Source organism: Sander vitreus, chromosome 2 (genome assembly GCF_031162955.1).
Source record: "Sander vitreus isolate 19-12246 chromosome 2, sanVit1, whole genome shotgun sequence".
In the NCBI taxonomy this organism is placed as follows: Eukaryota; Metazoa; Chordata; class Actinopteri; order Perciformes; family Percidae; genus Sander; species Sander vitreus.
Genome location: NC_135856.1, coordinates 20,314,708 through 20,603,065, shown reverse-complemented (window position 1 = coordinate 20,603,065; position 288,358 = coordinate 20,314,708). Strand labels below are relative to the sequence as shown.

Sequence of the window (288,358 nt, the reverse complement as noted above, 5' to 3'; positions counted from 1 at the left end):
CATTGTCTTAATGAACTGCTCTGGGCTATTACTGTTTCTGTTCCCTTTGTGCTGCTGCTGTGCAAAATGTCTGACCTGCATTCATGGATAGAGCCAATACACAACATTCTGTAACTCCATAAAACAACAGCAAATGCTTATGGGGATATATGTTTTCACATCTAAGATGTTATGCTTCTTCCAGCAGATAATATGATCTGATAATGGCCCCATGCACTGTGTAAAAGCTTCCTTCCTCTGTCTGTTTTGGAAGGTGCATAGCTCTGTGCACATGTATGTACAGTAACTCAAATAATGCAAGATTGTCTTTGAAGGTTTTGATTTTCCTAATGAAGTTTATTTACTTATTAAATTGTTTGACATTTATTCAACTGGTGTGGTGTTTGTGGATAGGAAGATGCTTTTGTAATCCATCCATCCATCCATCCATCTTCATCCGGCTTATCCGGGAGTCGGGTCGCGGGGGTAGCAGCTCAGCAGGGGACCCCAAACTTCCCTTTCCGGGCCACATTAACCAGCTCCGACTGGGGGATCCGGGCGTTCCCAGGCCAGGTTAGAGATATAATCCCTCCACCTAGTCCTGGGTCTCCCCCGAGGCCTCCTCCCAGCTGGGCGTGCCTGGAACACCTCCCTAGGGGAGGCGCCCAGGGGGCATCCTTACCAGATGCCCGAACCACCTCAACTGGCTCCTTTCGGCGCAAAGGAGCAGCGGCTCTACTCCGAGCTCCTCACGGATAACTGAGCTTCTCACCCTATCTCTAAGGGAGGCGCCAGCTACCCTCCTGAGGAAACCCATTTCGGCCGCTTGTACCCTGGATCTTGTTCTTTCGGTCATGACCCAGCCTTCATGACCATAGGTGAGGGTAGGAACAAAAAACTGACCGGTAGATCGAGAGCTTTGCCTTCTGGCTCAGCTCTCTTTTCGTCTAACGGTGCGATAAATTGAATGTAATACCGCACCTGCTGTGCCGATTCTCCGACCAATCTCCCGCTCCATTGTCCCCTCACTTTCGCGAACAAGACCCCAAGGTACTTGAACTCCTTCACTTGGGGTAAGGACTCATTCCCTACCTGGAGAAGGCACTCCATCGGTTTCCTGCTGAGAACCATGGCCTCCGATTTAGAGGTGCTGATCCTCATCCCAGCCGCTTCACACTCGGCTGCGAACCGATCCAGTGAGTGCTGAAGGTCACAGGCCGATGATGCCATCAGGACCACATCATCTGCAAAAAAGCAGCGATGAGATCCCCAGCCCACCGAACTGCAACCCCTCTCCACCCCGACTACGCCTCGATATCCTGTCCATAAATACTACAAACAGGATTGGTGACAAGCGCAGCCCTGGCGGAGGCCAACTCTCACCTGAAACGAGTCCGACTTACTGCCGAGAACCCGGACACAGCTCTCGCTTTGGTCGTACAGAGGTGGATGGCCCTGAGAAGGGACCCCCTCACCCCGTACTCCCGCAGCACCTCCCACAGTATCTCCCGGGGCACCCGGTCATACGCCTTCTCCAGATCCACAAAACACATGTAGACTGGTTGGGCATACTCCCAGGCTCCCTCCAGGATCCTTGCAAGAGTAAAGATCTGGTCCGTTGTTCCACGACCAGGGACGGAATCCGCATTGTTCCTCTTCAACCTGAGATTCGACTATCGACCGAACCCTCCTTTCCAGCACCTTCGAGTAGACTTTACCGGGGAGGCTGAGAAGTGTGATACCCCTGTAATTGGCACACACCCTCTGGTCCCCCCTTTTTTAAAAGGGGAACCACCACCCCGGTCTGCCACTCCTTAGGCACCGTCCCAGACTTCCACGCAATGTTGAAGGCGTGTCAGCAAGACAACCCCCTCCACACCCAGAGCTTTAAGCATTTCTGGGACGGATCTCATCAATTCCTGGGGCTTTGCCACTGTGGAGTTGTTTAACTACCTCAGCAACCTCCACCAGGGAAATTGATGCCAATCCCCCCTCATCCTCCAGCTCTGCCTCTACCATGAGGTGGCGAACGGTTTTCAGAAGTACCTTGGTGCCGACCGAAAGTCCTTCTCCATGTCTTCTCCGAACTTCTCCCACACACGCTGCTTTGCCTCTTTCACGGCAGAGGCTGCAGCCCTTCGGGCCCTTCGGTACCTTGCAACTGCCTCCGGAGTCGTCTGGGATAACATATCCCGGAAAGACTCCTTCTTCAATCGGACGGCTTCCCTGACCACCGGTGTCCACCACGGTGTTCGTGGGTTACCGCCCCTTGAGGCACCCTAAGACCCTAAGACCACAGCTCCTCACCGCAGCTTCAGCAATGGAAACTTTGAACATTGTCCACTCGGGTTCAATGCCCCCAGCCTCCACAGGGATGCACGAAAAGCTCCGCCGAGGTGTGAGTTGAAAGTCTGTCGGACAGGGGCCTCCTCCAGACGTTCCCAATTTACCCGCACTACCCGTTTGGGCTTACCAGGTCTGTCCAGAGTCTTCCCCCACCCCCTGACCCAACTCACCACCAGATGGTGATCGGTTGACAGCTCCGCCCCTCTCTTCACCCGAGTGTCCAAAACATATGGCCTCAGATCAGATGAAAGCGATTATAAAATCGATCATTGACCTTTGGCCTAGGGTGCTCTGGTACCAAGTACACTTATGAGCATCCCTATGTTCGAACATGGTGTTCGTTATAGACAATCCATGACTAGCACAGAAGTCCAACAACAAACAACCACTCTGGTTTAGATCAGGGAGGCCGTTCCTCCCAATCACGCCTCTCCATGTGTCTCCATCATTACCCACGTGCGCGTTGAAGTCCCCCCCAGCAGAACTATGGAGTCCCCAACTGGAGCCCCATGCAGGACTCCACTCAAGGTCTCCAAGAAGGCCGAATACTCTGAACTCTTGTTTGGTGCATATGCACAAACAACAGTCAGAGTTTTCCCCCCACAACCCGCAGGCGTAGGGAGGCGACCCTCTCGTCCACCGGGTTAAACTCCAACGTAGCGGCGCTCAGCCGAGGGGCTTGTGAGTATCCCCACACCCGCCCGGCGCCTCACACCCTGGGCAACTCCGGAGAAGAAAAGAGTCCAACCCCTATCCAGGAGTATGGTTCCAGAACCAAGACTGTGCGTAGAGGTAAGCCCCACCAGATCTAACCGGTAGCGCTCCACCTCCCGCACAAGTTCCGGCTCCTTCCCCCCACAGAGAGGTGACATTCCACGTCCCCCAGAGCCAGCCTCTGCTGCCCGGGTCTGGTCCGTCGAGGCCCCTGACCTTCACTGCCACCCATGTGGCAGCGCACCCGACCCCAGCGGTTCCTCCCACAGGTGGTGGACCCATGGGATGGAGGATGTCCGCCACGTAGCTTTTTTCGCCACCAGGCGCTCGCTGGCGAGCCCTCCATCTGGGCCTGGCTCCAGACGGGGGCCCGGGCTTCCTCCGGGCAGGGTCACTTCATCCCTTCCTCGATTTTTCATAGGATTTTTGAACCATTCTTTGTCTGGCCCCTCACCTGAGACCACTTTGCCTTGGGAGACCCTACCAGGAGCACAAAGCTCCAGACAACACAGCCCTCAGGTTCATAGGGACACACAAACCTCTCCACCACGATAAGGTGATGGTTCCCGGAGAAGGCTTTTGTAATCACAATAGTTTATTCAGTTGTAAGCTATGTTTTTCCTTATATGTTGCACGATACTGAACAGAGAGCAGGATGTCTGCTTATCTTCGAAAAATTCTAACATGTAGTCAATTCAAATTTACAAATCTTAATCCCTGTTTATGTACACAATTTAATTCAACTGTGCAATACTCTTGTTTATTGTTCTATTTTATTTCTTACTTCTATTTCTTCTTAGAATTCCTCTATACATTTCTACTCAAGAATGGAGCACTTGACCAAATGTCCCACCCGAGATCAATAAAGTATTGTGATTGATTGATGATTTTTTATAAATCAATGTTTTTTTAGCATAAGGTTTGTACACATATACATGTTAACTAACCAACATAAAAGGTCATTGACACACAATGCCTTTCAAGCAACCCAATGGGGCATCCTTGAATACACACCAGTGTTGCCAACTTTACTGAGCCACGGTGGTGCTGGATTTGGTGACTTTGGCAACTTTATTTTGCAAAAAAGCAGCATGATAAACCTCTTGAATTCTTGGGTAGACATCAGCTACTATTCCTTGAGGAGAGTTGCTCACACAGCTCGGTGAATTTGCTCTCTGTGGCTGACAGCTGCGTTCACTGAGTGGGAGGGAGGAGCAGCCATGAACACTCGACCGCACAGCAGCCAGACAGAAACAGGTAACTGACAGCATAGTATCCATGGAGGTATGTGGAAACAGCATGGCTTACTTGTTCTGGTCACTCAGTGGGTTTCACCTGTGGGTGTCTAAACTAGGGATGTCTAGTCTTGTTTTTCAGTTAATATTGTTCACTTTAATTTATTTTCTCAATACATACTGTAGTCTCAATTTACAGTGAACAATAATACAAACATGTTCACAATGCATTATGAATAAATTATTATGAATTGAATTATGAATAATATCAACCTTTTACAGTTTTTCAATTGTTTACATGCAATTTTGAAAACCGGGTTCTTTTTTACGAAATATAATCACAATTATCCAAACACCACACTCAATTTGCATAATTCCTAGATTGTTTGCAAAATGACACACTTCAGTCAAAACATACACACTTCAGTCAAAACATATACACATATTTGTGAAAATGCTATTAGTTTTCATTTAACCAACACAGTCCTCAATGATCAGATACTATTGCAGCCAGTTTCACACTGCTGTGATAAATAAAAAACACATTTGTAAAAGAACTAATTTTAGGAAATAGCATGTGCTAGATTTTTGGCCAGACATTGTTATGTAAGGGATAATTTAGATGACAAAAAAAAATAGTGACAAACCCACAACATTCTTCATGATTAGTTTGAGATATAGGGAGAATGTACACAAATAGGCCTACTATAAACTTACCAAGCACTACACAACACTGATGCTGCAGACTGAATATTTCAAGTATTTATTTCAATACTTACAGTATTTACCATAATCAGTTACAGTAATCAACCAACAATGAAAAAAAATCTGTAGACAAAAATGACTGCATGAAGTACATACACTTTGACTCTGAAGAAAAACTACTGTAAAAGCAACAAGAATACTGTAACTATTCATCATCTCTCTCCGTCTGGCTGAATCAGGCCATAAGATTTCATCCACATCACAAGCTATGTCTTCATTGGCAAGGCACCGTTGGAAGAATCGCCTCGTGTGACAAATCCACCCCTGCACAGAAGCTGCTTCGATATGATCACAGGCCTGCTCCATGGCCTGAATGAGGGGCAAACGGTCATAGGGCCGCAGGTCGTATACCTTCCATCGCCATGCTGAAAAAAAACTATTGGATTCAGGAAGGGGGAGTATGGGGGAAGGTATAAGACTTCAAATTCAGGGTGCTCATGGAACCAATTCTGGACCAGAGCAGCCTGATGGAATGAGACATTGTCCCAAACATTGTACCGCATCTGGTCCACTTGGTTTAATGCTGTGACAATCTCGTGCAATCTGTCAAGAAATGCAAGTATTAGATTTGCATTATAGGGTCCCAGATTTGCATGGTGGTGGAGGACCCCATTTTGTGTAATAGCAGCGCAAAGGGTGATGTTACCCCCTCGCTGCCCTGGCACATTGGTGATTGCCCTGTGTCCAATTACATTTCTCCCTCTTCTTCTTGTTGTTTTCGCAAGGTTAAATCCAGCCTCATCCACATATATAAATGTTGAATTTCTGCAGCATCCATTTGCAAGACTCTCTGAAACACAGTAAAAGACAAGAGGATGCTATTCAATATCTATTGCACAGTATTTTCTCGTGCCAGAACATTATGAGCAGTGCACAATACCACACCATAGTAAGATGAACAATACATACCTCCACATACTCATTGCGCAGATGTTTCACTCTCTCTGAATTTCTGTCAAATGGTACCTTTGACGGAAGTTGCTTCATGTATATTTGATTTTTCTTGAGAATACTGCAGTGATTCTTGAGAGAGACTTGTTGGATGTTATTGAAAATATGGTCATCATTGATGATACTGGCTTGGATTTCTCGCAGCCTGATTCCACGTCCACCTTGGTGTCCTCGACCCTCAATCCTATGTAAAAAAGATATATAAAAAAATACACATGCAGCCTACTGTCAAATGTCACAGTAAACAATATTGATGATAAGTACAGCAAGCTTCAGTTTCAATGTACTGTGTGGTTAGTTTAGCTGTTTTCTCGATGAAATGTCCGAATTAATGACGCAACAGTATTTCTGCTGAGATTTGTCCAGCTTCCATCAGTGTCAGTCCATGGTTGAGAACACGGTCAATAAGTGTTGCACGGATTTCTTGAGTCAAATTTGGTCCTCGTCTTCTTTGTTCAGGTTCTATCAACTCTTCAAGTCCTTCTCTACCTCTTCCTCTACCTAGGCCTCTTCCTCTACCTCCTTCTCCTCTTCCTCTACCTAGGCCTCTTCCTCTATCTCCTTCTTCTCCTCTTCCTCTACCCGGGCCTCCTCCTCTACCTCCTTCTCCTCTTCCTTGATTATTTCTTCTTCTTCTTCTTCTTCTTCTTCTTCTTCTTCTTCTTCTTCTTCTTCTTCTTCTTCTTCTTCTTCTTCTTCTAGCTCCTTCCATTTTTGTTGAAGACAGGTGAACTCACCTGCTGCCTTTTATAGCACACCTGAGTGCTGCGTTTTCAAATTAGCACATGTGTTCTTCCACACCTGGTGGAAGTGATTATCCAATTCGTTCATTAGTGTGGTCATTGGCAATCCGGGGCTTTGTAATGACAAGGAAGTAACCTCACAATCCTTAGCTGTGTCTAAGGTGTGAAAATGTGTGTAGAGTTTTACAAATCACTGTGTGTAATGTTTTGCAAAAATGGTGAAGCAGACATTGTGTGTAATGTTGTGCAAATCTGTGGAGGTGTTTTGCTCATTGGAGTAGAATTTTGCAAATGGTGTGGACATTTTTATTTTAGTGTGTAAACAATCGTAAAAAACTGTAATAAAGCATATTTTTAAATATTTCTACACATTCTTTATTGGTCTTCCCTCTGTGTCACTATAACAGCTGGTGATTCACACCAGAGCATCTACATCCTAAATCCTGTGATGCATGTTTTGGACACTTACTTAATCTTGACTTGCAAAACTAACATTTCTACCATCTCCAGTTGCATTTATGTTAATTTAGTTATTTGTATTCTTAATGCATTCCTTTATTACAAATATTTAATCTTATTCAGTGGATAATTTTGACAACAGCAGCAGTAATCCAACATCCCCATGGGAATCTTTATAGCTTCATTTAATTTCAAAATGGATTTTACTTTAAAGAACCATCTATACATTACAACCATATCAGCCATGCAGTGTGCAATGACCTGGGATTCCACAGCATCTTCAGACAAAGTAAAATATTGTTATTGGCATCTATATTTTATGATGCTTTCTGGTATGGGGGATGCAAACAAGATGCATTTTGGTAGCTCTCAAAAACAGACAAAGAGAAGAGAAGAGAGACAGATTGAAGAGAAGAGAAACAGATTGATGACGGACAATCAGGTTAATGGACTATATGATAAATTAACAAAAAGATTGATAACTGGAGAAAGAGCAAAATAGACGGCCAGCGAGGGCAAAGAGAGACTGGCATGCCATGGACAAACAGATGGACAGACAGTTTGAACAGATAGACAGATAGACAGATGGTGCTTCTATTAGCAAAAGCAAGCTTTGATGAGATGGACAAATAGACTAGCAGACAGACAGAAACTCTACTGGGATGCACTAAATGGTCGGACAGAAAAATGAACAGGCTTGACATTCTGATGTAGAAATGGGGCTGTGATGCCTGGGGACAGTTGAAGAGAGGACGTCGTATCTCTGAAGACCATCGGCATGAGGAAGGACTCAACTTTAAAGTGTGTATGCAGATGTGTGTGTGTCTGCTCATACACCGTGTGTGTGTGTGTGTGTGTGTGTGTGTGTGTGTGTGTGTGTGTGTGTGTGTGTGTGTGTGTGTGTGTGTGTGTGTGTAATACTGCTCAGGCCATTATCGAGGCACCAGATAAAAGTAGTGAACATGCTGCCAAAACAAGGTGCTAAAAGACTAAAAATACAAATGGCAAAGGATTTGTACAGTCACACACATGCATGTGCACAGCAACAAACATAACATGCACACACACACACAGGGCAGAAGGACAAAAGGGACATCTGTTCCACAGTTTTATCTCCTTTCCAGCTCTAAAGGTGCACAGTTATGTATGAAGAGAGCAGCAACTAAAGTTATTTAAAAAAAATGTTGTTCTCCCAAATTGCCACCTTCCAGTCCCATAAGCCCAATTTGAATGACACGTTTTATTTATTTAGCTATAGTAATCAAAGCCACACATGAGTACAGTATGAAATAGGTAAGGTCAGCAATAACAGGAGCATTAGGGAGGGGAAATGTATTTGCTGCTCAGCATAAAGTTGTTCTTTTTTTTTACTTTGCTGAATTTTGAAGCGTATAGTTTTGAGGTCTGTTCCTATTAAGCAAAAGCATAAACATCCATTTGAAGGCTTAATAGGCAGTCGTGGAACTACTGCTTGTGTTGAGTGTGTATGTGTGTACAAAGTCCCCCACAGGCCCTTAAGTGGTGTGTATTTATAGAGGGTGTTTCTCTCTTAGGCCCAGAGACTGGTTATATGAGCCCTTTCTAATGGCTAGTGGGAGAGGAAACATCCACAGTCATGTTCCCACGAAACAGACACACATGCATGCACGCATAAGGCCATGCACACACATACACGACACAGGCATTAGATGAGGCAGTTAGATGTGCTGTTGTTCTGTACTCTCTTGGATAAACTCTGGCCTCTGAGGGCAACACTTTGACATTTTTTACATGAGGAGTGATGGGAACAGGATAGGTCCAACCTTCTTTTTAAATGCATCTGCAGCACACTGCAGTGCTGATAAGATGAAGAATTAAATTCAATCTTTTAATTTAATCTCATGCAGTCTTCCTGCATAGCTGGTGGTAGAACGTAAGTGGCTTTGGGCAGCAGGAGTGCCGGGATCTAGGCTGACTTCAGACCAAATGGAAAGACCCATGTGCAGCACTTTAATTTACCCCTCATCCTGTGTTTTGTGGCCTGCGAAGACAGGTGTTGTTGCTTCCTCTTGTCCTTCAGCTGCAACTGGGTTACATACAGTAAATGAGGTAAATGGAGAAAGAGAAGGGCCGTGCATGTGTGTGTGTGTGTGTGTGTGTGTGTGTGTGTGTGTGTGTGTGTGTGTGTGTGTGTGTGTGTGTGTGTGTGTGTGTGTGTGTGTGTGTGTGTGTGTGTGTGTGTGTGTGTGTTTGATCTGTACACACGCCAGCCAGCGCTGAAACAGCAGCAATTTAACTGATGCTCCCACCATATGGTTAGAGTGATAGCATTAGAGAACCTGCGCTGAACCTGAAAAAGAGACAGAGGGAGAAAGAGGGGGTAGGGTGGACCAGAGCTAGAGGCCAGGATTTGTAGAGCAGCCCCATTATGGTACACTGGTATGCAAATCGTTCACACACACACACACACACACACACACACACACACACACACACATACGCTAGATAATGTGCCTACAAGTGTGCAAGCACGTAAATGCAAATTAATGTGTGTGATCATCACACTGACCGAAGGCTTGTGCACAGGTGTGTGTGTGTGTGTGTGTGTGTGTGTGTGTGTGTGTGTGTGTGTGTGTGTGTGTGTGTGTGTGTGTGTGTGTGTGTGTGTGTGTGTGTGTGTGTGTGTGTGTGTGTGTGTATACAGTATATCCTGTGTTTTAGAGCAGTCTGGATGATTTATGCGTTGAATACTGCAGTGTTTTAGGTGGGATCTCATGGGATTCCTCAGCCATATGTCCTCATTTCCCTCCCTCTATCTTACGCACACACTCTTAAATACATACCCATACACACACAAACTGTATCACACTCATGTACACAGGCACACACACTATGTTCAGCTTAAAGGGCAAGAGAAAAGTGTGTGCAGGTATGGGAGTGGGAAGTAGGGGGGATAAGGGCTATAAGGCAGACAGTCCAAATTTTCTGCTCCAGTTTGAGGGAAATTCTCCAGTCCTGCTTTGGGAGTAAATTGACAAGTAGGATGAAAGCAAAAAGGGGACAACATGGACACTGGTATAATGGTGGTAAACTGGTGCCATTGCCCGATGATAATGCCCCAGTGTTTTGTTCTTACAGCATGGCGTGTTGGGTGTGGTGTTTATAATGTGGATGTGTTATGAAAATTGCTGTCATTGTTCAACTCTGACTAGTGCTTCACCACTTGTGACAACCAACTGACAAACAAATATACATTTGTAAAGAACCTCTGCACAGGACTGATCTGGAAAAATGAAATGCAATTAATTCCATGAGGATACACAACTAAAATGCCATAAACCCACTGTTGAAAGGCTACAACAGAAAGTAAACATTATAACACAATACATATGCAAATATGTTAAGGTCCCTTTGAAGTCACACTATAGAATATTATGGAATTATGATATAATAACCCCTCTGTAATCTACTCAACACGGTACAGTCCGAGTTCTCCCCTCTGTAAAATCCATTGGAATTATCCTTTTTCTGTTTGCCAGTCTACACCTAAACCTGGGGGTAATAAAGATTGGAGCTCATGTTACAAATATTTGGGTAACTGAATGGAATATGAATTTGACAAATGAATGTGTGGTTATTTCATTAACAAATGTGAATGATGTCAGTGCTTAAATTACCTGAAATGTCAAATTGTTAGTTAGTTAGCATGCTTAAATCCACATGTGTTTTTTGTTAAAATTGCTGACATGCTTAGCCTAGGATGCCTGGGCTGTACAGCGTAAGAAGGGGGCAATGGTAAATTAGTTTAGCTACATAACTAGAACTACAAATGCATTGTGCCGGTAGGATGAAATAAATAATAGACCTGCAGAAACTAGAGTGTGTTTGGCCAGTGTGTAACCTAATCTTATAGGGCACGGGTTAGCACCTTGACAGTTCCAACACAATTTATTATTTTATATCAGCCCCAGCTCTTCAGTCCATTAGTGCCAGCTTGTACCTGCAGATGAGGTTTGTAGCACAGCTTCCCAAACACTAGAAACCTATGAATGAGAATGTCAAGCGAAGAGAAACTGGGACGAAACATCAGTGAAAAGAGGAATTCTGTCATGCAGTGATATGGAGAGCAGGACGAGAAAATGAAGAGCAGTCGAGCACTTTTCAAATATTCACTGACCATCTTCTCAGAGGAGACGGTGAAGTATGTGTGTGCATCAAGGTATTTCAGAAAGTGTAAGTCACTTTGACTGTGTGTACAACTGTGATTTCCATTCCTTTGGCAGACAGTCAGGGCCGGCTCTCACAGGAGAAAGCCTCGACTTTCGAAGCTGTAGGCATCTTCATCTGAATTTCCAATGACCAAGAGGCAACATAATGTAAGATTATGTTGTTTGTGTGTGTCCTCTGTGGAACAGGATGGATTAGCCCCCAGTTTAACCCATCCAAGTGAAAACACAACCTAACAGTGAGGTTCCCTGAGAGAGAGGCAGAAAGGAAAAGATCTGAGGTTGAATTATATTATTGAAATTGTATCCCATATTAACATTGAAACATTGCACATTCTGAGAGCCATCATCTTCCATCTCTCTCTCTTATTCTCTATTTCCCTTTTTGTCTCTCTCCCTTCTTTTCACCTCCTGGTTTCTCAAAGGAAAACTGACGGACTTGGAGTGCAGGCTGCGGGGCAGACAGAAAAGCATTTGGGGGGGTGACAGGGAGAAGGAAAAAAGAGTTTGGAAAGCTAGAAGGGACAGACATAAAAAGAAGAGAAAAAAGAGGAAGAAAGGGTGAGAAAATCTCAGAATTGTTTCTGTTCATCTATCTTAGTGCGTTCCACTCTGCCTCAATCGCTTTCTTTCCTTCCTGCCTCTGTCCCTTTCTTCTTCCCTTCCTTCTGAAGTCTGAAATCTCTAAGGAAGCTCGCTCGTGAGGCCTAATTTATTTACCACCACCCCAGCTCTATCACTTCGTCATTAATTTACCAATGTCAGATTTGCATGAACAGTTGGACACAGCCCATGTCATGCTGCAGCTACCCAGCACATACATGCAGTGAATCTCATCCATAAACATGTACTCTATTATACTATTCCCCACAGAGTTACAGAACTTGGTATGAACCACTAATGAGCCCTGATCTGACCTATATATTTAAATCATAGATATCTGCTATTATCATAAATTTGCCTCATTTGCTGTTACATACCACTACATGGTACAAATGTGTTCTTTCCATTTGCTTTAGAACTAAGTAAGACAAGTTTCCATGAATGTCAAAAAAGGAGAAAAAACTCCCATTGAGCCAGACTTGTTAGTTTGCATTCTAAGAATGTAGACAAATATATGCACCAGAAACACATATACACACACAGACACACACACACACACACACACACACACACACACACACACACACACACACACACACACACACACACACACAGATGAGGTGTATAAATGAATCACTACTATGATCACAGAAGCCTTATAATTGTACATGTATGGAAGACAGAGCCCCTCTGCCTGTGTGTGTGAGTGCAGGAACAGGGAGAAGAGGAACAAGGTGTATGCGTGTTTTAGCGTGCAGTTTCCAAATCTTCACAGCTCACTTGCCCGCTAAATATTCAGGCTACTATAACATTGATTTTGCATCACTGGCATAATGAAGTACATTCCAATTCATTAAGACTCACATCAAACACACGCGTTCATGATGAAAGAAGATATTAAAACTTGATGGAAAGCTTTCAATAATACAATGGCGTAATTAAGCAATAATTCTGAAAGCTGGTAGGGTTTTCTACAAAATGCCAAAAGCACTTAATTTATTAATCGATAACCATGCAAAGTTCATTTTAGGTTCTTTAAAAACTAATTTAATTTGCCTTGTTTTTGTAGAAGCACTGCATGAATATTCAGCCTATATGCTTTTTAAAAGCATCATAGAAGAAAGGAGGAAAGTCATAGGTGTTTTAATAGGTCTGAGATTAATAAAATGAAACGTGATAGCTCACTAGAGTTTAACCTTTGAACATGCACAATGTGCAAGACATGTCTGTCACATAAGATCTGCCCTGTGGACATTTTAATGTAATCTAATCCTCAGTGTGGCACAATGTAAAGGTGTCGATGTTAAAGTCACTTTCTGTGCTGTGCAGCAGAAGATTCCTCAAGTGGAAAAGAGATCTTTACGTCTCTTTCAGACTGCAGACTAACAGGCTTAAATCTGCATTTCTCACTTGATCTGACGGGGTCAATGCAGACCAACCCCCTTTCTGACTACCGATGAACATGAGTCGAATGTTGCTCTGCTTTGGTGAATGTGATTTTCAATCAGGTAGGATTTTTTTTATTTTTTTTATGTTATTCATGTTTAAGTTATGTTTTCATAACCAACTATCTGACCAGTCAGAGTGAGATAAAGAGTAGTCTGACTCACGACTATTTCAGCCGGCGTTATCCTCCCCTTCCGCTATTTATTTTGCAAGGGTGTAGCATCACCCAAGACGACGGTTTTAAAGAAATACAAACAAGCCACAATGTTTTTCCCCTATTCCCCTAGAATGTTATTTTGTATTGCCAGACTTTTCTCCAGCGCTAACACAGTGCTGTGGATATAGGTCTTGCAATGCAAGACTAGATAAATAGCATAAGATAGAGGGGTGGTGATGGCGCAGTGGATATGACACATGCCTTTGGTGTAGGAGATCTCGGTTCAATTCTCACTGTGATACATCAACCAATGTGCCTGAGCAAGACACTTAACCCCTTGTTGCTCCAGACATATATCAGCTAAATGACATGTAATGTAGAGAGAGAAAGCACACATGTTGGACCAAGAGAAGGTAAGCTGAAGATTAACTCTGTTCATCATTATTTTGTAAGTATTTCTGTGTAATTCAGTTGAACATTGATATCCTGTGACAGCGGTATATGATGATAAGTGGGATATGAAGAAGTCACACAGAGGTTTCCTGTGTGTAAGAAATTACAAAGATTAGATATTAATTACACTGTGATAGTTTTCTATTGAAGAAACTTTACAAAGAAACTAACAAACGTACACACCTAGCAACACTGTCACCATTAAAAAAAACTATTCTGCATAACCCTGGAATAGGTTACAATGTTTTATAACGTTTAATGGCACCCACAATTTCTGTGCACGTTACCTACAGTGTAGTTTAGGTTAGATAAATGTGGTTAGTGCAAATTATAAACTATAGTTAATGTATAAAAGTTAAGGTTAGGAAGCTACTTATGATTGCTCTCACTGATCCAAACATCTTCTCTTTTTGCCTGCAGTCATTGGCTATATGCACAATATAGAAAATAAGGGATTCAGTGGAGGAGACATCACTCTGCTGTGTGTCGCAGCACACTTCACCTTTTCCTTGTCTGGTATTTAGTTGTCAGGATATCTCAAGCTATAAGAGTAGAGTATATCTTTTGCTTATTATATTATTTATATTCCATTATCAAATTACTTACATTTTTACATTAACGTCACCTTAATGACCATACAACTGGGACCAGTGGGATTGATGAACAAATAATCTCTAACAGAAAAGTTTCTCTGCATGAGCAAACCATAAAAAGAATTGAAATTGAAAGAAGAATATATGTGTGAGAGCAAGATGGAAAGGGTTAAATATTTAACAATTCTTACTATCCCCTGCAGTGAAGACCCTCCATTACTGACGTTTCCTGTGTGTGTGTGTGTGTGTGTGTGTGTGTGTGTGTGTGTGTGTGTGTGTGTGTGTGTGTGTGTGTGTGTGTGTGTGTGCGTGCGTGTGCGTCTGTACATTTAACACCGTAAAAAAAAAAAAAAAAAAAGGAGTCTAATTCCCTTTCATTTGGCAATGCTGATTAATTCATTGTATTACTGTCCAACAAAGACATTATAAATTGCCAGAGAGAATTTTTTGAAGTCCAACCAACTCAACTGCCTCAGGCTTTCTAAGTAAGACACCAGTCAATACAGCTGAGTGAGTGTGTGTCACAGAGGTGAAAATCTACATTTATACCGGAGAACAGTTCTCCACTGACAGTGAAATGCCAAAAGAATTTATGCATACAGGACACACATAAACAGAGAGGCAAGTGTACGAACACACACCAAAACACATTTTACAACAAATGATGCATTTCACTCAAATGCCAAATTAATATAAAAATATACATAGTGTTACTTCAGCCGGTTTTCTGTGTCTGAGTAATACTGTCTGGTGTTTGTGTGTCTGTATATGTGTGGGCATAGATGTCACAGCAGCAGGCGGGGAGGTGTTGATAACTTATTTGGCATTTTGACAGTGATAAAGGACATTTGTTGCCCTTAGCAATGCAGAAAAACACACAGGCATGCAAATTCACACTAACTCTCAATGTATAGCAGCCAGAGTTTTCTAAAATGAGTATATAGATTCAAAAACATCTGTAATAACAATATTAAATTGTCTACTTCGCCCACATCCTACTGAAATAATTCTAGGGGATGTACTATTTTTTGACAAAGAAGAAGCTACAATACAGACAACAAGTTAAAAGCCCCTAACAGCAACATTTCCTCAGACTTTGTGGACCACAACAACAGCTCTCTCTCTCTCTCTCTCTCTCTCTCTCTCTCTCTCTCTCTCTCTCTCTCTCTCTCTCTCTCTCTCTCTCTCTCTCTCTCACACACACACACACACACACACACACACACACACACACAAGCCAAGCCCATTGTGCACACATATTGTCCGCCATACAAATATTGATGTGCACAAAGACAATCACTTAGGCATGTTGCAGCATGCATAATTATTACATCCTCTGGGCAACCAAACAATTAAACAGAAGGAGATGCTTCATAGATCACAGTTGTTCCTGTAGGGCAAATGACGCTTTTCAGTGTCAGTACTGAATGTTTGGATGTATGTGTATATATTTGGGTGTCACTGTGTCAAAAGAGGGAATTGCAGTCTCTTTGTATCTTTAAAGCATTAGACATAGTAGAGTAGCACAACCAGATGAAAGTGACATTGGTGACAATTGCACCACAGGTCACACAAACACACTAGCCCACAGCCCACACAAATGCTGTATGTGCAACATGCTGCATGCAAAAGGACTGTAATGATGGATGTTCACAGGGGAAAAGGAAATGCTATCTTGCTTGCTAAAAAATGTTGAATAGAATATTAACGAAAAGGTAAATGCATACGTATCCAAGGGCACACACAGCATGAGAAGACACAAAGCCTGGCCATATTAAAGCAATCTTCACAATATTTACCATCCTCTCCCTGTCTGCATGTTACAGCCAAAACTGCTGCGTTACATTTTTTGTTATTTTTTGTCAGGGAGAGCTTTTTGTATTTCTGTCATATTAGTGGTTTTCGTAATCCACTTGCTGAGAATTATGACAGAGGGGTTCTGCCAAAACAGGAGCCCACTCTTACCTAATCTGATCACACACGATGTAAACCCCCTCGTGGTGAGTGTGTTTTAGAAAACAGCAGTTTATTCACTCATTTTATGACAAGCAACATCTGTTTAGGGTATTTGTTGTGTCTATATTTTTGTTTGTTTGTCTATTTCTTTTCTGTCATTCTTTTGATGGTTGTGTGTCCGTGTGGTCCCTTATCCACCTCCTCTGTTGATTCTGATCTAAGATGAACCCTTATCTGATTGGATCTTTCTCGCACCCAGGGGGAGGTTCTGGAAATAGGCTTATCCTCTGATTGGATCGTTTGCCCCTGAGGGAAGGGTACAAGGGAGGTCAAAAAGAAAGCCACGCTATCTTTTGGCCAGTGCAGGCAGAGGTCCTGTATTAACTATCACACACATACACACACTAAATACATCAAGGTCCCCAGGGATTACAGTGAAGTGTTTGACGACCCCATAGAGAGAAAAAAAGCAAAGACATAAGAGTGTGATAGCCTCAACAGTCACAAACACACAGTAAACTTGTTGACCTCAATGAGCTGCCAAAAAACAGCAGCAGAGTGTTGTGTTGGGGACACTAGAGATGGATATGGTGGGACATGGGCTTTGTTCCAGGATATATGGCTAGCTTTGTGTCACACATTGTGTAGTTTTTTAAAAACATTTTTAATGCAGACTTTAATACTTCCCTGTGTTTTACTTTTATACTTTCCTGCTGTTTACCTTTCAGTGTTTCCTAATAATTTGCAGCATCAAAATAAAGTGAACCACAGCAGGTATTAAAAACATAGGTTGAACATTTTTGTGACAGATTAGCGATCATTTAGATCAGGTGTTTCAAATGATTATACTATTTTCAAAATAGATATAATCCATAAAGGAAAAGCTGGAGAGATGAAAAAGGTCAGGATATTACAGTTCACAAACAAAAACATTGTCCTCAGTTGGATGACTGGTATACTCATAAATGCTCCCAAAATGTGAAAAATGGCAAAAAATGCACCAATCATTTAACTAAACTCAATTAAACCTGCAGTACTTGAGGCCTGTAAACACAACACTAACATATAAAACGTCTTCTAAAGATTCTATTCTTTTCGATTCTCGTGTTTCGCATTCGTATTAACGGGTTTGTATGATACCGTATGAAACCTTATGTGCAAAAATTTGTATGGAATTCTAAGAAATTATGGCGACTGCCGACCAGTCACGTGCCGAAGTCTAGCAGTTAGTTACAGTTAGTTAGTTTAGCCGACAAAAGTTGACCGTCATGCGGCGACGAGGTTCAGGCACCAAAACCACTATTTAGGTTTAGAAAAATGTTTGTGGTTTGGGTTAAAACACCAACCCCCTTAAGTAGTACTCCTAGGACACAAACATCTGTTTCCTGGATGAAAGTCTGGTGTATTCCCCTTACCTTCTTCCAGGACACAAACTTCGCTCCCCCACTTGAAAGCCCTGTGTTTTAGGACCCAACCAACTAGGTGGTGAAAGAAGCCAAAAAACTCTTGAGCTGAGAAAAACTGCCAAGTTAAATGAGATAGCAATTCTTCTACTACGAGCTTGGCCTTTGACATTATACTGTACGTATTTGATGTATTGTTAACATAAAAATATGGATTACAGCCACTTTAAATCAGCAGGTCAATGTAAGGACAGATTATAGTTCACTTTATGATCAAAATGATTGCTCTGCTTGTTTCTGCTAAAATAATGTATACTAATCTATACTGTCTGGTAAGAATTGTTATCTACATGAACAACAGCTGTTATAACAAAAGTTGCAGTCTTCTCAAGGCAAACTAGGGCTGTTGTTAGATTTGGACTAAAGAATACATGTAGGCACAAAACACTTCCAGCAGCTCAGAAGGCTATACTTCTAAAAGCTAAAGGTCACTCTAACTCCAACTCAATAAAGTTCACATAATCATTAACAACATGGCCCTATAATACCTGAGGAACTACAGTATTTCCAGAGGAGAGCTGGCATTGCTGACCTGCGCCTGCCCACATTGAAGACAAATAAAGTTCAGCTAAACACTAGAGTTAATCACTTCTAATAATTAAAGGCTTACATTATCATGGTCACTTAGCAAAAGTTAAAGTGAAAACATGACCTTAAAAATCTGACCAAAGTTAATAAGTTAGTGCAGTTTTATTATAATTTGGTACTTATGATGTCAGTTTTCTCCATAGCGATTTAATGTGCAATTGTCAGCCGGTAGCTACCTCACCATTGTCGTCTCCATATCAAGCACCATTCTGCTTATCATTTTCAGAAACATCAAAGACCACAGTGACAATATATTGCGCATGCTGGCGATGGGAATTTTAATGCTATCGTAAAATTTAAACCAAAATAGATGTTGAGCACACATGCAGTAAATGTGCATGCACACAGATGTCCCTCTATCCCTAGAACACACACACACACACACACACACTCGTTTTATTTCATGTTTATTTGAATGGGGGCAGATGCTAAGACATAGACATTTGTGCAACAAATCTCCAATGTACAGCATCACAGCATTTATAGCTATTGCTAATTTCCAATGCCCGTCCCTAGAAGGGCAACTCATGAACAGTTGGTGTATATGTAACACTTGTCTGAGAGGAGATAGAAATAGATGAAGCTGTGGCTTGACATAGCAGGAGTTAGCCCTAATGACAAGAGGTGTTAGAGGTGGAGGAGACGGGAAGGGAAGAAGAGATGAGAACAGAAGCAGAGACAGGTTAAAAAAAAAAAACAGAAGAAGGGTAGTGACAGCGCATGTGGGAGGGAGGTGGAGCGGGATTAAGTCAAGAAACTGTAAGAGAGAGAAAATTAAAAGAATAAAAGAAGGTATGAGAGGGAGAGAAAAATGTAGCATGCTGAGAAAAAGCCATTTGATTTGCAGAATAATGGACAATTTAAAAACAGACTGCAGAGCAAAACATATAGTACACATTTGAACTAAAACAATTAGTAATCAATGAATCAATTAATTACATTGTCATTAATCGTAGTATATATATATATATATATATATATATATATATATATATATATATATATATATATATAGGGGTTTAAATTGGTTGGACGAAACAAGCAATTTTAAGATGTTACCTTGGAAAACTGGAAAAATGTGATTTTTCACAATTATCTGACATTTTATTGACTAAAAAATGAAATAATTAATAAGCTAAAGACTAAAGAGTATATATATGTTTTTTTTTTATTCTGATGCTGTTGCTGCTTTAATGAAGCAGTCTGCAAGCCGCTCATCTCTCTCAGAATCACCAACCCTTCATGCAAACCAGTGGACCACCTGTTGGCTGCTGTAATCAGACTGGCCTGTGTTCTGATAGATTATTCACCAACCAACTCCCTCTAGATCTGTTGATTATGGCACGACTGGGCCAGAACTGGCATGGATACACTGTGACCTACAGATATATCTGACTGCTCCCTTTTTTCACAACAGACCCATGCAACTATGATGTTATAATGTGCCTAAATCATATCACTACATTTGAGGATAACTAAAGTACATGTATGCATGTTAAACAAATGTGAGAGTAAATATAAAATGGAACATATGCTAACACGTTTTGTTCTTAATGCAAATGCTCACGATGGTGTCCTGAAAAGCTGACACTTTGACACAGGGCGTTATCTAGTGATGAAGATATATTTATTGTCTCATTGGATAATTGGTTTCAACAGTGGGAGAAAAATCAAACAGACCAAAAACTCTAACCGTTAGGCCTTTAAGGTTAGGAAAATGTTTTCCCAATGGTTTTAGTGAAACAAAGTCATTTTGTTTACCTATATATAACGTTCACAGAATGACCTCTTAGTTGAAAGAATAAATAGACTTGCCTTTGCAACCAAGCAAACAACTTTTCAAGCTGATTTGCCCAGTCAGTTTGTTTACTCTTGGGCTCTATGTTCTCCTTCAAATGTCTGCAGAGGATGTGTCAAGTTGGCCCCAGGCAGGCTGCCAGCTTACCTGCCGAAAGTGTCTTCTTTTCTATAGAAATAGAAATAAATAGCCATGGTGTCCACAGAAATGTATTGGGTTCTGTGATGGATATCTTCCCCTCTCTACTCTGTTGACCTTCCTACTTAACCTTCTCTTCCTCTGCAGTTTAGCATCCCAGCTAGACGGCCCACGCTCAGCCATGCGTACCACTGACATTACAAACACACACGCAAAGTGCACACACATGCACACACTTGCATGCACAAACAGACACGCAGCAAAAACACAAACAAATAAAGCCATGCATAACAGATGTGTTATGACAGGTCTGATTTGATTTCACTTTCTAGGACATGGGCCACTATATGGCACTGAAAACAGAACACAGAAACAGATATACGGATGTATTTAATAACTTACACCACCTCGTTGAACAACCTCACAGCTAAAGAGAGGCAAAAAACAAGTACAGCCACTGAGTATTTCACAAAGAAAAGTGTGAAAGTCCATACAGATAGAGATAAGCAGGTAAAGATTAGAATGACAGAGGATTCTTATAGTTTAGAAGTAGAAGAGACAAAAATAAAAAATTAAATAGCAAATTATTGACCGAAAATGAGAGAGCGCACACTATTTGCTAACCTGGTGAAACAAAAGTCTACTTTTCAGCCTGATGACAGGTAATCGATGAGAAGAACAGGAGAAAATGTGATAACATGACAGAACACAAAGAGAGCACATGCTGCGGCTGGACTGGAGGTAATAACACGCACACACACACACACACACACACAAACACACACACACACACACACACACACACACACACACACACACACACACACCACAGGCTCACACACACAGAATTTAAAGGTCATCAGCAAGTCTGACTACCCAGAAGACAGCTGACAATCAATAGAAGAAAGAAAAAGATGGAACAATAAGCAAGGAGGCTGTTATTTGGGTACTCAGAGTATTTTGTTCCCTTAGAGACGAGAAAACATTTTTTTAGCTGACCTTCAAATGAGTTCAGCGGTCCAAATAATATTGGAGGACATGTCATTAAACTTTCCTCCTCTCTGTGCAGACATCAAAGCTTTATTAAATAAGACTGAAAATATATAAACAATAAGTACAAAAATGCTCATTTCTTGCTCTGGGTTTGACCTTTTGATAGAAATTGCATTTGGCATGATCTCACTCTTTCTTTTGTTTGATTTTATCCCAATTTATGCAACTGTTTATTATTAATCTGTCGCCCCATAATCTCTCTCGCTTTCCTAAAACCACAGACTGAGGAATATGTATATGAGGGTTTATGCATGTGTGAGCGTGTGTGTCTGTCTCCACGTTAAAGAGACAGTCACATATAGTCTGTGGCAGTAGGCTACTCCATGAAATGAGAGCTCTCAAGCACCGATTTTGAGTGATACTTAATGAAAGTTAGATGGGTTTACACAAGTGTGTTTCCTCGTGAGAGCGTGCCAGTGTGGGATTATGCGTGGCAACGCTCAGTTTGAGTTTGTTTAGGTCCTGTCACTAAAACTATTTGCATTATATCGTTGCTGCCGAATTAACGCAAACTGCAGTTTGCAGCCTTTGATGTGGTAATTTTGCTCGGCTGAATACACCTGAACCGTTTCCAAGATACAAAGAGGCCAGGGTGTATCCCAGGGAGCTGTGCAAGGACATGTTTCAAGGAAGCAGGGGAGAAACATTAGTATGTAGCTGATATTTTATCCTGAGTGGCGAGGATAATATAGATATATCTCTGAGGAATTAAAGCCTTCTGCCGCAGCTGGTGGCAAGCTCTTTTCTACCTCCAGCCGTGTAGAAAAAGCTTGTACAGGTGCTGTTAAAGTCTTGTTTGTTTGGTAAATAAATGTGGAGTACGCCAGCAAGCATATAGTCTCAGATAATTATACTCACACAGTGTATACACACACACAAACACACATGCACACATACACAGAGTGTAATAAATGAGTGCGCTTAACCTCTGTGTATCCAGAAACACACCCTCACCCTCCTTATCGGGGGCAGGTGACACAAACGATGGTGGCTCTAGTAGTCAAGCAGAAAATTACGCAGTTATTGGGGTATTTATTACACACACACAAGCACACACACGCACACACAGAAACCAGGCATTCTCTAAGGACAGTCACGTTCCTCGGCTTGATAATCTATCTCCATTAGGCACAAGTGATAGCTTCTGATTAATAGGGGCACAGGCAATAAACACACACATACACAAAAATACTGACATAAACTCTTATTAGCACAGCACCACCATCAACAACACAATCACACTGATTATTATTGTGTCGGTAAAAAATTAAAATACAATTTATACAATTAGGCACGCACTTAGTCTATGTTTTGCCTGTATAATGTTTTGGTTGAGTGAAAAGCAAAGTGAATACATTTTAAAACACTTTTGATGGCATTCCTAGATGTTCATTTAGTCTTTGATTCATTCATTTCTTTAATCATTTAATCAATTTTTTTTAAACTTTGAATATATACCTACCATTTGTAGTTATTTTGTTATGTGCAGTTTAATTGTTTTCTAATTGATTTGTTAACAATTGTAACTCCTCTTATGCTGCATTTATAACTGGTGTATAGACATTTAATGAATGTCATAAACACATGATAAAAGTGTACAACACCACTGCATGAATACACACATGAACAAGGTGGTATACTGTAACATAAGGGCTGTGTCACTCATTCCATATTCCCTGTCCATAATGCTTGCCCTTGCCCCAAATATCTATCTATCTACCTATCTATCTATCTATCTATCTATCTATCTATCTATCTATCTATCTATCTATCTATCTATCTATCTATCTATCTATCTCCACAAGCAGTTCCCTGCTCTCTCTTTCTCCTTCCACCTCTCTCTCCCATCACTTTCTTGACTTTGTACTCACAGATCCAGCTAAGCCCTTTGCAGTCCACCTTTCATTATATAACCAGAAATAGATTTGAGTCAAGAGTTTTTCACACAGAGAGCCCAAAATACAAGCCTCTCCACTCTCTGTGACACAGGCTCTAGACACAGCAATTTCATTTTTGCCTGTGTCTAGTTCCATTCAATACATATCTGTTCTCCCAGTTGACATGCATGCACAAGCACATGGACAAGCATGATTACAGTAACACACATGGACAAGCGCATGCAGTTCACCTACATGAGACAATAGTTTATTATTTCCCCCGTGACTTTGAATGGCAGGGTTGAGTAGGAACATTGAACCAGATGCTCTTTAATCCTGTAATGAGAAAACCAGCCAACCACACACGCAGGCAGGCAGGCACACACACAGACCCAATAATTTGTTAGACACAATGCGGCTCTTTTAATCCCAATCCCTCTCCCCCTCATTATGATGACACTAAGCATCCCTCTCCTCTATTGCAACTAATCATTTATCTGTTTATCTCACTACGCACACTGAGAAACACAGATTGGCTTTGTGTTGCCGTCTGTTCCATTCCAACAGGCCAAGAGGAGGACTGACAAGCTGGTGAGCAGAGAGACAGACAGATGTGCAGACAGACAAATGCACACTGATCTAGGGTCAGGATGCGCCAGTCAGTACATTCATATGTTGCAGTCAGGATTAGGTTTGGTAAAGTAAATGGGGCATGTTTTACATTATGTTCATGCCTTCTGAACATGAAAAATGTTTGACTGTGTGTGTGTGTGTGTGTGTGTGTGTGTGTGTGTGTGTGTGTGTGTGTGTGTGTGTGTGTGTGTGTGTGTGTGTGTGTGTGTGTGTGTGTGTGTGTGTGTGTGTGTGTGTGTGTGTGTGTGTGTGTGTGTGTGTGTGTGCGCAATTGTATGCAACCAAACAGACTCCAGTATCCAGGCAACTGAGTTACTTCTAAATCTTTTAAAATCTAAGATACCATTGTCATTCTTTTAAAAGTGCACCCACACAGACACAAACACACACATGTGGATGCAAATACCCAAAATCCCAATGTGGCATGTGTGGTAAACTTAGAATATAAACACACTATTTCTAAGCTGCAAAACAAAACTCTCCAAGATGTGCTGGCATCCAGAAATAGACGACAGCGAGAGCACATCACACGCTTTGTTTAGGCCTACCGATTGAGACGGGTGAGATGTAGGACGGATAGATAGATACTGCATGAGTATCTAAGTGAAAGGGTAAGGGGAGAGAGAGGGAGTGAGAGATGGGTGAGAAAGGGAGGTAATCACAGTTCCACCCAAACAGATCTTTCTCTAGCATGGCTGGGCTAAAAATCGATAGCACTTCTTTTTCTCTCTCGCTCTTTAACCAGCGCTACCCAGAACAAACTTCAACACTCACATGCACACACACAAAAATTGTTGACAGAGAGAGAGATAAAGCACGCATACACGTAGACAAATGCACCCGTGCACACACAGCAGATGATGCACAGATCACTTTTACACGCTCACACACGGAGTCATGCCCGTGGGCCACCTAACTGCCACCAGATATGAGGGTTTGATCAATACAGTAATATCAGTGTTTACACCAGCCACACTCTCTCCTCTTCTCACACTTTTTCTTTTATTTTCACCATCTTTTTCCTGCACAGGACATTCAGTCACATTTATCATAAATGTGTGAAGCTGTCACACACTAGTTAGCCTGTATGCATGTAGATTGTTCACACACAAACACACGCACATGTGTACACACACACAGAAGCAGCGGAGAGAGAAAGTGTGAATAGGAATGAGTTGGTTTCTTTTCTGCCACTTGCATACAGTCATGCACATTAACAGTTTTTATAATACATTTACTAAGTGTCTTTGCATTTTTACATATCCTGGTGTGTGTGTGTGTGTGTGTGTGTGTGTGTGTGTGTGTGTGTGTGTGTGTGTGTGTGTGTGTGTGTGTGTGTGTGTGTGTCAGGATAATGGCTTGTTTGTTTATTTGCCGTTTGACACCGGTCCGCCCTCTCCTATCGATTAGTGCTCCTGCCTCTCTTTTCAGATCTCCTCCCAGTTGGCTGGTTATGAAAACGCTATTGTTGGAGACACAACGTACGTTGCCTAAAGGCTTCAAATGCTCTGTGCTGTGATTTCACAGGTGGTCATAGTAAGCCATGTCCAATATCCATGGGTGGAATCGACCACCGAACACCAGTTGTTGTGGTTTCACTGAACCAGTACTTAATACCTTTCTGTCACTCACATTAGCTAACACTTTTTGGTTTTCTACTGCCCTGTCTTTTTCATTTTCATTCCTCTCCTGCACACATTCCCATGTACATCCCGACAGCCATTCAGACATCTGGTGCTAAATCTGATGTCTGTAGTCTGGTTGAGTAGGTGATGTGTTGTGACTTGTCTCGTAAATCAAAAACAAAGTACCCCCAGTGCTGCCAATAAATCTATGGAAACCATTAGCTGGTGGCTTGGGGTCTCAACCTCATCATTTAGAGACACACATACACTCTCACTCACTCATTCACTCACTCACTCACTCACTCACTCACTCACTCACACACTTTTCAACCCTGCACAATCCAAATTCTGCAGACTTCCACTGTGATTGTGCATGATGTTACTCAAAGCCCCCTGCTTTCAGCAATAGCTTATGGCTAATCTCTTTACAGCCTTAAATCTGTTTCATCTATACCTGACATCTAAACCCAGGTATTCACCCTGTGGCCCACACTGTGACTGAAACACTAAGTTTTGCAAAAGATTGTTGTGAGCGGAGAGATATTTATCCACCTGGTGTATTATATGCTCCATCTATTTGGGTGAAATTTTGAAAGTCTTTGCTATCTTATTTTCCCACTCGGATCAGAGGAATAAACACCTTTCCTCCATTCTCTCCTCTTCCCAATCGGTCTATCTATCTATCCTTCCCCAGCATCCCCCACTCTATAGTCTCTCTCCACCACTCACTCCTATCTCCATCCCTCTATTTTTCCATTTCCTCTCCGTGCTTGCCTCTCTATCCCATCAGCCTCTATCCATCCCTTAAGGAGAGAGATTCTATCTGTTCACCCCCCCACACACACACACACACACACCCCACCCCTGTCCTCTTGACCCACTTGAAGGACGAATCAGCCCAAACCAGCAAACCTAGCTAAGGCCTAAATGCGTACGAATAATCTCCTTTTGTTCATTGTCTTTCCTTGAAACATGCCTGCGCTGGACAATTTTTCCTGTCACCCAAACTCTTCGTGCACCTCTAGGGCCTCATTTTTGCGAGTCATTAGCATGTATTACTGTCCCCTTTGCCTCTAGCTGCAAGTCAAACTCATCTGCAGAACTCCATATCTATCTATCACAGCTCCATAAAAAACCCAACATCGTCAAACAGTCTGCAGAGGGTCATGTTAAGATGAAGCTAAAGGGTGAAAAATCAATCCAATGCCCCACTAACTTGGGAGAGAGGAATGAGGACGAAGTGAAGAGTTGAGAAAGGACAATCGCGAGCCTGAGAACTCAGCCAGCAGTAAAACCCAATGCGATGGTTTACTAACTGCCACAAAACGAGGAGACGAGAGTAGACTGAATATTCAAACTGATGAAAGACAACCTGAGGAGCTTATGAATCTCCAAGGGAACAAGGAAGGGAACAAAAAGATTAGTAACTGAGCGATATGGAGAGAACAGATAAATGTATCCAATGTAAACAAATATAAATCAATCCTTTGCATCCATCAAAACAAGCAGGGTTTGGGCTGTGACATGTCTCTATTCCAAAACTCTGTCTGCCGGATCCAAGAGCATACTAAGATTTGCACTAACTACCCGCTCTTCAGTGCCAAATTAAATCCATCTGGAGGCAGCACAAACACAAACAGACTTAAAAGCGTGCAGGTTGTTGTTGGCATAAGAGTGCTGTGCAGAGTAGCTAGGCTGCTACTTTGTCGGCTGACTAACAATCTGTGGGCAATGTAGTTGTTTAAAGTATAAACACCACTGGCGGGATGCCTCAGTACAACTCTGTCTCATTCATACATGCATATCTCAAGGAACAGATGAGTATTTGTCGCAGACCCACAAAGCCACTTGGTGAGACGCATTCCTACACACAGAAACACACACTTTCCCCAAAAACAAAGAAAGTCAGACACACAAGTGAAAGCATCAAACAGGGACACCATCACCAAGCATCCAACAAAACAGTAGGACCACTGTATCACACCTTTGACTACAGTAGGTCAACTGCATCTTTATTCCAGAAATCAGCCTTATTAATAATTCATACAACTCCATCAATATTTCAGTCATAAGCAGTTATATTTATGTCCTGCCTGTAAGACTAAATCATTAATGGCCAATGGAACTCTTAAAAACAACAGAGCAGAGAGTTGGTGTGTGCGTGTGTCTGTCCATCCACATCCACACATGTGAGCTGCAGACCCTGAGCATGTCAGCACCCTCTCATCACTATATCTCATCCTCCATCCTCAAATCACTTCTGCAACAATGATTTAACACTCTGGGCGGCGCAGTCTATGCTGCTGATTAAAAGGAAATTAGTCTTTATTTTTAAACTGCATCATCAGTTGAGACTTATCTCCAGGCCCTCACTGGGAAGTACCATGATTTCATGCTGAAATTGCTTTTTTTGTGCAGCTATCAAGTTTTCAAAGCAATTTACTGGAAGTGTAATGGCTTTCACATTGTTGTGTAGTTCATAAAGAATGTCAGGCCTGACTTAAGGCTGCAGTGACCAGGCAGCTTTGGAGCAATAAACAACATGTCTATTTCAACCGCTTCCGAGATGAGAATTCAGAAAGAATTGTTCTCCCTGTATTTTAGCAGACACTTTACACTAAAGCAATTAACTTGCATAAAGGTTTCAAATGCAAATAAGATCAACAAAAAAGGACAAAGATGCTGCATATCATTTTAAACAACTCTTTTAGAGGTGAATGGGAAGGACTGCCAACCAGCGTCACTAACATGAGCTCTTCACAGCTCCCTGATTTCATTGTCATCAGTATTCACTGACCAGAATAGATGAGAGTAATAGCTGGTAAAATGGTCTGACTGTCACAGAGCAAATTACTTTCACTTTAAAGCAGCACCATCAAGCAGCGAAAGCCACTGACATGTAAATAGGAGGCAAAAAAAGAGAGAGGCACTTACACAGAAGTCATTGACATGTAAATACAAACGGAGGGAGATGAGAGATGGAGAGAGAGACGTAGAGAGGGAAAACACACAGAGAGAGAGAGAGAGAGAGAGAGAGAGAGAGAGAGAGAGAGAGAGAGAGAGAGAGACAAGTGACAGAAGGCTGTTGAGTTTTGAAGTACTGTAATGGTTCTTATTCTCATTCAGGTGTAATTTAAATTAATAGGTGGGCAATTTGATTGACAGAATCTTGGATAGGGCTTTCGACTATGAACATAACCCATGAAGAATGGAAATAACACTGCTCTTTATGAGCATCCCTCTCCTTCACACTATCTCTCCTCTCCAGCTAAGTGCAGCACCGCAGCCACCCATGTGAGACAGAGTTGTACATGAGTCACATAATATCCTCTCTTTGCACCGAAATGGCTTCCTCAGCGTGTCAAGCTCTGTGCTCCATTGGCTGTCTCTGTTGCATCTCGAGCCTATGCTGTATGAGTGATGACAGGGAGCAACTGGCTTCCATTGGGATCTAATCAAATGTGAGGGCCCATGCGGCTGTAGCCTGATAGAGAGGCGCTTTAACAGAGCTGCTCAAGGGAGACTCATCCATCAACCTGCAACCAACCAAAGAGCACCAGGCTACCGCTGGCAATGATGGAGAGCTCGCTGACTGACTCAATGGAGGTGTGTGTGAGTGTCTGTCTGCACATGCGCGTGCATGCATGAATACATAGTTCCAACAGATATACAGTTTGAGAGAAGATAACCACATTATCCCCTGCTTTAACCCAGACTTTAAAATGAGTTATGTTTTACAGTACGGATATCTGATATCTGACGAGTCTGGTAACACAGTTACTTGACATCAGATGAGACCTTCAGGAACACGGCAGCAGCAAAGAGCATGGCTCATGAAATTTCCTGTCAGTATGTCTTATCACTAACTGACAGTTATCAGCCATTACTTATTACAGATAGGTGTCCATTGTTGTACCTTCTCAGATGTGCAGTGCTCTTAGGATGCCACTTCATGTCACTGATTATTATTTTTTCATCGTGTCTTAATAGGTGAATCACAATAATGACATCAGCAAGCGTTTCTTTTCTTTTGAAACCAGGCAAAAATGTCTGTGACGAGTGACGGCTGAAAAACTCCAGGGCGAGTTTACCTTGTTTGAACTTATATTTTAACTTAAAGAAAACATTTTCAGTGGAGCGAAGAAAATGAAAGAGACTGCGTGAACAGTTGATTCTGAGAACAGATCATGACAAGATTATCTCTTTCCTTAGCTTTTGGGAGAACAGACAGAAATATAAAAAAACGAGAAAACCCAGAGTGAAAGACATAAGAGAGAAATAAAATAAATTATCATCTGATAAGATACAAGTGATTTACTGAGTTCAAAATAAGGGACAGAGTAGTGTGTGTGTGTGTGTGTGTGTGTGTGTGTGTGTGTGTGTGTGTGTGTGTGTGTGTGTGTGTGTGTGTGTGTGTGTGTGTGTGTGTGTGTGTGTGTGTGTGTGTGTGTGTGTGTGTGTGTGTGTGTTCCTGTTTCTTTATTAGTGCAGACAGCAGGTCTATGAGGTCAGTCCCTAATCACAGTGGAGGTTAGATTTCTATCTTACTATCTTCTAAGCCCCCTCCTTCTCTATCGTTTCATCTCACTGCTGGCCTCTCTCTCAGCTACTGTCTGAGATCCGCTGCGGGGCAAAGGATTCAGATAATATTAGTGATATGCTTCAAGGTATTAACGCACTGAAATACATTTATGTAGTGGACACTATTTGGATTTTGTTGGCTAAAGTAAGTAAGCAGGGGAGGTTTAGCAAGGGCAGCAGTGGGTGTTATGTTTCTAATCAAGCATGGTATTGACTTTATGTTTATTTTGTGCTTATTTATTGTTTACTTAGTCACATTATCTTTCCGCTGTGTCCCTGCAGCGACACAGCTATAATTCAGTCCCATAATTAAATATCTGGCTGAAAACTCAAAAGCCTGATTTTCTCCAATTGAATTCCCAATTCCTCACAGATACGCTGCATCAGCTTACAGGCTCACTGAGGCCCTGGGTTGGACAGTTTTTGGAGGCAGGGAGTGAATATTGAGAGAGATGGAAAAGGAAGTGGGAAGAAATTACTATGAGGAGGGAAAAAGAAGTAAAGCTGAGAGGAGTAATAGGAATTCAGGCAGGAGCAGAAAGTAAATTAGACTCAGAGAATTAGATCAGAGAGAAGCTGAAAGACGTAGAGTTGTGTGCCAGGACAACATTTGGCCAACTCTCTCCTTCTGGTCGTTGTCCAGGCACTTAGAGATGGGTGACACACACTGGCATCTGTCTCTTTGTGTGTCAGAGCATCATGTGTGCGTGGTCACTGGAGTTTAGAGATTACCGAGCGAGATGAGGCCAACCTGAAAACAGCTGTTGACATACAGTACAAACCCCATGACATTGATTTATTTTTTATTCTAGCTTAGTACCCCTTCCTAACCCCTTAACTTACACACAAACACACACACAGTTATAAGTCACTATGATTGATATAAAAGCTGTCATCCTCTCTCCCTTGCTGGCAGGCTTCTCTTATCTCCATGGTGACACAGTGACAGGGCTCCATCTATCCCAAACACCCTGACACACACACACTAGCACAAACGTACAAATGCACGCAAACACACACATGCACATATACATGTATATATATATATATATATATACACTTGTGTAAACGCATGCACACACAGAAGGCCTGCATTCACAAATATAGCACATGCCAATTATAATTGCTTATTGCAATTATTTACTACCTCCATTGGTCTCTTTTTGGCTTTGTCTTATCTTTGAAACTGCCGAAGGGACCCTGTTTCTCCACATGGATCATTTAACTTTCATTTGAAATCTTACTTACACACACACACACACACACACACACACACACACACACACACACACACACACACACACACACACACACACGGCAATTGAAGGCCTCTGATGTTTGAGCTGAATTCTACCAAAAGTCATGCAGAGTCAAAAACTTTGACTGAGATTTAATAGGAGTTACAGCTGGATATATATTGGGCCAGAATGACAATTGCAGCTCACCTCCACACAAGAAACTGCAGGAAGCCACACTCACACACACTCACACACACACACACACACACACACACACACACACACACACGCGCACACACACTACATATTACAAGATATTTGCATCAGAACTCAGAGATTATAAAGGTAAAACGTTAATCAACAGTTCTATCAGCTGTTGGTCAAGGCAGAGGGGTACAGAGAGAAAGATAGGATAGAAAGACAAGAGTTAGAAATATGCAGTGACCACAGCAGTTGATTATGGATTACTACTACCCTCTATTGGACATAAGAATAACCTGCAGGATTGTTTCTGCCTCACTTTCAAACTCACACTCATACACCCATCTCATGGTACTAGTTACACTGACCATTTTCATTTATCAAGCAGAAGCTGCCCTCGTTTGTATTGATCCTAACCCTTCAGAACATGAAACACTCGGCTGATCCTACTTTTTACCTCTCACTGGACTAAGAAAGGACAAAGAAAGTCAATGAAAGACAAAGAGTGAAAGAGAACCCTTTTGCAGTATTTCATTGGCCTTTTTGATGATGATGTTGATGTTGATGATGATGATGATCATGATGATGATGATGATGATGATGATGATCATGATGAGATAAAGGAGGAGAGGTAAAGGATGAGGGGGAGGAGTCCTCTTGAGGGTGACAAGGCAACGCGCAGGTCAGTGTTTTCGAAAGAAAAGCAAATATTTTTAGCTTTAAGAGCAAAGTACATTATGCACACACTGTAGCACCTCACTCTGCTGTAATAAGAGCAGCCAAATCCCAAAATACATGTAAGGATCTGGCCTATTTTTGTTCAGGGGAAAAACGCTGTTTTACACAAGGTTTCACAACACAATTCAAATGTGAAAATGTAAATGTTAAGCGGGTGAGGGCAATCATTCAATGCCTCAGTTCGATCTCACTTGAGAGGAAAATAAGACTATTTTCCACTGTGCAATGATCTTACAAGCTTAACTGAACTTCCATTGAATCAATTGATCTTTCTCTCTTTTTCTATTACGTATACGGTCAAGGTCAGTTCTGCTCTGGGTTGATGTGGTGATGGGAAAGTCTTTCAATCCTCTCAAACAAGTTGCAAAGGAATGTGATATGCCTCTGGGCAGAGTGATAGAGAAAGACATATCCATAGGTAGAGCTCCTGGTATATATGCGCTGTGACAGAAATGAATAAACACTGAAGGAAGGCCATCGTTCATTTAAGCTTATACAAGCTCATGCTAAGTCAACAATTTCAAAACTGGCACACACCCTGAGGCGTCAAGCTCACACACACAACCATGCACAAGCTCGGTCCAACATAAAATCCCCACTATATCCTTTCAGCCTTACTCTCACATGAAGACTGTGGATGTGCAGTGTGCAGAATATTATAGCACATACTGTTGTCAAACTATTGGCAAATCTATCACTTGGATCTTGTGCAAAGAGGGAGTACTCTTACAGATACAGTAAGCCCACTTAGTCCAACACAAAGTGGTTAATTGCTCCTGATGATTGTCTGCTGAGGTGGAGAGGAAAGGTAGATAATAGGCACTTACAAGGTCTGAGGAGGGAGGGGTGGCTGAGAATGAATGGAGGATGTCATGAATGATGCCCACTATGCTTTCTGTGATATCAGATTCCTCATCAGCAGAGGCCTGCCCTCCATTTCTTCCCCCCTTCCTGTCTCAGTTAACAGAACAGTGGCCGATTTGGCCACCAGCGACAACAAAAGAAAACAACTGCATGAACGTAAATTAAACATATCTGCAGATGCTTTTGACTGTGTGTGTGTGTGTGTGTGTGTGTGTGTGTGTGTGTGTGTGTGTGTGTGTGTGTGTGTGTGTGTGTGTGTGTGTGTGAGGTCTGCGGGCCCCTGCAGGCAGTGTGAATAATTAACAGGGCCAGTGAGCGAGGCAGGGTACCAGGCTGGGTGTTTTGTTACCCCAGCCTCACTCAGCACAAGCATACAGCATTAGATCCTTTCTATCCACCCCAGGCTTGTGTGCATGCATCTGAGCAGTTGGCTACTTTAGATGATTCTACAATTTGATACGTACAAAACCTCTTTGGTGCATGGTAACAATTCCCAACAGAAAGCCTATACATTCCCTATCAAATTGAGACTAGTAGCATCTGTAATCAACATCTGCCTTGTCAGGTCTCAAAATCAAGGACTGTATGGGCTTGTCTGTTCAATATTGTTATACAATGGCACTGATAACATGCAACAAAACATTTACAACTAGGAGTAGACACATATAATTATTATTACCTGATTTTCATTGCAAGATAGGGTGTTTGTGCTTCATTCATGTGTCAGAATAATTGGAAAGATTTGTTCATGACTGGGAAAATTCACACTGCATTAAAATTGTGAGATAGGACATGCCTTGGCGGAGGTCTGCACTCTCTGGGTGCCCTTCTAGTTAGACATACTTAAGTCATTGCAGTACAACTTTTCTCGGCTTTCCTTTAAATTGATATTTCAAAAATAGAGACAACCCAATATACCATGGCCATTTTTTGAGAAAAAAGTTTCAATCATCTTTGCAAACAAAATATGTATTTTTTTTATTCAGCATTAGTTTTTTGTTTACATTGTTCTATTTACAACATGGATACACATGACAAGAAAATTGAGGACTTTGTCATTTTAAAATCAAAGTAAAATGAAGGTTTAAAATGTGAGTGAGTCTATCTGTCGATCTAATAACATCTAATATTTAATTGGGGAAGGAGGAGGAAGAAAAAGACAAGAATACAATGACAGCAGAATGCACCAGGAAGTCACGAGTAAGACAAAGAGGTGAACAAATGGAACAAGCAAGTGCACTATTGAAGACGGAACAAAGAAAACTTAAAGCTGATGAAATGTAAACGTCACAAGAACAGAGACACGTCAGACTGCAGAGTAAGTACAGAAACAATAAAAATAGTAGTAAAGGATGGGCATGGGTGGACCTTTAACTATGTAGGCTATAACATCAATACTGGAAAAAAACAATGAAAAAAATGTATTTTTTTTCTCTCCAGACCCTGTTCATAGCTTGTGTAGCACCTGCAGGCCTACCTACCATACCCAACAGCTGAACTTGTTATAGATGATGATAATGGTGATGATTCAAGTATAATAGTCTGTTTTCAGCAGGGATGGGGTCGGGCTGTGCAAGTGTATTTGTAGCTCACAGAGAAAGGAAGATCATGAAGCTTTTCTCAATTATCATACAGGATTTGTGAACATATATGTTGGTTGGATGTTAAGTCCTCAGCAACTCTGACAGGTTAAGTGATAGCATTTATTCTGTTTCCTTTAAATACATAGATATATTGTCCATGTACTATGCTTTATTCATTTGGTAAACTCTCTTTGCTAGAATGCCAGTTGTGGTTGCAATTTAAAACATTAGAACGTAGATGTCTGGGCTGTGCTGCTGGAGCAATGGAGGTAACTACAGAAAATGTGGCCTGGTGGTTCAACTGGAAGTCTCAGGTTAATGAGATCTTTATGTCCCTTGTCCATGAGGACCTGCCCTTCTGAAATGTCCATTAGCAAGATACTGAATCCCCACAAACTCCAAAGATACTCTTCCAGCTCGCCCTGTACTTTGATCTCTTCAACAGGGGTTCAAGAAAAGACTATTTCACTGCGGGGATCAGTGTCACTTTTGACACAGTATCATTCATTGTAGAAGTAGTTGGGTTTACCTTTGTTGTCGACTACTAAGTCACTCTTTCACCCTCCTTACACCATTCCTCTGATTAAGTAAAATAAAGTGGAGTGGATTGACACATAAGATGATAAAAACAGCTACTGACAACTTCAGTCTTATAGAAAGAAAAGAACAAAGAATCAATTGCATGGCCATACACTTAGAATGGTGACTTCAGAGAATGGCAAAAAAGCCAGGGGTTGTTTTTTGTTTGTGGGCTAAAGTATACCTCATTTGTCTTGTTTCATCCATACACTCTGTACAACCTGTACAGTTATCTAAAACAGCAACAAGCACACATACACATGTAGTCAAGCATACACAAGTATTTGCATTATAAAAGGAAACATACAGAATGTGAATCATTCACACTCAAAAGTTAATATAATTACATAAGGTCTACCTACATAAGGTCTAACTGTACATAAACCGCAATAGCTTAATCTAACGGACTTTAACTTGCAGAGGAGAAGCAATGAATGGATTTCTACCTGAACTGTGTAACTTAAAACTAGCATTTGCAACATACAGTATGTTAGAAATTATCTATTGAATGAATCAGAGGAATGATGCACAAAGTCAAGTGTAGCACTAAAAATGACAATCAAGTGATAAATCCTTATTAATCAATAAATAGATGAGATAGGGATGCAGAATTAAGATATGGGACTAATGAAGCAATACATCATAAATCAATAATGCTCTGACTCATCCCTGAGCACATTTCTGATCTGGCTCTGCCTATCCACAGTATCCCCAGTTGTCATCATTATTATATATTTGGATGATAACATGATCACCCTTTTCACACTGATAAGCCCAACAATGTTCAATTAAGTTATACTCTACCAGAGCAAACTGTCAGTCAGGAGATAATGTGGCGCTGCACAGCTAAGTGCAGTCACAGGATGGCACTACCGTGTTAAAAGGGAAAAATTTAAAATATTTTCAACACTCTGATTAGTTTGAAACAAGACCACCATGAATACTGTGGATGAATAAACTGCAGAAAGCACAGACCTGTGCACACTTATAATGACTGAAGCTGTTAGTCTTTGTTTTGTTTATTTCACCAATATGAGCTTAGACGAGGGAGTGTACATCTACCATAATGCTATCACACTATTGACACATGAAATAAATTAAAAATTAGATTAAAAGGCTCCATCATTAAAATACATTTGTACAGTAATGATAAGATGTTTCCTCTATTTACATGTTACCAGACACACATAGAAGCAGAGTTTGCAGTTAAAAACATTAAATCCTAACTATTTTAAAAGTTATCCAATGGTTTGCTTGTTTTGTTCTGAGGATGAGTAGTTGGCGCTCAGGATTTCCCCTCTTCATCATCCTTCCATTGGTAAGGAAGCCAGGAAGATAACAGGGAACTTGCAGGAGAAATGACTCACATGAAAAAACAATGTCCTCCCAATGTGTCTTTCCTGTGTTTGATCCTCAATGACTTTCCAATTTGGTGTTTTATTGCTGTAGCTTCTTTTATTAGAGTTTTCATTAAATTTGCTTCAGTTCACACATACACATACACCCACAGAGACACACACACACACACACACACACACACACACACACACACAGATTTTGAGCACCTGATGCCTTGCTCTGTTCCCACACGATGCATTGTGTATCCTATAGCATCTTGCTCACTCTGAGTAGCAGTTGCCTCTCAACACAGACCTAAGAACAGCTTTCTCTCAAAGGTTTTATTAACCCACTAAACTAAACCTAGAGCTGAGTCCTTGGGGCAACTTCTTCCTCATCCCTTTTGGTCATTCAAAACATTAATTCAGCTTCTTCTCGATTTTCAAGGAGCCATTGCGTTTGTGTTTCCCGTTGGCCATGCTCTCGCTATGGCAATGTCCATTGGCCATGTTACCATCATCCCTGGGGACACCACCTCCTCTGCTCTGGTCCCCGGCTTTCCCCCTCAGCAATCTTACCAACCGTCGCAGGGCAAAGACGATCAGAGCCAAGGCAGCCCCTACAGTGAAAATCACATCCAGCAGGAAGTACTGGTAGAGGGACACCTCGTATACGGCGGAGCGCAGGTGGTTGGCACCGTGGTGACGTAGGATGTAGCTGATCCAGTAGACAGCCCTGGTCACAGGATGGCCTGGCTGGTCTTTGTGAATGTTGGAGAGAGTACGTGCTTGTTGGCGGTACCTGGGTAGGGAGAGAGACAGAGGTTGGAAACAAGGATATAAAGAGACAAGTCTTTATGGGCATGCTAGAGGGCACAAAGTCATGAGAGCACAACCATATGAAAGAGAGATGAAGATGATTCCATATGTGGTCACTAGATGGCACTAATGATCAATAACACTAATATACAAAGCATTTGTGTGTGAGACTGTGCATACAAGACTTATACATCTAACCTGGTGTCTTTGATGACGCTGGTCAGGGCTGTGTAGAGGTCTTCCTCGGTCATGTACTTCCAGTGTAGCATGATACCCATACCTTTGGCTGCCACACGAGTCATGGTGTCATAGTGGTCTCCAAACAGGGGCACACCTACCACCGGCACCCCATGATACATGGCCTCGTAGATGCTGTTCAGGCCACCATGGCTCAGAAAGGCCCTTGTGTTGGCGTGACCTAGATGACAGGTGGAATGAGGGATGTTATTTTCCATGTGGTATTATGTTCATTAGTCATTTTTGACAGGGTGCCTAATTTGCTAGATTATTTACAGTTTATACTGTAGATCCACTAACTGCTGCACACTCAGCAGTCTCTCACTGTTGCACCCCACTACATGAATGTGGGGGGAGAACGGTTTACAGTTAGAGGAAGATCTGTGTGAGTATGTGTCTGTATCATTTTTAACAGTATCATTAACTACGTACCTAGTCAGTGTTTTTATTAAGGTAGGAATTTTAATGTAAAAGCTTTACTTTCTCTATACCCATTTCAACAATTTAAAAAAGATGTAATTCACCTAAAACACAGCAAAAATGAATTTCCCTCTTAATCAGGGTCATATATATATATATATATATATATAAACACCCTTTTTTCAGGACACTGTATTTTAAAGATACTTTTGTAAAAAATCTAAATATCTTTCGAGATCTTCATTGTAAAGGGTTTAAACAATGATTTCCATGCTTGTTCAATGAACCATAAACAATTAATGAACATGCACCTGTTGAACGGTCAAAAAGACAATAACAGGTTGCAGGCGGTAGGCGATTAAGGTCACAGTTAAAAGAAAATTAGGAAGTAAAGAGACACTTCTACTGACTCTGATAAACACCAAAAGAAATACGCCCAGGGTCCCTGCTAATCTGCACGTGCCTTAGACAAGGAGGCATGAGGACAGCCGATGTGGCCAGGGCAATACATTGCAATGTCCCTACTGTGAGACGCCTAAGACAGAGCTACAGGGAGACAGGAAGCACAGCCGATCGTCCTCGCAGTGGCAGACCACGTGTAACAACACCTGCATAGGATCGGTACATCCGAATATCACACCTGCGGGACAGGTACAGGATGGCAAAAACAACCACAAGAACTGGCCAGTCTGGTGCAGTACATGAGGAGGAGATGCACTGCAGTACTTAATGCAGCTGGTGGCCACACCAGATACTGAGGGCTACTTTTGATTTTGACCCCCTCTTTGTTCAGGGACACATTCCATTTCTGTTAGTCACATGTCTGTGAAAATTGTTCAGTTTATGTCTTAGTTGTTAAATCTTTTAATGTTCATACAAATATTTGCATATGTTAAGTTTGCTTAAAATATAAAAGCAGTTGAAAGTGAAAGGATGTTTCTTTTTTTGCTGAGTATATATACAGTTTAATAACCCTGCAACAGTCCAACACAAAACAGCGGGGTGTAAGATGCAGGCAGGTATGGCATACATGGAACGCCATAGTCTATATCCACGAGGTTCCACTTCCAGGATTGCTCCGTTGCCGCCGGAAATTCCACCAGATGTCACTCTTTTCGGCCGGATGTCCGTTACCTTGCGCTTTCTTTGTGTTGGAATTTGAAACTCTGGTCAATTTGTGAGGACTATGGTTAACTGCTCCTCAGATCTCTGCAGGGTAAAACGAGACAACTAGCTACACTATCTGTCCAATATGAGTTTTCTGTTGCACGATTAAAACAACTTTTGAACGTACACGTTCCACCAAAACAAGTTGCTTCCCAAGGCTATTTTGCAGCGGCACCAGTAGTGACTGGTTTAAAGAAATGCCAATAAACCAGAGCATGTTTTTCTCCCATCCCGGGATGCTGTATGGACTCGCCAGGCCCTCCTCCACAGCGCTGTGAAGGAAGGTCTGACAAAGCGAGACTAGGAACGCCATGACCAAGTGGCTGGCATAGTGTAATGAGTGTAAGTTGTGAAATGAAGTCACAAGGTTAAACTGGAAGGCACCTCTAAAGGTTGCTGACAAATGACAGAGCTAAGATCCTGTGGGACTAATCAAATGGTGGACTAACTAACCAGACATCGTGGTGGTCATCAAACAGCAGAAGAAGGCAGTTGTGATAGATGTAGCAACCCCAAGTGACAGCAACATCAAGAAGAAGGAACACTAGAAGCTTGAAAAATACCAAGGGCTTAGAGAGGAGCTAGAATAGATGTGGAAAGTGAAGGCAACATGGGTTCCAGTGGTAATTGGAGCACTTAAGGCTGTAACCCCAAAACTGGAACATGGCTCCAGCATATTCCAGGGACAACATCTGAGATCTCTGCCCAGAATAGCAGTCCTAGGAACAGCTAAGATACTGCGCAGAACCCTCAGGCTCCCAGGCCTCTTGTAGAGAACCCAAGCTTGGAGGAGGGAAAAAAAGACCACACAGTATGGGGCAGGTGGGGAATAATTTTTATATACAGCAACTTTCCTATCCAAAGAGAACACAGTTACTCACAGAAACTCAGACTTGAACAATAACCTGTTTATTTCCTCTCAATAGATAAATTTAGTTGGAGAGCATGCTTCAGTTAACACTAACCCACAACTGTTATATTTTGAAGGAATGGTGATGCTGTAGTTAATAAAAATGTACATTTAATGCCAATGAATGCATTTTGGTGCAACACAGTAATAGCAATAATAAGTTGTACTGTTTTGTGGTGAACTGTCCCTTTAAAATTACACTTACTGACCTACCAGAAAGCCACACAGGCGTAATGTCGCAGTATTCACAGACTTGGCTAACCATGGTGCTATTACACCAATGCAGAATACAATGCTTGCTGTCAATATCTGAATGTTGTTGTACATTTCTCATTCCTGACAGGCACATAGTGGCTTACACATTTACATTCTACCCACCACTGTGGTGGAAGTAGGTATGGGAGGAACCCAGCCACACAAAACCTAGTCCGCCACACCATCAGTAGGAACATCTCATATAAAAACAGCAAACAACAGCTATGTGTTAAACATGCCTTGATCCAGACAAATAAATTTCAGTTTATATGATTATATACAATACATCCAGTTTGACTGTTAATAAGAAAAGGGGTACAGTATGTGGTGTCATCGAAATGTACTCACCTAATAAGTCATTCTGAGGCATCCAATCAACAAGCTTGGTGTTGTTACCAAGGTTACTGGGTGGAACTCCAGAGAATCTAAGGAAGAAAAAAAGAAAATAATGATGATATATTTTATTTTACCTTTTAGTAGATTATGTTGTCATCACAGTGTGCAAACGCCAACAAAATCCCTCACTGGATATTCACACAGTATTTTATATTTATTTCATATCTGTCAGATATGTGCAAATGTCTTTTATCTACTCCCTAAATACCATTGTTGGAGTTTATCTGTAGGTAGGCATACACTTTTATTTCAACTGTTTTGTGACTGTTGATTTGCTAAAAGAAGACTTTGACATTCTGGATAATACACTTGTTCGCTTTCTAGCCGAAAGGTCAAAGAGAACATCGATACCACACTCATGTCTGCACAGTGAATATGAAGTTACAGCTAGCAGTCAGTTAGCTTAGCTTAGCATGTTAGCACACAACCTGGAAGCAGGGGTAAAGAGCTAGCCTGGCTCTGTCCAAAGGTTAACAAAGGCCACATACAAGTACCTCCGAGGCTCACTAATTATCACGCTATATCTCATTTGTTTAATCTGTACAAAAACCGAAGGGTAAAAATGACATCAACGTTTTTTACAGGGGGTGGTTACCACAAATTTCCATGAATTTAAGAAAGTGAATCAGTGTATTTCCCAAAATGTTAAACAATTCCTGTAATTTAGTTTTTCTGCTATCAGTTTATTAGTAACTAAGATAGCCATTATACTAGCTGTCTGAGGCTAATGTGTTGCTAATAGAACATTCTGTTGGGCTAATTTATGTATTTTACTCTATTCGTGTTTCTACGTGTTTGTACTCTTAAATAGGTACCAAATGTTGCTCTTTCATTGGTGATACTTTTCAGCATGAGGGACATGCATAGTGAGGGCAGGGGATGTACAATATGTATAGTGGGTACAATATATACTGTACAGATACTATATACAGAGGGCTAAATGAATTGAGTCCAATATTTACATGATGCAGAAAATGAACAAAGGGGAATTCAACAGTGATATCTTGTTCCCTAAACAAAAAGTGCTTCGCTTGTTCACCCAGACATTTAACCGTTCAACCGTTTGTCTTCTACGGGTAGTGGTGGATGTGTACAGCATTGTGTGTATGTTTGTTGGTGTCTGTGGTTGTGTGTGCGGAAGCATTTTCCAACAAATGCAGCACACAATACATATGCATGCAACATTACGACCCCCATCCGTCCATCTCTGTCTCCTTCCCTCCCAAACCCAAAGTCTTTCATCTCTCTTTCTCTCTTCAACAAAGCACCAATTCACTGTCCTGCTAATCAAAGCCTACATTCATGCAGCCAATTATCAATGACACAATTCATTTGGCCTGGTCCCTGTCCCTCTCATCAGCCCTCTTCCTTTTTCCATTTATTTGGCAGGGCCACTGAAAGCCAGATTACAATTCAATGTCATATGCAATGTATTGGGGCTTACAAGAGGATCCTGCCTGTAGCTACAAGTTTAAGATCATTGTCTCACTTCACCTATAGACCTGGTCAAATACCTCCATGTGGAGCATAATTATCTGATAACTTCAGTGCTTGAGATTAGCTTTTGTCATTTTCCTAACTAAAATGAAAATGATTACAAATTACACAAATTATCACAAATTATTATTCACACGTTGCATGCAAAGGCAACTCCAGCACCCCTCATAACAACACACGATTCCTGTTGCCCAAAGATCTGGTAAGTGCTCTGACAACCACAACCTTATCATCTTAGATCGCACCAGGGACTCTGCCCAGCTCTAGCCACTAAAATGCATGGAGTTCTCCAAACCCACAAATTCAGTCACATGAGTGTCTGTTGTTGAACCCTGCTCCTAGCATACCACGGTATGCTGGTTTTTACCCAACTCTATACACTACCTAGTGCTTCCTATTCTCTTTTCCATGCCTCTGCTTTGTGATTCATATCAACTTCATATTATCCTCTACTAATGTATTACTTTTTTTTTCTGGAAAAAAAGAACAATACATTTTCTAATTCTGTCTCCTTCCTCCTTATCTCATATCCTCACGCTTCTCCAACTCACATGATCACTCTTCTGACCTCTCTTTGAGTAATGGGTAACTCTGAACATAATCCAACATTTTGCAGTTAGTTATTTGTCATGTGTGCAGTCTAGAAATAAAATGTCTGTTAACTACTGCACTCGTTTGCACACATTTGAATGTCACACACTGTGCCAGAAGGAAATGTAATGGAACAGCGCGATTGATAATTAGTTCCAACTGCACCTTTGTATATTTCTTTGTACGTATTTACTCCCCATTGTATTACTTGTATATAGGGTCACTACAACTCAGCAAATGTGCAATATCCAGAAGTGCAATATCTCAGCTATTTTACTGTTTTTATAGGTCACAGCAAATACATATTTCTTTATTCATAATGTGTGTGTGTGTGTGTGTGTGTGTGTGTGTGTGTGTATATATATATATTTATTTATTTTTTTATTTCTCTTTCTTTTTTTTTTAATTACTGTTTGGTATGTGCCAATGCATCGTTAGGATTGCTACTGAATTTTGTTGTACAATGATGTGCAATGACAAAAAAAGGAATCTATTCATGGTAACAATGTATTAACTGAAAAACAAGGATCCCTTGTCAACAATATTCAAAGTTGAGTAATCCATCTCCATTGGGTCAATAATAACATAAAATATTAAACTTATAACTGGAGTGCTTGGGATAATGATAAAACTAGAGCTAAAACTGTAACAAAATAGAAGAAAAAAAAAACTGAAACAAACTTAAAAAAACTTAAAAAATAACTACAGCAAAACTGGAATTGAAATCTACAATATGATCCAAATAAAAACATTTTACAACAGTAATTATCTGGCACAGAGATACCTAACAAATGTTACTTAGCCATGCTATCAGTTATGACATAATTGTAATTGTGTAGGGTGTTTGTACAAGACCTTCACCTACCTTTGCACACAGGCACATGTCTCTCATGTATAGGTAAGGCAAGGCAGCTTTATTTGTATAGCACATTTCAGCAACAGGGCAATTCAAAGTGCTTTACATAAAACATTAAAGAGCAGTTAAAAACAATTTAAAAAAAAAAGTACTTAAATATTAACCCAGCTACACCATATACCTATAAAAAAGTATGGTTTGGGAGCCGCATGTATATATGTACTAGGTTCATAGCTTTGTTCCTGCAGTTCTTAATGATGCATTCCTTGGACGTCCCAGAAAAAATATACCTATATAAACAAATTGCATTGTCTCATAAGGATTATGCAACTTCAAGACAGTCAGTTTTTAATCTAATTAACTAGTCCTTTGCCATCTATGGGATAGAAATGACACAAAAACAATGTGAATGTGGTCAGTGAATCACAATCTCTTAAATATACTGAGATAAGAGTAAAGGATTAACAGTTTCATGGATGGAATTTTAAAGCACTGACTTTTTTCTTTTCTCCTCTATCAGCCCCACTTGCCCCTTCTCTTATTTTTTGTTTTCCTGCTCAGGTCATAGTCAGTGTATCATTAATGTTACAAGTATTACCCTATTTTCCACTGGGTCAGGTCTATTTTCACGCGAGCCGCTGGCCGTTCGGACAGCCGGTCAGGAAGTGACACAGTCATCCAGTCAATTTACCAAAACACATCCCCCAATATTGTATTTGTCTCCTACACTGCCATGGCCCACGATAGATTCATCTTGGAGGTGGAAAAACAAGGATAAGACATCACAGATCCTTTTTATAAGGACAACGCCAGAAAAGAGAAGGCATAGAGTTTAACTGTAGGAGTGCATGGAGTGGAAGGTAGATACTAGCTTAATAAACACAGGATTGTTCTGTAAAGCACTTGTAGAGACAATAAAATCTGCAGGTCAGGCAGCAAGACGCTCCGCTTCTGAGACGCTCCTGGTGTAGTATGGCGCGTGGCGGAGAACAAAACAAAACCACAGCACAGCCAGATGCAGCACTGATGCGCCCAGTGGAAAATTGTGGTAAGACATAACACAAGCATGCGTTATTTGTTTGCATGTTCATGAGACACCGAATAGTGTGTTTAACTGAGCAAATGTTCTGGATAAATGACTTTATCATCTGGATAAATGAAATCAAATGCAAAGATCTTTTGAAGCCATCATCATAAATTTGTGTCTTAAGTTTTCCTGAATGGACTCTCTTAAGGGTCAGGATCCAATCCGCTACTGAATGCTGTTTGATCAACTGGATGACCTCAGATAACACCCTCAAACAAGTGTGAGGTGGTAACATGGACATTGGTCTTAAAACAAAGACAGATGTCTTTATTTTGCCTCATTGAACAGCAGTAACATAGCTGATTATGGGGCTGCATATAAAATAATAAAATAAAATTCTGATATCCTCTGACATTCAGAGGCCCCAGAGTGTCAACTGGAGGAAATCCAGTAACTTGAAGCTCACCAGAAAACCCTGTTCACATCTGTCAGAGTGACAGCTGTGTCCTGTGTAAGTGAGAAAAAAAGATACTTTACCTCCAGATGACACGCTGGGGCAGCCTGGCGAGGGCTCCTGCCAGTTTGTGAGCAATGTCATGGGAAAGGTACTTGACCCCAGCTCCAAATGACACAACCACAAAGCCATGCTCCGCTGTGTCATTCACCCACACCTCAAAGTCCTGTGGGAATATAAGAAAAAGATAATGAGAGCAACAAAAAAGAGCAAAATACATTGTTTCTTTGCCAATGAGAAAGATTTACTACAATGCAAACACTACTATGCTGTGGAGCACATATTTTTCCTCCCTTTTTTACCTCACCAGTCCCTTCTTTCATAGTAAATTCAGTCATATGTATTTTGCAAGCATTCAAATAACCCACATTGGAGACATAATGTGATCATTGCAATTTAACAGCTGGGCTCCATCTCAGATTCATTTTAACCCATTAAATATAAATAGCTGACACCAATAAAACAGACCCTTCGCATACACTTTGAACACTGTTGTCAAAGATAAATTAAAGTGTATGTCATAGACCTTACTGCACTTTTTTAATAATGTTGTAATTTGAAAAGCAAAAGGCATATAAGCAGAGAGTCCCAGACTATAAACCCCCTTAACAAGTGCCATCTTATCATATTGCAGCTGGTGAAAATATTTAAAATTAAACTAACTAAATTTAAACTAATTAAATTAAAATCCATGAACTTATAAAAATGTCCACGGTAGAAGTTTATCAAGCAAGACACAGAATGTATAATGCATGAAGCTGTTAAATGTATTTAAGTTAATGCCTCAGAACTGCAAGTAAGGATGTGCTGAGCTTGCATTTTGCAATTTGGTGCCTAGTATTGCATAACACATTATCATTTGAATTCTGACATTAATAAATAATGTTGAAAGTCCATAAAGCAACCAATCTGAAATACTGCCTGTTGCAATTTGCTTTAAATGCAAAAATTGAACAGTAGCATACTTCCGCAAAAGATCACCATTTTTCACAAACCCTTCGTTTGTACAAAATGAAAACTGTGTGCATTACCTTGATAAATCAAATATAAAAATAAAAACTACACAAATGCTGGTGCATTATGGGGACGGTGGTCTGGCATTGCCAGACCTTCCTCCCCAGCGCTACGGAGGAGGGTCTGGCTACAACATTCCTAGATACGAGAAAAAGCTCTGGTTTAATGGCATTTCTTTAAACTAATCACAATCGTCTTGGGCGGCACTACGCGCCAGACGCAGAAACGGTGCCTCTGCAAAATAGCCTCGGGAAGGAACTTGTTTTGGTGGAACGTGTGCAAGTAGGGAGGCGAGCTCTGGAATGAAAACAGCTGTTGAGTGTGTGATCAGAATTCTATTAAAAAAAAGATGAATATAATTTGATTGTTGGTTCTAGCTCGGAGGAAGTTTTCCCAAATCGACCGGAGTTTAGAATGGCAACACAAAGAAAGCGGAAGGTGAGGGACATCCGGCTGAAATTGAGGGACATCCGGCGGAACCTCTGACGGCACCGGAAAAGCATGGCTGAGTGAGTTTCTTTTGTGATGCGCAAAGAAAACGCAACAGCAGCGGGTCTCTCTAGAAACAAGATCCCTGTTACTTTCCCACTGTGATACATCAACCAATGAGTCCCTGAGAAAGACACTTAACCCATAGTTGCTCCAGAGGTGTGCAGCCTCTTACATATGTAGCAACTGTAAGTCGCTTTGGATAAAAGCGTCAGCTAAATGACATGTAATGTGTCCATGTTTGTTTGCTTTGAGACACTTCCATTAATTAGATCCAAGTCGGATATATCAGACAGCTCCCAGTCGTAATTACAACTTAGATATTGACATGAACAGTATTTGCATGTCTGAAACTGATTAATATGGTAACATCTCTATGAGGTAAATGCAATTTATCACATTACCTTGTCATCATTTCCTTAATGAAGTTGGGTGACAGGGTTAAAGTTAGGGAACAAAACTGCAACTCTCATTGGAAAACAAAAACCCCATGGGCACTGTTTACATGATTAAACATGTAAAAGTTTACATCTACTAACTGTCTTACCTATGTTCATTGGTATACTGTAGCTTTTGTCTATCAAAAAGTTTCTGGAACATTTTAAATGTCAGCACAATAGTTAAATCAAAAGAAAAGGAAAGAGGCCTGCGGTACATTTCAGTTTCTACCAACTGACAGCGTGAGGCAGTGAAAATATGACACACCTTTGGAAGAATAAAGACAATGTCCTCCTCCTCCTCCTCCTCCTCCTCCTTGCACCCTGTTCCCGTTTTAGGTTTCACTTAAAGGAGTTGTTTACATATCTTAGCAAAGTTTAGCAGCTTCTGGTAAGTGACAATGTATGGACTGACAGTGTGAGGTGAGGGAGAAGGCATGTTGGAGGATAGAAGTGGAGGACAAATAGAGGGAGGGAGGCCAATGGTCCAGCTGCGGCAGCTAAGGCTGGCCCTGGCACAGAGCAACATCAGGGGCACACTGGGCTCTGTGTCCCAGCAGCGCAGCCCTACTGTCCCTACAACGCAGCCTCAGTGAGCCGATAAAAGAGTCTCAGTGTCCCCAGAGCTCTGCCCAGAACAATGGCCTCGTTCTCCCTCCACTTCTATTATAACTCCCTCCACACAAAAAGGCCACAATGCTCCTTATTGGCTGAAGTGGCATTCCAACACCCCCCACAGTAGATACCGGCGGCCCGCTCTCTCGGCGTCCGGACGCTGGACTAACCCGCCCGTCACCACCCGCCTCTGCTCTCCATGACTCCCCTCCCTCTCTGCTGAAAATCTACCGCATCCAACCCAAACCCATTCTCACCCCAGCATCGTCGCCTATAAAGGATCGCTTTGTAGCAGGATTGATAATAAGAGGTACTAATGATAGGCAAGACAATGGGGACAAGCAAGGGTAGATACAAAACATACTGAAACTCAGTCAGACTGTTAAGACAGGAGAGGGGAGATAATACGAAGAAAAACGTGTTTGTGTATTTTCTATATGTGAACTTACAAAGAGCTTCATCATACACGAGTGACAAAAGTGGTGGTTTGATTCCACCCATTAACAAAAATGTTCTCTTGAATGGGATGTAAGTAGTCCTGTAACAATTATTACATAATTGTCTAATCGCAATTTCTTTTTACGTAATCCAACGTTTCTTTGTTTAACCGCAATTAATTGCTAACATTAGCTAAGGTCCTAAGAGGTATGACTGGTGATGGTAATTGTCAATTTTATGTTCATTCAAGAAGAAAATTCAATGTTTTATGATAAGAAAGAAGCGTGGTTTACTTCATAGGCTGTGTACTTCTGTTTTTACATTATCTGGGTCACATTACAGTGATATAACCAAAAGATATATACTGGGATTCATTCAAAACTTTATATTTTTGAAAAAGTAATACATAAATAAATATTTTTAAATTCGACTGAAAGAGACAATTACATTGTTAATCGCAATTATTTCTGAGACAATTAATTGTACAGTAAAATTTGGAATTGTTACAGCTCTAGATGTAAGAGATAAGAGTTACCACCACTTTTGCCCAAAACATGATAAAAAAACATGAATAATTAACTGACAATCAATAAAAAACAATTGGTAGAAATTTGATAGATTTATGCAAAAATAATAAAACAAATGAAAGAACAAGCTCTTCCTGTTGCTTTTATATCAAAGTCCTTTAGGGCGCACACACAGAACATACATACTGAGAAAGGCAGAGCCTGAAACGTTCATGTGTGCAAGTGTGATGGTCAATGGTCTAATAAAAAGACAAATAAATGCACGAAACTATACTTATATGTAATTCAAAAAGGATAAACTTCTCTGAGTGAAAACAGAGTAAAGCACAACAATATGGCTTTCCATTCTGCCCAAAAAAACATACTACTTTTGCATAACGTCATAGTTACCTGTTACTCTGTTACCATGAATACGCCATTGAATTGCAGTGCTTTTGTCACCAATGGCACAGAACCCTCAATTTATGTTCCAGTCATACAGACATAAATTTGTCAGCCATTAGAGAATTTTCCATATGGTTAATAACTATCCCTTCTCCTTTTTCTGGGTGCATTAGGCCACTGTGAAATGTTTCATATTAATGAGCAGGACTGATTTATGGATTGTATTTGACATTTTAATCAATGTGCTGAAGTACCCTGATGTGTCAGGTATTTACTTAGTTGGATTAGCCACAAACGGACATAGCCGTCTGGTTATTTTAAGTTTCTCACTTGATTTGCCATTGATAATCTACTACTCTTACACTCTTGTACATGAGACCATACAATCATGACACAAAAACCTTTTGTCAGTCTTTGCAAATCTCCCCATGTGCTTGTCAGCTGCCTATGTGTCTCTCAGTAATTCTCACCTGTGGAAGTGGATTGGGGGGCTTGGTAAGGATGCCTCCTATGTACACCACATGTGGCAGGGTGGGCCTGGGGAACTCCAGAGCCAAGTCAGTGCATAGCATCCACAGCCGGCTGCCCTGCACCAAGTCAGACATGGCCACTTGAGGCTTCACTCCATGTTTCTTCATAATCCGGTCATACTTGGGTAATGCAATATAACGGACTCCAAAGCGCTGCACCAGGTAAACAGCTGTGTTGGCGATCCTCTGGACCAGAGACATGCGGTCTGTCAGCAATGAGTTGAATTCGGGTACATATGAAAGTGGGGCTGGGGCGCCCGCCTCTGCAGGGTACCACAGGCCTGTGCTGAACACGGCATATTTCACACCCAGGATATGAGCGATCACAAAACCACACATCTCATTAGGGTCTACCAGCAGCAGGTCAAACTTGGCCTCCTTGAGGCGGGTCATTACTTCAACACTGCCAACGACAGCATCACAGTTCTGAGAGTAGTGGTCAAGTATATCAAACAGTTCCAGAAATGTCAGGCGGCCTGAGAAGATGTTGCTGACTTTTGACTGGAGGAAATTGTCAGCCGTGGTGCTGTTAAAGATTCCTGGGTAGCGCTGTAAGTGGTAGTAAGGGGAAGGGGGCACCCCACGACCCTCTGAAATTAGAAAGTGGGTCTCATGGCCCTCCTGGTGCAGAGCCGTGGCCAGCGTCTTGAAAATGTAGAGGTGTGATTCAAACATGATGGGTGGGACCACGATCACTTTAGCGGCCCATGATGCACTGGGACTCCAGGTGAGGGGGCCAAGGATGAGTAGTAGTGAAGAGGGTAGAAGCATGGCTGAAGTTATAAACAAATGAACAATGTTAACGCCTGAAATTTCAATAAGGACCAAGGAATGAGGACAAAGAAGTGTCATAATACAGATATTAATCAATGTGGCTCAGCAGGTATAGAAACATCCTAGATTAGTATTGGGTTAGAGAAATTATTCATACAGCCATTATGTATTTAATACTGAGAATTATTTAGGGCAAATGGGGCCACATTTATCAGTCACCCGTGATGCAAGGAGGCAACTCTGGAAATGAATGTAATGCTCTAAACACCTCTTCATCTCTCTTCAATCTGTGCACAGCCGTCACTGACATGGTGTGGGTAGCAGCACTAACGTCACTCTTAACCTCCAGCCACTCTATTCACAAACGCAACCACAAAGAACCATTATCATGCCACCATGTCATAGCCTGTGCCTGATATGCCTACACTCTCCCTCTAACTTGGATTAATCATCAACCCTGGACGCCTCTTTATGGACAGCTAATGATTATTCAGGTTTCCCTAATCTACAATGACTAACCCATGCTCTCCTTGCACAGAGGGTTACACCTTAACAAACAGACCTTTGGGGGGAGAAATGTATAAATGATACTCCATGATCAAAGTGTGACTGTGACTGTGGTGTCTGTACTCCAAATGTTTAACTAAAGACAACATAACAGTGTGACAGCAGACTAATGTATTGGCCTATTTACATAATGTGTAGCCTACAAGCTCTTGTTTTGAAACGTTGGAGATAGCATATATCTGTTTAAATATGGTGCTTCAGATTATCAGCTCATAACTTTAGACAAGGCCAAAATAAACTGATGTACTGAGGGCTTGTAAAGAAGGATTTTGCACAATTGTTACACATGTGTTAGCATAGTACTATGTAATCAACCTTAACATACAACTAGTTAAGCAAATAAATAAATTGGGAGAGGTCCTTGGTTTAAACCCAACCTTGCTGTTCCCTGTGTGGGGTTTAGTGTTTGTGTGGATTTCAATCCACAGTCTAAAGACCTGAAGATTAAGGAAATAGGAAAGTTGAACTGCCTGTAGGTGTGGATGTGATTCTGCATCTGTATGTCACACTGGCAACCTGTCCAGGGCTTAGCCTGCCTCTCGTTCAATATGTCGTTCAATGTTACATCTGAATCTATGTCAAATGGCATGGCCCATATTGTTTCCGCTGACCATCTCCTGATAGCATATTAAAAGGTGCTTTAAGCGATGTTGGGTGATGTCACTTCTTGTTGACTTTCGAAGTATTGTCAAACAAATACTCGCCCTTCCCTCCTCCTCATCCCGTCCCCTCCCTTCCACGCACTAACCCCCCAACCCCCAACCCCCAAATCCTTCTTGTTGGTTATTGGCTGGAACACTTTTTGTTATGTTTCGTGGTGCAGGTTGGCGCAGTTTGTTTTTGTTGCCGTTTGTGGAGCCTGGGCTGTCTACAGAGACCGCGTTGTTTTACAGTGTGTTCAGGGGACACGCAGCTAGCGGATAGTGAGGAGATGTTTGCTGTATGTTACAAAGTTGTAGCCTAAAAAACGCGTGACAGCGCTTAGAACACGTTTAACAGGTTTATCTAGTATAGTGTGTCAGCCACCACAGTTTGTCCACAATGTGAAGTTTTTCTCTGCAAACAGCTGAGGCCTGGTGGGAAGAGGACTCAATGTGGCCACCATTTTGTTTAGCATTGTCCTGAGGATATCGTTACAAACACTTCTCAGCCCCAGACTGTTGGCGGTAACTATAGGAACCAGCCACTGTCTACCAAGGACTGTGATGCGTCATGACTTAAATTACTAACAATGGAGTCTGGTTATCCTGCGCACAGGGAGGGCTGAGGAAATGATCTGGATTGAGAGAATTAAAGGATGCAAAATAGGTGTGAAGAAAGTGGAGATGAATGAGGCACAACAGTTTATATAAAAAGAAACATATTTTAAAGTTAAATAAGGAAGTTACTTTAAGCAGATTAGAGCTGGGAGGTATATCAATTTGATACTGTGATGTGAGACAGCTACATTACTATTAGTGAAACATATGTCTGAACCTATAGCCGAGTGAAATTTGCAATGCCTCTACCTGCATGCATATCATATTAACATTACTTATTGTTCCATTTTATTTTATTACTTGTGAGTCTCTTAACTCCAACTCATAAATATTGTGTACAAGCAAAAGCCAACAGCAAAATATATTTATTTACTTTCTTTTTAAGTTTTACTCTGCATCCACTGTATTTTCACCTTTTATATTTTCAATCCTTTTTCCATCTTCTTCTTCTTAAATATACAGTATCAACAATAATAGATACATGATAAAAACAAATTACATATTTTCTTAATGACATTCATTTATATCATTGTGCAAATGTACCATTGTGTGTTATAGGTCACGTTTTTCGCCATACTGGTCTGCTTTATATTGACAGTTCAAACTCAGACTCAAGAGATTTTGTAAAAACTACCTCACAGATGAGTTAACTGCAAAACAAAACCACTTACGCCTCAACAAACAAAATGTAAATAATAATAAAAAATCTAAATAATTAGAAACTAGATCATATCGCTGCTATCATCTCAAATTAAATGCCTTGTATCTTGTGCCTTTCAGTTGTGTAATATTGAAAATCAAACCAATTACAGCTTTCACATGAAGCTATTTAAATCTATTTAGTGTGACACAAGAAGGTAATTATACAGTGACTATCACTCTTTAATCTGGACTAACATTTTCTTGGTTAAGCGCAGCAGGAGGAGCAGCCTTGCTGCTTCCACATTGGGGGTTCATTAGCTCATTGCACCTTGTTGAGAGGGGAGATGTGACTTCCAAGAACTGATAATAAGTCTAACACAACTCAGTCCAAACAGTTTATTCTGCCTCACATCTTTCAAATAAAGCGTAACTGATCTTAGGTTTGTTTGTTGCAAAATAATCCAAATGTTGTCCCCTTGGGACACCTTGGTAGCTCACCTGGTAGAGCGTGCGCCCATATATATTTACTCCTCAACGTAGCGGCCGCAGGTTCGACTCCGACCTGTGGCCCATTGCTGCATGTAATTTCTCATCTATCTCCCCTTTCATGACTTCAGCTGTCCTCTAAAATAAAGGCCTAAAATGCCCCCCAAAAACAAAAATGTCCCTTAAAAGGCCAAGATTGGCAAGACTAGTGCATGTGTCACATTAGCATTAATTAGCTCAAAGTATGTTATTAAATCAAACATGAATGGTGGAGCCCTGAGCAATGTGTAGTTAAATTAAGCTTTTAGATCTTTGGTGGAAAATAAATTGAATCGGAAAAAAACACTTGACTTTGCCAAGCTAAGGGTTATGAGGAGCTGTTTATAATGGCAACATGGTCTCTCTGCATGCCCTTATAACTTTAAGCATCTAGCATCAGCATTTGATATTGGATATAGCTAAAGTCTACTTGTTGAATTATCATTGCAAAATTGCCTACTGGGCTTTCATCATGAGGAACCCAATTTCACATTAACTCTAGTCCGTCCAATGCTGTTTTCAATGGAACTCTACAGACCAGATAGACATTCCGTGTCCTATTCAACCTATCTGCCATATTTCTTTACATGTCCCTGCTGACTTTGTACTTTCTTTACCTCTGCCACAACACAACCATCGACATACAAGAACAGGTACGACAGGCTCCGTCTTACTAAGTATTGACAGTTGGTATAACAAATAAAGTAAGGGACTGAGACAAAGCAGCAAGGTGTCCAGTAACCATCCACAGTATCTCATTAACCTAATGCACTGCAAAAAAAAAGAAGCACTGATGAATTTGAGGAATGGTTGCAAACAGGGATGTAGAGGTAAAAAGTAGTAAAATATCCATACACAATATATTCTGTCCATAATGGTAATTCCTGAAATGAAATTTATCATGAAATTAGGATTGACAACCTTAATACTTGAATACACAATTTCCCAACTGTGGCAGCCAGCCTCCTTTTAGATGGGTTTATCCTTTTATCTCTTACTGTAAAAAGGTTAAGGGGTAAAGGCACACCTCATGACACAAACAGTTTGAGTGCTCAAGCAAAACCACAAAAACATGTCTGGAGATTGTTTTAGGTTTGGTGCAACAAGCAGAACAGGGGCTCTGGTGTAAGAAGCAAAAGAGAAGCAATGCATTTAGGCGAAATAGGCTTTGGAGTGTAGTGCGTCTATACTTTTCAGATCATATAGGATAGCCAACTGGACATCATTTGGGGATCCAGATCGAGCAGTTACCTCCTAACAGCTGTAACTGAATCATACAATTGTGTGTAGCCTACAATCTCTATATCACAAATAAAACTCTGATAACTTTAAACGCATGCCAGTAGGCCTACAGCCTGGCAGGATGGGTGTGTTTAATGACAGTGTTTGCTTGTGTGGCTTTTTTGGAGTTTAATATGCAATTAATATATCTCAGTGCATGTGTCAAGGGTGAAAAAGCTCAACAGGGTCTAACACAGAACCCTAAGTCTGATAATCCAGAAAGCAAAAATAGCAAGTAAAAACGCTTTTAAAATGCTATGATGCAATGCAAAAATATCAAAGTAAAAATGTGGCCTAACAAAATATATCCATGGTGATGCTACAGAAGATCAAAATAATATCCGAATCAATCCATTCGCAAAACACTTGAACGCAACACAGAAGCCTGGCTACGCCTGCTCTCAGGAGGTTTCTACCGTGTCACCTGAGCTTTCAGTAAAAACATCAAACAACACGGTAGAGTTGCTGTCAACTTAAATAATATCAAGTTACTCTTTGGAACTATAAGCGTGGAAAAAAGTATGAAAAAATATGTTTTGTAAACCAGGCTGAGTTTACGATACACCTGTTGTGTCACGCACTTAGTTCGCGTGTGTTTGCCTTACCTTGTGGCTTGAATGTTGCTCGGGTCAGGTGGGGCGGTGATACTGCAGTAGGCTAGGTCTAATTTTCGTAGACGCAAATTAAAGTGTCGAGGAAGTCAAGCACACAAAAAGTGGTGAGGAAAAAATGTCAGTAGGCTAAAGTAAAATGTGTCCCCGAGTATCGAAGACGGGCAGAGGGAACATTAAACTCCCAGTCCCTCTCACAGGGGCGGTGAAAGGCGGGACTATCAGTGTGCGAGATGGGGGGGGGGGGTGTTGTTGTGGTTGGTTGAGTAAAGCACAATGAGGGTGGAGTGGGGAGTATCGGCCCATGTCTCTGTTACAGGTGACTCTATCTGTGTTTATAGGTTGGGATGAACAGTTGGGATGAATGTAGCCTATATGTAGGTACATTTGGATTGTTAAAGGAGGCCAACAACTGGCTACCTTTCTCTGACTGGCATAGGGTATTTGTAGGATTAAATTCAAAATAAATTATACATTGTGATTAGATTATAGGAATATATTGCCTCTGAGAGAGAGAGAGGCTTGAGTGTTTATCTGAAAAGTTAATTATTACTGAGTTGTGTTGTGTAGTTGTAGGCTACACGTAACGCGTTACAAAAGTAATACAATTACAGTAATGTATTTTTTTTTGCTGTAACGCACTAATATAACACATTACTAATTACATTTCAGTAATATTATACCCGTTACAACGCATTTTAACCTGACATTTAGTGGTGTTTTTTTTTTTTTAATAATTCACCAACACCGCGAAACATTTCGGCAGTGAAAAAAAAAAAAAGTCTGTGAGTGTTATTTCCTGTTGCTGGAGTTTGATGGTTGAGATGACTGCAGAGACGGATACATTTGCGAGATGTACATTCTTTTCAAGAGTTATTAAAATTGAAACAAGGTGCTGTCCCGTCCTGTCCTGTTCCCGTGGTCAGAGCCAGAACCAGAGACGGTACGGACAACATCTGTGTCTCAACAGGTGACGTTACATCAGCACGGACAATGTGGGAAATTAATGTTTAGGCTTGCTACACTTAATATCGTCACATTTTAAGTAGAAAGTAACTATGCCATACTTCAATACAATTGTAAATAGGAGTATTTTCATTTTCTCCTACTTGCCTATAGTACGTATTACTTCTCTATTTTATAGCTTTAGTTACTTTGCAAATTCACATTAATTATACAAAATATTATGAATAAACTATGATGTATTAAAGTAGATTAAGATGAGACTTTATTGATCCGGTGGTGAAAATCACAAGCTACCTGCCAAGTCAAACTTCCGCGGTTATTTTGGTAAAAGTAACTCAAAAGTAACGCAAAAGTATTGTAAAGCATTACAATTCAGAGACAGTAATATTGTAATATAACTAATTACTCTCAAATAACAGTAACTAGTAATCTATAATGTATTACATTTTGGAAGTAATGTGCCCAACACCGTAGGCTACATATTATTCCATATTACCATTTCCTAATAAGGCACCTTTTATACCAGCTTTATACCTATGTAAATTGTTTGGCTGCAACTAACAATTATTTTCATTATGGGCTAATCCGTCGATTAATTTTCGCAATGAAATTATTAATTATGTGGCCTAGCTTGTAAAATCTCAACAAAATGCCCATCACAATTTACCAAAGCCATGGTGACGTGAGCAACAAAACTCTCAAAACTATTCAGTTTACAATTATATAAAACAGAGAAAAGCAGCAAATCTAAACATTTGAGAGGCAGAAATCAGAGAATATTTAACATTTTTGTTATATAAATAATATGAATAACTTCATGCATATGGGTAAAAAAATCATACATATGGGTAATCTGTTAACAAATGTAAAAAACAATTACATTCTAATAAACCATTTAGTCTGTAGCTTTGAATGTATAGAAAGTAGTCATCAAGTCTGCAGTTATGTTACGTAATAAATGGATAAGTGTAAGTAAGTGGTCACATGGTCCGACACACTCAAAGGGATTTTTCACAACCTGGAAATTATTCATTTTAATGGCTTCTACCTGATTTATAAAGCAAAGTAAACTAGAGGAGTAGTGTGTGTGTGTGTGTGTGTGTGTGTGTGTGTGTGTGTGTATGTGTGTGCTTCTAAAAGATTGATGATGGAGGGCTGGAAGATAATGTTCCTGATGGTGCTGGAATTCAGCACTCTGTTCTACTAAAACCATATTGGCAAAAATGCTTTGTTATATATCTTTATAATCAGCAAGATAATTAGCTATCCACAGCAAACTGTTTTGCTGAGGCACATTATTACACCATCTGCACCACCAGTCCTCTCCGCTAATTCTTCAAAACATACCACCTGATGATTGTAAAGACTGTGTTATAGATAGCTTAGTCTTGTTTCATCCATGACTCATTCATTTTCACTTGCACTATTGCAATATTATACACAACCAGTACTGTAGGTATGAAGTAGAGAAAATCTGCTGTGTTATTACAGTTCTCCTGCAGAAAAGGTTGGGAAAGGGTCTTGGGTTAACTCCCCACAGGCAGTCAAGAGAGGACATATGCTTAACATGCAGAAAATAGGCAGAAATAAAGGATTTAAGTGGTAAGTTCATTGTCATTGTGCTGACATAGGGCCTTGACTGTCACACAAAGAGGTAGGTCTGTTTATATGGTAAACACACACACACACACACACACACACACACACACACACACACGTATAATTAAATAAAAGGAATGCACATTTAATAAATTTGGGGGATGGGGGTTGGACAGCAGAGTCATGATGTGTGTAAGACAAATGCAGGTTTCTTCTCAAACAGTGATCCATTTGTTTATGCATAGGCCCTCAACACACACACACACACACACACTGTTTATCTCTTTTGATACATTCACTGTCCTCGGCATCTCATTTCCTCAGCTTTGCCCTAAGTCATCACAATATGCCACTCTGCTATTGGCTACTGGGCCTGATCATCCACCTAACCCTCTAATCCACCATGTGTCTCCTACCCCATTTGCCCACATATGCTGTTTCTCTCTGTTTCACTCTCTCTTTTCTCCCCCCTCCTTATTCTCTTTCTCTCTGTCCCTTCTTTTCTCTCAGTCCCCAGATATCAGGTGTGTTACCTGAGACCCATATCAATTTTTAATCACCCTGGGACACCCAATCTACAGAGTGTGACAGAACTCTCCCTTGGAGAGGTGTGTGTGTGTGCGTGTGTGTGTGTGTGTGTGTGTGTGTGTGTGTGTGTGTGTGTGTGTGTGTGTGTGTGTGTGTGTGTGTGTGTGTGTGTGTGTGTGTGTGTGTGTGTGTGTGTGTGTGTGTGTGTGTGTGTGTGTGTGTGTGTGTGTGTGTGTGACAAAAGAAAAAAGAAAGAGAGAATAGAGGGTGGGGGCGCTAAGACTTGCATATTTTGAGAGAAGTCAAAAGCTGCTGAGAGAGCTGGGAGGGAGAATGGGCAGGAGACTGCAAACAACAAGAGACATAGCAGTAAATTGAGCAAAAATGAGGAAGCAGAAGGAGTTTGCATTGTGCAGGGCTAGGCAATAAAACTGACACACGAGGCAAATGTTCTGATGTATGCCTTAGTTTGGGGGGGAACTGCTAATTCATCACAAACTTACTAAATAAATAAGTTGTGCTTGTCTAGTTATAAATAAATCGATGAAAGTAATAAAACTGAATTAAACAGGCAATATAAAGCACCGGAACCAACAATAAAATAGATGGACAATACTTGGAGAATAGAGAGTTTCAATATCTTTGAATAATTTCTTATTTTGTGAACTGGACTCTATTTGGAAGGACTCTGCTTCCATTCGTGTTCTGTTCTGCTCCCTAGTGGACAAACAATAGTATTACATGTGAAGCTCCTAACTATTTTTTAAAAGCCTATATTTGCGAGATTTTTTTGTTAGATGTTTTTTTAGGTGATGACCTACAGCAGTTCATACAGATACTATAATCCCTATGAGGCATGGCACTACCTGCACACAAGGAATCCCTCCTCACTCACCTCTTCAGATTATAAAGCTCCTTAAGGCTGATTTGTGATATTGGGCTATATAAATAAAATTGACTTAAACACTCCTACGGCCAGATGATTAATTGATAAGAGAGCTCCTTCAGCAGTTGTAGTACAGATGAAACATTTGTAAAAATGCTGATGTTCTGGATACATAATAGTCAAGTTGTCAATAAACGCCCTAGCCTACATCTAGCCCAAAATGACAAATATTTCTCGAAGCGCTACAATATAGCATAAAACTAATGCCACTAATAGTGTAAAGCAATATGTGTTAAAAACATACCTATGAGTTTAAGAACTGCCCAACAAAAACAGGGTGAAAAATATTGTTCTTAAACAACATATTATGTCCACTATCTCCAGCATGACCCTGGCTTATACACACTCAGTTGCCAGTTTATTAGTTACAGTTAAGTAAAGCTAATGCGGTCCTCCTATCTTCATAAAGGTTATCACGTTCAGTTTCTATTTAGACTGTTTTAGAGAGGTGTGGATTCAACTGTATGATCATTTTGGAGGCTGCAGTTTGTAGTGCTGTGGAATCGTTTTGCGTTATACTGAGATGTGTTTCTATAATTTACTCTACCCTAATTGATATTAAAGGGTTGGACATAATATTATTATATTAGACTGCATTAGTTTTAGCTAGGTGTACCTAATAAACTGAGTGTACAGTATGTAGTATGCGGAGTGAGTGCCTTTAAAATAAATACATACAAATCTAAGGGGAGAGAGGGAATTGTATAGATTATTATTTCATAGAGAGCTGTAGCGTAGAGTAGAGAGGAGGAAACATTCCGTCAGAAGGCGTATTTTTGCTAAGATGTGGAAGATGTGTTTTCTCTGACAGAAGACAAGGAATGAATTTTCTGTTCTGCATAGACTAGGAACGTTGTTTCTCGATTGGGAAGCGAGGAGTCTCAGTAGTCACGATTTGTAATGACTTGGTCAGCACAGGGAAAGGACAGCCAAGCATTGGCAGAATATGAATAAACTGGTTTATGTGTAGCTGCTGGAGAACAGCCTGGAGGTCTGTAGGGCCAGACAACATTGTACATGTGCTCTAGCATGCACAGCTGACCATTCTTGTGGAGTAGAAGAGGTTGACATAGGAGAATTTGGGCATGTTTAAGCGGATCTTGCAGCCTTCTTGATGGAGCAACTGGATGACTTGTTTCAATTACTTGCATTAAAATTGAGTTTATTTTAAGGCAAGGCAAGGCAGCTTTATTTGTATAGCACATTCCAGGAACAGGGCAATTCAAAGTGCTTTACATAAAACATTAAAGAGAAGTTAAAAACAATAAAAAATAAAATAAAATAAGAACAGATAAAAGATGAGAATAAAATGTTGCAATTCAGGTTCCAAACCTGGCCTCCCAGAGGACTTTACCAGTTCCAAACTGGGCCTTCCAAAGGACTTAGGAAACAGATAAAATACAAAAATAAAAGTTACAGTGCAATATAAGGAATTAAGAAATGAACAATTATTTAAAGAAAGGCAACATCAAAAAGAAAAGTCTTCAGCTTTGATTTAAAAGAACTGAGAGTTGTGGCGGACTTGCAGTTTTCTGGAAGTTTGTTCCAGATATGTGGAGCATAAAAACTGAACGCTTAAAAGTGAATCATGTGTCTTGTAGTCCAGGATTTTCATAGTAGTCAATTTATCTGTGGTATATTAGGGCTCTAAAAAACACACATTGAATCCAAGAATTTAAACATTTATTTCTAACATTGTCCGCATGTCAAAAGATGAATGCAACTATAATACGCAACATGTTGTGCAATTGAATAGTTACGGGTAAAAGGTTATAGGTGAATTAGTTTTGGTAAACAGTGATGTGTTGATTTTTACACTTGTCCCCTCAGGTGTGTTTAGGAGCTAATGACATTAGTTGAGCAGTCAGAAATTTGGAGCAAACTTGAGACATTGTCCATTTCAAATATCCCAGCACAACTGGCGTATCAGTGAGGAAATTGAAAGTCAAATTGTTTTGAAAAGTTATAAAAGTGTTGAGACACAGAATAAACCAATTGAAATGTCCTCAACACTATCGGAATTTGCAAACAAAAGTGCCTTTAGAAACCTACATTACTAAGACCTAACATCTGTAACAAAACACTTCCGGAGATAATATTTATGAATATGTTGACTGATTATGGAAGGATAATTAAGTAAACTGACTTAACTGTTCGTCTTTCTGTCCATGAGTAAATAGAGATGAGGGTTCATGCTTTAGAGACAACATGGAGTCTAGGACCTGGTGGATTGAGCCATCCTGAAACCAGACTGGCCATTCTGCTAAACATGTTTGGAGAGTTAAAATTAGCATGTTCCATAGAGTTAGAAAGCCAATTGTTGTTGCTATCTGGTACAAATTCCCTGCAATTATGCAAAGAGACAATGTGAATCGATAAATGGGAAGCTGTCATATAAAGCTTCGTGGCTTGTTCAAAAGAAAAGGAGGAGATCATAGATCCCATTCTGTTTTCTGGACACTACAAGGTTTGTGGAACAGGGATGGGAACCTGCAAACTGTCTACTATGTATTATAAACACTGTCAGTGTTGTAAGAGAGGTATGAAGCTCTCAATGTACACTGACTTAGCAGTTCATTAGATGGAATACATTACACAACCATATGATAAATCCAAACTTTGTCATTCTTGTGTTCATTTTGGTTGACACTGTGTCCGTGAGATTCAACTCAGTGGTCATTTTTGAGGCTTTAATTACTTAGTGGTATTGTGTTAGATTGCAGAAGTAGTTGGTCCAATTGTATGAACTTATTGGCTGACAAAACCTTAAAAGTACCTTTTAAAATAATGCAATCCACTAAGCTGCTCAGGACCGCTCAATCATTACCTACATACACTTCTTTCACACAGTGTGAACACAAACGGAACATTATAAGTATTACAGGGCCGCTGTATTAGATTGCAGTGTAATTTGAAATCCCAAATTTATAGGAGGGCTTAGCATATTTCTCTACAATTTTGTGGCATTACTATCATGTCTATTTTAGGAGAGAAAGGAATTATGAACACAGAGACTGCTCTTCTGTAGGAACTGTACTGCAGCTTACCATTCACTCCGACCTGCCTGGAGCGGGAAAGGAAGAGGGATCCTTTTTACTTTTTCTTTTGCACGAACATAAGACTGCAAAAAATGCTGATAATGAAAAAATAAGAACTGTGTTAGGAGAGGTCAAGAAGCTTATATAACAGAATACCCCCCTCCACCTAAGTAGAAAAACAAACAACAACAACAAAACATGTGGGAAAAAAACTAAACTAACATTATTTAGATAAATACAACAAAAGATAAATGACAACTAGAAGCACCAAAATGAGCTGAAGAACTAACTGATTAAAATTGAAATTTGATCTAAATGTAGTTTTCATTGTGTTTACATGAATTGGATTTGGAGCCCCAGTTTACATTATGTACTTCACAAGTCCTGTTACAGTTGAATAATAGTAGTGTGCTTCATAGTCACAGTTCACCACCATGTTTGTCAGTTTGGTGTAATGTGTAATAATCACCACAAGGGGGAGAACCACCATAACCAAACAATCTGCAGTATGTTCAGTTGATTCATAATAGTGTGGGACCATCACAAAATTCTCCTCAGCACTCTTTCTATAAGTCTCTTCTTAATTGTGTATGTTTATTCCCTGAACATAAATACATGGGCTCTCTGTACAATGCACCACCTTTAACAGGTTTCATGTGACTCTGGCTTTCCCAGCTTCAAATCAAAGACATCCTGTTAGGTCCCCTGATTTGAAACTTGGGACTGTCGATACATTTACGATCGTGGGAAAACAGATGCCATTATATGTGAATGCTAACTGAAATGAAAAATTACAGCCGGATGCATTTAGATAGCACAAAAGCACAGCCATTTAGGTAGTATACTCTCTCTCTCTCTCTCTCTCTCTCTCTCTCTCTCTCTCTCTCTCTTTCTCTGGCTTCTATTCCTCTCTTATGCTGGCATGCTGGCTCTGTAATCAGCCCTCTCAGTGATGGCCATTTTGTTTCTGTCTGCCTTATCTCCTCTTTGCAGTTTCCCTCCCTGTCATTACTCTGTTATTAGCTTTTCATCCTGGGGCTAAAACACAGGAATCACATTGACCTTATAGTCACAACTATGCTCCAAAACGTCTGCTTTGCAAGATAACACACTCAACCCCACACCCCTCTCTCTCTCAATCTTTCTCTCTCAGACACACACACACACACACACACACACACACACACACACACACACACACACACACACACACACACACACACACATACACTGTACATACAGAGCCATATTCAAGGCTCACTCACTTATACACCTATCCCACAAAGTTCTGGACAAAATCATAAAAAAAAATATCTTCACACACATCATTGTTTCCATTTTGCTAAAATGGCATGAAACAGTTACTTGAGTTGTGGTGAAACTAACCAAAACCAAATCTTTCATCTTCACTGAAGAACAGAGATTATAAGAAATCCAATTAAAGATTTAGACACACCTGAGTCTCTCTCTAGTTCAGTACCTTCATTCTCAAATCATGATGGAAACAGAGGAGACGAGAGAGAGGGAGATTATTATTATAATACACCATTATTTACATTATTTATTTACATTGTAATTTAATCCCTCCCATTACTGTTTGATTGACACTCATACCATTACAGTATATTAGATTGAACTGCATTGAACGAGAGAGAGACATATTCTACAAGGCCGAGTGTATGTGGAAACCGCTGACATACTTACATGGACTTTCGGTCCGGGGCTGTTTTTCATCGACTAGGCACCTTAGTTTCAATTAAGTGAAATCTTATTGTTGCAACATACAGAGGGCCTTTTTTTCCAATGAGGACATTTTTACGTGTCACGGTAGGAAAAATACATGTGTAGATAATACAATTAATGATGGCTGAATTGCATTCAGCCGCTTCAGTAGACCTTTTTAACAGCAGATATTTTGACATGTCAAAGCTTAATGTTATTAATTACATTAGTGGCTGTACTCCATGTAGGTGAGCCAGTTCAAGGGTTTGGTATTGTATATGCTGGCTCACTGGAGAGGCCTCCTGGGACATTTAATGGAACAGATCCATCACTAATGTTAGCAGTCACACACCTGTGCGTTTCCTGCTTTTGCTAGGTCAAAATGTCTGCTGTGAAAAAGACCTGTTCCAGGTTCCTGGTATTGTGAATACTGGCTCACTTTCACACTGTAATGGCTTACTGGGACACTTGATTGTTAATAGATTTAGAAATATCTCTACTTGTCTGGAAGTCAAAATTTCTTCTGTAAGACAGCCTATAATATTTTGGAGCAGCTTTCAACAACAATTTGATCCATTTTACTGATTAAACATGACAATGTCCCCGTGCACAAAGTGAGTTTCATAAAAAAATAAGGGTCGTAAAGATCTTGACTGGCCTTCACAGAGCCGTGATCCAGCCCTGTCTCCTAAAAATTACATTATTATGTATGTAACTTAAGTTGCATAACAAACGTACTTACTTTAGCCCATACCACAATATTTTCCTAAACCTAAACAAGTAGGTTTGTTTCAATTTACAAAGGTAACCACGTTTTTAAAACTGCGACCATTTCACAATGTGCACCTGTCGCTGGTACGAGGTTGTGTTAAAACAGAAGTAATCTGGGAGGAAATACATTTCCTTTGAAACATAATTGAAAATGCAGTTTAGTTGTATGGGAACGTAATCTTTTCAGAAGACAGGTTGGCTGACCTCAACCCCAACAAACACGTCAAGCCAGGCCTCAGTTATTATGGCCCAACATCATTGTCCAACCTCAACAAGTACATAAAGGTCTCATGTTTGGGTATCCACATACTTTTGGCCATATATTATAATATGCTATTGTATGGTAAAGTAGACAGTGGCACTCTCGCAGTAATCTGTGATGATAAGGTATGGTATGGTGGGCTTTTCTGTGCAGTTTTTTTTTTTTTATTCTGCTGAACAAATTCCTTTGGTACACTCGCCCTATAATTCTCTCGTGATGGATTTTCAACTCCCTTTTACCCCAAACCTCCTCACCTCACCTCCCTTGTTCCTCTCATTTCCTCCCTCCCACCGTCTCAGTGAGCAGGTGCACAGTGACAGAGTCACTGGGCTGTGAAATCTCAGCTCCTTGAGACACGTTTCATGCCTCTCCTCTCCTGTCCAAATACACACACACACACACACACACATATTTTGTCCTATTTTTCTTCAACTCCTTCCTTTCTCTCCCTCTCCTTTACTTGTCTTTTCTCTCCGCTTGGGAAGAGATTGAGTCAACAATGTGTGATTGTGTATTTAATCACAGGAGAAAAAGAAAAAAAAAACCCAATTACAATGGAATGAAACATCTACAAAGAGTTTCATTAAGCAACAACAGAAGTCTGTGTTTGTGGGCATGCTTGTGTGGAATTATCTGTGTGTGTGTGTGTGTGTGTGTGTGTGTGTGTGTGTGTGTGTGTGTGTGTGTGTGTGTGTGTGTGTGTGTGTGTGTGTGTGTGTGTGTGTGAGCACTCTGTGTAACTCCTCCTGCATATGTCTCTGACCACATCTACATCTTTAATGTCTTAGACTGAATAATATATGAACCCCTGGGCTGAAAGACACACACACACACACACACACACACACACACATACACACAAAACACCTATTTTACTGCTTCAAGCTGCACAATTGTCATAAAGCACAAGCTAATAGTAAGCCATAAAGAATGACGTCTTCATCTTCACAACTATCTTGTCATAACCAAGATTAGATCACCTTGTTTTGATCTGAGAGAACAAAGCACGCTTCAAAGAAGGCCAATGCCTCCAACCGCAGTGGCGTGTATACCACCAGTTTCCTGTTTACATGTTGCACACTTCCTGTTTGAGTGAACACAGAACTCACATCAAAAAAAATGTTTACTGTCTGTATCTGTGTGTATGAAGTTGACCACTTAGCATCACAGTTGCACACACCCTGTGATACACTCTTGTGTGTCTCTCTGATGCAGTCATGCATGCTTCATAGTTCTAATTTGACTTTCAAATAGAGCTGCACCCTGTCATCTTTTCCACATGCCCACACACACATTTTTTTTCCGCAGCCTCTTATGAAGATGAAGATGTGAAGCTGAGGTCAAGGTTGGTTTCTACAGCAACGGTGCATAATGTTGCTGTGACCCACCTGACCATCAGGCTTCTCCTTCTTCTCAACGTGAAGAGCCTGGAAGTAATATTAATACACTCTACTCTCCATGTTTGCAAGGTTTTTGCTCTTTTACTTCCACAGCATTCTCTTCTCTGCCCATAATGTTATCTTGTTCACTACAGAATGGTTAACAAATGAAAGGGAAAAAAACCTGAATAAATTAGTAGAGGAACATCGCAGTGAATGCAGATGCTTCCATACAGAGTACGAGGGGTCACTGAAGGGATGGAAAAGTAAATAATGATTGACACCAGATTTCAATGTACTGTAGTTAATCAGCTATGGGATATACTGACCTGACATGTAAGACAGTGCTCTATGGAATATCTTTTTTAAGAATAGTATTCAGTCCTCCAGTATAGATACTTGTGCCATATTGAAGCTGTTCTGGTAGTGGCTCAACAACACCTTACTAAGTTGTTATTTCCTTTAGTGTTGTTGCCCCTACGTCTATCTGTGACAAAGCTGCAGCAGTCACTGCAGTATCGTAGTCTAAAACAAGTGCACCAACTACAAATGTACCCCCTTGAAACACCTTCAATCCCATACAACCTATCTGAGGAAGAATGTTTTGAGGCTATGCTAAATGTCCTAGAAAAGACTAGACTGACAAAGGGTAGTTCCACCCAGCTCCACAAATCTTCCAGAGTGGACCATTCAAACATTTCTTATGGAGGCCGTGTTATCTTGTAGCATCAATTTACAGTCCTGAGCTAACCTCTGCCAGGAATGTGAGTGGAACGCTCTCCCAAGTCACTACTGCACAAAACAAGCCCAAGCGGCACCCATGTGATGGCTGTAACATGGGAGAAGTAAAGGACACACATATGCACACAGATCTGATCTACATACAGTATTTCTTTAAAAAAAAAACAAAAAAACACTCCAATCTTTATATGTGTATTATTTACAGTGTCTCAGTTAATAGTGATCACACAATATGGTTGCTTTTGGTTTGTTTTATTTCTTGTTGTTTTTTACATGCCATCAGTAAAACATTCCTACACCCTTATTTTGCTGTGATTTGAAGCAATTATCCTTCCTACCTTTATCACAGGATTGCCCAATGTGTTTTTCATAAGAGGTTATCAGTGGAAGACACTTTTGTGGTGGCCCGATAATAGCCCACAGTGAGCCACCACAACTGTTTCCTCCGCACTGAGAGGATAGGCAGAGAAAAAAAGAGAAAGAAGAGGGACAGAGCTCAGGCCCGTGCCATGCGCGTTCCCGTTTACTGCTGCGCACAGACAGCCGGTGCGGAGAGAGAAAGAGAGATAGAGAGAGAGAGGAGAGGGCTGTCATAACTAGTGACAGAAAACGGCAGCGAGCACATACAGTCTGGATAGCAGCTGATGCGACAAGGTAGGAGAAAAAACACCTCCGCATCATTTTATTTAGTGTTGACGATCCGAATTCAATGCCGATGTGATGCAGATTGAACTGCCTCTGTTTTCAACACGATTGTGGTGTCCTCCAGCCTGATCCGATGTCCTATCTCCGTGCTGTTGTTGTGTGTCCGCAGATGCTGAGCGTCGCCTTGCTGTGTGTGTACGCCGTCGCCTTCGGACACGTCTCCGCTCGCTCCGACAGCGGCAATTTTTTGGATGATAAGTGGCTCGCTGGGAGATGGGACAAATTCAGAGATGTAAGTCATATTTCTGGCTTATATTATTAACGCCGTTTCCATCCTTATTATCTCATTACCCCAACCCCCACATTTTCTCCCTATCACCCTCATTGGTTTGTGATCATGCGCTGTGATCATGCGCTCCTCGTTTTCTTTTTGTGTCCAAGAAGCGTCACGGGGCCCGTTGTGGTGTTTGTCACACGTTCATCACCCGCGCCACTGAGACAGTAAATACACTAAAGATACTGGGATGATCATTGCCAGTGAGTGGGGGTTTTCGCGATAGCAGTACCTGCTTAGCAGAGATAGCCAAGGCCTCGCTCTGCGAAACACAAATGCACATAGCTGTCCGAGAGGCACCACTGATTCGCCGGAAGGGGCCTAATTATGGGCAGGTATGAGGGAGGTGGTCCACAGGAGTCAGACCTGGATGTGCTTTTTATTTGGAGTAATAAACACCTGCCACAAGGTAGTGGCAACAAACCAGAGTGACTCGCCCTATCCGCGATCCCAAACAACAACGTGGGCCGCCGGATGGCACAGTCACGCAGGTGTGCCTTAATGCATAACATTACCCAGTTTGTTCATTCAGTGGCAGCTAATATTTACCGCGTTCATTTGTTAGCTCTTATGTCAAATACAAAGTGTATGGAGTATTTAAAACTGGAAGGACCATTTATTTTGCCATAAAATCTAACAGATGCAAATTTTACTTCACTGAATTTATAGTATTTGACTAAGGTGAAATACAATAGCAATTCATTACAGGCTAGAATGAGTTCCATTGTTTAAAATATATTTGGTTTGTTCATTTGTTACAGAAGGCAAGAGCTGTGTATTGACAGTTATCTGTGTGTTTGGAGTAATGGAAATAATAATAACAATAGACGCCAGTCCCTAGATTCATGTATATGTTTCAGAATAAAGCCCCAGATCTCCACGTAGAACCACCCCTGACCAGGTTAGGTTGCTGCAAAGAATTACTTGTGCATTCCACTCACACATAGACTCCTTATACTAATTAGACATCACCCTTTCAGTATATGTGAAGCTAGATACAATACTGTGGAAATCACTGCTTTTATTTTGGAATGAATGTCACAAATGACAGAAATTAGTAGAATTCAATGTAAAAAGTCTGTCTTAGTCTTTCGGTATACTAATGTAATGTAGGTTTTAGGTGGAGTGTTTTGTTAGAAGGATATCTTGCCTCTAACCACAGATAACAGCAAATGGCTCCACACAAGCAGCAGTGATTTGCAAATGCTTGCACTTGCGCTCACTCACACAAACAGATATGCCTACACAAAATTAAGCATGTATGCATGCACACACACACATACATTATGAGAAACAGGCTTTTTGTTCAGAAGCTTTACTGCAAAAACAACAAGGTCAACATAATGCACCAGAGAAAATACTCACACACCAGCTTTAATGAGTGGTTTGCCACCATGCTGCACACATGCATGCATGATTTTTCTCTGAATTAGAACCCTTGTTATCTTTGATGTCAGAGAGTAAGACAAAAGCAGGAGCAACATTCTCTTTAATTTCCAAAGATAAGGGCAGGTGCTGTCTTTTTTTTATACATGTTTGATATGTAATAGGCTTTTTCTATCTTTCATTTTTCATGCCTGTCACACTTACGCATGTGACCCAGCCAGCGGCTCAGGTGGACCCAGGTGACTCACTTCAGGTCCAACTGTTGAGCAGGATTTGGATTATGCAAGTAGGGAATCGGGACCGAATGCTAGAGAGTGATTGGCCATGTGCTGTGCTCTTTAGGATGATTGGAACTCTTTCAGATATATACAGCAAGACAAAGATTGTCTGTTTGTGTGTGTTGTAAATACCCCAATGACAATGAGAGGATAATTAACTTAACAGAATGAAAAAACATAGATAGATAGATAGATAGATAGATAGATAGATAGATAGATAGATAGATAGATAGATAGATAGATAGAGAGGTAGAGAGTGAAGTGTTTGGCAGAGGACTGAAGGCTCTGTGTGCATTCACAACTGTGTTTTAACCTTGAGGTTCAGACATTAGAGATAGAGGTGGTGCACAAAAGCATAATGTGCTCTGTATATATATATATATATATATATATGTGTGTGTGTGTGTGTGTGTGTGTGTGTGTGTGTGTGTGTGTGTGTGTGTGTGTCTGCCATTTCCTGTTTTCATGCTGTATCCCAGATTGCCTGTGTGTCACTGTGTATTTTGCATTCTTTCACATAGGAATTTATCAGTACTGTATACAAAGGTATTCAACTAAATGATGGAAGACAATATTTTGAAAGGCTGTTTATTAACAATGAAAACTGGGAAGTTTTTCAATTACATTTTCAGAAAACAACATAGCATTTCTCAAATTACAAGACATTAGCCAATAACCATAATCACCAAATTATTTCAGTTTTAAGGTTAGCTTGATCAGATATTCCCTTCTGATAATATAAGCACTTTGGGAACTGAATACTACTAACCATGAAACATGTAGCCTATTCATGTATGCATATATAAATAAAACAAAGTCATACCTACAATTGTCAAGAATGGATTTATGGAAGATATGTCACAGCGTGTGATGCTACAGCAACTTCCTGTATGAATTATTAATTGCTTTTGATTGGACAGAGCTACATGTTTCTATGTAGCAACATATGAACACATTACTATAGTCTTCACTAGCTAAGGCATTCCTTACATTGTAATGGTGCAACACAATTTAGTAAATCACTAGTTTTTTAAACTTAGAACTAAGGACGGACTTAAACTTCAGGATTGTTCTATAATGTGATTATTTAACATGTAGTTTGGCTATCTTAGCTTGGGATGAATCTCTTTACTTGCACTCAAAGCTGTTAGTGCTATCTTAATCCTACTTAAAACAAGCACAGTAATACTTTTTTTAATATTCTCTCAGAAATGCAGGAATACACCCAATGCACCTACTTTTTATCTCATGCACTGGTATTCTATGCCAAACTTTGCTTTACTGTAATTTAAATTTTATATCTTAGGCATGTACTTTGTACTTTTGCTTTCATGTTTCAGTAAAGCCATAAGTGGGTCTCCTGCTAAGTGCACTAGATAGGATCTTGGCCACTGATTTACTGTACGTCCTGTTAGGATGGCTGGAGTGGCCTGGAGCTCTCTTTGCTGCCCTGGTGGTGCCATCTCAAGTTTTTTTAGAACTTCTGCTCCGCTTACTGGGCCACAGCACTGCCACAGAGTAAAGAGATAAGTTGAGGTTTAACAATTAAAGGAAAAACACAATGAAGAATGTGTGATGAAGAACATGACGCTTAATTGTGCAGTACATCCTCTCCTCTCCTGTTTTCTCTCCTCTTCTGTTTTCTCTCTCTTTTTCTGTCTTTACTGTGTGTGTTACTGTGTGTGTGTGTGTGTGTGTGTGTGTGTGTGTGTGTGTGTGTGTGTGTGTGTGTGTGTGTGTGTGTGTGTGTGTGTGTCTGTCCTGTGTTGTTTGTGTTGTGGAGGGTGAATGATGTAGGGAAGGTACAGAGCTTGAGGCCTTTTCCACTTCAAAGCACCTCAGTGTGTATTTCTGTGTATTTGTGCGTGCATGCATGCGACAAGCTTGAGCAAGACAAGCAGAACCAGTACAGTGAAAACATGCACATATTTCTCCTGTTGGATGTTAGTAGAAAGGCAGCAGTGAGCCAGGAAAGGTAAGGAAACCATAAGGACCCAATTAATAGGGATGATCTGTGAAAATCTAAAGTAAAGGTGAGAAAAGCGGTTGTCAGAGGCAAAATATTATTATTTATATACTTATTTCTATAGTAGCATGAGTATGCACAGAGCCAAATACACACACTGTTGTGTTTGTGCACATGTGGAAAAAAAGACTCTTATAACTGCAAGGGAGAGAGAGAGGAATAGAGGTGGAAAGAGATGGAGAGATAAATTGAAAAGTTACTATTTTTAGCACACACTCAGGAGGCCATTAGGCCTATTGTTGAATTTCAGGTTTTCTGTCTTTTTTTGGAAATTGGGTGGCTGGTTGCATGTGCAGTGAAGTGCATTCATCCAGTTATTTGATGTTTTGTAGTGCTGACAGATTCTGGCACCACAGTCAGTGTTGTGGTGATACGTTTATTTGTTTATAGAACTGTGTATGCGTGCATGTGGACATGCATATATGTGTGCTTATGTGTATTTCCATGTGTGTGTGTGTGTGTGTGTGTGTGTGTGTGTGTGTGTGTGTGTGTGTGTGTGTGTGTGTGTGTGTGTGTGTGTGTGTGTGCCTGCGTGCTTCTGTTGATTCCATTAAGGAATCAGACCGCAAGCACTTCTGTTGTCTTGACTGGTCTAGAGGGTCTGGCCCCCATAATGCAATGTTCTCATTATTCAGTCTCAATTGTCTGCACAGCTAGAGCTATCTTTGCTAAGCTTTCAGTATGTGGGTTTTCTTTATATTAAGATGTTTAGGGACTGTGCATACATTGTAAACAAAAGAAACAGACAGAGCCAGTGGCCACTGTTGAATTTTCTCTTATTGTAACATGGACCTTTATAGAAGTGGAAGGTGAAGCAGGAGTAATAAAATGAGTAATACAGAGTCTGTAGTGAAGATGCAGAGGGTCAGAAAGGGCCAGAAATGTAGGACGAGAAGGAGAAATTAATTAGAGCTGGGAAAAAAAAGCAAGATTTGACCCTGGTCACCTTATAGAGCGCAAGGAAGTGAGACAGAGGGAGACTTCCTGACAGTTGAAGTTGTGCTTTTTGAAAAATAACTACGATCTGGTGGCAAATAGGGTCAAAGTAAAAGGGTACCGAAACGGATATTTAAATGCAGCTCCACATTGCTGACCATCGGTAAGACAAGATCTACAGAACCAGTTCAGAAGTTGAGGTATTCCTGTGTCAAGGGAATGTGCAACCTTTCCAATCAGGCAACATGTGTATTGATAGAACAATTTATTAATTGCATGGACTATAAATCACGCAGATTCAATTGCACTGATATACTAAAAGAAAAGAAACTATAGAGCATTTGCACGCACAAAAATGCATCAATGTCTTGAAATGCTGGTCAGCAACTCTGTCATTGTCATGTCCTCCACTGGTGACAATACAGGAAACATACATAACTGAAACTGCATCTCACAAACAAGTAGACAAGGCAGACAGGTCAATGATGTAAAAAGGTTTTAGTTTCTCGCAGAAGAATTTACAGCCTGTTAAAAAAAAAAAAAAAAAAGATCCATACCACAACATTTCAACCAGCACTGAACCTTGCTTGGATTACGTGTTGCTAACTCACCAAGCCATACAACTTTAGAAACACTTTACAGACTGAGAACATTTGCTCCAACATTTATACCAAAGACAATTTAAAGTACAGTAGTACAGTACACTGTAGTACTGTATCTTTATAAAACAATATATTTACACACCTATTCACTCACCAAGAACTCCTCTCAGCCACTCACCCTTTAACCTACCCAAACTCCCACACTCACTTCTTGCCCTGGAGGTATTGAAACATTTAAGTTGGTGCTGTCAACCTCAAGTACAACTGCAGCTGTCATTGTATTACCTTTAAATTGATATACAGTACAACTGTGTTTAATATTTAAAGAATCTAAATTGATTTACAAAAGTGAAACAAGGGCCTTTTGAAGAGCCTTTCCGAAAGCACATTTAGCTCCACTGTTCTTTACTTTCTTACTACATCATAATTGATACTATGGCCTCCCTGTGTCGTGACTAATTCACAATTAAAAACGCTTTCTGCTGTCTATACGAACCCGCCATCTCCATAGTAAATGTTATATGAACAAAATATATAACAATAGTACAATAACTCTGCTCTGAACATGAGAGGTTTTTGTGTCCATAGAATGTATTGAACTGTACACCAAGGGAAACTGAAGGCAGAAGACTTAAGAGCTCTCAGTCACTGCTGTTTAGGTGACAGGTCTGAATTTCACTCTTCAGTTGAATCCAAAACATGCTATTGGTGAAGAAAATGAAAATGTGTAAATGTATAATAAAGAGCTTTAATTGGGTAGATAAGACACTTGTCTCTGTTCAGTCACAGTGGGATTTATGCTGATAAGATGTTATTTTTGCTCTACTATTTCCCTCCCTTCTTATTTGTTCTGGCATATAGACTTGAATGAGTCACACACACACTATGCACGCACACACACACACACACACACACACACACACACACACACACACACACACACACACACACACACACACACACACACACACACACACACACACACACACACACACACACACACACACACACACACACACACACACACACACACACACACACACACACACAGAACAGGTTGTCATTGTGACAGAATGAGAGAGAACGCAGTGCAGTGTTGGGTTTGAATGAATGCCCAGAGAAGGAACTGAGAGAGTAAACCAGAGAATGACATCTCTGAACTCAGACTGAGTAAAAAGGCACACAGCTCACTGTTTCTTAAGATCCTTTTACATTTCCTCCTGAGCCAGCACCCCTGGGTGTGTCTTCTCCTTGTAACCTTCTATTACTGTAAAAGCAGGCAAATCACTAACCTCCATGCAATCCTTATTTAAACTGTTGAAACATCCACAGGCAACAGATTGAACCATTTGACTATATTTAGGGAGGTTTAAAAAAGAAAACAGTTCACCTTTAAATCATTATGGGAAAGTGTAAAGCACTTTGTTATGTGGATTTTGTAAATAACTATTAATATGATTATTTTTATAATGATTTTATTTGGCAATGCAGTAGTTTCAGAACAAGCTGTTTAGAACAGTATTCTCCTTAACTCCGAAGTATCACATTTTCCCAGGAAGCATCTGTATTTTTCCATAGTGGTCACAACTCAGCTTTTGAATAAAATGTGTTTCTTGTTGGACTTTATATTTACGTTCTATTCTGTAACTGCAATGTGGTGAAGCTTAAAGTCTGAGTCACTGGCTTCATTTAAAATTACACATGCACAATGTTATCCTGAATTAGTTGACTTTACTAGAAATTTGCTTGGAAACCCGTTGCCTTAAACCATCTAAGATTTAGCACAAAGTGAAACTTAACAGGTTAAGTTGTATTAACGCAGAGCGGTAAGTTGATGCAGTAGACAAATCAAGTTTACATTAGTAGTCATTACTAAAAATCATTAGTAAACATAAATCATTTTTTCTAACATGAGCATGTTAAGTTAAAGCTTTAGTGCGTAACTTTTTTATATTACAGTAATGAATGTCCGTTACATTCAAACCATTGCCAAATGAGTTGATACAAAGCTAATTAACTGTCTAATCTAATTAATCTATCTAACTATCAGCGCCACAAAACTCTCCCTGTATTTCTCAGTATCCGGCGACTTTTGCATGCAAAAAATCAAGTGAATATAATCATCTCTTCTGAAGAGTCCATCATGTTTTTTTAATCCTTCGTGTCCTCCTTGGCTACAAGCAACTGCATGGCAGAGGGGTGGGGGTGGTGCGCGATCACAGAAGGCTTGTGTCATGTGGACACGCCGACAGTTTTGTTGTCATTACTTAGAATTCCTCATGGGGGCGACAGAAACTACACACTATAGCTTTAAACATGCAAAGAAACATAACAAATTTAAAACATTAGGCTAGTTATCATTACTAAGACATACTGTGTCTAAACAGATATTGTTTTATATTCATGACAGCATATGTTTTGGGAACAATGTATTCAATTAATTTGTTCCCTATAACAGAAAGACAATAATACATCATAAACATTGCACTTGTCAATGTATGGTATTACATAGAGAGCTTCACTCAAGAGACAGCTTTATTGATTCCCTCTTTGTGTCTATGCTATTGAATATTGCCACGGCCCAGACTCCATCAGTGTGTGTGTGTGTGTGTGTGTGTGTGTGTGTGTGTGTGTGTGTGTATGTCGGGTCTTGGTCAAGGTACAACAATAAATGTAGATAAACATAAACACTAAATCAACCATACAAAACTAAAACCCTAGATAACATAAATTCACACCCCCAAAAAAAATAACAGAATTATTAAAACACACTTTAACTAGGACAGAAACCTTTGCATCGCTTCAGCGCAGAACAGTTCAAATGACCCCGCCCCTCCCATACAGAAACTTAACATCCTTAGTTATCTCTGCTTAATATGATCAATATGATCTGTGCACTGCACACTTACACAGATTATTACAAACAAATACTGTGATTTAGTAATGCATATGTTTTTTAACAAAACATAAGAGAATAAGTAGTGACCACTAAAAAGTTTAATTACAACTAAATCTGGGTTTACAGTGCAGGATGACCACTGCCCCACCCAGAGTAATCTTATAAGGGGCTGGAAGCATCATTGAGTCCAACTATCATTTTGGATTAATTGGAAATTACAAAATATGACCTTTAAACATAGTTTTTCATTGAGGTTAATGAAGACTTTAGTCAGCCAGTTTTTTGTCTGCTCTGCAATGCAATGCAAAGTGTACTGCCTGATCATAATTTTGATGGCCCCAATTTTACTTCACTGAAAGCCTCATGCCTTCCCTTAACTTTAAATAGCTAAATACATTATGGTTTTTTTTAAGCCTGTCATTGTCAGTCGTTTGCAATCCATGTCAAATTTAATTTTCATGACCTAAACAAAAAACCCTAAAAAGTTTATATTCCTTTCACATCTTTAAACAGCCTGTTTGGTTGATGTGACATTATCCTTCTACAACAAAATTCCATTAGGTGATAATAACACCATTATAAACACTACACACACACACACACACACACACACACACACACACACACACACACACACACACACACACACACACACACACATACACACACACACACACACACACCCAGGCTCATTTTTATGCATGGAGCTGCTGTCATAACATCAACATTATCTTGATTAAATAAATGCATGCTCCACGTGTTTGTACATGATGGTGTATTAGTGTGTGTTATACAAAGGTTCCACTAAAAAAAAACCTAATCAAAATGAATTCCTTATTCTCTCTCTCTCTCTGTAATGCTTTCTCCTAAAGGAAGTGGAGGTTTGTATGATAGCTTAATAGTCTTGTATTTGTTATGTATTTCTTTTACTGTAGATGTCATTTGACTAATACTTTTATGATTTTGCTTATTGGTTAACCCTGTTTCAGGAGCCTGGAACATGGACTCCATCCAAGCCCTTCGATCAAGGTGGGTGTGAAGAAGAGAGCCTTGAGTGCTTGTGCTGTGGCTTTGTGAAGACAAACAGAACTCATAACTTTTCCACAGCTAAACAAATCTTTAAATTTGGTATTTCATTAATCGAAAGTGTTAAGTTAAAATGTTTAATCTGCATATGGATGTGTATCTGAAAGTATATTTGGAGAAGGCCTACATAAAAATTAAGAAGGAATATACAAACGTATTTAGTAAAAATTTGAGTCAAATTAATGGCTACTTAAATGTTACTGTAACACCACCCATTGGCAAAATGTCATCAAATGTTGAAAATGCAGGATTGCTCAAAGGCAATCTACATTTTGTTTGCAATTGCACTACTACTCAAAAAGTATAGCAGTTCATGTCAAAGTCATAGGTCATGCTGGCAAGAATTTGGCAGCCAATTACGGGAACACAATATGGCATATCAAAACTCAAAAGAATGGCATTTACAGGCTCACCCAAAAATGTAACGTAAAGACTAAATGAAATAGAAGAAATGTATGTATGTGTAAATGTATAGATGAAAATGTATTTTGCCCCCAAAAAGTATGCATGTAATGATCCTGTGCTAATAGATTCACCTCAATCAAAAGAACCCTAGAAACAAATTGGTTCAGGAGTAGGTCGTCTCTTCTCTCCAACAAACAAATCACTTGTTCCTTGGTGCATGCCCTAACTTTCTAAACGTAGTAGTTTGGTAGTTTTTGAAATATTCTCCTAACTAACAGACTGGCAAACAATTGGGAGCAAAAACATAACCTTGGTGGAGGTAACTAAAATGACAGCACAGTGCATCATTACAGAAGCATTAGATTGACCTTCCTTAAACCATCATGTTTCTCAGTTGAGTTTTGTCTGTTCCTGTTAACTTAGACCTTCAGAAACATGTTGTGACCAATTGGCCCTGTGACTCATTGTGGAGACTGTAGACACTGTGTAACAACAAGAATCATTAGCAGTAAGGAAAGTATGGCGAACATCTCGTGTACTTTTTTGTTAGACAGATTTTGACATTCACACTACTTTTACTATTGGTGTGTGTTATTTTCAAATTATTTTCATTACATAAGCCAGTTTATGTATGTAGCTAATATCTACTGTAAAAAATAATAATAATAATAAAAAACAGGATGATTTCCTATTCTTTGATTATCTAATTTCTCATTGTATTACAGACAGTGATAAGCTCATACACACATCCAGGCACACATGAACACATTCACTTTCACTTATCACTGTATCCTCAAACACAGTCACACACATACAGTCACACACATACACCCACACACACACACCCACACACACACATACACAGACATGTCAGAGAAACAATAGAATTAGATGCTGCGTTGGAGGATGGAGGCAGGATAATCTGCCAAAGCTGCTCAGGGATTACAGTAAGGTTCTTTAGAGCAGAGGTCATTCACAAACTGTTCTGAGATCAGCGGATGGCCTTAGATCCTGTGCCATAGGTGCCATGCTGAAGGCTGCCAAGCGGTCAGAGACAGCTAGCTTGTCTTTACCAACAAAGATCACACCCTCAGCCTGAGACTCAGATCTAAAATCAGCTCTCAAAGCCACAAATGGCCTTCAGCTGTGAGATCTGATACCAGATCAGTTTGAGGATCTCAGCAAAAGCACACATTAGACTGACACTCAGTGTGGGCTGATGTAAGGTCAGTAAGTAGCCTCTATTACCAGTTCCATCTGTTTTTAGCCATAAGGATACTACTTAATGGTATTATGGCTTTCAGCTCAGCATGAGAGAGACATTGCTAGTAAGTGAAGAGACAGTGGCTAGAATTAACACACACACACACACACACACACACACACACACACACACACACACACACACAGAGAGAGATCTCTTACACCTATCTACAAAGCTAGGATCTGATAAAAATGAAAAGGAAGTACATGGTTAAACTAGAATTCACTAATCCATGATTTCAAAGAATAAAAGGAAAATGTAACCTAGGAAAATGTTCTCTTTATGATCATGGGCTCAGTCTTTTCTAGGAAGCTCTTTAAAAAACAGGCTGTGTTTTTGGCTACACACATACAACACACATATACACACTGAAAAGAGTCATATTATACCTCTTGTGTTTTTTAGGCCTTGATCCAGCCAAAGACCCCTGTCTTAAGATCAAATGCAGTCGCCACAAGGTGTGTGTGGCTGAGGATTCTAAGACTGCCACTTGTGTCAGCCAGAGGAGAGTTAGGTAAGAACAAACAGCACACACACACACACTTGCATTCAGATGTTTCCTTGCCAGAAATGAAACATGAATGACAGTGGATTAGGAGTAAATCAAATCTCTTTATTACTTCCCAACTCTTTTCTTCCCCCTCATTTTCCTTCTGCTCACTTATTAATAATAATAATAATAATAATAAAAATCATACATTTTATTTTAGGGCCTCTTCAGGACACCCAAGGTCGCCTTAAAATGCATTAAAAACAGTAATCATAAAGGTAAAAAAGGTATTTTGCATTTCAAGAATAAAGTCGAAATGTCGAGAATAAAGTCAACATGACGAGAATAAAGTTGAACTATACCATTTCGAGAATAATGTCGAAATGTCGAGATTAAAGTTGAAATGACGAGAATAAATTGAACTCCTTTATCACTTAATCACATTAGAGCGACTGTCCGCCATGCCAGCTGCCATGTAGGCAGCATCATGGATATGGGTTACATCCTTGGAGTGCCACACTTCATGATCAAACAAGTTGATCAATTGTCTTAATGTGTATTGTGATACAACATATCCTCTCTGTATTGCACCTAGGTGTAACCATCGATACCCTTGCATCTGTCTATTACAATCTTTCAATATTTCAGTTTGCAGCCTTGAATACGGCCACCCCTTCCAAGTTTGTGTGGTTTCTCCTTCTGAAGAGACGCAATTTTCAGCACAATCTCTTCAAAGTCCTAATACTTATCACCATACTGTGTTTATGCTCTAAAACAGAAAGAGTTCATGCACTTTGTAGAATACTATAGGTAAAGTTAGTAGTTTGGTTTATTCTCAAAAGTCCGACTTGATATTGAAGTATTTCAACTTTATTCTCGTCATGTTGACTTTATTCTCGACATTTCAACTTTATTCTCGACATTTCGACTTTATTCTCAACATTTTGACTTTATTCTCAAAATGCAAAATAAATAAAACATCTTCCTCATTAATTTTTTTCCCTTGATGTGGCCCTAATGCTCCGTCGTAAGAAGATGTGTGTAGGAGGGGAGATACAAAAACTTTGTGGCTGCTAAAGGGAATCGGACAGGGATTGTGGGTATTAGAGTGTGTAGGCCAGTTTGAACAGGTGAGTTTTGATGTGGGATTTGAATGTTGTTATGGGGTCAGAATGTCGAATGTGTGGAGGCAGAGAGTTTCAGAGCCTGGGAGCAGTGCAGCTGAAAGCCCTAGCACCCACGGTGCTTAGGAGTGAGGTGGGGATGGTCAGAAGACCAGCTGAGGATGAGCACAGGGAGTGGGAGTGGTGTACTCCCGGAGGAGGTCAGAGAGCTAGGTGGGGGCTAGGTCGTGAAGAGCGATGTGGTCGGATGATTTGGTGTGGACTGCGGGTAATGATCCGGGCAGCCGAGTTCTGAATGATTTGGAGCTTGCTGAGGAGTTTGGAGGGAAGGCTAAAGAGAACAGTGTTACAGTAGTCAATCCCGAATGTGACTAATGCACTGACCAAGATTTCAGTGCTGGATTGAGTCAGGGATGGGCGGAGCCTGGAAATGTTGCAGAGGTGGCAGAAAGCAGTCCTGGTGAGGTTTTTAATGTGAGGTGTAAAGGAAATGGTGTTTATCAATCCAGGGTGACACCGGACTCTTGACTTGGCTTGAGAAGGGTAAAGGGAAGCCATCATTCATGCAGCATGATAAGCAACAACACCAGAGGGGTGGCTGGTTTTCTATCTTTCCACTGGTCCACTGGTTGCCCGGCTCTCTTATGACTGTTGTGCGACATTACTGTTTAGTCCAATTTACCCAGCACTGGCACTGCCTTACAATGAACACAAAGTCCTGCCAAGTGATATGAATGGGCTTTGTGTGTGTGTGTGTGTGTGTGTGTGTGTGTGTGTGTGTGTGTGTGTGTGTGTGTGTGTGTGTGTGTGTGTGTGTGTATGTGTGTGTGTATCTGTCTGGGACACTGTAGACTGGACAGAGGACAGTAACACCATACTGACCTCATTTCCCATTCTTAGCAACAACACAATTACCACTGCCGAGTGCCAGCAAATCAGAAAATAATCACACATAAATCCTAATCCGTCTCATTTCTGAAATTAATGTAAGAGCAAGAAAATACATCATGGATACAAAATGTTTAGAAACCATTAGTTTTGTGATGGAGACAATGTCAAATAATACATCATTTGAAATATTTTCATATTATGCATACAGTCAGAGTTTTGGTGTGTGTGTGTGTGTGTGTGTGTGTGTGTGTGTGTGTGTGTGTGTGTGTGTGTGTGTGTGTGTGTGTGTGTGTGTGTGTGTGTGTGTGTGTGTGTAAAATAAGTCTTTTGAATCTCCTCTCTAGTTTTAAAGATGCCAGTTTGTACCAGAGTCCGGGGTCGAAGTGCAAACCCTGCCCTGTGGTCCACCCCTCTCCTGTTTGTGGAACTGACGGCCACTCCTACTCCACCAAGGTACCCGCACACACAGTCTCTCTCTCATAATAGAAAATATTTTTTCATTTCCTTTTGATGAGACAAATTCTGATTTTACTTCCTCTTCTGTCGCGTGCATCTGTCTATGTCTCTGTCGCTCCTGCTCAGTGTAAGTTAGACTACCAGGCATGCATCACAGGAAAGAAGATCGCTGTGAAGTGTTCTGGCATGTGTCCTTGCCCCTCTCAGCCTGAACAGAGCTCTGCAGAAAAGAAAGGTACACAGTTCTGCACACATGACTGCACACTGCAAGCTAGGATACTCTGCAGGATAAACAGTAGATTATCCTTAATTTGAAAGTCTTCCTCCTGACAAGCTACAGTAAAGAACTTCTGCCCTGATGAAGTGCCACTGAATCCCTACATGTTTTAGGGCAGCTGTGCTATAGCCAGTGTTGTATTACTCAAGACCACTTTTTGAAAGGTCTGGGTCTCGTCTCGGAATCGACCACATTTTGACTTGGTCACGGATGAAGAGGACTCTGGATTTTATTTTAAGACCAGTCAAGACCATAGCAGGGATATCACTAAATTGCCTGGTATTGTATGTGTTAACATCATTACTGTGATTGGATGTAAAACTTCCTACTTCAAATGCAACCAATGACTTGACTAGTGTGAAATGTGTTACTGTTAACCCATCCATCCATCCATCTTCGTCAGCTTATCCGGGGTCGGGTTGCGGGGGCAGCAGCTCCAGCAAGGGATCCCAAACTTCCCTTTCCACGTGCCACATGGAACCAGCTCCGACTGGGGAGGCATCCCTAGAGGCAGTTCCCAGGCCAGGTTGGAGTATTTATATCTCCCTCCTACACTACGTCCTGGGTCTTACGACCGAGGCACTCCTCCCAGCTGGGCCACATGCCATCAGGGGAAAAAAAATTAATGAGGAAGATGTTTTATTTATTTTGCATTTTGAGAATATGCCCAAACCACCTCAACTGGCTCCTTTCGATGCAAAGGAGTAGCGGCTCTACTCCGAGCTCCTCACAGATGACTGAGCTTCTCACCCTATCTCTAAGGGAGACACCAGCCACCCTCCTGAGGAAACCCATTTTGGCCGCTTGTACCCTGGATCTCGTTCTTTCGGTCATGACCCAGCCTTCATGACCATAGGTGAGGGTAGGAACGAAAATTGACCGGTAGATCGAAAGCTTTGTCTTCTGGCTCAGCTCTCTTTTCGTCACAATGGTGCGATAAATTGAATGTAATACCGCACCCGCTGCGCCGATTCTCCAACCAATCTCCCGTTCCATTGTCCCCTCACTCGCGAACAAGACCCCAAGGTACTTGAATTCCTTCACTTGGGGTAAGGACTCATTCCCTACGTGGAGAAGGCACTCCATCGGTTTCCTGCTGAGAACCATGGCCTCCGATTTAGAGGTGCTGATCCTCATCCCAGCCGCTTCACACTCGGCTGCGAACCGATCCAGTGAGTGCTGAAGGTCGTTGGCCGATGATACCATCAGGACCACATCATTTGCAAAGAGCAGCGATGAGATCCCCAGCCCACCAAACTGCAACCCCTCCCCACCCCGACTATGCCTCGATATTCTGTCCATAAATATTACAAACAGGATTGGTGACAAAGCGCAGCCCTGGCGGAGGCCAACCCTCACCTGAAACGAGTCAGCTCTCGCTTTGGTCATACAGAGATTGGATGGCCCTGAGAAGGAACCCCCTCACGCCATACTCCTGCAGCACCTACCACAGTATCTCCCGGGGGAGATATACGCCTTTTCCAGATCCTGTCTGCCACTCCTTAGGTACTGTCCCAAACTTCCACGCAATGTTGAAGAGGCGTGTCAACCAAGACAGCCCCTCCACACCCAGAGCTTTCAGCATTTCTGGACGGAGCTCATCAATCCCTGGGGCTTTGCCACTGGGGAGTTGTTTGACTACCTCAGCGACTTCCACCAGGGAAATTGAAGACAATCCCCCATCATCCTCCAGCTCTGCCTCTGACATAGAGGGCGTATTAGTTGGATTTAGGAGTTCCTCAAAGTGCTCCTTCCACCGCCCTATTACCTCCTCAGTTGAGGTCAGCAACGTCCCATCCTTACTGTACACAGCTTGGATGGTTCCCCGCTTCCCCCTCCTGAGGTGGCGAAAGGTTTTCCAGAAGCACCTTGGTGCCGACCGAAAGTTCTTCTCCATGTCTTCTCCGAACTTCTCCCACACCTGCTGCTTTGCCTCTTTCACGGCAGAGGCTGCAGCCCATCGGGCCCTTGGAGTCCATATCCCGCCGCCGCAGCTTCAGCAATGGAAACTTTGAACATCGTCCTCTCGGATTCAATGCCCCGAGCCTCCACAGGGATGCACGAAAAGCTCTGCCGGAGGTGTGAGTTGAAAGTCTGTCGGACAGGGGCCTCCTCCAGATGTTCCCAATTTACCCACACTACCCGTTTGGGCTTACCAGGTCTGTCCAGAGTCTTCCCCCACCCCCTAACCCAACTCACCACCAGATGGTGATCGGTTGACAGCTCTGCCCCTCTCTTCACCCAAGTGTCCAAAACATACGGCCTCAGATCAGATGAAACAATTATAAAATCGATCATTGACCTTTGGCCCTATGTTCGAACATGGTGTTTGTTATAGACAATCCATGACTAGCACAGAAGTCCAACAACAAACAACCACTCGGATTTAGATCAGGGAGGCCGTTCCTTCCAATCACGCCTCTCCATGTGTCTCCATCATAGCCCACATGCACGTGTAGTCCCCCGCTGGAGCCCCATGCAGTACTCCATTCAAGGTCTCCAAGAAGGCCGAATACTCCGAGCTTTTGTTTGGTGCATATGCACAAACAACAGTCAGAGTTTTACCCCCCACAACCCGCAGGCGTAGTGAGGCGACCCTCTCGTCCACCGGGGTGAACTTCAACGTAGCGGCGCTCAGCCGGGGGCTTGTGAGTATCCCCACACCCGCCCGGCGCCTCACACCCTGGGCAACTCCGGAGAAGAAAAGAGTCCAACCCCTATCCAGGAGTATGGTTCCAGAACCGAGACTGTGCGTAGAGGTAAGCCCCACCAGATCTATTTGGTAGCGCTCCTTCCCCCACAGAGAAGGGACGTTCCACGTCCCCAGAGCCGGCCTCTGTCGCCCGGGTCTGGTCCGTCGAGGCCCCTGACCTTCACTGCCACCTGTGTGGCAGCGCACCCACCCCCAGCGGTTCCTCCCACAGGTGGTGGGCCCATGGGTTGGAGAGGGAGGTGCTACGTTGCTTTTTCAGGCTGTGCCTGACCGGGCTCCGTGGCAAACCCGGCCACCAGACACTCACTGACGAGCTCTCCATCTGGGCCTGGCTCCAGACGGGGGCCCCGGGCTTCCTCCGGGCAGGGTAACTTCACCTCTTCCTCGATGACTCATAGGTGTTTATGAACCATTCTTTGTCTGGCCCCTCACCTGAAATCACTTTGCCAAGGGAGACCCTACCAGGAGCACAAAGCTCCAGACAACACAGCCCTCAGGTTCATAGGGACACACAAACCTCTCCACCACGATAAGGTGATGGTTCCCGGAGAGGGTTACTGTTAACCCCCGTTCCCCAATCCCCACCCCCCTTAACACACACTCCCAAAGTGAATGTAGGTGACAGGAGAATAAGCTCTGGCTGTCTGGGAGATGTCGTCAGTTATACCATTTTATTTATTATATTTTTTTAAAAGAGTTTATTTGCAAAACAACATCTAAAAGAAAACACACAGCAGTGTGTAAATTCTGCAATGTAACACTAACCGACACATCTGGGACCACCTACATTTTTTTATCTGCACTAAGTAAGGAAGCATAAAGAAAGGTAAGTGTAAGTGACGCTAGCGAAACTAGCTAGCTAACATTATTAATCGGCCTCTGTACCAAAACTCTCCAAAAACGTCTTCACCCCTCACCCAAAGGGATTTAGCGAATATTAGCTATAAATATTAGCTAGTTGTGTATATACTGTATGTTTATGTTGTTTGGTCTGGTCTTAGTCTTGTCTCGGTCTCAACTCCTCAAAGTCTTGGTCTTGTCTCGGTCTCGATACACTCTGGTCTCGGTAATGACTTGGTCTCGGTTTAGGTGGTCTTGACTACAACACTGGCTATAGCTGACCCTGACGTCTCATCTTGATAAGGGAGTAGGGGGACAGTAAAGCATCACTTTATCATCAGTAATCACTAGTGTTATTGTTCCTCAGTGTGCAGTGAGTCGGATCTGAAGGAGGTGGTGAGTCGCCTGAGAGACTGGTTTAGAGTGCTGCATGAGAATGGCAACCACAAGAGAGTCAAGATCCAGAAGCCAGAGAAAAACAGTAAGTCACGTGGCATTAGCAAAGTAGAAAATACAACAGTACTTCATGCAATATCACAGTCATTGTTCCACTGGCTGCATCTACCCTCTCTATAACCTTTTTCCCGGCAGAGTTTGAGGTCGGAGCATCACCTATTTGTAAGGACCCTCTGGGCTGGATGTTCTCCCGACTGGACACAAATTTCGATGTCCAGCTGGACCAATCAGAGATCCAGAGCCTCTACCTGGACAGGAACGAGCCGTGCTCTGACGCGTTCTTCAAATCCTGCGATACACACGCCGACAATGTTATAAGCAGCTCTGAGTGGTGCACATGCTTCCAGAGGTACACAGGTACGATATCTCCATGCACTCACATGCAAATACAAACACCTAAAATGCATTCACACCTGGATATGCTTGCAAACACAGATGTGATTCAGCTTCAGTCTCTGTATCTTGTGATGTAAGACATTGAAAACGAAGTTTCAATTTCATACGACAATATGGTCTCATTTTCATAGTTTTCTTACATAATAAGAAATGTCACATGAACAGACACTTATACAGGCTTTAAATAAAACCTCAAGTTAGCCAAACCTTATTAAGAGAGAGGCCAAGTGGTTTGGCTTAACTGTTGGTTTGTTTACAGCTTCTCTGATTGTCTGATCACTTGTATGCATTGCCCTTCATACATCATGTAGCGATTTTTCGATGTTTCCCGATCAAAGCAGTTATTTTGGTGAGCACATTGTTATGATAATCAAAAGAAATGATGGCCAAAACTCTAAAAACAGTTGTAATACAACATTACTTTCCTTAACTTTCTAAACTCACTTCTATAGACATATAAATAACAGACACCTTCCATTCAATCAGAATGGATGTATAATACAATGAAATGCAACACAATACAATACAATTCATTGCATTTGAATGCCACTGTATGTTTTTTTTGGTCATAAAGAAACAGTATTTACAGATAAGTCATTGGAGCTGCATTTGTAAAAGCAAAGACAGCAGTACAACAAACAGCACGACAAAAGCAAAAAGTACACAAAGGAAGCAGAGTGCACTCAAACAGAAGCATTCCCAGAAAAGCAGACTGCTGCAGTTTGTTACCAGCATCCCTTTGTGTCTCATTTTCAGATTCCCCTTGTAAAGCAGAGCTGTCCAGTGTCAACAAAAAGCAAGCAGGGAAGAAACTGCTTGGTAAGACACTTAAACACACACAAAAGCACAATTACATGCACACAAACAGTGTGTTACCCTATTTCATTGTGTGTGTCTGTGTGTTTTGGCTTGTATGTACACTGCAGGTCAGTACCTGCCATCCTGTGATGAGGAAGGTTACTACAGGTCCCACCAGTGTCACAGCAGCAGCGGCCAGTGCTGGTGTGTGGATCGCTATGGCAACGAGGTGGCCAGCTCACGCACCCATGGCCCTGCAAACTGTGGTAGGCAAAACTCTGAGGAGAATAGTGTCATGTTTCCATGTAAGAGGACAAAGAGATACAGATACGTGATTTGCAGTTAAGGCATCATGAAGGAGATAATTCATAGATGTGTGTCAACACACAATTTTCTTTTTTGTATTGCGTAAAAATTCTGTCACCATAATGTATTTGTAACATAACACTTTTATAGAAATTGATTGACAGTTTGGGAGATGGGCTTATTTGCTTGCTTGCCAAGAGTTAGATGACAAGATTGATACCACTGTCGTATCTGTCCGTTCAATTAGATTTTTTTCAAGTTAAGTATGTAGTTTATCTCAGCATAAAGACTGGAAACAGAAAGCCTGGCTCTCTGCAAAGATAACAAAATAACCTAAATCCCAACCGTTTTTTCTTTTCCCCCGCGTGTGACGTTAAAACCAACCGTAGCCTCGCGATAACACTAGCCTCGTGATAACACGCCACGTGGCGTGTATGTTTACGCTGTGATACAGCAGACGGCAGTCTCTTGTATCACACGGATAGCTCAAAATGCGTGCGGATAACACGCCACTTGGCTTTAGGAAAGTGGCGTGTATGTTTACGTGAAGTCATGAGATCACGTTGATTTGTGGTTTTATGGGGTTTATGTGCTATAATATTTTTTGGCCGGGTAACTTCTTTGAGCCTTGTCCTCACTGTGAGGTTGTCAGGCTAGGTAGCTTTATGCTAAGCTAACCTTAATAGCTCATATAGAACATGCATACATGAAAGCGGTGTCAATCTTCTTATATAACTACTAACTGTTTCCTAAAACGTCTCCTTTAATTGTAAGATTTGGTTTATTCCCCGTTTCTACTGTAGGCGTGATATTGGAGTCTTCTGGAGACCTCGGCAGCGGAGACTCGCTGTTCACTGCTGACGATGAAGATTCCTTTGTGCTCAACGACCAAGCTGGGATGGACGATGAGGACGACGAAGATGAGGATGATGACGATTTCAACGACGAATATCTGTCGTAATTTCAAAAAAGAACAAAAAAAAAGAGAAAACTGTTTGTTTGGTCAAACTGCACGTTTCTAGGTGACACCCCAGGCAGATACTTAATCGTACTAACAGCCTATGGACTACTCTCTGTGTATTGTTTGTTCATAAGTTTTAAAAAACACACAAAAAAATATATATTTCTGGCAAATGTTTATGATTTCTCTTCCTCTTTAAGTATAACATATGTGTGGTTAATGGCACTTGTTCACTTTTGTGTCAGCCAACCAGAGAACATGACAAGGACTAATCGACAACCAATCCCGTGCTTTGGATTTGGTCACGTGTGCAAAGACCTCTCCCTTCATTGGACAGTCCATGTCTTCTAGTGTGTCCTGTCCTTATGCAGCACTCTGATGCCTGAGTGTGTTGATGCCTAAGGCGCAACGTTAAAGAGATTTATCCCCTCTTCATTCCTTCATCCTCTTCCTTCCCTCCACACCCCGAATCCCTCACCCTTTTACTCCTTATCAAATGTTCCTGTGTATAGGTGGGATGTTGATGATGTAGATAAGAGAATATTGCACTCTTTAGGTTTCTTTTGATCTTGATTTGTAACTGTGACTGTAACTGTGTGAAAAAACAAGATAAGAGTTAGACATGCTTCATTAGGAGAATTAAGGCAAAAAACAACAGTGCGAGTTGGATAACAATCAGAACCGACATGCTTGCTGTTTTCACAGAGACACAAATCAAGTCAAATCATCTCAAAGGCTCAGCAACAGGGAAAGACAAATTACTGCTTGGCTGGTGGTGTTAGGGGGAAAATATTATTATCTATTTTTCTAATCCATTGTCGGACGAATACAGAAGATGAAACAGATTTGTCGTAGCATGTCTAATACTGTGTGATGTTGTTTCAGTCTGTAGAACCAGAGGCTCAAACCTTTGTGGAACTCAAAACATAATGTTGCTTGAGGGGGGAACAATTCCCTCAAGCGTGTACAGATGAAACTGCACTTGCATAGTTAAAAATTGTTTAAGCCACAAGTCTGTCTGATAATAAAAAACAAAAAAGGTTTACTGACCTTTAATATATGTCAGTGAGCTCAAAGAAAACCTCATCACAGCTCAGAAGTGGAGTTGATGTTTTAACTGTTCAGATATAAGTCATAACATGATTTGAGCACACAGTACAACAACAACAGAATAACTCTCTTCTTGCACAGTAATAAAACCACAGAACCATGCAGACCTGTTGAAAATGTCTGGCAGGTGTGCCTTTTACCGGTGAGGACAGACGGTGTTGATAGTGTGAGAAGCATGCATTACTGTACTGACTTTAGCTTGTCATTACACTGCATAAGAGTGGCATTACTGTCAAAGCTTGGATACTATTTGGGTTTTGGTATGGCTTGTGTTTTGGGTCTCTCTTACGATGGTGTTACATAGGCCATATTTCAGATCTTTGATTTGTTACATAGGATAGCTAGAATGTAGAGAAGCACAGATATACTTAGCAGTTAAGGCATACAAACACTTATATTCTGCTGGATTTGAAAATGTTTTATATATTAATACACTGGCTAGAGGAAGCTTTAGTTTAGAAAGCTTTATTAGAAAAAAGATGATCATCTTACAGTGTTTTGCTTTTTTGATTTTTACCTGATCTGCTCTAACTACTTATAGTGAATATCTGTCAGGGTTGAAAACTGAAACTGATCCTAGATTTGTGTAGTATTGACAAGTCCTGTGACTGTTTATGCAGACCTGAGATTATCTGAGCTCTTGTGTTAATCCTAATTTTCAATTATTAATCTGCGTTTCAGGCTTCATTTTAAATCAAACATCTGTTGAAATTCCATGTTAAGACCTGAAAAGTGCCATTGAACCGTCCAATAGTGTTTTTTGTTTTATTTTTTTGCTCCCTTCATTTCTTTTAACTTGGAAGTCCAATTCACTTGAAGAACTGGAAAATATGTCAGTCTTAAAGTGTGCTATTTCATGAGTGTGATGACATGCAAATCATTTTGATGACCTCAGACACTGTAGCCAATCTCAACCAATCACACACTGTCATCACAGCTTTGATAGTGTTTAAAGGTAAGGATACAGATGCATTTTTTTTTACAGTGTATGTATGATTTGCTGAAATAAAAGCTATATTGACCAATGTTTGCCTGACTGCGTAGTATTGCGTGCTGGAGGACGGACATAGATACATGCAGCTTGTGTTTTCGAAAGTTTCTGTTCCATGTTTATTATTTCGGTTTTTCATTTACGCGCTTATATTTAGGAAAAGACAGACAAGCTGCTGGGTTTCTGTGCTATAAAAGTTGAGGAGGATATTTAATTTTATTTAGTATGTGGGAACTGAGAAGTACCACAAGTACATCACCCTCCCACACCCTTTTAGGGCATACAGCTGTTGTTTAGAGCTGTAATGAGTTCTTAAGATGAAATGACACAACACCTGCCATAAGTGCTGACAGTCAGGCGTGACAAACTCTGCTTGTTTGTAGGCAATAGGTCTGTGTGCAGGGACATTACTGCATTATGTAGGAAAAGAACAGGTGAATATTTTATGAGCCACCGCCCCACCCGCATGCATGCATACACACAGCACATACAAGCACACGTACAGTAATAGTACGTAACAGTTGTGATGGTTAAGGTTAGGGTAAGGGGCTAGGGAATGCATTATGTCACTGATGGGTCCCCACAAAGACAGTGAAACGCACTGTGTGTGTGTGTGTGTGTGTGTGTGTGTGTGTGTGTGTGTGTGTGTGTGTGTGTGTGTGTGTGTGTGTGTGTGTGTGTGTGTGTGTTGGCAACCCAGCTCCAGATAGGGAAGTCACTGGGTAAATATAAAATGTTCCTTTTCACACACTTTTCCTCTGCCTGTCTGTGCTGACCATAGAAATGTGTAGAGATACCATCTCTGTGGCTAATTTCCACACGTTGCAGCCTTTTGTTGGAGGCTGTCCAAAAATAAAAAGTGATCTGCCAGTGTATGGGGAGACAGCATGACTGAGCGCTGATGGGAAATGGCTGAAAGTGCAGGAAGCACTTATGATGTTCGGAAATCAGGTTTCTTGGATAAGAAATTCTGTGTGACGCAGGTTATTTCATCACTTCCACACTCTGGTGCATGATGAGGTATTGTTGCTGTATGAGGTGTGATCACGTACTAAGTTTGAGTTATTACTAGACATAATATATTGATAATGACATGTATATAGCAGCAGCAGAACCATCTCAGTTCAATGTGGAACAATGCTAACAACAAGGTCCATTTAGTGGCTAGTTTTGAGCTTACGATGATATCGCATCTTCATCAACAGATGAAGTTTACACAGTTATCACTGAAATGTACATTTTACTTTAAGAATGATCTTTGAACCTCAGCTTCAGTTTAATGCTTTTCCTTTTGTATGCATTTGCCATATCATGGTAAACTGGTATATCAATACTGTAAAATAACAATAATCATACAATCGATACTATATTTCCACCATACGTCTTGGGAATGCTCATTTTGTTGCTGTTGCGTTCTTTATGGTGTCTTGTTGTCTTCTGTCTGTAGGTTTTAACTATCACCTCACTGGTTACAAAACATGTAGCCAAATGACTGAAAATTAGTCAGCTAAGACTGGCACATTTATAGAAATGTTGATTAATGTCCTATTAATTAATAAATGAAATAAAATAAAAATGAAATAAAACGTATCGCCCAGCCATACTACACAATACACTGTTTCAATTGACTGTTGACCTATGTGTATGGGCGTGTATTATGATCATTATGATCACAGTCCTATTTTCTTTTCAAGAGGTTTACTCTCTGTTTGCATGTCTACAGCAGCATTGTGTGCTCTTTTCCTTGTTGAAGTCTTGTTTATGTACTAAATGTAAGCACCATTGAAAAGGTCTCAGCTGAGCTTCCTGGGCTGAGCTGCTGAGGAGGCAGTATGGCTCACCTTAATGGTAAAGTCACTGTTTGGTCAATACACTCTCTGACACACACACACACACACACACACACACACACACACACACACACACACACACACACACACACACACACACACACACATACATATACACTTAGCAGGCTCATGTTACAGCGCTAGAGTCAGCGCAAACAACAGACATCCATATAGGATGGGGCAGAACAGGTTTAATGGTTGTAAACTATTTACCAGTTGAATCAGAGCTTTAGAGCTTCTGTCATGAAGCAAATTATTAATTCATACATTGCCTGTGCCAAGAACACTATAGGATGATGTACAGTACCTGTCATGCAAAGTAAATAAATAAAATGCACATTTAATTCAGAATGTTGAGATAGAGGTTTCAAAATATCAAGAAGGGCTTAAAAAATACATATGTGGGATTCATTTAAAATGTATTCTGAGAAACTGCAATGAATGTGCATGCAGATACTTTACAGTATGCAGCAGATAATAATATATACTGTATAATATAAAATATGTATAATGATATATATTTCAATTTTCTCACAGTGTCCAAAATACAGTATAATTTACAGAAATCTGATTTCACTTGTCTTATTTCAAAGATTAAGAAGACTATTTTAAGGATGTAGCTCATGGCTCAATAAACACCAGCCATTAACTCACACACATGTCCAAGTCAGTCTGCTTTGTTCACTATAATAAACGATAGAATCAGAATCTGAATTGTTGAAGTGAAAGAATTACAAAATAAATTTAAAAAAAACATTCCAATTCAGGCTGTTGGCTCTTGTTGCTTCCTGCTGAGGCAGCCTCCAGCAGAATGTGTTTTCCCATCTTTCTATCCAATGACAAAGGGCTTCCAGGAATGGTTAGTGTTCTGTAAGTAATAGAGAAATCACTTGTGTGACTCACTGCCAGCCAATGAGCTGTTTTTCTCTGGATTCCTGCGTTTTCTGGAGGCGGACAGCAGTGTGCAGAGAGAGCTTTCCCATCAATTACCTCTAACTGCTTAGTTGCTTGATTCTAGCCTGGTCAATGCTGTATTGGAAAGAAACTAGAGGGGATGGGGCAGTAATCTATACATCAGAAGATTGTGGATACAATCATGGGTAATCAGATTCATGGCAGTGTCACACTACTCTCCATGGTGATCAAAAAAACATGGCATCGTAATCTCAATAATTTACTTGTAAGGAAGAAAAACACTATATTTTACAAATGTACAACAAAAATGTCTTACTGTGTTTGTACATGGAGATAAGGAGATAAAATATGTGGTGAAAAAATGTTTTAGAGATACCTGCAAAAATACAGCTATTGTCAAAACAGCAGAGTATATTTGGAAGATATTGGTTCAGTTGTAACTATACAAATACATTTCATCTATATATATATATATATATATATATATATATATATATATATATAAAACTCAGTTTTACATATATTCACACAGTGTCCCACATGTTACCAACTACTTAATTTAAGTTTCATGTTTTCTAAATTAGATTTGAATTACGTCATGAAATGTGGAATGACGTCCAAAAAGTAATAAGAAATCCAAATTAGTAATAACATTTATTTGCCTTAAGTGAATTCAGAGAAGTCTAAACTTGTTAGTCCCGGTATGAGGTTAAAAAGTCATTTTGTTCTCATTATTTTTGAAGGGCATGACATCTAAAGTGGATTAACAATGGAAAAGTCATTTATTTTACAGGATTTGCTTCCCTCAGGTGGTTAAAGTTAAACCCCGCAGCTTCATTGTCTCAATGATTTTCTTGTCTGTGTTGCATTTGAGGAAGCAGATGAAATTTTACATTTTGTGTTAATGTTAAGGTATCTGGGCCTCTAAACGTAGAATATTAAACATGATTCATTTTGTTAACACAACCTGAAATCTCTCCAGGAATTTGGACTGCAGTTTGGGACAGTTACGTGTACTTTTTCCACTTAAGTTTGAAATTCTTAACATGAATTTTCAAGGAACATTCTGATGTAAGTGCAGCTTTCCATATGTTTCTATAAGTTTTGTCTCCTGCACATCACCTTTTATATTTTAAGTCAGTGGACCCTGACATTTAGGAACAATAACCTAACAGGGATATCCTCAACAGATGTTTGAATCCTAAACTCAACAAAAATATAAAATTGGTGTTCCATTTTTCTATTAACTAGTATACATTGTATTTACACTTCCTGTTATAGTTATATGTTGTATTATATATATTATATATATAAGATAAGATAGATTTTATTGTCCCAAAGCAATTTTTTTTCTTGGACAAACAAACAATATCTGCTGTTTATAAAGAATTCAACACAACCTAGTGCATATATACATACATACACATACATAAAGTACACAGACACAGACTGCTGTGGTCATGCTCATGTTGCATGCAGAGACTGCCACTAGCCAAAAAAAATTGCACACTGCCCGTTGTGCAACACATCATAATAGTCGTCATAATATGTGCAGTAAGGGTAAGCATAAAATGCTGGTGAAAAAAAAGTAAAAATGTACATGTGTGTGTTTAAGATAAAAGCAACATAGCAGACGGTGTCTGTGTTGCCGCAGGGCAGCGCCACAAGTGACAGTATAAATAACAGTAACAGTATATAAAAGTAACAGTCTATTTAACATCTATATAACAGTATATTATATACACTGTTATAGTTATATATTGCATTATTTAAATCTAAAACTGAATATTTGTATGTTCCATTCATTAGCTGCCCCCTGCTGGTTGATGTACAGTATAATTGCCAGGATTTAATAGCATAATGACCATACTGTACAAGTGGCCTGCAATAGACCTGTGGCTGAAAGGAGACACTCTGTATGACATATGCAGGGTTTTTTCGATGTGGACAAAAGATCAAACAATACAACTTTGTGTTTGAATTTATTTAAGTATAAAATTTTAGAAGTAATAAAACAACGTGAACAGCCTTTGACAAAACACAGTTAGCTATCCATTCAGAAATGTACACCGAACCAAACCACAGCTAACAATAATTATACAAGTAAAACCACACATGTTAAACCATGTTAAATTGTCCATGTTATTTAAAATGGAATAAAAAACAAAACTCAGTTATACAGTAAGAAAAAAAAAAAGACAAAACTAGCAAATCTGTCTTATTAATAACAAAACACTCCCAAATAAGCTTTTGACATACTATAGATATTAGTGTCAAACTTTAAATACGCACTCCCTCCTACTCAAAAAATAAAAAATGAAACCCATTGCATCTTTTGCTGAAACTCTGTGTAGCTTCTGTATACAGTGTTAGTCATCTTACTGATGCCCCTGGAGTGAAATGCTAGTTAACTATGAGTTAGGCTTTGGTGTATTTTTAGTGGTTTTTGCCATCTTTCTGGCGCTTGGTCAAGCAGAAGTCCCTCCACGTGCCTGCAAGAAACCACATAACGCATAGTGTTAGTATCATAACATAACCTAGAGGTTAGCTTATCTACTTGCTCTGAATAGAGACATAAACTTTCTAGTGGGACTGAAACAGCTTTCATATGGGTGTGAAGACTACAAATATTTTCAACTCACCATGGACTTCATCTCCCGTCCATCTCCATCACCAGGCTTGTACAAACCTTTCTTACTGTTCTCAACATATTCCTGAGAAGGGAAAGACAATTATAGAACAGTTATTTTACTCTCATTGTATATAAAACAATTAGATGTTCATACAATGCTAAGAATAAAGGTGTTATGGTCAGAAAGCATTGGGGCTTGAGGGAAAAATGGTCCTTTAAATTCATAAATATTCAAGAAATCAAAAATGTCAACTAGGAATATCCTTCTTGGATTTGAGTTGCCAAATATCCATATATGAATTCACACAAAATGTCCTCCAGGGTTACTGTGCATCATTCACTGAAAGCCAATGACCAAGTGTGTCTTTCTACTGAGCTCTGGATTAGAAATATGGACAGTTTTTGATAATTAAAAAAAGGGTCATGTAGCCTGAAGCAGTTGAAAATGTAGGCACTGCACAACAGAGTAAAAGAAAATGCCAACGTCACACAAACCACTGGCTCAAAACAAATCAATAAATAAAAAACATTCCACACTCAAAAAACAATGGGCCTCATGCAAGAAATGTAATTCTGTGAGGTTCGTTCATACAAGTGTTAGTGGAAAAACCTGTCGTAAATTGCTTGTTTTAGCCCGATGAATCGTGAGATTTTCATTAGCATAATTAAAGACCCTAAAATTGCCATTTTTGGCAACCTGCTTTGTTTGAGGGCGAGTTTCAGTCATGAAAATGTTACCAAAAGATGAATTTCACACCGCAGAGGTTCAAGTCTATTTTCAGAGTCAGCGGTGGTATTAGGGGACCAGGGGTCGTCGGGTGCAAAAAAGGAAGATACTGTACAGCGACCTGCAGAAAGACCCGAAGGCAGCTGTAGGTGTGTGAGAATTCTTTAATCAAATGATTACTGAAATGGAAAATTTACTGTGAAGTTACTGTGCCAAAATATTCCAAATATAGAAATATGGTGAGTGCCACAAATGATCTTAAATCACCAGGATGTATCACTTAAAATGAATCTGTTGGTACGGTTGGTTCTTGCATGATGCCCATTGAGCCCCCGAAAGCACAAAATGCTTCTAAAACTCACAGGGGCAGAAAAATGCCCTCTGAAGGAATTGTTTTTTGTTAGTACATTAGTTGTTAGCCTGTATATTCTCTTTAAACACTATCCTCTCACCATTAAGGCCTTGTCCATGTAGTACTCGCGCCCAGAGCTGCCATCATTGTACTTTGTGTCCACAGCAAAGCAGAGGAAGAGAACGTCCACCACATTCTCAAAGACTGAAAGGAAGCAGTGAGCCACCAGGAAGGCAAACAGACAGACGATGAGAAGAGGCAGGACCCACACGGTGTATTCCCTCTGGTAGTTCAGAGCCAGGACGCCGGCGAAAGCTGTACAGGAGACAACAAGCACCTGAGAGTATAGATATAAGACAAGTTAGAAAACATTAAAGCCAGTTTGGTTTGTGGGGAGTTTGTTTCAGTGCACAATACAGCAGAATATGTCTCTGTGCGGTACCTTTCCCAGGAAGAGGACAAAGTCGCCCACAGTGTTGATGGCGGCTACTCGGAGAGCATTCTCCACCAAGATAACGAAAGCGTCCCGGGCAGAGGTGCAGAAACTGGTGCTGTTGATGGCTGTCGCAGTGTAAGCATTCTGAAATAATGCAATATGGACAGTGTAAATACTTAGGATTTTGTTTCCACTGTACAGTATACTAGATTTTCTTCCTTCACCAACCTGAAATTACTTACTTGATTTAGGTATGAAAGGCACTTCTCAAGACACCACAGACAGCAGACACAAGCTTTCAGCATGCAGCGAGCACAGGCGTTTTCCTATGAAAAATAAAGAAATTCACAGGTTAACAAACTTAATAAAAATGTATGACTCAAAAATACTGATGATTCTAACCTACAGGCTCTACATGAGGCCATAATAGAGTTTTTGAGTTTGTAGCATTTAAAAAAAAAACAACTTTGCATCATTTCACAGCTCACCTTTCCTTTGAGCTGGCTGTGGATGTACATTAGGATGAGACGAGGGATCTTAACAAGCGTGATGATGAAGGAGCCTTTGGCCAGAGTACCCAGATGGTAGCGGATGGTACGTACCATGGAGGAGAGGATGGGAGTCACTGGCAACTGGGACTTATTCCTTAAGTTAATCAGATAGAGAGAGAAGACATAATTGAAATTATACTGCCTAAAAACAGAGTTTTCAAATAAACATGAGAAAAAGCGAAGACAACGTTAAGCCTTCCATGTGAACTTCTTTCGTACCTTGTGAAGTAGTACGTGACCACAGCTCCGGCGATGGTCATTTGCTGGAAGGCAAGAATGAACTCACTGATCCAGATGAGACCCACAGCGTGATACCACACCATGTACTGCAGAGGCCCTTGCATTTGATATTCAACCACGCCTGTAGAGTTGTTCTTTACTGGTGTGCCTGTGAAGGAATACAAGTGTGAGTTTGGGTCGGATGTTGTACCGTTCAGTCAGAGTCGTTTTACACGAGACCTAAAACATTTGCATCTACTGTACGTCCCTCTAGATTGCCTTGATATTTTTTAAGCATCCTACCAGGAAACAAGAGCAAACAATTGTACCTTGTCTGACTTTTACTTGTAATTGATGTATGATGGACTACCTTGTCACAACTTCATGAACTCAAAACTTTGAACACGATTCCCAAATTAGCTGGGGACCAACTGTCTGAGATGCATAATATTTCCACACTTCTGAGGGGAAGAAGGTCAAACAACTCAAACTCATTTAACTAAACTAACCAAAAGAAATGCCCTAGGAAAGTTTCACTGTATAATATATATTACAATATTCACTGGGAGCACCTTAGTTTTAATTTCACTACAACTGAAATTTATTAATATGATTTTCACATTTCCATACTTAACCAAAATACACAGAAAATAGTAATCATGAAGCAAGTAAATGTGATGTTTTGACTTAATTTGTGCAGGCCCTTTGTTATTCTTACTTTGCTGGAATTAATAATCAACTGTGGAAAAGAGAAGTGGGAGATGAAGAGAGAAGTTCTTTGACTCCATCACGAGACTGGCACAAGATTCCAAAAGTGGGAGTTTAGTCATGCCACGAAACCAAGACAAAATGTCACAAGTTCCAAACTTAATATTCTACTTGTTTGGGAATGGTACCACTGGCATATGTGATGCTAGGAACTATAGTCTGTGCGCTGCATTGACAACAAAAACCCTTCTGAAGCATGTGCACACAGATATGGCATTCTGAATTGCGAATGCAGTTTTGACCAACATCCACATAAATGAACTACCAGTACTGGAGCTCCCCACTAGCCTCTGTCCTCACCTGAAGTCCCGAGAGAGAGAAGCACAGCGATCCAGTAGACCCAGAAGAGCATGAGGCAAAGGAAGGTCCAGAAAGGCTGCAGAGCCAGCAGGGGAAGGTGGATGAACACTTTACCAGCTACGTGGAACAGGGAGATGGTGAGAGCCACACGCTTCCTCATGAAGAACATCACCAGTAGGAGAACTACCTGGAGGGTTACACAAAGAACGGTGATCTAATTAATTCATTGAAATGAGCTGTGGCATTAAGGAATTCAGTTTAAGCAAACACACCTTTTCCCATCTGTTGAACAGAAAGACATGAATTCACCCTTCCTATCTTACCGTGTCTAAATCCCACAGGCTGTGTTAAGTACTAAAAACATGATTTTACTTACTTAGTGAAGCTGTGAAAAACTAATATTACTCTAGTGCAGTGGTCTTCACTATTTTTTTTTTCCATGAGAGCCACACTGATAGGACAAAGTCAGGAGATCCACTTTTACCACAACGTATCAAAAGTTCCATCCAGTCATAAATAGCATGTCTGCTTATCAATCTGTCATCCCTGAACATACAATTTGCAATTTTTTGAACATTAGCCCAATACGTATCTAACCATCCAAGAGCACATTCGGTGTCAAGAGCTAGAAAGACCGCCCACACTGACAACTCCGCAGTGAGTCAGTGTTATGGACGGAAGGGCAGAGCAAGTTTAAATATCTTTTCTAGTCTATATTTCTTACTCTTTTGGGTATTTTTTTTTAAAAATATAAATTATTTGTAATAGAGCAGACCTAGGTTTATGTTATAGCTCTGCTTGTTTTTAATGTTTTTATGAAATATCTGAATCGACTGCATGATCATATCACCGTATTATTATTATTATTATCACCGCCACAAATTAAAGCTTGGCGAGCCGAAGGAGGGTCGTTAGCCACACAATGAGTAACACTGCTCTGGTGACATAGGATACTGTATCACCAAATGCATGAACACATACTGTACAGTACCTGTGCAGTCAGACATACCGTGAAAATTGTTGCACCAATTGCATACACAAGCAGGGCCTTTACATTGTCTGAGGCAACTTCTTTTCCAAATACTGATAAGGTGTTATTATCAAGGGCTCTCCTGTGGTCCGCATAGAGCCACCAGAGGACGACTGTCCCACCTGCAAAAGATCAGAGCAGAAAAGAGTTCAAACCTGAATACAATAACATCCTGTGCTGTTGTCTTGTATCAAAATAATGCCAGTGAGAGAGCCAAAATAAAACATCAACATATTGAAACATGTCAAAATGAATTGGATGCGTAGGTGCGAGAACATACATGTAGGTATGTTTTTGAAAGTTACCTATAGAGCCAATGATTACCAGAATTGTTAGAATCCACACCAGCACTTTGGAGATGTAACGAATGACAACCATCATGATCAGGGACAGGACTGAGAAAAAAAAACAAAAACAAAAACACAGTGCATCATATTAGAATATAAACACTACTAACATGGAACATGTTACATCATGAAAAGTGCGGCGTTTTAAGTTATATCTGTTCATTGTGAGGTTTGATAAAATATTGCTTTATCTTAAACATACACTGAACTATGCAATGCAAATAAGCCATGGGGTTTTTTATGCCATTAAAACCGGAAGTGAATGAGAAAAGGCCAGACATCCCACATGTGGAAACTGTCATGCTATAAATGATGTGGCCTTGACAATCAATACAAACCAGACAGATCAAATAATTGAGACAAAAGAGATAAAATTGACATGGGATCAGTTCTGTCTTTTTGCTGTAGCAATGGGAGGAGTTCGAGCCGACCTTAAATGAATGCCTGTGGGCTAAATTTCAGCGGATACAAGTCTGTAACCACTCAGACATTTCCTGTTATTTTTCATGACAAAAATAGCTTTGCTTCAAAAGGTTGCCTTCCTACTGACCAGTGGTGGAATGTAACAAAGTACATTTACTCAAGTACTGTACTTAAGTACAAATTTGAGGTACTTGTACTTTACTTTCTTTTCATGCCCCTTCCTACTTCTACTCCGCTACATTTCAGAGAGAAATACTGTCCTTTTTACTCCACTACATGAATCTGACAGCTTTAGTTACTAGTTACTTTACAAATTAAGATTTTTGCACAAAAAACACATGCAGTTTGTAAAATCTGATGTTTTATTGTTAAACTACCCAACAATATAACGGCCTACAAGTCCAGCTGAAACGATTAGCTGATTAAACATTTAGTTGATTGACAGAACTGTTTGGATCATTTCCAGTTTCTAAAATGTGAGGGTTTTTCTGCATTGAGTACTTTTACTTTTAATACTTTAAGTACATTTTCCCGACATTTTTACTCAAGTAACATTTTCAATGCAGGACTTTTACTTGTAACAGAGTATTTTTACAGTGTGGTATTAGTACTTTTACTTAAGTAGGATCTGAATACTTCTTCCACCACTGCTACTGAGAGCTCATGAGCAATTACGGCTGTGCAGTGGGAGCAGCAGCAGACAAATTAAATAAAATAAAAAATAAACATACCAGTAATTTTTTCATTGGATAAAAACAAGTCACAAAATGCCTGAAATAATGCCAGATGTGTATGTTATACCTAAAGCCAGCAAACAAAGGCCCATGATGATCTCCTTGCTGGCCATCACCCCAGCAATGACCCGACGCAGCACAGTGTTGTCACTGACAAATGTGATGAATGCCTGGGCGAATTCTGCATAGCATCCGATATCCACAGGAATACAGCGGTGTAACAGTGGGACAGATTTACTACAAGCATGACAAAGATGAAGAACATGGGTTTATTATTATATATATTATTTATTGTTTTTAATGGACAGTGCTTGAAGTAGAGGACTACGGACTGTGGTAGATTATCTAGATCTTTCTACATTATTTATTTGGGTTTTAGGTTAGGCTACAGTGCATATTTGTGTGAAATTTTGTTTTGGAATTAACCACTGAAATACAAAAAAGAAATAGTAACTGGATGAATGGTGGACTTCCTTTACTCATGAAGTGGGTTTGAACTCACTGGATCTGTGAGATCTGTGATGTTATCCCTATCCCAATCTCCCTAACCCTTTAATTTAAAATATGTTCACTATATAAACGTTAAAGACATACACATCTTTGTCATTTGCTGTCATTGTTTAAACATATTGTACCCACATCAGCTTCTCTAAACCCTTGACCAGCCCCAACTGGATGTGCCCTTTTCCAAAAAAATAACTATAATGGCACTAAAAACAGCGGAAAACTGATGCCGGTAAGAATGTAGTCTCGTCCAGTGATACCTAACTTTCTTGTTTATGAGTTGATAATTAATCAAAAAGAATATGTTTGATTACCTTGGTGGAACAGGGAGTTTGGGACATTTAGTGAATCTGTCTGAACTGCTTGTGTATCTTGTAGGAGAAATATCATAGGAGCAGAGATGAGATCCTATCAACATGAAAACACAAAATTAGATAACATGTTCAACATATTTAATACACATCTGCAAGTAGTTATAGCGGTATTCAATGTATGTCCCATTTAAGTACAACATTTCTTATAAATACATGTAAATATCAGTAAACTGAAACTCTCCTGTAATACAGTGGACCACATTCTCTCTAAAACATTTTCACTTGTGTACTTTTCTCACCATTATTCAGAGCAAACTGCTTTAAATCGCTGTATTCTTTCAGTTCAGCAGCAGGACATTTGGAGACACACAGAGCAATCGACTTGATCTTCCTGTTGATTAAATCAAGGTTGCAAGGGTCTAGAAAGAAAACATACCTGATAAGAAGAAAACATTCAGATTAATTAACTGGTCAATATAAAGTGCTACCCTTCCCTTTAAAATAAGAAACTACTTTCTTTTGAACAAAATAAATATCAGTATATTTGGTTATAACTATGCCAGGCGGGACTCTTCTGTCTAGGCAGAAAATTTAAGATGGGGACATTGCTACCCCGTCGCACAGATCCGTCTTTGTAGCCAAAACGCCTTTTAGTCAAAGCCTCCATGGACAATCAGCCCATCAATAAAGCATGACCCATTGTTCCAGTAAAACTGGGCCTACAGGCTGCATGCTGATGGAAAGCTACTGCCCAAAGGAGGAATAAAATCAAAGACTTCTCACATAAATTATGACAAGAGGAGAATTTGTGACAATTCTGTCCGGGTGATAAAAATACCCATTAACCCAGTCTTTCTTAGTGAAAACACTATAAAAAGTGAGATATGCCCTTAAACTATGATATTCAGTCAGATATGGGAGAAACTTAAGCAGCAGAGCACAGCGCGACATGAGTCAGTGTAGCACTGTGTTGGTGATATTAATCTACATTAACCTTCTGACTGATGACATCTTATTCTCTTCAATTTATGCAAATGACGTTGCTCGAACAGACCTAACATCACTGTCCTGGACAGAGAAAACACATTTTGTGCATTTGTCTTAACGTCTTCTGTTGGAAGCTTCTACAGCTTCTGTGTAAGAGTAAATTATTATACTGCTATTTGCAATGTGTAATTTTCAGATGAATGTAAGAAGGTCATGGTCTGGACAGCTGAACCGTATCAACTATGTACGCCAGAACGGGAGGTAAACTGATGTGTTTACAAACAGCTTTGTTTGTGGCAAATTAGATTAGGATTACATGGTGCAATCCTTGCATGCACACAAGTAATGTTGAACGCCTTCTTCTGTGCCACCAACACTCAACTACAGAGGGGTAGGAGGGGGGCGAAGGGCCTCAACTAGGGCTGAAACGATTCCTCAAATAACTCGAATAATTCGATCACAAAAAATCCTTGAAGCAAAATTCTTTGCCTCGAAGCTTCATTAAATCAACGTAATTAAGGTTGTACGGCTCACTGTGTTTCCGCACGGAGGATAATTACTAGCGCACACAACAGGTTGACGCTTCTGTGGACACAAGACCGTTTCTATACTGTCTATGCACGAGACTGACGGCCCAGATTACAAATGAAGGAAGACGAAAATAGCGAGGGTCTAAGAAAAGAGACAGGCGAGAGAAAACGACAGAAAGTTTGGGATCATTTTAAGCTGCAAACATGCTGCTACATCGTCTCTGTAGAAAACATGCAGTCTACTCATCCATTCCACGGAGCGAACCCGACACAAGGTAGCTAGCTAACTAACGTCTGCTGCTCTCGTCCACCGCGCTGTTTTACACAACTAGCCTACAGCATGCTACTCTGCAATTAGCGATGTTTTACCAACAAGCTAAAACGAGAGCTGTCGGTTTGTAGTCTAACTGTTTATTAGTTTGCTACTAATCTTTGGAAACTTAGCTGCTGCTGGAGACAAACCGGCTCCACCCCAGCATGGCCACTTAATATGCACGTGAATGACAGCTCTTTCGCATATCCAGTGCAAAGAGCCAGAGGCAAGAAAGGGAAGGGGGCGAAAAATATTAACATTTGGGCCACCAAAAATGAATTTGGCAATAAAAAAAAAAAAAAATGTTTACATTTTTTTAGTACACAGCAATAATAAATATTTACTGTTGCTGTTTACTAAGTATTTCTTATCCGATTACGCGATTAATCGATGGAATAATCGGTAGAATACTCGATTACTAAAATAATCGATAGCTGCAGCCCTAGCCTCAACATGTCTACTTTAATATACTGAATCTATAACTAAATGTTTGGTCACTGTAGGCGAACTAATCAGGAAAACAGAGTAAGTTAAAATATGTTTGAACTACATTCGCTGCATATTCAATACAAGAAAAAGATGATTTTGATGTAAATAAACCCCTATCCCAAATAAAGTAATCTGTAACAAATCAGACTAACTTGTTTTCTGTCATGTCCCGGCCACTGAGGGGTACTCCCTCGATCTTGGCGTTATTCTTGCCACAAGTGTTGCCATAACTGTCATATCCTGAGATAAGCCTGGAGGCAGCTCCTGTGGCGATGGGAAAGGCACATATACACACCTGCAGACGACACAGATAGATAGCACCATGAACTCATCTTTAAATCGGTTATTTTGACAAAATCTTGAACCAAAACTTGATTTTTAATTTGCCAACCACTTTGGATCCAGTTTTATGGTAAACTCACAATGCAGTCTAATACAACAGTCCAGCAATAAGGTTTCATTAAGGTTATAATGTTCAGTTTTTGTTTAAACTGTTTTAGAGAGGTGTTGGTTCAGCTTTAAGGTCATTTTGGAGGATATAGGTTGTGGTGCTGTTGAACAGATTTTGTATTACACTAACAGGTATTTCTAATCATTTGTCTACCCCATTTATATCAGCGAGGGAGGATTTAATATCAAACACCTCACAGTATAACACAATGTAATTCAACAGAACCACAAACAAACTACAGACTCCAAAATGACTATAAAGTTGAATAAAAACTGCACAGCTATGCAAAGGTTAGCAACTGTTAGCATTATAGGGCCACTTCACTGATCTCCAACTTTATTTCTAAGCATTCGTCAGTATACCATGAAAGCATATAGACAGACATGCATGAATACACAACAACAATTGGTGGTTGTTGAACTGTATTACAATACAATGTCTCCCTAACTGATATAAATGGAGTGGACAATGTATTAGAATCGTATACAATGCAATACAACAGCTACACAAATTAGTCCCCAAAATGGCCATGCAGTTAAATCAACACACATCTAAAAAAAAGTTTCAAAAACATGTCGTATTTTGACCCTCATACATGTAAGACTCATTGCAGGTCTGTTGTTGTGACTGCCTCAGCTATAGCTTGGTGGACATGTGTAAACGCACATTCAACTGAAAACTTACCATCCCAATGCAAAACAACGTGAATATGATGAGCCATGGGATGTCCGTGCAGCTCCGCTGCTCCAGTGGTTTCCAATCACGTTTGCTCTGCCAAGGCATAAATAATAAGACGATTAAAGATAACACAGATATCCTTAATTCTGTTTTGTTGTGGCTGCTGCTGCGCAGTATAGCTGTATAGTCCCCGCTGGTCCAAAATCAGCAGACAAATATCATTGTGTTGCTGCTGCTGCTGCTGTAAAACAAGCTGCCACTGCTGAAGAAGTGACGCTATCGTTAAACAGATTGTATCAAAGTCCTCTGCGAATTAGCGTTACAATTTTCAAGTTTTAAAGCCATAACTTACATCATATTGTAGCTAACTTACCTCGGTGCTGTTACAACATCCCATTGTGAACAACTTCAGCTAACTTTAACGAAAACAAAACTTGAACTGCCTTTTTTGCGGTTAAACTTTCTCAGTGCATTTCCCTCTCGCTTTCGCTTCTCTTTCTACCTAAAACTCCCACAACGACAAAAATATAAAACTTTGTTGTTTTTTTTGTGTTCAATTCAGAAACAAATTAACGCTGATTTGTGAAAATCCCGAAGTGCAGGTAAACACGGAAGAAGCCAACTTTCTTATGATGCCTTCACAGGCTATCAGAAATATCCGATTTAGAATTAAAGGAGAGATACAAGAGATTCAATTCAGTTCAGAGTTCACAAGGGAAACTTGATCTGCAGTTGGCGGTACAAAAAATAACAAAACACTTTAAAAACACAATAAACATGGCACAAAATATTGAAGCAGCCAACAACCAACAGAATGATTAAGAGCAATTTCACCTTTTATTTTATTTTTATTTAGAATTCAATTTACAAATATTCAGTCATCACAGTTCATAAACATAAAACTGTACATAAATAAGTACACATTACATAATATTAAAGTAAGTATGAAAGTAATATTTTAAAAGAGCAATTTCATCACTTCAAAGTGAACAGCGCATTTGTTTTTTTTGCCACCTGAAGCTCGGTGAAATGACAATACACCACTGAAGAAACATAGGCTTTGTTGAAAGAACATCTCAATAATTGAGAATTGGTCGGCAGGAACCCACAGACCTTCTTGGTTGTCTCAATTGCTCATATAGAATTATTGTGCGTGTATGGAACATGAAAATCAATTGAAACACTACCAACTCCAAATACAATTATTATTATTATTATTATTATTATTATTATTATTATGTTGTTGTTGTTGTTGTTGTTGTTGTTGTTGTTGTTGTTGTTGTTCTTCTTCTTCTTCTTCTTCTTCTTCTTCTTCTTCTTCTTCTTCTTCTTCTTCTTCTTCTTCTTCTTCTACAAAAGTGGAGTCCGTGCAGGATTTAGAAAGTTACAATGTGCAGTGAAAGCAGCATAGCTATCTGACGCTGGAGCGGCTGGAGACATAGGACACACGTGTTGAATTTGGCGCCGTTTGCTGGAGTAATGAAGTAATAAAGGCTAACGTTAACTGTTAACTGTGATTAATTCTGTATGAACATAATTCATAGTTTGGCCAGGTCTGTCTCTCGTAATGGCAGAAAAAAAATATAAAGACGACTAAAGTTTAATTGGCTAAAATTGACCGTAACGTAAAGTTAACTTGGCCACCTTAGACTGCCATTACACCTACAAAGGTGAGTAATGGATGAGCTTCACGTTCATAGACTGTCTTGTTCAAGTTATGAGATTTGTCCGTAACAGTTGGTTTCAGTTATTCGTCTCTATGTGCGAACAGTCTCTCCTATTATAAAATCGACACTTTGAGACGTTGAAGGTTTTACTTGCCTCTCCTACTCCTGCTACATTCCGCATGTATGCTAGCCGTGTAGGTTTTACATTGAAAAAGCAGAGGACAGGCTGGCCAATAAGCTTGAGGGGCACTAACGTGGACCACACAGTTATGCTAGTTTACCGTTTACAATTCTGCATGTTTTTTTCAGTCTGTTAACGCTGACAGTGTGTCCAAAATATACAAATCTACATATTCAAATCTAAATGTATAATACCAAATGGTTGCTTATCTAATACTGTATAGAACAGCTCCCCACATTGAAAAATGAGGTTTTGTCGCCCCTAGCAGTCTGTGTCATGTTATTACAGCCAGTTTCTTACATTAAATGCTAATTGTTTGATTAATTACAGACACTCCCAGGTAGCCCTGCTGCCAGGGGACTACAGGGCTTTATCTTTGCTCAGAGAGAGTGGGGATGCCTGCTGACAAGGAGACTGCTGCAGACACTCCAGCTGAAGGATGGTCTCCTCACTCACTGCAATCTCACTGCATGTGTTAGGAGCTTTCGAGAGACACACATATGTCCAAGCAAAGGCAAAGGTTAGTGAATCCTAGTTGAATCCAGTCCATGTAAAAAAAAATGGCTCGTGGCTCCTGACAAGTCTTTTTTTAAAGTAGCAACTTTTTCTCCCCTGCCTGCTGTTTTTCAAGAGGTTTCTTGGCCTCATAGTGAAGGTTTATAGTGAACACTTCCTGAGTGGGCTGAAATGTTAAACAGTATCCTGAAGAAGAAGTGTCTTGCGTAGTATTATCCTTTTGCTCTTATTGCACTAAACGTTTCTACTGCATTGCATAGAAAACCGGAAGGGAAGGTAAATATTTAACTGTGGCAGTCTTATCCACTTTTCACAAGGTACAGTTGACAGCCGTAGATCTTATGAATAATCTCTTTTTTTAAACTGAATTCCAGACAGATAAACATGCACATTTTCATACCTGATTAGGGATGCACCGATCCGACTTTTTCAGTCCCGATACCGATGCCTGGGCTTTGTGTATCTGTCGATACCCGATACTGATCCGATACTGTTGTTGAATTAATAATAAACTGTATACCTTTTGCACCTTATACCTTCCTTCCACCATGTGGAAGAGACTAAAGGCACCAGACTTTCCTAACTAAACATTACTTTCCTAACTAAGACAAAATAACATAGATGTAATGTATTGAATTCTTATTTATTTGTTATTTAAAAAACAATTGTGCATTCAAATCGAAAATATAATGTAATCAAACTTCTTAAAATAAATTTAAATAAATAACAATAATGGGCCTTTATATAGATTTATAATGGCTTATTCTACTGTCAGGAGTACATAGAATATCACAAAAACATTTTAATGTCATGTTTACTAAAAGCTTTGATTACTAAAGGGTTTGCTTGGCTCATCAACATTATACAATAACGTTAATATGAAGGAGAATCCATGAAACAGTTACAGAATCGAAACAATTTTTTTTCTTCTGCAAACAGCAAAGTAGTAAAATAAACTCAAATCGAATGAATACGCATACAAACAACTTTAACATTGTTTCCCTTTCAAAACAAAATAGTTGTAAGCTAGTTGTATAAACACTACCTTGGCCACAGGTAAGTTAGGTTGTAGTGGGCGACTGAACGTAGCTCCGCTGTCAGCCTCCTTCGCTGTTTGAATAATGTTTGTAGGTTGGCGGACGTATTTCAGCGAGGCAAGACATCTTAAATCCAGTGTTTTAATCATTGCTCTGAACCCGTCTTTCTCAACGGTCTGTAGCGGGACCGTAGCTGGATTGCGTTCATAATGTTGCTCTGCTGCATGCTTGAAGTGACAAGTCTTTCACGTTAGCACTGTAACGTTAGCATGTTAACGTTAGTACAGCCGAGTAGCGTTAGAGCGACGGGCGACAACAGTGGCTAAATTATGTCCGATTTTTTAGAAAACAAAAAACCTTGCAACAACAGACGGCTCCTCTCTTGAGCATACGTTGGTCTGGTGTATCTCCGGTCTTTCTTCATCCTCTAACTTTCTTCTCTGTTCTTGAATGTGCAGTAGTGACCGGAGCCTCTCTCAACCAAAACCCGTCTACGGAAAGCCGTTCCACTCCCTATTCAGCCCCATTGTACCGAATTTGGTTGCAGTTCCACCAGAGTTCCACTGGGGGTAATCGCGGTCCAGTGCTAAATGAATGGGACTCTATGGAGCTAGACGGCTAAATTTGTCTCTTTCGCCTGATTGTTGTTGAGAAATCTCAGATTTGATTGTAGTTTTTGCAAGTTCAACATGGATTATAGGTCAAAAGTTGAATGAACGAGTACTTGTGTCCTTTCGATTTCTTACAGGTTGAGTCGTTGTTGCCCATAACACGCTAGCATTCTGCTAATGAATGCTGATTGGTCAGTGAAGGACTGATTACGACCAGAGATCCCGCTTGACGGCATCCAAAGCAGAACCAGAATGTCAGAGTGAATATTTCGGCATGGTCTTTAAAACATTAGCAAACCTCTTTCTAGCACGTGTATTAACAGGGAGAGCCTAACCTGTCAGCTGTGTTGTCGATGCTTCGAGAGAACAAAGGAAGCGACTCAGAGCTTGCCGTAAAGCAGTATCTCTGGCCGTATATGTGTATGACGTCATTGACATTTTAAAAGGCTTTTTAGAACAAAAAAGCCACTTTAAAAAAATCTAACACCCAGCAGTGTGTATTTTCTTAGCCTCCCCTTTCGAATGCAACATTCAAATTACTAGACAAAAAAATGATATCCTGAGAAAAGTGGATTTTGAGGGGTATAGCTCCATAGAGTCCCATTCATTCTGCACTGGCCTGTGTGCGCCCCCTATATGGAACTCTGGTGGAACTGCAACCAGTTCAGAAGCCGGAAGTAACGAGAGAGTGGAACTTCTTCCCTTATTAGAAATTCTTTGTCCCAACTTAACAGACTGTTATGCTACCTGGCTAGCTAGCAGCTATAACGTTACCCAACATGCCGTTCGGCGGTGTAGCTACATTTATAAATGTAAAATTATTAGTGTTAGAAACTGTTTAAGTCACAAATTGTTATGTGCTATGGTGTTTTATCCTTTTAAAGAAAGTTAGTTGCGGGTTATTAATTGTTGTGTTATAAAGTTACTACCATGAGTGAGAAGGGTCCCAGTGCTGCGACGGAGGGAAAAATAAAATAAAAAATTGGATCGGCCCGAGGATCTCTTAATTTTTCCGATCCCCGATCCAGCTATTTTGTCAATATCGGGGCGGATATCCGATCTTAATATCGGATTGGTGCACATCTATACCTGATAATAGCTGTTATTGTGTCAGTATGGATTAAAAGCAAAAATAAGAATAAGGAAATAGAGATCTGGCAGAACCAGAACATATGATGAATACAACACTATCATGTGTGAGTGAACAAGGGCAGATGTTGGGCGGTTACATTTGGAACCAAAATGCAAACTAACATGGAGTAGAAACATAAGTGTTCAGAGGTCTCTCTCATCATATGAAACGGCTCCTGGCCCCTCATCTGCTGACTCTTCGTCTCAAGTATTTCCAGCTGATGCTGCTGTGGCAACAGTGTCCAAGAACAACACGTTTTTCTGGATCTCTACTGGAAGAGTCAATGCCAGCACAGCATATGTTGAGCAGGATCCTGGGGGGTTGGGGGTTGTAGTATGTCACTATCCTGGCCCTCACAAAGTCTGATCCAAGCTCAAGAATCATTCCTCATAAACAACAAGACAAGAGGATAAATAGTATGTGTCTCTGTCCTCAGATGCTTTCAAGAATCAAGCTGTTAGAAATTGTCAGGCTTTGGAGGATGTGATGAATTCCAAAAGGCAAATAATTTGGAGCGTCTACATTGCAACTACTTTTATTTTTTGTGGAAGGAAAAGGGCGGTGATAAATTACTCACTTTTCAGTTTCACAATAGATTCTTTGTAAATGACTTGACCTTTGTTAATAAAATTTTCACTTACTTCATGTGGAACATCATACGAAACACATTATAGTTTGAAGTTTGAGTGTTTAAATTAGCCCAACTCTGAGTTTGAGTTTCAACATTACAGTAAAGAAAAGGTCAAAAACAAAAGCAAACTTAAACATCTGCTTGGTAAACAAATGTAAGGATACGAGATGGTGGCATGTTTTTAATATCAGCCAGTGAAACACTTGCCACGTTTAATGCTAATGTACACGTGAGTATTATGTGTATGGCTGTGTACATACACTGGTGCGGGTGGTTATAGGTTGATGGGACATTTGTTTGAGTCAGAGTATGCATATTAAATCCAGCTGTTGTCACCAAATAGCCCTGTCTTGATCCATATGGAACTGTCTGTTTGCAGGTTGATTGTCTTAGCGGAACATAGACTGCATTTACTTGCACAATGTATCCCCGACTCACATATCCTCTTTTAAGAAATAGTATATTTTTTTGTCTTTAATTGGATGTAATGCCTGCTGAAACAGGTTGTTACAATCTGATCTGCAAACCAATCGTTTGAGGAGATAAAGGCTGTTTGATTTGGAAGGAGAGTCAAGTCAATTTTTCTTTATACAGCCCAAAATTAAAAGTCACAAATTTGCCTCAAAGACCTTTGCAATCTGTACAGCATATGGCACCCTCTATCCGCAGACCTTTGCCCCCCTCAAAAATCATGCAGTTGTTGTGTACAAAACAAAAACAATAGTACAGTAGAACTACAGTGTGGAGAAACAGGACAATGAAATTAGGTGGATAGATTGATCATATATGATGAATTTGGATCCAGGACCTGGGCCACACAACCTCCACTCTACCATGAAGACCTGTAAAGAAGACAGACTACACATCTAAATCATATACAAGACAAGAAACTCAAGGATACCATTCATATAGAAGAAGAGAGACAAAACAACTGAGTATCCTGGAGAATGAAGATCCAGGATGTCTGGAATAAGGCACAGACAGCCCAAGGGAGCAAGAGGGAGAGGCAAGAGTTCTTAAAATGTGATAGCTTTCTTGGTTGGAGTTTTTGTTTATGCCTGCTGTCCAGGATGAGGTCACGGTCTCTGTTTTTCAGAAGGGGGATTTTCTGGGACATGCAATTGCTATTGCTATTTTGTAGCGTGGTCATGGTCTTGTTTGAAGACTCATTACATGTATATTAGTATCTTATTTTCTAATAAGCCTGTGTATATAATGGGTATATTGTTTTCAGGCACCTTAAAAGCAGGATATCCAAATATGTATAATGTTTACAAGCAGCAACACAAGAATTAGATATTCCAATCGCCTCAGTATTAACAGGAAACTGGTGTGTGGGGTATTGTGTGTTTTAAATGTACAAGATATGGGCAAAATAATTGGAGCCTTAACAGACAATGATGTTTCTCCCCAGTGAATGTTGCTGGTGGTTTTGTATTTACACTATTATGTTTGCTGATGTGATGTTTACAGTCATGGGACACTAATGGGCCTTTCTCAGTGTGCGAGACAGTGTTTTTCACTGTCGTCATAAATAGGGATGCACCGATACAAAACGTTTGGCCGGTACCGATATTAACATTACTGTTATGGCTGATAACTGATATTTACCGATATGATCTGTATAAAACAAGTTTTTATGATAATCATATTTTGTACATGTACTGAAAAACACGTTTAAATACTGTGAATTTAAAAAAAGTAATGTCTTTCTTTATTTGCAAAACATTTGGAAAAGCCCATAAATCATAAATGTACCACATTGTTCCCTCTCAACAAGTTACAGGGCTACCATGGAAAACACAAGTAACTAACAGTGTTAGTTTTAGGCTACTTGCTACTACAAGTTGTAGCAAGTGTATAACTTAATGAAAGTGCAGTTTTACTCACATCTGTGAAAAGTTTGGATCATAAATCAATAACTAAGGATCATTTAACAGACTGACAAGGTTTTATGACTAATCAGGGTTTTCCTTGGGCTGACAAGGGAGAGATCACTAAAGCAAAACTTGTAGGAGCTGCTTGTCACTAAAATGAGAATAGCTGGTCCACCTTAAAGGTCTTCCCAATTTAAGTTAGTGAGTCTAAGCTGAAGTGGCTAGCTCTGTACCAGCTAACCCCCTTCACTTTTTTTTAAAGATTATTTTTTGGGTTTTTCCGCCTTTATTCGATAAGACAGCTAGGTGAGAAAGGGGGAGGACATGCAGGAAATCGTCACAGGTCGGACTCAAACCCTGGACCTTTGCGTCGAGGCATAAACCTCTCAGAATATTTGCGCCTGCTCTACCCACTGACCCAACCCGGCCACAACCCCCTTCACTTTAACGAGCAGGTAGCAAGCAGGACACAGGAACTTGACTTGGGTCTTGAAGAGTAGTAGCATTTATTCACCGACTGTACACAGACTGCACTGACACGTTCACAGCTATAACCTTACTGCTAAGTTCATACTCACTGACACACACACCTCCCTCTCTCTCTTTTTCTCTCTCTCTACATCGCACACTCTCCATATCCCAAAAACACACCCACACCAGCAGCGCACTGACACACACAATGGCAGTTAGACAGAAATAATCACGGTTGTTCACATCGGACCAGTTTAGCTCATCCGACCGATGCTGATGTATAAAAAAATTATTAACATTGGTCGGTACCAATATGATTGCTGATATATCGTGCTCCCCTAGTCATAAAAATATAAGGCACAGATGACATAAGTCTATATCATTGATTTGACAAACCAAACACTCTACAGCAGTCACACATATACAGTAAAATAACATTCTTTCTTGTCTCTTACACACACACACACACACACACACACACACACACACACACACACACACACAAACACAAACACAAACACACATATCCTCTCACAAGAAGATTAGATAGATTATTTTAGTCTGGAGATTGATATGGTCTGTATCCTCAATAACTTGTACTTCCTGTTCCCACGGTAACAGTCACACTATAACCCAGCATCAGCGGCCAAGACCCCCTCGGTTTCTCCCATGATGACGACTTGCATTTAGATCCAGATGATTGAAGACCATTTTTTAATTAAGACAGCAATGTAGCCCTCAGCTGTCTTTCTAAATGGTTTTAAGTTGTGTCATCTGCATTGGGATGTTTCATTCAAGATTATTGCAATTGCTCAAGTTCCCACCCAGGCCTCAAACGTTGTTATTTAAACTGGCATGACTCTAGGCTTTTGAAAAGGAGTTGTTAACCACAGGGCATAGCAAGTGACAGGAAGGGATTGCACAGATCTTGGTGTGGTTTGTTGATGTTGTTTTTAGATGTTCAGATGAGATTCTGGCATTTAGTTTAGTTTTCTTTTTAGTGGAAATGAACCCAAGATCCGTTTTCACAACTTCACATAACTATGGGGCAAGTACAGTATAAAATGGTTATTTAAAGAAGCCTTAAAATGGGTGCAACAAAATCTTCTCAAAGCAGTCTCTGTATATGCAAGGTCTCAAAATTATTCAGTTATGGGCGGGACAGGTTTTTTTTTTTCTTTATAAGCGTCACCTACATTTTCCTACATGGGCAAACACTGTGTTCTTCAATGCCCATGATTTAGACTGGCTTATTTTTCCAATAATAAACTATATCAGTGAGGAATGTGAGGCTGTTTCCTTTGGACCCTCACTGCTCCACTTAAGAAGCAGAGGGGTCGAACAGTGGGGGATTATATGGTGAATCATGAATAGGTCTTTCTTAACCATATATGTGAACATTCTAAACATGTGAGCAATGATGCTGCATGCTTGTGTAAATTCTCATGCTTGTCCTCTATGACGAGGGACTTAGAAATGGCCTGTAGCGGTGACTCTTACAGGGCAAACAAATATTCTGAAATAACTCTCCTATACAATACATATTCATGTACATAGATTCAAAAATATACTGCACACAAATTATCACAAAAAACAGAATATTTTGGTTCATATTATCTCAAAATGTTTTGTGAAGCCATAGTCAAATGTTAGCATGTTAACATGCTTAACTTATATAGTGAACATGGTAAACATTTTATCTTACAAACATCAGCATGTTAGCATTGTTATTGTCTGCATATTATAGGGCTGCAGCTATCGATTCATTTAGTAGTCAAGTATTCTACTGATTATTCCATGCAAATAGCGCCGCTTCACGAAGCTTTGCGGCACATTCGTGGCGCATTTACGGCCAGTGTGTCCCAGGGCTTAGATTTCTTCAAGCTACATTTTGTTTTAATGTTCCAATTTGAATGCTTCAGTACTCTTGCAGCTCACAAACAAACACACATACAGAGACATTGCTGTTGGGCATCTAGTCTCACACATGTTGTTGATTGAACATGTGTTTGTACAGTGTCACTGATGGATCCGATTGGGACATAGACCAGTTTGCCCTGTGGCTGCGCAGGATGGTAGGATTGTCACGAGGGAGGCCTAGCCTTTTAAATTATAGGCCTGTGTTGGATGTCCACATGAGGTAATGAGTAGATAGCCTGAGTCATGCTCTGTGTCGGCCTCTGCACTTCAATCACCAGCCATATCCACATGGAAGCTACTGTGACTAAAAAGATCTGCATTTTGTTACACTGTGCTCTGCGTAACCACAAAGCGCATCATGTGACATGCTACAGAGGAGTCTTGTTGAACTTGGATCCTTCCCCTTGAGTACGACCATCTGTGTCCCTAAAGAGCCAACATTGACGGCAGTGTACAGTTTCCCAGCGAGGCCCCTAAGAAAAGACTCATCCAGAGCCTCACCTCACATCTGGATGACCCAGAGGTTAGAGGCCGGGGTTGCAGGGATGGTTGGAGGGGGCTTCATTCCAGTTCTCTTATGCTCGCATAGTCCCTTTTGCTTTTTATGCAACTGACCCCACTGAAAAAATTGCCTTGATACATTCGGTCATAGCTTAAGTTTGTAAAATTAGGTGACAACTTTATTTAGCAATTGGATGGAGCTGCTGTTGTTAGAATGTTATGAATTTATATAGCACACATTTTATGTAAATCAGGATGTTTTGGGGCTCTTGAGGTTTTTGACTGGAGATGGGCTCTGCAAATTGAAGTCCTGAAAATATTTAAATTGTTTTACAAACCTTGTTTCAATCAAACTTCAAAGACAAAATTAGCTGGTTATAGTTTGTCTTAAATTGTCTCAGTGACATCAAGTAAATAGTAATATAGTAAGTAATAATAAGTAAATATCCTTGGCTTTGCCTTTTCTTCTGCTGAGTGCCTCTGACAAATGACTATATTAGGAAATGAATTACTGGCATTTGGGTCCTTTTGATGTTTTTTCTTTACTTAGGTCTACTATAAAACAATAACAGGTTGACAGCACCTTATAGCATTGTCCCCACCGTCATACAACTTTTAAAAAGTGAATTATATTATATATTCTTACAGAATATTTGGAAACATGCATTCTCACAGCATATCTGTAAAGATATCTTGCTTTGCTTTTTTTCATTAGTGCCAGTGTGTTTGGTTAAGAATGCTTGTAGAGTTACAAGATGACAAATTAAAAAAAGCATGCCTCAAAAATAACTGCCAAAACATTAGAGCAATCTCTCTTGGCATGCAGCCACAGGTCTTACGAGGCAGCCTGTCTGTTACTAATCTAAGCCAACTGGTGGGAGCCTTGCCCAGCTTAGTGAAATAGCAAGCTGAGGCAGAACAAGAAAAAATCCACTAAGAAGAGGAAAGAGACAGGTTGTGAGAGAAGAAGCGGACAGGAAGTTTCTAAAATAGTGAGGATAGGATGTACGTTAGAGGAGGGTGGAGTGAATAAATGCGGATAGTGTGCTGCTTGAGTTCTGAGACGGGGGATGGGGCTCCTAGGATGTGACTCAGACTCCCTGTCAAAACCAGCAGGGAGGGGACCTGATGAGAAAAGGGATAGAACAGAGGAGAGCAGGGGTGGAGTGGGGGAAAGAAAACCCGGCCCCTCTTACACCACCCCGACTCTTTGGCATTCAGCGTCAGCAAAAACCCTAATGTGATCAAGATGGAAGTTGTCTTTGGACTTTTCACTGCTCCCCGGCTTTCTGCCTGCCTCTGGGGGCTTGACTGCCTTTCCGACAGTTTTACAGCGAAGATACTGACTGGAGTCCAGAAAATGGCTTGCAGAAACCTAGCCTAAGGACTGCTTGCAAAATAAAACGGATAATAGGTCACTTGAAAAGCGACGGATTCATATTTCCCAAACAAGTTCACACTGCTTTCGGTGGATGAATGATAAGGCAACTTGTGAAACATCTCTGGATAACTGTAGTGGAAGCAATCACTGGATCTATCACCTATTTCTTGGATTATCACCTGGTGTTTAATTACTGAATATACAGCTACTGGATTATATTGTAAATACCTGTGTCATCACTGGAGAATTTACAAGGAGTAGGCTAAACGTTGTTACTCCAGCATAAAATATCTGAAATGTATGAGGTGTCAGTTTTGCTATCGATTTGAGGGCAAGTAGAAGGAGCAACTGCTTTGGGACATTTCTTGTAACCTCCCTTACTAAACTAATATCCAGGAGCAGGTTCATGCCAGAGGGTGCAAATGACATTTAGTATCATCTAGCTCTTCTCCTGAGGAAACAAAAGGTAAAAAGTGGAGAAAGTTTACTGCTTAAGAAACTGTTAGATGTGTTGAGAAATTGACTCTTACAATTGAACAATGATAGAGAAATTGTATTGAAATTAGAATAGAAGTTTTCAGTCACTTTTCAGTCACGGTACAATTTTCTTTATTATTCTTATATTGTGTTTTTTTTTTATATAGCAGATGTCAAGCTTGAATTAAGTACATCCTGCTTGTTGAATCCCTGTCTTCCTTTACTTCTGTACATTCTGACCTAGAACAGCGGGGATAAAACGGAGCACAGTATAGAGCTTGGTTTGGTTAATGTAATAGGACCCACAGTATGCATTATGATAATCTTGGCTTGTGGAGAACAAGCTGTTCAGGGACACTGACTGTCATTTGCCTTTAGTTACATCATTCTCATTGTTGTAGGTGTATGACGGTTAACCAACACTCTTTTTAGAGCACCCTTTACACAGTTAAAGTTAATGTGTATTGAAGGTTTGCGGTGTAAATTTGACAAACTGGTTCGATTACAGTTCACCAAATATTTTAAAAAGTAAACAAGGGACGTCTACATTTATCTTAATGTTTTAGAATCCGGGCAGCTTTGTTGGCTTTATTCCTGGAAGCTTCTTACCACTTCAGGCAAAAAACAACTGTCAGTTGGCATGTTGTAATGTCAAATTTGAAATAGCTCTGGTTGCAAAGATAATCCTGTTAGATTATCATAACTAGGAAGCCTGTTTTTTTTCTGCAGATCTAGCAGAGTTTATACTTTCCAAGGAATTGTGAATGCTTTATAATTACGCCCCTCTTGAAGTTCCACTCAATACTCCATAGCTGTTTACTTTAAAAGTGAAACATTATTTACCATATTGTCATCTGCATATTCAGTTACTGTCCATTCATAACTTGCAAACACTGGCTTTTTCTTATCCCCATTTCTCTTCTTGATTGCAGTAGATCTGGTTCTCCATTTTTGCCTGCCGTCATAAGCATCTCTATGGGATAGCGCTGGGTGTCCACCATGCCAGTAGCCATACGGAAAAGAAGTTGGGAGGAGCATGTGACTCATGCTTCAGGATTACAGTACAGCTATGATGATCTGGACCTGGTCTGCTGTCATGGGGTTGACAGCGAGGGGCCTTGGATGGGAGCAGGGGCTTCCAAACAAGGTCGACGGACTAGGTGTGCCTCCATGCCAGAGGGCTGCCACCAACTGCCCACAGAGGACCTTGCTCAGACACTTGAGGTGACAGCTTCTGTTGGGAATGATGATACTGGATCAGAACAGTTGAAGACAATGGACAGTGATGGAAAAGTCCCACTGGATTTGCGGGAGGATTCAGGTGATTGCCCTCATGAGTTGGTGGACATTAATATTCCCCAAAGGGCCTCTGAATCAGTGCATCTCCAAATTGCAAACATTGGGAAGTCTGGAGAATTTCACTGTAACTCAGACAGTGAGATGTCCAGGGAAAATATTTCTTTTGCAACTGATAGCAGCAGTCACAGTGAGAAAACTGTCAATGGTGAATGTGAAGTTGGCACAGAGAGTAGCCAGAGTCACAAACTCTGCAATGACGATAATGTCTTTAAAAGTCCACATATCTCACGTGAAGAGCAACAATGCATCTCTATTTCTTCAAACAATGGGCCTCCAATGTCTGGATCTGCTGGTGAACAGCCTGGCAAACTTCCAAATCATCAGGAAACAAAGGAGAGCCATACAGAGGGTTACAGCCAACCTCCTGAAATCTCTGAGGCTGCACTGAAACAGTCCTCTGCTGCTAAACTGGAACCTCAAACTGACCTTCCAGATGTAGAGGAAAATGAGATTTCCACCTCTGGCCATGCTGATGCAAGTATAACTTTACCTGTTGGTGTGCTGCACAGCTCAGTTAATATGATGGAGAGTGGTGATGTGATGTCACAGGCTAACAGAACTGTGGAACCAGTTGTGACTTTAGTTGTAGATGAAGTATGGGACAAAGGAGTAACTGAAAAACGGAGCGCAGATTCTGCTGACAAGCTGGATGGATTAAATTATCCAGAAACTTTAAATAAAAATACAGGACTTAAATATCACTCAAGAGACATTCAAGGAAGAGAGCAAGATCAACATGACTGCTATGGAGTATTGGATCAGTCTCATGGTTGTGAAATATCCCACCAGACATTGTTGGAACAGCATAATGTTGAAATGAAGGCGATGAACTGGCCTCAGGGAGAGGAAAGTGCACAAGCAGAAGGCAGCAAGAAAGCAGCAGAAGTCAGGTATGGGCCAATCACATCATCTGATATTTGTTTCATAGGTCAATGTTGCTCTATGACAGTTAACAGCAATGAGTCATCTGAAACACTGGACATTGGATATTCAGAAGGAAACCCCATACAGACAAATATTACTCAGTGTGCAGACCGATATGTGGAAATGACGACCTCCGTAAGTCAACCAATGGAAAACACTGATGAAAGTTCAGTGTCTAAAGAGTTGGCTTGTTGTGAGGATCAAACCATAGCCCAGCAGTTGGAAAATAGCAGTTCAATACTGGATACTATCCCAGAAGTTAGCCACGTTGAGCCAGATGATACCCCTGTACTGGACCCTCAAAAGGACATTGCCTCAGATTTCACCCAAAATCCACATGTTCAGCACTCCAATATGGAGGGTAAACATGTATCTACTGAGCAGCACACCGAAAACCTGCCACCATGCCCGGCAGAGGTCAACGATGAGCTCTCACCAGAAAGACTCCATGGCAACCAAGCCTCTGGTTGTTACCTCAGTGAGTCACCTGCCCCTGAGGTGGCAGATGGTCAGAGGGAACATCACAGGCCAGGAGCCACAGTCTCTAGAATGGAGGAACCAGATGAGGCCACACACACAGTTATTTACAATGACACACAACTTGCCAGTCCAGTTTTAGATGGAACAAATGAACCTGGAGATCAAAAAGAGGACAATGTGGTCAAAGTGCGCATGAGAAAGGTAAGGTTATATTTATATATAGATGTAGAAGGAATAATTTTGTTTCTGTGTAGTAATCGCGATTATTGCGCGTCAACACCTCAGAATTAAGTTCCTTTTTTATAATGAACTGACACGCATTTACAGTACAGCCCACAAATGATTTTTGTCCCACACTTTGGCAAGCGTCTCGGAAAACAATGACTTCACTCTCACATGCTTACAGATCTGTGAGTGGGGGGGATCTGTGAAATGTTTTACTCTTTCTCAACCACTCATTGCAAAAAAAGTTCCTATAAGGGCATGGAGACTATCACACAGAGGGGGCTGGAAGCTCAAGTAATCTCTGGGGTGAAAACCTTAAACTGCTGTCTCCAGAAAATACTGTATGTTGTATACTATTTATACAATGCTAGCTAGACTGTGCTTGTTGGGTAATATGTACAGTAAAGTGCCAAAAACTTAATAAGCAGTTCATGGATTTGGGCTCATTTGAACAAAGCAATGGTCCGAGAATAGACACAGTATTTATTCACTGTTAGTAGTTGCAGTGTTGGCCTTTTTGGAATGACAACAAGAAATCCATTATTTACAACGCAGGGCGCATTAAGCAGGCATGTTGTTTAGACAAGTACCATATTGTGGAAAGTTAGATTCTTGTGATAGCTGAAGACGGTCGCCCGCTTGTGAACAGCGACTCTTACAGAGTTTAATATGAAAATTCTTGTATATATTAGTATAGAATGAACAAGTTAATCAGTTATTGTCTGAGGTATATGCATTTCTATGATAGAATATCGTGAACAGTGTGCTACACTGAAGCATGCAACTTGGCGGTTAGTAGTGTCATGTTGGTCAGTAAGTGGGACGTGGGTTTAAATAACTTGACAATATGCTGCACTGGTTATGACGGGTGGTACCGTTTGGTCAAGTTCAGTTGTAGACTGTGTTTTGAACTTGCTTTAATGTATTTTCAATGTATTAGCTATGTATGTATTCACACACAAATAATGTGTCTGTCATGTCTAGGGTTGGGTACCGACACACGGTGCTTATACGGCACCGGTGCCTTAACAACCGGTATCTACCAGACCGAATAGTAACGTGGATTTCAGTGCCTCATTTCGGTGCTACTGAAATGCCAACGCTGCCCTCTGATGCTCCGAAACAGACGTTAGAGGCAACAGAAGCATCGCTGCACGTGACGCTAGTTAACATAATACACTTGGCAGCAGGTAATGTTAGCCCACTGTTAGCTAGTAGCTGGATTAAACACGGTTAAAATGCTGACAGCTAACGTTAAACGGTGTGACTGTATTTCACTGTAGAGGATTCCAACACTGAGACGTAACAGTCCGCAGCTGCCGTTGTCAACAACACAGCCGGTGCGTCACTTGAAACTCGTATCGCCAGCCTCGTGGTGCATTCAAAGATATTGTAAAATACCCTTTTTGTTGTTTACCAGCAATTTACTGGTGAAATAAGTTATTGTTATTACATTTTCAATAAATCATTTAAATTTTGACCATATGGCCTTAGCAATAAACAAGCCATTCTTAAATGTCACCGACTGTCGTTTTGTGCGCCTTTTTTCTTTTTTAAATATATACATATTTTTTTTCGGTTCAGGCCCCGTTTTAAAAGTATCGTTTTAGTACCGGTATCGGAAAAAACCCAAACGATACCCAACCCTAGTCATGTCATGTGTCATGTTGTTTCTTATACACACTACCACAGCCCCCTTTCCAAAGTAGAATAAGATAAATGTCTTTTAATAGAAAGCATGGCATGAGCGATGATGCTGAGTGAGTAACATATGCGACATTTGCAGTGTTGACACTCTGGTTGTATCTATATTTCTAACAAGCCTGTGAGTTGGGTAAACCCAGATATTTTCATGTATTATCACTTCATTATTTTGATATAAATTCCATGTGTGCATAGAAACTTTGGAGGCCCTCTCAGTCGTAACCAATGTTGACGTCACTCAATCAGCTGCCAAAAACATGAGATCACAGTCCAGTGCAGGGACATGGAAAACCAGTGCCGCATTTATTACCACTGGCACTAGTTTCAATCTTAGGATGACTTTCAATTTTTGGATTAAATAGCCGAAAAAGCTAGCTCCTGGAATTCGAGTTAAGGAGTTCAGCCATTAAACTGGAAGGCGCCAAAGCAATTCATCCACCATATGGTGATAGCTTGCCTCCTCTTTGACAGCACCACAGGGTTTTCACCATGGGGTTTATTTACAAACTGTATGATGCCAGTATACTAAGAAAATGTGCTTTAGTGAAGGTCACGAGGACAGTAAAGAAATTAGACAGTAAAAATTAACATTATAATCCACAAGGGAGGTAACATACTGTATTTAGCATAAAGAAAAATGAGAAGAAGCTCTTGAATATCATGAAGGAAATAGCAGAACTGATGTTATTATCTGTGAGTGGAAAATGGCAACAGCATCCTGGAAATATCTCTAACAAGATATTGTACAAACAAATGATTATGTCCCCAGTGAATCATGTTGTTGTTGCAGATTCAATTTGTAAAATGAACCCATCTGGTTTGCATAATGGCTTCAGATTAACCTGATATTGGGCTTTGTTTCTGCGTTTATTTGTTTTAACAACAAGGCTTTATCCTGACCTCAGGGCCAAACTGTTTATCTGACAGCAGACCACTAATCATCTTAAGTGCTCTTTCTGCCTTTCTGTCCTTATTTATTAATCAAATGTCCATGCTTTTGGTCACTGTTTACGAATGAGATACCTACATTAAGCAGAGTGTGTGCACCGTATTTTGATGCATAATCGTCTGCACACTATGTTTAGCTCAGCAGAGAAAGAGAACCTCAGTTTAATGGACAGGTCTGAGAAATGGGATGCAGGCCACCGGGTGTAAGAGGGGGTTTGAAAAAGAGAGCTAGGAAAGGGGAAGGAGGGGTCTAAGAGTTCAAACAGTGTGGGAACTGTCTCCCATCTCAAAAAACAGGAAGTCGAGAGGAATGTAACAGAAACCTCAAAAGATGGGAAAGCGAGAAAAGAAACCTTCTGAGAACACCCAAACCACCAGAATGCCCCCTAAAAATGTTGCCTCTCTGAGGCGCCTGATATTGCACTGCACTGCTGTTTTGTGGTTGTTATTGCCATCTCGAGCCAGATGCTTTTGTTCATTCAGTGAGGCCTCGTAAAGATGTCATTGTTTTACAATGATACAATGCCTCATTGTGATACTTTGCCAAAGAGGCAGAACGTAGCGATGTGCGCTGCCACTCGCTAGGAATGCCAATGAATACATCAATGTGAGACACATTTCCATGACACACATGGCCCTCGATGTCTATTTGCTCTCTCGGCAAACACAACAGGAACTGCTTTTGACAGGCTAATTGGGCACTAACTGGAAAATAAATGCAAGCACAAGTCATAAGACATTAATAGGGATGGAGCAGGGAGCCATGCGCAGGGCTGGAGCTGTAGCTTGTTTATCAAGATGCAGATGCTATCAAGGATCCATAAACCTGTCAACCTCACACACATTAGCATTAGTCACTGCTCATATGAATGTTGTCATCTGCACACACCCATTGTAAACTTAGAACAAGATCAAGCCACTTTAGCCCCCTCACAGAATATATTTCTGCCTTACTTTATCGTACATGAAACAATAAGATTTCTTTCTAATGTATCACACCTAAGAACAGACACAGCACATGAAAACCAGACTCACATTCACATGCCTCTATACCTTTGCACCAACATACAATCACAGTGGCTGTGAGCTCACCCTCATAAAGTATTTAACAGGTCTGTTAGTGGAGATTGTAACAAGGTTTGTTTGGGAATAATGAGCCAGCCGTGTGATGTAATTTCTTGGGGTTCTTCTCTCGAGAGAGAAGCTCAGACAGAGAGTCACACCCGGAGCCAGGATAAAAGACGGAAGAAGGAAATTGAAGCATATGCTCTGTTAAGAACTCCAGAAAGGGATTTTACAAGTTTTTGAACTTCAGACAAGGGTTTATATTGCATCAAACAAAACAAGATTGAGGGATAGCAAACAAGGACAGAGTGGTAGGTGGAGTGTGTGAGAGTGGTGTGCTGGATTGCATGTCATTTAGCTTGTCTTACTGGAGACACACCACCTGAGGTCAGTGTCAGACTTGTTATCACAGCGTTACAATGGATAATTGAACACTGCAGATTAGAGGACTAAGGGAAATGTGTTAAGAAGTCATATGATTAAAAATGGACCAGAGATGATACCAAAGAGATCAAAGCAGAGGAAACAACTGGGACTATTTTAAGTGCAGAACAGAGAAGGATACAGAAGAGCAGAGGGTTAGAGTGTCAGGATAAGAGTTCAGCAGCAGTTGAAAAGGAAGGGGAAAGGAGCAGGGAAAGAATGTGCATAGAGCGCCTCAATTATTTTGGCATGAAGGGCGAAGAGTCGATTTGACATTACTTTTGAGATGTTATAAAAAGATATTTTGTTGTTATTTTTAATAAGATGATGATATATTACGGATCTATGTCACTTGGGAGGCTTTAGAGGTAAGTAAAGCCAACAACTATAGGGTGGGTTGAGATTAGCTAATTCTGATGCCTTCCAAACCAACTTCTCTGCATCCTCTATATTGATCTATATTGAATCAAACTACTGTATATTGATAATACACCGCCCACTTGGTTCAGTTTGCAATACTGTCGTGCCGTATTGATCAGCAGGCAGGCAACAAGCTGATGAAGCTATACGATGTATGTCTTGCCAGCTAGTGTTTTCCTCTGTATTACTGACTAAATGATAGAGATAGAAAGAAAAGGTAGTCACCCTCCAGAAAGCTGCTATCCCTGATGTTTCTCAACAAAATGTAGCCTGAACTGGAATGACTGGAAATAGATATGATCTTAAAGTCATACTATTTAACTTTTCCCTCTTCGGTCTCCCTACAGGTTGTCTCATTGGAACTACAGCTCGCGGGGCTGTAGTTCCAATGGGACAACTGGTAGGGGGACCAAAGAGGGAAAAGTTACATAGTATGCCTTTAATTACTGATTTATCTGGTTTATTAGTGGTAAGATAACTGCATCATTCAACAGAAAACACAAAAACATCAATGAATGAAGTTTATATGTCTTTTGTTTATATGCTAGAAAGCTGGTTTCTAAGTATTTTCAGCTAATTTCCCTTTTGACAGTTTAGAGTAAGCCATCCCCACACTGAATAGTTCAGTAGCCAGGTAGGCTATATCGACGACGTTGCACTTCCGGGATTGTTCAGGTGCTGTCGGAAATTCCGCTGAAAGTCCCTCGTTTTAGGCCGGATGTCCGTTATTTTCCGCTTTCTTTGTGTTGGCATTCTAAACTCCGGTCGATTTATGAGGACTATGGTTAACTGCTCCTCAGATCTCTGCAGGGTAAAACCAGACAGCTAGCTAGACTTTCTGTCCAATCTCGAGTTTTCTGTTACACGACCAAAACAACTTTGGAACACACACAAGTTCTACCAAAACGAGTTCCTTTCCGAGGCTATTTTGCAGAGGCACCGTCATTGCGTCCGGGGCTTAGCGCTGCCCAAGACGATTGTGATTGGTTTAAAGAAATGCCAATAAACCAGAGCACATTTTTCTCCCATTTTAGAATGCTGTGTGGACTAGCCAGACCTTCCTCCGCAGTGCTGTGGAGGAAGGTTTGGCAATGCGAGACTACTAGCCAGGGAAACAAATGTCATCCTGTCCAGTTTTATGTAGTGCTTTTCTACCTTAACAGACAAAGCACTTTACAATCTTCCTCTCATTCACCCACTCACACACTGATGGGGGCAGAGCTGCTATTCAAAGCACGGGTCTATATATCGGGAGCAATTTGGGTTTCAGTGTCTCTACTACACTTATGAGGTCAGTGCAAAGGTAATTTTTTATTTATCTGATTTGTCTCTTTATTCAGCGTGAGCATGCTCGTCTGGACTCAATGGTGTTGCTGCTGATGAAGCTGGACCAGTTGGACCAGGAAATTGAGAATGCCCTCAGTGCCACCTCCTCTATGGACAGCACGCCAATCCTCCATCGAAGACAACTCATGGTACGCACCTGCAAGTTACCTTGCTGGATTTAGGTGCAGTTTCTACTGCAGTTCAAACAACACTTTATAAAATAAATGTATTGCACCCAATGGTTTCAGAAATTACTTTCATTTATTCTTTCATGTCTTCCCTCACCTACAGTATTCTTATCTGTCCCCTTGTGGTCATTATGAGGTATAGCAATGTCTATGGACACTGGGTATCTTTCATCGGCTGATGAACTGTGTAGTGTGCTTTGCATTTATAAAACCTATGGGGTTGATCATCTTTGAAGAAATACTTAAATGTTAGAGGAAAATTCTGCTCTTTGCACAACAATGTAATGCCTACATCTTTTTCTTTAACCTGTGCAGGAGTTTGATTTAGGATCTGTACCAGAAGCATCACAAAACTCTCCACATCTACACTTTCCTGCTGCCTCTACCTCAGGACCTACACCAGCCCTTGGAGCAAAACCTAAGAGTGGGGTAAGATAGAAGCTTTTGCATTTTATCTAAACTGATATGGCCAGGTTTGTGTGTCTCCATTTCTAAAGTATGAATGTTATTCTTGCAATATTTACAGTTTTTTTTTAAACTATCCCAGAGAGATCCAGATGAATTGGGAATTATATACTTTAATAAAACTAGACCTCCAAATCAATTTGGATGATTTTAAGACCTCGAAACATCAATATGGAATACTTGAGGCTGTTTTGATTTCTGGTTTCTCTCATTTGCATAGTTTCATTTTAGTTGAGCATCGAGCTACTGTTAAACAACCTTTATGTCTCCAATAAAACAAACTTTTTTTCTCTTAGTGGTACAAAAGTTAAAATAAAACCAGGACACAGAAGGCACACACACACACACACACACACACACACACACACACACACACACACAATTGAATCCCCCAATTGTAGGAATGTCCCCCAGCACTTAGGGCTTAGCCAAGCAGACGCTAAAATTCTATAATTAGCTGGTTCCAAAGATCTAGACCCCTTCAACCCAACAAAGGGGTCAAAAGGGAGGTCTGGGGGTAAAAAGCCAGGCCGGGGGGGGTGAGAGGGGGACACGCTTCAAGTGAGACGTGCATCTTCAAACCTCTTGCTTGCTCACTTAATTACTTTGTCAGCCTTGCTTTGTTGTTGCCTTCAACGAGGGCAAAGTGAACAAGGCCGTTAGACAGCAGACTGAGCACTCAAGAAAGCTTTTACAATAGTTTGAATTGAAATGTTAAAAAAAAATGCTTTGAGACACTTTATCTCATGATGTAGTGATGCATAATAAGGTAACCCTAAATGCCGAACAGGATGTTTCTATTGCAAAACAGTTCTCTTATCTCGATAGAACAAAACATTGCAACCTGTGGAAATGTCAGAATTTGTTGATGAAAAGGATGTCTCACATTCTTGAATTATCTCTCGCAATTCCTTGTCGACATTGCTTTGTCTTGCTGCACATCACAACTCTTATGCTGTCTCAAAAGAAAGCAAAATTCACTCGTGTGACGGTTACTTTAAGGGACACAGAGCAACATGCTCAATGATGTGTGATGTATAAAGTCTGTGGCCAACTGTTTCCACAACCTCCATTCCTGCAGTAACCCAAGGTAACTCACTAAGCTTGGGTAAACAGTGCTTTTACTGCGCCTAATAGGAGGCTTTTTACAGTTGAGGCCTGCGGGGTGATTGATTGAGGCCAAAGAGATGATGACTTCATGAAGGGGATTCTCAGTGGTTAAAGTGACTGTTGAATCCTTTCAGACTTAAAGTGTTGGGATGCCCACTTAATCTTTTTAGCTAGACAATACAAATCCTTTATATGATGTAAACACAAGGCACATGTGAGGAAGAACCAGGGTTGAGGTTTTGATTTAACATTACAACAGTTGTGTTTTACAAGATGACAACATACATAATATGATAGATTATTCAAGAACAGAATAATTACTATACATTGCTATTATATAAAAAGACTACTCAGTTCTAATGACAGGAAAGGTAGTATGCAGAGTCCTAATTTTACTGTAAAATGTTCCCAGAGCAAATGTCTAACCTTTGTTTCCCTTTTATGTGAGTGTAATCTAATGTTATAATGGGACGTCTCATCCTTTCTTTAATGTTAACCATTACACTGTACCACTGACAGCTTTTATAGATTATACATGGGGTGACTGAATTACCAGAACTGTGCACAATACAAGAAATACAGTACCACAAACTACAGTCTCAAAACTTCTGATCAAGTTTAATCAATACCTTTCTGACACATTGTTGTTGCCTGGGTCCAGACCTTTAAAACCCGTCCATTCCACAGAGTTGACTGATCTGATGAAGATGTAAATGGAGATTAACTAGTTGACAACTCTGTCTGATATCAGACAAACAGTGTTGACAAAGGCTAAACATTTGAATAATAGGATTTATTGTAGGGCTTTTGGATTTTATAAAACTGTCCATGTAAAGTAAATACACAACACAATACACAACAAACCAATCATACACTGAAAACAAATAAACAAACCTATTGTTCAAAAAAGCCTGAATCCAGGCTAATGTATACAAAAACCATGAAAATAAGCATTTCCACGTGTTGCCTTGAACGTGTCTTGACATCATTCTTAACAAGAAGGTATTTGCAAGTTTACTCAAGACGGCAAACAACATATATCTTTTGGGCAAGCCAATGGTCAGCGCAACCCGTTTTAAAGGTAACACCAACACAGAAATTGCTACTGCACATACTCCTGTAATTTATGAGCAGAGATTAAAAAAAAGGGAGTAGTATGTGGACATATTACAACACAATCTTGATACTGTATATTAAGTATTAAGATAAATATCTCAATGTAGAAGGTCAGTGAGAGGTTGAAATCTGAAATTAGGGCAGGAAGTAAGACAAACTGACAGTTGTTTGTTCTTATTTTACTTAAAGAGTAACTTGAGACTAAATTCACTTTTTTTTGAGAAGGTACATTATGTGTACAGTCACTTTATTACACTATCAATTGATCCTGGGTCAATTCTGTGGTGTTAATTCACTTCTTCACTTTTCCAGTGAGAACCCAGTAATTCTTTCCTCCAGACCAAAGCAAAGACATTTATTTAAGACAACTATTACTGGTATTAGCCTTGGGGGGACTGAAGTCACTGTCACTGCTTTCAATGTTGGTCGGGGAGTCACGCTTCTGGGACGTGCCAGTGAAACATAAGGAACACAACGTTTACCGGTAAATAACGATTTTAAAAACAGAGGTACATATGTAATAACAGTTGTATGAACTTTGGATGACTGCCAGATGTGTATCTAGGCATTAAAACCTCAGAAAGCATCAGTGTAATCAGGGGGAAAGAAATGTGACTGTCTTATGTGTCTTGCTGATGATTGCAGAGGAATGGCTGGTGTGTGTGTATTTTGATATGGGTTAAGTGTTTATCATTGTGCATTTGCATTCCTTCCATCTTATGATGGATTATGCAAGAGGTAACTGGTATTTGTGTTCGTACTATCCCTCTGACACCTCCTGGCACTCAGTGTAACACTCTGGTGGGATTGTACCGAGCACATACTTGTGCTGTTCTGTTATTTATGTAACAATGATAAATGTGTAGTATGTGACTGTGTATGTTGGTGAGTGGAGTGGACATTCACTTGGCATGTATCATTCACTCACTGTTGTGTATAAGGCATTGGGTTCAAGTGGATAGATTATTGGCTCTTGCTGGCTTAGCTGGTGGCTATTGTTAGCCTTCAGCAGGTGGCTGTTATTCTTGCATCGAATTAGGGGCTAACATCTAGCGGATGTTGTGCCACAGCAGGTGTTTTTTTCTCATGGTGGAACTGCTATTCTTTGCCCCTGAGTGTTTTTGTTGGCAGGTTTCTATTACTTGCTTAGTGTAGCAGGTGTCTTGCCATGTTATTTAACTTGCATTGTTGTGTTGCAACAGGTGGCTGTTATTTGGTTTATAGACTGATGTGTATCTATTGATTCGGCTGTATATTATATTTAGGGCTGCAACGATTACTTTCATTATCGCTCAATCTGCTGATAATTTTCTCAATCGATTAATCATTTGGTCTATAAAAATGTCAAAAAATAGTGAAAATTGCTGAAGCTTAAGGTGAGATTGTCAAATGTCCCGTTTTGTCCAACTAACAGTCTTAAACCCAAACAGTCAGTCAGTTTACAGTCGCATAAAACAAAGAAAAGTAGAACATATTCACACTTGAGAATCTGAAACCAATGATGTTTGGCATTTTGGTGAGAAACTAATTACTATTATTATGATGATTATTGTTTTTTCCAATCAACTAATCGGTTAATCAAATAATAGTTTAAACTCTCACCGAATTATATTCTCTCACCGAAAGATTTCATTCTTTGGTGTATTTATTTCCAATCTTGAGTAGCACTAGCTGTTATCTTTTTAAAGAATTTGTAAAATTGTGTGTCATGGTATTAGCTGTCAATGATTTGGCTTTATAAGTATAAAGTTGTGCCTGGTGTAAGAGCCATTTGTTATGTGACTCTATTTTTAGAGTGGCTGCAGAGGATGTGCCAAGCCACAGAGGAGGGTGGAGGCTGCTGACCCCTGACCACCTTCCTCTGAATGTTACAGAAGGAAACAACATATCAGTCACCCTCAGCGCGGAGCGTTCTCACCAGCAAGACATACTCAGAATCCCCTACAGACCTCAGTTACCGAACAAGTCACAGACCATGGCTGTCTGTTAAATTTAGCACAGGGGTGTTTTACATGTCATGCATGCACTGTATGGTGACAGAGAAGGCGCTGCCCTATCGTCTTTAGTAAATATTTCATAACAGGGCAAACTTTGACCCTTTGGATCTGTATTTCGTCTCCACAGCAACACCGCTTCTGTCATCTCCTTAGGTGGTGTTGCCGCTATTTGACAGGGAATTCTGAAAGTACCAGATTTCATATCTCTGGAGTTTTCATGTCCGGAGTCATGGGATTTTTGTCGAGATGATTGATTGAGAGATATTTTTATTTCAGAATGACGGACAGACTTTATTCCCTATCAGTTGGTTATGTATGTACATAGCTCTTTATCTTACTGTAGTTTGGTGGACAATAGAAGTGATGTGCTTTGCGTGCTAAGGTCACTAGCAGATCTCTGCTCTGTCCTTCCTCCGTGTTCCGGTTTGGCAGCCTCAAAGTCCCCCAAACATCCTTTATCCAAACCACACCTTCTCAATGTCTCACAAAGATACAAGACTCAATATTTATCTGCTTTTACTGCCTTTTATTTATCTCTACATTTGCTCCCACTCTCTCTCTCTCTCTCTCTCTCTCTCTAACTCATTCCCATCCTAGGTCAACAACATATGCAGCAGGCATAATTATGTTTGCCTACATTCCACCCACGTATTTGGCTTAAAGACTGTAGTAGGCCATAATGAGTCAGTGAGCTATGAAACTAACCGCCATTCAGTCTGACAAGGCCTGCCAGCAGTGGCTCTGGTCATGGCCACGCTAGCCATGTTGCTGTCATTGTCCCCAAGCTCTCTCCTCTGTTGAGCACAGCTGTAACAAGGAGACAAACACAGACCTGCTGTGGTTTTAAAAAAAGTGGGCAAGAAAAAAGAAAAGGCTTGTGTTTGTAGCAGGATGTAGAAAATGAACTTCTCCTCAACCCCCACAAGGAAATCTTGTTTTTCCTGTGGATTCAAGGCTATAGCTGTTGTATAAAGCACTCCAAGAACAGTAGATAGAAGGATATACTGAATAAATATACAGTATTTCTCATTTTTTTGTAGTTGGCAGAGTATCATTAGAAAACAAAATCGAAAAGAAACCAGAGCACAAAGCCAAAGCATGCCATCATGAAATGTATTGAAATTGTCCACATGTATCAGCCTAACTCGGTATTTATACTGAACATTTTCTCCAAATGGATTTGAGCTATATTACGCTTAATTATTTGACAGAATACGTTTTCTGTTTTAGCATCTTTTGTAGAAGTCAAACATCACATAAATCTGTTTACACCCCTGTGCTCTATGGCAACTCTCTGTTTTTATGACAACATGTTCCTAAATCAGATGTGATTTACTGGCTCCATATGTTTTTTGGTACTTTTAATCTTAGATGAATCATAATTTTTCATCTAACATGAAAACATCACTCTGCTGTATTTTTTGCTAACAAGTCGTTGGTAGTGTTAAAGGCATGCACAATCAGACAATTAAGCGTAACACACATCTATTACATTAGGAGACAGTAAAAAGTGCAGGTGATGGTACTTGTTGACATTAAATCTTAAGGATGACTGGATAATGCAGGTATCTGGAAACACCCCTGCAGCCCGCTGATAATGAACCGCCATAAATCACAGAATGAACAAACCGAATGCACTCTCAGAAGCACACACATTTATAGATGCTGAAACATGTACAAAGGAATTCATTGTTAAACCAGGTGCAATTTAATCAACACTTCCTAGCAAACATTGGTCAGATGGTGGCGTCATAAACGGCAACTTGGTTATGAGGTGGACGGCCAGATAGTGTAGTGTCCACATCCAATAATGGTCCAAGCAGACCCTCTTCTAACAAACCTGGAAATATTGATCATATTATTGCTATGGAAAAAGCAAATGTATGTGTCTTTGTTTTGTGTTTTAATACGACATTTTATGGACAATTGTTTTGGTTGTGAAATGGTTGTGATGAGACGTCCTCTCCATGTCCAAGCCCAGCAAACATTGAGACGTCTTGTTATGTTTTTAAAAATAGTGGACATACCTGGCCATCTTCTGGACATTTTAGCAACGTTGAAATTTGTCCTTACCATAAAGGGGCATATACTGGGTTATTCAGGCTTGTGATTTAGGGTTTTGTAACATGCAGCTTGAGCATGTTTTCACATTTTTGTTTTGAATGTGTGTTTTCATTCATGTTGTCTGAAGTTACATACCTCAGTCTTACCTCAGTCAATATACACCTGAGTGTCTCACCCAATTACTGATCTTTGCACTTAGCTTTTATGTTTAAGGAAGGAACGTGGCCTTCCTATTGAAGGGTTTTTTATTTCTTATAATCTCATTGTGGCATGTGAAACTGTACATGTGCACAAAGTGTGTTTACAGTTGGGTTACCCAGCAGTCAATGCTCTGCTGCAACATCTAAATGCAGTGCCCTCTAAAATAGACAGTCAAAACTGCGACCCAGCTAGGTCTCGCCCACTGGTCCTTCTGGAAATTCAATAAGCTGGGTGTCTGCCACAGGACTGCTATGGGGCCCCCACAGTCTTCTACAGAGGACAGTCTAATCTGTCTGTGTTGTTAACCCCCTCTCAGCTTTCTCCCAAAAATGTCAGCGGCTAATCCACAGGCTAGCATTGTTGGTGCAGTTGGGATCATAACACTTATCCCTATTAACTCTGGTTAATAGGGACAAATTCAACGTGGTGAGCGGGAACAGGTGAAACATTTTGTCTCTTAATCAGTGTAATAAGGCAGGAGTAGAATAACATGAACAAAACAGTCCCATGTGTTTTTGTCATCCATCTAGACTTTTTATTCCCCCTTTTTAAAACCACTTGTGGAGCTACTTGGTAACATGATAAAGAAAAACCTTTTTTTGTCAGAATAACCAATAATAGATGATGGATTGATGATTTATGCGGTTTGTATTTTGTGATGTTGTTCTCCAGTGTTGGAGAGGTGCTGACCATGACAAAAGTTCAAGTGTGAGGAAAGACGGTTGCACACTTGTAGCCAGGCTTGCATCGTAGCTACGAGAGTGTGACTGTCTTTCCTCACACTGATTTATAAATAGAAACACAAAATCCCACCCCAATTTTATTGGATGCATAGTGAGAACCATAGAATCTCATTGAGGACATTGTCTGGGCAAAGGCCGTATGGTCTGCATGCACACATGCAGAAACATTTTATGTTTAGTGAAGTTATACCTGAAGTTGGATAACGATTCACAGTTTATATTTATGTAGCAGGGAGCTCTAGCTGTAAGAATGACCTAAGAAGTAAAGTCTGGTGATGACCAGTTTGCCTTTCAGGAGGAAGAGTCTTATGGTCAGACAAGTTAAGTGTTATTCTCTCTTCCGTTGATGGATTCCAAGGGCCAGTTCACAGTTTATGCTCCAGGGGCCCGCACTAAATCCCACCAGACACTGCCTGAAACCAGAAGCCTTCGCTTTGGCTTTCTCTTGTAAACAAAGGTGTGTGTGTGTGTGTGTGTGTGTGTGTGTGTGTGTGTGTGTGTGTGTGTGTGTGTGTGTGTGTGTGTGTGTGCATATACACTTTTCTCACTCTCTTTCAGACTCAAGGTTAAGTGAGAGAATGAGGCCTCAGCTAGCAGTCTGAGTGTGTGTGTTAGTGCACATTGTGTATGGTAAAAGCATACTAAAGACTGAACGTGCACTCATTCATGCTATAGATTTCCCCTTAGCATTATACAAGATGCCAGTACATGTTACTGAGACATTTCCAAATGTCATCAGAAGTTGTTTTCTTTTAAAATAGCTGTTAAATCCAACATCTGGATGCTAATATACATCTTCTGTAGGAAATGTTCCAATGCATCATTACACCAAGCCATCACATCACTTCCTGTTGACACACTTCAAGTGTGACATATGGAAACTATTAAAATGTGAAAAGAGGATCCGGGGGAGAAAGTAGGGAGTGGGGGGGTTGGACTTTTCCTCAAGGAGAAGGCTAAAAAGAAATTGTTTCCCACGTTTCCCTGCACACGTGCACTCAGGGGTCGGCAGAGCATGGAGAATAAATTCTTTTATAAGTGCAGGGCAGAAAGAGCACATTCATGCCAGTCAAAAAAACAGAAATGAGCTCCAGATAACATCTCCAAAGGCCCTGGACAGACGTGCACTTGCACACACACACACACACACACACACACACACACACACACACACAATCACAATGTCTCGCTTCCCTCTATCACACAGTTGACTTATACGTCTAGTGCCGGAGCCGGCAACTTACCTGACCATAAGCCATCTGCACCAATTAAGCCATTTGCGTTAAGTGGTGGAGAAAAAGGTTTGGGTTAGCCTGAGCCCCCTAATCCTTGACCAGCACAGACCATGGGTGGTCACACACACACACACACACACACACACACACACACACACAGACACACACACACACACACACACACACACACACACAGACACTGCAGCTGCAGTGCATGAGGGGGGCTGGGGATGAGAGGGTGGCGGTGGGGTTGAGAGAGGCATGGTGGACTGCTCGGAATTATTGTGCAATAGCCACATGCCAATTGTTTGCTTAACATCTCTGACTCACTCACTCACTCAATCAGAGAAGCATGTGCACACAGCTGTACACAATGCAGGATCCAGTACTAATACAAAAAAAATGAATTGTTACTAGAGCTGTGTATTTAACCTCAATGTTTTTTATTTGGTACCAACCAAAATGTGTCTGTAACATAGGTACTAAAATATGAAACCAAATATTTAAGTTTTATACTCTTTGTTATTTATTCTTTCAGATACTTCGTGATTTAAAACTCCACCAGTGAATGAGTTGGAACAAACTCATGCTGTGCAGCCAAACTTTGTTCAAACCTTCAGCACATTATTTAAACTTCTAGTGGGGTTCCCAAAATTTGCAAAGATATGTTTGGCTGAATTTGGGGGAAATGTGTCTAAAATGATGAGCAAGACATTTAATCATTTCTGATACCTAAATGTGGACCGAGATAGTTTTTGTTTCAAAATGGCGTTTAAAAATGAAAATGTAGTAGTATAGATGTAGCTTAAGGTTCCTGCTACAGTAATGACAAAAGGACCCTACCGTGGTTGTTCATACAGGCACACATGCTTGCAGGCTACTACACACACACACACACACACACACACACACACACACACACACACACACACACACACAGACATGTTAAGCAAACATACCATACCCCATGTGCCCCCCACACAACCCACTTCCAGTAAATTAGTGGCAGTAAATGAGGCAGCTGATGCTTGTGTGCTCTGCAGCCTACAGCTCCCCAGTGGACACCTGACACGGCCCGGACAACCCCACACTTGGACAACCTGCACTGTGGCATGCCAGGGGAACGCAGGCTAACATCGGGAAATATGTGATCCTGGTGCTATGAAAACACTGGTACTTGCTGGTACCCATTTATTCACATTCTTGTTAGGCTCTTTGCTCTCTCACTCACATTTATTCAACTGTAATTGCTATTATGAGGGAAAACAGCATTGTGTAAAGGTGAGATTTACACTGTGTGTAAGTGACTTCATGGGTCATTGACAGGAACCCGTGGTGCAGTGTTTACACAATAGGAAGGGCGCACACTGGTGAACTGAAATGTCTTGTTAGTGCTAAGTGAAGAAGCCACACAGACCTCCCATATTGATTCAATTATTCAAGGCCATTCTTGTGCAAGTTGTGGAGTTGTAGCTGATTATTAAAAATCTATTGATTTTTTTCTTTTAACACCACTGTGCCAAATATAAGAAGATAAACCTTTGGCACAAATCCACACATGAATGGATTTAGTTCTGTCCATATGTAACATTCTGTGTGATGAATATGTTAATCTATCACCACAGATTAAATAATAAGGCTGGTGATATTCTATGTTCTTATTGTCAACAAATCCTACAAAATGACTAAACCCAACAATGTGTTAGTCCATCTGTCTTGATACTTTTTCCGACTTCCGTACCCTGTCTCTGGCACTGAGCCCCAAGTCTATTCATTCCTACTTAAAATGTAAATATTAAAAATGGGTCAAAAATATATATTTTCACTTTTTAAAAAACGGCAAGAAATGTTCCTAAAACAGTTGGGCAATGTAGTTTCTAGCAAATGTTACTGAAAGGTGAATAAATAGGGCTTTTTTGGGGGGACTATTTTCAGAAGCGGATTAATACACATTTGGTGAGCATCAGTATTTACAGCAGAAGAATGGTGTATGTGGGATTGACTCAAATAAACTAGAGTGCATGCGGCCAAAGTCATTATGTACACCAGCTGCAACAATGTGGCTAACCGATGTGTTATAGATTTTGGATAGGTTTGTGACACAATCAATAAACTATATCAGGCTTTGGCTACACAGGCAGTACTTGGTAGGATGGTGTTGGTTTTGGCCTTTTCATATAATTTGTTGAAGAAAAGAAAAAAACATAATGGTGCAGTTGCCAACCATATAAAGCATGCTCATTTTAATTCAAAACTAAACTAACTAACTTAAATAAATAAAAATAAGACATTGGTGATCTTTCAAATTAAACTGTAAGGGTGAATGTCAAAGAAAAAAAGTGGAGAAAATAGCTAACCTGTTTGCCAATTGATAAATAGGCAAAAACACACCAGGTTGCTAGTGTTGTCTTGACTAAATCACACACTATCTACAGTGTTTTGCACACAGGGGAATGCAGCAAGGACACTGTTGTGGCAAAAAAAGAGTCCAACAGCTGAAACAGCACTAAATATAAATCTATCTCTGATTTCACCTCACTGTTGTTGTTCTGTTTGTGCTGATGATTTAGTGGCAGAGGGGTGAGTAGGAGTCTCTGGCTGTGGCTTCTCCCTGGTGTCTTTATTGGGTCATTAATCAGCAATAAATTATAAAGCTAACACACACCAAGTGTAGTGCTGATCACTGGATTTAGACTTAAGTAGGAAAAAGTGTTGCACACTCTGGCTCCATGCATGCATTTCTCTTTTATTTAGATGATGTTTTGGCCCTCAGGCCTTCTTTAAGATCAACAATCATGCTGTTTTGCCCATACACATTATGCACAAATACATGTGCACACACATATATACGCACACACACCTCCGCAGATGTACCATTTGTGATGTACTTTTAGATTTGGATTTTAGATAAAGTTTGTATGCGCAGACACCTCACCCCACTGGCTTCTAAAAAATCTGAGTAAAACAGATTAGGACCAAGACAACACTTTATCCAGCATTGATCAGACAACACGTTAGCAAAAACAAACTTGCATATGTGAGAAGGCATTGGGCCTTTCCCAATTCCCAAATTTGTACCTCCTCGACTTCTTGATCCTCGATCCTCCAGCTTGTGACCCGGAAATCATTCTCAGCACGCCATGACGTCCCAATTCCTAAAATGCACATCGAGGAGTGAGAATCGAGCATATGAATACGCCGATGAATCCTTGGCGGAAGACTTCTCACCCGTGGCATGTAAACAAAGAGGCGTGAGAAAAGGGGAGAGAGAGCGATAATATCCGCGGCTCCGTGGTTAATCTAACATTACAGATCGGGCCGGTCATATCATACAAAGTAACATTCTGATTACTAGCGGGTGGGTGAAATAATACACAAGGAGGAATGTATTATGAACATTCTCTAAAATGTGAACATAACAGAGCTTCATTTGTAAGTGCGTCTGAGAGACTCGAAGAACAGCAACTTAACTTTACTGTGATTATTTTAGAAGCTAAAGGTCTAGTTCTGTTTCCTCAGTCCAGTTTATAACTACAGTTAGTTTTGCTGCTTTAATATTCAACGATATCAGCTGCAGTGGCATTTCTGCACGTATGGAAACATTTACAAGCATCTCTAATCATTAAAGTAGGCTAAATCGTTATAGAAAACACTCATAGGCTCAATACAATACATTGTTTAAAAAGCAACAGATCCTGCAGGGACTGCTGAGGGACAGTTAAACGTCCCTGCAAGTCTCTAAATCGGAGAAAATAATTAGGTGGGTGGAAGATGTTAAGCTTACCGGCGGATTTGGATAAAGAGCAGATTCACGCATTAATAATAGATAATAATAATAATTTGTGTTTGTGTGTATATAATATAGCCCTGGCCTTTATATTTGTATAGTTCTTTATACAAACATTTGTACTAATGTTTGTATCAAGAACTACTGTATATGTAGCCTATTATAAATATATAGGCCTATGTTTGTGTGTGTGTGTGTGCGTGTGCGTGTGCGTGTGTGTTAAATACAACAAATAAAAATGTACGACCCCGTACATTCTTATCACATTTTGCCACGCTGTGACTTGAACTCAAAGTAAATATATTGAAGTTGCCTTGAACACGGTTCTGCTCTGACAGAGAACATAAAATACAGCGTATTAGAGCTTAGATCTGGCCCAAAAAACCAAGCCCGACCCAACCCGAGCCCGTGCACGTTGTGTCCGAGACCGGCCTGACACATTAACTGTGGGCGGGACTAAGACGCAAGGAGGGGAATCGAGGAGAGGAATCGGGGATGCACACACTGGGAATTGGGAACGGGCTATGGTATTCAGTCTCACTAGACTGTGTCACACCTGTGGTGGTTCATCATAAAATATAAGAGCTCCCTTGATATTTGAGAGGTGAAGGGCCTGTAGTAGATGATAATCAGTTGGCTTTTTTACACAGAGATTCCGCAATACTGCTGTAAAGAACATCCGCCATTACGCTTGCTTTGCTTTTTTTTTTACACATAACCAAACAACCCCAGTGTCTGATTTTTAGATAGCATGTTGGCATTCCGGAAGCAAAAGAAGCATGACGTGTAACACAACAGCGTTGACATTTAGTGTGTTTGTGTGTGTGTGTGTGTGGGGGGGGGGGAATACCTCTGCTGCCGGCTTAACGGCGGAAGAACTCTGTCCCCCCCATTACGTGTCTATTCCTTTTTTATACAGAACGGCGAGGCGGAATAACGGCACAACATTCCCGCCTAGAACAGGCTGTGTGAAAGAGGCTAGTGTGGCTGTGGTTGTCCTGAATCTGTTATGTAAGTAGGTGGCAAAGGGTAAACAGGCTTTAAAGTAGCCACAGCAGGACACAGCTAAATCACTTTAATTAGGCCTGAGGGGAAAAAATAAACACGGAGGAGGCATTTATCTGAATAGAAATATCAAGAGGAAAAGTAGATATCTACAGCTTTTTGAACACCAAAGGCAATGTGGATAAATTGTATTGAGAATGTACCTTGTCCTCCTTGTCCTGTCTGATCTGTTCCAGGGGAGTGTGGATTAAAACAGGTCAGGGTGTGGAGGTCAGCCAAGGAACCTGAGGTCAAAAGTCAGAGGCAAGAAAGACCTTTGCATTCCAACTGACTGCTGCCCTCCACACAAACACACACACACACACACACACACACACACACACACACACACACACTTGCCAATGAAATCAGACACGAATGCTCTATTTTTGTACCAGAAACCCAGGTTTTAAAGCAGTATTATTTTCTAAAACCCACAATAAAGCCAAAGGAGGAAATATTCATGGGCAGAATGATTAGAATCTAGTATGGCTACAAAATGTGTTGGGATTTTATCAGTAATGTCTCCACACTACCTACATGAGTCTTGGATCAACAATGAATCAGAGTAGGGTGCGTTGTGTGCTCTGACGTTAAATGATGTTATATTTGTTCAGAAGTCTCTGGTGGGTTTGTAATCTGCTGTGACAATATTTTACGATGTTTCACTTTGGAGTTTTAGAAACCATGTTTTTGCTCTGTCTGTTTATGGCCAATTTGTGTTTCTACAGTTGTCTTATTGGTGTGTGTGTGTGTGTGTGTGTGTGTGTGTAGCAACACATTACTGTATCTGCACACTCTTTGGTTTAAAACAATATTCTTAAAATAATAGAGCAGAATATGATGATATTGTTGATCATAGTGCAATAATCAAGGATTATTGTAGTTATACTCATGGGCCACCTGAACAGGGGACAATTACTCTCAAAAGACACACAGAAAAGCCCCTGTCCTATTCTTTGATCTTGTGTAGATTCTGATGTTCATAGATCAGAAGATGTCCATCGGTTGGAAGGGAGAACATGCAAAGGAATTAAAGCTAACACAACATCATAACACTGAATAAATACTAGTATTTGATATTTTTCATCAATCGTTTCTTCATTACTTTTCATGACACAAAAACATTGTTAAATGTTTATTTAGGAATGTATAAAGAGCGGTAGATCAAGGGATTTTACTGTATGAGTTTGAATAATGATGCATCTACTATTCAACTATAATAATTTTTCTCTTGTCTTTCCCAGAGCACCTCTGCCATTCCTGAGACAGAAAAAGCTGGTACGTCCTTGCTATTTTTTCATTGTTTCAATTTACTCACAGATCTTGACACTCAAAATAATAGGTTGCATTTCATTAGATTTCTTTTTCCTCATTTTGTCACGTGTTTGGAAAAAGTGTTTGTCTGCAATAGATCTGGTCTGGGTCTGGTCTGTCATGTGTAGAGATTCTGCTGTGCAATTTCTGATTGATAGCCTTGTCTGGTGTTCACAACATGGAGCAAAAGAGGAGGGAGGGAGGAGGGAGTTGAGTGGAGGACAGGCTCTGGTTCTATAAGACACTGGATGAGAGTGTAGATAAGATCCTAGACTCATCTACTAAACCATCAAGCCAGTCGCCTTTTCTAGATAAGAGCCAGACTGGATGTCGTGTCTGATGCCCAAAACTTTTGACCTGTATTTATTTACCTTTTCCTTGCAGTTCTTTCTTACATTCTTCATAAGATGTTTCAATGTTTTAAAAGATATTACAGTACTAAAAGCAAGAATAAACAGCTAAATGCCTAAAATATGTAAATCTATTTAAACACACACCCTTGTACACATGTTTTTTGTGACTGGACTTGTGTAGTATTTGTTGGCCTACAATTATCAAACATGATCTCACTTCCTTCTGATGAATAGCTTTCTCAGTATTGACATGCTATGTCATTACTCTGCAATGCTTGGCGTCATCCTCTTTGCACACTTTATTATGAATCGATCTTAAGAACAAACTCAATGTGTAGTGACTGGCTCCTCAATTCTGCCTCCGACCTCACTGTCAGCAGTCTGCCGGTAATGCACAGGGTCATCAGGAAACTATGGATGGACAGACCTACTTTCAGACAGCCAGCAGGGGAGCAGTGTTCATTAAACACCCCCCTGTGTCGTCAGTCCGCTGGTAAACAATACCAGAGAGGTTGTTCGACGTGGGGACGAGGCTTTCATATTCTTCCCCCACTGTCTCAAAGCCTGCTGGGAGTCCTTACTCACTCTCGCTCTGTCTCTCCCTCTAATTACTGCCCCTTGCTGAAAACCTTTCATGGGAAATGTGCAGAAGCTGTCAGTATGTTTGTTCTTGTGTGTGTGTGTGTGTGTGTGTGTGTGTGTGTGTGTGTGTGTGTGTGTGTGTGTGTGTGTATGTTTGTGCATATGTAAGCACTACCTTTTGGCGAGAGGCCCACTCTAAACTTTTTTTTACAAGGAGGCTAAAGCTTGCAAAAACTTCAAAGGGATCAAATGTTTTTCTTGGTCATTTTTCATCATTTAAATCAGTCTGACTTCCTTTAAGCAAGTTATGTAACCTCCATCTCTAGGTCTGTGTGAAGGAACCCAGGAGTGGGTGGGGGTGCCATTGGGAGTTGGCGTTGTATTGGGGGACTTGATGGAGCACAAAGCCCAGTGTTCATTGTGACACTTCAAAGCTCTCTCTGTATCTCCACCATTTAAGCCCCTGGGAATGACACATTTGGGACAGTGTTACATCACACACCATGCCCTTAAGGCTCCTGCTACACTGCCATGAAAGACAGCTCATTCATGGTTAATTTTACTATGTCTGTGACAACGGAAGCACACCACTGATCAACAAGACGTTTCCACAGCCTTTGCTCTGTAATGGCTCATTTGAAGACCTCCCTGCGGCGCCGGGTGTACCTTGGTGAGCGGTCAATATCATGGCTTTCCTGTGCACAAAGAGGATGTGTCTACATACAGCAGAGTTACAACTGACAACCTGTTGTTCAGAAGTGTTCTTTATGGGTCTTGTGTGACGCTGCATAGCTTGAGCTTGAGCTCCACGGGGCCTGCAGAGTGCTTGTGCACTGAAATGCCAATGGCATAACTCATACCATGCTACCTACCATCTGGAGATGATTACGACTGTCATGTGTCAAGTTTGCATGACAGTCCTTATCATCAGTTGGGCATGGTCTATGAAATGATGCATGTGATGTGATGAGAGAAATGACGTGTATCTTATGGAGTTAAAATCAAACTCAAGATGTAATGAAAGCCCAAAAGAAATCTATTTCATGCTGTCTGCCCATTGATTACCACTATTTGAAAGCATCAGGCATCACAATTGATAGCTTTAGGGGGAAAATAGGCTTCTTAACTAAACTTTCATCATATTACTTACTGGATCTGTTTTCATGTAGTTGTTTTGATGGATTCAAATTTGAAATGATACATGGCATTGGCCCACCTGACGCACCACATGGTTTGTTACACAGAACCATCTGTGACGCCGTCATTGGAAACTGTTTGGAAAAGGGCAGGCACTTTCAAAAAAATACCTGGCAGGCGATTGGATGAACCATCTGTCTATCATGTCTGGCATTGTTGTTTTGAAGGAACAGTTGTGGCCATAACACACACATACACACACCTTAATCATGCCCGTAGCCAGGGTCCGACACTATCAATATCAACATCCAAGTCGTGATTACAACGGGGAAGATTTTTCTGAAAGTCTGTACGCCCATGTTGGAGTTAAATAATACGCCTAAAAAAGCTAACCAAAATATTTTTGTTCAAATTTATTGAGGGAAGATTTAACAGATATTGTGCTGTATTGACCAAGCACAGTATTTTGTTACCTTTAACCTGAAGTGATCACCTATATACGTTTAATTCTACATGACTTGAAATTTTGTTTTGTTCGGTCTGAACGTAGGTCAGGTCAGTGACTGACAATCTTTTCTGATTACAGATTTTGTTAAACTGATCTTGACCGCACATGATGCTGGTTTTGCACAAGCTACAGAAAGCGATTGACATCAACACATGAACTTTTCAACTTATGTATTAGGTGTGTGGCGAGAAACTCAGCTCATGAGATGAGACGATACACCAAACTGGGTTCATAAGAACGAGACGAGATGAGATTTTCACACTATTTTAAAGAAAACTTCAATGATGAAATTTGACTGGAAAAATAGTCTTTTATTTAGTTGAAAGTCACAAAATGAAAAATGAACACTGTGAAAGGTTTTGCCACAAACTCAAATGACTGGCTTCTCTCCTGTATAACCTCTTCAGACCTAATAACTGCAGCGTGAGCGTCTGACTTCGAGGCTCCAGACCTGTGTCTCGGGTGAGCAAGAGAAAGAAAGAGGGTAGTGGTACCCTCTAACATTAGGGGTGGAACGGTACACAGAAGTCACAGTTCGGTTCATACCTCGGTTCAGACATCACGGTTCGGTTTCGGTACAATGGAGGGAAAAGCATAACAAAAATGCAGAAGGCAATTTATTTTATTGTGCATGTCTCAGGCTGTCCACTGAGCTAGCTGTAACAGCTTGAAGTGTATAAAGTAAGATGTAAACAGTAAACAATAAGTACCCTGCATCATCTCCAGACTCCATCTGTAACTTGTAAACAAAATAAGACAATCAGCTACTAGTGTGACATGGGAGACAAGCACTGCTCTCATATGTGAATGCACAGAGCAGGAATGTTAAAAGAGCAGCTTCGGTTACACAGAGCAGTTGACAAGTTTTAGTGTTAGCTTCACACGCTAACGGCGAAGCTAACAGCTAACGGCGGAGCTAACAGCTAATACCGGAGCAAACAGCGAAGCAAACGGGCCTGGAGGCCATTTGTGGTTGAGGCGAGAAGGGATACAGCTACGTCCGTGTTTGGTTGTATATTTGGTTGAAGGGAATAGTTTGCTTCGTGTGGACTCACTGGACCAACTGACTCGACATGTAGGCGGAGCTCGGGACCTTCAGAGCTAAGGGCAGGGCTACAAATTAGGTGTCCCTAAAGAACCGCGTGTCTAACAGTAGTTCCGTATTACATTAATTAATTTGCACGCAAGTTTTATTTATTTTTATACCGTGTATTCTCCGTGTAAATTCATGAACCGAACCGAGACGCCCGTACCGTTTCGGTTCAATACGAATACATGTACCGCTCCACCCCTATCTAACATGTTGGGTTTTTACTGCAACTCCGCTACCACTCTGCAAAACTAACTCACAGTCAACTTTGGAGAACAGCCGGGGGAATTTTCAATGCTAATTTCGAGGTCAAAGCCAGAATCCGTCGTGCTGGCTGCTGCTCTGCACTTGTGTACTGATATCGCGAGACAACTTTTCACCTTGACAAGAAATATCGTCACGTTAATATCACGAGATCTCCTGGGACGAGATCTCGTCACACCTCTGTTATGTATACAGCAGAAGAATGTGGATAATATGTAACGGGTTAACAGCAGGGTTAAGGTCTGACCTTTTACCTAGACTCATAGCCCCATAGTCGACAGTACTTGCCTCGGAGGAAAGGAAAACTGAGGAAAGAGGATGTGATTTAGCACTCACAGTGGAATCCTGTAGGGGAGGGGCGCTCTCGCTCATTTCTGTCTGGCTGGCTCTCCTTTTTGTTTCCTACTCTCTTTTATCTCTTGTTTCCCTTTAAGTCACTATCCTTCCCTTCTTGGAAATCCAGTGACAAATTCATGTTACTGGTATTTAAAGCTGGCTCCAAATGCCGCTGTGTTTTTACTGTTGTGATGCACAAAATGACGCCCCTAGTATTTATCATCATATTATTACACACTTTGAAAAGTCCACTCTATTTGACTGTGGCTTGCCAACAACCAATATGTGTACTCAAAGGAAGTCACTTCACTTTTAAAGTTCAATATTTTGGAAAATACTCATATTTGCTTTCGTGCTAAGGGCTAAATGAGAATTTAAATATCACTCTCATGTCTGTACACTAAATATGGAGGTATAGACAGCCAGCCTGCATTGTCCAGAGCAAAGATAAAATGCTTACCAGCACCTCTAAATGTTACTAATTAATTTGTCTTGTTTGTTTAATCCATACACAACAGAAATGTTAAAAAGCACAAGTTATGGTGCTAGCCAGGATAGCTGTTTGCCATTGATTCAAGTCCTTATGCTAAGATAAGATAATCATCTGCTAGCTCTAGCTTCATATTTAGCTTGCTGCAGCTGATATTTAGACATGAGAGCGGTATTAATCTTCTCATCTAATTCTTGCCAAAAAAAGCAAAAAGAGTATTTCCCAAAATGTCAAATTATTAATTTAATTAAAACTGACAGAGACGTGATCATGTTGTGAGGAATATCTGCTATATCGGACAGGGTTGATTACCAGGGTAAACAACTAACAAAGTCCTTTCAGCAGATATGGTATCTGATAATCCCTGTTAATCCACAGATCTTGTGATTAGAGTTTAGATTCTCTCCCCGAGCCCGAACTCGGCCCTTGATCAAGCAATTTATTTATTTTTATCATTACTTTATTGGCCTAATTGGGTGGGGAGAAAGCTGTGCCTCTCCAGCTTCTCCCGTAGCTCTGAGTATATGTCTTGCACTGACTTGAGTGTGAGGTAAACTGTGCTAAATCGTGTCTGTTAAATAGGTGTTGGTTTGGTAAATATGGTAGGACTGTATTAGGAATGATGTATTTAATATGGGTTTCTCACTGGGGTGTCGGTCAGAACACAAAGGAGTCAATGTCATTCAATCCAGAACAGTGTCTCCCCCATCTGTAGCACTGTCTTCGATAATTGGGCAAACAGGCCAGATTGTTTCAGATATCTCACGAGTCCTTTACCAGCACATATGGTCTCTCCTATATCTGAGTGAGTTATAACGGAACACTATTAAAAAATTGTCGGGTTTAAATCGGGGTCGGGCTCATAATTACAGTTAATGTGTCGGGCCGGGCTCTCACACAACGTGCACGGGCTTGTAGGGTCGGGCTTGATTTTTTCTAACCTAAGCTAATCTAAGCTTTACTTGTGATTGAGCTTTTTGGCTTTAAAAGACTGCATCTCCATTCCTCAAAATGGGAACATTTCCACCTAATTCAGAGAATTGGCTTTCATACTAAGTAACTTGCTTTCCTCATTTGTGACCTGTGCTACTTTCTCCTTGTTTATACCCTGCAGCAGCATGCCCTTTGAGGACATTGCTCTCATCTGAGAAGGTGCTTTAACAGATGTAATTAAGCTCCCTTAGCCTAGAGCCAAGTCAATAATAGCTCATGACTGATGTTCTTTTTCTGTTACTTGTTCCTGATCTTTGATTGAGTCTGCCTTATCCCACTTTTTGTTTTTGCCACCCCTACATACACAGTACAGGAGTCGCTGTGCTTGTGCAAGGTCACATTCCTGGCCTACCCCGTCAGTCTACGCCAGCCTAAACACCTCCCCCCAAACAGCCTCTCCTCTCCCCTCCCATTTGACACACACTCTCTCCCCAGCTTCCTGTGTAGAGACTGGTACTGTACTGTAACATGATGGAGTTCATTCCATTTCTATTTCACACTTCCAACTCAGCTGTGAATACATATACGGGTGTAATCGGAACTGTTCCACATGGAAACAAAGAATTCAACTTTGTATGCCTGAGCTCATACATGGATATACTTATATATGGAAAAAACTATAGATGTTTTAGATTATTTTGTCTTGGGCTTCTGTTTATTTAGACTTCATGTTGATATATCTTGACAATAAGTGTCCTTGTTTTAAAAAATACATTTCCTAAGATTGGAAAAGTGTAATTTAGAAAAAACTAAACTTATTTCTTATCTTCATCGTATCACCGATTTACTTGAATCAGGACTAAGAAACCTCTTTGCTGTTTTTCTGAGTTTTGAGACTTCTTTCTTTGGTAATCATTCACCCTAGCTATGGTACTCTGAACAGGAAACCACTGCATGAAGGGGAATTTACAACAGGAAGCCAGCTTGCTGAACAGTTACAACAAGAAAAGTCTCTCCTATACCAAATACAGTAAAGAAGCCTTTAGAGGGCTTGTGTCATTATTCTTACTTTAGCTTTATGTATTTTTCAGCAGATTGGTATTGGTATGTGTTTTCACCCACTGTGCATGAAAACCATGTATTACTTTTTATAGAAAATAAATAAAATGCTTTTCCTCTGCATATGAAACCTGGCCAATGACTAACTGCATGGATGTTGGGGAACTAGGTGTCTGTAGTTATTTTATGGGAGCAGTATACTTTAGGCAATTATGTACAGAAAATGAAAAGGTTGTGGATTCTTACATTAATTAAATTTTATTTTCCATCTGCAAGATATGTTTTTACAGTCCTGCCTTGTTTCTTTTAAAGTAGAAAATGGATTTCAATTAAATTTGGTGGAAATGTAATTTCTTGGTAGAGATACAGAGCCAGGTGCAGATGAGGCAGATTTTTTTTTTTGGGCTATTTTCTCTTGAGCTACTTTTCTACAGTTTCTTCAAGGTGATCGGAATTATTTTGCTATATTTTGCCACAAAAAGCTGATCACCTTAAAAATAAGAGGGAAGAACGTGTTAGGAGCAAAGCAAGCAAACAAGGAGTGTTTTTCTGCACGGGTCCATCTTTACTCATGTGATTATCATTTTAACTGGGGTTTATTACTGGTCTGAACGCGTGCTTTATCCAGTAAGTACTATCATCCGTAACCAGGGGATTGTAAATCTCCCAGTGTTGATGGTGTGAGATGCCTATGCTGTCCCCAGGCTGATGAATCCGCCCTGGCTCAGCATGCCTTGTCACTTCCTGGCTGGTTTATTCCCCTCGTCTGGGTGTCTGGGGAAGAGATCGTCTATAACATGCAGGAGATGTGGATTGTTTGGATAAACTATATATGGGATATTTTGTGTTGTGATACCCTAAGTTGTCTGGCTGTATGATATCTTACTGAGAAAAGAATTATTTTTAGTTCTTGAATTGACTGATGCACACACACACACACACACACACACACACACACACACACACACACACACACACACACACACACACACACACACACACACACACACACACACACACACCCACACAGCGCACAGGTATCAGATAGTCAGAATGGAGTTGAAAGTAAGACAGACAGTAAGGGTAAGGGAGTTCATGTTTGATAGTAGATTAAAGGTGCTGAGACACCAAGGACATTGTCAGCCATACGTAACTACTTGTGTAGGTATATTTATTTCAAAATAAACAACGGTCTTTTAAAAGATCTTGGTACAAGGCTAAGCTAAGTGGGCTCAACAAGAAAGAAACACAGCTACTAAAGGCTAACCTAGCTTGTAACATTAAATATATTTTCTCCTCTCCCTGCGTGTTGCGTTAAATGTGAGAATGAGACTAATCTGGTCTGGATGAGTGTATACTTTCCTACCTAAGAGGGGTTTTGCTGTGTTAAACGGACTCACCCAGCCACCGTGCCATTCCGCGTTCTGGAGCCGGGCCTGCTGGCGTTGGTCATTGGGAGGGACAGCCTGCTCGTGGGCTTGGAGTAGCTCCAGTGTCTCTCGTTGACCTTTCCGCAAGCCCGCTCTTTGGCAGGTTAGTTCAGGTTTTAAAAGGTGTATTTACAAAAGTTGTGTTGGGGGAAAACAAGAATAGTCTTTCAGAGTCTCTGTCTTCAATAGTGTTCTCCGTGTGGAAGCGTGTGATTTGCAGCGTCAGCCTGCAGCGTGCTGTTTCTGTGATTGTCTCCCTCCAGAAACAATCTCAATCTGAATCTCCTCCCCACCTGCCGCTTGGGACAAGTTAAATCATCTTCACACAGACACGTCCCCTCATGTATCATATGTCATATCAGTTCTGACCCTTATCAAAATTAACCACATAACTTCCTTAAAAGACCTAGACTGATATCATAACAATCTACATACCTACACATTACAAAATAAACTAATATCGTAAAAGTTAATGTAAAGACCGTTTACCTTACACACTCTTGTCACATCGTAGGAAAGCACATTGCTATTGCCAGATGATTGAAACTTTTTTTTATATATCCGGTTTCCCTTTTTAAATTGCAAATAGATTACCGCCGCCTGCTGGCGGTAATCTATTTCCTCTCACTCAGGTGCAGAACGTACATGCTAGTTAGCCGTCGACTGTAGTCATTGAGTGTTCAAGTGCAACTTTTTGACCAAGACACAGGCGACGTGAGGAGACGCCGCAGTCGGCCTTCATCGCCACTAGTTTTTTGCCGTCTGCTTGATGTGTCAGCACCTTAAGATCTCAAGCAGATGGTCACATCAAAGGGACTCGCACACAATTACAGTCACACTTGGACACACCCACACATACATACTTCAGCATACCGACACATTTTTGGCCGTGCTGTAAAGAATAGAGTATAGTGCATTGTTTTTCACAGACATTTTGATAATAGACTCTCACATACTGTTTATATACACTGTTTGAAGTTCTTCCAGAAACACCCCCCTGCCCTCATTTTTCACCTCCTCTGTTCATTTCTAGGCCAGTATGTTGGCTGATAACCCTCTTCTGCCTCTGTTCTGTGGAGTTAGATGTAGGTACACACTCCTGGCACGCTGCACACTTGTTTGACAGAGGGGGCTTTTGGCAAGACTTTCCTTCCTGAGGTATGAGAACTCCATTGTTTTTCCCTCTCCACCCCCTCTCCTCCGCCATTCAGGACATTTTCCCTCATATCCAGGTTACAGTGTGTTTATACCTGCTTATTAAAGGTATACCAGAGAGAGAGAGAGAGAGAGAGAGAGAGAAAGGGAAAGTACACTGATATGTTGTTGTGATGTGAATTCTGACCCAGATGTTTTGCATTTTCATGTGGAGTACGCACACTCTGACACACATGCATGAAACATATAATGTGATTCAGATGTCATGTGATTCGAACAGGTGTGTGAGGGAGGAAACAAAAAACGTGATACTTTTATAGCATGTTTGTTCTTCTGCATCCCATCCTAATCCTTATTTACAACGTTGTTAAAGAGGTCATTCCACAATCGCAGAAGCGTAGACTAAAGGGTCGTGAAAAAGCAAAGACACGAGAATCTAAGCCTTATCAGTCTCTGCGAACCTCAGGAGATCATAAAGTCAATTGGCCGCGATGAGCACAATGCTATCAGTAGGCTGCAATAAGCCAATGCTGGGTACATTACCTTCACTTGCTGGAACAATCAGCACGATTGGCTGACTTTCTCAAGTGTGTTTCTTAGTGTGGAATGTAATGGAGGGCAATCTGAATCAAACAGCTCATACTGCTCACAGCTACACGCACATATGATGATCATGATCAGGCTAAAAGACACACACAGTATTTATAAGTTCAGTAAATTTAACAAAGTGTTAACTGAGTTTTCTGATGTGTTAGCAAACAGCAGTCTATCTATTAATACAGTTGAGAACGGAGCAACATTAGCATTCATTTGGAGTCGTGTTTCTGGCCACCCAATGAATGTAAGTCAAATATTCACTTTGCTTTTAGGGACTGTTTGTTATTTATTTCAGGGGCTACCGGAGGAGTTTTGGGATCTTTAATCAAAATAGACCTGACCCTCCCTTCACCTGCAATAAATTTTGGATGACCCTCCAAAATGATATGGAAAAAAGGGATGACCCTCCCCCACAATTTATTGATGCCTTCTGTACTGGTTTGCACTTGGCAAAGACATACAGATAGCCATTGTTTTTTTTTACAGCCTTGATATACGTGACTAAACCCCTGCATTCTCATCTTATACATCACACTCCTCTGTTATGGTGTGGTGGCCATTTCAGTAGATTTACTCACTAACGTTGTGGAAACACAATAAGCATGGAAACTAAATGCATACTTCCTGCATTACTTCAAATACTAAGTTACACCTCTAGTAACCTAGTATTCACATTAAATAAAACAATAAAACATTGAGACCATTCAGCAAAGCACACTGGGTAATAACAAATTCAACACTGGTTGCTATGGACTCGTCACTAAGCTTCCTCAGTCATTGTATATTTTAGCATATAGGTAAGCTTGCCGAAGCTGAACATTATCCAAATCTCCGTTTCTCAGATGAGCGTCAATTTGGGGGCTTGCATGCTACCACTCCTTCCTTCTCAAATGCCTTGAAAGGGCTATCGTTTGCACAGTTTCACAAATAATCACCGGGACCGAAAGGATATTTGAGTCGGGTATGGCTGCAGCCTGGAGACCTCCCGTCTCATGCACTCCCAGCTTGGTGCAGTCTGCAAGCATCAACTTTTCAAAATAAAAGCTTGCGTCTGGTATGTTTTCGTACGGTGTTTTGGATGTTTTTGAACTGAACAGTACGGCAATCATGCTAATGAATACAACTATTTTTTTCAGCAGATGTCTTAGTTACAACACGATGCAAAGCAGTTTTGTGTTTATATGTGCGAGTGGGATTTATTCAGTTTGGGAAATCCCACGGTCTCTAAAGCTACAGTTCAAATTGTCTGGCTGACTAAATAGGGAGAGACCCATCTGCTAGTGATAGGGGCCGAGGAGAGCTACATGGATAAATATGCACCAAACAAGCCACTTTGAAATTTTGCTATTCTCATGAAAACAAAAATTGGGTGACCCTCCCCCCAGTCTGTTCGGTGTGTTCCATGCCGTCGTTTTGGCCTATTTGACATGTATAATCGGCGGGGCAGGCACTGCCGGCAGTCGGACTTAAATGACTCATCTGATTGGTAGAGTTCTAACCCGGAAACGGGGAGCGGAATGAGCGTGACTAGAGTCTCTAGACGAAAATCTTTTAAACTGACCTTTGTCGATCTGAATTGAAGACCGATTCAGCAACTGCATGGCCTATTTCTCACTTAAAATGTTTTCAGAAACACGTTTCGGTGAACTATTTTAGTACAATATGAGATCGTATTCTGAACAAGCCGCCATGACAGTCTGTCTTTGAATTTCCGGAGAAGTCAGACCCATGTGACGCGTTCATCCAATCAGCTGCCGGTTTTCATTTTTGGGCGACAATACAGATTAGCGCCGCCTGCTGTTATGGAGACGTGTTATGTCTCGTCGCTTTGGTGTGTTCCGACGCATTTTTTTGGACCAATTTGGGGAGACTGATCAGCCCAACTGCCTTTTCTGCCGACGTTTGGCCGTCGGTTCTGTGTGTCCACACCTTAAGACAGCATTCTGCAACGTTAATTATAGCAGAGAAACTGAACCAAAACAGTTGCAGGCTGTAAAACCAAAAACAAACTGAGAGATGCTAAAAAGCTCTCTAGACCCATTGTTGATATAAGAATATTAAGTAGTGCAGCTTTAAGATTGTATAACTTTCTTAAAATTGCACAACAATTATATAAAGATTATATTAAATGATAAGAAAACTAACAATAATCTTATACCTGATTGCAAGATGTATTCTCATTTTTAAATGCTAATAATTTATCTTCTAAAAAGCCACAGTGTAAAACCCCCAATCAGCTATAGATACTGAAGTTGCTGTTTACACCCAGTAAGTAGTGAATGACTAAGCTTCTTCACAGACCCCAGAGAGTTGTGTTTGCTTCATAGAAGCTAAATCAGCATTATCCGATCAACTCAGCAGCAGTCTAAGTAGTGGATTCCATTGTGTTGTTTTTGTCCATGTCAGTAGCTTAAGTTTTGTTACATAAGTTTTACAGTACATAACTATTTCTCAATAACTAATGTCATTTATTACTTGTGTTTGTAAGTGTGTGTTTAGTTTAGTTTAGTTTATTAGTTTATAATATTGTGGACAGTCCCCCTTAATTAACTGTATAGTAAAAGGAGCAGCTTTAGCCTCTGCGGCTAATTTCCAGCTGTAGTCCCTGGCCAGCCAACAATAGGCATCCTAAAATACAATGGTTAACATGTTAAAATGAGTTACATTACATATATAATGACAGCAGAACAAGGACAAGTGGATCTTCATAACAAACAGGCTACCTGGCAAAGGGTTATATAACTGGCATTGACGCTCTCTGTGTCTAGACAGGGTAGGGCAGGTGTAAACAGAGTGGCTAAGAGGAGGAAGGTGACAAAGAGATGCAAAAAAAGATGAGATTAAAAAAAGACAGGGATAGTTGAAGATGGTAGTCGTGACTCTAAACCACTCAGATACTCACAGGGAGTGCTGGAGCTTGTGTCAGAAAGCACTTATTCACACTTACACACATGTATATATGCATACACACACACACTGGCAGAATAGAATATGAGAGCATTGCAGCACTTGCTGGATGTGTCCCAGCAGTTACCGCACTGATGCTCACTGCAGCAGACGGGAGTGTACAGTCCAGATTGGAACAGAACAGAGCGAGAAAGAGAAGGAGGCAAAACCGAGACGGAGAAACTAGTCAGATTATGATTGAATGCTTCAACATTGATATCGTCTAAGTTAGAAAATAGAAGCAGTGGAAAGAGGTGGGATTGACAAGGCACAAAAGCTCAACAATCTGCCTCATCAGGAACAGATGTAGGGACAAGGTCTGACATAGATACATTTTGGTGGATGCTAAACGACATGTCTCGCTCTATGAGGCTCCTGCTGCTGCAGAGGTCCTTCAGTGACCACATCAGGTCCTCAACCTCCAAAGCCCTAGATAGGCTCAGCAAGCCCGCTCAAGAGAGTCGACTAGCAGGTGAGTGACGAAGGCAGTGACTGACACAGCAGGTGTATGTATGTAGGTATTTGCACAGTACATATATATGTATGTGATTGTGTGCATACTGTATGCCTATGTTTTGTTCCAAAACATACAGTTGTAATTTACTCCAAGCACATGGAGTTTCAAAATCTTTTAACAAGATACACAACTGAATGAAGAAACTGCATTGTCATTGTCTCAGAGAGAAGACAGGACGCCCTGCAGGGCTTCTGCAAAGTGGACCTTGTTTTTGACAAACAGATCAATAGACAGCATTTTTTTTGGATGTGTGGGGATGCTGCAGCTCTGAGAAACAGGCACTGACTAGTTCAGATTTTTTTGGGACGTTTTTAAGATGATCATTGTCAGGTTTGTGTCATATTTAGGTTTTGCTTGTGCTTTATGTCATGGCAATTTGTGTTGGTGGATGTGCATGAACATGGATACATTTCTCTGTGTAGGACTTTGAGATAGCAGTGTTGACATTTTCCCTCTTAAGTGAAAACATATAATGTCCGCAACACTGCTTTAAGCTCCCTTTTGCCTGAAGAAGACCCAGCAGGGTCGAAACGTTGCCTTTGTATTAAATATGGGAGCTTAAAGCAGTGTTGTGGACATCACTTTAGTATTTCTCATTTGTCCTGCACCTGCCAGAAGGTGGAATGTGCACACATTACTTCTATAGACATTTTCCCTCTTACCTGCTTCCACCACAGTTGCTTGAAAACTGGGTTTTGCCCATGTATAACTGATGAGCTGCTTGTACACACGCAGGACTGAGTGCATTAGAATAGACTTCCAACTCCCTGGCTAGCTTGCTTTTAAATAATACAGATAGCCCTCTATCATATAAGAGCAATGGCATAGAAAATGGATTAACAGAGCTGCTTTTAAGGAATGTTGGCCGCAGATGGCCGATACCATCTGCAGATTAAGGCCGCTTCAAAGTGTTTTTAAGAGAGGCATGATCATCTTTAAGGGTCACGATATACATGACGTTTGGCTGCATCATGTTTGAAATCGTGGCACTTTCCAAGTCAATACAGGTGCTGGTGTGCTTCTTTTCAAAGGAGGTAACACAATGTTCCCACTGAAGCCAGAGGTCAGTGCTCTGTGGCCTAACCTCTCTATTGAAGAAGTGAGCACCAGGTGATAAATATCCACCAGGATGTGTCAGGCTGTTGCCACATAGCTCCATGTCCCACATGAAAGAGGGAAGAGTTGAAAAGTGGGTCAAAGAATTATGACAGGATCTAATTACAGCTCTCCTGTCACTAATTTCTCTTCTTTTCATTTGCTCTCTTTCTTCAAGACGTAGGCAGAATGTTGTGGCTTTCACAGAAAATGCATGCGTAAACTAAACCATTGGGACTGTGTGTGAATTCATGCATGTGTGTTACTGGCCGTAAAGTGCAGGAACACAGTGTACTGTAGCAAGAGTGCTGTAGGTGTTCTTAGTCAGTGTGTTTGTGTCCACATGCCATTTACCACTAATTAAACTTCATCATAAAAAGCTTCTAGTGTTGAAGTTCCATTAAATTATAAATCCTTTAAACTGTATTTTATATATGACTTTAACTATATTTTATGTTATTTCAGAATACACTGATTAAATATGATTCAGTTTGTGAAAAAAGAACAGGCTTTTCTGGTTGCAAAATGGTCTTGGGCCGCCGTGGAAAAAATCAACTAGGCTTTGATATTTACAGTATGTAGGCGGTATGTGATCCTTGATGACGCATGTGCATTAGCTAATAACACTCAAAGCATGCTCTCAAGGAGTGCATGTCATCTCTGCAGCATCAAGCATCCTGAAACCCAATAGCCTTGTTGACATTTCCTACCCTTGTCCTATGATCACATCACATATTTAAGCATGTTTACAGCTGAAGGGAAAACATTGAGTTTATCCACTGACAGAACCCTGCTGTCACTCAGTCTTTGTGCACACTGTCTGTTGGAGACATCATCAAAAAGATCACAGGTTTGTCAGGCTATTGTCCTCGGGAGCCCCCTTAAATCAACCCCCTTTTTCAAGACAGATCATTAGGCAGTGAAGGTGTATGAATGGAACTTTGAGGAGCTGACACTCATCCCTTCCTTTAGGCCAAAGGTATGCAATTCCAAGAAGACAGTAACAGATACGGCACCATTGAGGCTGCACACCTTTTCACCAGCTCATGATATAGCTCTGAGAATTTCAGTTTACCATATAACAAGTTTCTCTCTTGCTGCAAACAGTAAAGCCTTTTGACTTATCTTGTTCCATGATTCATCTAATGCTGCCAGATTCAATGCTTCACAACCTTGAAAAAGATAAATGAAGTTGCCTGTTGATTTGTAGGAGGTAGGTGGAATACGGACATATTTGACTCAGCAAAGACTCAGAAGAAGAGAACATAGTCTGGAATGAGTGGCATGCCTTCTGCTCTGTTTTAAATGGGTTTCAGTCATTTTCAGACAGGTCAAAGGGCATCTGGAATCAGGGCAGATACAAAAGAAAAGAGGGCAACAAACAAATATATCATCATAGCTGCCTGCAAAATATTTCCCTTAGTCAATTCGTAAAGTTTACTGTCATACAGATTCCAGATTAGAGCATTTGAGTTGAGCTGTTGCATTCAGTTGACCAGAAGATCACGGTAAAGCATAACTTTAAAGATTTTACAAGAAGTCAATTGTAAACTTTTCTTTCTCACATCACTGGACAAAATAAATACGTTATAAAATAAATCACACAACATTAAATAATTTGAACTGTTTCACAACTATCACTTAGCCCCAAAAGCCCTTCAGTAAATTGGACTCTTGAGATTATTGCTCATTTCCATGATATACAGTAAGATGAATAAGTCATTAATGATTGTAGACGTGTGATCAATAATAAACAGAGTAGGAAAAGTTATAAAGTCAGAGCTCACTGAATTATGTCAACACCACTCATCACATGAATTATTTTTTTCTTTCATGTCACTTATGCTGACGTGTTCTTTTTCCCAGCTGACACTTAACATGTGCTCACCATCCTGCCCTTGCACTAAAAGGTGTTTACTAGGGCTTTCAGCGTTAACGCGTTAATTGTGATGCGATTAAGGGCCGACGCGATGCGATTAATTTTTTTTTATCGCATGCCGGCATTTATTAATTTATTTTACACTTCACTCGGCTTTGCGTCGTGCCTAACAGGCTACTATTTTGACCTTTTGCAGCACCGTTACTTATCATCGAGCTGCCACTTCCTCGTAACACATCCTGCTGCTGCAGGCTGCAGCATGATGGAGAAAGACAGCAGCAATGAAATCCTGAATGGCGCTTTTTATTTTCCAAAACTCCTGGACGGCTCGTAGACAAGTCGAAAGCCATATGCACGTTGTGTATCACCGAAGCACGTCAAGCTTGAGCTATACCTACGGAGCTAAGCATAGTAGTACAGTTAACGTGATGCTAGACCACCGGCCCTCGGGGGGCGGGGGAGAGATGAATGTTCGTAAATAAGAGGTTGCTGTGGCCCGCCGTACAGGTTAGTTTGACAAGTGGGCAGCAGCGGTGGCCGGAGCGAGCAGCAGCAGCTGCGGCGGCCGGCGCAAGCAGCTGCAGCAGCTGTAGCGGGCAGCGGCCGGAGCAGACAATCACGGGGGAACATCCTCAGTGGTGAAATGCGAAAGGGGGCTGGAGTATAACCTAGCTAGGTGGAAAGCTAACGCTAGCCGGCCACCTGTTCCATCAATCCTGCTTGCAAGTGTCCGCTCATTAGACAAAAACTGGACTACATCCAACTTCAACGAAACTCCCAACGCAAATTCAGAGACTGCTGTGTTTTTGTTGTTGTGGAAACAACAGTGTACCGGACTATCCAGCCTGTGTTAACACGGACTTGTGCAGAAATGAGCTGCTCATTAACCGGTGATCACTGGACGTCAGTGAGTAATCAACATTATTTAGGAGTTACTAAACACTATATTGACTCTAGTAAGGATAGGGATTTTTAGTTTTTTAGTTAGGTACGAGGAATTGTGCAATAATGAGATTCACACATTTTTCTTTTGTTTACAGTAAATACATAATTACAAATCTTAAAATCAAGTTCATAAAGTAACTTTCTTTGCATTCATTTGATTCCCAATCAAGATACACTGGTAAAAATTGCTTTCGATTGTTAATGTGTACTTAAAAACTGTTCTGAAATGCAAAATAATAGAATTTTAATCATGTGATAAAATATGCGATTAATCGCGATTAACTATAGAACTTCAGCAATTAATCGCGATTAAAAAAAATTTATCGTTTGACAGCCCTAGTTTTTACGTGACCAGGATTTTGTGTAACAGTTTTCCCAAATGTCATGTTTTTACACAAAGAGTCTTGTGTATAATGTAGTGCCACTTCTGTAGGATTGCGTTGTGATGTAATCATGGATTGCATCAAGGTGAAGGTTATTTCTGCTCTCCATTTCCACCACTTTTAGCTGGTTACCTGAGAGGCATAATTGTTTTATTATGCCTATCATAATGCTACCGGGCTAATGCTATTGCGTAACAACCAGAGATTTGTCAATCAATCCATTTCCCAAAGTCATGTGAATGGAAGTACTAGGCCTATTAGGTTGGTTCATTTCATCTTGGCTTAGAATGTTTCAGCAAATGTCTAGATATTGTGTAAGGCTGTGTAAGCTTTGCTTAAATAAGATACAAATGCAATTTATTTAGTTTATATTGTCTCATTCAATGACGAAAGCCGTACTTAGGGAAAATAAGGAAATGTTCATTGGCTTACGGATTTGCGCTTTACTCTGTCTTGCTGTTTTGCTCTGGCTCAAGTCTTAGGAATGTCAAATGAGTGTGAACATGCATATAGCTGCTGCATTTCTGTAATATTACACCAATATTCACATGTATTAAGTTACTGTTTGCACAGTTTTCCCTTAACAATGATAAGTGGATTTTCTCTTAATACCAGCTGTTAATACAGTCACATGTTAATACAGACTTTCATCACCAAATAGTTAGAAAACAAGACTTTGGGCTATATTTTTGTGAACCTGAGCACAAACCTCAAGCAGCTTTCACACCCTTTGAAAGCAGTTCACATTTTGTTCCTGCTGACATCCTAACAGTGCAATTATGCATTGTCTGCCTTGCTTGTTTATGAAATTCAGTGTCAGCAACTTTAGTTTCTGGTTAGTTTCTCACTTGCACTTACAAAGTTTTTCTTCACTCTCAGAATCCACCAAGCAAACAGTCTTACAGTAGTTGGTCCTTTCAAATTTTGCTGCTGCCAAAGTAAAACAGGTATTAATTACATTCAGACTGCAAGATGGAAGTTCTCCACTAATACCTCATACTGATGTCAACCTCCATGCTACATTTCTAATTACTTTTATTATATAAATGAAAAGGAATTGGTGCAAAAGAAAAAGTCAACACTAATGGTGTGTAGGTGTTTAATGTGCATACGAACTTCCTAGTGACCCAGTGGTCTAACATGCATATCATAATTGCAGCATCTCTGCTTCAAATCTATCCAGGTATTTTCCTTATAGTGGTTGATGTAAATGTATAAAGGTCTGTGTGTGCGCCTAGTTAGTGGAGCCACAATTTAATTCCAAAATGAATACCAAAAGTGCACTTCACTATCAAATCTGCATTACCAAACCCCCAGCTACGCTACTCCATTCAGCTTGGCAAGCACATTTCCCTTTCAAACCACAAAATGACTACACGAGCACAGGCAGACAAAAACCTGCCTCATACCAGATAAAATTGGGCCAAAGTGGTTTGGACTAAAATGACCCATCAGACATTTCCATCCATAGAGCCTTGTGTATCCAGTATAAGGTGAACACTTAAGTTCATGTTCTGGTTTGGTCAAGGTTTTTCAACATATGCCTAAGACATCACTATCAAAACGGTACTGCATCTGGGAAAGACATGAAGGTCATTAAATACTCTTTTCCCTAAATACACTGGGGTACAATAAATAAAACAATGGGTGTGGATTTATGTAAATATATTTGCTATAAGTAAGTACCAGTGTGTGGGTGTGGGTGTGTTTTTGTGCCCCTACTTGTGCATGAATGTGTTATTGTTAAGTGGCTACCAGTCTTTTGTATTGGGCTTAAGTGTGGGCCAGTGGGAGGTCCATAGACATGTTTGGGTCTAGTCAAGCCCTGCCTACTGTTAAACCACACAGATGTCCTGGGCCTATTGTGGCCCTACAGGACTCTACAGGGACCCAGCGGGGCCATTTCACGCCTGGAGGACACCCAAAGAGGAAGTCAGAAAGGGTGCACCACTGTGACATCAGCAGATATCTCTTTGAATGAAAACGCAGCAGGCAACCATGTAACAAATTAGCTTCAACAAGATACTTTCACCCCAAGAATGGACAGAGCTATTAAAGTTTAATCCGGGATTTAGCTTGAAAACATAAGAATTAACTGCAGATACTGCAGACACAAATATGAAATGTGTACATCTTTGGTTGAATTAGTTATGCATATTTTATTTTATTTTTATATCTATTGGGATCAAACTACATAATACAAGACCCACTTTGTGTAATCTCTTCTTTAAACACCCATGGCTGACTGGTCTTGCTGTTGAGCTTTAACAAATTTTACTCAACTGTTTGTTGGGTTGCGGCATACACATTTGTGGTCTTAGCAACAATTAAAGTGTTTGTGATTTTTTCTCCCAACGTGTGTTTCAATCCTGGTTGTATTTTGTATTGTATTTAAGTAATCACAGCACATGTCTGTTACTTAATCAGATCTGCATATGATGTTTTATCACAAGTTGTTCCAGTGGCTTGATTTGAGCACCTTAAGTTCTGTAGAACAGCTTGTGATGTTCCACCAGTTCTCTTGTTGGGACCTCACGATTCAATATGCCTTCACATTTAGGTCCAGCTGCTCGATTTATGTCTATAAATAGCATCTCCTTATTATTTTATCAAGGCAGATGAAATGCTCCACTGTCTACTTTTGTGCCAACATCCCATCCCAGTCATGAGGATTTGAAAAAGTAAGCCAAGAACACTGTTTCCTGTCATCTCTGTGCCTGACATTTTATTCAAGTCTATGTGTATCTCGTGAGTAAAGCGTGCCACAGTCATAAAAACAGTGTTTGTGTGTGTGGGTGGGTGGATTCAGAGCATACCTAAAAGCATGCACAGACACCTTTATTGTTTAAGCATGTGTATGTATACACTATAAGATTACAGTCAAGCTCGACTAGACATGACTATGGGACATGTGCCAGGGACATTCTGTATTTTCACTCTCTACCTCATCATCCGTCTTTTTCTATCTCTGTATGTTTTTATATTTGTTTAGCATTTTTTAACCCAGCACTTGACTTGAAAAGCATGTCAGTCAAAAGTTTGTCTTGTGGTTCCATCAGGAAGGAAGAAAATACAAGACTTAAAAAAGAAATTAAAATAAATCAAAGGCACTATGTGTAACCATCGTATCTATAAAGCATGAAAGTTCATTCTTGTTCATAGTACTTTGTATTTTGACTAAGCAGTACCAACTCAAAGTCTACTTACGACCCTTTTCCAGAGCCTTCAGTCAGACACTGTCTTCATCAGCAGATGAGAGGTTTTAGGCACTTTGATTTTTGAATTCATCTTTTTTTTTAACTGGCCTGTACATCAGCAAATATTGTTTCACCAGATTGCCATGCTATGTTTTGTTTCATTTTGTAACACCAGGATGTAAAGCCTTGAGTTATAATTCACAGATTCTGAGTCTGCAGTTTGGCTCAGCCAGTGTATGAGTGATGTTATGGTTTAGTCTTTTTCATTTTAGCAGAAATGTAATTAGATAGATTTCTCCATTAACTACAGCCTATATCAACATAATAAATAAGACTATATGACCTTTTGATAAATAATATATATGTACAATACGTCTTACTGTTTGTAAGGTCAAATTTATAGAATGTATATCAATTCTGCTCCAGTGGGCTGGTGTTAGTGGACAATATTGTCCTCTTCCAGCTTATTAGGTTTGGCGAGGTTATTCTGACTGATTGTCCTGCTGTTATATAGGTGACTGGTAGTCACTTACCTTGACATGTTGGTGTGTGTGAGGGCGAACACTCTTGAGATATTTATGATTGAATTAGAGTCCTCCAGTGCTGTTCCTGTTCAGTGATTTAAAGACCCCTTGTTTCTGCCCCTGTGCACTCACAAGGACGCTTGTTTCGAAAACTTTGGAATGTTTTGCTAAACCCAGTGACTCCGGCAAGCTAACGCCAACTTGTTTACTTTGCTTGTTCTACTATGCTCCCTCGCCCTTCAGTATTTTGTCACTTTCTCTTTTTAACGCATGAACTCACTGAATGTGTCTTTTGAGTCCCTAATCTGTTTTATCGATCTAGAAATGTGTTCTGATTTGTTCTGTCTTTAGTAAAAAAAGCAAACATGAAGAGATGTTTGATCCAGAGAGCAGCAACATACAAGCCATGGTGAGGTTGTAGCATTACAGCAAATAATGATAATTTCTTTTTCCTCATAGTTATTTTGATGTTGTTTTTACTTTATTTTGTATAGAGAGAGCAGTGCTAAGACATAGGAGACTGTCAGAGAAGACAGCCAAAAAGCCAGAACTGAGCCCTTAGCGTTGTGTGCATGTAGGTGCAGCTGATTCGTGAGCAGAATCCTAATCAGCCTATTCTTTGATTTCTGAGTCTCTTCGCCCTAATCATCTCCCAAGTGGGACGTCTGAGCCCTTTCAGCAAGACCACAAGTAGCCCACTTGATGCACGTTCTTGACTTGTCATTGTCCCATTTTCTCCCCGTGCTTTTACTCTGCAGCTGGAAGGTGATGCGATTGTTCAGTACAGAACTTGGGCAAACACTTGTCTTCCTCACAGACTCAAATTTTCAGATCTAACCGAGCTGGAACAATGAGCCCGCCATTTCAAGTGTCCATTGACATTGTACAGAGATGAGGAGCAGTGCTTCGCAGACCCAACACTCACAGAACTAGCTAACTGGCAAAGCTTGGGATTCCCAAAGTGGTGTGCACAAATATTTGCACACATTGTGGAATTCTCTCCTGCCGCTGCGCTCTGATTTCACAGGCCATCCACTCCTACACCTTTCCTCCCTCCGTCAGCAGAAATGGTGTGAATGCTGATGTGAGCAGAGCTGGTTTGTTGGCAGACACAGAGCTGTCTTTAATACCTTGAGTCACTGTTGCCTTCCTAGCTTTAATCAATACTACTGATTGGTGGTGCTGTGTTTGAAGATATTCATGTACTGTTAATGAGAGAGCCAGGAAGGGAGAAAGAAAGAAAATTGGTGTTCTGATAAAAAATTATGTGTGCACATAATAGGTATGCATTCATGTGTATCAGGAACTTAAGTGAAAATGCTGAGAACACTCAAGCTGTGGAATTTAACTGTGTAAAACCCTTTGAGTGTGTGACCGTCCTCCATGCACATCCATCCTTAACTGTGAGGTATGACGGAAGATGAGAGGTTGAGGACTTAAAGACTTGTGATGTGATTGCGTGACGACTCGTCACTGGTCATTAGTTGTAAAGCAGCCACATTCCAGAAGAATCTCTTCCACATGGGTACTTACAACGTGTTTTAGTGCCCCATTAAAATGGTCTCATCTCTGGTGACTTAACTGCCTCTTGGGGTGCCTGATCTCATGGTATGTTGTTTGTTTACTCTCCAGTGGGCCTTCATTTCCTGTGTGTCTGCTACTTTTTGCGGCTCTAGCAGGTCTTAGTGGGTTAGCCATCTTTAATTTACTCAGTCAATCCGCAGGGGATTTTGAGCTAATCCTATTGCTCATGTTGGTATTTTTGACCCCCTTGCCATTGATTATAGGGGCATTCTCTAACAGTTTCGGAGCAGTGAGTCATGATGGAGTCTTCTGATTTGGATTTTTAGTGGAACGAGAACAAGAGTTGTTGGGAATGACTGATCTCAAAATGAAATTTCTCATTTGCCCAATAAGAAAATAGGCATAACGATTTTAATGCATGTTGCAGTCATTAGAGTTAGTCTTAACACAGATCCGATAACAGTGAGGAATGCAGATTTTAACCTGGATCCCTGTCAATTTTAAATAGTGCAGTGTGATTCATAAACACAAGCAGATGTCCCTGTGTGCGTTTATTAGTCAGGGAACATCAAGCTCAGTTGTCGAACTATGAGAATCCCAGGAACTAAAGAATATGAGAGGCCGTATAGGAAGTAATTCATACTTCTGTCTTACACACACTATCATAGTCTTGCATATACACCACTATACTCATACACACACTATTATAATCCTTTTACATGTATGTATGAGAGGGTATAGTCGTGTATGTGAGAGAGTATAGTAGTGTGTGTGTGAGAGTATGCTAGTGTATGGGAGAGAGTATACTAGTGTGTGTGAGAGAGTATACTAGTGTGTGTGTGAGAGTATACTAGTGTATGTGAGAGAGTATACTAGTGTGTGTGAGAGTATACTAGTATATGTGAGAATGTGTGGTTGTTTATGCGAGAGAATATAGTAGTGTATGTGTGAGAGAATTGTAGTGTGTGTGTGAGAGTTTGATTGAAACGGAAGGGAGTTTGATTACTCAGCTCCTGATTGGTTGACAAAGAAGAAGCGGTATTTGACGGTCAAAATCCTCATAGTCATTATACTAGTTTGGCTGAAGTGGTGCTGTAATGGACAGAGAGAGGCTAACTGAAGCTGTGGGTCTTCTAAATAATATTTTAGGAAATGGTGAGCTATTGTCAACGATGTCTCGACAATTAAATCAAGTCCAACAGAGCTCTGATTCGGAGATGCAGAGATTTTTCAGGGATGGAACTGCAAATCCAGTCAGACCTGGCTCCAGCGCTACTACTTCTAGTTAGCTCAATGGAACACGGAGGACCCCGTTACCAGACGAGACAGCATTTCAGTGGATCGTCGTCGAAAATCAGGAAAAGGTAAGTTGATTAAAAAATAGCCAAGGACCCTTTTTTATTAACTTCATCCTATCTGTAGTGCCCCCCCAAATTCATGTTAGCATGGTCATGATGTTAGCGCCGCTAGCTAGTTGCTACCATAGACTGTATTAACAGTCTATGGTTGCTACCCACATACAACACGGGCTAGCCATTTTCCATTGAAAACTCTGCAATATCTCCACTAGCTAGTGCTAGTTAATATGATCAAGCAAGTTTGAGCAAGCTGTGTGAAATAATTTCAGAATTAAATCTGCTGTTACATGAGAGAGGACACAGTATCTGTCAAGCCCTTTGATTAACCACAGTATATGATATTTTACTGTATAAATACATTTGACTTTGAGTAGGAGAAAAAGATAGCAGCAGCAGTTATGGAAGCATATTGGTAGTTATAGTATCCATTGCTGCGCTCCTGTTATTCAGTTTCAAACACATTGTAATTTGCTATTCAATGCACAGCTTATTACAGTGTAGTTCTGCATTTATTGGATTTCGCCTATCTTTGGGTAAGGAGACATCATAGTAGGCTGTTTACAGCAAAGATAGCGTTAAATGAGAAAGCTCTAGCATCGGCTGGCTAGCTAGCTGAGTTGCAATCATCTGACTGGGTGACAATGTTTAGCCTATCTGTGTGTGTCTTTGAGTACCATGAAAAGTGCTATGTAAATAAAATGTATTATTATTATTATATTAAAAAGTGCAATCCACATGTTTACATACATTTATTACAGTGAATAATAATCTAAATACTACTAAGTGTGGTAAAGCCACATATTTGTTTTTATATTTCTGAAATCTGCACTTTAGTTTGTGTGATTTGTTTCTTACTTTTATATGAATGTTTACAGCAGGCTTGGTCAGTGCTCAATATACTACTGTGACTGAAGTAGTTAAATAAAAGGTGTCATTCATATAAATTCATGCATCACCTAATTTCATCATCACATCCAGGCCTGGCCTCCAGGAAGGAACATTTAGTTTGTTTAATATATCTAATCTTGTGTTGTTCATACTATACAATGATTATTACAGATTATCTGGCCAATGCTGGGTGTCTAAGGACTTTGAAACGCATAGAAGACATAGATCTCTTGGTGGAGGATATCATCATGTTTCAGGTGGTTCATCGAGTCAGTGGAGCACTTCAAAGGTTTGTGTAACTCCATTTTTTAGCAAACATAATAAACCCTTCTAAGGTGTTCATATTTTTATTATACAGCCAATGTTCCCGGGTCTGGTGGACCCACCACATTATTAGGCTTTTAAATCAATATAGCCATAACAATTTATGTAAAATTGTGTAACTTTGTGTGGGAATAGCAGGTGCAGAAAGACAACATAGTTTCATAGCACCTACACTCAGACAGACACACACACATACAGACAGACACACACACACACACACACACACAGCAGGCCCAATTAGGAGGAGGACACAGTTAAGTTTCATAGCACCTACAATTATTACACTGTAATAATTACAGTAGACATATGTAATAGTTATGTGTAGGGGGGGTGTACCGTGTGCAGTCATTGAAAATAAGTTATTTTTTATGTTCTTCACAGAAAATGAGCCAAGGCCAGAAATAATAAATACCATAATTTTTCTTTTAGCAAACATTGAAAACGGGTCCCACAGACCCGAACAACTTACAAGGGTTAAGAATAATTAAAGATTTCAACATATATTTTTAAAAGCCAGTGTACAACCTTACAAACACTCTGAATAAAGGCTTGCATGTATCATATAAAATAACTTAAAGAACATCATGTTTTAGATAGTTGTCAATGACAAGGCCTTTTTGCATAATCGAAAAGACTGAACTGTCTTGTAAGTCATCCCTTTCGACTGTCAGCAGTCGAATTTCATGCAACCATGTGTGGTTGCATTTTGGAGGGACTACCTGCTGGATGTTGAGGGTAAGTATTATTGCTAGTTATGGAATAAAAATGTTTTCATATGCCCTTCTGTCTGTCTTTGTCTTTCCCTCCTTTTTAAAAGTGTTCTACATGCTAGTTTTAATTTCTTTTTTGGTGTTCTTTGGTGTATTTCTTTTTCCGAGCAAGAGGGACCCTTGCAACTTGGGGGTATCCTGGCCTTTGCGACGGGAGAAAATGCAATTCACCCCTGGGCTTCTCCCCACGACCTTCAGTGGATTTTCTCCATGAGCTGCCCCTCAGACAAGGCCGTCATTTACCCACCGCAAACACATGCATTAACTGCCTGCGGTTGCCAGTCCTGAAAAAATTTGAGGATTTCAAGGAAACTATGGATTTTGCATTAAAAAACACTCAGGGATTTGGTCAGGAATGACTTCCGAGAACTCCTGAACATACATTATTAAAATCTGTTGCCTGTTGAACTTGACTAAATTGATGAGGCATCGTTGTCAATAACTCACCATTTCCTAATACATTATTAATGTATTGTTTAAACAATTGAAAATTGAATAATCATTTGACTAAAAAGGAAACCATTTTGTTATTTTATTTTATAGTTCAACATTGTGAAGCAGAAATTGTCACTGGCCTTTATTAATTGTCTTGACACTAATGAACTTGCTCACTGATGGAGTTCACCAGGCCCAAAAATAATTGAATGCCATGGTTACCGTCATCGGCTAGTGGGTCTACAGTTTCTAGAATTTATTTTTTTAACCGTTTCATTGAAAATAAAGTCATTTTCTGGAACCAAAACATTATTTGAACTCTCAAAATGTACTGGGGGGGTCTTCATTCATTTCAGCGTTGGTGCTTTCAAAGCAGCAAGCCCACCATACATTACTATACTCTCACATACACTACTGTACTCTCTCTCACATACACTACTATACTACTATACTCTCTCTCACATACACTACTATACTCTCTCTCACATATACTACTATACTCTCACATATACTAGTATACTCTCTCACATACACTAGTATACTCTCTCACACACACACTCTACTATACTCTCTCACATATTGTTCCCAGCACTGTACCAGTACAAGACTAAGAGTCTACAGTCATGCTAGTGGCTCTGTGAGTTTGTACTTAAGCACAGTGGTGCTTTGAGCTACTTGCTAATGTAAATATGCTAAAATGCTGACCAATCACAATGCCAACATGCCTATGCTATGTAAGGATAACGTTTACCATGTTCACCATCTTAGTTTAGCTGTGACCATGACTGTCCATACCCAATGTCATCTATCAATAAAAAAGTTGTTGAGATATTTCAGTCTGGATCAAAGTGGAGGACCAACCGCGACGGACTGACATTGCCATTCATAGAGCCGTTGTCACGATTCACTAGGACAGGAACCCAAAAGCAGACAAGGACAAGCTAAGTAGAATGAAAAAAAGGTAAGTATTTATTTGGCTTTGTACGTGGAAGCAGGTGAGTCCAGCTGGTGAGGCAGTGGGTGGAAGTGGGTCGGCTGACGGATAAATGCAGATCCAATAATGATGGTGAAGCAGACAGCCAGGCAGAGGTAGAGAGAATTTCCCAGGTCACAAAACTGCAGACAGAGGAACAGGCAGATTAGCAACGGCACAAAACAGCAGAACAAACTTCTCAAACTTACTAACTGATACTCTAGCAAACATACTGGTGAGGCTAACAATCCAGCAGGGAATGGATGTCAGTTCATGGCTTAAATGGTGGAGAGGTGATGATCAGGACCAGGTGTGCAGATTGCAGATGAGACACAGGTGTGGGTGGTTGCAGATTCTCCCGCCTTGCTTCGTCGCCAGGCAACCAGACAGGGTACGTTCAGGAACTCCCAGAAAACCGACTCACAGGCGAAAAACAGGAACTGAGGCAGAAAATGAACTCAGGAGGCGGAATTCATGACAGTACCCCCCCTCCGGACGCCACCGGGCGCACAACCCGGAGTTCCAGGATGGAGGCGGTAAAAGTCATGAAGCAAGTCCTCGTCAAGAATCTGACGCCGAGGAATCCAGCATCTCTCCTCAGGACCATAGCCCTCCCAGTCCACCAAGTACTGGAATCCCCGACCACGCCTTCTGGAGTCCATAATGCGACGTACAGTGTAGACAGGGCCACCTCCAATCATCTGAGGAGGAGGAGGATGAGGAGGAGGAGGTAACAAGGGACTGAGGAGAACAGGTTTAATGCAGGAGACATGGAAAGCAGGATGGACTTTGAGAGTTTTAGGAAGTTTCAGGCGGACCACAGCAGGATTGATGATCTTCTCCACCACGAAGGGGCCAATGAACTTGGGAGACAGTTTCTTTGACTCCGTCCGTAGAGGAAGGTCTCAGGTTGCCAACCAGACCTTATCCCCAACAGCATAAGTGGGCGCCGGGACACGGCGATGGAAACTCTAAGGGCTTCCCTGGCACGATGCCAGGTCTGGTGGCAACGACGAATGTGAGCTTGGACGGAGGGAACTGAGAGATCCTTTTCCTGGGATGGGAACAGAGGTGGTTGGTAGCCATACAGGCACTGAAAGGGGGGCATCCCAGTGGCGGATCTTGGAAGTGTGTTATGGGTGTACTCGACCCATGGCAGCTGAGATGACCAGGAGGTGGGATTGGAAGAGACCAGGCAGCGAAGCGTGGACTCCATCTTCTGATTGGCCCTCTCGGCTTGAATATTAGATTGGGGGTGGAATCCAGATGTGAGGCTGACCGTGGCTCCAATGGCCAAGCAAAAGGCCTTCCAGACAGCCGAGGTGAACTGAGGACCACGGTCGTAAACAATGTCACAGGGCAGACTGTGGATTCTAAAAACCTCCTTGACAAGAATGTCGGCTGTCTCAGTGGCTGAGGGAAGTTTCGAAAGGGGCAGAAAGTGAGCAAACTTGCTGAACCTGTCCACAGCAGTCAGAATAACCATGTTCCCCTCAGAAGAGGGCAAACCGGTAACAAAGTCCAGGGCCAGATGCGACCATGGTCGCCGGGGAATGGGCAGGGGGTGAAGCAGTCCAGAGCTGGGTCGATTGGAACCTTTATTCTGTGCACAGACAGCACAGGCAGCAACAAAACATCGGGTCTCCTCTCCCATGGCAGGCCACCAAAAACGTCTACGAAGTAACGCCATAGTCTGAGCCACACTTGGGTGGCAAGTCATCTTGTTGGTGTGTGCCCACTGGAGCACGGCAGAACGGACTGATTCGGGCACAAACAAACGACCGGGCGGACCGTTCCCGGGACCAGGCTGCGTCCGAAGGGCTGTCATAACCTCCTCCTCAATCTTCCAAGTGACAGCTCCCACGACTAGTTCCCGGGGAAGTATGATCTCAGATCTGGTACCGTTCTCCTCAACATGCGGGACAGAGCATCCACCTTGCCATTCTTCGAGCCTGGTCGGAAGGTGAGAGAAAAGTTAAAACGTCCAAAAAACAATGCCCACCTGGCTTGACGGGAGTTGAGACGCCTGGCGGATTGCACGTATGCAAGATTCTTGTGGTCCTTCCAAACAACAAATGGGTGAACAGCCCCCTCCAGCCAGTGGCGCCACTCCTCCAGGGCGAGCAGCTCCCGGTTCCCCACATCGTAGTTCCTTTCTGCTGGAGAAAGACGACGAGAATAGAAAGCACAGGGGTGAAGTTTATTATCAGTGGAACTACGCTGGGACAAAATGGCTCCAACCCCAACATCTGAAGCATCTACTTCCACAACAAACTGACGAGAGGTATCAGGCTGAGCGAGGATGAGAGCGTTGTCCGCCTCAGGAGTCCAGCAAAACGCTCTGTTGCTTGAAGTCAGGGCAGTTAACGGAGCGGCCACCCGACTGTAGTCACGGATGAATCGGCGGTAGAAGTTGGCAAACCCCAGAAATCTCTGGAGCTGTAACCGAGTACCGGGCTGAGGCCAATCAATAACCGCCCTAACCTTCTCTTGATCCATCTTCACTTGACCCTCAGAGATGATGTAACCGAGGAAGGAAGTGGTATGAGCGTGAAAGTCACACTTCTCGGCCTTAACAAAAAGGCGGTTCTCCAGTAGTCGTTGTAGGACCTGTTTGACATGCTGGACATGGCTGGAAAGATCCTTGGAAAATACGAGAATATCATCCAGGTAGACAAACACAAACTGACCGATCATATCTCTCAGAACATCGTTTACCATACTTTGGAATACAGCAGGGGCATTGGTGAGTCCAAAAGGCATGACCAGATACTCAAAATGACCCATGGGGGTATTGAATCCCGTCAGCCATTCGTCCCCCTCTCTGATCCGGACGAGATGATACGCATTGCGTAAGTCGAGCTTAGTGAACACAATAGAGCCCTGCAGAGAGTCAAAAGCAGAGTTCATCAAAGGCAGAGGATACTTGTTCTTGATGGTAATATCATTTAACCCGCGGTAATCAATACATGGCCGAAGGGACCCGTCTTTCTTACCAACGAAGAAGAACCCCGCTCCCAGGGGTGACGAGGATGGACGAATGAGGTCAGCAGCAAGAGAATCCTTTAAGTAGGACTCCATAGCCTCGCGTTCAGGTCGAGAGATGCTGTAGAGGTGTCCCTTAGGGTAAGCAGCTCCAGGGATCAGGTTTATGGCACAGTCATACGGTCTGTGAGGGGGAAGGGAAAGAGCCCTTTGCTTGCTGAAGACCTCACCCAGACCGTGATAGACTTCAGGAACTTGGGACAAATCCGGGGGGGGGCATGGTTAGATACCTGACTGGACCCAGAATGGGAACAAGCAGACTTAAGGCAATTAGCATGGCAATCAATACTCCATCTGGTTAAGTATGGATGGAAGATACCTGACAGTTGAGACTATAATACAGCAGCAGCACAGCTGAGTGAACTATTTCCAAAGTGACCCCTTTAACTTATACTCTCCTCCAGGCTTTTGTTAGATCTAATTTTGAGATACAGGTTGCCTGTCTACCTGCAGGGCATTGCTGCCTGAAGCACCTCCACCAGTGCCTTGGAGAACAGGTGTCCCCTTCAAGGAAGACAGATCAAACACCTCTACCAGACCATAGCGGGTCATCAGCTGGGGACCATCAGTTTCTTTTCTTTATTCCCAGTACGTCTCCTGGTGGCGGAGCAATGGCAGGGTTTTCTCTCTGCCACCCCCTGCTGATACCCTAGGTGTTATCTGGCCCCCAACTCTTCGCCTTCCTCCTCAACCACAACCAGAAACTACCTTTTTCCACCTTTTCTGCCAGATCTTTGATAGCTTTCCGATGCCTCGCTCCTGTCACGCCCATGTCTCGGAGCAGTCGAGAGGTTGAGGAGCCGACAAAGCCCCAGCAGCCCACCTCCACCAGGTATGTGACAGCCCTCAAGCCAGCCTCTCTGCACTCCACAGCCAAGTTGGAGTACTTTGCCTGCTTCCACTCATGGGCTGCCTTGAGTCCCCCCCTCCCACGGCACTTGGAGCTCTGCAGGCCACCGACCACATGACAGGGTCGGGGCGGAGAGATGTTTCCACTATTTTCCTGGGGAACTGAAGCTTTTTCTTGAGGTCAACTTTTAAGCTCCACTCCTTGCCAGGTATGAAAAGACTTGCTGTTCCCCTGTTAGATCTGAAAGGTAATGTTGTAAATGTTATGGTTATAGCCAGTGGCGGTCCTACATTGAATTACACCCAGGGCGAGACCCCCTTCAAGCTGGCCTTCCTTGATACAAAATCATTTATGATGTTATCGTATGAAATCTGCTCCCCTGTTGAATGATTGCTACTGACGGAAAGGCCAGTGAGCCGTTCCTGGGACATGGTTGACCTCAGGTATGACTTAATCAACTTTAGTTTTGAAAAGCTGCTCTCTGCTTGAGCCACAGTGACTGGCAGAGTAAGTGCAATCCTGAGAGGAGTCCAAAAGTTTGGGTAGACCTCCGATAGATCCTTATCATGCATAAAAGTGATAAGCTCAAGGGAGGCTCATGGTCCCCCGTTCCCCCCCTTGTCCGGACCGTTCCATTTGGGAGACCAAGCAACATAGGCGCCGATTTATGTTTTCCTCCGTGGGTGCTCACGGCCGCACGCCCTTTAAAAAAAAAAGTTGTCAAAAAATGTTTGCATTTCAGACGGCCGACACCAACACACACGCCTATCAACTCGATAATAAAGCCGTAAAGTAGGCAAGGCTCTTTCAACTCAGGATAGGATTGGAGATGAAAAGTTTAACTGACACATAACCGCGATCAGCTTTGTGGGTGCTCAGTATTAGCAGAGCACCAACAGTATTGGCGCCTATGCCCAGCAACCTGTTTGACCCAGAGGTGAACTGTCCCCCGCTCCCCCCTCCCCTTTCCCCTTCTCACACAGCTTCTCTGTGCACGGTACCTTCTCAGCAAGCAGGGGTGCCAATTTGCCAATTCCCCACACGGTGAAATGATAGATAATACAGTAGAAAACCGCTTTGAGGTTGTTTTTTGTTTTTTAAGTGCTCGTGCTGCCCCCCATGTGTCATGAAATAAATGCCGCCCCGGGCGACTGCCCGCTTCGCCCGTGCCAAAAAACGCTACTGGTTATGGCTTCCCATTGTTTTCTCAAAATTCACTTGTGGTAATTGGACAAACCAGTTGCTGTGAATTAGATGAGATAGTTACCAAAATGTGAGCCATTTCAAGAATAGTCTGATCATCAGTAAGGTGATCATTGGTTAGAGGTCTAAGGCTGCAAACGGCATCAAGAAACTGTTCTGGCGAGCTTCTGAGGAAGGAGTTATGAATGCCTTTGGGCCCTTGCTGAACCTTTTAAAAGCCTTTTCCAAGAATCTTAAAGGAAAGGTTTGTGTCAGGGCAACATTGTGATCCATCACAAGATGTGTTCTGGACTACCAGCAAAGGTTCATCCAGTGTTGTACCAGCTTTATACAATATGTACTAGCTCTCTACTGCTGACATGGCCAAACTTAATTTTGTGTCTTGTTTTCTGCTCATCATAACAGAGACCTCCAAGGAGCTTTAACATAATCTCTCTTTAGACTGAGCGGCCACTTAATGTCCCTTTCTCCCTCTGATCAAGAGGTGGTGACCTTTCACCTTTTAGTCACTCAGGGATCGTAACCCTTTTTGCCACCATGAATGGGTGAACACAAGGCCACTGGCTGAGTGTTGTCATCCTCTGTGTCCCGGCCAACCTCCACTTTAACTCCTTACAGCTGGTAATAATGCAAGCACTGGAGTGCATAGCATTAGCATGTTGGGTAAGTGACACTTTGACAACTTAATGTCTTTATGTGTGTGTGTGCATGGGTGGTTAATGTGAGGGTCAGTGAACATAGTGTGTATCCAGCATTTCTTGGACTAAATACCCTGACAGGCCACAAAGTTGCCATCTGCTTCCTCCAACACAATATTTTTCATTCATTGGTTGTAAAACAAAGCAGCAGAGCCATAATGTTCTGAACAAGGCATTCTTGGCATGTTATTAAAATGAGGGTTTGTTTGATTTTGCCTGAGGTGACGTCGGACCTCCAGTTTTTTCTAACAGAGATTCCTGTGTGTGCATCTGTCCCTTTCTCAAATAGCTTTCATTTGAAACTTAATGAATGGTAAACATGTTGGTTTTTTTTTCTCTCTTTGCCTGTCTATCTGCAGGGTCAATAGCTGTCATGTGAACCACTTGAGTGGCTCTTTCCAATATGCACGCACTGAAACGTGAGCTAGAAAAGCCTGGCTGTCTGATGCCTCATGGGCATGACAGTTTTTAGGATCAAGTTCAAAACCTGCAGGTGAATACAGCCACAATATATTGACAGCAACTCTTTATTTGCTTGCCCTGTGCTTGCCTCATTGCCTTAAAGCCATTAGCACTAAAAGCGAGGAAACAAAGGGGGTTTTTGTCTTGTTTTTGTCTTGTTCAGACAATGACGTGGTTTGATCTCTCTGTGGTCCCCTTCAAAACACAAGTATTAGGACTCTGTTGTCCTCTGAGAAAACAGGGATCATTGTTTGTAAAAAAAAAAAAAGTTGTTTGTCACTCACAATAGCATCGTGTGATTTTAATATGAATGAAATCCAAACATTTTTGCAAATTTAAATGAAGGAGTGACAGCTTTCTCGTTTTTGGTCGTTTACAGAATCAATCACTTTTACTTCAGTCCAAAGTTTGACATGCTAGTGGCTTGGCTCCTAGGATGGCAAAGTTGGTTAGGCAGTTGGTCCACCATTTTGGTCCATAAGTATCAACTTGTTAGTATTGTTATTGTGAGCCTACTGTTAGCATGCTGGTGTTACCACCATTTACTTAGTATTTCCCACTGAAGCTGACTGCCTCAAACTATCACAGCTGCTACCAGTGCACTTTATGGTGGTCTGGTACATTGCTTTTCGTCACACCTACTACTAACATAATTTATTCTCATGCATCAGTCATGTTGAACTGGACCATTAAACCTTTCATAACAATGAAACGCATAGTATTTTCCTGCCTTTCTGCCTGTGCTTCTCTAGTATCGCTGTTTTTATATTTCCTGTCCACTCCTATTCCTTCATTTTTGGAAAGGACTGGGTAAACAGAGAAGGGTCAGCATGAGAGCCAGAGCCCAATCTGTTGGGCATATGGAGGTTCTGTCACTGCTGCCAACCTCCAGCTGGACAGTATTATCCCCCCCTCGTTACTCAGGAGTTGAGCTATCATCCCCCAGGGGCCGATGAGGAGCAGAGGAACGAGGGGGGAGTCACAGGTCTAACTGCAGCTCCTGTTCATCACCCAAAGTCTCCACCCACTAATACACCAGTGCTGTCCATTAGCTCCTAAAGTAAATAAACCAACTGTGTCAATGTGTAGGACAGGGAGTGAAAGAGTGGTTGAATGGGGGTTCAGGGCATTAGGGCTAATCCCATAAAGTGTTAAAGTGTGTTAAAGTGACAAGGGAAAACGAGATGCAGACATTTAGAAAAAGAAGAAGACATACTTAATTAACCCCACTAGGGAAAATTACATTTTAACACTCATACATACATACTCATACATTTTTACACATTACACACAGGCCCAAAATACACACACATGCACAAACAGGACCTTATACATGCACAAATAGAGAGATGTCAGAGTGAGGGGGCTGCCAATTAGAGTCACTCCGAGCAGTTGGGGGTTCTGTGCCTTGCTCAAGGGTACACAGGAGGTGAACTGGCACCTCTCCAGCTACCAGTCCACACTAGGTCCGTACAGGGACTTGACCCGGCCACTTTTTGGTTCCCAAGCCAAGTCCCTAAGGACTGAGCTACTGACATTGTATGCTGTTGTTATTGACTAAAAACCTTGTATCAAAAACAGAATTCATTCACAAAACCAATACATACCTTAGTCAGTCATTTTATTTGGTCATTAAAGTGCTTGACCCTGAGTACTAGTTACCATCAATGGGTCACTGTCCATTTATAACAAGTTTCTGTCTACTGCATACCTACAGGGATGCTGCCTATTCCTGACACAGCTAAACACATACACAAACTTTCCTTCTGTTTATTTTTATTTGGCTTAATACACCAGATTACTTAGATTCCTACACAGTAGATTTTGGTCAGCTATGCATAAAGACAAACATTTAGATTTTCCAACTGAAGTAAAGGCCATTCATAATCATATCAAAAACTTTCCTTGTTGGTTAATGCTTACAGAAGTCTACCTTAAAAATATGCCAAGCATTCAAATAAGCATTCAGTCACACAAAGAACTAACTCTGCCTGAATCTCTAATCTCTAATTCCTGCGCAATGTGCAAGGCATTTGTCAAGCGATTCTCACATCCATCTCTAGTTTAGTAGGTCATGGTTTTTACATAAGCAATGAGTTCATTTCCACTGGTTGATGTTTGTCTTCCTGCTGTGCTCTGTCAGCCCCTGAGCTGCAGTGTGGAAAATTACTTGCATATAAAACAAAATAAGAGACAAAAAAGCACTTTAATCTCAAGTGTTTTACCTAGAGGAAAAGAAGACCAGCAATCAGTAGAAGTACAATGGCACTGGGTGTTTTTGTCAATAAGCAAATTTGAGTGACACTAGTATTTTTTGTAAGGCTTATGTGTCTTAGGCCAACACACCTATGCAGTAAATGCTAACTGTATAATTCACAACTACAGTCTGCACCCATTGATAACGCCCCCTGAAAATAAAAATAAATAACTTAGAGGTTAACTTCGAGAAGGTCAGAAATGAAATGAATAGAATGTGTTTTAAATTATCACGATTCTACAATTAAGTAGATTTTAAGTGACAAGATTTTTCATCCGGGCTCATGTATTGTCAACGCATCAGTTTTCAAGGTTCTCTACAATGAAGAAGAACAATGAATGATTTTAGGCACATCATAATTTTGGTTTGGGTATAGGATTTGTCGTGGTGTGCCTGTCCTTTATCGCATCTCTCTTTGATCTGCAGCAGCACTACCTCTCATTCTTATCTTCTGAAAAACGACACAAGACAGAAGCTGTATGAAGTTGGGAGCTAGAAGAAATCACTCTGAAATTCAAACCTTCTCGATGCACTTTTGCGAAGGAGCCTCCGAATCAGTGATAATCTTCCAGCTGAACCTGGTTTGTGTTTGTCATGACAGCTTAGATGAATGCATGGTTTGTCACGTGGCTTGCTAGAGGTCAGGGTTCAAAGGAGGTCATGGGTTACGGCAGGGAAGACTAAAGCATTAACTTCCTGCGTTACTCACTGGCTGATTCTGCACAGAGAAAGAATGGACATATGGTACGTTGGAATTTGGTCTTCGCTCAACATGTCTAGGTGTCCATGACCAAAGTCATAACAGGAAAGAAAATAGAAAAGGCAAGAGAGTTCTGCCCTTTCTATTGCAAAAATGTGTTATCAGACACCTCAGTGTGGATTTGCACATGCAGGACACACAGGCATATATTTAAAAGATAATAACATACTACTCATACAAACAGAAAAAACAGGCATACATCCAGAAACATACACACATGTGCACCAATTATTTTCCCCCTGATGTCAAATATCTCCTGTCTCCTTGGCATATCCGACATCCATCCACGCCCACCTTGTCCCTAGTTCATACACTGTTAGCCCTCCACACTATTGCTGCAGGGCTCGTCATCTCATTGCAACTTAAATCTTCCACCCATGATTCATTGCTGTTGAAAGGTAGCTGGCATACCTTTGACACCCATGCCAACATCTCCAGGCATATGCCAAGTCTGTCTTAATCCAGACCAATTCACCATGATGTCAACAAACATTACATTCTTAGGGACGGCTGTCATTACATTTTTGTCCAAGAATGATTGTTTTAAACCTGACGTCGCTTTAATAAGGCAAAATCCGCAGGAGAGTCCATTAGGCTTGTCACGGTAGTCGGTGTTTCCGGTGCATACACCGATTATATTACTTGGCCACCTCCCCTACCATTGTTTTGTTTTTATAGAAATAAAACCCATTTTGTTTATTTTCGCCTATCAGCGCCCACTGAAATATTAAAATTTTACAGTAACACAAGAAAATAAAGTAATATTACATAAAGATTGTGCAGGTGAGATTAAGAAAACCCATAGGGGAAAATAGAAGAAATCTCACCACATCACAATCTCACAAATACTAAGCTTATTATCAGAGTCGGACGACAGGCGCTATAATTACAAACTGAAATTGTCTGCTCCATACAGCAGCAGCAGCAAAGCCCTTGACAAAGCAATCTTACCTTGAGGTTTATTTAGTAGTTGCTCTGAAACCTCAAATTTCCATTCTTTTCTGAGCAATTGCAAAATATTTTATATTGACTTTCCAAGGCAAGAGAGGGAGCACTAATCAAAGGCTTTGGTCTGTGTGGCGGGCAGAACTAAAGGGCAGATGTTTTACAAGGAAGAGTACTTTGGTGTTAGTTATGTGATTGTTAAAGTCTTACAGGATGAATAAGGCATGATCTTGTTTAAATTATTTTGATGTAGTTGATGAACCAACTTATTCTGTTTGGAAAATCAGGCCCAGTGGAGCACAACATTATTCCAAACTGTAATTATTATACCACACTTGGTTTGGAATAAGAATTCTGGACATTTCCAGCACAGCTCAAAATGTTGCTGTGTGCTCATTTCACAGCCATATGGTTGGCATCATTAACCACTCCCCAAGTATTGAGTTGGTTTCCCAAGCAGACCTCCACCTCTTGTAATTCTTAGAAAATGTGGTCACACACACAGTAACTCTTTATGTGTTGAAATGTGATTGCGCCACTGTACTGCCTGTAGAAATAAATCAAACCCGCTTGGTTCATTCACTCTAGGCCAGTAACAACTGCGCTTTACCATAAAATGTTGTTTTGGAGTCTTAGCAGTATAATTAATGGAAATAACCAACCAGTGTTTGCAGAAACCCCACAGCATTTTAAAGTTGGAATAGAGGTTTCCACTGTTAGATGTTACACACTGACTTCTCTCCTTCACACCACGCTGTCTTTTTTTCAAAACCTCCAACAATTACCCTGTGGTTCTGCTCTTCCTCTGCCATCCCTCTCTCACCTAAAAGCAAACCATCACTAATCTGCTTTACCTATGCATGACTAATAAGAAACATATGAGCAATAATCTGAAGCTGTGTGTGTGTGTGCGTGTGAGTTCTTTTTCCGCACTTCTTTATCTTGATCAGACGTAAGACAGGCCTGTGGATTTCCTGGAGATCCAGAGCTTCCTTTGTGAACAATGTCTTCAAGATACAAGCGGATTTGTTCCGTAAAATACTTACTCTTTTGTTACTATTTGTAACTTTAAGTTTGTGTTGATTCCAGTGGCCCTTTGGACAAAAGCGGTAGTGTTTTAACCACACCTGCTGTGTTAAATTAACAATAAGATAATACGTTACAGATGCATTGTTGCATTTCAAGTGTTGCATATGGTAACGTAGCCTACTTTGGATGTTTCCTGAGCTAAACCTGGTATCACTGTCACTGTGTCACGAGCCAAAGCATTAAGAGTTTGTCGGACCAACCAACGTAATAACTTAGATTAATATAGCGCATTTCATGAAACCCAATAACTGCTTTACACAAGTACAGGAAAGAGTACTAGTTGCCAAGGTAACAGGTAATGGGGATCCAAATTAACATTAAACAATAAACCTTCAGGAGAAACCTCTAGCAAGAGATTGGAACGGTGTTGAGTACTTCACACACGCAGGACTTTATTTGCAGTTGATTTTCCGGCACTTTGATGATGTAGTAAAAAGCTAACTCACCAGTGTGCATCCATACTTGACATAACTTGCAGAAGTGTACAATATCACAGATAGCATCTGTACTTATGTTCAGCATGTGCAATTGAATTGACATGAAAGCTGATACTTTCAATAGGTTATTTGGTTCTTCATATGGGAATATGTCTGTGGTATGAAGATTCTTTACAATCAATCTTGTTTTGAAGAGGAGGAATGGCCTCCTTAAACCTATTACAATATTGTGTGTGTGTGTGTGTGTGTGTGTGTGTGTGTGTGTGTGTGTGTGTGTGTGTGTGTGTGTGTGTGTGTCCAAGTGTACCGATACACAGAATCACTTAAAAGCCCATTATCCCTGCAAACCACCTTCAATGGTTCATTTTTCTTGCTTGTTTGTTGTGTACTTGTGCCATAATCTAAATAGATTTTTATTGCAGTGGTCAACAAGTTAAAGTTCCATGATAAATGGATGATCCACCATAAAGCTTTTTTTTTTTAACTCCACGACCTGGATGAAAAATACATGGTAGTACAACACCGATCCATTGTTTGTGTAAGTCTGTGTGTGTGTGTGTGTGTGTGTGTGTGTGTGTGTGTGTGTGTGTGTGTGTGTGTGTGTGTGTGTGTGTGTGTGTGTAAAGGCAGTGACACACCAACCCGATAATGGGACAGTCTGGCGAGGTCGGTGACTCGAGTCTGTTTGGTGTGTTCCGTGCCGTCGTCCATCCGAGGAGCTGACCTGACTTGTTGCGTCGGAGGGCGGGCATTCGGAATCCATGACCAATCTGATTGGTGGAGTGCTAACCCGGAAATGACAAGCGGGATGAGCGTGACTAAGCCTCTCAAAATCTGACAAATATTTTTAAACTGACCTTTGTCGATCGGAAATGAAGACAGGTTCAGCAACTGCATGGCCTATTTTTCGCTTAAAATGTTTTCAGAAACACATTTCGGTGAACTATTTTAGTACAATATGAGATCGTATTCTGAACGATCCGCCATGACAGTCTGGCTTTGAATTTCCGGAAAAACCAGACCCACATGATGCGTTCATCCAATCAGCTGCCGTCGGCAGTCGGCATCGCTTCGGTTTGTTCCGAGGCACTTTTTTTGGCCAACTCGGGGAGGCAGTCAGTCCGACTGCCTTTTCTGCCGAAGGTCGGCCGTCTGGTGTGTCACCGGCTTTAGCCTCCTGCCTCTATTGTGATCGTGGTCAGTCCATCAAAGCCCGGAGAGGGTGTCGGTGAGGCATTTGGTCTGCTGTCTGCTCACACTTCCTTTGTTTGTGTGTGTGTTTGTGTGTGTGCTGGTCCAAACCTCTGTCTCCCTGCACTTCCTCCTTGCCATTGTGTGTATGGAAGCATATGCTCTCTCTCTCTCTCTCTCTCTCTCTCTAATCAGTGTCTTATTGGGCTGATCCCCAAGACCATGGATGAGCTATTTCTGGAAATTCCTGTTATGAAAAGATTATTCTCCTCCCTCTCTCTCTCTCTCGCTCTCTCACACACACACACACACACACACACACACACGCACACACACACACACACACACACACACACACACACACACAAGCATAGCAGTCAAACTCATCTCACACTGCATCAGTGAAAAGCAGAAGACACACGCTTGTCATTGGAGGCATTTAGATTAATCTTTCAAGACAGTGGCAGTACCTTGCTTTAAAATAAAACACAATCACACACGCATGCACGCACACACACAGAGTAAATGAGAAAGTAGCATTGTAATAAAAACATAAATGCCCCTTTCTTCCCTGCTTTTGATTTCTTTATGGGCTACCTATCTGTAATGGAAAGCATCTTTATGGACCCGTTGAAATCTCAACCACAAAAAGAAAATCAGATTATAGCCGTTCAGACACTTAGACATACACACACACACACACACACACACACACACACACACACACACACACCTAACATGTTCATCTCTATTTCAGGATGGCTGCTACAACCTTTGCTACGATCGCTTTTGTGCGTCTTTGTTGACACAGCCTTGGTTGTTTATGTGCATGTTGGACTGACACGTCCGTCCGCTGACCCTCACCTGGCCCCGCTCCCTGGGGTTAGGACTGCTAGAGTAGGGGAGCGTAAACCCTGAGGCAAACCCAGAGGAGGACTTTCCATGGCGGCCAAAAATGTTTTGTCTTTCTCTCAATTTTCTGTTTTTGTTTTTCTGTCTCTTTGTTGTAGTTTAATGTTACAATTGTCTCTTTATTTCTGTCTGTCTATTTGACAGTAAAGTTTTTTTTAAAGTTCCCCTTTTTTCCTCCCTCTGTGTCTCAGGGTCAGAGGTGACACTGTAAAGTTTACAACCTACAACAGTAGCTTCACCCAACAATCCAGCAGCAACAAGTTGGTGGTGCATACAAGGCTATTTTATTAAAATCAAATGCCTGTGGTTTATTTTGATTTCACACCTGGCTTTTTTTATAGAAGTGGTAATTCAGAACAGCTAGAGATATGAGTAAAATGTACTATGAATCACGAGATAAGCCACTGAAACTTCCTTTACTATGCCTTAAAGGTAAAAGTGTTTGTTTTTATTCCCTTTACAGGGAACAGTTACATGTAATGTAGGCATAATCCCTTGTGTCTGCCTGCTGTAACATTGATGCATCTCCTCATTTCCTCTCTTTTGTCCAAAGCCCTCATTACACCAGCGTGTATTTGATCTGTATCTGAATCATAAGCCAAACAAGCGCCTGACTCTGACGAGCTTTGATGAATGAAAATTGTAGACACTGTAAAGAGACACTCATTTGGCCCAGAGCAACTGGCAGCAGTGGCAGTCTGCTTGTCTGATCTCTCACACTTTACCACACACATTCATCAACAATCGCAGGCATTATTGTGTATTTATCACCACAAAACAACTTCAGAGCGCAAACCCCCTCAACTCTGCGCGTGGTTGCTGACCCATCTCAGTCACTTGCTAGCTCGAAGTTTGTTGTTGATTCCCCAAGCGAACAGAGTTTAAGAACGGCAACACACAGCGAGCGGAAGGCCACGCACCGAATGTCAAGCAATTATCCTGGAAAGGTACTTTCATTGATCCAGACTAGGGTTTTGGGTGCAGCCTCTGGGTGGTCGGGTATTGTGGCTCAGGGATTTGGCCTTGTTTGGTAATCTGTCTTCATCTCTCCTTCTCTCTTTACTTTTTGTCTCTCTCTATCTTTCCCCAATCCCTCTCTCTCTTTTTCACACACACACACACACACACACACACACACACACACACACACACACACACACACACTAATAGACCATAATTATCTTTCTCCTTTCTTTAAGGTTAAGGGATAAAACCCCTCAGTTTATGAGCTCATGAAATCACGTTTTCCATTGACGTATTATTGATATATGATGCTTTAGCTGGATATACTTAGGCAGCGAACCTCAATACATTTTGAGTACTGGCTAAAATGTATCCGTACCATCAAGTATTCAATTTTTGGTAGTATCAACTGTCAAGTATTCAAAGTTGATGCTTTGTCAGACTCATAGTATTGTTTACTTACTCTTTTGTGGAATATTTCCTGATCTTAATCAGAAAATCAGAAAACTTCATCAGCTATTTATTTTAGACTGCAATATGTTTTTGAAAAGCTGCTTCTTTTAACCTTGTGTTTCATTTCCATTGGCTTTACTTCTAATAATAATAACTGCAAAATTTAAAAAAAATTCACATCAAATATGAAGGCAACAAAATGGAAATGGCCCTATTGTTATTGCACTGAAAAAGTAAATATTTCTTGTTTTTTTAATATTATATGTATATAATATATATATATATACATATATATACATATTTATATATTACCGTTTTTGTCAAACACCAAACTCTGTTGTCAAAGTAAAACTCTGTCTGTTGAACAAACTCCAATAACAGCAATACAAGTAGACTTATTATGGAGGTGTGGTGCTGCATAAAAAGTACTGTCAACACCAATTACAGATATAAAGCATATTAAACTCCATTATATTTCACAGGTTTTACAGCTCGGGCCTCTGGGCAAACTTTTGAAATGATTCCCACCAGGGGGGACATTTTTATGAATGCCTATAGACTCGTGATTTTGCTCACTTTAATAGCTGGCAGGATCTCTTTTGGGTGAATCACTTGTGACTCCTCAGTCAGCTGGGACCGGTGTGGCAGCCAACAACAGATTGCCCAGTTAGCCAGGATTGTCTGCATCATCCTTTCCCCCCTTGCAGTCCAAGTTTTGGATTACATGTATTTCCCTGCCACATGTTGACTCGTCTGGCTTTCCCTTTTTGCACCACCTCAGTGCCTGTGTGTTACCATGGCAATAACACAGACCTGGCTCATGCCAAACGCTGACATCTTTATGGAGTCATTGGAAAACTGGATGAAAAGTTCCTGAAAAATATTAGCGAGGTTTCAACACTTTCCTATTCAAATGAGGCATTGGGTTGTACATTATACAGTTGCATAAAACCACTATCTTTGTTCTGGCAGGGGAAAAAAGAAACGTAGAGGTAAACATAAAATGTTTAGCCTATATAAAGTACTCCTGTATATCTCAGGGCAAATTTAAACTTATATTGTAATAGTAATTACTAATTATAGCAATTGTATTGACTTTCTTTGTAGGTGCTTACAAAGTATGGTGCAATCAAAGTGATTACATCATCACGACTAACTAAAATCTGACTGAATGTGTTATTGTAGAGTCAACCTATGGACAGGGGCAGGGCCAGAGTCATTACCATACCTACAACAGTTCTCCTTTCATTGCGCCACTTGCGCTTTTCTGACTAATCTCGTGTCACAAAAGAGCGTCTCCCAGTTGTCTCCAGTATTTTCTAATGATATGCAAACTGGGCACCATCCTCCGTGTCAATTGCTGCCTATTAGGGGAGGCGGTTGAGGCTCAGACGAGGCAGGAGCTGAAATGAATAGAAGAGAAGAGTCCTGGGGAGCACAGTTAATCACTTTCGATTTTATATGGGTAACGTTTGTTCGGCATATTTGATAAGAACAAGTCAAATCAGTTAATTAAAATTAGTAACACATACAAAATAAGAAGACTATCAACGGATAGATGAAGTGCAGACCAGACACCAAAAAAAGGACGATTTGGTGGCATGGTTAGTGCGCTTTGACCCACTGTTATGACATGATATATCGTAATCGTTATAAACTATCTTCCCCACACATAATGATGTGCTGAGGTTGGTCAGAGTGGATCCGTGTGTGTCTCCAGCTCCTTATCAGGTGGGGATCAGCGAAGCGGGTGGGGGTGGAGCCACGGCAGAGTTGCCCATTCCTAAAGCTTGAATCACACTACTCCATTCACATTCCTGCTGGGGACCGCTTCATTCAGGGACTCGCAGCGTTGGAAGGATTTGGAGAATTGTGGAGTTCAGTGTATCGCAGCCAAATCAAATTATAGCCATGGATTTACTGTCTCGCGCAACGGTCAGAGGACATTTGCAACCGACTGTATAGTTAGAATTTTATGTACGCTGGATCTATCATGCGGGCTTCGTCCTAACAGTGGAGTAGACCTGACGGTGGACAGCCGTAGCCTGCCGGGGCGCAGCCGGGACTTTGGTTTTAAATGGTGAGGCTGGTCGCGACCAAGACATAAAAAAAAATGATATTAACACGTAAGTCAATTCCATAATTTACTTTAAATTAATTATTTTTGATGGTTTTCTATTTAAAGTGAACATGTTTGTTTGAATTCTACCTGTAAGTAAAACACTCTTTGAGTCGTCTTTACGGCGCAGCGCTGCGGGCTGTCGGATAAGAAATCTCCCCGCTTTGCGCAAACCTCCGCGTCTCCAGTGTCCTGCTCACAACTAAACCCCCCAGGTTTCTTTTACCTGTAACTAAGTTACACACGACCCTGCGAGGTTCCTATCTTTAAGAAAAATCTTTCAACACATTTCCCCTCTTATGCACACAGCCCAGGGGAACTTTGTTTGGATTGAATTAAACTTTGATTCGTGTGGGGAAACAGGGTCTTGTTTTGTGTCTTTTAAGATTATCAAAAGGTATCGTACCAGTCTGCGATGTCAATGACTCCAGTTTATTTAACTGTGCCTTTTACCTTTTTGCTATCTTAAGGGGGATTCGAGGTGGATGTTGTAGCTGTATATAACATCCCGTTCTCAGTCTTGTGCTGGCAGACTTAAGATGATTTGTGGGCTTTGGCCCTTTGTCTCACCTGTTTTAACTGTTTGTTCCAACACATGGCTCCTTATCAGCTAACCTCAGGTCTGGAACAGATATGAGCACAGTGAGGTTCAGTTGAGCCATATAACCATTAAGAACGTGATGTGTTCAAAGACCCTCACAGACATCCAGCCTTCATGATGAGAGGTGAATTAACATTACACACTAGTAGGCTAACTAATAAGGTAGGGACTGTATGACACTGCCACCATGCTTACACACACTTAAAAGAGATCTTTGCAACAGAAGGAATAGTCTAGTTACAGAAATGGAACCATATTTTTGTTTACTCTTTCGCTTACTTCATGTCTCTTTGTTTCTTACAGTCAGGGATGGGACTATATGGTATAGCAGTTTAGATGGTGGTTGTGTTGGGAGAAGACAAGCAAATAAAGGAAACACACTGCACTCTTTGTGAAACTGGAAGTGAGCTGGGGCCTTATCTGAAAGATTTACATCCAGCTGGCACACTGTTTCTTTGTGTCCTGTGAGGAGACACATATGTTCATTTTTGCTGTTACCTTCCCTCTGCTGAAGGGAACCAGGCTGTCCTGGGATCTGTTTATGAATTGATAGCTATCAAGCAGGGGGGGTGGGTAGGCGGTCATCTGGCTGTGGAAAGCTTATCACAGGCTTTGAATATGCCTGGTCACCTGATCAGGACTAGGGCCCTCCGTGTGAGCATAAATCTGTCATCAGGGGGCACAGGGGCCTGTGGACTTAGACTTAGCTCTGCGATGATCCATCTAGGCCAGCTGTGTGTTTGCATGTGTATGTGTCTGTGTATCCGAGGCCTGTCCCTGCAACTGGAAAGGACCATTGGTAGTAAACCTCATTAATCTTTTGTGCATGAGTGAGTGTGTCAACGGGGCATAGCTTGAGGCCAGCCAGATGGTGATATTCCTGGCATCATCTCACTTAGTTAACAGCCAGACCTTCTCAGCGAACACCAGCTGTCTCAACCGTGGAATCACAAAACATGATACCCCATCAGGAAGAAAATCTGTTATCGCCCATTTTTGCATTCCAGTAGAGTACTGAAAGGAATTTCACATTGGCCAAGTTAAAAAAAAAAAGAAGCTGTTGTCTCTCCAGTTGTCCTGATGCTATTATACAGATTCAAGCTGTTAAGGACATTGCTGCCGTTGATAAAATAATTTCACAAAGTGTCAGATCACAAATCAATCAGAAACCCGTTCTTTAAGTTCATGGACACATCAGGAGTGAAGGACAAACATCCAGGCTCCTGGCTTTGCTTGTTGTAGATTACTGCCGAGCCACAGAGTCTAGCTAGGTTTATCACATCACCTGTCTAGACCCACTTTGCAGCTCCTTCAGAAATGAGCCACTCAGACCTGGAGTTGATAAGAACCCTCTGCCTGCCTTTTGGGTTGGTTTACAGTCGGCTCTTTGAGACCCAACGATGATCGGGTAATTCCAGATAAGCCACCTCAATTCACAACAGTTGTTAGTCAAGCATTCTTCTTAATCTGCTAACTTCAAAGCCCCAGCCCCAGTAGTGATAACTGTATTCAGCCTCTTGACCTCCAGTTTGCCATGTATGTAGCAGGGCCTTTGAGGTGGGGAGTAGCATCCTTTGTTTGCTAGCTGCTGACAAACTCCCACTGGAGCTGAGTATTCAGACTCAGCCAAGCCAGATCCCGCTGCCTCCTGCAATGGAGGGAAACTTTGGCCAGCAATTGTGAGAATTTCCTGCCACAGGAAAGGAAAGAAGAGAAGGAGTGAGCAGAATTGAAATAAGCCGAGAGAGCAGAGGAGACGAGGGTGAGAGCAGGGAAAAGACTATGATGGGTAATTTTAGAAGTTGATACCACTGGGCAGGGAGTGAAGCTTAACCCTGCCTGCTCACCACCCAGCTCACCAGTTCGGCTTTGGCCAAATTCCAGGAGAAAAGCCACTTGTGATCCATATGTAATCTCTATTAGCATCGGCTTGACTCTTATTAGACATGTTATCTGCTGATAAGCGCGCTCATCTTTCTTTCCCACTGAGAAGGAGCGTGTCTCACTGTGTTGTTTTTGCTTGTTCACATCAGCCAGAACTAGTGAGCGGTTATCTCCATTCCAACTATTTCCATTCCAACTGAGAGGATTTGTATGCATTTCTGTCCACCAAGTAATAGATTTACTTTAAATTTGTCTAAATTATCAGAGCTCATAACATGTATTCCATTTAACTTGTCCTTATGAGGCCAGTTTAGTTTTACTTCCATATCCGTCTGTCTCTAGGTCCCACCTGACATACATGTTTCATACAACCTTTTGTGTGGCCTCCCTCAGAAGGACCACAAATTCTGGTCTGTGTTCAGATTCATGTATATCAACCTATCCAGCTGTTTGTTTGTCTGTCTGTCTCCAAGATGACCAGGCCGCAACCAGAGATGGTGATAAGTTGACAAAACAAGAGAAAGGTTTGGTTAAGCAGAAGGTCAGAAAATGACATGCTGTTGATACCTTATGTTGCTCCTATAGCTCGTAGCCAAGTCACTGTGGTCAAAATTACAAAAGGCTCAAAGTTCTTGTGGACTGCTATGTAATTTAGAAGAACTAAATGTATTGCATTCATTCCTAACAGTTGTTACTACATGAAAACATTTTTTTAAACATGCAAAGGAATGTGTCCTCCAGAAATTACACTTCACATAAGGACGTGTGGTCAACTGTAACATAATTAATTTGACATGTAGTATTTTTGGTACTGTAACTGTTAACTTTATAACTTTGGTGATGACCCGTCTCCTCTCACATTTGTAATCTGTTGTTCTTTAACAAACTTGGCACATGTAGACCAAATATTACCATCATTATCAAGGTAGTGTACTTCAGTTTTCTATTTGAGGATACCTCGGTGATCAACATTTCTCGCTGCATTTGTTCAGTGTTGCTCTGTAGCTTTTTTTGAGCCATGAGGACGTTTGGTAAGCCCACACAATCACCGGAGCCAGTGTTTGTCTTGGCTAACTCCCCGCCTATTATCTGGCTAGGAACAAACGAAGGCAGGGCCTTACAGCAGGGTGGTCGGTGGTCACTGCAGCGCCGCTCGGCTCTCTTCCTGTGAGGGAAGCAGGAAGAGGAAGTGAGGTAGTTCCCTGGCGAGGGCAAAGGAATTGGGTTGGACAGTGAGGGATGACAAAAAATAAGATGCACAGATGAATCTCAAGTTATCGATGCAAACAGAAATGTAAAAGTGGGATGTTGTAGGGTGACATTTTTATGAGCCTTTGATATTCTTGTAAACATCTTTTATGGCTTTTTCTTTTAATTCCAGATACATACGACTATATGTGTGTCCAGCTCTATTGTTAGGTTGTTTGTGCCAGATGCCCCATGCCCTTGTCCACTTCCTGCAGCCAAACAAAACATAGAAAAATATTCTTTCTTCACTCTGTGAATGAATGGAAACACAATGCGCTGCAGTGGTAAATATTCAGTTTTGTCCATCTGCGTAGTGAATACGGTTGTCATTTGGTGTCCACATTATGTCACTTTAAAGTAGATTTGACACACATTCTAGCCCAATGGGGTGTGTCTCTGGATAGCTTCCTTCCAAAGGCCTTATTGGATCCCATAGCTTTCTTTTCGGAGTTTGGGGGTGGAAAGCTAACCACGTGTTTGTATGTCCAATTTGCATTTCAATAGCCTTACTGTCTTTTGAGTGATTTGTCTTTAAGCATGAGGTCTGTCTTTGCAAACACACACAGACTTGCATGTGCACACAGTCACACACACAGATACTCAAGAATCTTTGGCTCAGTGCAGTGCTTGCTTTCAAGAATGTTGGTATAATTACCCCTTGGTTTCTACGTTCCTTTGGGTTCACCACACTCTAAAAATACGAGGCTCAACACACCCACCAAACACAGCTTCTGAGACACTTCACATCCACCAGGAAAACTAGAGCTCATTTGTCAAATAAATCAAAATTAAAACATAGTTGTTAATGTGTTATTTGACACTTAGGTGCATGCTGGTCTCAGTGGTTGCTTCAGGAGTGTTGGCCCCTGCAATGGCAGAGGGGAGGCCTTGTCTTGGTCGTGTCACACCCGGTCACACCTTGTTGTTAGTGGTTTGTCTGCCGTCTAGGCTTGTTGTTGGTATGTAAATGCTCGTATATAGTTGAGCCGAGACCCTTTGCAGCAGTAGACTTCTTCTGACCTGTCTTATGGTTACCTGTCTTTTGTCCACATCAGGTCAATTTCCACTTTTCAATGCCTCACTTGTTTTACATTATTTATTACACATTTTTCTTTGTATTATCTCTGTAGTTCACCAAAATACTGAAACTTCTTTAGTCTCTCTTCAGGCATAGTCTGTTTTCCTTTTTATGCTCCCGTGTTTGAGCTTGAGCTAAAAACAAAAAGTAAAAAACAAAATCTAACAGTTTCTTGGTGTAATTTAGCCTCAAAATGAAGTGGAACTGCTAGTCTTTCCAAGATAAAATAAACTACACTGCATTTTTTTTACCGGTGGTTGCTATTAGCTCAGCCACGCTCAGCCAAACATAGCACCCCTACTTAAAGGGTAAAGGACATCACTATTATGTCTAAATGCAAGGATTGTAGAATTTGAAATAGAGACTTTTAACTATCCTGCCATACATTCAGACTTCACACACAGTATATTAGTAAGTATTTAGATTTTTGCAGTCATTCTATATGTTTCTTTTCCTGCCTTTGTTCCACTGGTTTTGTTTACAAGTTTTTCTCAAGGTTGTGCCACATTTGTACTTGCTGTCATTCCACTAAAGAGGATATTGTAAATTCAGATACCAGAGGCCTGGAGACATATTTCTGTCTGTCTTCCTTCTACAAACTGCTGGCTGTGGGGGTGATGAGGCAGTTGAGGAGACTGGGGTGTGGGCAGCCATTTGGCATACGTCAACTAAAGGGCTTTCACAGATAATTGGGAGACATCACCATGGCTCCTCTAACACAGTGGACCTCAACATTCAGTCGGTACTTAGCACAACAAGCCCAAATGTCACACCTTGTGTTTAAGGGTTATGAAGAGTTGGTCTGGCACTGTTGGAGAAGCGATGTGAACATGTTCGACTTTAGTAATGGCACCGATAGACACTTGAGAAACATGCATCTGACGTGTATGTTAAACCTTTCCTATATACATCTTAATCAATAAAGGTTATTGAAATGTTCCATATTAGCATCATGAGAGAACAGAAGCTGAAGGGCAGCACTGCATTCGCAAGACGTTGTGTTATAAAAACATTAAAATATCTTAATACATGTATACAGTCGTGTCATATGGTCTGTTGTAGATCTCATTGTGAACAACAAATACCACCACCATACCTGGATAAGGAGCTTAAGTGGCACACACTTGGCGTGTCAGGGCGTTAACACAATTTGCACGAACGATGCTGTGAGCTCCAGCTTTAGAAGCATGTGAGAGGAGAGTGACCATGTGTGAGATAGTGAATAAGGTCAATGGGTTTACATTTGATAAGCTGCTAGCATGCTGGACTGCTCAGTTTCAGAGTTTTGACAGGATAACCTTTTTCCAAATGTTACAATTGACGCGTAAGTGATGATAAAAACTCTTTGTGTCAGAGGATTTCATTATCAACATTGATTATATTTTCGGTTCAGGTGAATTGAAGTGTCTCCCACAACACCTAACATGCTTCTAACATGCTTTTGTTTTCTTCCATCTTTTCTCCTCTGCAGAGATCGAAGCCAAAGAGGCCTGTACCTGGCTCCGAGCAGCAGGGTTCCCACAGTACGCCCAGCTTTATGAAGGTAAGTATCCCTGTGAGACATCCTCCAACCCACTCTCCCACCCCATGTGGCAATAATGAAGATAGAAAGTTGATGCTGGTATTAGAAAGCCGGGTTACGCTGAGAATTAAGTCATGTTGTTACTTCAGTGATCTGTACGTATTTTTGAAAGCAGGCGTAAAAAAGCGTAACTAAAGTCAGTTAGGCAGATCTACTAATGTTAGGTAATTAATAAAACAATTTTTATTAAATAAAGATTTCATGAATGTAGAACCTTGTTCATTTTTCTTATAAATGTGAGTAGTAGTCATTTAACTCATACAGAAGACTACTATGTCCTTTGTCAAGCACACAAAACACCAACATGCACACTTGCGCCTGTGCATGCATACATACCACACACAGCATAACATTCCTGAGGAGTAAAGGGTGTGTTTTTCCTTAGTACCAGTGCTTTGCTGTGCTTATGCAGGAAAAGCCACATAAACCATAGAAATCATAGCACACTATATTTTAAATATTAGCTATAATGTAACCTACCTAGTAACTCTTTGAGGACCAAAGGTCTTTCTTACCTCTCAAGTTACTCATACAATGAAACGTGGTTGCTTTGCCTGACCCTTGAGTTTTAAATACACAGTCACCGAAATACTCCCAACAATATTATGGTATGCCATGGGCATACCAGTTGCCCTTATGTAACTACAGGACGATGACAGAAGGACCAAGCTACCATTGTCAACGGGCCATTGCTTGTTGCCACTTAACCGTGAAAGGTTTCCTATTTGAAAGGAAGGCTCATTGTGTTTCTGCACAGGTGATGGGACTGTTTTTATACATACACAAACAGCAAGACAAAAATGTAAACCACAACCAATCACTATGCAGATTTTACATTCTCACTGGTTTATTGCTTGCAGCCCTCTCCACACAAGTAGGGATTTGTGCTGATGCATGACACATTTTTCCTTCCCTATATATAATATGTATTGTCTGTGCTGTCAAGATTATTGCCCCACTAAAGATAAGCAGAGTGATTGGCCTGATTCAGTACAGTAAGCTAAGGTGCTGGCAGCATTTTCTTATCAACTTTGCCCCCGGTGGTTTAGATGCAAGATTCCCATTTTGGGTTGGGCCAACGTTTTCCAGAAAACATCTTAAAATCTGTTCACCCATCCTGACCAGACCAGACTGTGTGCATATTCTTTATGATTTAAGGCACACCTTAACTGTGTGCCATTACTAATGCTGCGACTCAGTGAATAACAAGTGATCCTGTTACTGTAATGAGGTAGACTAGGGAGAAAGAAGGAGAAAAGGAAGTGGGACCTCTGAGCAGCGGTGGAGTACCTATTGTCATTCTTCAATCAATCCCCTGTTCTCTCCCTCTGTGCTCCACATCCCCCCTGCCTGCCGGGTCTGAAAGCTGCAGCTGTGTTTGTTTGGTCGGCTAAGACGCTACTTCCTCTTTTAGCATTTTGTGAAGGCTGTAGTGGGGGGGGGGGCAGAAGGTGGGACGGAAGGCCCTGGTGGGTGTTGGAGTGGGTTGGTCTTTTTGAGGCTAGGGATTGTATCTTTAGTTTTATCTGAACACATTGATCCAATCAGCGGCAGGGAGATGCCCACACTAATCAGACCCTCTCTGTTTAGATGCCCAGTTTCCCATCGACATCTCTTCAGTCACCAGAGACCACGACTTCCTCGATCGGGACGCTATTGAGGCTCTCTGCAGGTGAGATTACAAGTCATACTGAACCTTTCAACACAGCTTTTCGCTTTCTTTTGATGTTATGCGCCATTTTTCTTATTCTTCTTATTCTTTTTCAATCTCTCGTTTCCCCCGAAATGAAACCATAAGGACATGACTTCAAAAGGAGGCACGCTTTGGAAAGTTGCCGATAAGATGAAAGAATGACATGATAAGCACGTTGGAGCCATGTACTGTATCTTCTCTCTCCATTTACTTCGTCCACATCTGATTCCCTCTTTATCTTATTTTTCTTCGTACTCTGATAGTGTTTACCTCAGTCATTTTGTATCACATATCTCAAACCTACCTTTCACTGCTGGATGCTACAATCACGTAGTGCTCTCTAAATTCAGTCTTTCTTTTCATGTTAGAGGAGACATACGACGCTGCCTCATTTGCTAACCCACAACTGGTGAATATATTGTTTCAAAACTTTGTTTGTATGAAGTTCCAGACATCTTAGTCAGTGTATGTGAAAAAGGGCAAAATGGCAGTGAGTGTCATTGGAGGTTTGCATCCTAGTTGGTGTCCCTGCAATATTACTGCATTTAGCATATGAGGAGGAGGTAATGGCTCTTTAATGAAGTCGCCTCCTTCATCAAATTCCACCTCTCAGTAATAAACCACAGCAGGTGTCCCTCCATACATCTGGAAGCTATCATCTGAGTGATTCTTTTCTTGGCAGCCTTTTACCCCCTCCCCACACGCCCAACTCTCCCCCAGTTCCCATCCCTTCATCTCTCCATTGTTACATGATCTGCTCTAAAAGCTCTCTAGAGGATGGACCCCACCACCACCACCCTCTCTTCTCCAGGTGGCTGGGGGGATAAGCTTTCTGTCCCCTCCCCAACTTTTCGTCACCACGCCCTCTCCTTTTCTGTCTCACTCTCATTCTCTTCCCGCTTATGTGGAGATTATCCTTCAGCAGCTCATTAGCCAGCCTGGGTGCACCCAAGCTCACCCTCTGTCTTTCTCTTCCCCTCTTCTTTTTCATCCTGTTTCATCCTTTCTGCCATCATACATCCTCTTGGTGAAGAGAGGTTTGTGTTTTAGGAAAAATCAGGCAGCTGGAATATTTTAAGCCCATTTTAAATGTAACCTGTGTGTGTGTGTGTGTGTGTGTGTGTGTGTGTGTGTGTGTGTGTGTGTGTGTGTGTGCGTGCGTACGTATGTGCTTGGGTGCGTGCGTGCATGTGTGTGTGCGAGCGTGCGTGTGGTAAAATCATACTTAAACAACTTAACAAAGTGCACCCATTCATGCTATAGATTTCACCTGGGCTTTTAGCATTATACAATTGTCAGTACATGTTACTGAGGCGTTTCCAAATACTGTATCATCATGAGTTATTTTCTTTTAAAATAGCAGTTTTGTGTGTTTTTGTGTTTGCAGGAGACTGAACACCCTCAACAAGTGCGCTTTAATGAGACTGGAGATATCACCGCAAAGAAAAAGAGTAAGTAAACATGCACACACGTTAACTCCACACCTTTTTTGAAAAGCCCCTTTGCGAGTCTCCTCGACCACAATTGCATTCCCTCACCTCAACCGTCAGTTCACTCTTGGCCACAGGGCAAAGCTGTGTTTTTCTCTCATCTTGTTTAATGAGAAGGCACCTGTTGGGTTTATTTCTATATCAAGTGGGCTGTGAAGACCCTAGGGGGAAGGAGGATAGCTTTAATGTCTAAATGAAGGGGTTGCATTCATCAGGACCTTCCCCTTCTCAAGGCATGCTCCCCTTCTTTCTCTAAAACTTCCTCATAATTCTGGCTCACCCTAAAAGGAATTAGTATGCTGCTTTTGTGGCACTCTTGCAGAACGAACATCCACACATCTCCTGTCTGTGATTACACTAGTAAGGGTCTTTGAGTAAGTGCAATGCGGTATGTTTATAAGTAGCTTTTAAGATAAATGTAACACCACACTATTAGATTTCACTTTCAAGGAAGCAGGCCTCTTGAAAGAAAGGAGGATAATCTGTGAATATCCCAGTTTACATCATGTGTCTTTCAAGTAAACTTGTCTAGACTGACGTCCACTGTTACTTTGTGAGAAGAATTGCTTCTTTTTATACAGATTAACCTTAATTCCCAAATGGCCTTAAGTGATACATAGTAACATCCTTGTTCTGTGTGTGGTGGTATTCATTACGATGACCCTTTCTGTGTCACCTTTCATTTCAGGAGTCAACAAGAGTAGAGGAGTCAAGGAGGTTATTTGCCGTCTTTGTGGGATAAGAAACCCCCTCCTTAGACAGCTTAGGAATGCATTGACCTCGTCATGTCTTAAAATCCCCTCTCTCTTAAATCTCCATCTCCCTGTTTCTCATTCTTTCTGGTTTGTTCTTTTTATCTGTTGAATTGTAATAATAAATAGTTTTCATTTTGCAATCTCCTTGTGACGTTCAAAGCGCCCACCGTTGCAGTGAATGCTTTGGTGGTAAGATGGTTTGAGGATAAGATATCTCCAGAATGTTGATAAATGGTTGGCCAGTCACTGCACTAACATAACAAAAGTCTCTCTTGTCCTAAATTTTTTTGACTTTAATAAAAAAAAAAATCTGTACGTAGCAGGGATAGATCGCACTCTTTGTTCATTTTTAGTTGAGATTACATCATGTTTCCACTGCAAAACATATAACTAATGATGCCTGTATGTGGAGCCCATGTGAGCAGTGAAAATGGAACACTGGCACTCAACTAGTGGAACATGGATTTTGTGGATTTGATCATTTTTCTACTGGAACTTTTTATTCTACACTGCTAATTTCCTGGCATGTTTGTAAAGGGGGTTCTGATTATTGCTTTTAAAACCTCTCCAGCCAATTGCTTTCAAAGCCTGTATTTGTGTTTTGGTAAGTTCAGATGATAAATAGGGCTTTAGGAAGGTGAGGAGAAAGGGGTGGTAACATTTTGGCATTTGGTTTTATGAGCTTTGGTCCTCCACTGTGATTGGGAACTGTGAAGAAGTCTCCTTTGGAATCTGTTTTAGCTTGTGTGTACGTTGATTTGTGTTTGAAAAAGGGTGTATATTTCTGTCATGGATAAGGAATAAGGATTGACAGTAGCAGTGTATATGCACACACAAATGGGATAAAGACTATAGGGGGCAACGACCCCAGTCTGGTCGGCTGCACTGTGAGCTATGGGGGTCATAGTGGAATTCACTGAACTCCCTCCAGGGTCTGAGATAGATTAACCAAACTGGGGGAGGTGTGTGCATTTTGTGAAGGTGCATCATTTGACTGTGACCCAGTAATGGTAATTTTTTCTTTGTCTTATGTATGTATTGTCCATGGAGCCAGGAAGTGAATGAATCCTGTTTACTGGCTGTCCATGGGTATCTTTGCTTCATCAAGTCATATGCTTTACCACAGCACCTCAGTTTAAGATAATGTTACATAAAAGCATTGTCGTATTATGTTTACAATTAGGTAGATAGATAAATGGGAACAGAACGTGAATGCACACAAGACAAAGTGCAAGTGCAACAATTATAAAATAAATTCCCTAACTCCAGAAAGTTTCCTGGACCAAGGTGAGGAATGTTGGAAAAGAAATGGAAAACGTAGTGGTGCATAATGTCCTCTAACTGTTACTCTCCCTCCCTCTCTTTTTTCCGTCTCTTCTTGCTATTTCTTTCTCCCTGTCCCTTATCCCCTCCCTCTCCCCTATACAGAGTGAGGACTCCGATGAGGACGAGCCTTGTGCCATCAGTGGCCGCTGGACCTTCCAAAGGGACAGCAAGCGCTGGTCCCGTATGGAGGAGCTGGAGGTTTTTTCCACACTGCCCACAGATGCTGCCCCACCCCCATTCCCCAAGGACCAAGTATCCCAGAAAAGCAAGCTTGCCCTGCGTGAAGGCAATAGTTCAGAGAGTGTGCTGACTGATCTCAGCGAGCAGCCTGAAGTGGGCTCCATCCACAGCAACGGGAGTGGAGGAAGAGGAGAAGAGAAGAGCCATGGTGCCACGCTGACAAATGAAGCTGTACCCGCTGGTGCCACTCGTGCCAGCTCTGTAGCTAGCATGTGTTCGTCCTCGGGCACAGGTGGGTCAGGATGTGCTAATGAGGACTCTCTGTCCGATGGGATGCCTCCATCGCCCCTGGAGACACTCGGACAGTTCACCTTTGTTGTTAAAACAGCGATGGGAGGACTAGGAGGGAGTCTGGACAGAGGAGGTGGCAGCGGAAAAAGCACACGCTCAAGAGCTAAGAGCTTTCTCAAGAGGATGGAGAGTCTGCGGCTGCGCAGCGGCACCTCCTCCAAGAGAAAGAAGAAAGGGAGCACCAGTGGAGGGAAGATAGAAATCAGTGGCCCTGTCATCAAAGAGGGTCTGGATGATGACAAGCTGCAGAGTCTCAACTGTGTGGACATCTCCAGTATCAACCTCAACCAGAACCTCAATCACCTCCGCAATCCCACTCAGACTATGACACTTAACCGGAATCGCTCTGTATCCTACTCCACTCAGACCAGCAACGGCAGCACTGGAAGTACTGGGAGCAGCCAGTCCGAAGCTAGCAGTGGAAGCGCTGTAAGCACACCAAGCCCAGTGACTCGCGCTCGCAGCCACAGCATAGCGGCAGGCTCTAGTAAAAGAGGAGGAATGTATTTGGAGGGTTTCGATCCTTTCAGCATTCCCCAACAAGCTTCAGATCGACCGCCAACATCCCCACCCAAATCTGCGCCCCCTATCCCCTGCCAAGCTAGTAATGGGATGACAGTTGACGAGCAGAACCGCAGGAACAACTGCAGTGTTCGAGACAATAGCAAACAAGCTGAAGAAGAGGAAGAGGAGGGAGAGGACGGCATGATCTTCTTCTACTTACCAGAAGGTCACAAGCCTGGAACCTTCCCCAAAGCCCTGCAGGACGGGAGTTCACGCATTAACAATGGGAATGATAACGGGAACTCTGTGATCCTCAGGGGGCGGCAAAGTAGACGCCAGCGTCGTTGCTCTTCAGGCTCCGTCGACAGCCGGCTCAGTTTTTATGACAACGTCCCCTACACTGAGAGGGAGGAGGATGGAGAGGAGGAGGAGGGGGATGAACGCAAACTGGAGCAAGTGCTACAACACGTCAGCGGCCTGCAGCGGTTTGTTAATGCCTGGTCAGAGGCTGTGGCCGGCGAAGAGGAGGAGGAGGAGGAGGATGAAGAGGAAGAAGGAGACTCCGATTCAGCACTGGACTCAGCCTCCCCGTGCCCGTCCTCTCCTCTGCAGAACCGGCTGGAGGAGACAGAGAACGGAAGTGACCAAGACAGCACAGGAAACCCACTGGGGGAGGGAGAGGAAGGGATGAGAGAGAGAAGAGATTCTGGTGTTGGGGCATCTCTAACCAGAACAAGCAGGTCAGTGTCACCATTAAATGGTCAGTTCACTCAGATATACCGTTTTTAATTTTTTATTATCATTCTCACCTACCACTCATGGTATCTAGCCTCCACCCTATAATAATGGAGGTGAATTGAATTGTCTTTTTGGTGCTCACAGCATTAAAAAAAACTTCACTCACTATCTTTTTCATAGTGACTGTTTCTTCTGTAGAAAGTAGTTCCAATGAAAACCTACTTTTATATAACTTTTTATACTACTTTTTGCGGTTTGGGTGAAGTGATCCTTTAAGAGAGAAAAATTCAAGCTCATGCTTTTAATGGTCTTCTATTAAACCTGCCAAACATTACCTAAATGCATGGACAACAACACAATAGAAAGACAAACACTGAGCCACCAACAACAAAGGGTTTTCTATAGAAAGTGACAGCAAAGGATAAACAGGGACACGCTGAGACTTCTCACCTTACGTAATGGTGCTGGATACTCTCTGGAATGCTGCTTGGTCTCCATGGGGACTGTTGTTGTCCCTTTAGGAATCCACAGGCAGAATTACATTTGGGGGGAGTACGAGTGTTTTGTCTTTAAGACAGTCTCTTGATTAATGTGTACATAAATCCCTATAATCCTTAAACTGATCACTTGGCACATACTAAATACTGTGTGTGGCTTTGTGTTATTTTGTACGTACACAAAAGCATGACGTAGATCCCAAGAGTTAATCTTGTTGCTCTTTTTTTCAATCGCATCTCAATTTGTGCTCTCTCCTTCTCTTTCCCTGTATGTACTCCAGACCACAGAAACTCCGCTGGCCGAGCTTCCAGAACTCCCACCGGCCCAGCTTGGCCTCAGCCCAGCTCCAGATTAGCTGCCAGTCTGTGCTACAGATGAATCTACTCCAGAAGCTCTCCCTGCTGCAGCTCACTGCTCTGCTGGAGAGACACACCCCTACAAACAAACATGGCTTTAGCTGGTGAGTGGACTAGAGGAAACTGAAATGCTAAGGGACACAGGGAGGTTTGACAAGAAGGGGATTTCGTACAGTGATTGTTCGACACACACACACACCGATATTTTAAGGCTTGTTTTTCATGCGAAATGCCTTCGCTGGCTAATTGTTCCTCGTAAGCGATGCCCTTGAATTTATCCATTCAGCCATCCATCCATCCAACTGCTACCCCTCCATCCCACCTGTCTCCCAATCCCCACCATCTGCAGGTTGTTGTATAGTGTAGTGACGGCTGTCCACAGAGGTTAGGTTACACATTCTTTTCCCAGGCCCATAATTGCTGGGAAGGGGCGTACATTGTCTTTTTCTCAACGGGGCAATCATGGCAGTTCACACGCATGGTGTTACGAGAGCTGGAGGCTTGAAAGATCTGTTATCCCTCCACCACTAACTTCTCTCTATCACTAGACTGATCGGTCTGACCTCACTTTATATGCTGCTCATGATAATCCAATGGCACCTAATTTCCTCCTGTATCTGTTTAAGAGATTTTAGAGTCGCTTCCAACTTTACTTCTGCCTTCTCTTTTCGGCTGTATCTCTGCTGAAGTCAAATACTGGGGAGAAGTAGATAGGTTGTTTGAAAGGGAAGCCCTAAACGAAAAACTGTACAAAATACAACGTATGTAAACAAGACTTAACTTTGTTGAACAAACAATAGATTACTGGACATTCTTCACAGTCAAAATATGTAATACAAAAACATTGTACCCAGTATTACCTTTTTTAAAACATCTTAAGAAAGTTTTATACTCTTTTAGAAGGTCCAATGAGGAAAATTATTGCATACTTTTCTTGTGTTTTTCCACTTCCCCCGTTTCTTCTACCCAAGGCCTTCCTTGGACAGGAATAGAAGGCGTTATGACAGTCTTATGACAGGCTGGCACTCACTGAAAGACAGAGGCCACTTGTTGGCCGCTGGAGGCCCACACATATTCAGAATTCCGGGCCGGGATCATAATATGCTCCCTTTCCATTTTTTCCAAACTGTGGTTCTGAGAAGCGCTCAGAGTCTTGTGAACGGCTGCTCTTACAAAGACGAACTTGTCCTGAGTCACGCATAGCGTCTCCCTGCTAAACACACTCGCACCCATGCAGATAGATACACACAACCATAAATCTGTGGGTGCATTCTTGTGAAACAGTCAGAGTTGCATGCTTCAACTCTGGGGTTTGTGGTTATAGACTTGATGTTCACTTGCACCCAAATGCGCGCACACACACACACACACACACACACACACATGAATACACAGACACACATACACACAGAGTAACAAAGTGGGACAGACACTTTGTGCGGATGTATAAAGCAGTGGGACCCTCCCCTTTTAACACCCGTCCGTACATCCTACTCCCCCTCCTCTATTCTCCCCTCACCCTGTTTATCCACCCCTCTCATAAACCTAGAGACAGGCATCTACAGCTGCCTGGTTTCCTGCTTGCACAGGCATAACACACACACATTTAGGTAGCCAGGCTAATTCATTAGTAGTGATGTGATTTGGACTTGCAGGGTTTTACATTAAATCTGAACTAAACTACAGCCATTTGAAATATGTCTGAGATTGTTATTCTTCTGCAGAGCTGTTTCACCCTGATTATTGTAAGACATGTAGTTGATAACAAAGTAGGTTCTTCAAATAAGACCTAGTAAGAATGAAGACATGTTACGACATTGTTGACCTTTTTAAAGAAATCCTTTTACAACTGAATTCCTAAATTCTATAAAGTCAATATGTAGCAGATATTGATGAGATGGGTTTTCTTTTCTTGTGTGTGTATGTTGCAGGGCTGTGCCAAAGTTTATGAAGCGGATCAAGGTGCGCGACTACAAAGACAGGAATGTGTTCGGTGTGCCACTACAAGTCATCGTCCAGCGGACAGGCCAGCCCCTCCCTCAGGGCATTCAGCAGGCCATGCGCTATTTACGCAGCCAGTGCCTCGACCAGGTAACATAAAGTACACAAATAAACACACGCATATGGAGAGATTTGTATATAAACTTGTGCATATAATGTAATTGCAGTGTACATATACCGTCAAAGTCCCTGCCAGTCATGTAATTTAACTTTAGGTACGGTTTTCAGTTTACACAACTAAGAGAAAAAGCTTCTTTTTTTATGCTGCTGGAGTCACATAATATTTCAATTTTAGGACATCTACAATCAGGCAAATAATCATCCTTGATTTTTTAAACTGGGTGTTACATAAGATGGAGCAGTAAATTGAAAAAAAAGCCTGATATCCACTTAGTCAGTAGTTTCTTTCTCTCCTCTCTCTGTCACACAGGAGGTCTGGAGAGAGTCAAAATGTGCAGCTGTTAAGTCACCTGTGTTTGTCTGTTTAATCCAGAGACATTATGTGTGTGTGTTCATAAAGGACAGAAAGAGGGAGTAAGGAGAACGCAGGGCAAAGCCTTGTCTTTGAAAGCAAGACAAGGCGCCTCTGTTTGAAAGTGGAAAATGTTCAGGCTAGACAAGCCAATGGCCTTTTTTCCTTTTTCCTCCCCAACATTGCCATTTCATACAGCCTTAAAAGGCCACTGATGAGGTCCTACACAACATTCAGTGCAAGAATGCTGGCTGGGTGTCATGGGAGCTTCTTGTAAATACAGTCAACAGGCTCTGCTGTGATGTAACCGTGTTGACTGTAAGCCCTAGATTTGGGGATAAGTCAAGAATATTATTTTTCAATGATAACATCCTTTAGCTTAAAAAGATTTTTTTTTTGTATGTGCTTTTGGCACATGTATCATTTTTGATACGCCTTAATGATAGGATCAAACATTGTACCCATGGTAATACTGAGACTAATAAGGGATTTATAGTTCAAAGCTGACTTATCAGGTTTCTGTGTATGTATACATGATCTCACTCTTTTTCTCTTTGTTCTTCACTTTTTGTCCAGGTGGGTCTTTTCAGGAAATCAGGCGTTAAATCTCGTATCCAAGCACTTCGTCAGATGAACGAGGCGAGCGGCGCCGATGGGGGAGGAGTCAACTACGAGGGCCAATCAGCCTATGACGTTGCAGACATGCTTAAGCAGTACTTCAGAGATTTGCCAGAACCCCTGCTCACTAGCAAACTGTCTGAGACCTTCCTCCAGATTTATCAGTGTAAGAATACACACATAACGTACATTCAAAGTGTAAACAGAATATCTTCGAGTCTATACATGCCTTTACAGCGACACATCTGTAAGAGGATTCCGTGTTGGAATAAACAAGATGGTATTGTTTTAGAGCTGTAGATGCTTGCCTGCCATGAAGCAAGAAATTGTGAAACGATAAAAAGTCGACACAGATCCCATCATAGCTCATTCCTAGCAGACGCAGGGAAGCCCCATAGAAACGGACACAAAAAATATGACATCATGTAACATGCCAGTGTTTATTAGTCGTTTTCTGCATATAATATAAAAAAACAAAAACGAGCCATGACATCCTCTCCTATTCCTCTCCAGACATGCCTAAAGAGCTCCGTCTGCAGGCAGCGCGTGCTGCCGTGCTGCTGCTGCCTGATGAGAATCGCGAGGCCCTGCGGACGCTGCTGTGTCTGCTAAGCGACGTGACGGCCAGCGTGTCTGAGAACCAGATGACTCCCACCAACCTGGCTGTGTGCCTGGCCCCGTCCCTTTTCCACCTCAACACCCTGCGCCGCAAGGAGAGCTCCTCACCAAGGTGTGTGTGTGTGTGTGTGTGTGTGTGTGTGTGTGTGTGTGTGTGTGTCTCTACGCCACTGTAACCATCTCCTTTTTAACTATATCATTGCCTTTTTTTTTATTGCCATGACTGACACAGTTATTGTATTAGCAGCTTGCATAACACGTTATATGCTGTACATTCACAGAACAGGAAAGGGTCAGTCTAAAGAAACTAAAGAGCCGGATACTGTAGATGGAGGATAAAGACGAAAAGGGGAGAGAGCAAAGCTTGAGAGGGGAGGAAGGGAGAGAGACAGAGGAAATAGCGAGGTTACATAAACATCTTCACCCAATTAAGAAACGCATTATTTTTGTTCCACGTTTAGCCAGAAGAGGGTTCATCAGGTGTACAGTGCAAAACGTGTTCTTTCTTTCCACCCTCAACCCCTGGCCCTCTCTTACGTCCACTGTCTGGATGATGGATGCTGTTACTAATCTTGTCATCCTCTTTTCCCCTCTCCTTTGGTTAAAGGGTGATGAACAGGAAGCCAACACTGGGAAAGCCGGACCAGAGAGACCTGAATGAGAACCTGGCTGCCACTCACGGCCTGGCACACATGATCCAGGAGTGCAGCAAACTCTTTCGGGTCAGTAGTTAACAAGAAGTTAAATGAAAAAATGAAAAGCTCAAGATATCACATACAAAGATACATTCAGAATGGTTTACTGATCAAGATACATTTGGCAAACTGTTTGCTGACAGAACGAATGTCACCACTGGTTCACTGTACTGCGTCATTGCCAAACACCTTGTCTCCCTGTGTTTGTCCTGTAAACAAACATAGTCCAAGGTACATAACTAATTGATGCAATTCATGCTGTCATTTGCTCAAGCAATGTTATGATTACAAAAAGTAAATGTGCCAACCGTTTTTAAATGCCCCCATTGTGCAGAACTGGACTTAACTTCACGTCTCTGTCCATTTAAAGACAAACTCAAGCATTGATGAAAGAAGTTAAAATACAGCATAGTCCCACAAAAGCTGCAAACCCATGAATCCACCCCATCTAGTGTGGTTCTGTGTCCACTAGGAGAACATTTGAATGGATGAACTGGAAATAATCAGCAAACTACACTGTCACTAATCCAATTTCAATCCCATTCAGCCTCAAGCATTGCTCAGCCCAGTGCAATCTTCTCTGGCATGCTACAGTAAAGCCTAAGAGGCTGCATACTGTGGATCATTAGTGTTATGTTTGATTAGATCACTTCCTGGCTTCCTGTCATGGCCACATCACACAACAAGTTAACTCAATTACCTCGCAAATTATTTTCTTTAATTAGATCTGTATTTTGCTCGCGGAAGTTCATAGGAAGGAGGATGGCCTATGAAATAACGAGCCTTTTCTTATCGAATGAAAATCCTTTTCTTAGACTGTAATATTGTGAGTGTTCAATTAAACCTGAAAGATGACACATACAACCAGACAGAGAGAGAGAAAGCATGAGAATGAGCTCGGCAAACAAGAAGATGAAAATAGGATGTGGTGTGTTTCCATCCTTATTCAAGTTACGCTTAATACAGTTTTCCATTAATTAAGGGGGCATTAATGTAATAAGGGTGGGGATGCCTGACAAAAACAAAACATGAAGTAGAGACTTAGTGCTGATCACTCTTATCATAGGACATCATAGGACCCAAAAGGCTTACAAATAAATCTAATCATTCTCCCTTGTTAACAAAATCCAAATAAAAAATTTCAAATCAAACACATTTAACCATCATGCACCCTGGCGGCTCCAGCAACACAATGGAAAGGTGAGGCCTGACCCTCATCGTCCTCCTTTCCCACAGATCCCAGAGGAGATGAATCGCTGCAGGAACTCTTATGTGGAGCAGGCGCTGCTGCCGCGACGGCTGGAGGACCTCGCAGGTGAAGAGGCCGGGCAGGGGGGGTACAGGGCCTACCTCCAGAACAGCCTAGACGCCCTCCTCAAAGACGCCAAGGACAAGTTTAAAGGTTATGACAGCTGCTCCACACCCGAGCATGTCGAGCTGGCCTGCAGGAAGGTAAGCCCACGTGTTTATTCGTCAGCTCACTAATAGTTCATTTTAGAAAGACAAATACTGTCTCATCTGTTCAGTCCATGTGGCTGATTTCTTTCAGTGTGTTTGTTTGTGGCAGAGGGATTCATGAAAGATGAATTAATGAGAGAAAAAACTGATCATCAGTCAATCTGTCTTTAGTGTGTAAACAAGCCACCATTCGTCTTTTCAACTATTTGTGTTTCCTGTCTTCTCCTTCTCTCTTTATGTCAGCCTTTCCCTGCTTCTCTAAATATTGAGTGGAAAACCAGCAGTTAGGGTTTCCTGTATAGAAACACATCCGTGTGAAACTAGCCTGGCCCCTGACTTCTCATTCCCATCCCAGTACTGGACTCTATCCCAGAATGACATCAGCCTGACATAGACACACACACACACACACACACACACACACAAACATACACAACCTCACCATTATCCCAGGCCTACATTTCCTGTATCTGGTGTGCAAGGGCCCTGTATGAGGTTTATCTTTTCCCCAGTTTGAGAGTCACAAGGCGCAGAGTGTTCTTTATCATCTGACGGCAGAACGAAGCAGCTGTTTTGGCTAAAGGCCATTGGGAGGGTTTGAAACACAGCCTGACTGTTGTGCATGAAAAGAAGATACTTGATCTCAAGTATTTAACATCTCACATTGTGACAGATTTCGATAAAGGTTTATCTAATCATTCACTTAGCCGTGAGAACTCTGAAACATCCTTTTTTGAATGTAAGAATTGCATCACAATACACATATATGGAGAGAAATGATCAAAGTTAAATATAGGCTAGGCTTACCTTCAGGCGTCCCTGCGAGGTGTTGAAGCGTTGACATTTGTCATCACTACCAATTTCCCTCTCCCTTTATTTCCTGTCATCCCTCTGCTTTCGTCTATCAAATAAAGACATAAGATGGAGCACAACTAATTAGCATTTTAAAAAAGTACTGCCTGTTAAGTTGTCAGGTCTTTCCATGTGTTTCTTCAGGTGCACGATGGCTTCCCACTGCGGCTGTGGAAGGTGACCGTGGAGGTGCCTGCGAGTCCTGAGGAGGTTCTGACACGAGTGCTGCGGGAGCAGGGCTACTGGGACGAGGACCTGCTGGAGAGCCGGGTGGTGGAGACCCTGGATGAGAGGACGGAGGTCTACCAGTATGTCAGGAACAACATGGCTCCACATCCCACCAGAGACCACCTGGTGCTCAGGTAGACATGAGCCCATTTTCCTTCTCTTCCTCCCTGTCTGTCTCACTTCTCCCTTTGTCGTCATCTTCTTGTGATGTTTTGGTCTAATTTAAGGTCTTTTTTTTTTTTTTGAAATCCAAATGTTTTTCTTCCTCTACCAGAACATGGGCAACAGACCTGCCAAAGGGAGCGTGTGCACTGGTGTGTACCTCTGTGGACCATGAAGGCGTACCTGTTGTAGGCGTTCGGGCCAATGTCCTCACCTCACGCTACTTCATCGAGTCCTGTGGAACCAACAAATCCAGACTCACACATATTTCCAGGAACGACTGCAGGTAAGTGAATTACTGACAGGAGCAAAGGCAATTTGGAGACTATATTAAGTCCTAGCTTTGTGGTCATTCATTTTCTTTTAGCTGGTGACACGATTAGCTAACACTCTTTCGGCTTTTTCTTAGGGGTCGTTTCCCAGAGTGGTACAACAAACTGTATGGACACTTGTGCGCTGCTGAGGTGGCACGGATACGTGACTCATTCACCGTGCCCATAGACAAATGAGAACGCAGTGTGCAATCTGGCCAACAACAGACTCCACAGCTCCTTTGGACCATAATTTGGATCCTACAGAATGACTCATTCCACCCATTATGAGCAGAGAAGTAGATGGGGTCCAAGCCTCTTAACACTCACTTTTAAAGGACAAATCCTGGATCCTGGATTGAAGGACTTTTTTTGCTCTGATTTTATAACAACAGACTGATGTTATCGTTTAAAACTTTTCTGTTGGGGCTCTTAGTGTGCTGCCAAGAGGACTCGTGTCACACAAACATTTATTTGGGCCAAAGGACATAATGTCGCTGATACAGGATGTGAGGTTTAAACTTTATCCAAAGGGTGCTATTGCTTCTGAGAAGCAACGGTGTGTGTGTGCGCGCGTGTGTGTGCGTGTGTGTGTGTGTGTGTGTGTGTGTGTGTGTGTGTGTGTGTGTGTGTGTATGTGCACAAAGAGTGTTCAAAGCAACAAACGGTTAATAAATACATATTCCTCGCACTGGTTTCCAGTGGCAGCATAATGTGTACATACAGTATTCTGTTCACAGTAATGGTTTGTGTCCATCTTGTGTTGCCTCTATCCTTCTGTATCCTGTTACAGCAAGGCACAGGAGGAACAGTAGACAACATTATGGTCATTTGATTGATGAATCCATGGGTGAAGAAAGATGTGAATGTGCTGGTAATATGCAGAGTGAGTAGACGGGATATAGCGAGATGACAGGCAGGGTTTTAGTGTTTCAGTAGAGGAAGGCAAAGACAGGAATCGGTGGCTGGCACACCAAAAAGAGAAGGAACGATCAAAGAAACAGCCTAATTTACTACTAACATACAAATAGATGTCTCCTCATTTTGTTCTTGAAGATTAGTCACTGCTACTACTGATAAATTGGCTTTTTGTACTATGCCTTGTTCAAAAGCCAATTTATCAGTTAGAGCTCGCCAGGAACTTTTTGTTTGTGACTGAGGCTTAGTTTTAGAGACGGAGAACGTTACATATTTTACAGGATCACATCAACAAAGCTAGAATTTAAGACCAACACATCCACAATAATGGACCAAATAGTTTAAAAGCTAAAACAAGTAGCTTTTCCATATTAAGCTCTTCCTCCCTTGTTGTTAAGAGCACAGTCAGATCGCTTTTTCTTTCATTGTTTTAGGCCAGATCACTTGTATACGTCTAAAAAAAAAAAATATATATATATATACAGATTTCACAATTATTTGGATGTACATGAGAACAGAAAAAGCAATGTACTGTTCTAACTTGCAACAGAAACCTCTGGCTAGTCCTAAAAAAGATGAGAAAATGGTCCTTTTATAAAGGTGGAGATTTTACAGGTTTTACTGTAAAGAACAGGGCAGATTGAATGTTTGTGAGGTTTCAAAGGAAGGAAAACTGTCTTTGTGTAGGCTTCTTTCTCTGTACTGTCTTGGCAGTGTTTAAAAAGAAGTAAGAGATTTAGGTCCTCATAACCTTCTTTATTCATAAAACTCACGCTTCAATCTGAGGATGCGCATTTTTCGTGTTGAGTTGTATGATTAATTCGCTAAGCCATTGTTCATGTCGTAAATGTTCGTACCTTTTAACTGTGTCTCTGCCAAATAATAACGCATGACAATTGCAGTTAATTTAAAACAAATATATTTATACCTCAGATATATGTTTGTTTTGTATCATGCCATTTTATTTTATTTTATTGTAAATGTTAAGCTTTGTGTTGCAGAAATGAACAAATGTTTTATCTTTTTTATTAATATTATTTCTGTACAGGTTAATCAAAGTGCACTATTAAAAGTATTAAAATAAAAATAAAAATGTTTCATTTATATGTTTGCACTACAGTTTGTTCTGTGTGCCTACACCTTCTCAGAGCCAAACTTAACTCAGACCACATCTGCCCCTTTCTGTGTCTCGCCTTCATTCCACACCAATAAATCCACGATTGTGGCAGAGAGGCGTGAGCTGCGTGCATTATGGGTATCAACTGGCTTGGTAGATGGTGATCTCACTCATCCTGTTTCCTACATAACAGTTCTAAATGAATTCAGCTCTGTTGCAGTTTCTTAAACGTATTCTGTGCACATACATTAAAAATCAGTTTATTGTCGATTTCCACACCCAAGTATTGTAGATGTTGTACCACAGCTGGACTGGTCTAGACCTGGCAGACTCAACAAGGAGGGGGGCAGTCATGTGGCAAAGAGGGGGGTACAAGGGTCAGAGTGGGTGCTAATGTACCCCTTTATGTTTTTAATCACTTGATATAACAAGAAGTAGCCACACGTAGGAGGAAAAACTTCTTCTCCGTGCACATACTGTACAAACGTGTCACTTGTTCACGCTTTGCTCTTATTAGAATTATTATGATCTATAAAGTTAGGCTTTGTATTTACATAACTCAAGGACGTTACTTTCCACGTCTTTCACAAGTGTTAACTTGACTGTGACAGAACACAGCCAACTTGAACCAAGACAATGCATTTACATTTTGTGCTGGCATACTCACTTTATTTTCTGGTGGACCATGAACACTTCATGTAGTCTAGGTAGTAGAGGTCTAGGAACTAGAGATTAACCAGAGCCTCCAGAAGACTCACACATGAAACCACAGAATTAGTAATGTGCATTCAACAGATTTGTCTTTACTATTTGTTTGAATAATAGACAATGATAAACCTTTACAGTCAAACTGTCCATCTCTCTTTTGTTTTCTATCTATTTTCTTCTACGTGTCTGCCTTCTCACTACAAATGCTGGTATGTTTTTGCATGCACATTTGTATGTATTTGTGCTGGGAACCCAAACACCTCTGGGAGAGTATGCAGGGCCAGATAAGACTGACCAAGAGTCAGCACAAGGGCTGCATTCCTGCACTGTTGTTTGAGAATCAGACACAGAAGGTTTCCCACATTGATAAATGAATACAAACGTGTGTGTGTGTGTGTGTGTGTGTGTGTGTGTGTGTGTGTGTGTGTGTGTCTTCTTCCAGTTTGTCAATATTTTTTAATGCTGTACTCAGTTTGCATACCAGGTGTGATTTTTTAATTCGTCTTTTACATTTTTTTTTTTATAATTGGGGGGGCTTGCATTCTTTTTTCCTCCTGGACCAGAGATTATCAGCACCACTAGTCTGAGTTTTTTTAAATGAATGAGGGAAAGGGCTGAAAGATGACAGCAGGCCTCAACAAACTGCGAGGCTAAAGGGCAATAAACTAATGAAATTGTGCTAACAATCGCATTTTTCTGCATCTACTTGCACATGCTCATTAGTCTTCATTGTGTTTTTGCCTGGCATATGCACAAAACAGTTGACACCACGCGGGCTATCCGGCTTATTACAGATCGTAAATTATTTATCACATCATATTGTGCAGTTTCTGTCACACCAGAGTGTGAAAGGATGACCCAAATGCAGGAGACCAGTCAGACAGGTTGATAAAACAAAAAGCGAGCTTTAATAACAAAAGTGAATCCAAAAAGACAGGAAATATTAAACACTGGAGAAGTAAACTCTAGGAAAAATAACACTGGGAGTCAGGAACAAAAGCAGGCAAGAGAACACTAATTACACAAGGAAAGGAGGGTGGAAACGAGCAACAGGTGACATGAGGGCTGAGGATGACTAGGTGAAACACATCAGGGCGGGCAAACAGTCACAAAGGCGGGAAAAGACACAAGGCAGGAAGTAAATCAAGACATGACACATGGGAAGAACCTACAAAATAAAAAAGGAAACTAATCAAAACCCAGGCTCATGATAAGTTTCCCCTGGTGTACGCACTAACACGAGCAGTGACTAGTCGTGTTTGGTCACAAGAAATCAGGCATGCCAAATATCTAACAGGAACTCTGGGACATACATGTCCATGTGTAGGCTAATGCTCTGATGGATTCCTTGGTATTATTGCGGCAACAGAATTGGTATGTTACACTGATAACACCGTGTTTTAAGAGTCAACATGTAAAAGAGCAACAGAGAATTTAGTCACACATTGTTTCTACAGTTTACCGCATATCATTCCACATACTGGCCCTCATTTATGTAACGTGCGTACGACCAAAAACAGGCGTAGGACGGGCGTACGCCGATTCCTACGCAAAGCAAGGGATTTATCAATTTGAACGTGAGCGTAGGCTGCGATAAAATCTCACGTCTGGTCTGAACTCCTGTACGCAAGTTTTCGAGTCAGTGTGGACTTGCGGTGCAGCATATAAAAAGTTTAACAGGAGAAGGAGAAGTCATCAGTTGATTACTTATCAGCAATGGCAGATCTGGCTCTTTTAAAATACCTCTATTCGCCGGTACAACAGAGCACACGTACGCACACGGGCCACGGTGGAGCGCTCCATCGGCTTGATTAAGGGCAGATGGCTCATGGTCTTGCATCAGCGGGGGGACCCTACTATACACGGCAGAAAAATTCTGCAACATTGTTTTAGCCTGTGGGGTTCTGGAGCCAGATGACCCGATGCCCAGAGAGCAGTGTCCAGCACAGCTCCAACTGGGGCTATAAGAATGAGACAGGATATTATTCCTCGCTTTTAAAAGGTATATTGTTATGTTTGGCAATAATACTCAATACAGGAAACATGACGATGCACAACATTTTTATTTATTCTTCAGGTTTTCGTTTCTCTTTTAAAGTGTCGTTAATGGCCACAAGTGAACGATTTATTTCTGCCGTTGACCGATATATTTCGGCTTGTTTTTCCAGCCCCTCTGCTGTCAGGAGACAGGGTCGGGGTGGTGGTCCTGCACGGGGGGGCGGAATACACGCGCTCTCCCTCACAGTTCTGACTCATGAAAAAAACACGAGTAAAATAAAAGACACTGCATAAACTCCACTACTGTGTGTTTATTTAAATATACTTAAACCACGTAGGCCTAAGAGATTGCAATAGAAGCCTGTATATTACTATGGGGACTATAGAATACATATGTCAAGGATGTATAAATCTATCTATAAATTGCAGGAACGTCTGTCTGTCTGTCTGTGTGAGTGTGTGTGTGTGTGTGTGTGTGTGTGTGTGTGTGTGTGTTATGCGCATATCTTTCGAACCGTTAGTCCAATGGATTTCAAACTTGACAGGTGTCTTGCTGCGGACACGAGTAAGTGCAAGTTTGACGTTGTTTAGATTAGAAATGCAAAATATATTGTCGGTAAAAGAAGCACACATTGGCTTTTGCCGCTCTAGCCGCTGGCCACTCCCCCTCTCACACTGCACACTGACTGAGCTCAGCGCAGGACCAGAGACAGAGAGGGTCGAAGAAAGCAGCGGAGCTTTGGCAGCTAAAATTGGAAATACACCTCAGACCCACAAAAATGTGCAAAGTAGTACTACTTTTAATTCCCGAATTTAAGGACGTTTCAGAATCCCACACATGCAAAGCACAACCACAGACAACAAGTGGCCCACAGAGCGTGATGCCACTTATAGGCAGGCTATCTATCTAATTAAGCGAGACGTATCTGTATGTATGTGTGTCCATGTTTGGGGGGAAGGTAACCTGAACATCACACGCAGACGCCACATGCAGAACGCTTTACAAGAGCAGGGGGTGGGGGGTGTTACAGCCTTTGACTCTTTTCCTGCGTTTATTATGCATTTATATCTATTAAATTGCTGTGAGCTGGCAGAACATAACGTAATCTCGGAGATTATTCCTTCACAGCGCTGTGCAAAGTGAGAAAATCTCAGAGTTGAAACGGGCAGACATAGCACCCTGGGTCGGGTTAATTAAGTCTACTGCTAAATTAAAACACTAATAACATTTCCGTCGCCAAAATACCCCCGCGAATCAAATCCATACTTCACTTTTAACCATCAAGCCACTAAACCTGTATGGAAATGAACACCTCTGCTGAAGTGTTAAATTCGTTAACGATCATACGACAAGAGCTCTCTCTCTCTCTCTCTCTCTCTCTCTCTCTCTCTCTCTCGACGAACGCAGATATGTGCTGATTAGCTCTCATAATGGGCCAGATGGGTAGCACACTGCCATGAGTCCATGACGCTAATGTCTGATTACTCCACATTGTCATTGTGATATTTTGTGATTACATTCTGAATCTGCCCCGTTCTCTGTCAGGTAAATACAGTTGTAGGTAGGCCTACAATGTCTTCCTCTGATGTAGACGTAGCCTACACTGTAAGTCAGTAGTAGGCTATAGGCTACAGTGGAGTAAGTGGTTTGGGGTCCTTCTGTAAGTAATTTTGGGGTACAATTTGGTTTTGAAGAATTCTACAAGCCACAATACCACAGGCCAAGCAATCGCCCATTCCAAACACACATTTTCAACAGGCTCTGTACTAGTTAAATAAACTTCAGCTGGAGTCCGATTTACCACGGCAACACTGTTCACTGCATCAGTGATCTCTTTCCATTCCGCATTCTTTCTACAGCCTTTAATAACAGCTTTCAGGCTGCCAAATCTACAAACGTAAGTGCAAATGAACCTGAGATATCAGGGTTTCAATCTCCACCTCTGAAAAGTGCTGCTTCTTAGCCGGATTACGTCTCACCATGTCGTAAATTGTAGGGGTGAGGCCTCAAAACCCAGAATACATTGGGGCGTGATATTTAAATTACGATCGTTTCCAGCCGCTGCATTTATCAATGTACGACCATTCTTACGCTCTGATTGGTGTGATACGAACGTTTAATGAATCACACGTGAAGCCTGTCGTAAGAGGATTTCTGCGCTCATATCTGCGCTGGTTTCTATGTTAGGTTGATAAATGAGGGCCAATATCTCCATATTCCAGAAATTCCAAAGGCTAGAAGTAACCTCCAAACAAGGTTGGTGGACACACACACACACACACACACACACACACACACACACACACACACACACACAGTGTAGTTGTTTTAATGACCTAATCACTGTGTGCCACATGCGGTGGGGCCAAATTCAAATCCCACAGATGTGGTGTCACAGTCCTGATATGGCTGTTTATTATCCTTCACATATTTTCTTACCTAACCTCTGTGGCATTTGCTCATAGGTTAAATAAGCAAATATTTGAAGGATAGTGTGTGGCACTATCCAGCCAGCTGTCGCCTTGTTGAAATGTGTCAGGCCAAACACAAGGGGTCACTAATGTAATTTCAAGTCACAACTTCATTTCTGTTTTATTGTTCAACACTGCCCTCCTGTGATCGTTTGGAAAAGGGTTTACATGCTCACCCACAACACTGGCTCCACACTCTCTTAAGAATTGCAATAATGTGCTAAGCCACCAAAACACACGTCTTACAAAATATATATTGGCTTGCTTCTTCATGTTTAGTTTTTTATTTGCATTTTACAGGTGACACACAATCACTGAAGATAGGTCATTCTGTATTATTCAAATATACAAATTGAAATGAAATGATGATGAAATGAATTTAAAAGCATAGTGTTGTTGTCACTAAGCACACTTTGTGCCTTTTATAATCTAAAATAATGTTCAACTATGCCTAAAGACACAAAAATGTGTCAAACAAAAAAAACGGAAATCTGATGGATTAGAAAATTATCCTATATTTTGTTGTGTCTACCTTTTTATAAATGTTTTATGCTGAGTGCAGACCTTCGCCAAGGCCTGCCCTATCTCACAATGTTCATGCAGTGTGAATTTTCACAGTTGGGAAGTAATTTTTCAGATTATTTTGACACCACATAAACACAGCACAAGTGCCTTATTTCACAATGTTAAAACAAGTGAAAATTGATTTGATAATTTGTGTGTGGCCAGTAGTTTTTCTGTAATCCTGTAATCCAGACAGATAGATAGATAGATAGATAGATAGATAGATAGATAGATAGATAGATAGATAAATAAATAAATAAAGACAGGTAATACAATGATAGTTATGTATTGTAACTCCAGATTCTATGAGTATAGGCGCAGCCCTCTAAGAGCTGTCGCTATTGGGTTTATCCCTTCGTGCATGCGCAGTCGTGAAGCTTTTCTTTCCCGCCCTTGCGCCCAGCACAGGCCTCAACTACGTCCGCAGATACTGTATATTACAGGTGCGGAGCAGCTCTGCTCCCAACATCAGCATTTTCTTCAACCATATGTTAGTGGAGCAGATGGCCCGAATCTTAGAGGACGGCGCCTATACTCATAGAATCTGGAGTTACAATACGTAACTATCGTTCTATTTCATATAGGCTTTGCCCTCTAATAGCTGTCGCTATTGGGTTAAGGGCGAAGCTGATGTAGTCAATGCCACCTGCGACACAGTGTCCACAAGCAGAACATAGACTAATTCCTCTTCTTATTTGCACTGACAAGTCAATGTATCAAATAATATATTATTCTGATAAAAGCTTGTCATGATTATGAATTGGCCTAATAGTGATTGTAAGACCCAAATCATGATTGTGGGAGTGCATTATTAATGATAAATTGCTATCATGATTAACAATTACGGAACACCCGCATTCCCCTCAGCCACCCAGTGCAGGAGGGATGGGGACCTCCTCCGCCTCCTCCGTGTCGTTGCCATGAGACGGAGGAAAAAAAAACCCTTGAGGGAAAACACCTTCAACCAAAAAGAGCTCATTAAAACTTTCGCCGTAAATGAAGGGTTTGGCTGTAAAGTGGCCGCGCTCCTTTCCCCTCTAATGGAGAGGCAGGACAGTGAAACCGACAGCGCGCATAAATCACTCACCCTCTTAGCTGACGTCAAGGCAAGGAGAAGCGCTGTTTTTAGTGACAGCATCCTGAGAGAGGCTTGTGCCAGAGGCTCGAAAGGAGGTTTCCCCAGAGCTCGGAGTACCAGGGCTAAGTGATGGAGCTCTGTGTGCTTGTGTGGGAACGACTGTCTTGTTGTCAGCACCAATGTTCAATGGGAACAAAAGCTGCTTGGTTGAGGGGAAACTGCTCTTTAGATGGAGGGAAGTGGTCCTTAAAAGGGCCGTTGTGGTTCTAGCTCTCAACCGGGGTGAGACAGACATTCCGTGCACCCCATCATTGCCACTGTCGCCGCTGCTTGTGGGGTGGCTCGGGGTGTGGGTTGGTTCCGGCCCCGTGAAGCCTGCCGGTTAGGTGGAGCAGGCTGCTGCTGTGGGGGAGTAGGGCGGGGTGGAGGAGTGGAGGCTGAGGCTTGGGAAGATGCAGCCGCAGCAGAGGCTGCGGGGCTTCTCCTCTAGGGCCGTTGTCGTGGTGCCGGCGCTGTGGCGGGAGTGTCGCCCTCCAGGAACCGAGCCTCCGTAATCTCTCTGCTTCCTCAGCCGCCTGGTGCATATGAGACGTAGTTGTCTGTAGGCGGGGCCCAAATAACCCATTGGGGGCTATGGGGCTGTCCAGGAGCTCACGTCTGACCTCCACAGGTAGCTGCGACGTGGAGCCAGATGTTGCACTGGGCCACCGTCTGCCACGCCATTATCCTGGACAGCGCCACTGTGGACGCCGTCGTCAGGGTGAGAACGGCAGTCATAGCCTTGCCAATCTCCGTAGCTAGCTCCGGGGGAAGCGCCCCCATTGTGGTGGCCATGGCGGAGACGGCAGAAGCTAGCAAGGCGATGTTGTTTTGTGCTGCGAGGCCCTGGTCCGAGCAGTCTGTGACCTGAGCACCGACTTGGTCCCGGGGGCACGGAGGTGTGGGCTTCCAGTGGCCGAAGAAGGTGGCCTTCGGGAGCAAGATGGATGCCAGGCTCTGTTCCATAGGTGGGACCGAAGGAAGCCCGACTCTGTGTCGGCGTAAACGTGACCAAGGCAGGACTCGCAGCTGGGGTGGAGATCCGACGGCAGGATGTAGCCAGTCCGGTAGCCGGTACAGAGGCGAACACCGCTGGAGGTAGAAGTCTTCATACTGCTGACGCTCAAGAAAAACTGGGAGCAGAGCTACAGCTCCGCACCTGTAATATACAGTATCTGCAGACGTAGTTGAGGCTCGTGCTGGGTGCAAGGGCGGGAAAGAAAATCTTCACGACTGCGCATGCGCGAAGGGATAAACACAATAGCAACAGCTCTTAGAGGGCGAAGCCTATACGAAATAGAACAGCCTGTCTGTGTCTTATGGAAATATGGACCACTTTGACCACTAGAGGGAAGGGTCCCTCCACATACAAAGCTGCATCAGATTCATGCCCTGTTGGACTTACATAATTCCAACTATATTATGCAAAGCCTTTCCAACCATTATAGCACTACATTATTAAATAGATGGATGAGCATCAACAGTGGTAGAAACACTGGTGTTTTTTTCAGTGTGACGTCACAAGACAAGAGTGTATAGCTAGTATGCCTAATATTTGACATGTCTTATCACTGTAGTGTTTGCAGAAGAAGTTTTGAGTTGAGTTTACCTCACTAGAGTGTCATAACAGTGTTGTTTTGATTTTGATGCAGTTAAGAAATACTTTTTTCATTGGGAGATAGCGCGTTCCATTTCCATTTATCCCAAAATTCTACACACACTATATGTGACGCATGCCGTTTCCTTACGACCACAGATGACTTCTAATCAGTGACAAGAGGACAGGAGGCTACCCTGTTTTAAGTTATAGCACTAGCCTTTAGCATATAAAAACTAAATCTGTTTGTTTGTTGAGGGACTGTTTATTCAAGTCAAATTCAGATTGAATAAGTAAAGTTTTTTTTTATAAATGGAAATTTCATAAATGTGTTTACATCCCTGACCGGTGGATCATTTAAAAGGTCTGCAACAGCATCAGGACACCATCATATTCTTGTTAGGTAATTTTCTATTTGTCACTTTACTAACTATAGCTTCTGTTTTGTACAAAGCAACACCATCAGAATCAGAATCAGCTTTATTTGCCAGGTATGAGGACACATACGAGGAATTTTGCTTTGGATTATACATTGCTCACAATGTGCTTACTCATACAAAACAAACAACAAAAACAAACAATAAATACACACTATAAACAGAAACAATATAGACAGGTTGCGGCAGTAGTGCAATGAAGACTGCAAAGTGTGCAGGAGTAAATTATTTTTATGATAAATTATTATTATTTTAATTATGGAGCATAGTGCAAAGAATTCTGGAATAAATAAGTATTATGTTATTATGTAAGTATTATATTACAATATGAACAGTATGAACAGCTCTGAAATTGAGAATGATGAATAAATATTAAGTGGAACACGTAAACAGGTGCTGATTAGAGACAGTGTTGCTGGGTTATTGCACAGGAATTGAACCTGACACTGTGAGTCAGAAGTCAGCTGTTCATCAGAGTGATGGCTTGTGGAAAGAAACTGTTCCTGAGTCTGTTGGTTTTGGCGTACAGTGCTCTGTAGCGCCTACCAGAGGGGAGAAGCTGGAACAGGTTGTGTCCGGGGTGAGATGGGTCTGCAGTGATGTTTCCTGCCCGTTTCCTGACTCTGGAAGTGTATAAGTCATGAATAGAGGGCAGGTTGGCACCGATGATCTTAACTGCAGTTCTAACTGTCCATTGTACTCTGTTCCTGTCCCCTGAGGTTGGTGGCAGATCCAAACCAGACAGTGATGGACGTGCAGAGCAGATGCTGGCTGTGTAGAAGTGGATCAGCAGCTCCTTAGGCAGGTTGAGCTTCCTGAGCTGGCGCAGGAAGTACATCCTCTGCTGGGCCTTCTTGATGATGGTGTCAGTGTTGGGCTCCCACTTTAGGTCCTGGGATATAGTGGATCCCAGAAACCTGAAGGATTCCACAGCAGACACAGGGCTGTTGAGTATAGTGATGGGGGGGGAAGAGTGGGGGGGCTCCTCCTGAAATCCACGATCATCGCCACAGTTTTGAGCGTGTTAAGCTCAAGGTTGTTCTGACCGCACCAGAGAGCCAGCTGATCAACCTCCTGTCTGTAGGCCGACTCATCACCGTCCTAGATGAGGCCGATGACCGTTGTGTCGTCAGCGAACTTCAGGAGTTTAACAGATGGGTCTCCTGAGGTGCAGTCATTGGTGTAGAGGGAGAAGAGCAGTGGGGAGAGCACACACCCCTGGGGGGCGTCAGTGCTAATAGTCCGGGTGCTGGATGTGATGTTCCTCAGCCTCACCTGCTGACTCCTGTCAGTCAGGAAGTTTGTGATCCACTGACAGGTGGAGGCTGGCACAGTGAGCTGGGTGAGTTTGGTGCTGAGGATGTCCGGGATGATGGTGTTGAACGCCGAGCTGAAGTCCACGAAACAGGATCCTTGCATAGAGATGCCCCTGGAGAGTTAAGGTGTTGCATGATGTAATGCAGTCCCAAGTCCCAGTTCCAAGTTGACTGCATCATCCACAGACCTGTTAGCCCTGTAATCAAACTGCAGGGGGTCCAGCAAGGGGACTGTGATGTCCTTCAAGTGGGCCAACACCAATATTTCAAAGGACTTCATGACTACAGATGTCAGAGCGACAGGCCTGTTGTCATTTAGTCCAGAGATGGAGGGTTTTTTGGGGACTGGGTGATTGTGGAGCATTTGAAGCAGGAGAGAACTTCAGATAGCTCCAGTGACCTGTTGAAGATCTGAGTGAAGATGGGGGCCAGCTGGTCTGCACAGATTTTCAGGTAGGATGGTGACACACCGTCTGGGCCAGGAGCTTTCCTGGTCTTCTGCCTCTGGAAGAGCTGGCGCACATCCACTTCACAGATCGTGAGAGTGTGAGTTGGTGAGTTGGTGTGGGGGAGGGGGTGAGACTCTGGGCTTTTCAAACCTACAGTAAAATCCATTCAGCTCGTCAGCCAGTCGTTCACCATGGTTATAGGCCAGCAGTAGCCGATGGCAGGTGATAATGGGAGGTGATAGACAGTACAACATGTTGTCACAGCAGAAATCCTCTTTGGAAAAGAAAGATTAGGTGATCTTCTGCTAAGAAACAGAAAATAAATGCTGAAGTTGAAGGCCTGTAATATTTGTCCTTTACATTTTGTATATATTCACACATTTCAATGAAGAGTTGGACTGATAAATAGAATAGAATCACACTATATTATCTTTGGCTCTAATATTTAGTTGCATAACCATTATTTCTGAGAACTGCTTCACATCTGTGTTGCATGGAGTCGACCAACTTCTGGCACCTGTGAACAAGTATTCCAGCCCAGGACGATTGAACTACATTCTACAATTTCTCTGCATTACTGGGTTTTGCCTCAGAAACAGCATTTTTGATGTCACCCCACAAGTGTTCTATAGGATTGAGGTCTGGGGATTGGTCTGGCCACTCCATAACATCAATCTTGTTCATCTGGAACCAAGACTTTGCTCGCTTACTGGTGTGTTTTGGGTCATTGTCTTCTTGAAAGACCCATTTCAAAGACATTTCCTCTTCAGCATAAGGCAACATGACCTCTTCAAGTATTTTGATGTATTGAAACTGATCCATGATCCCTGGTATGCGATAAATAGGCCCAGAGTACACCACAGTATGAGAAACATCCCCATAACATGATTTTTGCACCACCATGCTTTACTGTCTTCACAGTGTACTGTGGCTTGAATTCAGTGATTTGATCATGTCCCCAGTTCAAAGTGATTAACTTATAAAACACTCCAAATACTCTTTAATTATTTTATAGGTCGTGTTAAACACTCTCTGATTAATATATAATTTATCATACAGGCTCCCATTCTACTGACAATGCTATTAAACATATATGTCTTGTAGGCAAATATCTCTACATAAGGCTAGAGAGCTTCAGAGACCATGTGCACCTAATGTCCGCATGTTCTGTATTGAACTACAATAGCCTATCTCATTGACTCAATGAACAAGAAAGCAATTAAGACCTCTCACATAATTGGTAAAAATGCTCTGTAATACATATATTTAAGTTGTATAATGTATTTAAGTTTACATCTCCCTCGTACCTTTTGCAGTTGAATGCATGCATTTTTGTTAGTTTTCTTATTTTTTGTCATATCAGTTATTGTTTTTTCAGGTATAATTACAAGGTGTTATAATTATTATTTTTCAATTTGATCATCTGATATTTGATCAACTATGCACAATGTTTTGTAATATCTTAAATATGATCAATAACGTCCTGTTAACGTAGTTATGAAACTTTCGAATACAGGTTTTGTAACCGAGACGTCCTGACCAATCAGGGCACGACTTTGCTATTCACGTGGCGATGTTTTTTATGTAACAATTGGGTGGTTGTTGGTCCACTACACTGTGAAGGACCGCGGCAGATAAAGAAATGAATATAGGCTACACGTCAACAGGAGAAAACCTACATTACATTTCTTTTCTTTTTTTGACGCTACAATGTCACTCCAACCGCAAGTGGAGGACGCACCGGAGGAGAGAAGCGCCTTCTTCATTGGCCCTGACTCGGACAATGTCTCGGAAGGGCAGGACCACCATCAACTTATACTACAAAAAGCCAATGCTCTAGCATCGGAAAACTGTCTAAAAGAAGCCATTGATTTGTTTTCAGTGGCTTTGCAGTATGGCCCTGTGCGACCAGAACAATTAAGCACCTTCGTGGACTGTATCCTCCGCAACATTAAGAGAAAAGCGGCTGTACCAGACTCACTTTCGGGCCGGGGTCGCGAGGCAGGAGATAGCTGTGTGGACGATGATGTGTTTGACTGTCCTAACTGTCATAGCTTTTTAGGTGAGCCTGTGACCATAGCCTGTGGTCATTCGTATTGTAAAAGATGTTTACGACGACGACTGCTCTCCAAATGTAGGCTGTGCGATGCACCCGTTAGCGGTGAGGAGAAAGCTAACATAATGCTGTGCGGACTTTTAGAAAAATGGTTCCCCGACGAGCTGAAAAAGTCTAAAAAGATATGTGAAGTGGATGAGCTATGTAGAAGAAGATGCTACCAAGAAGCTGTGTCACTAGCAACCGATGTTATTCAATGTGGTAAGTGTTGTTAAAATAACCATATGTGCATGTTTTAAGGTGTAAGAGGGAGGTTCTCTGGTGGTGTGTGTCTGCTGCGTAGGCTACTCAGAGAGGATGGTAGGAACGTGTCACTGGGACAACATGTGTCACAAAGAACTATGTAACTATTATATAACATTACTTGAATATGAACATGGTATCATCATATTCGTTGTTGTGGACACCAAGGGGCTAAGTAGAGTAAGTTTTACTGACTAACATTTGAAAACCTACACACATGGAATGTGGTACCGGTTACAGTCTCCTCCCATATCTGTCGTGTAAGCTGGTAGGGTATTTTCTGCTTACGAAATTTCACCAGCTGAGCATGCGCGCTCGGTGCAAGTTGCATAAGGCAGTTACGTGGAGCAGGTTTTGTAATTTATCAAAGGGAGGGCTTCTGTATTTTGTAACTGTTATGTCTGTTACAACATACACTTTCATAAACATTCTACAAGAGGATGAATGCGCCATTTGTGGGTAAAGTTATGAGGTAGGGACAGGGTTGGTGGTCCAGATAGACACTCAGCCAGGCAGTGAGTTTGCTTTTGTAACAGTTCCTAACGTTATGCAAGGAGAGTCACTAGGCTACTTCTGTGGCAGATGATTGTGTGCAAATCACAGTAAAAGCTTGTATAGGTGAAGTCAGTGAGATATGCTACTTTCACCAGTAACAACAATGAGCTAAAGTGCCCTTGAGCAAGGCACTAAACGCCCAGATGTTCCAGTTGAGGTAACCTGAATTTGGAAACTGCCTGCAAGTTCACTGAGCAGTTCCTGCATTAAAAAAGGTGGCAATGTTGTTAGTATCACGACCTGCCTTTCACTGGGCAGCCATTTTGACACGTCATTGCAGGGCAAACGCAGGTACCCTTGTTTCATTTAGGTGGGCCCTGGTGTGAACTACCAGGCAGGCCCTGCTTCCAGTCAAGTAAAGCCAATGCACAAGTGGCTTAAACCTGCATTCTATCTAATTTCCATCAGGGGCGACTCCCCAGGTTGCAGAAAGTCAGATTACATAGAAGTCTATAAAAAAAAAATGACCCTACTTCTCTCACTTGATTTATTACATCAGTACATTTTCATAATTACTTTATGGTCTCAATCGCTACTAAGTCTTCTTCAATACAGCATGATGTACAGATGCACAGATTGTAAGATATAACATAGAATAACAAAGCCGATACCAGTGTTTTATTTTTATTTTTATTTATTCCCCCTTTTGTGACAGGAAACAACGAAATCTTCTCTCTCCACATACTTCAAATGCCAAAAATGTTAAAGAAAAAAGCAGTAATACATAAAGGTCAAATAAGGGTAACTGGTGTTCCCATTTGTCTCAATGAGAGGTCATTAATTACTTGGAATGGTAGCTGCCATGTGCAGAAAAAAATGCAACTTAGTCCTTGAAGAAAATAGTCTTATTGATGGATTGCAGGTAAACTTAATCCACTAATATAATTCTTTTGTCAGTAATGTCTGAACGGCATACTGATTCAAAAGGTTGAGAGTTGCTCACAACAAAGCGACATGGTTGAGTAATTTATTGAGTGCCAAATGCCTGATTTTAACACGATCCACATCCACAGGTATAAAAGGTCATGTACATGTTTAATACTTAATTATTATTACAAGCAATTTAGCCATTTTTGAAAGTGTTTAGAGTTGGTTTAGGCTTGTTAATATTGCTTGATTTTACTATTTGAGTACATGCCAATGTTTGCAGCTCTTGTGTCCCCTTTAATACAACTAGGAACAGAAATGTAAAATGCGATCTTCTCTTTATGTCCTTGCAACTTGCTGAGAATTCACTGACACAGTTAATATATATATTTTTTGTTTATCATGTGGTTATGCAACGTATTACTTACAGGAACTGACAGAGGTTTAAAACTTCGTACTGAGGTAAACACTATCTACCCGCGCAAGTAGAGAAGGTTGTAGGTTTACTCATTAAATTAAAGGTAATTTCATGTAGTCAGTGTAATTAGTATGGTGTTACTTGTGTTTCTCGATATTGAGGTAACCCACTATTAAATATCTGTTTAAACTAAAATGCTGTGCTTTCCAATATTTAAAGATACATATTCAAATAAAAACCTTTCCTTATAGCTAATAAAAGATTTTTCTCCCCCCTCTTCCTCATGTCTTAGATCCAGAGACGACAGCGTTGGCACGACTGTCTCGGGCGGAGGCTTACATGGCTCTGAAACAGTACCGTCCGGCTTTAAAGGACACAGAACTTAGTCCCTGGTTCAGCTGTTCTGCTGAAGTAGGTTACTTACTGATACTGTAGTCATTTGTTATCCCATGCTACAGAAACGTTATTTCATATTGAAAATTGTTTCTATTAGGCATATGGTCACTATCGGTATGACTTTATGATGAGAGGATAATCAGATCAGAGGTTCAGATATGGCACCAAATGTAAATTTTAATGTACTTTGTTGGTGCTGTAAGGATTGTGACATTACCAGGTTGTGTACGCATGCTCACACACCTGCCTTTACTTACGAGAGTCTGGCATGTGTTCAATCTGCATGTCAGTCTCTTCTGATATATTGGCCAGCCAGTCAGTAAGAAAAGGTGTATTTTAAGATCGACACCAACAAAGCCACAGACAGGGAGCACCTCATTTGTTGTGTCATTGTATTATAGTTACAAGTTTAGTGGAGACCGGTTTACAGACGTCAGATACACAGAAAAAAGTAAATTTTTGAGGTGTGTCTTGGTGGCTGAATTTCCTGAATCATAGCCCAAAAATAATTTCTTAGTAGGGACCCTGTTTGTTTACAAGGCATATTTTTAACGACTTCATGCTATTTTTTTGCATTGTATAAAAGGCCTTCTAATTTGCGTAAATAAGTACAAAAGAGTATCACGACTAATGAGTTTTTCTAGACCACGACTGAGAATGCAGTGATTGGTCAAGCTATTATTGACTATTACATCAGTAACATGAGACCAAATGTCTGGGTTGAAGCAAGGATATGCATTATCAGTGGTGCAAAGTATATCATGCAAAATAACTTGCGTATTTCGTATTGATTTATTTAACAGCATGAATGTATTGCATTTAATAAAAAGCTGCGTCTCTCACCTGTGTTTAAGAAATATTGTTTTCTGTCTAGCTCTTTTTAAAACAATTCAGCATGATTTTGAATCTGGTGTTAAGATACATGAAAGCATAAACACTTACCAGCAAGAGCAAAGTTGATAGAGGATTAAAGATGGACTGGTGTTTGTGTACACAGTAGTTAACTAAGCATGAGAGTGAATACACATGTGAACTTAAATGCTGGTACAGCAGTATAACTCCCCTTTTTTGTCCTTTCAGGCTTTGTTTAGGAAAGCTATGGTGCTGCATGAGATGGGCCAAGTGGACGAGTCCCTCCAAGTCTTCCTCCACTGTCTGGCTGTGGACGAGGACTTCCCCTGTGCTAAAAGACAAGTGGAAAAGGTGAGAGAATTAAAGAGAAAAAAGGTTTTGTCATTCTAAAGTCAGTCAGTTGAGTTGAAGTCACACAGTGTCAATGCAAGTAGGCTGGAGGAGCTAGCCTCACTGTAAGCCAAAGATTTAAGTCATACTTGTATCATTGCTTCAAGGAACCTAGGCATGACACATGAGTGTCCCAACTTTTTGATTGGATAGCCGGAAACGTGAAGCTCAACCATTACGATTCTTATTGTACAAAGCCATTTGTTCTATTTTTCATAGCTAGCATCTGCTATTATATTACATTGACTTCATGGAACCTCTTTTCATGGCACAGATCTTAACATTCCACTTAAGCTGTATGACTAAATAAACAGTTAAACCGGAAACAAGGTAGAGATGATGGTATGATAACTTTAGCAAAAATATCACGGTATTACGGTATTGCAGTTACAGCTATAAATGTATTATTTTTGAAATGTCTGGGTAAAAAAACAACTTTTTTTTCCATTGAATACAATGTATTTTATTTTGAAACACACTGTGCATTGACAGGGAGATGGATTTCTAAACTGCACTTTCTGTCCTTGAAGACTCATAAAAACAGTTCATACCTTAGGAACGGTATGACAGAAAATTCTAGTGGTTTTGAAGCCGTGTCTTTTTCAAACCGCGGTATACCTTGAAACCAGTAACCGGCCCATGCCTAATTGCCCTCGCAGCGATATGACAAGGCATCCAAACGATGATGAGCAAATGGTTACACGTGTATACATGCCAAGGTAATAATCGTTAACCAAAGTGAACGAAATAACGAAAACAGGGTGGGAAAAAACATTGTCGTTCACTGAAATAAAAATAAAAACGAGGTATTACATAAACAACGATCACTAACAAAAAATGTATTGTCTGTTTGCAAAACTAACAAATAAAATTATAGAGTAAATGTCCTTAGTTTTAGTCTTTGTCAATGTCTTTCATAGAACAAATATATCTTTCAGAGTTGACATTTCCGACCATATATATATATATATATATATATATTTATATATATATATATATATATCTATATAAATATATATATTTATATATATACCTTAATTTGCTATGCACATTATTATGACCAAGTTATGGAATTGGATTTACTGTATTGTGTAGTTTTAATCTTTTGTCAATAAGCCCTTTGTGCATAGACGACAAAAGTCTATATTTTGCTCAGTTATATAGCTATAGTTTCGAGCCTTGAAAAAAACTTTAAAACAAAGCACTTCATTTTTCTCTTTAAACATAATGTCTCTCTCTCAAATGTGTAGACTTCTAAAATCCTATGTACAGGCTGACCAACTGAGTGCTGTTTACAGATCCTGTGTGGCCTACTCTCCCCCACTGATGAGAATGTCAAGGTCGGCCTGAGGGAAACAACACTGAACACGTCGCCTCACTTGCGCAGTAAAAGCCTCGTGGCCGATGCCCAAGCCGGACCACACAGCCCAGTCCAAAGACAACACCAACACCAGGTCCGCACTGCCTCGGCCCACCATCATCTGGACAACCAGGAGGTACTAGCAGACTGAGTAATGATACACATTGTTTATCAATGAGTTGCTTCAATGCTTTTGTTGACACTTCTTTATAAGAGACAATCATAATCTTCTTACCATTGTACCGTACCATTACCTTGTATAATTATTTAGAAACGCTGGTCGCGGCCTGGTCTGAGCCGAGCTCATTCGCTACGGATGGATGGCTCTAGTTGTGTTGAGGAAGGGCTCAAGAGAGTTTGCTCTGCTCCTCAGCTGGGCGACGAGGACAAGGCCAGCCTGCTGAAGAGGAAGTTGTCGGTGTCAGACACAGAACACTGTGTTGTGGACAATGGAGGTAGCAAGCTTCAAAAACAAGGTCAGTGGCCAATCCGACAATTGTATTGCTTTATGTTCTTCCTGTATTGTACCTTAATGAAAAATTCAGGAAAATCTCTTCTGATTCTGTTCACATCAATATCTAATGTAAGAACTCAAAACCTATATTGTTAATGGTGCGTAAAATTAAGCTTAATTGGACACTTTCACACTTTTGCAAGGAAAAATGTGATAGGTGAGGGTAGACACTCAATTCAAATGAATAATAAGCAGATCTTATGTCCCAACAATGTATATAATGAATTCTTAGCACCATATTTGTCAGTGAAAATAATTTGTTAAAAGCTTTCTTCTCTCTGGTTGACTTTAGGTGTGGCGAAAGGCTCCAAACAAAAGGCTGCCAAAGCTAAAACCTGCAGAAGGGTTCCTGAGGATCTGCTGGACTCCAATGACTTGGAGTGCTCTCTCTGCATGAGGTAAGGTCACACACTAGTGGGCCAAATGCACACATTGCACACTTGTAAATGACTGAAGTTTCAAATGAACACGTGGATGTTGCATCTCTGTGATCAATACAGGTTGTTCTATGAGCCTGTGACTACACCATGTGGACACACCTTCTGTAAAAACTGTTTGGAACGCTGCTTGGACCATACGTCCCAGTGTCCCCTCTGTAAAGAGAGCCTGAAAGAGGTGAGAGACCACTCTGCATTTATTGAATCCCGATATTAAGTTAAGCCAAGTAAAATATGTTTCTTGCTTCCTGTTTTAATCATGAACTCATATCCTGTTCTGTCCAGTATCTAGCATGTAGAAAGCACATGGTGACAACCGTCTTGGACACGCTGATCAAACAGTATTTGAGTCAGGAATATGCAGAGAGGACTAAAACTCACCTGGAGGAGACCCAAGAGCTGTCTAAGTAAGATTTTCTGTCTCTGGCCTGGTTGATTCCAACACTCATCATCAGAGGTTTCTGTATGCAGAAGTTTCAGAGAGGCTCAAAGGGTCTAAAATGTTCTCTCCCTCTGTGCAGTCCGACGAAGAATGTGCCCATCTTTGTGTGTACCATGGCCTACCCCACCGTGCCTTGCCCCCTGCATGTCTTCGAGCCACGTTACCGCCTCATGATTCGCCGCTGCATTGACACAGGCACGCGGCAGTTTGGGATGTGTATTAATGATCCCCAGAAAGGGTAAGCATGCAAGCACATGGATTTGTATGTATTCCAAAATTCTGTAATGATAAATATGAACAATTAATTATAATATGTTGTTAATAGGGCTGTCAATCGATTAAAAAAATGTAATCTAATTAATTACATACTCTGTGATTAATTAATTGAAATTAATCGCATACATAATTAACGGTGCCTGGACCGATACTTTTTAAGAAAGTAAGAAAAGGAAAAAAAAAAGGGTACTAAACAACAGTTGGTGACATTAAAGAACGGCATGTTTATTGCTAAGGCCATATGGTCAAAATTAAATGATTTAATAATAATGTATAACAATAACTTATTTCACTAGTAAATTGCTGTTGAACGACAAAAACAACCACCAGATGGTAAAGGACATTTACAATAACTTCAAATGCACCACGAGGCTGTAGTTTACCAATTTCATTGAACGCACCGTCTGTGTTGTTACTCCGACGGCAGCTACAGATTGTTACATACCGGTGTTGAATCCTCTACAGTAAAACACAGTCAAACTTTACACCGTTTAGCGTTAGCTGTCAGCATTTTAACCGTGTTTAATCCAGCTACTAGCTAGCGGTAGGCTAACGTTAGCTGCTTTCGAGTATAGTGTTAACTAGCGTCACGTGCAGCGGTGTTTGTGTTGCCTGTATCGTCTTCAGAGCATCAGAGAGAAGCGCAGACATATCAGTGGCACCAGATTTCGGTAGCCAGGGGTGGCAGGAAGAAGATTTTTACAAGTAAATGTTCCAATTGATGATCCAGGCAGAACATTCTCGTCTCCCTCCTTCATTTTACAGTCCAATGGTGGCTAGAACAGCTCCGGGTCAAACGTAAATATGGAATGGATTGATTTTTTTTAATGTGTTATTTTTTCTCAGATTAATTAACCAATTGAAATTAACGCGTTATTTTGACAGCCCTAGTTGATAATGTTGTTCTAGAAGGTGTGGAAACTCTCTAGACAGCTCCACAAAATGTATGCTGACAAAAATATTAGTTTATGTGGTTGACGTTGGACGGTGATGGCATGTGGCCATGAGTCCCTCATCAGGATCGGGAAATCAACTTTCCGGTCCCTGCCGACTCTGTAACTTCCTGCAGACTCTGCTAGCTTGGGCTAGCTAGCCAATGGGCCGGTCAAGTTTGGCTGCCAAAACATAATTGTCCAAATAAACCAAAAACTAAATTGTGTCCTTCCCTGCAGGTTTGTAGATTTTGGCTGCATGCTGACCATCAGGAGTGTCCATTTTCTCCCTGACGGACGATCAGTAGTGGACACTATTGGAGGAAAACGCTTCCGGGTCCTGTCCCGAGGAATGAAGGACGGTTACTGTACTGCTGACATTGAGCACCTGGGTGATGCCAGGGTAAGAACCACAATAACTATCATTTGAGTGATATTATCTAGTATGTTGTGCTTTTATAAACATACTCCATCCAAAATTGGTGGTTTTAGATCTATGAAACCACCTTTCAAGTCTACAGGGGTTGATTTTGGGATGCGTGTCACTTTAAGTAGATTCGTTTTTTTTTTTTTTTTTTAGGCATTCATTTCATCCAATTACCTTTTAAGGAATGTATTTTTAAGTTTTAAAAAATCCAAAAGTGACTGATAGACAAAACAAATTCTATTAGGTGGAGGACAGTGACGAGCTACAGAGACTACAAGAGCTGCATGACGCAGTGTATGAGCAGGCCCGCGTCTGGTTCCAGAACCTCAAGATCCACTTCCACAACCAGATCCTGCAGCACTTTGGACCAATGCCAGAACGCGAAGCTGACATCCAGGTAAACTTTCAGCACAGTGTCCTTGTCCAATTTTGCTTAAGAAGTATAATCTTTAACTACACAACAGTCCGTGTGTTTACATGCAGTTTAAAAAAAAACGATTATATTTGGGTTAAGGCAATACCCCGATTTCTCAGACGCCATGTAAACGCCTTACCCCGGTTAAAATCAGAGTTCTAATAACCCGGTTAACAGAGGTAGAGAACTCCTTCAGTAACCGGGGTTTCCCTGTATGTATACACCTTAACCGGGCTACGATTTGTTTAAGCGTCTGCGCATGCTTCAACTGCCCCCCAAACTCCACTGGGGTTGGTTTTTGAACAGTCAGCGCTGTCGTAGAGTAGTTGTAGTCGTTGCTATGACACCATACCACAAAACAGCGATGCCCGAATCAGCGGGCCATCTGCAGCAAAGAGCCTGTGGTCCATCTGTTTTACTCCCCGCCGAGGCAGCAGCGGACATTGCGAGATGACTAAACAGATTGTCCATCTCCGGGGCTGTCAACACTGTCTCGGCAAAAAGTGGAGGGACCGAGCAGCCCCTGCTGCAGCCGCTAGCTAACGTTAATGTTAGTTAGCTAACAAAGTTAGCTTGCTAATTCCACCCGACACTGGTTAACATTATTGATATAATTAGACAAACAAGTTGTCAGTCGTCTGGCGAGAACACTGTGTGCGTTCCTACGCTGTGACAAGAGTGTGTTAATGAAACATTAAGTTAAATTTTACTAATTGAGATTAGATTAGATAATACTTTATTCATCCCACAATGGGGAAATTCACTTGTTACAGCAGCAGTTTTCCACAATAAAAACAAACCAACAAACAACCAGGCAACAAACAACAGACAATGTGCAAAAAGTGCTGAATGAATGTAAAGTGGCATTATATAAAAAGTATTGTAAAGTGAGGTGGTCATAGTACGACATTTTTTGTAATGTAAGTAATTGACGTGAAATTAGATTGAATAATATGTAATTAAATAACATAGCAAAAGTAATTAACAATAATATAAATGATATTGAAGTGTGACCATAATATAAATAATATTGAAAAAGTAAGTACTCGGAATGGAAAAATATAAATACAGATAATAACAATAAAGATATACATTGAGCCATGGTGAGTGGTGGGTAATTGAAACGGGAACAGAAAACTACAACATTATCTGGTGGTGCAGGTGTTGTAGAGTCTGACAGCGGCCGGGATGAACGACCTGCGAGAGGCCGATCGGTGTAATGTTGACATTGGTCAACCGGGGAAAAAAAGCCAGTTGTGCGTTGGCAGATTGCCTTTCAGATTCTTCCCATTCTTCCCCGCTCGTGTATACAGGGAGAACTGGCAAAACACGGTTATTCACTAACCTCGGTTACTGCTGTGCATGTAAACTCACTGACTGCTGTAGAGTAATTCTGCACTAGACTGTAGCAGGAGTGTGGATGCCTGAGTCGGAGTATTAGGCCAAATATTTCCACTGATATTTGAGCTTGTTCAAACAATAGAAATATAAGGATTTACTCCCAAATACATTGGTTCTCTTGCATCTACTGTCTTATTACACACTAAAACTGCACTTTGCTGATATATTGGAGGGGTGAAATGACTGGCTGGCATTGGCCTTATTAAAATGAGTAATTAGAACTAGTAAACTGGAAAATGATATCTTGTGCTTAGTTTAATTTCTTTTGGGGTGTTGGTTTCCCGAATACGAATTGATAGAAAAATTATTATTTTGTGGTGTTAGTGACTTAGAAGTAGTGGTTTGTATAGCAGATCAATTTGTGAAAATCCTCTGCAGCAGTGAGTTGGAAGCATGTCACAGCTGAGCAGATGGTGCTGCAGAAACTATTAAGAACAAGATTTATTTAACTGCCAACTTCCAGTGCATGTGGTCATCACAACTTTTTAAATAACCAGGCTTGGCTCAGTGGGTAGAGCAGGCACACATATATTTAGAGGTTTATGCTTCGACGCAGCGGTCCGGGGTTCGACTCCGACCTGTGACGATTTCCTGCATGTCTTCCCCCTCTCTCTCCCCTTTCTCACCTGTCCTGTCCATTAAAGGTGGAAAAAGCCCCAAAGAATAATCTTAAATAACCAGGTATGCAGATAATCAAAGGAACACCAATTGATACAAAATATTGTTATCTACTATATTATTATCAGAATCGGTAGCAGCGGTGCTCTTGCACAGTTTTTAAGGCTTTTATTACCTGGTCTGACACAGCAAGACACTGCAGATTATTCTGTCTAATCTCATGACACGCTTGCCTTTCGGGGAAACCCACATTACCATGGATTCACCTGCCTCAGAGGTTATAATACCGGAACTCAGTTGTTGTGTGTGCTCAGCTGTGGCTCATAGCCTGCAGCGCCGAAAGGGATTACAGCTGCGCTATTAGGACAACCCCAGGGCGGAGTCCATTGACAATAAAGGCTCAAGAGCTTTATGGGGGCTCTCTACCTAATCCCACCGGCCCTGTTGCATCAGAAGAGAGTCATGAAAACAATCTCCAACTCTATCATGTGTGCACATGCTGCAAAAGGAAAGCATTGACCATGATTTTTGGTGTTAATGTAATTTCAGAAAATGTTTGTCCCAGGGAACAATACTGCAGTTCTTTGGCTAATGGCCAGTGTAAAATGTAGCACAGACATAGTAGACATCATTAACTTTAAATTCTTAGAAGAGTTAAGCACATTCTGTAACTGGCTCAGGGCTTTTTCAGCCATGTCATTTTGACGCAGACATGCATTCCTCTGGCAGATTATGTATTATCCACAATCATACAAAATGAGTACTTCACTTCAATACCAATTGTGTAACTGGAAGTATAACACACATACTGGAAATCGTTTAATCGGAAATGGCTACAGGCCTGGGGTAATTGCAGAAATGTTTTGGTTTGTGCAAGAATGTAGCGGCACAAAACTATTTTCACACACAAAGGTCTAATACTGTTCCTCCTCTCTTGTAGGCAACTCCTAATGGTCCCGCGTGCTGCTGGTGGCTGCTGGCTGTTCTGCCTATCGACCCACGCTACCAGCTGTCTGTCCTCGCCATGACCAGCCTCAAAGAACGCCTGGTGAAGATCCAGCACATCCTCACATATCTGCAGAGCATCCCCAACAACTAGAGCTGCTTCTTCTCATCACCGCAAACATCCTTTAAACTTTTAAATGACATTCAAGCAACCCTGTAACAACATTTCGCCAACTTTTGTTTCTACTGCCATCTGATCCTTCAACTTTTCTTTTTACAGCTAAAAGACGCCTCGTTTTACAGTTCTTCACATAAAGCCTACACTAGATAAAAGCAAAGCTGAAACATCCTTAAACTGTGGGCAAACCACCTCAGGGATGCTTTTGCTGAGGCACATTATTTGTTTGACTGTGGGAAATTATAAAAAAAATAAATAAAAAATAAGACAAATATGACAAACTATTCTCATCTGCCCGCATTGTTAATGCTGTTTATTTTTATAAGAACGTCCCTGAATGCCTGTTGAAAAGAGAAGAGCAGTTCCTACTCCACTTGGTTGATATTTTGTTGATGCTGACAAAGGCGGCAATAGAGATACGTATAACCAACTATCAATCTTGAGTATACCTTCTTTAAAGATATCACTTTGCTGAGCTGAGGTGAAGACAGTATTATAGTGTGTGTTGTATCGTCTCTGATGACCAGGGACGGGTTTTTTTTGTTTTGTATGCTGATTTGATTTATGTTAATATGGAGGAGGGGTGATGCGATTTGTGGAACAAAATCCTAAATGCAGAAAGTCCAAAAATGTTGATAGCAAGATGTGGTTTAAAAGAACCATTGACAAGAGATTTGTGCAAAACCAAGTGCAACTAAAGTCTGTCGCATGTGTACCATACACTCATCAAAGTATTAATCTTTATCTTCCGAGCATCACGTTTTCTTCGTACTCACTTCCCCCACATGCCTACAATGCACAACTTCCATCGCTGCCTCTTAGTAGTGGCAAAGGACCCTCCTGTTAAAAGAATGAGATGATCTGTTTTTTTTTTCTTTCTGTTTTCCACCTTGAGATTTTTCCCAGGCTTTTTGTCTCTTCTAACATCATGTCAGAGGAACACTTATGGCCCTGAAATCTCGTCTTGAGTCTATGCTTTTTTTTTTTTTTAAAGGCTTTTCTTTCTCTCACAGTTAACGTTAAGTCGTATGCACTATTAAAACAAACAAAATGTTTGTTTTGTTATGGACCTTTGGAGATCCTGGTGGAGTTCGACGAGAAGAAGTATTAAAGATATAGTGGTTCTGCTGATGTATTGCTTAGCTGCTTTAAACCAAAAGATTCAGCTACTCATTACATTAACTTAAACTGAATTAATTTATAAGTTAGAATATATTTGTACATTCTGACCATGTGTTTGTATGAGAAATTCTAAAAGGGTCTTGCAATATTATGACGAATCAAAACAAGACAAACACATAATGTGTACAACTAATGGGTTACTTAGCATTATTCTTCATTCAAAGCTGCTCTCTGTCTACTTTGAGGAGAGAGAGGACGGTACCTGCAGTGCTTCAGTCGGGACTGCATTTGCCTTACGCCATTTTGCATTGATATTTGAAAACGCAGTATGTTAGCTTGTACCATTCCTTTTTGCCATAGCGTGAAGTATGCTCGAATTGTTTTTCTTCTATAAGTTAGTAGAAGGCACTATTTGTGTATAAATTAATCTCAGAGGAACAATTCAAGTCAAGTCTGTTGTATGTAAATCATCTGGAAAAAAGGCTTTTTGGACAGATCTAGCTTTTTGGTCAAATGTTAAGTTATCAATTTTCAATAATAAAAACACTTCTTTTTCAACTTCAGGCACAGTGTCCACTGTTTGACCCATTAAATAGAAGATGTTGAGCAAGCTATTGCAGCTTTTTTTTTTTTTGCAGCCCCCCCAAAACATTTTTCCAACAGAGCCCCGCCCACTTTAAATCAGTCAGAAGAGCACAAAAAAAGAAAGAAACACCAACCTCAAATGTGAAATAACCAAACGTTTATGGGTTAAACTTTGGCAGAGTAAGAATCAGTTGAGAATATACATTTTCGGGGCCCTTTAACCCATTCAAATACGTAAGAATCTGAGTAAGTCTACTACAGTCCCTCATAAAACCTGAAGTTAAAATGCAATCAGTTGGTAATGAAAATGAATATGGCTATATTTTGGAGACCTGTAGGGTATGTACACTTTCTAATCACAAGGGGGCCACAGTGCAACATTATTGTTACATACAGTAAAGCCTTTCATAACTCACCCTTTACCCTCTGTACTTACTCAACCTCAACTTTTATTATGAAAACAAACATATCTTTGACTATTTATTTATTTATTTTTTACAATCAGACATTTCAAATACATAATGTCACAGAAAACAAATGAAATAGCAGGAAGGAGAATCCAGTGTTGTATGCTCCATCTTCTTCCATCAGAGGTCATCGTGCAGAAAGCATCATAACAAACTCTGTAGAGGAAGACAGAGACAGCAGTGGATCCACCGATAAGGACTAATGACACTATCATAAAAGGACAGCATGGGATGCAGCCACATCAATTTCAGCCCAAACTAACACAGCTCACGGTGTGTAATGTAATGACAAAATATTTTCATTATCATAGAGTGAATGACAAATTAAAGCAGCGGTGGTGTGATATGTCTAAGAAAAGTATACAGGAGCATTTAAGTTGAACATATATATATATATATATATATATATATATATATATATATATATATATATATATATATATATATATATGTTGTCTGCAGGTCTAGTTTTGCACAGCTATTAAACCCAGCCCTATATTGAAAAAGATACTGCCATTCTCCACCTCTGTTCATCTCTTCTTGTCTTCTCAGTAATCAGTTTGATTACCACTTGTTTCAGCTCGCTGTAGCCATTATTGCAGATTCACTTGTCAATCAAGACAGCTATAGCTGTGTCCTGTCAATGAAAACTACAGCTGCAGACAGCTTGAGGCAGGTTTTACTAAATCAATCATGGCTATCTTGCATTTCCCATTGTCCTCCTGAAGCAAGGGCGGACTGGCCATCTGGCATACCGGGCACTTTCCCGGTGGGCCGACGTGCTTTTTGGGCCGACCGCCGGTACTTTTTTTTTTTTTTTTGTCCGGCCCATAAAAGTGGTAGGCCTATATCGGCGGCCCATTGTTTTTTCAATTGACACCGGGCTGGCCCAAAACACTTTCGTCAAAAATATCACATAGAGGTTTTCTGTCCCTACACAAACACCCCCTACTTTCACAATAAAATGGACAACAAAAAAACGAGAAAAACGTCCCCGTGAACACGAATCAATAGATTAAATAACCTTAAATGACCATTTCACGAACTGCTGTGAGACTGGGTTGAAATGGACTAGTCCGTAACGGTGCGCGGCGCGAAAGATAAACACCTTATATATATATATATATATATATATATATATATATATATATATATATATATATATATATGTGTCAATGATAAACACAGTGCAGTGCCAGGAGAACTGCATGCAGTTTCAGTGTGCATCTGCCAGGCTAGAATAGTGATAGAGATCATGGAGAAGAAACACAAAGGAGGTGCAGAGAAGCTGCGTGAGAAAAAGAAACAGGCCCTTCAGGCAGACGCTGCCAAATGCCACATGTGTCAAATTGACAGACATGTTTTCGGCAGTAGCAGGACCTTCTTCAGCTCCCGTGGCTGAGAGTGGTGTCGGTGTCGGCGGCAGTGGCATGCACAGTGAGGAGGAGACTCAGGAGGAGAGGGACAGAGGGAGGGAGTGAGGGGAGAACCTGCGGTAAGCAGAACTCCCCTTAAAACACCTTGCCCCTTGATAAAACTGAGACAAAAACAAGTCGTGGACAAACTGTTGATGATAACACTACAACAATAAAAGAAGTAGGCATGCTACTGTATGATTGCATTAGTTTGGCTAAGTGCGCGTGTATCTGAGTCTTGACTGATGATTTTCTCACCGTTTTATTATTATTAGGCTGTATTAGCCTACCTTTCATTCAACAAACGTAGCCTATATCTTATTAATAAGCAAAACACCACCTTAAGGTTCATCAAACCTTAAGCTTGTGTTTGTGCATTTGTGTCCTTAAAGTAACCTATATAAACGTTGCACATCATGCAAACTTTCTTAACGAGAATTGTAGCTTTTCTATATTGTCTATTTGGCAGACAAAAACTCATGACAGGCCTCTTAAAATCAAAGCACAGGGCCTCTTCATTCGTGAAATAATGAAAAAAACATAAAACAATGAGGAGTATACCGTGTTAATGTATTAATAAATGGCATTTTTTTAAATATTTAATGTGTCAACTCTCACTGATTCTTGCTCATGGTGTTGGTAGTTTTAAGGAATAGGAGTTGGTATACATATTCAGGGGAGCGCAAGGACGGGTGGTATTTGTGATCTTATGTGGTGGGCCGGTCTGGCCCAAAATGCCAGGGCCGATTTTTGGTCCCAGTCCATCCCTGTCCTGAAGCAATTTACTCTGGAAGACTTCTGATTGTAGGTGTGGATCTATTGATTGACTGAGCACTAAAGCTTAATTCGAGATTAATCCACTAACATTATCTCTTGAGGTACTCCTCTAACCATATCTATAAGAAAGAAGTCAACTGAGGGTAACAGCAGCTCCTAGATGTCCTAACACATGAGTTTGACTTGTTACCTGAATATTGAGAATGATATTCACACTGCTGCTGTGGATGCTTGTTTTCCGCCAATGTGTGGCTAAGCTGGACAGATCTCAACTCAAACACTGCCCTAGGGGCTAATTGCTGATAATGAGGAGCACCTGCTTATTGATCCCTTCTGGGACTGACGCGCCTTTTCATATGTTCCCAATAACTGTAAATGATTGGATTGCTGAGACAAGACAAACAGGATCCCACCTCTAAGCCCTTTGTGTGCTGCAGCCTATAACAGCATGCATGTGTGGCTCATGGCGCCTACACAAGTGCACATTGATGTGTATGTATGTGTTCATGTATGTTTGTGTGTGTGTGTGTGTGTGTGTGTGTGTGTGTGTGTGTGTGTGTGTGTGTGTGTGTGTGTGTGTGTGTGTGTGATTGTGTCCCATTGAATTGTTTATTTGTTCGCAAGGTAAATATGGGTAATGGCATTTCTGCAAAGTCCTTGAGCTTACCAAGTGTGTGTTCTTTGTGTGACATGTGACAGGTGTCCAGGCATGTGTATCGATTGGCTTAATGCACTCTTGATTAGATTGGATTGGCCCTTCCAGCAAACCCACCTTGACTTAACCATCCCTCTTTTCCCATCTCACTCTTTTCCCGCCTGCATTATTACAAATTTTCTCCTTCTGTCTCCTTCGTCCTCAACCCATTCCAACAAGATTCATTGATCCCTTTGCTTTGTCCCTCCTGTACACCAGCGGTTACCAACCTTTTAAGTCTGATGTACTCCCACAGCCCTGTTAGATGAGCTAACCCATTCATCATCCATCATGTTCCAAATGTGTTATGAATTGATTTTGAACTGTTTCTGTACTGTATGTATGCTATTTAGTATTTAAAATAAATGATGGATTAGCAGAAAGCTAGATTTAACAATAATTTATCCATTCATTTTAGCAAACTATTTCAACTGTTTTTGCATTACCTTTAGCTAGGTCATACATTACCTTTAACTATTTCACATGTTCATCATTACTTATAGCTAACTACAATATTTTCTCAAACAAAGGCTGGTAAACAAATAATGGCCGGGGTCGTGGTCACCACAAACAAATACAGGCCTGGTGGAAAAACAAGGGTGGATAAACTCACTCCTCACTTTGTTGTTCTGTTTTACTCAAATAAAAAGTGTTTTGTCCTATTTCAGTCACTGTGGCTGCATGTGTGTTAATATCCCAGCAAAACTGAATTTTGTAGTAACGTAGTAAGCGCCACGGTAAGATGGCAGTAGATACAAAGTACTATATGGGAACCCTGCAAATGTTAACAATAAAAGCCTTGTTATGAAATGAATAGATTCTGTCTACTGAAATGTTACAAGGCTTTAATTTGAAACACATAGTGTTTGTGTGTATGTTGAAGTTTGTACTTGCAGTAACAATTTAACAGAGCAAACAGAGCAGGACAGAAAAGAAGGAAGCTTAATACTAAAATATGACCAAATATACTTATCAGAGGGAATTAGAAATAACCACCTATCTCTAATATAAGCCTACTTTAAATAAAGGTCTGGTACCCTATTGCATTTGAAGTAAATAAAGGCCTCGTCCACTTTTGAAAATGTACGGAATTTCAACTACTCCATTACTTTAATTATTTTATTTCAACCATTTTATTGATTTTTTTATTATTATTATCAAATCAGAAGTTAGTTGAACTTATATGTGGATTAAGTACCCCCTGGGCTACAAGTACCCTTGGTTAGGAATCAGTACACCACCCACCCCCTGTCTCAGTGTGTTATCATTGTGTTTTATTAATTGTTTTAATGTCCACTCACACCTTGACTGAAGTCTCTCCACTCCCCTCCAACACTCCCCCCCAAGTCCCAACTCTTCCCCCCCCGCTCACCATCAAAGTCAATGTTGCCGTCTTTGTTGAGGTCAATGTCGCTGAGGATCTCCTCCAGCTCGCCTTTCTTCAGCTTCTCCCCCAGGAGGGTCTTCGTGCCCTCCTTCAGCTCATCAAGCGTGATCTTTCCATCACCATCACAGTCAAACTGCGACATGTGTGGTTAGTGGAGAGCAATGAGGTGGGGACATGAACATGTAGAGAGTTAGGAGAGACAAATAAATAGATCACAGAGGATCAGAGATGACACACGGAATAGAGAAGGAAAGAACAAGATTAAATGTCTCTGTGCTAATAAGGAGGTTGGTTACAATATGATGTGATGAATAGGGCAGAAAAAATAAAGACAAGAGGCAAAAGATATCAAGAGACAGACACGATCATGTCATGCAAAAAAAAAGCTTCACATTTACTGTGTATAGTTACAACATGGCTGCATGAGGTCCCTGGGAGTCTAATAACAGCTTGAGTGTGCAGATGGGGCAATGCTGACTCATGAGGTGTTAGTACGGAAGTGAGAAAGACTTTTGAAGTGACCATGAGGGCAGAGTTTGGATGAGTTGAAAATGTATTCTCATGTGTCACAGAGTACACTATGCTCTGAATTTGTGGACGTTTTTGTTCAATAGTACTGTTGTTAGCTAATTCATTATTCCCCACAAATGGATTCAAACATCAGAACACATGAATTTCTAGGCCATTGACAGTACTAGCAGGAGCTTGATGATGACGCACGTGTGATTAAGAAACGACAGGCACAATGGTAAATGACTATGCAGCCTTGCACTCTCAAAATAGAGGACACATTTTAAAACCTTTTATACAGAGAAATGATGCTCTCAAGTAGTCCAACTGATTCAGAAGATTGGTTGGTTGAGATAGAAATTTGGTTACAAAGCTCACTGTTCAAGATCAGTAAAGGGTGGGTTATTTTATTGACACTACAAGCTTTATAGCTCCAATTATTTGTTACTTTTTAAGGTGTACATCCATACGCTGTGTGATATTTCCATATAGAAATCACATTTTTTATATTTTTTAAATATTGTTTTGCCGTCAATTAAATGACCCCGCTTTGCTTTTAATAGGAGCCAAAATGTAGTCAAACTAAATGCCTGGGGATATATTTATAATATAGATAAATTAATCCCAGTAGCATATTGTACTCTCTGTTATGTTTTCAGTTATGATCTTTGAGAGCACATTATCATGGTTGTCTGTTTTGCAGTTACCATTATAAACCTATCATGCTGTAAATGTTTTCAATGGATGAACCCAAGTGTGTGAAGCTGTGCTTATAAAATACCACAATCCCTTAATTTGTTTTTCTTGGTTGGAGACTATGTCACACCAGGGGTTGGCTTTGGGTGACAATCAATTCCGCATGTACAGTACCTGCCTCTGTATTGACGTCAAAGAGAGCAACCAACTCAATAGATATTTCTTTCAGACCAATGAACAAATTACAAATTAACAGGTGAGTCAAAGAGGTATGGAATATGGATGGTGACACTTTGGATGGCAGGGACCAGGCTTCATAAAAAATTTTCTTTCTGTATTCATAGCCAGCTATCCCTCTTCCCTCAGACTTGTTTACAAGTAAGAGCCATACACTTATGGTTCTCTCCAAGGAAAGGTCCTGTTGCACACTTCAAAGAACTGTCACAGTACCAGGACCCTTTCACTTGCTTGAAGTCAGAGTTCTTTAGAGTTCCTAGCCGGGGACCTCTTACCTGTTTGAAGGCACAGCGGAGTTCCTTCAGCCCAACCATATGAGCCGTCTCTGCCAGCATCCTAGGCCCCATTAACTCGCAGAAATCTTCAAAGTCTACATGACCACCCCCTGCAGAAAGACAGGACACACACACACACACACACACACACACACACACACACACACACACACACACACACACACACACACACACACACACACACACACACACACACACACACACACACACACACACACACACACACAGGTTGACTACCAAATGACAAGTGCCTCCCTGGAGTGTCTCTGACATATGGATTCATGCATTAAGCATTAAGGTGTCTGAAGATATTGGCGCATGCAGTATGTCTTTTGTGTAATTATCTGACTAGTGACAGTGGTGGAAGAAGCTTCAGATCCTAGACTTACAAACCTGCATTCATTGACTTTGTTGGGCCATTTGGGGCTGAACATGCTAAACACACAACATTGACACAGTGTATCACCTTGTAAAGTCATTATGGTGATAATGTTAGCAGATAGTTGTTTACTTTGTTTTCAATTTAGTACTGGACAGGTCATGCATAGTAGGTTTTAAGAGCCTTTTCAATGAAAAAAAAGTTGCTGTTTATGAGTGTGGTAAAGTAAAAAGTAAAGTAAACCAAAAGTCAAGTTAAGTTGCAGGCCATACAAAAAAACAATGAGCTGAAAGATGCTTAAACCCTCAGTCGAGCATGAGGGGGACTGCTGTGTTGTTGATAACTCTCTTTGAGCAACCCCTTTTTCAAATTTGGCTGCATGTAGTAATTGGATCCATTGTTAATATAAAAATATTGATTAAAGAAGTTTTAATTAAAAGCAACAGCACAATTCAGCAATTCAGTCCAGAAAAAAGTATGGAAGCATTAGGTGCAAAATGTATTGAAGTATCACAATTGTACATATACAACACACATACACTGTAAAAAGTACAATATCTCCCTCTAAAGTATATACTCAAAGTACAAATACCAGGACAAGTACTGTACCTCAATATTGTACTTAAATGCAGTACTTAAGTAAAGGTAGTACTAATGGACCTCCTGACTTAATACCAAGCTTCTGTGTGAAAAGTTTATGAACGTCCTCAGTGCACGGAGGCGATAACAATGCATCCATCTATCTACTCATTATGTTTCCGTCAACCCAGTTAGAACCAGTTTTGTTTTGTTTGATCCCCATGGTAATTATCAAAACAGACTGATAGAATGGGATGGCTCATGTTATTAGTTTGACAAAAGACAGGCTTATTTGATAGTGTAGACCAATAGACTCGGTCTGTTTTCATTAACTGGGCCTTTGGTGGATGTGAAAGACTATGTCAATAAAGCCATGCTGTTATTTTGTAGTTAAAAAATGTTATCAGGGCTCAGAGTTTCAGGACTGCTGAGGATGAAAATCAAACTATGGCACTATGGCTTGTAGGGAAAGCACTTTTAATGGTGTGTGTATATATATATATATATATATATATATATATATATATATATATATATATATATATATATATATATATATATATATATATCAAAACTAAAGGCTCAAACTATCATCAAGTTACAACAGCAGCTAAAGGATCCTAAAATAAAAGACCATTAATACTAGTTTTAATATGAATACGAGTTTGAAGTTGGCAAAGAATTTTCATACTTGCCCCAAGGTACGGCATATACACGGATATTTTTTTTTGGCTTTACCCTTGTGGAGCAGCAGTCTGTAGAGGATTCCTGACACCGCCTTCAAGAATTGGGCCTTAAGTGGGTCAGTTTATAATCATGGAGTGGAAAAGTTCTCTCAAAAGTCTTATGAAATTATTATTATTTTTGAATTGATAGTGCAACGCTAGTTATATAAAAAGACTGAATTTCATGGTATTAATGGCTCTGTAGGGATTACGCTACAGAGATTAAGCGTGGGATGTCTGAAGCTCATTCTACCTTATGGGTCAAATTAAGGCATCAATGAACAGATGAATAATTCATATTACACAGTATGCAACATAGCAGAAAATATAAAATGTAGTCACGACCAGCAAAGCCCTGATGTTGTGAATATTTCTCTTATAGTGTCCCTAAAAAAGAAATACTTTTCTAGACAAACATCACATATTGTTTCTGCTTGTTTCACTCATACATAGAAGGTCTAGTGTGTAAAGCTTATAATCAAATCCGAGATGCCAATTTTATGGCTGCAACATTAAATCAATTGGTGAAGTGGCAATGAAAGATGATTTTAGACACGTTCTCCCTGTAATTCAACATGATGTACAGTATTGTATTTATGGTCTGTAACGCTCCTTTTTTTTGCTATCTGATGTTGCATATCAGATAGGGATATTAATGTGAGGTTAATGCAGCGGTGGCTCTCTCATGCTGTTGTCATTCTAACCATCTATAATAAGGAAATTATTTACACGTGGGACACGGCAGGTGAAGCAAATTAACTAGTTGGCAGGACAGAAGCCAGCTGCACGCTTGTCCATGAGGATCAAAGCTGAGAAACACTGCTTTACTGTATCCAATGTGATGCGACTGTGTTTTGACCAAACAATTACAGTGTCACTGTGTTCAATATTTTTCTCATTGTCAATGTTATTGTCTTCGGGGCTCAATGCTACCTTACATTTTTGAGTAAATTGATCCTGAAGCAGGCACATACATATACATACATATAGACGTCTCAATATATCAAAACGCCTATTAGTTATTTTTTACTAGTACAGGCCTTTACAAAAATAAATAATTGAGATAATTTACTTCTCACTAATGGTATCTGGCCATGTTTCATTTTTATGCATAACGTAGCGAGCTACATGGAAGAAGTCAAAGAGCCAGCGATATAGAACTCTGTGGACATTTATTCAACCACTACACACCCTCGATACACAGAGGTCATCAACCTACCCCAGTGTTTCAGTCATGGTAACCCAACAAATGTAAATAAACATGAACACATTATCAAGACTTAAACCTAGGTAACGTAAATGCATAACAAAAACACTAACAGAACATAATTTTCCCACTTAAACTAAACACTTAAACAACACTAATACCCTAGTCCCATGATGCTTTGCACTGCCATGCAGAACAGTTAACAGAACGGCATCCTGCCGGCCGTTACAATACATTTTATCTAGCCTATGTCTAATATTTTTGTCTCCAAAACAATGGTTGTGTTTACAGCATCGAAAAAGACAACAGCAACATCCCTTTCCAAAAGCAATGTCTCAGTAGAAAATTGAGCAAATAGGGCAAAAAAGATGAAAAAGCTAGATACCATTAGAGATAAGTATGAAAGTATTTTGTTGAAATCATCCTTTAAAACGTAAGTCCAACTAAAATCACACAATAACCACCAAACAATATGACAATGAGTTTTTTTGAATATGTCGTTAATTGTTTGTTATTATTAAAAGGAAGAAAAAAGGTCTTTGTGGAAATATCAGAAATGCTCCTTTTCATCTCAGCCGTGGAGGGGCGGATCCCTTCCTGTGTTTGATTGACAGCAGCTGACAAGATGAACTCTGCAGCAGGGGACAAACTAAACAAAGTTGGTAATACGTGGATTGCCAGACCTCCAGATCTCCACAGCGACACGTTACACGTCATGGGCAGATAGTGTTTTTTTAAGCAATGACATTGAAGAGTCAGGACCACACAAGCATCTAAAATGAACCGAAATGACATTTACAGGTAAGTTTATATGCTGCAGCTGAGCAGCTAATTAGCAGCTAGCAACTTAGCCTGCAAACTGATGTTGGCAGTGCACTTTGTTTGTTTGGTCCCTCATTCAACAAACTAAAGTGCAGAACAAGACGTGTGTTCATGTTTGTAAGATGGAAAAGAAGGAGACTTCAGAAGGAAAGCTAATGTAGTTGTTCAAAGTGGCTCTTGTGTTGTGTAGCAGGCTGCTTTTGTTGTCAAAGGAGAACACAAAGGAGGATACCAAACGTGATGTACATCAGATATAGTGTGCTGCAGCAGACAAAAACATATAGGCTACTTGAAATGTAATTTCAGTTGGACTTTTAGAGCAGGCTGGAAAACAGTGTTTCACTGCCCCCTTTGGTTGAAAGTTTGAAGTCTGTATTTCACCCCTGACTACACCAGAGTCACTAGGTGCATCTCACTTCCCTTAATTGATAGCTCCTCTGTCCTTGTCCTCGGTACCCTGGAAATCCAGAGTTCTTGCGAGAGCACAATTTGAATTTGCTCAGCAAGTCACTCTGGCATTCAGTAATGATGCTCATTAACTATGCCCTTGTAGCCGAGCTGCACCAATCACATCGGTGTATCTGATATAGGCGGGCTAGAGGCGAGCTAAACAGATGACGACAGCGCTGTGACGTCAAAGTCATTAGTAAACATTACAAGATGGCTACGGATGAACACCAGTTGTTTGAAACGGCTTTGGCCGCTACAATTAACAAGTTAGACTTGGCTTTTTATCTAAAAGAGGAACAGAAGATGGCACTCGAATCGTTCCTTTGCAAGAAGGACGTTTTTGCTGTTTTGCCGACCGGCTATGGCAAGAGTTTAATCTACCAGTTAGCTCCGCTGGTAGCTAAGCGTATGGGGCTTAGCGAAAACCCACTGGTGGTTGTGGGTTCTGATTGGTCATAGTGTTATCCAATTGCGTGCAGTGAGATTTTCAAATGCCTCCCCTCGAGTTGGGCCTTTTTCATTACTCGTTGCCAGACCCTTAATCTTTCGAATTTGGGTATAGATTTCCAGGCTAGGTCCTAGGCTGAACCAGAAGTTGTTCTGTCCCTCCTTCGTGAAGGCCGTCTCAAAGCTATTATATTTTGGCGTGAGCATCGAGGAGGGATCACCGAGGAGTTATAAGCGAGGATACACAAGAGCAGCCTTCCCAAAAGCTGTGCAGCTGAAAGGGTTGCTAACTCCGCCCATTAGGGCTGGGTACCAGTTCAAAACTTTTTAGGCACCGACCGAATCGCCTCTAAAGTATCAAAAAATGCCTCTTCATTCAATACCCAATTTTAATACCTAGTTAATCTCATCAGCGTCAGGTAAATCTCATCAGCGTCAGTGAGCCAATCAGCATGCTTCTACCAACATCTAATATGTCTGTGATTGGCTGCCTAAGGTTACACGTCGTAGGGAAAAACTCTGTTACTCAGAGACGGCTCACGTAATAGGAGCTGAAAAATACATAAAATTTGTGTCATCATGTTATGTTATTTTTTTATGAAATTGGTATCGAAAAAAGTATCGTTAAGGAACTGGTATCGAAGTCACGGTATTGGTAGTGTTATCGGTATAGAATTTTTTTTAACGATACCCAACTCTACCGCCCCCATACAGCTGACGAATTCATGTGACGCTTCAGAGGAAAGAAGTCTCATCCCTCTAAAACGCACATCTCGTTTTCCTCTCCTCCACGAGGACGGGAGGAAGTGGAGGAAGTGGAAGAGCCGGGGATGCAATTTAAGGGAAGTTAGAGGTACGATGTATGTATTGTGGGTGTAATCAGAGGTGTGCTCTGTTTCACCTGTAACCACACCAAACAGTAATGTCATGATGTACAGTTACAGGATAATTGTAAATGCTGAAACGTGGTGTAGCAGAAATAGAGAGCAGTCCTTAATGAATAGACTTCACAGCAATATCTGTGTAAAATTTGCAAACATTAGTTAACATAAGCCTCTTAAGCTACAGATCATATCAGGCTAAGTACTGTAAGCCTGTAGCAGGTTGTAGTGGAATTGATCAAGGGTGCAACGTATTGTATATGCATCCAACTACTCATTTGTAAGGGACTGCTCGTTATTTATTTCAGGGCCCACCGGAGGAGTTTTGGGATCTTTAGTCAAAATAGACCTGACCCTCCCTTTACCAGCAATACATTTTGGATGACCCTCCAAAATGATATGGAAAAAAGGGATGACCCTCCCCAACAATGTATTGATGCCTTCTGTACTGGTTTGTGCTTGGCAAAGACATACAGATAGCCATTGTTTTTTTTACAGCAATGACATACGTGACTAAACCTTACGCATCACACTCCTCTGTTATGGTGTGGTGGCCATTTCAGTAGATTTACTCATTAACATTGTTGTGGAAACACAATAAGCATTACTGCATTACTTCAAATACTAAGTTACTCATCTGGTAAACTAGTATTCACATGAAATAAAACAATAAAACATTGAGACCATTCAGCAAAGCACACTGGGTAATAACAAATTCAACACTGGTTGCTATGGACTTGTCACTAGGCTTCCTCAGTCAAGCTGCCAAAGCTGAACATTATCGACAACTCCATTTCTCAGACGAGTGTCAATTTGGGAGCTTGCATGCTACCACTCCTTCATTCTCAAATGCCTTGAAAAGGCTGTCGTTTATATATATATATATATATATATATATATATATATATATATATATAATATCACCGGGACCGAAAGGATATTTGAGTCGGGTATGGCTGCAGCCTGGAGACCTCCCGTCTTATGCCCTCCCAGCTTGGTGCAGTCCGCAAGCTTTGACTTTTCAAAATAAAAGCTTGCGTCTGGTCAGTTATGTTTTCGTACGGTGTTTTGGATGTTTTTGAACTAAACAGTACGGCAATCATGCTAATGAATAAACTTATTTTTTCATCAGATGTCTTTAGTTACAACACGATGGAGCTAGCAAAGCAGTTTTGTGTTTATATGTCCGAGCGGGATTTATTCAGTTTGGGAAATCCCACGGTCTCTAAAGCTACAGTTCAAATTGTCTGGCTGACTAAATAGGGAGGGACCCATTGAGACTGAGAGAGCTACATGGAGCTACATGGATAAATATGCACCAAAGAAGCCCCTTTGAAATGTTGCTGTTCTCATGAATACAAAAGTTAGGTGACCCTCCCCCCTAGACTAAAAAAAATTGGATGACCCTCCCCTTTTGCTGCCAACAAGATCACCTACTTAGGATATTACAAAACATCACACCTACTGTATAGTGTGCTCCATGTGTCTAATGGTGTGTGTCCATTGTCAGTGTCATTTCAACGCTTCCCATTCATTTCTATGGGAGCAGCCGTACAATGCATTCTTGTAGCTTGGAGAAGCAGGGCGTTGAGACGCCCGCTCCTCATTTGCATAAAGTTGAATCCAGCCAACTTTATGCAAATGAGAAGCTCAACGCCTCTCAAAAGCTGACGAAAATCTTTTAAACAGACCGTTGCCGATCTGACATGAAGACACATTCAGCAACTGCATAGACTTAAAATGTTTTCAGAAACACGTTTCGGTGGACTAATTTCGGAAAATAAGCGATCGTATTTCGAACGAGCTGCCATTATGGTCGGTTTTGAAATCCCGGAGGAGCCAGACCCACATGACTCGTTCGTCCAATCAGCTGCAGCCATTGCGGAAGGAGGGTGTAGAATGTTTTCTTTGCTTGTCAGTGGTCATTTAAGAGAAACTGGTGGCAAGCGCACTACCGCGCAATGCTATGAATCTGTGAAAACAACGCATATATGGACACGTAACTTAAGTCCTGTGTGTCCATTGAAGGTGTACTGTGAAGTCTTGGTTGATGCTCATACTAGTTAGATTTTCAGGCCTGGCTCTGATACTAGGTAGGTGTTACAGAAGCTGGCTCTGCAGGCTTATGGCAAAAATCAATGCAGTAATGAATCACCTTAAACTTCAAACACTCACCACTCACAGGTCTATACTTTATCACGCAGTAAAGACAGCAAAGAGAAACACACCCTCATTAAGAGCAGAGAGAGGAAAGTTAGATCTCAACTAAACACACACTTCTCCATGCAGACTCACATTTGTACACCCCTGCACCTGCTGTGTGAGGGCCATTAATCAGTCTGCTAAAATGTCTCGAAAGTCCCCAACTTCAAAGACAGTCATCAGTTCCTCACGGACTCATAGGAAAGCATGTGCTCATATACAAGCACACGTGTTTGTGCAACAGACACATTACTCAGGCATTCACACCTACTCACTTCAGAAAGACCCATCAATCATGCACGCAGCACACATGCTTTAACCACTCAGGAAGAAACGAAAACACACACACACACACACACACACACACACACACACACACACACACACACACACACACACACACACACAACCAGATGGATAAATACACACATTTCATCTTGATTTGCTGGATGATCTCGATGAGCTCCATCTCTGTAGGCATGTAGCCCATGGTCCTCATGCAGTCTGCGATGTCTTTGTAATGAATGAAGCCATCCGCGTCGTAGTCAAATTCCTTGAAGGCCTCCTGGAGCTCTGACAAACAAATTTTATAGGGTAAAATATTTTCCGAAGAGCCAAACTCACACAAATACATACAAAGTGTGTGCACAGATAGTTACACTTTGAACGAAGTTTTATAAGTGAAGCACTTTAAATTACCTTGTTGCTGAAATCTGCTATCTAAATAAACTTGCCTTATCTGTAAAGTTTTGTCTCCACCAGACAGAACTACACCCAGCTCTCAAGAACAGCAAGTTATGTTGTTTTTAATTGATTTTGTAGCTCTTGAGTCATTGGCAAACATTTCACGTCAGTCTGAGAAACCTTCAATCTCTTACATGAATCATGAAGAGAAGCACAAAATCAATGTGATTTGATAAAGCTATGCATTGACTATATAATAATTTATCATGTGTTTGCATCGTAATTACACCAACAATATCTTACCGTCTAACTCCTCTGGCATTAGCTCTCTCTCCTGTGGAGCAGAGAAGAAAAGAAAAAGACAGTCGAAATAATTACAAGACAGCATCGGAGGACGGAATGTAAACGCAGGGGGCTCAAAAATGGCAAATTCTCCTGAGAAATATCCCAGTGATAATCTGTTTTTGACTACCAAATTAGAATAACATGCATATCATGTCAACACTGCTGCATGCTGACAGTAACCTCTAATGGGATTTCACCCTGTGACATGTCTTTCTAATTTGCAAAAATGACACACCACCACCACATACTCCTACGTCCACACACACACACACACACACACACACACACACACACACACACACACACACACACACACACACACACTCTACATCTACAGCGTCCTTAGGGACATGCAGCATAAACTCAAGTCTGTGTGCATACAAATACACACCCACGCACAACCATGTGACAGTTCAAACCTCGCACTATCGCAAAGAAACAAATACATGTAAACAAAGACACAGATACACACACGTATACACTTGTGTACACAGACACAAGACATATAATTTGCATAAATCCTTGTGTGCAACATTCAGTATTCTCAGCCTTGTTTTGACATTTGCTCAGGGTGATTTCTCCCTCTCTTTCTCTCCTCTTTGTATGTGTTTGCACTGCAGGGAAGTTGAGGCAGACCTAGGAGCAAAATCTCCACATAGATACTCACCAAGAGTAATGGATCGCAGTGAAATGTAGGTGTGCTAAGGGCTTTAAATAGCAATATGTTAATACATTCCAGTGGTTGCAGACTGACAATTTCATTATTACACATTATAATTCCATGACCAAAGTTACAATATTGCACAATTTCGTATCCTCAGATAAACTTGAAATTTTAGTTTAAAAAGGTATGTTGGGCATAAATGTGCTCATACAGTATTTTAACAAAAACATCACGTGTCAGTCCTTGAAACTATGTTCTCTAATAATTAGTGTATTTGTAAACATGCACTGACTTGAATTTACATATTTAAAGCTTCGAAATTGAAAGATCATTGTGGACATGAACTCATTCAATTAATCATGCTTAAATAATGCTTGTGCCAACAGCATCTTGACTGTAGGGCTTGCTAACAATGTGCAACTCTTCTACTGAAGCATCACATCCACAGGGGAAGCAAGAAATATGCAAACTCGGTCATCTTCGTATAGAGCAACCGAGTCTTGACATATGGAGATATCGCTTAGCACAAAGTCTGCACAAGCCTGAGGATATCATATAAGTTCAAAGAAACAAGGCCGACATACAAGCTTATAAAAGCCCTGATAATTGTGAGCACAAATTTGCTGTGGGCTTGTTTTTCCTCACTTTCATGCAGTAAGAAAACGTATTGAGGCTGAATAGAACTACGAGATAAAGACACACAATGTGGAAGTAATACATTATACAGTATGTATCAATGCACATTAATGGCATTTCTTTTATGTCAGACCACTGTACTGTTCCACTGTATTTCAGAGGGACATTTTGCACTTTTTACCACATTTATCTGATTTCCAACTACATGAAAGGTTTTACATGAAAAACCTGAGAAATATCTTGCATTGTTAGAGTATCATTTGAAGGCGCTGGACAGCCTTGAATGTTGAAATAGTTTGAATGCATCAGCTGCAAGTGCTTTACCTTTGATCCTTAAGTCCATTTAATGCTAATGCTCACCTTCTACGCTTTGTCATTTTTACATAGGACCTTTTTTGCTTTTTATAGTGTCTAATTCTATAACTGTATTGCTATACAGCCTTCAGTTGTTTTTTTACTGCTAAAAAGTGAGAGATACAGAGCAGCAGTGCAACTGAAATGCAAAGAGAAGTGCAATATATTCCTCTTTAATACATGTTGGCACTCAGGGTGTCTAATACATAAATCACGCAAGGTCATCCTGCTCAAGTGCACAATAGCTTCAGGAAAAAGAGAGGCCCCCATAGTTTATTTGGAAGTTGCTCCACATGGCAGGGGTTCAAATGATTATTCACTGTATAATATTGCCAACAGAGTCGAAAGACAAATGCAATGCCAAAATGCAGTTGCATCAAGAGTTCTCACTACACATGTACTTTGCCTCAAATACTAACACAGTTTATATAAACCTCTTAAGTTTTAATATTATTTTTGATACTGCAGCATATAAAACCTCTATTACCCAGAATCCAACAGTGCTGCTGTTTACCCTGCACATCCTCCAGCCTACAAGGGCATATTAGGATAGCAAGGTCAATGCATTAATTGGATTTTTTTTCATCCAAAAAGGATTAGACGGCAATGCTCGATTCATCCGTCAGAACGAGCCCATTAACAGTTAATTGCATTCTGTCTGCCTTCACATGGTCCATCGAGCAGCCCACTGCTTTGTAAGCATTACGAATGGACACATACTGTAAGAGGTATGTGACAAATACATATGGTACTCAGGTGGAAAATACACTTAAGAACACAGTTACAGTACGTACATATGATGCTTATTGATAGGTATGGTTGATTTTGCTTTACATTGCCGTCCTCCGCTGTGGCTCTGACATGTAAATGCATAATTTGTTTATCTTTAGCTATTTGTCTCTTCAGGCTCCTTCTTCAGTTGGATCTAATGAGGGCTGACAGTGAACCTTGCTATAGGGGTTATTAATAAAGGCAGGGATTAGGCCTGCTGAGGGATGGATGGTCTCCCTGCCTCAGTGTCAGGGCAGCAACCAAAACAGTGTGTCCTCTGTCCTGTGGATACGATGCAGACCTCTCTACCTGGCTACTAGTAAATTCAAACCCGGGACTGTCAAAGTAAAACAAGGTACAGTAGATCAGTTGTGGCAGTTGAGGTAGTAACTCAGAGAAGGATGTGGAAGTGGAGTCCACAGTAGCCCAAGGTCACTGTGAAATGGTTTTCATTTCACATCAATTGCTTTAAAACCATGAAACGCTCCCATTAGTTATTAAGAAATCTAGTTCTGAAACATCATTAAACGTTCATCGGCACACAAGTCCCCTTGGCGTAGGTTTCTATTATGTTATCTTTCACAATAAATCCCTCCTGTGATAAAGGCATTTCTGGAAAAGCCTTTGGCTCTGCTTTGTAATAAGGTCTCACCAGGGTCCCATACGGTTCCAGGGTTAAAAGGATCTTTTATGAATTTCATCCTACAAAATAATAATAATACCACTACTACTACTACAAATATAATAATACTTATTATTATAATACCCCAAATAGTTTTAGAACTAAGCATTAAAACACAAATTAGGGACCACAACAAAATAGAAGGAATAGACCCTTGATCTGAATAATGAGCCTCTATTAAAATAAAATATATTTTTCATGGAGTGGGGCACAAATAAAGGCAAATGCCATGAAAATCTTTAAAATTATATATATTCTTCTAATGGAATAACTACTTAAAACATGTATGCTGAGTGCTGCCTTTAAATTCACACATGATGTTTGATGAAAAGCCGAATGATTTGCACATATACTGTATGTATAAACACAGTGTTATACAGACAGTCCTTGTCAAATCTACCAACTACCACAAATCTACATTGTTGCCAAGGGAACATTTACTTTGCTTCGCGTAATTTATTTTCCTAGCCTGACTGGCCATAATGGACAACCCTGTCTCCTAGAAATGACATTACTATACAACTAATTTGCAACAGCAAATATGTTTTGCTGGCCGGATTTATGCCGGCAATATGTTTTGTCACCATAACGTAATTGGGAAATCAATTTAAATCGATATAAACTTATTTTCTAGGAGACAGGGTTGTAATGGAGCGTAGCGTTAGATCAGAGCACTGCAGTAGGGCTAAATGATAAAATGCATTTGCAATAAAATCGCTATATGTTAAAATGAGATTTTCTAACCACAAAGGGTGCAATTAAATTCTGACACCTACCCTGCTAACGTTGCTACCTCACAGTGCAACACCACTAACCTGTATCTAAAAAATACCACAAAGTCACGTACGATAGTTGCATGGCTAAAATGCAGAACGCCAGTATGCGAAATACCACCCAACAGCGATCACTGACAATGTTTGAAAGCGTTGTCGCTGCGCATTTTAACGGGGGAAACCAATCTCGATGGGGGAACAGACTTCGATACAGTGGTGATAATGTGGAAATTACTCAAGCAGTAACAGAGTTTATCGCGGAAGATATGATGCACCTCAGTACAGTGACCAAGCCTGGGCTCACGGCTTAAATGTGAATATTTTTTTGTTTCTTCACTCCTCTGACAGTAAACTGAATATATATTTTGTGGACAAAACAAGACGTAAGGACGTCATCTTGGGCTTTGGAAAACACTGATCAACATGTTTCACAATTTTTTGACATTTCATAGACCAAACAACCAATCGATTAATCGAGAAAATAATCAACAGATTAACAGACAATGAAAATAGTTGCAGCCCTATTCCAAAAACAAATCTTTATTTTCTATATTACAGTTAAACATATACAAATGGTGCTCTCTATATAAATCAACCAATGATTTTAACAGAAATGGAGAAGGTGCCATTGAGCTGGATCATTTCATTGGCTCATTTCCAGTTGTAATTTTCCCAAATATTCACTAATGTCCTGCAGCAATCTGGGATCAGTGTATCAGGCATGAACGGAGCCAATGCTTCACTTGAACCAGCCAGGGCATTAATTGAAACCAAGCCAGTGTCCAGGAGGATACGGTAACTCCCATCAATCATGATCTGATCACTTCATTTTTGATTGAATAGAGGGTGGGTAGTATTATTGACTTTCCACCAACCCTAGCCCTATTCTATATCAGCAATTACTGCTTTGTAAACAGGGTGTTCATTTTTGGATAGTCATGATTCACTGCATAACAGCTACAACCAGTGTTTATATTTTCAATCGAAAGTTACCACTTATAATCAAATGGACACATGGATCCATTTTCCTACTACATTCTGTGTACCTTTTGAAGTTATTGTGTTATTTCTCTCAGCTATGGTCCAGTCTATAAACCTCCACGTTATCAACCCTTCTTTGCCAGTCTCTTCCAACTATCTCTATCTCTAACTCTCTCCTCATGGAGGATGGAGACCCAAATGTACAAATGTTCTTTTCACAGTTTTTATTTTGGCAGTTTCTATTATCGGCTGTTGGTTTAGTCTGAATGAATGGACAGCTAATCACATAACTTGTTTGTGTTGATTGCCAGAGAGGTGTTGTTATGAAAAGTGCCATTGTAAAATATAAAAACTGCTGGAATGAAATGAAAAATATTGGTATTTTTCATGGTTATGTTCTATATTTTGTCTGTAGTCAAGGGAAGTTTCTTAGGAGCAGGTGTGTCAGGAAACAGTTTACATGACGTTGACATGTATGTAGTTTAGGCCTGTGACATCATTAGCCTAATTGATGCAACTGCGTAATCAGTTGGCACACCTGTTATTTATTAGATGCTGTTCCTGACACATCTACCTGCTCCTGATGATGGTTATTGGAGTATCCTGACTTAGAAACCATATTTGACAACAGGCATTTAAGTATGGGTAGTAATAGGCTGCTGAACTGACCTGTCCAAAGAGTTTATTGAGGTAGGAAATGTAGGCAACGGCCACCGCTGAGCTGTTGCTGAGGCTCCTTTTACTGTGCAGACTTTCCTCCTCCTCACCAGAGCCCTTCCCCTGGGCCGAGGGGGACTTTGACTTTGAGCTGTAAAGTAGCATTTGTGTGCCAAGTGTTGAGTCATCATCAAAACCAGGCCTATAATTTACCCTCCTAACTTACTTTAACAAACACACTTAATTGCCTTTCAGGTGATCCATAGCATCCTTTTAAAATAATTGCTCAACGTGACTGAAAACTATTTAAAAAGGTCAGCAGTCCAATCACCTGACATTAGTACTTACGTCAGTCACTTAAAAAGCAAGGAAGGAAGTGTTTCTTAGGAGAACAAGTTTGAAATTCTGAAGGCCTGTTTTGCAGCTGACGTACCAATAATTGGGTGCACAAATCAACACAACCCACTCCCCTTGTGCAAATTAACGTTGATTAGAAACAGAGAATGATAATAACCAGAATTTCTTGGAGAGGCTGAGCTGAAGAGCCTTGTTTTTGAATCTCCCAGAAGCAGGCGTTCTGCCAGCGGCTGCTCCCCTCCCCACTCGTGGAGACATGCTAGGAGAGAAAGAAGCCTTAATCAATTCAAAGTGCCCTAAATGTCTCGTAATTAATATGAATACTCTTAAAAAGATTTCTTATAACAGACAATAAAAATCAATACTGCACTTTGTGGCTAGTCTTATGGATGGACCCTCCTGTTGAGAAAGTCAGGATGGATTCAGACTGCTGATAGACAGCGGCAGCAGTGGGAGATAATTGTTTACATTTTTGGAAGTTTCATGGACTGTATCACCCAAACATTTAAAAATCTTTCCCAAGCTAGCTAGACCATTTCTCTTGACGAACTGCTCACTCGTTACTGTATACAAAATAAATGTGGGGATAGGTCTCTTGTTTATGTTGAAGCCCCAAATTGTGATTAAGACTGATGTATTGTTTCAATTAAAAATCTTTCGAGGTACAGGATTAACGCTCACAACCTCACCTCTTGACTTAGCTTTTAATTCAATTCTGAATTTGACTTTATAAATGTATTTGTTCCGTATTCATTTCCTCCACCAGTTTTAGTTAGATCTCACTGACCTGGCAGCAGATGATGGTCTACTTTCTGGTCCTCCCTTTGCACTTTTCACCGACATGCTTGATGGAAGAAAAAGATACATTTGGAAAGGGATGTGAGCATGGGGAAAAGACTAGAAATCTCCTGAAACAGTGAAAAGAGTAGAGACAGATTCTAAAAATCTATATATGCATTTTTGAGCTCTGTTTTTTTTTTTTTTTTTTCTTTCCACCAACTCCTGAGAGGCTTTTTAGTTTGGTAAAGTCTCCACTATGTTCACCAGCAAGTTGCCAATTTGGTGTATCTGTCATTCGATGCTGGGCAGGTTGTGTACAGTGACTTTATCAGAGCTTTTTTACTAAAAACAGCTACTTAGGAAACAAGGTTGATGGGACTGAACCATAACGGTACATTTGGGGACTGTAAAACCAAAACAATTAACTTAAAGACGCTAAAACGCTCTGTCAAGTTGAGATCAATTAGTCATTTAATTCATTGTTCATATAAAAATATTGCATAGAGCAGCTTTAAAAATGTCATGATTTGTTAGAATTCCACAAAATCTTCACACTGGGTGCTGTTTAAACTATGACTACTACATCTTGAAGGAGGAGGAGGAGGAATCACGCCATCCAATTTAGAGACTGATTAAATCGGACAAGAGTACACACACCCAAACAGTAAAAACCATACATAAAGAGTTAGAGTGGGTGGAAAGCTTAATGAGATATATTGATAAAGAATCAAATGTGTGGAGTGGAAGAATTGTGTTGAAAAGTCGAAAGACGGAGTGTGAGAATGAGGACGATGTAGAAGAGAAAGATGAAGAAAAATGGGAATGAATGACAACCACATATGTAGGACATGCAGAGGAAGAGGTGAAGAGACTTATGGTTGTCTCGCTTTGAGAGGCAGATTAATGTTCTGTCATGGACCTCTGCGGTTCTGGCTATCAACTCCTGATGATGAACGGCCATACTCTGCAGTGATGCGCTATAAACATAACGCCTCACTCCGCCATCTCGCATGCCGCGAAGATGGATACCCAAGATCTGCGGTTGGTACTTGGGGACATGTAGACCATGAGGGCCGTAATGAAAAGAGACACCAAGACCAGCCAGTCCTCTAAATTACACTCGTCCGTTCAATGTGCCTCTGCCGAAAGAGCCGCATTCCTAACTCCCACGGGGTCGGACAAAACGTGCCATGACTAAGTAGTGATTGCCTGTCTGTCACGCTTTCACACAATCGGTGTGCATGTGATACAGGCTGATGGCACCACGCTTAGAACATGTTTAGCTGAAGGGAAGGGAATTGTGTGTGACGAATTTTCATGTCACACATGATTCACATGATAACAGTCGTGAAATTCTTTGAAAAGTGGACAGTATTTATATTACTTTATATACTATGTGTGCACATACAGTAGTATGGTTTATTTATGTAAATATGCAGCAGATGGTAAATTTAGCTTTGCATGAAAGATAAGTTCATAATTTTTATATTTTGCCCATGTATTTGCATGTACACACACACACACACACAACACACACACACACACACACACACACACACACACACACACACACACACACACACACACACACACACACACATGCACACTGTATCTTCCACTCCCCTAAACATTCAGGTTGCACATGTGGATAAGCAAGATATCTAGACTTTCTATAGCAGTGGTCTGACATTGTTTGTCTGAAGAATTGCTCTCATCTTCAGTGAGCACAACTCCCATCAGAGTAAACAAACACACCCACACCCCCCAACACACACAGCGTTTCACTACACAAGCCGCTGAACAGCACCGTGTGTCTGCAGCTCTCCTCCCTAAGTGGCCAATTGCTGTCAATCACAGAGCCGACACAAGCAATTTTAGATCCTAATCACGCTAATTGAAGTAATGAAATGAAGGGCCAGGTGGACCGGGCTAAAACAAACACAACAACACAGCTGATGATGGAGAGCGGGCTGCGATGTTGTTGTTGGAGTTGAATCGGTCTGGCTGTAGCGTTAAGGGTTAAACACCAAATGGATATTCTAAATATATTTCACAAGAGCCACTAGAGTGAAGGGCACCGAGATGAATTGTATGTCATACAAAGAAGGCCCACATACAATAAACACACAGAGACACAAAACAGAAAGAAATAGAAAGCACTCCTAGAGGCCATTACTCCACCAAGGCTGCACAATATTTTTCATCAAGAGAAAATATTTTTCTGTTAGTGGATGTGACAGAAAATCTTGTTTGGGAATATTATAAGGCTTTGCACAAGGATGCATTGGGCAAAATTTCAAGTGAGTCACTCTCATTTCCCATACCCATTCATATAGATCATGTTACTGTAGCGTCACATATAGTATGAATGTTAGTTAATTTAGCTGCATCACTGAGTTGATGTGTGAAGATTTTGTTACAAATGCATTACGCCCAAAATAATTTCAAGTTCTTCAAACTAAAAGACAAAATGCTTTGTTTTTCATTGTTTTCAAGAGACACATATGAATGTTTTCTGATCTGACAACTCGATCATCAGGACAACAGTTAATTTGTGTGTTCCTGATCTGTTCTGCCACCTCTATGGTTAAAGTTTGGTTATGGTTAGGCACGGAAACTATGAGGTTAAAGTTAGGGCTCTCATGCTTCTTCCACCTTTGCTCCTAACAGACAAGAGCCAGAATTCAAACAGCCACTAGAGTTATTCGTCCAGAAAACAAAAACATAGGTTGTGTTAGACATTTTGAAGAAACTACATTTGCTGTTGAGGACAGTGTAAAAAATGTGGCAACCAGTTATTGGACAAAATGTGTGATATATCAAAAACAAATTAATAACAATAATTAAGGAACAACAATTTTGGGCTGATCCAAAAATGTGCCAAATCTGGTGAAGACTGGAGGACATTAGAGGAGGGTGAAAAAAGAGCACTTCACCGATTTAGCATTGCACTCCCATAAAATATAAAATTGTTGAAAATAAAGGATCAAATTCCCTGCAGCAGAATTTAGAGATATCATCTGTTTTATTCCACCCGTTCTTCTTCCTTGTCAAAATCTGTGCCTACATTACCCACAATGCAATTCAACCACCGATAGTTCGATCAAGCAGCTAGTGTAGGCTTTATCCGCTCACCTCGAGCAGAGATGAGTAGCGGGCTACAGAGGTCTGGTAAGGTCACTTTTTTGTAACTCCACACCCCCAGATTTGGCACATTTTCCAACTTGTAGTCTTAAGACCCAACTGACGCTGAAGTTGCATCAAGTGACATTACTTGAGGCATTTATAAGACTTCACGCAGCTCTGTCTGGAGTCACAAAATACTTTAAATACAACTTTTTCAAATATAAAGTAGTCCTCCCCAACACCTTTAAACAGACTTTGATGTGTAAAATTGGTGAAGTTGCCCTTTAAGCATTTTGTTTCTCCCACATATCTGTTTGTTGTCAAAATCAAATCGCTTGTTCCTTGGCACATGATCTAACTTTAAACCAAATTGTTTTTCGAAATACTCTTCCAATTAAAAGGTAAACAGACAAATGGGCACAAAAATGAACCTCCCTGGCAGACCCAAAAAAAAGTCACCCTTCTTTGTACCCTCCCTCTGTTTCTCTTTGTTTTCGTATTATTTTTCTATTCGCCTGCTGTCCAGTCAGACAATCAATCCCAAAGGACCAAACCAGCCTGTGTCTGATCCATAAACAACCAATAGTAATGCAATCGGGTCTGGCACTCCATCTTATCTTCACCTATCTTAACACCTCTCCACCTCCCACACCCTCGCTCTCTTCCCCACAGCACTGATTTCATGTCACAGCTCTGAAATGAGACTGTTGCCTTCAGTACTGGCGCTGATAGGAAGGAACAGAGGGAAAGAATGAGACATTTTTCACATTCACAGACATTTTTTTCCTGTCTCTTCTCTATATTATTATATCTTATTGCTGCTTGGTATAATTATCGTCTAATTACAAACTCTTCCTCCTTGTATTTCTGGAGGCCAGCCTGATAATCGCCTAGTGGAGCTGTTTAAAGACGTCTGGTGATGTGATTGCATTGTAGCAAGCAACAGGGGCACAAATATTGAACCAAAACAAAAGCACACAGTGGGCAGGCCATCTGTCGGCTTGTATAGGAAAATATACTTGAAATCCAGATAATCAAATAATATACAGTAAAGCAGAGAACAGACGTCTGTCAGTCTCATTAGAGTTTTAGTGGCTACCTCAAACATGCTCTGTTCACCGCTTGCTCACTACAAATGAACCATGGCTCCAGTTATTTTGAATGACAAAACATTGCAGATTGCAGAGTAAAACAAGCTGATACTACAAATCATTAGCACAGAAAAAATAGACGTATACAAGCTTACCTTTTATTATGCTTGTTTGTCTTGGTTAAGAGATGCGAATGACGTGTATCTCTATTGCATGAAGCCTTACTTAACCTGAGGATTATACAATGGAAGGTGATTATCCAGCTAAATATGTCTGGATTAGAGATGTAACTGGCTGCCTCTGTCCTCCAAGAACAAAAAGGGCAATGCTATTGTCTTACTGCAGATATGTTAGGGAAGCAGATTCTGTAAATCTAGATGAATTTATATTTTATTTCAATCTATTTTTATTTGAATGACTTCAGATTCAAAATGCAAAATTCCCCAGGTTGGTTAACCTATGGGGGTCCATCATTACAGATGCTTGTTTCGCAGATAAGCACTTTCAAACACATATACGTTTATTACTGTACAAATAACTAAACATCCAGCCTCGAAACAGAGCCTTGCTCGTTAATGTTGTATGTAATATGTTATGTGTTGTTTACAGGTAACAAATGGGACAGAAACGAAGGCAGCCAGGAAGGTCTCCCCTCGTAAATAAAATCATGCTGAATCCACCTGGCTTAGTTTAGAGGCTGCCCCAGTGGCCCCTATTCCTTTGCGTCATATATTATATGCATCTATGGGGTGGGCTCGCCTTAATTTAAAGGGCAATGTTATTTTACAGAATACTTTAAAAGTCTGGAGGATGATAAAACAGTTAGAAGACCAAGATGTTTTTTTTCCTCTCCTCACACCTGTTCATTTGAACCCAGATTTTCCTCCCCCAAGCCTTCTCAATGTGGCTTAGTAAGGGTCAGTGATGGGAATAACGGCGTTATAAATAACTGCGTTACTAACGGCGCTACTTTTTTTCTAATTGATTACTCTTCCCATCTTAATAACGCCGTTACCGTTACTGCCAAAAAATGCGGCACGTTACTATATTTGAAGCTGTTTTTTTCCATCAGACCAACTAGATCTCTGAGTCTGAGCCGAGAGGCAAAGACTTTTTTTACGGTTCTAACTTGGTTAGGGGGCAGTGCACGACGCAAGCGCATAAATGCTGACGATTGGCTGAGGTTGAGTAAAATGTCATGGTAAGCCAATCAGAGGTAGAGTTGGGCGGGTGTTCGAAAGCACGCATTGTCAGACACACAACGAACAACACAAGCGAGTCAACGAGAGAGAGACAGGTATGGCGTTATGAAATCAAGGAGAGGGTTAACTTTTCCTGCTACAGATTTTCCACCTTGGTCAGAAAACACAGGGAAAGACACTTGGTTTCTCTTACTATATGACTCTAGAGTCGGTACTCAAAAGCTAATCGCCGTCAGTCTCTCACTTCTCCCTCGCTCTGTCACCTACTCTCCCCCCCCTCCCCACACACACACACACACACACACATACACACACACACGCCGGCTCAACGCACACACCAGTGCACAAGTATAAACATCAGGCCACTTACATTAGCCTAGTTACTTTAGTTACTAGGCTATAGTTACTTTCTGAAGTAACTAGTTTCATAATTTGTAACTTGCCCAACACTGGTAGGGGTATACAGACCGACACACTGTGTAGTCTTTTGATCAGGTCAGAGAGAAGTACAATCTTCCGCAGAATAACTTTCTTAGGTATTTGCAAATACGCCGTTTCATTCTTTTTTATACTAAGTTGTATCCTAATGGGTTTTCCATCTTAGTTATGGAGAAGGCTGTCCAGAAGCCTGACTCCAGAAAATGTATTAGCAGGTTTTACAAGGCCCTGTCAATTTCAACCAGTGACTGTACGGTTCATGTCAGGTCTCTTTGGGAAGTGGATTTTGGGGAGGCTATCTCAGACGATGTATGGGATGGGGTTTGGTCAGGCCCTGCAGGTTGCTTATTTACCAACAAAGTCAGGGAGATGCAATTTAGGGTCATAAACAGGCTCCAAATCACACCAGTGAAACGCAATAAGTTTAACTCATTGCTCTCGAAATTTTGTAATAAATGTAAGATTTCTGAAGGTACATATTTCGACTGTATATTTGAATGCCCCTTTATTAATGACTTCTGGGTCAAAATTTGTAAGGAAATTTATGTCATATTGAAGAAAAAACGAGCTCTAACTCCCGTCAGCTGTATTCTGGGGTTAAATACTAAAGCATTGGGTCTCGGCTCCTCCAAACTAAGGCTGCTGGAGGTGCTTCTCTTTAATGCAAGGAGATGCATTCTTCTTCTGTGGATCTCGGACTCTGTTCCCACGATTTCACAATGGACTCGGAGTGTGTTCGAACTTCTCCCATTAGAAGCTATTAGCTTCTGGCTCAGAGACATGCCTTTTCGCTTTTTCGAAATCTGGGACTATAATGGGGAGGATGGTGCACGGACCCTTCGGAGTGGCCTCTATGGTCTAGCATGGTCTGAGATCTCGAAGTACATTTCCAGATAACACACAATGGCCTACGTAACCCATTTTGACTGATTATGTTGAGTCTGCCTCAACTGTGCAAACCTTCTGTTTTTTTGTTGTTGTTTTTTTTGTTGTTGTCTTAGTTGTTTTTAAGGCGTTGCGGGTGGGCTAAAAGGAGGGCTTTATTCTTTACTTTATTGTCATGCAGTTTGGTAGAAATGTGCATAAAATGATGCATTTAACATTCAGAAAGTGTGCACATGATGTGCAGTAATATGTTATAGCTGTTGAACCATGGCATCTTTAGATGATCATTGGATATTAATGAAGTCTCGAACAAGCAGATGGAAAGTGTATACTGTATATAGAAGAAGAAGACCTACTTTATTGATTCCCAGAGGGGGAATTATATTACATATGGCAATAAGATAAGAAAGAAAATCAATTCAACCAACCACAGAGAAAATATGAGGGAAGAATTTAAAGTGCAAGAGGTTAATTAACAGCTTAAGAAAATGAAGACATCCATTTAAGCCTGTAATGATGATGATGAGATGTTAAATGTCACCAGCAGAATGACAGTAGATTCACTTTTTGAGCTTAATACAGCTGTCTCAGGTGTGTGTGTGTGTGTGTGTGTGTGTGTGTGTGTGTGTGTGTGTGTGTGAGAGAGAGGTACATTAGGCTAAGTTCAGACTGCAGGCCTTAATATTCATTTCAGATTTTTTTCCAGATCAGATTTTTTGACTGACTGTTCACATTCTTTTTTTTAAATGTGGTCCGCATCAGACTCAAGTACTGGGCACAACCTTATAGTGACCCACATGTGCAAACGAGTGATACGTCACATTCAACACCCTGTTTAAATGCTTATCAAAATAAACCCATTGAGATGTAATGTAGATGTTACTGTATGTAGCGCTACTAGCTACCGCTAGCTACTAGCCGATAGCCCGCAGTTTGGGAACAGAGACGTTAATAATGATACATCCACGTTACAGGCTTTACAGCATACGGCCCTCGGATGTGTTATAAGATAATTCAAATGATGAATTACCGCCATATATCCATTATTACAGCTACAGGATCTCAGGAGAACATCATATGAGCCTGCAGTGCTGGGCAGCTGAGCCGGGCGCAGTCCCATAGGTCGGTTCAAGTTCATTATGTGTCACGCTTCACTAGGACAGGAACCCAAAAGCAGACAAGGACAAGGTAAGTTGAGTGGAAAAAAAGGTAAGTATTTATTTATTTGGTTTTGGTACGTGGAAGCAGGGGAATCCAGCTGGTGAGGCAGTGGGTGGAATTGAGTCGGCTGACGGATTAGTGCAGACTCAGTAATAAAGGTGTTGCAGACGACCAGACAGTGATGGAGAGAATCTTCCAGGTCCCAAAACTGAAGACAGAGGAACAGGCAGATTAGCAATGGTAAAACGTCACAAAAGAGCAGAACAAACTTCTCAAACTTACTAACTGGCACTCTAGTAAACATACTGGTGAGGATAACGATCCGGCAGGGAATGGATGTCAGTTCACGGCTTAAATGGTGGAGAGGTGATGATCAGGACCAGGTGTGCAGATTGCAGATGAGATACAGGTGAGTGTGATTGCAGATTCTCTCGCCTTGCTTCGTCGCCAGGCAACTAGACAGGATGCGTTCAGGAACTCAGAAAAACACAGACTCACAGGTGAAAACAGAAACTGAGGCAGAAAGTGAACCTAGGAAGCAGGATTCCTGACAGTACTCCCCGGGCGGACAACCCGGTGCACCAGGATGGAGGCGGTAAAAGTCATGGAGCAGGTCCTCGTCAAGAATCTGACGCCGAGGAATCCAGCATCTCTCCTCAGGACCATAGCCCTCCCAATCCACCAGGTACTGGAATCCCCAACCACGCCTTCTGGAGTCCATAATGCGATGTACAGTGTAGACGGGACCACCTCCAATCATCCAAGGAGGAGGAGGTAACAAGGGACTGAGGAGAACAGGTTTAATGCAGGAGACATGGAAAGCAGGATGGACCTTGAGAGTTTTAGGAAGCTTCAGGCGGACCACAGCAGAATTGATGATTTTATCCACCACGAAGGGGCCAATGAATTTGGGAGACAGTTTCTTTGACTCCGTCCGTAAAGGAAGGTCTTGGGTTGCCAACCAGACCTTATCCCCAACAGCATAAGTGGGCGCCGGAATACGGCGACGGTTGGCTTGGAGCTGATACCGGTCAGAAACTCTCAGAAGGGCTTCCCTGGCACGATGCCAGGTCCGGTGGCAACGACGAATGTGAGCTTGGACGGAGGGAACTGAAAGATCCTTTTCCTGGGATGGGAACAGAGGCGGCTGGTAACCGTACAGACACTGAAAGGGGGACATCCCAGTGGCAGATGTTGGAAGTGTGTTATGGGCATACTCGACCCATGGCAGCTGAGATGACCAGGAGGTGGGATTGGAAGAGACCAGGCAGCGAAGCGTGGACTCCATCTTCTGGTTGGCCCTCTCGGCTTGACCATTAGATTGGGGGTGGAATCCAGACATGAGACTGACCGTGGCTCCAATGGCCAAGCAAAAGGCCTTCCAGACAGCTGAGGTGAACTGAGGACCACGGCCGGAAACAATGTCACAGGGTAGACCGTGGATTCTAAAAATCTCCTTGACAAGGATGTCGGCTGTCTCGGTGGCAGAGGGAAGCTTCGGAATGGGCAGAAAGTGAACAAACTTGCTGAACCTGTCTACAACAGTCAGAATAACCGTGTTCCCCTCAGAAGAGGGCAAACCGGTAACAAAGTCCAGGGCCAGATGCGACCATGGTCGCCGGGGAATGGGCAGGGGGTGAAGCAGTCCAGAGCTGGGTCGATTGGATCCCTTATTCTGTGCACAGACAGGACAGGCAGCAACAAAACTTCGGGTCTCCTCTCCCATGGCAGGCCACCAAAACCGTCTACGAAGTAACGCCATAGTCCGAGCCACACCTGGGTGGCACGTCATCTTGTTGGTGCGTGCCCACTGGAGCACGGCAGAGCGGACCGACTCAGGCACAAACAGACGACCGGGTGGCCCGTTCCCTGGATCCGGCTGCGTCCGAAGGGCTGTCATAACCTCCTCCTCAATCTTCCAAGAGACAGCTCCCACGACGAGTTCCCCAGGAAGAATGGTCTCAGATCTGGTACAGTTCTCCTCCATCTTAGAAAACTTCCGGGACAGAGCGTCTGCCTTGCCATTCTTCGAGCCTGGTCGAAAGGTAAGAGAAAAGTTAAATCGTCCAAAAAACAACGCCCACCTGGCTTGACGGGAGTTGAGACGTCTGGCGGATTGTACGTATGCAAGATTCTCACTGTCAGGAATCCTGCTTCCTAGGTTCACTTTCTGCCTCAGTTTCTGTTTTCACCTGTGAGTCTGTGTTTTTCTGAGTTCTTGAACGCATCCTGTCTAGTTGCCTGGCGACGAAGCAAGGCGAGAGAATCCGCAATCACACTCACCTGTATCTCATCTGCAATCTGCACACCTGGTCCTGATCATCACCTCTCCACCATTTAAGCCGTGAACTGACATCCATTCCCTGCCGGATCGTTATCCTCACCAGTATGTTTACTAGAGTGCCAGTTAGTAAGTTTGAGAAGTTTGTTCTGCTCTTTTGTGACGTTTTACCGTTGCTAATCTGCCTGTTCCTCTGTCTTCAGTTTTGGGACCTGGAAGATTCTCTCCATCACCGTCTGGTCGTCTGCAACACCTTTATTACTGAGTCTGCACTAATCCGTCAGCCGACTCAATTCCACCCACTGCCTCACCAGCTGGATTCCCCTGCTTCCACGTACCAAAACCAAATAAATAAATAAATACTTACCTTTTTTTCCACTCAACTTACCTTGTCCTTGTCTGCTTTTGGGTTCCTGTCCTAGTGAAGTGTGACATTATGTTTAGTTAAATAACTTTGGATTCAGCTATAATTGAACGTTACTACTTTTAAAACATAATCATTTAAATAAGGACTATTTAAGTGTTCGGACTGGTAAGTTGATGTACCTTAAAAACATTTATTTATGGAAATATAGACGTGTCTTTTGCAATGTAAAGTCTATATGAACCATCTATGAAAGTGGCCCAAATCAGAACTGGAAAAGATTGGATGCCATGTGACTTGTGCTGTTTCACTGTCATGAAAAAAAATCTGAGATTAGCAAAAAAAAAATCAGATTTGGGTAATTTTTGCCTGCAGTCTGAACGTAGCCCTAGTCTTGCATTGCCAGACCTATCTTTACATGCTTGTTTTGGTGGAACGTGCACGTAGGGAGGCCAGCTCTGGAATTAAAATGGCTGTTGAGTGTGTGATGAGAGTTTTACAAAAAAAAAAAGAAGATAAATATAATTTGATTGTCAGTTCTAGCTCTGAGGATGTTTCACAAATCGACCGGAGTTTAAAATGCCAACACGAAGGTGAGGGCCATCTGGCTGAAAATGAGGGACATCCGGCAGAACCTCTGGCAGCACTGGAACAATCCTGTAAATGAAACGTCGTCAATATAGACTAACTATACAAATATGTACATAAGTGACAATCCTTACATCATTGTACATCCTTCCATCACAGAGCGTTTCCTAACTGGCAGAGTTCACTGACTGACTGCTGTTTGTTAGTTTAGTCAGGCAAAGGATGTAGCGGGATTTCATGACCCTGGGGCCATTTTCTATTGAACGCCACTGTCGCCACATTGTTCCTTGACTGCCAAAACCTCCCAAACATGGTCACTGTTGTTGCTGAACTGACACCTTAAGTTTAACCTATGAACAATATCAGAATTGTCTTTAACTTGGTCTCAGTGTGGATATCAGTTTGTGGGGCAAAAACGTATTTAGTCAGCCACCAATTGTGCAAGTTCTCCCACTTAAAAAGATGAGAGGCCTGTAATTTTCATCATAGGTACACTTCAACTATGAGAGACAAAATGAGAAAAAAAATCCAGAAAATCACATTGTAGGATTTTTAATGAATTTATTTGCAAATTATGGTGGAAAATAAGTATTTGGTCAATAACAAAAGTTCATCTCAATACTTTGTTATATACCCTTTGTTGGCAATGACAAAGGTCAAACGTTTTCTGTAAGTCTTCACAAGGTTTTCACACACTGTTGCTGGTATTTTGGCCCATTCCTCCATGCAGATCTCCTCTAGAGCAATGATGTTTTGGGGCTGTCGCTGGGCAACACGGACTTTCAACTCCCTCCAAAGATTTTCTATGGGGTTGAGATCTGGAACCTTGAAATGCTTCTTACGAAGCCACTCCTTCATTGCCCGGGTGGTGTGTTTGGGATCATTGTCATGCTGGAAGACCCAGCCACGTTTCATCTTCAATGCCCTTGCTGATGGAAGGAGGTTTTCACTCAAATCTCACGATACATGGCCCCATTCATTCTTTCCTTTACACGGATCAGTCGTCCTGGTCCCTTTGCAGAAAAACAGCCCCAAAGCATGATGTTTCCACCCCCATGCTTCACAGTAGGTATGGTGTTCTTTGGATGCAACTCAGCATTCTTTCCCCTCCAAACACGACAAGTTGAGTTTTTACCAAAAAGTTCTATTTTGTTTTCATCTGACATTCTCCCAATCCTCCTCTGGATCATCCAAATGCTCTCTAGCAAACTCCAGATGGGCCTGGACATGTACTGGCTTAAGCAGGGGGACACATCTGGCACTGCAGGATTTGAGTCCCTGGCGGCGTAGTGTGTTACTGATGGTAGCCTTTGTTACTTTGGTCCCAGCTCTCTGCAGGTCATTCACTAGGTCCCCCTGTGTGGTTCTGGGATTTTTGCTCACCGTTCTTGTGATCATTTTGACCCCACGGGGGGAGATTATTAGTGGTCTTGAATGTCTTCCATTTTCTTATAATTGCTCCCAGAGTTGATTTCTTCACACCAAGCTGCTCACCTATTGCAGATTCAGTCTTCCCAGCCTGGTGCAGGTCTATAATTTTGTTTCTGGTTTCCTTTGACAGCTCTTTGGTCTTAGCCATAGTGAAGTTTGGAGTATACTGATAACAAGTTCAAACAGGTGCCATTAATACAGGTAACGAGTGGAGGACAGAGGAGCCTCTTAAAGAAGAAGTTACAGGTCTGTGAGAGCCAGAAATCTTGCTTGTTTGTAGGTGACCAAATACTTATTTTCCCAAGGAATTTGCAAATAAATTCATTAAAAATTCTACAATGTGATTTTCTGGATTTTGTTTTCTCATTTTGTCTCTCATAGTTGAAGTGTACCTATGATGAAAATTACAGGCCTCTCTCGTCTTTTTAAGTGGGAGAACTTGCACAATTGGTGGCTGACTAAATACTTTTTTTGCCCCACTGTAATCAACCCCTTCAATCCATCTGACCATCAAAAAGGTGTAACTGTCCATACAAGCTCTGTTGTCCCTCTCCTTGGCATTTTGCTTTGCTCTGCAGTGGTCACTCGCTGAACTTTGCCTCACTTCACTGGACAAACCTGCGGCATGACCTATGATTCTTGTAAATGTCACACTCTTTAATGTCACACGCTTTAAAATGTGTAAAAATTCAAAGCAAAATCTTCTCTGCCTTTTTAAGTAAAGAAATATGCTGTGATTTTACTGATGCCCGACTTAAAGGTCTCCTGAAGCTATACTCTAAATAGGTAGCCTAGACGATAGTCCGGTAAGTAGAGCAAAAAACGTGTGCTTATGAGAAAACAGAAACTGCAGATTAGGCATGATCTATTTTTTATGCTTTCTCCCCCTGTTCTTGTTTCTCCTTCTTTCCCCCTCTCTCTTTCCTTGTTCTTGGTCTAGCGAGGCAGGGCTGCAGCAGGAAACTGTTGAGGAACCTATTCCCCTGTGCAATCAGACCCTCGCCACGCTCAAATATGCTTAGAACGTCCAATCAAAGCCCTTATTTAGCGCTTTGCTTTTTTGAAGAAGTGGAAACTTATTTCACCCCTTACCTTCACAGAAAAAGACAAGGGAGTGCAATAATGTCGCATTTCATGCACCAGTCAGCTCCCAATGGAGTGTAGACCTTTGAATTGTTTACTGAAGTGGAAATCAACTTTTGTATTTGGCTTGGCCTGGCTGGAAGCAGTGGTGCAGTTTTTAACAGCATGAAGCCAAATCTTGGAAATGCTGCTTATAAGGCTAGATGCTGTGCAGATGCAGCAATATAAAAGATGTTTTTCCAACTTCCATATTTTCATGGAAGCACACTAGCACCAACCGAAGTGCAAGATTTTGACACTGGAGATCAGGGTTTACCTCCTGAGTCCTGCATCAATACTTTATGTTAACAAAGTAAACACACCTTGCACTACCTTGCTTCATGTCACTTTTGACTTTTCCTGTATTTAACCAAGACAGTGATATTTCCCAAACATTACCAAAGTGCTGCGAGTTGCAGATGATTCGGTCCACAGTCTGTTTCCGCAGTCAAAGTCAGGAGATTCTTTAAACTCATTTTCACTTGTGAATTTTTTTAACACATTACACAAGTCGCCAGAAACTCCTGCAAGGTAAACTGAACTAAATAAACCCTTTTAGGGCTGAATAACTTAAAGACGCACTACAAATTTACTTGACAGACAACTTGACACCCACGCGCCAAGCAACAATAAGGCTGCAAACAACATAATGCAACAGTCTCTGTAGGAGGAAACTCTTTTTATTGAAAAACAAATCTGATGTCCTCGAATATAAGATGACCCACACTTTTTCCAAACCTAATTTCCCAAAACATAAATTATTTTCAGGCCAGTATTTTAAATAATGCTGTCTTGGGTGTGCAGCACCACATCTTTTTCTAAATGTGCATGCATGCATACAATCCAAAGATACTAAAAGAAAAAATAGAATACGGGGGGAAAAATACATGTAGGTATATGTCCGATTTAGTAATCTCTTAATCTATTACTCATAGAGTAATAGAGCCTATTTCTAGTTCAAATATTTTGCTGATACCTGCCCAACTTGCAAAATATGTTAATTAACAAAGATTCCTCATAATGTTGATACAAATATTTGTGCTGTCTTTAAAACGTATTTGCTGTTGCGAATTAGTAGTATACAGTATATATGTGTACGTAATATTTGGAGATAGGTGTGGATGTTAAATGGATATTTCACCACTGGAAAGATGAATATGTATTTAAATTAGTTCATTTATGTAGTAGAAATGTGTTTGTGTGTTTTTTTTTAAATTGGTGCCTTCTAGACCAAGGAAAGCCAGAAAATGTGTTTTTGGCTCATGTGGATGAAAGACAACAACTCCCAGAATGCACTTGCTTTGCTTCCCTACGAGGCCACTCCCAAGCCACGCCTACTGGTTACAGAGGGCAGTCAAGTCAAGTCAAGTGGGTTTTATTGTCATTTCAACCATATACACTGTATATAGTGAAACAAAACAACGTTTCACTATGGCTCAAGTGGTGTTACACATTTAAAATATATAAAAATGAAATGATATAAAAACGACATACGAGACAGGCTACATTTAGTGCACACACATTATACATGAAGTGTAAATGTAGTGGAATGTAGAATGGTGGAATGTAGAATGGTCGGCATTTAACAGTCACAAACTCCACCAGCAGTGAGCAGTAGTTGGATACAAGCAACCAATTTCTGCACCAGTCCGTGTTAACACAGCCCACCTCCACTAGTCTTACCCGGCGACAGAGCAGCAACTCTATCTGCTTGAAAGGCTAGCAGGCCTGGTAGCTGGATAGCGGAGTCCGGTACACTGTTGTTCAGCCATGTTTCCACAACAACAAAAACACAGCAGTCTCTGAACTCGCGTTGGGAGTTTTATTGAAGTTGGATGCAGTCCAGTTTGTTGTCTAATGAGCGGACATTTGCAAGCAGGATGGATGGGACAGGTGGCGGCTAGCGTTAGCTTTCCACCTAGCTCGAACTCCTGCCCTCGTTCCACGTTTCCGCTTTCTTGCACACTGCTTTCAATGTCCCCTTCTCCGGCTAGCGGCATCGAGCAACACCGGAGGCTGAGGTGCTGGTTCCGTAGCAGGCGAAGCTCACGTAGTGTGTCGAGTATTCCCTCTTTAATAAATTACCTGCATATTCTCCGATCTGTACCAATGTATCCCGGTGGTACTATGTGCGGTAGTTTGAATGCACATAATTGCAAGGTTGCTGCTGAAAAGAGAGAGCCTGCTAGCTTAGCTTCAAGATGGCTGACACTCGACTAGCATCGGGTAGTGACAGTCCCACCCCCTATGGGCTGTAGTCCATAGCCTCTAGGCAAAAATGCCTCCGATGACGCAAAACAACGATTTTTGCGTCATCAGAGGGTTTTTTTTGAGACACACAATACAGCGCTCTCTCGTCTCAGGGGGACATGAGGGAGGGAAGCACGGTCATTCGAAAATACTACCGGGTTTCTACTGATACAAAGCTTAATGCTAATCGGTGAAGTATCCCTTTAATGATATTTAAAAATATGTGTTTAGAGTCAGAGAATAAAATGAAATGCATGTGCAGTTTGTATGAAAGAGAGAGGCAGAGGAGGATAAGCTATTGGAGGGGTTAATGGTTAATGATGTGTTCACTTATTGGTGACTGATAATGTGATATCAGGAACTAATTGCCTGCACTGTTGCCTCATTAAGTACAGCATGCTGCCCTGCCACGGGGCACTGGCTGCACACCTCGCTCCAATCACCGCTATTTCAATACATCCCCATTTTACTCCTTTATCTATGTACTGCATTCCATCCATCTTCGTCCGCTTTTCTGGATCCGGTACTGCATTTACGCTATTATTGTTTGAAAGTGGGGGCCACTTTTCGTCAAATTATAAAAGGACTTTGGGAGTTTTTTTCATTGATTTCCTTTCTTGCTGTGGAAATGATTCTAACATCTTTATACAATCCATCCACTTTTTATTCATCAGTCCTGTCAATTTATCCCCGTTTCTCTGGCATTTTTAATTCATGCCTCTTCCTGCTCTTATCTATCTCAGTTTCAGGCTTTTTAAAAAACGTTTTATTGCATTTTCTCTCTCCTTATACTGTATGTCTATTTTCTTCTCTTGAACATTTGCATTTACCTTTATTTCATTTCATGTCTATGTCTCTATCTTATTCACTGCAGTCACCTTCACACTCCTTATCTGGAGCAGTTGGCTCATCTCTATCCTTCCCTCTCCATCCTCTCCTCCATATCACACATGCCCACTGCCCTGCCTCTGGGCCACACTTCCCTCCACCCCTCTCTCCGCTCCACCTCAACCTCTCCCCGTCTTTTATTTATGGGAATATGCTGATGGGGCAAACCCAGGATAGAATATTTCTAGTTACATGGTGAGAAATTGAAATAGAAACAGATTTGAAAAGAGTGTAAGAGCACACACAATTAATCATGGGCCTGTCATTTGTCCTAAAAAGCAAAGTCATTCATCAAAAAGTAGCAGAGAAAAATGGGGAAAGGGTGGACAAGGGAAAGAGAGGAGAGAAAGAAACATGTATCACAGGATCCATGCAGGATCTAATTGGGTCAGTGGCAAAAAAATGTGGCTGTGTTAGTGCTGAGCTTTGCTTCAGAGTTGTAACAGCAGGCTGGTTGGAGATCAGCGTAAGGAGGGCATTCAATCTCATGGGAGATAAAACAAGAAATAAGGCAACCCTGGGCATCATGAGTATGTTTCTAACTCAAAACCATGTGGTAAGTTGTTCTATGAAAACATGAAATTGAGACAAATATTAGCGGGACCCAGTGTTTATTTATCCCCAAGAGCACCCAAAAATGGCAGGAGAATTATTAAACAAATAAAGAATGAAATAACACATTTAACCTGAGGGGATATCATTCAGTCACTCTGTCATTTTATTTGACAGGGGTCATTCTTTCTTTTGCATTGCTGGCTGGGCCTGTCACAAAACATTAGAAAAAGGAAAACTAATTAAGTGACGTGTATGAATTTAGATTTTCTGTTTTTCATTAAACACACGTCTGTTCTTTTTGTGTGCAACCCCTGCTTGTCAGAGTTGAGGACAAATCACAGGTAGGGTTAATGGGATCTGTCTGTGTCAGAAAAGCTCTCAAAGGGAGGAAGAAAGAGACAAGAAGGCAGATAAAATGAGGAGAAGATGGTAGGTGATGGTAGAGAAAGACAGAGGAGGCTGCTTCTTATGATAGACCAGCAGCCATGTAGTGCTGAAGTTGGGGATGAGGCGAGGGTGAAAAGAATAATGCACCTTGACAGAACAGCACTCTCTGCCAACACAACCAACTATTCCCCCTGAAGCAGAGTGATGTGGAGTACAAGCAGCACCTGCGACACCAACTGCCACCCCGGGGGAACTCCAACAACTAGCCCACCTGTTTATAAATGCACTTGCCAACATCACACTGCCGATTAAATTAATTTAAGTTCTTGTGATTTATGTGCACTTTGAGATTCAATTCAATTTTATTTATAGTATCAAATCATAACAAGAGTTATCTCAAGACACTTTACAGATAGAGTAGGTCTAGACCACACAATTTACAAAGACCAATTCCAGTAATTCCCCCAAGAGCAAGCATTTAGTGTGACAGTGGCGAGGAAAAACTCCCTTTTAGGCAGAAACCAGGAGTGGTGAGGAAAACTTCCTTTTAGGGAGAAACCTCGGCAGACCCAGGCTCTTGTTAGGCGGTGTCTGACGGTGCCGGTTGGGGGTATGATGAACAGTGGCAATTATAGTCACAATAAAGATAATGGAACTAGAAATAGTAGTTGTAGTAGTTCATGGCTAGCAGGGCATACAGGGCATAGCAGGACGTAACAGGGCACCAAGCAGGACCACGGCTACAGCTGCAACCATGATTAAGGTGCCACCCTAATCCAAGGAAAACTGCAGGGCGAGAAAACATAAGGGCTCCGGGGAATAAGTTCCCCAGAACTAAGTTAGTAAGAAGCATTTCTGGGACATGGATGCACATAGATAGAAAGAGAGGAGATCAGTGTGTCAAAGGAAGTCCCCTGGCAGTCTAAAACTATAACAGCATAACTAAGAGCTGGTCCAAGGCAAACCTGAGCCAGCTCTATAAGGGTTGGTAGATGAATCTGACGACTATGAAGAGAAGCAAAGAAGGGGTGCCGTGTCTGAACTCCTCACTCCCTAACTATAAGCTTTATCAAAGAGGATAGTTTTAAGTTTACTCTTAAATGTGGTGATGGTGTCTGCCTCCCGAACCCTGACTGGGAGCTGGTTCCACAGGAGAGGAGCCTAATAGCTGAAGGCTCTGGCTGTATTAGTACTAACATTAACTATCTAACTTTAGATAGATATTGCAGTTTAACTAACATCACATTTATGTATCTTGTCTACTTGTGATACTTTACACTATAAAGTATTTTAGCCTGTCACAGATAAACATTTTAATGGTTTTATCTCAAAAGTAAGACGTAAACACTGACTTAAGAGAAGAATGGGACATGAAGGAAAATTCAGTATGCCGATATTCTGCAGTTACCTCTTGTGGCCACAATGTCTGCTGAAATTTGAATTCCTCTTACTTTTTGTGGAAGGGAATTAAACTATAGGCTAATTATACTACAGCTACGGAAGAGATTTCGTGCCACATGCAAAAAAAAATCTAAATCTAATTAACACTAATACATTTTGTGGACATGTGGTCCTAAAGATGCCTACACATGATCCACAGTAAAACCGCTCTGCAGCTGGCTGTTTTATTGTTTTCCTGTGGTCACCTGCGCTCAAAGTTCAAATTATTTTAACTTTGACCTTGTTGCTGCTGACCTTTTCAAGGCGCAACCAATTCCAGAACGTTCCTGCGCTGCACTTTGCCTCTTTACTCTGCGCCCTACCTCGTCGTTTTGCTGTGGATTATATGTCGGCGGCTTAATCCTCCTCAGTATATAACTATTGTGCATATTTTGTTGTTTTTTCAAAACTGGATCAAACCATTTTTTGACATATTTGCGTCTAAGTTTAAGGTTTTGGTGGGCTTTTCCCATGGCCACGACTGTTAGAAAGCCAGCATTGATAGGAAACACACTTGGAGCATGCCATACTGTATATTCTTTGACATTGATACAAGATGTGTTTAGCCTATGACACACTGTCATAACATATAGCAATGTATAGGCTCAACACTATGTATGTTACCCAGTGATTAGAATCCTTACACCAAATAAAATACAGAGTCACAGAGTAATGTAGGGAGTGCTCAAATGCTGACAATGTCAACCCTGCAGCTACTTAAAGTGGCTATATGGATCTTTCAGTTTGTGTTGATTCCAGCGGCCCTTTGGAGAAAAGCGGTAGTGTTTTAACTACACCTGCTTTCGTAAAGGTCTTTTCTTTACGGTGCTGTATTACCCACTGTAGATTACTGAGTTAGCGTTACCGAGAGGTCATGTAGTTGCGATAAATGTTTTGCTCAGACAGAAAATTATTCATTAACAATAAGAGAATACATTACAGATGTATCGTTGCATTTCAAGTGTTGCATACGGTAACATAGCCTACTTTGGATGTATCGTGAGATAAAGCTGGTATCACTGTCACTGTGTCACGAGCCAAAGCATTAAGAGATTGTTGTAGCAATGAACGTAATAATAACTTAGATTCATATGCACATTTCATGAAATCCAAGGATCCTTTACACCGGTATAGGGGGACAAAGGAAAACACAAACACGGACTAAAAGGTATAAAACATCCGCACTAAATGGAAGGGGACGTAATTTAATGTTGGCTACTGATGTACAACCACATTGTGCAATCTAAAGTTATTTTATTTTTGAATGAAATAGACATATTATATACCTGAGGGCCAATCCAAGGTGGGTTTTGAATCATTTACAATCCTATAATTGTCTCCATCTGTTGAAAGCCGACCGAGATTGACTCTGTTTCACGCGTCGTCATTCCCTTTTAGCTTTTAGTTGTTCTTTGTTTTTTCCGTTTTTTCTGTGATGGCCCTGCCCCAGTGTCAGCCACAACTACAACAGATAACTTCTAAAATAAAATTAAAATACAATTGGGCCGATATAAAGATATCTCCTGCTACCTTTTACCTGCATACTCACTAACACAGGCTTTTCCAGCCTTACGCCAAAATCTGTGACCCATCAGATTGTGTGCTCTGTAGCGCTGTCTACCTGCCGAATATCTTTTTGTGACTTTGCGGCAAAGGCATTAATAAAAGCTTTATAAAAATAGCGTTCATTTCTCTGTTAGTCTCGTTTTCTGTTACAGGTCATTCATGATCATCAGATGAAAAGTTTCAGAAACATTTAAAAGTGACATATAGTCACTTTAAGTTGGAACTGTAGTGTTGTAACAAACCTGGAGAACACTGATGTAGGGAGCGGAGTCACTACAGGAAAACAATTAAACTTACATTTCTTTGGCAAGGACAATTTTGACCAAATACATAAGCAAGTCAAAACAAACACCAAGGGTATATAAAGAGTTTTAATTTCAGTCCACCTTTGGTATACACACTCTTATAGCACACACTCAGCATTGCACTTTGTAAAAGAAGCGGAGAAGTAAATTAGGAATTCAAGATATGTCTGCACATATTTTCAAGGGCGAGAGTAGGATAGGGTGAGCAGTTCCTTTGATCTTTATCAGAAAATGTATGCAATTTCCCCATCCTCTGTGGTGCCAAATGTTGACAAATTCTGCATGCAGTAGTGCTACAGTATGTAAATAGAGGTTTATTTAATCTCAGAGCTAATGGCTAGCTGAGAGGCTGAGGAGGCTGTGGTTGTACACTTAATGGAAAACCTGCACAGCTTTGTGCTGTAGTAATGGGAGGAGATTATCTCACCATGCAGAAGGACTGGATGAATGCTCCTCCACAAATTGGCCGTACCCCCTCCTTCCCACCAATCTCGCTCTCATTCTAGATGTTTATTATTTATATTATACTCATGAGCGACGGGAATGCTTTAATCATATTGATGGAGGCTGAGGGACATAGAAGCTGGATGTTTTTTTGGTTTGATTATGCTTTTTCTTTTAGACTTGTAATGTTTGTTTTGCAAACATCGTAGTATTACTTAATACTCTGAATTCACCTGCTTCCTGTCTCTCTTCTGGTTTGAATCTCACATCTGCTGCTTACTATTATTTACTTTTGTCAGCTCATGGGCAAGGCCACTGTGTTAAATATCCATCTGACAGGCTGACTAATGTTTACCCCTGAGAAAGATCAATACTGCAGCGCCATTGTCCAGACTTCATTCTTTAAGCCCAATTGATTGATTTCATCCTCAGAACCGGCCTGGACACGCTAAACCAGACAAATCCATGTGGTTTGGTGGCACTGTGAATGGAAAACTATTAAAGCTTGGTGTCTGTCGAATATACTTATTACCGCACTCACTTAATTTTCCATCTGTGGTTATGATGTTGTCACCTTTCCATTTAGATAATACAGTGTATGTGAGTCATTTTAGAGACACCACCATTTGATATTCACTTTTCATCTCGAAAAATAAATTGCTAAAGGGTTTTGTTTGGAGGAAAGTGTAGACTGTTCCTGCTAGGAATCGTTATTATTAGGACAAAAAAATCTCAAGTAAACGCTACTGACTCAATATTTAGTGGGAATGCTGATTCAGCAGCATTTCAACTATTGTTATTTGGTTCTTTCTTTATTCTTATTCGTGGGAATGCTGATTCAGCAGCATTCCAACTATTGTTATTCTGTTCGGCCATTTTTTTTATTCCGTACGTTTTTGGCTCTCCGTAACTTCTGCATACGTTCAGCTATTAAAACCATTCAACTTTTAAAATGTTCAGCTCTTTCAGCTAATGATGGGACTTCTTCAACTTTTTTTCTACTATTTATACTTTTTTAAATATTAAGCTTTTTAACACTTTTTTTAACATTGAAGTCAATGAGAGCATGCTTCAAATCCTTAAAATCTTCTTCCGCTCCCAAAATGTTCAGCTCCTTTATATTTTCGCCTACAGACGCCAAACTTTAAAATGTTCACAAGATATTCAGCTATCCAGCTATCTTTATAGTTTGATATATTTTACAGTTGCAAAAGCTGTTTAAGTTTAGTGATCATTTCAGGAAATTTTATTTATTAAACAGAGTGTGTATTGCGTGAGCTAGAGTGGATGATGTCATCACAGAAACAAACAGACAGAGACAGGGAGAAACAGAAACAGACAGACAGACAGACAGACAGAGAGAGACAGGCAGACAAACACAGACAGACAGAGACAGAAACAAACAGAGACAGACAGACAGGAAGAAACAGAAACAGACAGACTGACAGACAGAGACAATGAGAAACAGACAGACAGACAGACAGACAGACAGACAGACAGAGACAGACAAACAAACAGAGACAGACAGACCGAGACAGAGAGAAACAAACAGAGAGACAGAGAGAAACAGGGAGAAACAGAAACAGACAGACAGAGACAGAGAGAAACAAACAGAGAGACAGAGAGACAGAGACAGACAGACAGAGAGAAACAAACAGACACAGAGAGACAGACAGACAGAGACAGAGAGAAACAAACAGACAGAAACAGACAGACAGACAAACAGAGACAGAGACAGACAGAGAGAGACAGACAGACAGAAGTGGAACGCAAAAGATATAGACTAATGTTCATATTACTGCCAGTAGTATTCAGTTCAACTGTCTGTGAAAGTGTTGTCATGGTAACGTATGACCAGTGAAAAAATTATCTTTGTCCCTTCTCTATAAATTGCTCTCACACTCACAATTTTTACTTGTCATACACAATTAATACATCAAAACGTAGGTATTTCTGTCTAGTTTCAGCCAATGTGTCAGTTATGCGATATGACTTATACTCTTGGCTCGGTGAGCTTCCAAATGACAAGAGTTCCACATCTTCCTCCATTCACTGCCCTGTTTAACATTCTCCACATTTCTGAGCGAAACGCAGAGCGAACCACTTTTTTAAATCGCTGATATGCCCACATTTTTAAGTTTATCAACATAAATTTTATATGGATACGTTCACAAAGGCGTTGTGGTGGTCACGATTACATCATTTGACTGATACCCCTTATCGTTTTAGCAGTCTGAGCCTTTATTTGAGAGCTTGCTCTCAGTGTCTTTGAATAGCTACAGTGTGGCAGAGGTGACAGTTTCAGCAGGTGACACGCTCGTTAACTGATTAAAGATGAAAGAGATCTCATCACAGACATCCAAGGGTGTTTAGAAACATGGTCACAGGTCATTAGACATTAGTTAACAGACAGTTAACGACTAGTAGAAATTGGAAGGTGCTGTCTTTCTCTTTTTTTCTTTTTTCTCTCCTCTCTTTCCTGTCTTCTCTCTTTCCTCTCTTTCCTCTTGTTCAGCCCCATTCTTTTCACCTAATATATTTCACATCTTATCTCAGCTAAATTGATGCTTTTTCGTTCTATGCAGTGTATATGTCTGATAATAATACAAAGCATTTCTTCTTTCAGCCTTTTCAGATAATTCATTTCAACTTTCATCTTTGACAGTATTACAGTTCAGCTTCAAGCTTTTCTAACAATGTATTTTAGCTCTTCACTTAGGTAATGCAGTTTAGCTTCCACCTCTGACAATTTTCCAGATGTTTCAGCAGCGCAGTGCAATGCATTTGAGCTTTAAGATGTTTCATAGAATTTGTTTCATATTTCTGCATTTGTGAGTCATTATCAGTTGGAAAATATACTCAGACCTTACAATGTTCTACATCTTTTGTCATTATTCAACTTTTAAAGCCAACAGTTCAGTTTAGCATAAGCTTTTAACTTTTTAATGAAATTCATACTTATTAAACCGATTTCCACTTTTTCAACTATTCTCACTACTTCAACTTCTTCTTACGGATTTAAGCTATTCATCCAGTTTAGCTTTAGCAATTCAGCTATTCAGCATTCCCACGCATTTTCTGCAGGAAATCCATTTTCTAGTTTGACATTGGGTTCTCGATTGCCATCACTTTCCCATGTGCTGTGCTTAATTTGTCATACCATTTTTCTTTACCTACAGTCCCTGCTCCGTCACTAATTAAAGGGGTCATTTAGCCAACGTTATCAAAAAAATATGGCGATATACTGTATGTATATTTTTGAGGGCCCTTTCTCATTTCCCAAATTTGTACCTTCTTGACTCCTCGATCCTCTGGCTTGTGACCCCGAAATCATTCTGAGCGCGCCATTTTGAAGGACATCCCAATTCCTAAAATGCACATCGATGAGCGAGGATCGAGGAGGCTTCTCGAGTTATAATCGAGGATACAACAATGTATCCTCTGTACAGAGAGAGAGAGAGAGAGAGAGAGAGATCCGCGGCCCGTAGTTAATCCATGGATCGGGCCGGTTGGATCATTAAAATTAACATTAACATTCTGATTATTTGCGGGTGGATGAAATAATACACAATCAATGAGGAAAATATTATTAACGTTCTCTAAAATGTGAACATAACAGAGCTGCTGTCGGACAGACAGCTTCATTTGTAAGTACGTCTGGAGACGGAGGAACAGCATCTTAACTTTATTGTGATTATTTTAGAAGCTAAAGGTCTAGTTCTGTTTCCTCTGTCTAGTTTCTAACAATACAACAATATATATATATATATATATATATATATATATATATGAATTTTCTTATTTTAGTGAGGTAGGCTAGCTGTTCAGTTAGATTTTCTTTTCTTTTTTTGAATGATTCTTTTGAGAAAACCTCTCGACTAAACTAACTTAACTCAACTAACTAAATTATAATTAAAATAATCATCTTCATTGTCTCTATTTATATGGTTGGTACCAAATTTCTTTTGCCAATCTATTTCCCAACAAACAGGTCCCAATTATGTTAAAGCCCTCACCACGCTGCCAGAATAAAAATCAGGTGGAGAAATACTGATTTATTGTGTTGGCTGAGTTTAAAAATACTCCCCAAGTTTGCCAAAAAACTATGAATTCTCAGACAGACATGACCTCGGTGTCCTCAGTGGTAGCTCCGACACTGGCAAGATACCACTGAGCAAAAATACATCAGAAAACTGTAATTCTGTGTAAATCACCCATGACCTAAATGTGTTGAGACTGAAGTAAGAGCCCTCTTGGTGTAGAGCACAGATTGTCTCATGGGTGCCCAGCCACATGGAGATATCTGAGAGTTTTGGTGGTCAGCAGGTCAGCTGTGAGAGCTCTGCAGCTGTCTGATAACGGCTGCTGTGGGTGGAGTGAGTGCTCTCCTATCCACGTGTGCTTTTTTTGTTTTTACCAAAGGGACGAGCAGCTCTATAGAAACCGACACCATGAAGACCACGTGAAGATTCTGTCATCTTCCGACAAGAGCACTTCTGCAGTAATTTCAAAGCTACTTAAAGCGTGTAGTCCATGTCTAAAGCACCTATTTATAGATAGATAGTTTGGCATCGGTAGACTAAGCTTTCATTTATCTAATTTCAACTCATTTAGCCCTCATGTTCTTTTTGTAAATTAATGAAAATACAGTGTAATGGTCTGTTAACGCAATATTGATGAGATGATGCTGATAGTAATGAGATGCCCAAAGTAAATCAAAGTATTTACAAATGGAGGAGCACATGCATCCACATGTATTCACCCCACTTCTTCCTCCAGCTGGTCATTAATTTAATTGGCCAGGCTTGTTGTTGTTCATCTGTTTCTTATCAACTATGGAAAATCACATAGTTATCAATTAGTGCTCTGATGGATTTTCAAGCAGTAGTATGCCACTGAAATGTTATGTTGTCATGTTTTAATATTCTCTGGCCCATGCTGTAATCAAAGGCTCTCATGCTGTACAGTATGTGACCAAGGGGATTTGTTTTTACCTCGTTTAATCAATTACTTTTTTAATTTTTTTGTCCATTTCTAATCTTCACTTCTCATACTTTTTACATTACAATGTTTACCCTTGTGTTTTTTAAGCTTAATTTCCTCATTGTGTTGGATCCCACAGACCCCATTTTTACTTATGTGTAGTAACAGTAATAATAATAATAATAATTGCAAAATCAACCAATTCCCTCCCTTCATAAAGTTTTCTTTTATTCTGACCTCATGAAACCCCAATCTGTTGAAATGTATTTAGGCCAGCATTTGATGAAGGTGACAAAATACAGCATTGCTATTATATCAAATAAGGAACAATTTAATGTTTCATATAGTATATGGGCTATTCATTAACAAATGTATGTTCTTTTGTCTAAAAGTCATTTACAAACTAAGAAATCTACAGTACTTATATACTGCATAGTGATTAATTGTGTTTAACCACGTTTTACACCTGAGATCATGACTCCAAACAGAAGTAATGTGTTTCTGTTGCAGACTGAAACATGTCATCAGTTGAAAATACAAATTTTCAAGCAATTCTTGTAAAAAAGGAATGGTATCAAATTTGTGGAAAGACAAAAAAGTCCAGGGTGCTCAGGAAGTTCAGTCAGATCTTTGAAGGTGCTCTTTGGGGTTGGGAATTCATTTAAGTGTAGAAAAAAAGGATAATCCAAGGCACTCTTCTTCAAAATGATTTTAAAAGCCTTTATTTTACTGGCTATTTCATAATAGAACATTTAAAAGACGTAGGGAGAAGCAACCCACGCGTAGCGGCGCAGACAGCCTTCTTCAGGGTATGCTTCCCAGACAAACAATTTCCCCTTTTATGGTATCAAATTTATTTTCGTTTTCCAAAAATAGAAGCAAAACACTAAAAAGCAAAAAAAAAAAAAGACTTGTTTTCCCAATACTCGTTTCCAAAACCAAAATGAAAAAAAGAATAACGACAAATTTTCCAATTTTCGATCTGGTGCTCAAATGAAAAATGGAAAACAACGGATGACGAGCGCATCATCACATCTTGATATTTTCAACGGATGCAAATTGCATGACCTGGAAATGATCTCTACTAGAACCATAGGACTCCATCAGATATACATATACAGTAAATACTATATAAATCTGATCATGCACAACAAAACATGCAAGAATTAAATCCCCCTTCCAGTTCCATGCCAAAACACTTAGGCTATTTATGAACTTCAGAATCCAATGGAAAATAATCTCAAAATGAAATAGCGCAACGTTGGTGTCAACATAAAACAGCGCTTTCAAGGCGGCGAGCGGAGTTCACTTTGCGGCAAAAACAAAATAGCCTACTTTCAGTCATTTGTTCCCTCAGGAGTGTTTTAATCACAACCTTTTTCCTAAACTTAACTAGTCGTTTTGGTGCCTAAAACTTAAAGATGCAGTATATATATATATATATATATATATAAAAATCTCCTCTGGGGATAAAAATAATTCAGCAGAGGATATAGACCAGAAAGGGGGAAATCCCATGACCCCCCCGACAAATAGCACCCGGCATATATATATATATATATATATATGTATTGCCCTCAAACCAAACTAATAGCCTACAAAAGAAGAAGTAAGATCATGGCCGGACTGGAGAAATAATTA

General features: G+C 41.0%; 5 protein-coding genes across 10 annotated transcripts; 3 read left to right on the top strand and 2 right to left on the bottom strand.

Annotated features, from left to right (window-relative positions):
- Positions 1-34,353: 34,353 nt before the first annotated feature.
- ugt8 (UDP glycosyltransferase 8) lies at positions 34,354-55,883 on the bottom strand. The gene is made up of 6 exons (XM_078260712.1): positions 55,678-55,883; positions 49,965-50,797; positions 45,614-45,756; positions 41,058-41,134; positions 37,919-38,138; positions 34,354-37,703 (listed from the first exon to the last, which is right to left on the bottom strand). Exons 2-6 carry the CDS (start codon positions 50,793-50,795, stop codon positions 37,322-37,324), a joined length of 1,653 nt encoding a protein of 550 aa, XP_078116838.1. The 5' UTR covers positions 50,796-50,797; positions 55,678-55,883; the 3' UTR covers positions 34,354-37,321.
- A 12,287-nt stretch (positions 55,884-68,170) lies between these two features.
- Positions 68,171-91,339, top strand: spock3 (SPARC (osteonectin), cwcv and kazal like domains proteoglycan 3). 2 transcript variants are annotated; one of them, XM_078260691.1, is made up of 11 exons: positions 68,171-68,289; positions 68,450-68,572; positions 77,731-77,770; positions 79,902-80,010; positions 82,325-82,454; positions 82,584-82,692; positions 86,655-86,768; positions 86,879-87,100; positions 87,896-87,958; positions 88,066-88,203; positions 89,047-91,339. In XM_078260691.1, the coding sequence occupies exons 2-11, from the start codon at positions 68,450-68,452 to the stop codon at positions 89,202-89,204; spliced, it is 1,206 nt and encodes a 401-aa protein (XP_078116817.1). In that variant the 5' UTR covers positions 68,171-68,289; the 3' UTR covers positions 89,205-91,339. The 2 variants fall into 2 exon arrangements, with proteins under 2 accessions (XP_078116817.1, XP_078116827.1); XM_078260701.1 differs by having other exon boundaries at positions 68,173-68,289; positions 82,346-82,454.
- Positions 91,340-96,035: 4,696 nt separating this feature from the next.
- Positions 96,036-107,502, bottom strand: slc44a1a (solute carrier family 44 member 1a). The gene is made up of 16 exons (XM_078260679.1): positions 107,229-107,502; positions 106,862-106,948; positions 105,879-106,021; positions 103,707-103,843; positions 103,408-103,501; positions 102,657-102,826; positions 101,391-101,480; positions 101,065-101,207; positions 100,056-100,242; positions 98,988-99,156; positions 98,706-98,862; positions 98,460-98,543; positions 98,224-98,361; positions 97,882-98,118; positions 96,713-96,784; positions 96,036-96,562 (listed from the first exon to the last, which is right to left on the bottom strand). Exons 1-16 carry the CDS (start codon positions 107,250-107,252, stop codon positions 96,539-96,541), a joined length of 1,956 nt encoding a protein of 651 aa, XP_078116805.1. The 5' UTR covers positions 107,253-107,502; the 3' UTR covers positions 96,036-96,538.
- An 11,082-nt stretch (positions 107,503-118,584) lies between these two features.
- Positions 118,585-212,195, top strand: dlc1 (DLC1 Rho GTPase activating protein). 4 transcript variants are annotated; one of them, XM_078260648.1, is made up of 18 exons: positions 118,585-119,246; positions 120,190-122,221; positions 128,146-128,280; positions 128,635-128,748; positions 143,329-143,362; positions 194,757-194,828; positions 196,458-196,539; positions 197,948-198,011; positions 200,234-201,906; positions 202,683-202,862; positions 204,690-204,849; positions 205,808-206,015; positions 206,363-206,579; positions 207,075-207,189; positions 208,399-208,614; positions 209,617-209,834; positions 209,975-210,148; positions 210,272-212,195. In XM_078260648.1, exons 2-18 carry the CDS (start codon positions 120,257-120,259, stop codon positions 210,369-210,371), a joined length of 5,727 nt encoding a protein of 1,908 aa, XP_078116774.1. In that variant the 5' UTR covers positions 118,585-119,246; positions 120,190-120,256; the 3' UTR covers positions 210,372-212,195. The 4 variants fall into 4 exon arrangements, with proteins under 4 accessions (XP_078116774.1, XP_078116765.1, XP_078116792.1 ...); XM_078260639.1 differs by having other exon boundaries at positions 118,618-119,246; positions 196,443-196,539; XM_078260666.1 differs by lacking the exons at positions 118,585-119,246; positions 120,190-122,221; positions 128,146-128,280; positions 128,635-128,748; positions 143,329-143,362 and adding an exon at positions 188,155-188,481.
- A 12,237-nt stretch (positions 212,196-224,432) lies between these two features.
- Positions 224,433-238,333, top strand: lonrf1 (LON peptidase N-terminal domain and ring finger 1). 2 transcript variants are annotated; one of them, XM_078260626.1, is made up of 12 exons: positions 224,433-225,183; positions 227,358-227,476; positions 228,542-228,664; positions 230,002-230,199; positions 230,437-230,539; positions 230,870-230,975; positions 231,078-231,192; positions 231,300-231,421; positions 231,536-231,694; positions 232,905-233,067; positions 233,336-233,488; positions 236,466-238,333. In XM_078260626.1, the coding sequence occupies exons 1-12, from the start codon at positions 224,577-224,579 to the stop codon at positions 236,622-236,624; spliced, it is 2,127 nt and encodes a 708-aa protein (XP_078116752.1). In that variant the 5' UTR covers positions 224,433-224,576; the 3' UTR covers positions 236,625-238,333. The 2 variants fall into 2 exon arrangements, with proteins under 2 accessions (XP_078116752.1, XP_078116741.1); XM_078260615.1 differs by having other exon boundaries at positions 224,434-225,183; positions 230,335-230,539.
- Positions 238,334-288,358: the final 50,025 nt, after the last annotated feature.

Coding starts and splice junctions, on each gene's coding strand:
- slc44a1a (XM_078260679.1), bottom strand. CDS start 107,252: ATGGGATGTTGTAACAGCACCGAG. Junction 101,481..102,656: donor CCTTTGTTTGCTGGCTTTAG/GTATAACATACA, acceptor TTTTTTTCTCAG/TCCTGTCCCTGATCATGATG. Junction 96,563..96,712: donor GACGGGAGATGAAGTCCATG/GTGAGTTGAAAA, acceptor GGTTTCTTGCAG/GCACGTGGAGGGACTTCTGC.
- dlc1 (XM_078260639.1), top strand. CDS start 120,257: ATGCCAGTAGCCATACGGAAAAGAAGTTGGGAGGAGCATGTGACTCAT. Junction 128,281..128,634: donor TCCATCGAAGACAACTCATG/GTACGCACCTGC, acceptor TAACCTGTGCAG/GAGTTTGATTTAGGATCTGT. Junction 128,749..143,328: donor GAGCAAAACCTAAGAGTGGG/GTAAGATAGAAG, acceptor TGTCTTTCCCAG/AGCACCTCTGCCATTCCTGA.
- lonrf1 (XM_078260615.1), top strand. CDS start 224,577: ATGTCACTCCAACCGCAAGTGGAGGACGCACCGGAGGAGAGAAGCGCC. Junction 230,976..231,077: donor GAGTGCTCTCTCTGCATGAG/GTAAGGTCACAC, acceptor TGATCAATACAG/GTTGTTCTATGAGCCTGTGA. Junction 231,422..231,535: donor GAGACCCAAGAGCTGTCTAA/GTAAGATTTTCT, acceptor CCCTCTGTGCAG/TCCGACGAAGAATGTGCCCA.
- spock3 (XM_078260691.1), top strand. CDS start 68,450: ATGCTGAGCGTCGCCTTGCTGTGTGTGTACGCCGTCGCCTTCGGACAC. Junction 87,959..88,065: donor AGCAGGGAAGAAACTGCTTG/GTAAGACACTTA, acceptor TGTACACTGCAG/GTCAGTACCTGCCATCCTGT. Junction 88,204..89,046: donor CCATGGCCCTGCAAACTGTG/GTAGGCAAAACT, acceptor TTTCTACTGTAG/GCGTGATATTGGAGTCTTCT.
- ugt8 (XM_078260712.1), bottom strand. CDS start 50,795: ATGCTTCTACCCTCTTCACTACTACTCATCCTTGGCCCCCTCACCTGG. Junction 45,757..49,964: donor CCCCCAATCCACTTCCACAG/GTGAGAATTACT, acceptor ATATTCCCACAG/GACTTTGAGGTGTGGGTGAA. Junction 41,135..45,613: donor CCCCAGCGTGTCATCTGGAG/GTAAAGTATCTT, acceptor TTTCTTCCTTAG/ATTCTCTGGAGTTCCACCCA.